The sequence below is a fragment of the Pleurodeles waltl genome, chromosome 4_2 (genome assembly GCF_031143425.1).
Source record: "Pleurodeles waltl isolate 20211129_DDA chromosome 4_2, aPleWal1.hap1.20221129, whole genome shotgun sequence".
In the NCBI taxonomy this organism is placed as follows: domain Eukaryota; kingdom Metazoa; phylum Chordata; class Amphibia; order Caudata; family Salamandridae; genus Pleurodeles; species Pleurodeles waltl.
Window position 1 is genome coordinate 40,835,293 of NC_090443.1, and position 288,358 is coordinate 41,123,650.

The 288,358-nt window shown below is 44.8% G+C and overlaps 2 protein-coding genes across 2 annotated transcripts in view; one reads left to right on the forward strand and one right to left on the reverse strand.

Moving 5' to 3' along the window:
- The first annotated feature begins 77,874 nt into the window (after positions 1-77,874).
- CS (citrate synthase) lies at positions 77,875-222,468 on the forward strand. The gene is made up of 11 exons (XM_069230551.1): positions 77,875-78,030; positions 92,630-92,677; positions 106,124-106,231; positions 111,441-111,506; positions 111,619-111,750; positions 112,967-113,155; positions 153,597-153,796; positions 161,211-161,340; positions 161,426-161,527; positions 213,469-213,678; positions 220,737-222,468. Exons 1-11 carry the CDS (start codon positions 77,992-77,994, stop codon positions 220,908-220,910), a joined length of 1,398 nt encoding a protein of 465 aa, XP_069086652.1. The 5' UTR covers positions 77,875-77,991; the 3' UTR covers positions 220,911-222,468.
- A 63,683-nt stretch (positions 222,469-286,151) lies between these two features.
- LOC138293813 (uncharacterized) overlaps positions 286,152-288,358 on the reverse strand; it is a 4,673-nt gene continuing 2,466 nt past the window's right edge. The window contains exon 2 of the mRNA XM_069233139.1: positions 286,152-286,547. Within this exon, the coding sequence (XP_069089240.1) occupies positions 286,516-286,547 (32 nt within the window). The 3' untranslated portion in view covers positions 286,152-286,515. The remainder of the gene's footprint in view (positions 286,548-288,358) is intronic.

A 288,358-nucleotide genomic window follows, 5' to 3' on the forward strand; every position in this document is an offset into this window, starting at 1 on the left:
CAAAAGAGCAAATTCCCATACATCTGGCGACGCCCCACCTCCGGACAAAGAAAGCCGAAAATTTGATGCAGCAGGAAAAAGAGTAGCATCACAGGCAGCCAACCAGTGGCGCATCGCAAATTCTCAAGCGCTGCTGGCCCGATATGACCGCGCACACTGGGATGAGATGCAACTTCTCATAGACCATCTTCCCCAGGAATACCAAAAAAGGGCGCAGCAAATAGTTGAAGAGGGACAAACTATCTCAAACAATCAAATCCGCTCTTCAATGGACACAGCCGATACTGCAGCGAGAACAGTCAACACTGCTGTCACCATAAGGAGACACGCTTGGCTCCGCACTTCAGGCTTCAAACCGGAAATCCAGCAGGCTGTCCTTAATATGCCCTTCAACGAGAAACAACTTTTTGGCCCTGAAGTGGACACAGGCATTGAAAAACTTAAAAAGGACACAGACACGGCCAAAGCCATGGGCGCACTCTACTCCCCGCAGAGCAGAGGCTCTTTTAGGAAAACTCCATTTAGAGGGGGGTTTCGTGGCCAACCCACAGACACCACCAGCCAACAAACAAGAACCACACCATATCAGGGTTCATTCCAAAGGGGAGGTTTCAGGGGATATAGAGGGGGTCAATTCCCAAGGAGTAGGGGAAGATTCCAGACTCCAAAAACACCTCCACCTAAACAGTGACTTTCAAGTCACACAACCCCTTCACTCAACACCAGTGGGGGGAAGACTAAGCCAATTCTACCAATCTTGGCAGCAGATTACAACAGACAATTGGGTATTAGCAATAATCCAACATCGCTATTGCATAGAATTCCACAAATTCCCACCAAACATCCCTCCAAAAACACGCAAAATGTCACCACAACATTTAGAACTTTTAGGACTAGAAGTTCAAGCACTACTGCAAAAGGATGCAATAGAGTTAGTACCAGTACAACAAAAAAACACAGGAGTTTACTCCCTGTACTTTCTAATTCCAAAAAAAGACAAAACATTAAGACCAATATTAGATCTCAGGACACTAAATACCTACATCATATCGGACCACTTTCACATGGTCACACTACAAGACATCATTCCACTGCTCAAACAGCAAGATTACATGACCACATTAGACCTAAAAGATGCGTACTTTCATATACCGATACACCCTTCTCACAGAAAGTACCTAAGGTTCGTATTCAAAGGAATACATTACCAATTCAAGGTGTTACCATTCGGAATAACAACTGCACCAAGAGTATTCACAAAATGTCTAGCAGTAGTAGCAGCACATATCAGAAGACAACAAATACATGTGTTTCCTTACCTAGACGATTGGCTAATCAAGACCAACACAGTAAGAAAGTGCACAAACAACACCACATATGTCATACAAACCCTTCACAAACTGGGTTTCTCCATCAACTATACAAAGTCACACCTCGAACCGTGTCAGACACAACAATATCTAGGGGCAACCATCAACACATCAAAAGGAATTGCCACTCCAAGTCCACAAAGAGTTCAAGCATTCCACAAGGTAATAAGTGCTATGTTTCCAAACCAAAAGATACAAGCAAAATTTGTGCTAAAACTTCTAGGCATGATGTCATCATGCATAGCCATTGTCCCAAACGCAAGACTACCCCTGCGACCCTTACAACAGTGCCTAGCATCACAATGGTCACAAGCACAGGGTCAACTTCTAGATCTGGTGTTGGTAGACCGCCAAACATACCTCTCGCTTCTATGGTGGAACAGCAACAATTTAAACAAAGGGCGGACATTTCAGGACCCAGTGCCTCAATACGTTATAACAACAGATGCTTCCATGACAGGGTGGGGAGCACACCTCAATCACCACAGCATTCAAGGACAATGGGACGTACACCAAACAAAATTTCATATAAATTACCTAGAACTGTTAGCAGTATTTCTAGCGTTAAAAGCCTTTCAACCCATAATAACACACGAATACATTCTTGTCAAAACAGACAACATGACAACAATGTATTATTTAAACAAACAAGGAGGAACACACTCAACACAATTGTGTCTCCTAACACAAAAAATATGGCAGTGGGCGATTCACAACCACATTCGCCTAATAGCACAATTTATTCCAGGGATCCAAAACCAACTAGCAGACAACCTTTCGCGAGATCACCAACAAGTCCACGAATGGGAAATTCACCCCCAAGTTCTGAACAAGTACTTTCAAATTTGGGGAACACCCCAGATAGATTTGTTCGCAACAAAAGAAAACGCAAAATGCCAAAACTTCGCATCCAGGTACCCACACCGCGAATCACAAGGCAATGCTCTATGGATGAGTTGGTCAGGGATATTTGCATACGCTTTTCCCCCTCTCCCGCTCCTTCCATATCTAGTAAACAAATTGAGTCAAAACCAACTCAAACTCATACTGATAGCACCCACATGGGCAAGACAACCTTGGTATACAACTCTACTAGACCTTTCACTAGTACCGCATGTCAAACTACCCAACAGACCAGATCTGTTAACACAACACAAACAACAGATCAGGCATCCAAACCCAGCATCATTGAATCTAGCAATTTGGCTCCTGAAATCCTAGAATTCGGACACTTAGACCTCACACAAGAATGTATGGAGGTCATAAAACAAGCTAGAAAAGCTTCCACTAGACACTGCTATGCATCTAAGTGGAAAAGATTTGTTTGCTACTGCCATACCAATCAAATCCAACCATTGCATGCCTCTACAAAGGACATAGTGGGATACTTACTACATTTGCAAAAAGCGAACCTCGCTTTTTCATCTATAAAAATACACCTCGCAGCAATATCTGCTTACCTACAAACTACTCATTCATCGTCTCTATTTAGAATACCAGTTATTAAAGCATTCATGGAAGGGCTAAAAAGAATTATACCACCAAGAACACCACCAGTTCCTTCATGGAACCTTAACATCGTCTTAACAAGACTCATGGGTCCACCTTTCGAACCCATGCATTCCTGTGAAATGCAATATCTAACGTGGAAAGTCGCATTTCTCATTGCAATCACATCCCTCAGAAGAGTAAGTGAAATACAGGCATTTACCATACAAGAACCATTTATTCAAATACACAAAAATAAAATAGTTCTAAGAACAAATCCAAAATTTCTACCAAAAGTAATCTCACCATTCCATTTAAATCAAACAGTAGAATTGCCAGTGTTCTTCCCACAACCAGATTCCGTGGCTGAAAGGGCACTACATACATTAGACATCAAAAGAACACTAATGTACTACATTGACAGAACAAAGCTAATCAGGAAAACAAAACAACTGTTCATAGCTTTTCAAAAAACACACATAAAAAATCCAATCTCTAAACAAGGCATTGCTAGATGGATAGTCAGATGTATTCAAACATGCTATCTTAAAGCCAAGAGAGAATTGCCTATTACACCAAAGGCACACTCAACCAGAAAGAAAGGTGCTACAATGGCCTTTCTAGGAAACATTCCTATGAGCGAAATATGTAAGGCTGCAACCTGGTCTACGCCTCATACATTTACTAAACACTACTGTGTAGACGTACTAAATGCACAACAAGCTACAGTAGGCCAAGCTGTACTAAGAACATTATTCCAAACTACTTCAACTCCTACAGGCTAAACCACCGCTTTTAGGGGAGGTAACTGCTTTATAGTCTATGCTATTCATGTGTAACTGCAGCAACATATGCCATCGAACTGAAAATGTCACTTACCCAGTGTACATCTGTTCGTGGCATTAGTCGCTGCAGATTCACATGTGCCCTCCCGCCTCCCCGGGAAGCCTGTAGCCGTTTAGAAGTAGATCTTAAATCTTAAACATTTGTACATTTTGTAAATAATTATTATAAACTTTTTATGTACATACGTATTCACTCCATTGCATGGGCACTATTTATAGCAAACAACTCCATCCTCACCCTCTGCGGGGAAAACAATCTAAGATGGAGTCGACGCCCATGCGCAATGGAGCCGAAGAGGGAGGAGTCCTTCGGTCCTGTGACCAAAAAAGACTTCTTCGAAGAAAAACAACTTGTAATACTCCGAGCCCAACACCAGGCAGCGGACTGTGCTAAACATGTGAATCTGCAGCGACTAATGCCACGAACAGATGTACACTGGGTAAGTGACATTTTCAATACACATACATACATATATATATATGCACACACACACACACATGAATACACACACATATGCACATACAATACATAATTAGAATCATGGGTAAAAAATACTTAGTCAGACAGGTTTAAAGAGTGTGTGTGTATTTTGTTGTTATGACATAGTAGCAATACATATTTTCCAAAGAAACTATAAATAAATAGAAATATACATATAATCTGAAAAAATATTTATCCACATAGGCGTATGCAGTTCATAGTTGTTTGAAAAAGGTGGTTATGAAGGAAAGAGCCAACTCTTGAGCAGTTTTCTGAAGACAAGAAAGTTATCTGTGGCTCTTATAGTTGGGGGTAATGAATTCCATAGTTTGGCTGCTTGGACGGAGAAGGATGTACCACCTATAGTCTTTTTCTTGCATGGTGGTGTTCTAAGGCGGGGTGCCAAACTTGAGCGGAGGGTTCTTTGTTGGATGTATTTGGTAATTTTCTTTCTGATAAAAAGCGGTCCTGTTCCATGTATAGCTTTGTGGGTGTTACAAAGCACCTTGAAAGTGCATCTTCTGGCAACGGGTAACCAGTGTAGTGCTCTCAAGGCAGGGGAGATGTGGGCTTGCGGCATTATGTGTAGTAGTAGCCTGCCTGCGGAATTCTGGATAAGTTATAGTTTTTTCATAACAGATAGAGATGATCCATGGTAGAGGCTATTGGCATAATCCAGTTTGGATAGTACAAGCAAGATAGTAGCTTGCACCTTGTGTGGAAATCCGAGGTGGGGGAAGATGTGTCGTAAAGTCTTTAAGGTGATGAAGCTTGTGCATGCTAATTTGTCTACTTGGGCATTCATAGTTAACTTGGAGTCTGTTGTGTATTCTTTATCTAGTGGTCGGCTCGCGGGTTGTTGAGCTGAATGGGGGTGGGCTCGTGTGGAGAATGTGGGGTATGGAATGTGCCTCGTGGGATGGAATGCGGGAGGTGTGGCTGGACGGAGGAGGCGGTTGGAGTGGGGCCGGAAACATATTATGGAGGTGGTTCTTTGTGATGTTGAAATAAACGTGAAGATTGTTCCGACCTTACACGACTTCGTATATTTGATCGCAACATAATATTGGCGACGAGGCGAACCACCTCCGGACCTACGCAAAGTGAATTTTTTTGAGGCGGACGCAGCATTATCAACGGATCTCCGGTGAAGGTGAGATCGTTGGAAGATATTCGTGGAGAGATTTAATGGGCGACTCGTTTTTGGAGCTCTGAATTAATTGTATACGCGCATTAAAACATATTGGGCATACAGCGCGTGCATCTTCATAACGAAGTGCTTACTCTCGTTTCCCGGCCTCGAGCGCTTGTGCGAACCATTTCATCTTGCGCACGTTCGTGGTTAGCGCGCACTCTTCTGCAACTGCCGTTTTGGTGTTACAACGCACTCCTTCAACAACATATTTTTCAGGAAGTTATAAAATATTTTCTTACCGCCGCTGTTCTCCTTGTGAAATTGTACTCGTTTTACGCTCTGAAAAAAAAAAGGGGAAAAGAAGGTGAACTTTCTTTAGAAAATGGACTGGTGGTTCAAACATTGCTAAACGAGGAGGTTGTGGGGCTGTTTTTTCTTCTTCTCTTCTCCTTCTTCTGCAAATTAGTCAAGTTTTGTTCAAAACAATTTGACTACTAGTATGAGCAAGTTATGTAAAGAATTACATCAGAAGTTTCTGTGGGTGTCATTTATAGTTTTATTTATGTTGATGGAATAATTTTATTTGAAAAATATGCAATCTGTTTCTGCCCCTCCTCCATTTCTAGAAACACCAGGTGAACCACCGGTGTCTTGGTCTCAATGGTTTGATGCTTTCGAAACTTATTTAGGAGCTATTGGGGCATCACGATATAGACCTGAAAGGAAAAAGTTTCTATTATTACATTCGCTGGGATTTGAAGGCAGAGAGACTTTGAAACATCTTCCTGAAGTTGAAGTGACGGATAATGAAGAATTAGATGAGTATCAGGAAACAGTAAAGAAGCTTATCCTGAGATTTGATAAACAAACTAGTCTTGTTGTATTGCACCACAAATTTTTCAAGAGAGTCCAGCTACAAAGTGAATCGATTGATGATTTTGTTAGTGTGCTTCGTAAATTGTGTGCAAAATGTCAATTTGGTGCATTCCGTGATCAATTGGTCAGGGACCAACTCATTGGGAATTGTTATGACAGACATATTAAACAAAGACTACTTACAATGGGTGATCCTTCACTTGAGGAGGTTATAAAGCAGGCAAAAAGCATTGAATTAGCCCAAGTGTCTCTTAAAGAACTTTCGTATCAACGCAAGGAGGATGAGAAAGTTTGCGTCAATGTCGTTTCCTCACGCAAGGAATTCAAGACTACTAATAATCAGTTTTTCAAACGCAGCAATATTTGTTTCAGATGCGGGAATGTCCCACATTTGAAAGACTCTAAAGGCTGTCCTGCTAAGAATGTTATTTGTCACAAATGCGGTCGGACGGGCCACTTTGCTAGAGTGTGTCAGAGTGTCAAGAGTGACAAGAATGTTAAAATAAGCAGTGTGTCTGATATTTGTGAAGGGTCCAATCAATGTTTGGAAAACGAGTTCCGTGACATGATTGTGGTTGTCACAGATGAACAAATCTCATTGAATGATTTTGAGAAGTGTGTGGACCCGTATGTGGATATTTGTGTGGGTGGTAAAACACTACATTTACTTGTGGATTCCGGGGCACGCATAACTATGATAACTTTAGACCTGTTTAAGAGAACGTGGGGTCATAGGAAATTGTTTCCACCTGACAGAGCTCCTGTTTCCTATGAAGGAAGGAGGATTGAATTAGAAGGTTTTATCGAAGATGTTTTGGAGTTCAAGGGGCGCAAGATCCGTGGTAAGGTGTATGTTGCTGTCAAGGGTCTTAATATCTTAGGGTGGTTCCACCAAGGCCTATTTGGGATGGTATTGAGACCAGGTACCACTGAGCAGGTTATGGTGGTTAGAGACGGTTGTGACATGAATTTGTCTACTCTTCATTCGATGTTCCCTAGGGTATTTGAGAAAAAATTAGGATGTATCCAAGGATTTAAGCATATTATCAAAGTAAAAAAATAATGCTATTCCGATAAAGCACAAGTTAAGAGCGATCCCATTTAGCCTGAGGGAGGACCTTAGATCAGAATTGGAAAAGTTACAATCCTCTGGTGTAATTGAACCGGTTGAATCTAGTTTATGGTTGTCTCCCATTGTGGTTGCTCGTAAACGCAATGGTGAGATCCGCTTATGTATTGACTTAAGAAGTCTCAGCAAAGAGATTTGGGTAGATTCTTTTCCTTTACCTAGAATCTGTGATCTACTTGAGAAGCTCAGTGGTGCGGTATGGTTTTCAAAAATTGATTTGGCCTCAGCTTACCATCAGGTTGTCCTTGAAGAGGACTCTAGACATTTAACAGCTTTCAACACTCCGTTTGGTACCTTTCAATTTCGTAGAATGCCCTACGGCCTTGCTTCGGCTGCTTCAGTTTTTCAACGTATCATGTCATTTCTGCTGAAAGATGTCGAGGGTGTATTGGTTTTTCAGGATGATGTTTTGATTTTTGCCAAACAGTTAATAGATCACAACATTGTGCTCAAGATGGTATTACAGATTTTTGAGGAGAATGGTGTTGTTGTAAAGGAGGAAAAGTGTGAATTTTGGAAAAAAGAGATTGCATTTTTGGGACATGTCGTTTCATCGGAGGGAGTCAAACCGAGACCGGGGTTAGTGGATGCTGTTCGCCATTGTCTTCCCCCTAAGAATAAGGATGAGTTACGCTCTTTTGTAGGATTATGTGAATTTTATTCTAGGTTTATTCCAAACTATGCCTCCAAGATGAAATGTCTGTCAAATATGTTGAAGAAGAGTGTTGAATTCAAATGGGACAAGGACTGTCAGGATACGTTTGTGTTGGTAAAAACCGAAATGACTGATGCCAAAGCATTACGTTCCTATGATCCGGCTTTAACATGTAAAATCATGGTGGATGCCAGCAAATATGGTTTAGGGGCAGTTCTAGTCCAGGACACGGAACATGGTGAAGCTACCATCAGCTATGCTTCTAGAGTGTTGAGGGAGGCTGAAGTCAATTATTCGGTTATAGAAAAAGAATTGTTGGCTTGTGTCTGGGCTAGTGAAAAATTTAGGAGTTACATATGGGGCTGAAGATTTGTCATTGTGACAGATCATAAACCTTTGATATACATTCTCGGTGGGGATAAAACCAATTACACTACCCCACGCATTGCCCGTCTTACAACTAAGTTGTTGCAGTATAATATGGAGGTTAAGTTTTTGCCGGGGAAGCTCAATGTGAGAGCAGATTTTCTTTCTAGATTACCTATGGATGAGTTGGAGGGTGTTGACGCTGAGGATGATAGAGAGGATTGTTTTATTGCTTCTGTGGATCTGCCAATGTCCAGTGCCTATAACAAGAATGATTGGGAGGTAGCTTTTGCTAAAGATCCCATTTTGACCCAGGTTAAAGAGTTTGTAGTTAATGGGTGGCCAAGAGAAAAGAGTGTTCTCTTACCGTTGCAACCATTTTGTACGGTTGCGAGTGAGATCTCAATAGAGGATCAGATATTGTTGAGGGGTGAAAGGTGTGATTTACCCGCATGATTTACGTTCGGGTCTGATTAAATTAGCGCATGAAGGACATTTTGGAGCGACTATGACAAAAAGGAGATTAGGGAGAGTTATTGGTGGCCATCTATGGACAAAGAGGTTGATATGGTCGTCAAGGGGTGTTTTGTTTGCAATTCGGCGGAGAAGGGATTGAAAGTATCTACTCCGCCGTTGCATCCTATTGAAATTCCTGCAAGACCGTGGTCTAAGCTTGGGGATTGATATGATTGGCCCATTTAATTTTCTCTCTCACAATTTACGGTATGCATTTTTCCTTATGGATTATCACAGTAGATGGCCTGAGGTTCGTTTTTATGCAGTTCCTTCAGCGTCTAATGCTGTGAATTTTCTTAAGGAGGTCTTTTTGCGTGAGGGTTTTCCTGAAATCATTATCTCTGATAATGGTGTACAATTTGTAAATTCTGAAATGGATAATTTTTTAAAGCAATCTGGAGTTAAGCACTTGAAAAGTTCATTATATCACCCCCAGACAAATGGTTTAGTTGAAAGGATGAACCGGGTGGTTGGTGATTGTATAAAGTGGGCTAGTCACAATAATTACGACATACTAGAAGCGGTGGGCACCATGTTGTGGGTTTATCGCTCCACACCCCATTCATTGACTAATGTATCACCTTTTGAAGCGTTAAAAGGGCGTAAACCAACCACCTTTCTCTTCCCTTCTTGGTTAGGGAGTGTGCTGAACAGCAAAGGAATGTGTGGAAGTAAAAAGGGATTGGAATGGGAAAAGGTGTGGTCAGGTCAAGAACGTATGAAGTGGAGATATGATATGATCAAAGCTTCTAAACTATGCATGGTTCGCCCTGGAGATTTGGTGCGGATTAAAAAATGTGGGTCAGTAAAAAAAGGTGAAGACGGATTTGGAAAGCCTGTCAGAGTGAAGAAGGTTTGTGGGAGTGCAATTATGGTTGAAGATGGTCGCTGGTGGAACCTTTCCAGAGTGGTAAAACTATCCGATGGCTTTGATTTGAGTTCTTGTAATGATGTTGTCAGGCGTATGAGTGGTAGTCCATTGTTACATGTTCAAAATTTCCATGACTCAGATACACAAAAGTCGGCCTTACATTGTAAAGTAAACTCTCCACGCAGATCTTCCCGTGAAAGGTTGTTGCCTTGGAAATTGAGAGTTGATCAATAATATATATTTTTAGTGTTAATGTTTTGCTCCATGGAGTTATTATTATTTCTACTATTCTTGTGGTAGTTATGGTATTGTTTTGTTTAAAAAAAAAAAAAAAAAGGGAGAGATGGTATGTTGTGTATTCTTTATCTAGTGGTCGGCTCGCGGGTTGTTGAGCCGAATGGGGGTGGGCTCGTGTGTAGAATGTGGGGTATGGAATGTGCCTCGTGGGATGGAATGCGGGAGGTGTGGCTGGACGGAGGAGGCGGTTGGAGTGGGGCCGGAAACATATTATGGAGGTGGTTCTTTGTGATGTTGAAATAAACGTGAAGATTGTTCCTACCTTACACGACTTTGTATATTTGATCGCAACATAATACATGGTGATATGACCAGGAAAGCTGTTTCTTTCAAACAAACTCGCTGTTGTCTCCAGCACTGTTCTTTCTCACTCGGTGATATCACTTCCGCTTTCTGTCTCTGCCGTTTTCTGAACCTTTCTGTCTAATGTTAGGTCAGAGCCTCTGCTCCAGTCTGATTCCACATGAGTATTGGGTTATTTGACAGATATACCTCTGGTACCGTGATTATTGCTGCTAAAAATCGAAATATCTCTGCCCTAGATCCCATTACCTCACGTGTTCAGATGTTGTTGTTTTTAAACCTTGCTTTATGATGCTTGTGAGTTGTATGGTATAGCACCCTCTACTCCGGTCCTGACTCTCTAGATAAGTGAATGTTGGGGCAGTTCTTTACGAATCAAACAGGCTTTTCGACAGATAAATTAGATGGACAACGCATCGCAACTTACAGAGAAAACCAGAGCTAAAACCAAGTGTTTTATAGCTTCCTTAAGCTTTTAGCTCGTTTTTAGTTAACATTGAGCTATTTGGCCAACGTTATCCAATGAGGTGCATTGTGAAATATTTGGGTTCTTCAGCACAGGCGACGGTTTAAATTTTTTTTTAACAGAAAATGGCTGAACTTTGAGCTAAATTCATTGTGAAGTGTAATGTACTCTGCGTCTGCCACAATCGTAAGCCCAACGAGCACACCACCCACGAGAAGTACCCAACCATATCAAAGTTATGTTTGCGTTCCTGGGACTCTTCTGCTTTGGGGACTATGTAATTAGCACTGGAGTCCGCAGTCCAGTAGCCCACTGGGTTCTAAATTCAGAACAGTGGCTAGCGAGAGTGTGAAAACTCCCTTTGTGTCCCTAGATCAGATGGTCAAGTAGTTAGGGTGAGGGAGGGTGTTGCTGTATCTCTGCAAGCTCCATTTGTACTCGGTACTTTTTTTGGTGTTGGTGTGGGAGCTCTCCTGGGTCGGAGGTATCTAAAATGGGCACTACCATTTCATAGGCAGGTAGGCTGTTGACATCTATTAGAGGACATTGACCAGAAATTGAACCAGAAATATTTTCAGAACTGCTACCACCGGAAGGATGATTCCAGTGACTCTAGATTCTGGGTCCTAGGCAACAAGAAGAACAGTAACTGTGTCCAATCTCCCACCACTACACAGAGTTAAGCAGGGGTACCCCATTGGCGTGGGCAAGGTCCGAGATAATGGAGAATCGTTATGCTGATTTGCCCCCCCCCCCCCCCCCCCCCCTCGACGCACTGGGTCCTCTTTTCTGTCTGCTCTCCTCTCTTCTTTCGGATTGACTAATTTCATAATTCGCTTCCGTCTACACCTCTCTGGACAGGTTACTACTTTCTTGTGCCTTTTATGGTTGCTGTGTACCCAGTTCCACTGCTTCCTTACTAAACTGCTTGCTTATTTCTGCATCGTTTGTCCTGATACCAGTGTGTCACTGTTTCCGGTGGCCCTCATATGGCCAGCACCTAAGCACATACACCTTACTTACCTGCTCTGCCTCCACCCACAGGAAATGTATCCCCAGGCCTGTTATGGCATCGCTGTCTCCCGCCGCCATACAAGCAACGCTGCTGCTGTTGTATTGCTGTAACTCCCCACCGAAACCGTGTGCAGGAATATTCCGATGCGCCTCTTCTGTTCCAAGGGCTGCTAGGCCGGCGACAGACGCAACATGCCAGGGCTACTTGCTGGGATATGGGATTCTCAGTCCACCCATCCCCGACGAAGCTGCCCAGAAAATGTCTTTATAACAGCGACTGCAGCAATCGAAACATAATTGTCCTGGTTACTTTTAGGACTTGTTCTGTAATGTGCATTGTGTGGTGTGTTTTTTTTTTTTTTTTTTTTTTGGGGGGGAGGGGGCGGTAATTTTTTTGTAGTTCCCCGTCAGACATTTCAGAGACCGTTGGGCGTACAATGAGGTTAATGTTAATAGTTTTTCAGTGAGTATCCTGCCGCTGAAGTCCCCACCATACCCCTCCCCACTCATGTACCCCCGGTTGCTTGAAATCGGCCTTTTAACCAGTCACACTGGACGTGAGTCGTGTGCTCCAGGCACCCGCCGTTTGTGGAAAACAGGGCGTGTACCACAGTGACCTTGGCCGGCTGCCACTTCTCATTGAACGAGTATGAAAGGCAAACAGTGCGAGGCCTGGAACAGTCAGGTGATTCCAGTATCGGATGCTTGCCTTCACCTACCTCCTCCTGGGTTACCTGCACCCTCCTCCCTAGGCTGATCATACTTTACGTGTGAGCGATGAACAGGTCCTTTGGTGGGGTTTAGCACCGTCTGGTGTTGGAGCACATGGGTATCTTGGAGTATTCTGGCTTAAACCCTGCCAGGCCAGGTCAGAGGCAATTCTCATTCTAGGGGACTGAGATGTATGGAATCCCTCGTGCCCCAGCTACTGCAGATGAACTCGGTCTTGTACAACTTCTATGTTGTGGTGTTACGTGCTCCTCTGGTTGTCTCCTGTGCTATGCATTTTCTGGCTCTCTGATGTCCTGCATTTACCCAACTTTACCCTAAGTCATATAGCATTGATTGTCTTCTGGTGTTCGGTGTGATTACTGGGCTGCCCTACCGTGCTTTGGTGTGTCTGGTGTTCTACACTGCATTGATGTCTGGTGTTGTCCTCTGAGTGGTACTGGCTGCATTGTTGTAAGGTGTGTGATTGCCCCTTTGTATTCGTATACTGTTTGGGTGTCTCCTGTACTACGTAGTGTGGCTCTATCATTTACTTGTAACTCTAGCATTCTGCTAGGGGTTAGTATCGCCTATGCTATGCTAAGTTTAAATGTTTGTCTCTTTTTTGTCACATGCAGCAAGCATGGTCATGTTTGTCTCTTTCTTTGTCACATGCAGCAAGCATAGGTGCCTACTTCGCTATAATTGGAGTGGGGTTTCCTCCTGGGTTGGTCAGCTTTTGTAGTTGTTTTCCCCGAGTGTTGTGATTTCCTCACGATTCGTCCTGTGTTGGATGGTTTCCTGATAAGTTGCCCTGCGTTGAGTGTATTGCTTTTGGTCTGTGACATTGTGTGTTTTTCTCCAGTACTGTCTGGTATTTTGTGGATTTCTCCTCTGTTATCCAATCTTAAATGTGCCTCCCCTATTGTCCGATATTGTGTGTTTCTCCTGTATTGAACTAAGATATAGTTTGCTGAGTATTCGAAACAGCACATGCCATTTAAGAGGGTTACGTGCTTGTTAGGAGAACATCAAACCACCACCTAAAGCATAATAGAGGGACAATATTTCTAGGGTGTCTTTGCATGTCACCCCACGTTTAATATCATTATCAAAACAAAATGGAGAATAAAAGCACTTACTTTCATACCCTCTGCCAGGGCCGGCTTTAGGACCAGTGGAGTCCTGTGCAACAGTTTATTGTGGCGCCCCCCCACCCCATGACCTCCTCCTCGGTTTCATTCACTACCACCCGGCAAATGTGCCACTCGTCTCTCCATCGCTCCCCTTTTACATACATTCATGTGTTTTAAAGCACCTGTAAAGGCTGGCTTTACTAATCCACTCAGCTAGCTACATAAAATATAGGGGCATATTTAAGAGCCCCTAGCATCATTCAAACTCCACATTAGCGTCATTTTTATACGCTAATGTGGCGATATAAGGCCAAAAGCGGCTGCCATATTTACAGTGGTGCAATGGATGCATTGTGCCACTTTGTATCCCTTTACGCTACATTATGCCTGCGCCAGGCATAACGTATGCAAATATGGCATTCCCCCTTTTTTTGGGGGGGGGGGAGGGGCAAAAAATATGGTGTAAAGAAACCGGACAGATTTCTTTGTGCCATTGTTTGGGCACTTTTAACGCCTGCTTAAAGCAGGTGTTAAAAGGAGGCGTCTGTCTGTTGGTTACAATGGGCCTCTGGATGCTTTGCAGGATTAGCATCAACATTTTTTATGCTGGACTAGTGTAAAAAATTCTGAAACCAATCCCCTATTTACCGCCATGTTGCACCGTATTTTAAATACAGTGCACACATGGTGGCATTAGGGGAGTGCTAAGGGGAGCAAGAAAAGTAGTGCAGCACTGTGTGCAGTGCCACTTTTTTCAGTTATGTACCACAGGGGCATATTTAAGAGCCCCTAGTGCCATTCTAACGCCACATTAGTGTAATTTTTTTAAGCTAATGTGGCGTTAGAAGGCCAAAAACGCTGCGCCATATTTACTAAGAGGCGCAATGCCTGGATTGCACCACTTTGTAACCCATTGCGCTACATATGCAAAGGGGGCATCCCCCGTTAGGAGGGGTGAAAAAAATGGCACAAAGAAATCTGACAGATTTCTTTGCATCATTTTTTCCCAGCACTTTTAACGCCTGCTCAGAGCAGGCGTTAAAAGGAGGCTTCCATTGGGTACAATTGGCCTCTGGGTGCTTTGTAGGATTAGTGTCAAAAATTTTTTTTATGCTAATCCTGCAAAGCGGCGGACTAACATATAAAATTCTGGCGCTAGTCCTCTAACTACTGCCATGGTTCGCCACATTTTAAATATGACGCACACATGGTGGCGTTAGGAGGGGGCGCTAAGGGGCGCAAGAAAAGTGGCGGAGCACTGTGCAGCGCCACTTTTTTCAAATATGCCCCATAGGGCAGTGGTTACTTTGTAAATAAAAAGGTGCCAGTGCCCAAAGCTCTTCTCTTAAACACGTGGCTACTGCTATTAAATGTGTGAACACATAATACAGAGGCAGCATAATCCTGAAGCCATCTCAGGCCTCTTCATTCCATTTACAGGCACTCAATGCCCCTTCAGCCCACTCTTGAGGATTTCTGCTTTTTGCCATTGGGACACTTTTTTTCGTTTTTCTCCTCCTCTGTCTCTCCCATACGTGTCTGTTTGTCTCAGTAAATGCTTGAGGCAGAAAAATAAGTGCCAGCTCTCAAAAATAAGTGCCGGTGCTCTGCACTCGAAACGACAAGCACAAATTAAGCACTACCATAGGGGCATATTTAAGACCCCCCCTAGTGCCATTCTAATGCTACATTATTATCATTTTTTTTTTTTACACTAATGTGGCATTAGGAGGCCAAAAACGCTACGCCATATTTACAAAGAGGCGCAATGCATGCATTGTGCCACTTTGTAACCCTTTGCGCTGCATTATGCCTGTGCCAGGCATAATGTATGGAAAGGGGGCATCCCTCATTAGGGGGGGGGGGCTAGAAATGATACAAAGAAATCTGTCCGGTTTCTTTGTGTCATTTTTTTCTGGTTCTTTTAATGCCTGTTCAGAGCAGGCATCAAAAGGAGGCCTCCATTGGTTACAATGGGCCTCTGGGTGCTTCACAGGATTAGCGTCAACATTTTTGATGCTAATCCTGCAAAGCACCAGAATAGCGTAAACAATTTTGACGCTAGTCCCCTAACTACCATCATGTGCGCCTTATTTTAAATATGAGGCACACATGGTGCCATTAGGGGCGCAAGAAAAGTGGCGCTGCACAGTGTGCAGCACCAGTTTTCTTAAAAATGACCCATAGTTCTGTTTTTTGCAGCAGGCTTATGAACCCTCTATGCTACTTTATGTTGAGTCAAAGCTGCCACTAGGTAAAACTCCTATCTCTCTCTGTCAGGAACATTAATCACCAGAAATATCTTGACATTTTAATTGTTGAAGGCTAAACGCACAAGGAACTTTTCAGCAGGTACTTTTAAATCGCAAGTTTAGTAAGTAATTGCTAAACACAGCGCAGCCAGGCCCCCCCCCTCCAGGTCAGCGCCCGGTGCTAAAAGCCGGCCCTGCCCTCTGCCCACTACAGCAGCAGAAAAATATTAATTGCGTGTTTTCTGGATTCTCGGGAGTGAGCAAAGGGAATCCTTGAGACTGTATAAGCGCGCAAGAGAAAGCAAGGGCCTTAGGGAGTGAAACTGCGGTATAGACGGGGGCAGAGCTGCAGGCCTTGTGGCGTTTGTGCACATAGAGCCTGCAGCACTCTGTACAACACTGTGGGTCAGTGCCTCTTTTACTGCGCCGGTACGGTGCGTTTGTGGAGCAAGATTTCAACAATACACAGATTTAAACCAGTTTATGCTTCCAAGTGTCCCGTTAGCATCATTCTTAACGTAATTCACTTTCAATGTTGTTTTCCTTATTTGGGGCGTAATGTCTGGGGAGACACTGAGGTCAAGTAAACTGTGAGGGTTGGTTGGGTGTCCTTTCTTCCTCTCCCTGAGGGAGGGGTTGCGAAGTTGGTCTTTATAGATACGTTGCAGCAGGTAGAAAAGTGGGCGGGCCTGGTGTTGCTTTTCAGTTGTTATCCTCCATGTCATGTATGGACTGAAAGTAAAGGTTGAAGACCCCGGTCTGGGTTTGCTAGGAAGCTTGGGGAAGGGGCTTCCTTTCAAAGAGCACGAAGATGTGATGCATATTTTTGGGGTTTATACATTCATTTATCAGTGGTGTGTTTGGTGTAAGGGGATGTCTGTTTATTAGTAATTAAAATGTGGCTTGAGAAAGATAGGCCTGGGGGAGGCTAATGAGTTATTTAATAACCTGGCGAAACACTTATCTTTAGGACAGAAAATGTAAAGTCCTTTTATTGGTTGAGTCGTAAAGATTCCTCACAGTGTCAGTGCAAACACTTAAATTGTAGTCAGGCCAAATGTTATGTCTGTCTTCGCACACAATAAAACCTTCGGCCCGGGCTGTACACTCGTTTGTCTAGGCTGAAGAAACCGATACATTTTGTACCATACACATTTCACTTACACATTTGAGAATGCAAAGGTTTGTAAGATGGACTGTTGACTTGGCGTTCTGATGATATTCAGTCACCGCCATGTCTCCTTCACCATGTCCCAGTTCTTACAACTGCTCATTCGTGTTTCAAGGTTTGTCGTTGCATTGTGAAAAGACATACACACGCCTTTAACACCAAATGTGGTGAGTCCGTAATCGGTTAGTATGGGTCACAGCCCATAAAACATTAGAATACAATAATACACAATGTCAAGAAATTGTATATACGTGCAATTTATAAAAACATATGATTTCTTAATAGAGAAGGCACCTGGCTGGCCTGGCAGACACCAGATAATGTGGCACTGCAAATGCCAAAGTTCTTGAAATGTATGTTTTTTTCCTTAGGTCCAGTCTCAACCTTGTTGCCCAGGGCAATCAGCAGTTGCCGGGGCCATTTTGACATCTGGGTGGCATAAATTGGACAAGAAGTGTCTCCTCTTCAACCCAGTTACACCAAATATAGCCTCGTTTTCTATGACCAGATAAAGCACTCCAATTAAAAGTAAAACATTTGAAAGCTAAAAAGCCAACCCTGAACTTATAATACAGAGCCTTAGTTAGCACTGGTCCCACCTCATCCAAACGTAAAACCCTAGTTTGGGTACACATTTGCAAGTCAGAAAACTTCCCTGTGTAGTATTTGGGAACAGCTCCTGGAACTTAATTTATATGCATATTTGACTTCAAGGGATCTAGTAGGGGCAACGGACTGAGGGAAGGACCAAAAAAAGCAATAAAACTATCTGCCCCACCAAGAAGCAAACATGCCTGAACCAACCAAGTGATCCACTTTCTGTAATGCCCAAAATATGGTGCAGGACCTCCCTAAAGTGGCTTAGTTCGGTTGTCCCTCATAATCTTGACCCAATAAAAAAAGCAATCTTAACTAAGCAAGTGAGGAGATATCCATAATATCCAAAGCCCCAAGGTCCAAAAACAATGGTGCTATTGGAAGGTAATCTCAACACGTGTATTAAACTGTTTTCTCACATTATGATAACTGTGTGACCAAGAAGCCCATTTTTTTTGCTCTAAAGAATGAAGCATTCTGCATGGCATGGGATGTCGGGTGTCTGCACTTCAGACCCATGAAGCATGCAGTTGCACTTTCTCATTGTGCAAAGGGATTATTCAAACTCGATTTGATCAATATATTTCTAGCTTTATGATACTGTAATGCCCAAATGTGTTAAATACATTTGTTCAAAGTAAATTAGTTCAAAATTAAAGCAATTCTTAAAACCTCTTTTGTCTAAACATCATACATTTAGCAGTATTGATGACTAAGCCCTTTTGTCTGCACAGCTCATCAAATTTATCTAGTAAGTTCTGTATTCCACTTTGAGGGTTTGAGACTAACATGGTATCAACTGCAAATGGAGGAGTTGCGATTCTGGTCCCTCCTAGCACTGAGGCGTCATTGATGCATGCACTAATCTGCCCTTACCACTTGTTCATATACAAGGAAAACAGCAAGGGTGTCCGCGAACAGCCTCTGCAGATGTCTTTGTTGACGGGGACGGGTTTTGTGGTTTCCTCAGCATGCAACAGCAAAATTTCCTTTGTGGATGCTTATTGAAATATTCAAAAAGCCAGATGGAATGCCCAGGGCATTTAATGAGCTCCATAGCAAGTGTCTGAAGAAATTATCAAAGATGGACCACAAGTGCAAGCACACCACGTGATGACTGTTTTCTCAATAGAACATACATTTCTGTGAGTAGTTAAGACCTGAACGCCTGATGTATGGTGCTAGTTTTCTACCCGAAGCCCACTTGGTATTGTAATCAGATCTTTTTAGTCTAAGCACATGTTTCTATTCTAGTGAATAATACGCATGAAAAATGTTTTGACTGTCTGATAGGAAACAATTATATACCAGGTGATTTCTGTTGTTCTCATTGTGCAAAAACACAATTTATGCTGTATGCCAGGACATTGGAAGAGGGGCACTATATGGAATAGTCTTTCAAAGGCAATGTATTTGCTCATAGGATGAGCTCTGTTTATGTAGATTAGCTGATGTTTTGTCGAGACCAGAGGGGCCGGTATGTTTTTGTCTATTAAATGTATGTCGGATCTTTTTTAAGGTAAATGGCCTTATCTGTGAAAGTTCATCATGTGGCACTTTAAGATAAAGGTAAATCTCTGCTTGGACTCCTGCATCATAATACAAGTATGAACATTGTGCGAACCAGAAATCGTCAGTCACGCAGGTCTCTGGCTTTGGAGAGTATTTTTATACTCCATTTGCAATAATGTGATAAAAGGTTTGAGAGCCTCTTGACTTTACTGCCCCAAGTTGATCATGCCTCCTGCAGTATTCCCGCTCTGCCAGGCTGTATTGCATTTCCTTTTTTAGGGTCGAGCCCGCGACAGCATGCACTAGCGCATGCATCTTGCATGCACGACTCTGTCATTAACTAAAAAGGGCTTGGATCTCACCCGCTGTTTACCATTTGTTGGCTTGTCTGGCACTCTTCCTTAAAGCCTCGTAATTAGTCACTGCGGGCCTCGCATCATTTCTGTTCCTCTCTGTGGAGCAGGGACCAAGCACTCATTGATTCAACCTAATCAGTGCCTGTCTGCTGCTCCTGACATGATTGAGGTCGTTGTCTTCTTAGTTTTAACTTCTAGGGCCCTAAAAACAGAAGACGTGTGACTGGCAACAACGTGCAGAGCAGGACAAACAAACAAAGCAAAGTTTATTTTCTGTAGTTAACTCGTTTATTTTATTTTGCCAATCATTCTTTTCTCACTTTGTGCTCATGTTTTGTTTTTGCTTGTGGGCACTGTTCTCAAAAGATGATGATTATCTTGTTCTAAATATTGCAAAGCAATATTAGAAAGAAACAATGTGTAATTTCCTAAATTATGCTTTTACTCATAACCATGCAATTCATCCCAATCAACCCCACTCCAATCCAATATGCCCATCTCCAATCCGCCCCACACCAATTCACCCAACTCCATCCAATCCACCCCACTCAGTCTAATTGACCCCAGACCAATCCACCGCATGCCAAACCACTCACCCAAGTCCACTCCAACCCTGCCAACCCACTCCTCTCCAGTCCAAAAAATGTACCCCACTCCAATCCAAAACAATGTGCCCCACTCCAATCCGCCCAACTTCAAACCAAAACAGTCTGCCTTACTCCAGTCTACCCCACATTAATCCAAAACAATATGCACCACTCCAATCTAAAAAAATATCTGCCCTACTCTAATCTAAAACATTCAGCTCCACTTCTGTCTAAAAAAATCTGCCCACTCCAGTCTGCTCCATTTAAATCCCAAACTATCTGCCCCACTCCAGTCCAAAACAATCTGCCCCACTCCAGTCTGCCCCACTCAATCCAAAACAATCTGCCCCTCTCCAGTCCAAAACAATCTGCCTCTCTCCAATCCCAAAACAGCTTGCCCCACTCAATCCAAAATAAACTGCCCCCACTCCAATTCACAACAGTGCGCCCCACTACAATCCCAAACAATCTGCCCCACGCCAACCCAAAAGAATCTACCTCACTCCAATATAAAAGAATCTGCCACACTCCAAACCAAAACAATCCACCCCACTCCATCCCATTTCACCCCACAGTCCAGTCCATTCTACCCCACGCCACCTCACACCAATTCACTCAACCACAACCCACCTCACTCCAGTCCAGACCACCGCACTCCAGTCCACCCAATCAAATCCATTCCACTGCAACCCAATCCACCCCCACCTGCCCCAATCCACCCTAATCCACCCCAATCTAGTCCACCTTAATCCACCGCACTCCAAACCACCTTAATCCAATCCACCCCACGACACACCAATCCAATTCACCTCAATTATCTCCACTCCAATCCACTCCACCCCAGTGTAATCCATGCCACTCCAGAAATCCACACCCCTCCAATCCATGCCAGTCTAATCCTCCCCCCACCCCAATCTACCACAATCAATCCACCAAACTCAGTCCAATCTGCCTCCCTCAAATCCAGTCATCCCACTGCAATCTATCCCAGCCCACCCAACTCAGTCCAGTTCACTATACTACCTCAGTTCTATTCACCCCACTCCAACCTACCCTACCACAGACCACTCCACCTGAGTCCACCCTACCCCATTTTAATCCACTCCAGTCCACCCACTTCACTCTGATCCACCCCACTCCAACCCATTCTCCGCCAGTCCACCCCACTTCAATCATCCAGCCCACCCTACTCTAATCCTGTCCAATCCATCCCAATCTAATCCAGTGAATTCAATCTTACCCACTCCAGTTCAGTCAAATCCACCAAACTCCAATTCCCCAGACTCCAAACCACCCATGTTAGCCCAGTCCACTCCATACCAATCCAGTCCAACCCCACCCCACCCCACCTCATCCCAATCCAGCTCATCCCACCACAGCCCTATCACTCCAGTTCAATCCACCCACCCCAACCCAGTTTAATCTACCCCACTCCAATCTACCTCCCTCCAATCCACTTCACTGTAGGAAGCTAGCCTGGTGTGTGGTGGACACATATGGTGTTTGCTCCTTATACTGGGTCCAGGCAACCTCTATTAGTTTGACAGTGTCTAGGAAGCCAGGGATCTCTAGTTGTAGTTGTTGTGAACAGCCAAGGCTTATCTAGGAGGAGTGTAAAGCACTTGCAATACCACAGCAGTCACACTGTAAAGGAACCACAGTGTTGCAAAAATAAAGGTACTTTATTACATTAACACTGAACTAGATTACTTAAAGGCAGTCCCCCAACTTGAGGTAAGTACTAACTATATATATATATATATATGCACAGTAAGTATTATGAATTAGCATAGAAAAACAAGCATTGGCAAGAAATAGTAGAAAATAGCTAGGGCCCTATAGGGGTCCAAACCATATACTAAAATAGTGGAATGCAAAGTTGGGTCCCCCACCCAAGGATGTGAAATAGTTAGAAGGGAGCTGGGAGAACTCAGGACCCCAAGAGGTGAGTGGCTACGTGTCCCCCTGTGACCAGTAGAGTAGAGGTAAGTTACCTGCCGTTCCCAAAGATAAACACGGGTACTTGGAAAAGGAAGGTTGCAAGACCAGTCCAGGGGGACCGAACGGTGGATTCCAGAAGAAGAGGACCTGCAAGAGAAGTGGACAGAGTCCAGTCCACACAGTAGTGTCCCGGTGGGGCAAGGGCCACTGCCCACCCTTCTGTGGATGAAGATCTGGGCTGACAAGGGAAGATCAGCTATGCAGCCCAGGAGCGGCAGAGAGGTCCTTAGTATTCGTGTAGATGATGTCCTGTGCCGGTCGCAGATGGTCAGTGGTCAGGAGGTCCACCAACAAGCCTTCGCAAATGCAGAAGAGGATTTGCAGCTAAGAGGACCAGCAAGGTCCAGGGGATTCGACCCTTGGAATGGAGTCCAGGCTGACCCTCGGCAGTTGGGAGAGCCAACAGAAGCAGTCGCAGCCCCCACACACAGTACATTGGCAGTCGGCACAGTAAGTTGCTGCGAGACCCAGTCAGCACTCCTGGAGAGCAGTCCCACATCAGTGGAGCAGCAGAGGAGAGAGTGTCCTTGCAAGGATGAAGTCCGGGAGGCCGGGGTCTACTTTGAACCTGAAGATCCCTTGGAACATGAGTCAACAAGCCTTGGTTGCTGCAAGAGTTCCAGTGCACACGGGTACTGCCCTGCAAGGGGAGGCAAGGGCTCACCGTCTCCCAAGATGGGCAGAGAGGGCCACTCAGGACCACCACCTGTATTGAAGGATCCACACAGTTTCTGCGTAGAACAGATCCCAGCAGTCAGACATTGTTGCCTTATTTGCCTCTGGATGCAGGGGACTGGCTCCTTCTGTCCAAGGGAGATTCCTTCTTGCTTCTTTGGTGCAGCAGAAGACTTGCTGACCCGAGAGGATGCACACCTTTGGAAATGTTGCAATTACTGGATGGAGCCAAAGAAACAATGTTGCAACGTGAGGTAGTCTTGAGAGCTGCAGGCTTGTTTGGTTCCTGTGAAGTCCAGCAGTGGTTCAAGGCCAGGAGCAGAAGAGGTCGATGCAGAGGAGTCCTGGTGGAGCCTTGTAGGCCAAATCTGGGGACCACCCGTAATGGAGTTTCTCAATAGACCTAACAGGGGGCTTGGTCTCTCTGCAGGTGACCACCTATTGGAGGGGGTCACTGATGTCAGTCACCTGTCTTGACCAACCAGATGCTCCCAGGGGCCTCTGCAAATCTTGTTTCCAAGATGGTGGAATCAAGTGGCCACCTGGAGGAGCTCTGGGCACCACTGGCGTGGTGATGGACAGGGGAGTGGTCACTCTGTGTACTTTCATGCCAGAGCAGGGTCAGGGGACCCTGGACTGGTGCAAACCGGATTATGCAAGGATGACTCCAAATGTGCCCTTCAAGGCAAGCCAGTGGCATAGGTAGGCTACCCCTCCCCAGCCTCGTAACGCCTGTTTCCAAGGGAGAGGGTGTTAACCCATTCCTTCCCCCCCCCCACCCCACACAGGAAATCTTTGCTTCTGGCTTCTCCTACTTGAGCTAGCCAGGCAGCAGGAGGGCAGAAACCTGTCTGAGGGGCTTCAGCAGCGTGGTCTGCCTGCAAACCCTGGAAAACTGGTAGGAGCAATACTGGGAGGTCCTCTGAGGAGGCCCCAGAGTGCATAGAATCATGCCACCAATACTGGCATTAGTATTTGGGTATGATTCCAACATGTTTGATACCACACATGCCTAGTGTTGGACCTGGCTTTTTGACAGGGTCATCCCCAAACATTTTGCCTTCCTCCTTCTCTTTTTCTGACCTCATTTTTGCTGGCTTTTAGACTCTGCGCACTTTACCACTGCTAACCAGTGCTAAAGTCCATATGCTCTCTCTCTTTAAACATAGTAACCTTGGCTCCTACCTGATTTGACTATTTAATTTACCTATAAGTCCCTAATAATGTGCACTACAGGTGCCTAGGGCCTGTAGATTAAATGCTACTAGTGGGCCTGCAGCACTGGTTGTGCCACCCACTTAAGTAGCCCCTTTACCTTATCTCAGGCCTGCCATTGCAAGGCCTGTGTGTGCAGTTTCAGTGTCACCTCGACTTGGCATTTAAAAGTACTTGCCAAGCCTAAACCTCCCCTTTCTCCACACATAAGTCACCTCTATTGTGTGCCCTAGGTAGCCCCTAGAGCAGGGTGCTGTGTGGGTGAAAGGTAGGACATGTACCTGTGTAGTGTACATGTCCTGGTAGTTTAAAACTCCTAAATTCATTTTTACACTACTGTGAGGCCTGCTCCGTTCATAGGCTAACATTGGGGCTGCTCTCATACAGTATTGAAGTGGTAGCCGCTGATCTGAAAGGAGTAGGCAGGTCAGCTTTAGTATGGCCAGAATGGTAATACCAAATCCTGCTGACAGGTGAAGTTGGATTTAATATTGCTATTCTAGAAATGCCACTTTTAGAAAGTGAGCATTTCTTTGCACTTAAATCTTTCTGTCTTACAATCCACGTGTGGCTGGGTTTGGTTGACAGCTCCTTGTGCATTCACTCAGACACACCCCAAACACAGGGTACTCAGCGTCACTTGCATACATCTGCATTTTGAATGGGTCTTCCTGGGATGGGGGGGGGGGTGGAGGGCCTGCTCTCACACAAAGGACTGCCACACCCCCTACTGGGACCCTGGCAGACAGGATTGAACTGAAAAGGGACCTGGTGCACTTCTTAGCCACTCTTTGAAGTCTTCCCCCACTTCAAAGGCACATTTGGGTATAAAACAGGGCCTCTGCCCTACCTCATCAGACACTTGCTGGAGAAGAAACCTGAACCAGAAACTACATCCTGCCAAGAAGAACTGCCTGGCTGCTCAAAGGACTCACCTGTCTGCTTTCTACAAAGGACTGCTGCCTTGCTGTTGGCCTGCTGCCTTGCTGAACTCTTGTCTGGCTGTAAAAGTGCTCTCCAAGGGCTTGGATAGAGCTTGCCTCCTGTTCCCTGAAGTCTCAGGACCAAAAAGACTTCTCTTTTTCACTTGGACGTTTCTTGCGTCGAAATTTTCGACGCACAGCTTGTTCCGTGGCGAGAAAAACGCTGCACATGGACGCTGATCAACGCGACACCTTTGGGACGACCGGAACTTCGACGCACGGCCTCGCAAGGACAACGCCGCACTACCTCCAGAGGAGAAATCGACGCAACGCCTGCCGTGAGAGCGAAACTTCGATGCGCAGCCCTGCAGAACGACGCGCAGCCGGAAAACAAGCAGGAGAATCCACGCACAGACCTGGGACATCTGGTAATCCCCGCGACCCACAGAAAGAGACTGTCCGCGTGCTGGAAAACAACGCACGACTTCCCCGCGTGAAAAATATTGACGCAAGTCCGTGTGTGCTGGGGAGAAATCAATGCACACACCATTTTTCCACGTATCTCTTCTTCTGTGACCCTTTGCGGAGATTTTCCACTCCAAACCAGGTACTTTGTGCTTGAAAGAGACTTTGTTTGCTTTTTAAATACTTAAGACACTTTATATCACTTTCCAGTGATATCTCTACAATTTCACATTGCATCTTTATTCGTTTTGACCTACAATTATCCTCATAAATATTATATCTTTTTCTAAACAGTGTGTGGTGTATTTTTGTGGTGCTATATTGTGGTATTGTATGATTTATTGCACAAATACTTTACACATTTCCTTCTAAGTTAAGCCTGACTGCTCGTGCCAAGCTACCAGAGGGTGGGCACAGGCTGATTTTGGATTGTGTGTGACTTACCCTGACTAGAGTGAGGGTTCTTGCTTGGACAGGGGGTAACCTGACTGCCAACCAAAAACCCCATTTCTAACAATGGTATCAGCGGTGAGGATAAGACTTGTATTTGTGCAGTGACATACAGTAGCTAAGTATTTCACTACCTACCCACAGTTGAAGGTCAACTTGATTTTTTATCTTTTTTTGCAAATTCGTTTTTCCTGACAATTTTCAAAAACTAAATCCTCACTCAACATGTCTCTGACTGGGTCTCAAATAGGAGACTTTGACCTAGTCCTGTTGGATACATATACGGTCAAACAGCTAAGAGGGTTCTGCCGGGCAATGAGGGTACCCACCCAAGGGGCCTCCAAAAAGGAGGACTTTCAAGTGGCGCTGAGGGCCTGGGCAGAAGCCCATTTAGAAGAGGATGATGAGGAAGAGGAGCCAGAAAATGGCCCCTCAGAGGATTTGTTGCTATCTGTGGATGATGTTACCACTGCAATTGTGCCCCCTTCCAGACCAGGGAGCACTGTCTCTGTGCAAAGCCTGACCGCAGAGGAAAGGAGAGAGGAATGGGAGTTCCAATTGCAAATGGCAAAACTGAAAATTGAGGCTCAACAGGAAAACAGGAGGGCAGAGAGAGAAGCCAAGCAAGCTGAAGCGGAAAGAGTAGCCAAACAAGCTGAAGCTGAAAGGGCAGCCAAACAGGTGGAAGCTGAAAGAGCTTTGGCTGAAAATAAACTATTGTTGGCTCATGAACTGAGTCTCAAGGAGCTGGAGATCAAGACAAGACAGTCTGAATCCAGCAATAATGGTGGCAGCATACTGACAGGACCTGCTGGAGAAAAGAAGGTTCGTATACCCAAAAATGTGGTGCCCAGTTTTGTGGTGGGAGATGACATAGATAAATGGTTAGCTGCTTATGAAGTTGCACTAAGGGCTCATGAGGTTCCTGAAGGGCAATGGGTGGTAGCTATGTGGGGTTATGTGCCGCCATTGGGGAGGGACACACTTCTCACATTGGATCAACCTGATCAAAACACATACCCACTTCAGAAAGCCACTTTACTTGCCAAGTTTGGGCTGACCCCTGAGGGATACCATCAGAGGTTCAGGGACAGCACCAAACAAACCACACAAACATGGGTAGATTTCTTTGACTTTTCCAGTAAAGCGCTGAATGGGTGGGTGTGGGGCAACAAAGTAAATAATTATAAAGGGTTATATAACTTGATTCTGAGAGAGCATATGCTCAATACTACTTTTACAGAGTTGCGCCAGCACTTGGTAGATAGTAAGCTGACTGATCCCAGGAAGCTTGCCGAGGAGGCGGACCTCTGGGCTAGCACCAGAGTGTCCAAAAAGATATCTGGGAGTGACCCCGAGAAGGGTGGTTCCGGTTCCCCCCGACAGAGTGAGGGGGAGGTTAGAGATGACCCAGACGAGTCCCAGAGTAAGGGGGGAGGAAAGGGTTCCCATGCCCCTTATGAGAAACAGGGTGGTGGTTCTGGTGGGCAGTGGCCCAAAGCATCCCATTCCCAACCCCGCTGCTTTGAGTGTTCCCAGCTAGGACACAGGAAGGGGGACTCTGTCTGTCCAAAGAACTCACCCAGTATTGGGACCTCCACAGGGGTGGCCCATGTGGCCTTAGGGGAATGTAGTCCCCAGGGGCAGGTCGTAGACCATGCCTGTATCTCCTTTAGTTGGGAGGTGGACTCAGAGGGTAAAATGGTGATCCTTGAGGGTGGGAGTCGTCACTTCCACCAGGTAGGACTGAATGGGGTCCCAGTCACCGCTCCGAGAGACACAGGGGCTAGTCTTACCATGATTGTGGAGAGATTAGTGTCACCAGAGCAGTACACCGGACAGGTGTGTAGAGTGACTCCAGCCATTGGGGAAAATTTCTTCCGCCCCATGGCCCGGGTGTCCCTAGAGTGGGGTGGGGAGGTGACCCAGAGGCGGGTCATAGTTAGTCCCCAGCTGCCCATTGACTGCATTCTGGGGAATGAGTTTCCCTTAGTGTCAGGAGAGCTGAGAGGGTTGACCCCTAAGGGTGCCCTGACAGTTCAGATGTCTGGCAGTACCACTCCCCAGAGGAGGGTATGTAAGCCCAGAAGGGGAGGCACGGTAAGGAAGGACTCACCCCTGTCCTCTGTTCAGCCTCCGGGTACAGACCCTGGGCTGAGGGACCAGTCTCCGGGACCCACCCCTGACCTGGTGAGAATGAAGAAGGGGTGCAAGACCCCTCGGGCTACTGCCCCCCATTCTGGGATGCTTCAGGTACCCCTTGGGAGCTCCCTACCAGCCCCCCAGTTGGAGGAGAAGCTCATCCAACGGCCCCCCTCAGGGTCTCCACCTAGCAGTGGATGGTCGGGGGCCTGGCTCATAACACTGACAGCTGTCAGTTGCATCTGTTGGTTTCTGTCCTTGTGGGCAGAGTTTTCCCTGGGTTGGGGACAGAAGTCAGACCCAAGGAATGGAATGGGCCACATCACTTTGTTGGCCATGGTGGTACTGTCTGCATACTGGGATGCATCTGTAAGCAAATTAAAGTTAGGAGCTTTACAGATGGGGTCCTCCGGTGATGAGAAGGGTTCCCCATGGGCCAGATCAGTGGCCCCAGAGAGTATAGACAAAGAAGCCTCACTGATTTCAGAAAGGCGTAGAACTGGCGAGTGCCCCTGCAGTAGTGCGCCATTGTCCATGTTCTATCGCCTTAAGCAGGGAAGTCCATCAGAGTGTTGATTAGTCTACCCTGGTTTAGGCTGGTAGGGGGTCATGTTGGACCTGGCTTTTTGACAGGGTCATTACCAAACTTTATGCCTTCCTTTTTCTCTTTTTCTGACCTAATTTTTGCTGGCTTTTAGACTCTGCGCCCTTTACCACTGCTAACCAGTGCTAAAGTGCATATGCTCTCTCCCTTTAGCATGGTAACCTTGGATCCTACCTGATTGGACTATTTAATTTACCTATAAGTCCCTAGTAATGTGCACTACAGGTGCCTAGGGCCTGTAGATTAAATGCTACTAGTGGGCCTGCAGCACTGGTTGTGCCACCCACTTAAGTAGCCCCTTTACCTTATCTCAGGCCTGCCATTACAAGGCCTGTGTGTGCAGTTTCACTGTCACCTCGACTTGGCATTTAAAAGTACTTGCCAAGCCTAAACCTCCCCTTTCTCCACACATACGTCACCTCTAATGTGTGCCCTAGGTAGCCCCTAGAGCAGGTTGCTGTGTGGGTGAAAGGTAGGACATGTACATGTGTAGTGTACATGTCCTGGTAGTGTAAAACTCCTAAATTTGTTTTTACACTACTGTGATGCCTGCTCCCTTCATAGGCTAACATTGGGGCTGCTCTCATACAGTATTGAAGTGGTAGCTGCTGATCTGAAAGGAGTAGGCAGGTCATATTTAGTATGGCCAGAATGGTAATACCAAATCCTGCTGACTGGTGAAGTTGGATTTAATATTGCTATTCTAGAAATGCCACTTTTAGAAAGTGAGCATTTCTTTGCACTTAAATCTTTTTGTGCCTTACAATCCACGTCTGGCTGGGCTTGGTTGACAGCTCCTTGTGCATTCACTCAGACACACCCCAAACACCGGCTACTCAGCCTCACTTGCATACATCTGCATTTTGAATGGGTCTTCCTGGGCTGGGAGGGTGGAGGGCCTGCTCTCACACAAAGGACTGCCACACCCCCTCCTGGGACCCTGGCAGACAGGATTGAAATGAAAGGGGACCTGGTGCACTTCTTAGCCACTCTTTGAAGTCTCCCCCACTTCAAAGGCACATTTGGGTATAAAACAGGGCCTCTCCCCTACCTCATCAGACACTTGCTGGAGAAGAAACCTGAACCAGAAACTACATCCTGCCAAGAAGAACTGCCTGGCTGCTCAAAGGACTCACCTGTCTGCTTTCTATAAAGGACTGCTGCCTTGCTGTTGGCCTGCTGCCCTGCTGAACTCTTGTCTGGCTGTAAAAGTGCTCTCCAAGGGCTTGGATAGAGCTTGCCTCCTGTTCCCTGAAGTCTCAGGACCAAAAAGACTTCTCTTTTTCACTTGGACGCTTCGTGCGCCGAAATTTTAAACGCACAGCTTGTTCCGCGGCGAGAAAAACGCCACACACGACGCTGATCGGCGCAACACCTTTGGGACGACCGGAACTTCGACGCACGGCCTCGCAAGGACAACGCTGCCCGACCTCCAGAGGAGAAATCGACGCTTCACCTGCCGTGAGAGCGAAACTTCGACGCGCAGCCCCACAGAACGACTCGCAGCCGGAAAACAAGCCGGAGAATCCACGCACAGACCCGGGACATCTGGTAATCCCCGCGACCCACAGAAAGAGACTGTCCGCGTGCCAGAAAACGACGCACGACTTCCCTGCGTGAAAAATAACGATGCAAGTCCGTGTGTGCTGGGGAGAAATCGACGCACACACCATTTTTTTAACGTATCTCTTCTTCTGCTGCCCTTTGCGGAGATTTTCCACTCCAAACCAGGTACTTTGTGCTTGAAAGAGACTTTGTTTGCTTTTTAAAGACTTAAGACACTTTATATCACTTTCCAGTGATATCTCTACAATTTCACATTGCATCTTTATTCGTTTTGACCTACAATTATCCTGATAAATATTATATATTTTTCTAAACACAGTGTGGTGTATTTTTGTGGTGCTATATTGTGGTATTGTATGATTTATTGCACAAATACTTTACACATTGCCTTCTAAGTTAAGCCTGACTGCTCGTGCCAAGCTACCAGAGGGTGGGCACAGGCTGATTTTGGATTGTGTGTGACTTACCCTGACTAGAGTGAGGGTTCTTGCATGGACAGGGGGGTAACCTGACTGCCAACCAAAACCCCCATTTCTAACACCTAGGTTTGGAGTTATCGTTATGTAGCTGGACCCCAGGTAGTATCCTGTGGCCAGTACACGGTTAAAATGGCTTCCCCGCCCTTACAAAGTTCAGTGAATTGGAATTGGAGTTTGTAGGGGCACCTCTACTCATGCAGGGGTGCCCTCACACACAGGAACCTGCACCCTGTCCTCTAGGCTGGGGGGGCTACCATAGGGGTGACTTACAGTGACCTGGTGCAGTGTTCAGCAGTGAAAGGGTGTACGCACCTTTTCACGCAGGCTGCAGTGGCCAGCATGCAGACACAGTTTGCATGCACTCTCATGGGTGGCATAACATATGCTGCAGCCCATGGGGGTCCCATGGCTTACCAGTGCCCTGGGTACCTAAGTACCATATACTAGGGACATACAGGGGTACACCAGTATGCCAATTGTGGGGTATAAAGAGTTCCAAAGCAACCACATTTAGAGGAGAGAGCACAATCATTGGGGTCCTGGTTAGCAGGATCCCAGTGAAAACAATCTAAACACACTGATAGGCAAAAAGTGGGTGTAACCATACCAAAAAGTGACTTTCCTACACCCATTCCACTCCACTCTACCCCAATCCAGTTTATCACCCGAATCAAATCCAACCCACACCGCTACTTCAGTCCACTCTACAACACTCTATGCCACTGAAATCTACTCAACTCTGCAACACTGCTCCCCCTACTACCCTCTACAACACTACTCCAACACATCCTCTCCAAAGCACTATTCCCCCACTCCACTCTGACACTGCAAGCCACTAACTTTTGGCCATGCTAAACAGCAGCCAAGGTAGTGTACAACATGGAAAAAACACATTGCCAAACCAATAGCTTCTGAATAGGCGAGACCTATCAGCTTTGCCAATGCTTGTGCTTTTAATGCTTTCAGGTGATATTTTTTTCTGCCTGGCAAAAGTGATTAATTAACTAGTAAATAATCTCAGTCAGACCTATGAGGTGGGTCCATTTTAATACTCCTTCTGGAAGTGGGAGGTTTAGTCAAATGTGGGACTGTGATCGTTAATACTGCAATGTCCAATTTTGTGCATTGTTGAGGTTTTAATGCTGCAGTGCTGGAAGACCCCAGGATGGTCGCAATAAAATTAGTTAAGGGTAAAACAGTTCTTGACTCTTCATGATCCCACTTTAGTCTTCCTCTGTTTATAGATCCATAATTATTATTGGAACCTTCAGGGCAGATTAGTGGGAGCATAACTGCATAATGTGATAGGTAGAGAATTAGGTATCATGGTTGGTTTCAGGGAGTTCCTTAATTGCCATGTCGACTGTGATGCTGTAGCCCAAGGGTGCTAGCAAACATTTTCCCAGAGGCCAAAACTTTGGTCTGTGGTGTGACTGAGGGCCACACTGATGCCAGCATGGTGCTTGCCTGGTTGGCTGGTGGGGTAGGAAGTGGGGTGTATGGTGGGTGTACGGTAAGGGAAGCATGTGCATCTAGTGGCTGAATTGAATTGCACAGTGTGGAAACAGGAAACCTGGTCCCAATCCCGGACGAAATTGTGTGATCCTAGGCAATTGTTTTATTTCACTTCCCTCCTTTTACTCATTATCATGTATGGGGACCTCGAAATACATTACTGCAGGCTGCACACCGTACAAACCCGTCCCGTGTTTGATTTAATAAACTATAATGTCCATGTATAATGGCGACCCTGGCCATCCAGAGGGTACACATAAGAAATTATTTGCCTCTTAGTTCACTATTGGCATTGTTGTCAGGGTGAGGCTGAGGGCAGTGGGAGGCATGAATGTTTCTAAATCCATGTTTGATACCTATCACTTGAAAACAAAAATACTTCCCAATCACTTATCTAATATGAGTTACTAAGGTGTAAGGGTTTGCATGTTAATTAAATACTTTTTGAATTTTCTTGAAACTATCATATAATTACACATTTGCTGCAAGTGGTCTTCGAAAATCAAGGTGTTCCTAAAGTTAAGCTGGTGCAGGACACCCTACTTACTTCCTTTCTTTAACTGCAATTAACCTTTAAATAAACGCGTGTCCCTTTAAGATCGTTTTTATGTTAGTGCTGTGTCTAGTAAACATTAACGCAGTGCTGCTGTTGTGGGGGCTGCTTGTAAAGGTCAGGAGGGCCACACTTTGAGTATCACTGCTCTAGCTGAACTGTGCTAGTCCAGCATTATATAAAGAAATGTAATTTGTGCGTTCTGTTGTCATGGCTGATTTTGACTCGCCATTACAAGCATATAAGCCATGTATTAAAGTTAGCAGAGCTATTTGATGTCCCATACAAGAAACGTTTTTGATATCCCTGCCAGCTATCAAAGGAATATCCAGTGTCTGATCATCTTTAGAGCTGGCTCTATATATTCAGTAGTTGGTTCAAAACTGGTGTTAAGTAACTTGCTACCGACACTAGAGGTCTCTTCTTGCCAAACCTATTATTTTGAAGCATGGGTAGGCTGTCATCAAGGAAGTTCAATAAGGTGTTTTAGACCCTTATTATAGATATCAAAGAAAATTACTTTATTTCCTGGTATAAATGTTAGAAGTAACTGTTGATTATTTCAATGGTGACCTGTAATTTCTCTAACCTTGCCGTTCAAAATAATGTGCTCTCAAATCATTGGTCCACCTGAAGTTCTGACTCTATTCTCTTACTGCTCAAATGCCAAATGCTTTATGCCCCACATTGTGGACTGGGTTTACAGTCTTGGTTTCTTGAAAAAACACAAACTGATAATTTAGCTAAATATTTGCACCATACAAATCTGCACCTATCAGAAACACCTATGTTTTGCCCTATGTCAGTGAATATTCCAGCATAGCAGATTTATGTTTGATGGGCCACTGTCCCTTTGACCCCTCCCCCCCATCTTTACCGGTGCTATTTGTGTGATGTTTTGCAACAAACCTGTAACTGCTATGTCACTCTTTATTTGACGTTTTGTAATAAGCATTGTTCATGTTACCATATAAGTGGCTACTTTTGAAGCAGCAAATTGAGACCAGCTATTTACCTGTATGGAAATAGCTACTCTTCCTGGCACAACCAGTAAAAAGCTGAGTTTGCCTTGCTGAGAGGAGTCTTCTTTTTTTAATCATAAGTTTCCCTGCAACGTTTGGCAAGCCAGCATAGGAGTCGCTTTTGCCCTCAACCAGCTGCTGCCACCTGGAATACAGCCTACCCCCGCTGCATAGATCATTGTGCATCTTTGATTAGGTAAGTAGACACTGTGTTTTCTAAAGTTCTGCCTATTCACAGGGGCGCGTAGGACCTGTTGATTGCCGTCTTTAAGGTGAGGATAGTGCATACTTTGTTCCATGTTTCGTTTATATTGTATGACTTGCTTCTCTGGCAATGGTAAACACAGATGTAATATAAATATAAGGTTATTGCACGCAAGAATTTGTACAAGTGTTGCACAATATTAAGTTAAGGCGCTGCATAGTCAGTAGAGTATATATCCTAATATGAAGATTGGAAGTGGTCAATGTGGGTGATTTGATGTTTTGTTTCCAATATGTGTTCCAATATTTTGACATAGAGGGACGGCTGAAAGGCCCATGTCGTTAAACTTTACCCCCAAATACAATCTGAACACTCAAATTACTATCCTGAACCTAATGTCCAGAAGCCATTCTAGGGTTTGAGACGCATGATTTGAGGGTTATCCTCTCTCAAGGTCCGAGGGAAGTGGCCAGTTGCTGTCAACAGTATTTACTGTTTAGAGTTAAAAGAATTGTGTAGGAAGTTGGCTCTGTATGCACTATTTCAAAGTAAGTAATAGTATGCACAGAGTCCAAGGGTTCCCCTTAGAGGTAAGATAGTGGCAAAAAGAGATAATTCTAATGCTCTATTTTGTGTTAGTGTGGTCGAGCAGTAGGCTTATCAAAGGAGTAGTTTTAAGCATTTGTTGTACTCACACAGGCAATAAATGAGGAACACACACTCGGAGACAATTCCAGGCCAATAGGTTTTTGTATAGAAAAACATATTTTCTTAGTTTATTTTAAGAACCACAGGTTCAAGATTTACATGTAATACTTCAAATGAAAGGTATTGCAGGTAGGTACTTTAGGAACTTAGAATTAGCAAAATAGCATATACAGTTTTCCCATAAATCACATATAGCTATTTTAAAACTAGACACAGTGCAATTTTCAACAGTTCCTAGGGGGAGTAAGAGTTTTAGTTTTTGCAGGTAAGTAAACCACCTACGGGGTTCAAGTTTGAGTCCAAGGTAGCCCACCATTGGGGGTTCAGAGCAACCCCCAAAGATACCACAGCAGCAGCTCAGGGCCGGTCAGGTGCAGAGGTCAAAGTGGTGCCCAAAACGCGTAGGCTTCAATGGAGAAGACGATGCCCCGGTTCCAGTCTGCCAGCAGGTAAGTACCCGCGTCTTCGGAGGGCAGACCAGGTGGGTTTTGTAGGACACCGGGGGGAACACAAGTCCACACAGAAAGTACACCCTCAGCGGCACGGGGGCGGCCGGGTGCAGTGTGCAAACAAGCGTTGGGTTTGTAATAGAAAGCAATGGGAGACCAAGGGGTCTCTTCAGCGATGCAGGCAAGGGGGGGCTCCTCGGGGTAGCCACCACCTGGGCAAGGGAGAGGGCCACCTAGGGGTCGCTCCTGCACTGGAGGTCGGATCCTTCAGGTCCTGGGGGCTGCGGGTGCAGTGTCCCTACCAGGCGTCGGGTTCTTAGAAGCAGGCAGTCGCGGTCAGGGGGAGCCTCGGGATTCCCTCTGCAGGCGTTGCTGTGGGGGCTCAGGGGGGTCAACTCTGGCTACTCACGGTCTTGCAGTCGCCGGGGAGTCCTCCCTGAAGTGATTGTTCTCCACAAGTCGAGCCGGGGGCATCGGGTGCAGAGTGCCAAGTCTCACGCTTCCGGTGGGAAACACGTGTTATTTCAAAGTTGCTTCTTTGTTGCAAAGTTGCAGTCTTTGGTGAACAGAGCTGGTGTCCTCAGGAGTTCTTGGTCCTTCTAGATGCAGGGCAGTCCTCTGAGGATTCAGAGGTCGCTGGTCCCTGGGGAGAGCGTCGCTGGAGCAGTGTCTTTAGAAGTGGGGAGACAGGCCGGTAGAGCTGGGGCCAAAGCAGTTGGTGTCTCCGTCTTCTCTGCAGGGTTTTTCAGCTTAGCAGTCCTCTTCTTCTTAGCTTGCAGGAATCTGAGTTCCTAGGTTCTGGGGAGCCCTTAAATACTAAATTTAAGGGCGTGTTTAGGTCTGGGGGTTAGTAGCCAATGGCTACTAGCCCTGAGGGTGGGTACACCCTCTTTGTGCCTCCTCCCTGAGGGGAGGGGGGCACATCCCTAATCCTATTGGGGGAATCCTCCATCTGCAAGATGGAGGATTTCTAAAAGTTAGTCACTTCAGCCCAGGACACCTTAGGGGCTGTCCTGACTGGCCAGTGACTCCTCCTTGTTTTTCTCATTATCTCCTCCGGCCTTGCCGCCAAAAAGTGGGGCCGTGGCTGGAGGGGGCGGGCAACTCCACTAGCTGGAGTGCCCTGGGGTGCTGTAACAAAGGGGGTGAGCCTTTGAGGCTCACCGCCAGGTGTTACAGTTCCTGCAGGGGGAGGTGATAAGCATCTCCACCCAGTACAGGCTTTGTTACTAGCCACAGAGTGACAAAGGCACTCTCCCCATGTGGCAAGCAACATGTCTGGTGTGTGGCAGGCTGCTAAAACTAGTCAGCCAACACGGATAGTCGGTTAAGGTTTCAGTGGGGACCTCTAAGGTGCCCTCTGGGATGTATGTTAAAATAAAATGTACACTGGCATCATTGTGCATTTATTGTGCTGAGAAGTTTGATACCAAAGTTCACAGTTTTCAGTGTAGCCATTATGGTGCTGTGGAGTTCGTGCATGACAGACTCCCAGACCATATACTCTTATGACTACCCTGCACTTACAATGTCTAAGGTTTTGCTTAGACACTATAGGGGCATAGTGCTCATGCACTTATGCCCTCACCTATGGTACAGTGCACCCTGCCTTAGGGCTGTAAGGCCTGCTAGAGGGGTGACTTATCTATACTACATAGGCAGTGTGAGGTTGGCATGGCACCCTGAGGGGAGTGCCATGTCGACTTTGTCGTTTTCTCCCCACTAGCACACACAAGCTGGCAAGCAGTGTGTCTGTGCTGAGTGAGGGGTCCCCAGGGTGGCATAAGATATGCTGCAGCCCTTAGAGACCTTCCCTGGCATCCGGGCCCTTGGTACCAGGGGTACCAGTTACAAGGGACTTATCTGGATGCCAGGGTGTGCCAATTGTGGAAACAAAAGTACAGGTTAGGGAAAGAACACTGGTGATGGGGCCTGGTTAGCAGGCCTCAGCACACTTTCAAATCAAAACTTAGCATCAGCAAAGGCAAAAAGTCAGGGGGTAACCATGCCAAGGAGCCATTTCCTTACAAATTGTGATTAACATTTACAAGTAGTTGAAGTGTTCATATTTTTGAAATGTTGATGATGAGTGCATATGTATGTGTGTAAATAGAAATGTGGCCACAGCGTGATGTATAATATTGTATTGTGTAATTATGATGTATAATGTTAAACATATGATTGAAACGACAAATTTGAAGGATGTCTTGTTTGTAAGAACTAGTGTTAAAAAGAGAAATATTTAGTAGACAGATGAAAGTTTAAAATTGCAAAAGATTCTTCCAGATGATCAGAAAACAATTACAGAAATATTGTCAGGAGTGGTTTAAGGCTACTCAGAAGCATACGTATCCCTGGCCACAGGAAGGGACATTTGATGAAAAAATATTAGAACACATTGTCACACACCTTAATAGTAAATATGCAGACGCTAAATTGCAGAAGTAAGGACCCCTCAAATGTTGGTGACCCTAGTCCCCTGTCTGCTCCACCACATCTCTATAAATTAATGAGTACTTCCTCGAAGGTAACTGGTATTCTACTGACAAAGCTACAGGAAACCACAGTGGGATTTGAGAATCCTGAAGATGAGACCCATTCATAATCACCAAAGGGATCCCCTAATGTTGCCCCATAGATGTCAAAGCCAAGACACACGAGTACTCCCCAACGACAAGTAGGGGTTGGTGACTCTTGATTTTCAGCACAATTAGAAGTGCAGTTTACACTGCATTTAGATAAAACTTCTCCCCAGGAGGTTAGAGGTGAAGAGCAGGGTCCAGGAGACAGCGACAATTAGTTGCATGTTTCATAAGCAACATTGCACTACTTACAGAAGAGGGATGTAATAGGAAGAGTACTTGGGGAACAGATTTCTAACCCACAATGAAGATATGCAGATAATTTGAGATGGAATGACTATGTAGGCAGGCCTGTTAGTATGGCACCATGGCCAGTATCCTAAGAGAAAGATGAGGATTTTTAGGAGGACTGAAGATAATTTACCACCCTGGTAGAAGAAGGAGAATTTAATAGTTTCACTAGAAGGCGTTCAGGAATGGTTATCACAAAATGAGGACAGAAGGGATGTGAAAGCAATAAGGAGAGAAGGATATTATGATAATCTTTCAGGGCTGATTCAGGGAAGTTTTGGGAAGATGGCAAATAGAGAAGAGCCAATGCATAGGTGTGTAGATAGCATGGGTAAAATACTTAGATCTCCCGAAGCTAGGTGCTCTGCTTATGATATTAGTACTTAAGAAAGGGCCTCTTATTGATCTTGACTATACAAACTGAGCGATGGGATTGCATAGACACTAGAGAAAGAGAGCAGGACATGTTCTCTGGAACTAGGAAACCCTGAGCGACTGAGCTTGAGCAGTTGGGGTTTCAGAGAACGCATGGCAAGCCAGATCCCAGGATGGGATCTTGTGAAGCTATGGGAGGATTGGCACTACATGGTAAACCAATGCAGCAGATGAGTGTTCAATCAATTTTGCACAGCACTGATCTCGCCTCTAGTGAGAGTTGCTGAAGGAGAAAGTAGTTGGTACAGTGTTGTACCTTATGTGGATAATTTTGCAGAATGGACTGAAGGGTTAGCCTCTCCGATGAGTCCATGGCCACAAGATGGGTCCTTTTTTCCACATGATACAGAAAATGCTGAGAATTGTTTTCTTTATGGTGAGGGACTTGGATCAACCCTCCATGCAGAAATGTGTGTGTGTCAAAAATATGCCAGACTGCACCCCCCCCCCCCCAATATTGTCATTCCCATTTATCAGATACCCCTCATACGTAAGGGACCTGGGGCACCTCAATATGTTCCTTAGCCACAAATGGACAAAGAGAATCTTAAAAATTAGTTACCACCACTTAGAGGGAGCAGGGAAATGGATTTGGTCCTTTGAAGAGCAAACTACAGGTATCACTCTGGTAGTAGTTTTCATAAAGAGTTTACTTAGCTCTCTTATAGGAGATGAGACAAATACTGTTTTTCAGAAAGCTGGAATGAGAGATTTTACTGTCACTGATGGTTCCCCATTCAATTTAGTTTGGACAGTAGTTTGGGATCAGTTGAGGGAAATGTATCCCGACAGGCCAGACGTTGCGTCCCTCATAGGTCAATGCAGCCAAATGAGGATCCTGCTCAGTTTTTCAGCAGAATGAAAGAAAAGTGGACTTCAGAAGTAGGCCAGGATTGGGAAGTTACAGGGGGAATTATTGTGTTGCTTTACAGTGTAGCGAATTAGAGTTTACCATCTTATGTACAAGACAATCGTGGTAATATACTGGCATTGGAAGCCAAGGTCTGGACAGAAATGCAGGCACATATAATCCATTCTTGTAAAAAGCAGGAGAAGGAGACAATCACGCAGGAGGTGACAGAAAAAGCAGTAGCCAGGTTAGTGCAGCAAAAGTTGGCAAAGTAGAAGGAATAGTAGAAGGAGCTGTAATAGCAGCTACCACTCAGATAACTGCAATTTCAAATGGGATCGGTCCCAGGGGCCACCCAACAACAGTATTGACAACAGCAGGATAATGTAAGGGCACAAGGAGGTAGCTGCGGATGACGACGAAGAATAGGAAGAGGCAGGATAGGCGATAGATCAAACATGTCTTTAGTGTCACAGATATGGACATTTCATTAGGGATTGCAGGACTAAAAGATGGGCTGAATACAACAGAAGGATAGGTGTTTATAATCCGCAAGGAAATGTAGTAGTGCAGTCACAGCCAAATCCACAAATGATATATGTACCTCAAATGTCACCACAAAATGTGCAGCAACCAGCAGTGCCTTAGGTGCAACAAATGTCACCAAATCAAAGTTACCATATACCCTCCTCCCCCATAGCAACTCCGCCTCAAAGTGGAGAGGGACGTGTGAGAGGAGGAAATCCTTTCCAGACATGTTATGTGGGAGAATACACGCAATGAAGGTGCTCACAGAGTAGTTCCATGTGTCCATTATTGTCAGTGATGCACAAGACGGATGAGGAACCTACTGTGATGATGTTAGTTACCAATGAAGAGAGGTATGCATTCCTCATAGATACGGTTGCAACCTGATCTTGTATTTGAGAGGGAGACATTCCAATTTCTAAAAGATCAGTGGACACACAAGGATTCTCAGGGGCATTGATAAGGGTTCCATTTACTAAAACCAGCAGAGATGGAAATAGGAGGGAGGTACATTGGCTGTTCTCTCTAGCTGCCCCATTTTATTGGGGAAAGATCCTATGGCCAAATTAAATGACTGTTCATTTTGAGCCTGATGGAATTATGATATGTTCTACTCCTAGAGTTCCACCCTCCAGGATCTTTGATATAACAGATTTGTTAACCAACAGCAACCACCACCCTACCTTATCCACTCACTTCCCACCCAGGAGTCAACCCTCACACACAGTAGCAACTGCTACCTTCTTCCTCCCATGCATTCCCACTAATCTGAGTCCTCAGAGAAGTGATCAATGTCAGTGCTGCTTGGATACTCAGTTGGCAACCCATCCGTCACTTCATCTTCAGCCCCCCTGTCCTCTCCACCTTATTTTGTAACTTTTGGGCTTCAGCGTCTAAGAGGTGTGTCTCCTGGAGAAAGGCAATGTGTGCTCTGACTCGCCTGAGATGTGTGTGCTCTATAGCACTTGACAAAGGAATTCAGTCCCCTCACATTCCATGTGAGAAAACTTATTAAACCACCCATCCCTGTATGTTGTGATTCGCGGCTGCAGCCTCCCTCCCTCCTTCCACCCCCCCCACCCCCAATCAGACCACCCTCCCACCCCCAATCCTCCCTCCATGCACCAGCGCAGCACCCGCCGCCTGATCAATGGGCAAAAAGGGCACGGCTCCCTCTGCAATCTCAGCTGCAACATCTATAAGTGCAAAACATACAACCAGCCAATTTTTTAGGACAAACAATGCCCATCCTCCCACATGCCACCCCGGGTAAAAACCACAGAACCAACTTGTGTATGGAACCACCTGGTCGCTAGCCTAAAAGAGGCAGCATGATGCAGGGTTGTGTACAGACCAATCTCTCCAGAAAGCCCCCGTGAGCACCAGGTTTGCACTCAACCCCTCCCACAGCTATCACAACAACAACCATAGTTAAGGAAAGAGAAAAAAAATAAAGAGAGTAATGGAGCCAACAAGAGAGAAAAGGGAATGGTATAAAAGGGGAGCAGTCACCACATGTAGCCACTGTCCTGACTGGAGCAGTCCCAGAGCTCCACAAACCCCAAGGCAGAACAAAAATGTCAGAAAGAAGAAGGTGGGGGGAGGCAAAAATGCCCCGGACCCTACAAAAGATCAAATACAATCGAGGCAATGCTCCCCTCTCCGCCTAACCTCCCAGAGGGAGTTGCAAGGGCACGCTCACCGCCTCTGAGCGCCAGCCAGTCCCATGCTGCCTCTGGTGTTTGGAAAAATGGGAGCGGCCGGCATGGAGCACCTTCAGTTTAGCAGGGTATAGCAGGATATTTGTGAGTCTCATCACTTTAAGCTTCTGTTTAACTCCAATAAAGGATTGTCTTTGGAGCTGCACAGACCAGTGTAATCTGGGAAAATGGGTATGGTGTGCTTCTCATAGACCGGGTCTCCATGCTTCCGTGCTTCCTGCAGTATAGTATCTCGATCTCTGTTATTGAGAAGCTTATCGATAAGCATCCTTGAGGGGGCGCCAGGCGGCAGCGGAGCCGCCAGAGCTCTGTGTGCCCGCTCCACCACAAACACCGCAACAATTGTGCCGTAGGGAGAGACCTCTTAATCCAGTCTTCCAGGAATGATTCCGGAGTGATTTCCTTAATTCCCTCAGGCAACCCCACAAGTCTCAAATTGCACCTACGGGACCTCCCCTCCACATCTTCCACTCTCACCTCCAGCCTGAGTGACCCACCAGTCAACCAACATGGCAGTTGCCTGGTGGGGAGCTCACAAAGACCTCTGTAGCAGCTGCTCCAACAGTGGCGACCAGGCAGGGGCGAGCAAGCGGTCTGACCCCCGCACCGGTCCAGACCACCTCAGTCTTTCCCCTAGTAAGGTGGCCTTCCTCTTGTGGCACTCTGGGTGGGTCCAGGCCCAGGCAGCTCACTCTCTCATCAGGCCGCAAGGGAGACCTTGCTTCACCAATTCGTCAGGTGGCCTCCAGGTCTGTCTCCAGCCAGCAGCAGGGGGTCCAGACTTATAATGCTGTGTCCTCGTCTCTCAATAAGAAGGGAGATGTCACACCCATTCCATAGGGCCACTCATCCCTGCCAACATACAGTAGGCCCCTCAATCGTGTCCCTCCAAGCAGCCTGATCTGGTCAGCCTAAGGCTGCACCATATTTCTTCTCCACCTCCATGGGGAGGCGCATTCAGTAACAGGAAGGTGGCAGGCCGGAACCAGCATCGCATAATTGGGCCCGTAACATGACCAGCAAACCAACCAGTCACGAGCAGCCGGTGCAAGGCACCCCCAAGCCAGCGATAAGCGACTCTAATGTCCATCCATGCGTACAACCCCCACCCCCTCAGCGTCTGTGCCACGGGCACTGGCTCACCTCTGCACTCGAGCTGCATTCCACTCTGCTTGCACGGATTGCCACACGAGGCCCGCAACAGCCTAAGGTGTGCAGTCTGCTGTGCTCGCCATCTTGGGGCCGAAGCCTGATCTGCCAGCCCGCATTTGATTGCCGCAGGAGTCCCTGACCCGATAAGTCCTCAGTGCAGCCTCTCTCCATCTCTCCTCCTCACATAAGGGGAACGTGGGGTCCGCAAGGCTCTGGGACTGCAGGGTTCTGTAGCCGTCCCCAAGAGCTCTCACTAAGTGCAACCGGTTGGCCATCTTGTTGGCCACGGCCCTCTGCTATAACAGAATCTTCTACTGGAAATCAAGTCAAAGCTCGACCCACTAATATATAAGCATTCATTACAGCATTATATACAATAATAGCAGAAACATGAGTGCCTGGGAAGAGAAGTCCAGTTACCTAAAGACTTTCTGTTCTTCCCACAAGGGCAAGATTCTTGGATAGCTGACATTGAGTTGATGTTACGGATAAGGGCTACAGAGATAATACCAATCTATTGTGCACGGTTAGCCAGTGATTATAACCATGTCTTGTGGGCATATGTTATATTCATTGAGCCAGGTAAAATGGTTAGAAAACTATTGGATGATCAACTGTTTGAGTCTAAGAAAAAAATAGTTGCAGTCTTTCAGGATGACGTACGGTTGAGAACAGTATTGGAAGTGAGGATGCCCACACTATGTAGAGCTTTTGATTTTGTCAGGGATGTAGATCTTTCCCCATGTACCAGACAACTTGTGGACTAAGGGTCCCCATGATGTAGGTCTTATTTGTACTGCTACTTCATTTAGAGGTACACTGAAGGAAGGTGCTATTCTACATACGGTGAGACTGTATATCCTTCTAAAGAAGCAGATGAGGGCATCACCCCTACTATACAGGCATTGCTAGAGCAAGGACTAATTTACCCTGAAGTGTCTTCTTATAATACTTCTGTTTATCCAGTTATGAAATCCAAGGGTAATACTTGGCATATGGTTCAAGACCTGCGCCCCCTGAATGATGTACTACCACAATTTCCAATTGTTCCTGACCCTTCCATCATTCTGAGGAATATTCCTTACGATGCTAAATATTTCTCAGTAATAGATCTTAAGAATGCTTTTTAGCATCCTTCTCCATTCAGACAGCTATTATCTGACAGTGTTTTCCTATTACGGAACACAGTATTTGTATTCTTGTTTACCTTAAGGGTATTGGGAATCCCCTAGCATTTTCAACAGAGTGATGAAAAATGATATGTCAAACTTCCAGTGTGACAGTACCTTGTTGGAGTATGTCTAACATATTAGGTTGGAGTCCTACAGAGCAACAGTGTAGAAAAATGCCATATCTCTTTTGATTACTCTCGCACAGAGAGGATACAAGTTAGAAAAAGACAAAGGCCAAGCGGGAACCTCCAGAAGACCGTACTGCGGACAAAAGACCGCAGCGGTCATTCTGGGTTTCCCACTGGGCTGGCGGGCGACCGCCAAAAGGCCGCCCGCCAGCCCAGTGGGAAACACCCTTCCACGAGGAAGCCGGTTCCGAATGGAGCCGGCGGAGTGGAAGGGGTGCGACGGGTGCAGTAGCACCCGTCGCAAATTTCAGTGTCTGCTAAGCAGACACTGAAATTCAAAGTGGGGCCCTCTTATGGGGGCCCCTGCAGTGCCCATGCCATTGGCATGGGCACTGCAGGGGCCCCCAGGGGCTCCACGACACCCCATACCGCCATCCTGTTCCTGGCGGCCGAAACCGCCAGGAACAGGATGGCGGTATGGGGGTCGGAATCCCCATTGCGGCGCAGCAAGCTGCGCCGCCATGGAGGATTCCCCAGGGCAGCGGGAAACTGGCGGGAAGCCGCCAGTTTCCCGTTTCTGACCGCGGCTGTACCGCCGCGGTCAGAATTGCCCTGGATGCACCGCCAGCCTGTTGCCGGTGCATCCGCGGTACCCTACCCTGGCGGTCTCGGACCGCCAGGGTAGGAATGACCGCCAAAGTTCAGTATTATTTAAGTTTAAGTAAATTTTATTCGATTTATCATAATAAATCATAAAAACATGTACAATAGGTGAATTGTTAAGGTTAATGCTTGACATCAAATCATTCTTTTAAAAGCGTAAAAAACACCCGCTAAAAACCATTATATATAAAAACAGACAGTATAATTCTTTAAACAAATTGTCTAAAACACAAAGCCAACAATAAAGGCCGAATATACTTAAATCTTAAATTAGAAAACTTCAGGCAAATAAAAACAACGTGCAAAGTGTGTAGTGCAGCAGCCATTTCACAAGTGCAAGTTGCAGGATTCTTTGGACTATGCCAACCAACCAGCAGCTGTGGAAACATATATTCAAGCAACAATAAGTTAGGAGTATTGTCAGGAGGAGGTCCATTTTTTTAGGACAATTACTGTCAGCGTCTGGTTGATGAGTAAATCCTGAAAGAGCAGCATCTTTACGTCAAATGACTTAGCCAGAAACTGTTAATGGAATGCAGAAGTTTCTTGGCCTCTAAAACTATGTGAGACAATGAGGCTTTGATTACAGCACTTTAATAGGGCCTTTTCTAGCTTCTATTAAACAGGTGAAAGACAGAAAAGATAAGATAACGTGGACACCAGAAATGAGGACGGCTTTCCAGAAATTGAAGACTGAGATAGCAAATGCCCTAGTTTTGGGAACTCCCGATTACACCAAGAAGTTTTATCTCTTTTGGCATTGTGGTGGTCAAGTGATGACAGATGTCCTTATGCAGAAATATCCCTTAGGACACAAATCCATTGAATATTTTATCTGACAGTTGAATTCAGTGATGAGAGGACATTATCCTTGCGAGCAAGCTCTCACCACTGCAGCTTGTGTGGTGCAAAAGAGCACACTGATTGTTATGGGGGCACCTTTGACACTCTATACACAGCATGCAGTGTTAACCATTATTCAAAAGGCTAATATTACTCTAACTACAGAGTTTCAGGATATGAGGTGATACGGTTACTGCCATATTTGAAGGTTGTGAAGTATCATACAGTGAACCCTGTGACATTCTTTGCTCATCCCATATTAGACTCTGAGGATGATACACATGACTGTGCAATGTATATCCCTAATGAATCTAGTCAAGCAACAGAGGATCCTATTCCAGGTAGTATTATCTATCTTTTTGATGGTTCCTCTACTATTGACCAGGATACAGGAGTGAGAGACACAGGTGCAGCAGTAGTCAGAGCATAACAGAATGATTCTTCAGACACACTCCACATGCTAGAGCAGTAAACACTACCAGCACATTATTCTGCACAAGCAGGAGAGTTGATAGTGGCTCTTAAGCAAGGAGAAAGAAAAGTCATCACCATATATTCAGTTTTGGCTTATGTATCTAGCAGTGTACATTCTAGTATTATGAGATGGAGCAGGAGAGGATTCCTCAAGTCAAATGGAAGTCCTATTATGCATCGGAATCTTTTAGAGCCTTTAATAGAGGTACTTGCATTACCACAGGCAGCAGCAGTTGTGAACTGTGCAGCACATACAGATGCACAGAATTTTGTGTCACATGGTAATGCACTAGCAGACTGGGCAGCTAAAGATGCAGCTAGGAGCACACCCTTGCCTGTACCATCAGGTTCACAGCATATCTCTGTTTTGGTGGCCCAGTTTGCCTTGTTGTCTGAGTCTGAATCTGACATTGCCACTGATAATGTCAAGCCTCATTATGTGAAAGAGCGAGTGTACATCTTTGGGAGATGCAGGAAGCTCCTGCATCACATGAGTTATGGGTGACTGACGGATGCTCCCAGTGCAGGGCTGATTTAGGTTATATGCAGATATCTACAGATAAGCCAGTGATGTCTTAGGCTTTACTTATGATAGCTCTTGATCAATTGCGTTTACCAGCACACATCTCGCGATAATTTTTCTATGCACATACATCAAGATTGGTTTGTTTTCAACTTAAATGATATGCTTACCACGTACCTTCATAATTGCACTGTTTGTCAACTATTCTCTCCAAATCCCACATTGAAGGGGATAAATTCAAAAATTCCACAACCACAAGATCCTTTTAAGCTCTCCATCTTGACTTTGTGAAAATGTTAGAAATGTGCAACAACTGTGGGTATCTCATAATTGTAGTTTGTCCTTTTTCTCAATGGATTGAAGCAGGACGGTGTGTCCATTGTGATGCTAAGTCAGCTGCTACTTTTTTGATTCGTGAGGTGATTCCCCACTGGGAAATTCCAGAAAGTATTAGATCTGACAATGGCCCATACTTTGTTAATGCAATCTTCAAACATCTCATAACAATCCTAGGCATAAAACCTAAACTATCCTCTGTTTATCATCCTCAAAGCAATGGCATCATTAAATACGTAGTGGCCTGCTGAAGAATAAGATCAGAAAGCTATGCACCACGTTGAATAAGAAGTCGTTGTCTTGCTTACCATTGCCACTCTTCTACCTTAGGAACACACCTAGTTTTGATCATCACCTGACACCCCCTCATATAGTGACAAGGAGACCTATGAATACGCAAATATCTGCCACCAGATGTAAGGTACGTGGAAAAAGTACAGCTGAAATCTTGAGTGATAAAATGCAAGTTTATATTTCTGAATTGACCAAAGTTGCAAAGTTAATTTCCAAACAGGTAACCAAAGCAAAAGTGAAGCGCGCCACCGCTGAGGTTGACCTCCCAGTTGTGCACATAGGTGATATATTTTTTTGTCAAAACATTTGTCCGGATGTGGAGAGAGCCATGGTTCGGTAAGCCTTTCACTGTGACGATGGCTACCCCCCCACTGCCCTTAAGATTAGATGGCAGGAAAACTTGGATTAATTTATCAGACATTCAATTGAACCCTGCATCACGCCGAAAACCAGGAGTGGAACAAGAAGGGGGGAAGAAGAATGTGACTGTGAAAATACCCTCCTCTTGCTTTGGACAGTTTTCTGATTTTGGACAATTTTTTGAACCAGCAAAACAAAAGTTATGTATTTTTGTTTTGTTTTTCTTTTTTTTTTATTGTCTGTTACTATCACTTCTACTGTTGCTCTTTTCTTGTAATGTATGTTCTAGCTCTACTGGTTACATCATAAACCTGCAAAGAGAACTCCCTACTCATGCTAATGTGTCCCATAGTATTCATATCAGATTATTAGATAATGTGGTATCGGCACATGTCAGATATAGGTTCAGAAAGTACTGATGAATCATGTTTTGTTTGCTCTTTAATTCCTAATGCCACAGGCTCAGCTAGGTTACATTCAACTAAGGAAGTACCCCAAAGAACAGCTCTGTCTTTTACATCTGTACTTGTACAGGATTAAAGCCCAGATCCAGCGTACACATGTTAGGGTAGTACAGCTTTTAGTTAATGCCATGTGTCTCTTCAGCAGAAGTTGAATACATCCTTACAGATAGACAGGACATTAAGGATGAAATAGCATGAATGAAGAAAACCGGTCATCCTAACATTGCAGAACGGATGCAAGTGGTCTAGGTTGTTTTTTTTAGGAGTAACATGTCTGCCCACTGAGTGTAGTAGTAATCAATTGAATCCTTTACATCCCAGATTGTGTTCGTTGGTCAGGATTTAGAGTTACTGGATCAGTTTATAACCATGATCAATGGCATCCTGATATTGAATTTTCCTATAGGGTCATGTCTTTATGGAACGGAACTGATATTAGTCAAGATGCAATAAGAAAGTGTGCATGTACTTGGGACGATATTGTTGCGCATCACACTTACTTAGATAGTGCAGTAAGTACCATGGTCACCTTGCATGCCCCTGTTTTGGTAATTCTCTGTAGTCAATTTTCAGCACTTCATGAACACCCCAGGAGTTGTCCAACGACTTTGTTACATCATCACCAAAGAAGAAGAACTGCAGAATGTTATGGCATGATGTTCACAAAGAGTACTGGTTGTTTAATGATGCACAGTTGCTCTATGGAAGTATTCTGCCGTTTGTTCAGGTAAAGGCGACTGCTCGATGGTACAGATAGTTCAATGGGAACTTATGAAGACTATAAATACTACAAGAGAAGGATTTAATGCCATAAAACAGTAGCCGTGTGCTATGAGAATCACAATGCAACACTGTTATGTACTTGACATTATGATGGCCATGGAAGGAGGGGTATGTGCAAATATTGGGACTGCGTGTTGTACCTATGACCCAGCAAATGATGCACACAATGGAACTTTGTTAGAGGCTATACAAACTACATAATCTGCAAAAGAAAATGGTAGAAGAAGTAAGTGCCCCAGATAATTTGCTTAGTGGATGGTTTTCCTTACTACCATCCTGGATGTCTAGACTGTTGGGAGCCTAGTTGCCAGTTCTTGTGGCCCTGTTATTGATATGTTTTTTGTATTCAATTAATTTAGCATGTTGTAGAAGGATCAGTACAAAAGCGGGAGGGATGTTTCCAGTTAGGACACCAACACGAGTAGTAGATGCTCAGGGCAATATATATATATCACCTAGTGGAAGTGCAAACTAAGGTTTAGACCCAGTAGTTGAAATATCAATTAGAGGGGGGAATGTTGGAGAGGAAATTAAATGTGAAGAAACTAGGCTACATCAGACATCAGTAGAAAATAATATAAAATTATATGTGGAGAAAGAGCAATGTAGGCCTAAACTCCATGCTGATACCAGAGAAGTGAAGAATTCACTTGAAAATAGAATGCATGACCAGCAAGGTCTTAGTTAAAGGAAAACCTATGTTTGTATGCTTGAAGGAATTTGTAGTTGTAGCACACAGGCATGTATTCTCTTGTCACATTAAATTAAAAACATGATTGAAGAATAGGAGCAGGAGATTGGATTAGCCAGTGGTACACAGAATCTGATAAGAGGTCTTGGAAACCGAGTGATAAAACAAGCATGCAAATACACATGCATTCAAGAGTAGTGAATAATTGGTTTGTTAAGCACTGCAATATGTGTAAGGAAATAAGTTAAAGGTTTAGGGTTATTGGTGATGTGACTTTTGCAACAGACATGTAACTGTTAAGTTACTTATTCGTCCTTTTGAAATAAGCATTGTTCATGTTACTATATAAGTGGCTGCCTGTGAAGCAGCAAATTGAGACCAGCTGCTTACCTGTATGGAGATAGCTACTCTCCTTGCCGCAACAGTAAAAAGCTGTGTTTGCCTTGCCCTGGGGAGTTTTGTATTTTTCTTTATCTTAGGTTTCCCCACAACATTTATCACTTGATACAATTTAATTTAACCTCTCAAGGTACTTCAATAATGTATTTAATTTCCCCTATTTAACTTCAAGAGGGCTTTCTGAAATATAAGTGGCAGTTGGAGCGAATTTAAGTTATTCAAAAGTCTCCCAAGGTTTGTCAGTCCTGCAGAACTCCCCCACCCTCCAATTTTGCTGGAGAACATATCTGTGCATGCACAATGAAATGCAATGTTAGTCTCACAGACTGCAATATGGCTCTCAAGCCGTCTCTCTTCAGTATGAGTATGAAGGTAGTGCCTTCTCAGAAGAGTCAGCTGTGTTTGTGGTTGCTGTCACCCGTTCCTGCAGTTTCTCCACTCTTCACACCATGGGGTCATCTTTAGTGTTTTCATTGCTCACGTCTCTCAATGTAGAATGGATACCTAATTGGTAACGAAAGAGCAATGGGTCCAGGGCTACAAAGCTGAACTTTTCCTGCTGCCAGTTGCTGTTATAATCCTGGGTTGGGGGAGGTCACCCTCCTGTATTGCTCTCAGCTTGCTGACCACAATATAGGAAAATGTTTTCTTATTAATTAGCTGCTTGCTTCCAGTATGGTGCTTTCTTTATGCTTATGCCACACTTTACTACATTTTTAAGTTTACATGCTTCCTCATTTTTATTGGTTGTAAAAAGTTACAAACGTTTTCTCAGTTTGCAGATCTGCCTTGACCTCATCAGGCTGCAGAACAGCCTGGTCCAGAGTTGCTAGGTTGTGAACATGCTACATGTGCACCACAGTCTACAGAGCATCTGAAGTCAGACCTCCGGATGCCAATAATGGTATATTTGTTATCTCATCTGACTTACTTGCCCTTTCCCCTGAAACTCTCCTGTTAACTGGAGTTGTTCTTTGATCATGTGCCTTGTCTTGTTGGCAGTGGGTGTTTTGCTGCTAATTTAGCACAGTAGACTTGTCACTGTGCTTGGTGCATCTTTTTCACATCTTTCCAAAATTAGGCATCTTGTGTCTTTTTTTTCTCCCTTTTAATGAACCAGTTTGTCAACTTAGTAGGCAAGAGTCCTTTTTCTTTGATAATATCCTCAATTTGTAAGTGGGAGGAATAGGTTTTTAGTCATTAGGAAAACCGGTGCTGTTTTAGAGTCAAACTTGGACAATTTGACGTTTGGCTAATATATCTGCTATCCTCATCAGCTCCTGCATATCCGCTTTTTGTGTCTGATTCAGTATTGACAGAGATATTGCTTCCAGGGTTTTGGCAATAGCCTTTATTGCCTCATGGACAGGAAAGACAGGCGTAGAGTTTTCCACCATGTGTGTCTACTTGGGCAGACATTTCTCCTCCACTAGTGCCATTTGAGAAGAAGCATCTAGTGTTATCTGCCCCACAAAATTATCCTTTTGGCCTTCAAAGCCCCGTACTACCTCATGAGTCCTATATGTAATTTATATATTTGCAAAGACATAGACAGATTAGCAGTATTGGTACCAGAACTTTCCTCCCACCCGTAACTGAATCTGAGCTGTCATCGAGCACAGCGAACAATAGTTTCGCAGCAGCTCAACAGTTACGTGTTGTATGAAAGTGGTGCCATGTACAAGGCAAGATCCTCATGCAGGCATTTGAAGAGAGCTTGCGCCCACCTGGGGACCCACGTAAGACAAAAATAAATCTATGGTTCTCTGGATTAATTGAGCAAGCCTTATTGCTTTCGCTCTCACTGTTGGCGAACAAAGGAGTTAGGCCTGGGACAGAAATATGTGCTGTACCAGTGGCAGCATGGTTGCTGGCAGTGTGAGCAATAAAACTGCTTAGTGAAAATATGGAGGGGGGAGGGGTTAGGGAGTGTGACATGAAGCCATTCCTGTGTCTGTTACCCAGCTTTCTGTCCATTTTGAGAGCATTAACATAAGTGCACGTCGGAATAATTGAACTTATCTTTGCCTTTTTAAGTCTCGGCCAAACAGTGCATGTTCTGTCTCTTCAAGACTACCGTAATCTTACAGTGAGCTTAGAGCCCGCCTGTTGCTTACCATTTTGTGTCTTGCATGGCACTCGTCTTTACAGCCTCGTAATTGGTCACTTCAGGCTTAGCATCATTTCCGTTCCTGTCTTTGTTGCAGGGACAAAGCACTGATTGATTCATCTTAATCAGGGATCATCTGCTGCTCCAGACGTGATTGAGGTACTTCTTTTTAACTTCTAGGGACCTGCAAGCAGAAGGTGTGTGACTGGCAAAAACATGACCAGCAGGACAAACAAAATTGCAAAGTTTTATTTTCTATAGTTAACTCATTTCTTTTATCTAGCTAAGTAGTCTTTTCTCACTTTACACTCGTATTTTGTTGCTCAAGGGCACAGTTCACAAAAGATGACTCTAATCTTGTTCTAAATGTTGCAAAGCAACATTTTTTCTTACGTGTAATTTCCAAAATTATGCTTTAACACATAATCATGCAATAAACCCCAATCCACCTCACCCACACCAGTCCACCATAGACCAATACACCCAAATCCAAACCAATCACCCCAGTCCACGCCAATCCACCATGCTCCAATCCTCCCACTTCTATGTCAGGACCGGAGGCTTTGATTATGCTTCTCAATTCTTTACTACTTTTAACACAGCAGCCAAAGAAAAAACAGTAACATTAAAGAGGCTTTGAATCCCGCCTCCCATAACCACCAATAGTAGACCAACATGGTCTATAAACAGGGGAGGCACCAACCGACATCCTCTTTCTTTGCTGCTTCGCAGTCAGATAAGTGCCTTTCCAATTTGTACCTAATGTGGTCATGATTATGTATATTAGTGATTTTGCTTAATGTATTTATTGTGCGCGTTGTTTTCCTGAGCGCGCCTTGGTGCGTGTTGCACTTGTTTTTCCTTGCTATTTCTGCTGTTTTGCACATGCATGCTGCAGTTTTTTCTTTATACGTTTTTTCCTTCCTAGATTTCAGAGGGAACGCGCCCCTCACGCGTGCTGACGTTTCAGTGCGGGCGGCCCCTTGGGCTTCAGCGTTACTATCTATATCCCTCGCCGCATTGCGGCGGTAACGTTTATTTTGCCGCATCGCAGCTCTATATTTTAGTTTAAATACATGCCGGTGAAGACGATTTCGCTGCATCACAGCTCTTCTTTCTTTTACGCACCACTCTTCTGGTAACGACCGGAAGGTCAGGCGCAGCTTGCCTGACTTCTGGGTCGCTTAGTTACCAGTCTGCATCAGGAGACATGCGTGCATAGCCCAATTGGGCTATTCACACACGCATACATCCTACGAGGGAGGGAAGTGGCGTATGTCAACTTCCCTCTCTCGTCGGACAATGGACGACGAACCCAGGCTGATCCAACAGGGGTAGATAGTTTCCAAGTTATTTGACCTTTTCTGTGCCTCGTTCTTTTTAGAACAGCTGCTTTGGCTTTTGATGTGCAGGCACTTGTCTCCTGGTGTATCACAAGTTGTTAATTATTATTGATATATATTTATATATATATTTTGATCCTTGTATTTTCTGATGCCCCTGACCTGTGCTGGCTGGGGTTGGAATAATTAAAAAACTTGCTTTTTAAAGCATTTGTGAGCACCTGAACCTTTGAGGTTTTGACAGTGGTAATACCATAACTATAACTCAAAAAAGGGGGACTGGGAGATTAATGGTCCAGTGTACGGCCTCCCAGATATAACCTATGACTCTTGTATGAAGTACACTGTTCTAGCAATAGAAACACAAGGACAACACAGGGGAACTCAATAGCCAGGAGCAAGAAAGCCCTGAAGATGTCAAGCTTAATCACTGGGCAAGCTCCTCATCAGACCGGCACTGCAATACCTGACAGGCCCCCTTGAAAAAGGGGGTGTCTTAGCCGGCGATCTTTTTACCAAATGTAGTTATGCTGAGGATGAGTACAAACTATAGGCATAGTCAGGAGAGAAGAAGAAAAGTAGAGAATAAAATTGGCTCTAAACCAAAACCATCATATTTAATAAGTCAGAAATAGGCTTAGGCCAAGGTAAAAAACAGCATGGAGAGTGCTAGTAGAGGTAATGCTCATGTGAACTCTCACTTTCTGTGAATCAAGGGGAATGGATATTATCCTATTTCCTCTGATATCAGGTCGACATGTTTTGCGTCTCAAGTGTCACAAAGGATCCAACGACGCTTCATCAGGACCAAAAACATAAACCCAACTTCTCCTAAGGATACTACAGAGGCCCTGATAGGAATCAAGTTAATAAGTATGCTCCGGTCACTTACTCACACCAAGCTCACTTCTGGTCAGTCTTGTCGCATGGTCGCCCTGTGAAGTATAGACAAAAATAGAAACACATATACACAAAAATATAATGCATCCAAAGTTATTAGTTAGCAATGAAGGGCACTATTTAAATAGTGTGCTTAAAAATAGTCTGTGAAAGGACAGACAGGTAATAAAACGGCGTTAGCTTACCGTCCCAAATTATGTTTACGGCTCAATAGGCGTGCACGAGCCCACAAACAGGTTCGCAGTACTGAACACAATATTATGAAAATACAAAGAACACATTTTCAGTATTAGGGTCTTACAAATCCAGCCATACAACTGTAATAGTCATGATTCTTAAACAGCCAGTCGTTCAATCGTAGTCACCATGATTCAAACATGCTGGAGGAATCATGTAGATAACACATTGTCAAAGACTGGCAGTAATCTCTGAAATCCATCACTTTTTAGAAAGAACATAGAGAGCGTGCCAAACTGGTCGTTCAGAAAATGCCAAACTGTGGCAGGACTAGAAACCACCATGTAGTGGAAGAAGAAATAAATCCCCGTCTACAAAATCAAATGTAAGGTGCGGAAGACAAAGGTCATGTTACATTGTTAAAACAGCATTAGTGAGATACCAAAGTAGAACTTAGCATTACGGAAATCCTTTTAGAAGAGCCAATCGCGAGAAACTACTTACTTGCGTTTTTTCTGTTAGAAGCGGGAACCTACCCGGGGGCCGCGTTCCTGCAACAAGCAGTGGAACGTGAGAGAAGCGTTTTTAACTATGAAAAGAAAGCAAATTCGGAAACAGAAAGAGTTTCCGGCGTTCTGATTGGTAGAGATTCCAGCGTTGTAATTGGTCAAATGTCGTCATGTGACCAGAGAGTTCCAGACACAAAGAAAGGATACTCGCACGTTGCGAGGTGATGGTAAACACTAAAAAAGGACATCTACATTAAAAAAATGGTTGGACTGACCAGGAGTATTTTAGTTGAAATTGACCTGCTAGTGCCAACTAGTAAAGTTTGAAAGGGCCAAAATAAAAATATATGAAAATGCAGGCACAAATCAATGTACTGACAACAGTGGAAAGGACTTAGCAATAGCAAAAATATTAAAAAATATATTTATGCCGGCTGACCAGGTTTGTTGACACTGTAAAATGGAGGGATATGTGCATGTAACTTCAGACATAAGTCAATACACTGAAAGCTGCTGCAAAAAGGTGGAACATAGCAAAAGGGTGGACAATAGTGGGACCATAGTTGTCCTTGTGTTTCTGTTGCTGGAACAGTGTACTTCATACGAGAGTGGTAATACCATGTCTGATGAAGAGTATTATGTTCAGGGCCTGGAGATGTATGGCCCTTATGAAGACGAAGATTACTATTTTGACTTGTTTTGAACAGGTTATTGACTCTTCCATATAAAAATCTTTGGATAAAGTAATTTCATCAGCCCATGTACCCTTATCCAAAAAGATTGATGACCTGGCTGGCCCTTCTGCGTCCCTTCCTTCTGGGAATTCTTCATCTCCTTCTGTCCCTTCTACGGAGCAACTGTGGCCTCACAAGAGCAAATTGGGCCAATATTCCTTTTCCTTCTACCTCTGAACACACTTATGCTTCAGATCCTTCCACACCTATTACTTTGCTAACCACTGTTTCTGATTCTGATTCTGTTTCCTCTCATGATTCCTCTCCACCTAAGAAACATACGAAAAAGCGTAAACTTTCCTCTTCTTTTTCTCCCTCTCCTTTTTCTTTCGAGCCATCTGACATTATTCATCCCAAATCGTCAGATTGGGCTCCTGCTGTAGCGGATTATATGCATCTGCATATTCGTAAGGGATTTGAAAAGGAGGTCAGATCCAGATTGAGATCAGAGTGTCTGCGACCAGATTTACCTCATAAAACGGCGCTCACTCCTGTGATTGACAACACTATGGTCACATTCCTTAAAAAGTAGAACAAGGATCCAAAGAAAGGAATTGACAGAGCCCTCAAAGCTTGTCAAGATGAATTGCTGGAGGTATCCGGCCCTCTCGCAAAAATTCTCAAATTGGCTCTTCAGGCTCAGGAGACTGCGGCGGCCATCGATCTGGAGGTCCTGGCTGGGTGGATGCAACGTGCAATATGTTTCCTTGGCAATGCAAATTGCGCATTAGCGTCTGAACGTAGGAAATCCATTTTACTGCGTATTGATCCTCAGTTGGCAGACTTGGCTTCGGCTGAAGCAGGCCCTCTAGCAGAGGGACAACTTTTTGGGGACAAGTTTGTTGAATACATTGCAAAATTTCGTTAACACGTTCACCGCGTTAGATAAATGTCAGTCTTACCTTAAAAGAATGTTTAACCCACTTTTTGAATGGGCTGGTCGATTTTGAGGACGCTCGACCAGCCAGGGCTTTCATCAAGGTCCTGCCAGAGGTACTTATTCAAGAGGCAGGGGTTACACCCAAGATCCTTCCCAAGCAGGTTTCTACCCCTCCAGATACAGAGGAGCACGCAACCACAACAATCGAGGCGCAAACAGAGGTTACAGAGCCATCAATAACACTCCCACAGGTAATGAATCTTGCTCTTCCTTCTATCCCCTTAGGAGGCAGACTAAAATTCTTCTTTCAAAAATGGGCTTCCATTTCCTCAGATGCATGGGTTCTAGATACTGTTCGAGGGTATTCCATAGAGCTGATTTCAGTCCCTCAACAACATGCACTGCCTCATCCTATCCTTTTTTCCCCAACTAGATTCATCCTTTACAGATGTCGAAATTCAGGAATTGTTAACAAAGAAAGCCATTGCCTTAACCTCCCGTCATCCACAGGGTTTCTGCAGCAACGGTTTTCTGGTACAAAAGAAAGGAGGTGGTCACAGACTAGTGCTCAATTTAAGGCATTTCAACCCCTTTGTGGTATATCGTCATTTCATGATGGAAGGCATCTATCTGTTATGAAATCTTCTTCAAAAAGGAGACTGGATGGTTTGTCTAAATCTGAAAGACGCTTACCTATCAGTCCCCATAGTGCCTTCTCATCGCCGGTTTCTTCAATTTCGGTGGGAAGACAGTTGGTTCAAGTACCTGACTCTCCCTTTCGGGCTGTCTTCAGCTCCGTGGGTGTTCACCAAACTCCTGAAACCAGTAGTGGAAAACCTTAGCGAGCAAGGCATTCGATTGATAATCTATCTAGACGACATGGTTATCATGGCTCGAGATCAATCATTGTTACTGACACACCTGTTTTGGGTGATTTCTCTTCTTCAGGATCTGGGGTTGGTGATCAATCACAAGAAATCCTGCATGATCCCATCCCAACGATTGGAGTTCCAGGTGGATTCTGTACAAGCCCCGTTGCTCCTCAGAAAATGAAATCGATCAAGAGAGAGTTGAGGCTGGTGTTATCGAAACAGATGGTTTCTTTGAGGTCCCTAGCTCAGATTGTAGGCCTTTTGGCCTGTTCAATCCAGGTGGTTTTTCTGGGTCCTCTCCATTACAGAGCCTTGCAGAGATTGAAGATCCATTTCCTTCAACTGGGTTTCTCTTACAATCACCTGGTTCCCATATCTCTAAAAGCCCAGGAAGAGCTTCAGTGGTGGCTCTCTCACATGGAGGCGTGGAACAGCAGGGCCATCTTTGGGGACATTCCAGAGGTGGTGATAGAATCAGATGCCAGTCATTGGGGCTGGGGAGCGAGATGTAGTTCTTTTTCGACAGGGGGGATGTGGTCCTCAGAGGAACTGCAACTCCACATCAATTGTCTAGAACTCGTAGCGTGTTCTTTTGCCATCAGATCTCTGTCCCCCCTCAGGAGCAAATGTTGTATTCTTCTGAAAATGGACAATGTGTCCGCAGTCCGGTATATCAACCACCTGGGGGGGAACGAGGTCTCGCCTCCTGGCTAATACTGCCAGGGAATTTTGGCATCTTTGTCTGGATCGGAAGATCATGGTGATAGCGGAATTCCTTCCTGGCAAAGACAACCTAGTGGCAGATTGGAATTCTCGATTCCTGAGGGATGCCAGTGACTAGAAACTTCTACTTTCTATTTTTTAGAAGGTCATGAGGTTATTGGGGCCTTGCCAGGTGGATCTGTTTGTGTCTCGCCTCAGTTTCCAGATCCCAAAAATTTTCAGTTGGAGGCCAGATCCTCTGGCCATGGTGACGGATGCGTTTCTGCAGGACTGGTCATCTCAGATGAATTATGCGTTTCCTCCGTTTGCCATGATTCCTCGAGTAGCAACGTGCGTGAGACGCCAAGCAGCATCTGCGGTTCTCATAACCCCCTTTTGGAAGAGTCAACCTTGGTTTCCATCCCTTCTGGAACTCTCGATTGCCCTTCCTCTTCTGCTCTCGGTGTTTCTGCCGCTCCTTCTAGACCCGGTGGGTTCACCACATCCTCTTCTCCTGCCAGGTCAGCTGTGTCTCATGGCCTGGAAGATATCAGGAGACACTCGCAAGTGCAGGGCCTTTCGGCTTCAGCTTCCTCGTTTATACGACAAGCTGGGGCTCCTTCCACCCACAAACGATATTCCCTGGCATGGAAGAAGTGGGTGGGTTGGTGCATTCGAGGAGAGGTGGCTCCTGTGGGATCCGAGGTCAAGGACATTATAAATTTCCTGTCTGAGTGTGCAGACTCTGGTCTATGTTACAGGTCGTAAATAGTTTTAGATCAGCGATATCAGCTGGACATTAATAATAAACCGGTAGGGCAACACCCTTTGGTTTGTAAATTGCTGAAAGGCATCAGGGTGGCCAATCCACCTAGACTGCGCTATTCCCAGCTGTGGGATGTGAATGTTGTTTTATCTTTTTTGTCTAATTGGCCAGAGAATCATTTGTTATCTATGAAACAATTGTCCACAAAGTTAACTATGTTACTATGTTTCATCTCTTTTCGCAGGGTGTCAGATGTGAAAGCCCTTGATTTAGGAAGGAGGTTGTTTTCTCCTTCTGGGGTTTCTTTTATCATTTCCAAGCGTACTAAATGTATGTCTTCTTCTGTTGAGTGTCCAGCTTTTCCACATAATGCCAATTTGTGTGTTGTCAAATGTTTAAAAGTTTATGAAGAACGCACTGCAAGTTACAGGGTGGATCCTTTGGGTTCTCTTCTTATTTCCACCCAGAAACCCTTCAACCCAGTTTCAGCGGCTACTATAGCACGCTGGGTTCATTGGGTGATGTCTGAAGCAGTTATTGATATATCTCTATATGGGACCCATTCTACCAGGGGGCCCATGGCATCAAAAGCGTTTATTTTGGGTTCCAGATTGGAAGATGTTCTTAGAGCGGCCGATTGGTCTAGTGATTCTATGTTTAAAATGTTTTATTATAAACCTATAGTACATGTGTCTAATTTGATGGTGGATCAGCTTTGAACCAGCATAATCGGAGCCTCCGGTCCTGACATAGAATTCAAAAATTTCTAGTGTAGCGTTAAGAATTTTAGATTCTATTAAGGACACGGAAACGAGGATTATCCCACCCAGTATATAATTAGAATTGAATGATCTTATTCAATGATTGTATTATAGTCTTTTGTTTCCCACCTTGAAAAAATTTTTGTATTAGTATTGAGTCTTATTATGGATTTTTCTTTCAGACACAGATGGCAAACAAGGTTGAACCTGTGATGAGCCGTCGCTTGTTCGTTCTTGGAGATCTGGATTTTGGTGGATTGTTCTTTACCCCAGAGACTTTGGTTGTACTTGAGCACTTTTTGGTTTTCTGATTTTTCAAAGAAAGAGGACGTCAGTTGGTGCCTCCTCTGTTTATAGACCAAGTTGGTCTACTATTGGTGGTTATGGGAGGCGGGGTTCAAAGCTTCTTTAATGTTACTGTTTTTTCATTGGCTGCTGTGTTAAAAGTAGTAAACAATTGAGAAGCATAATCCTTGCACCATGTCCTTAATAGAATCTAAAATTCTTAACGCTACACTAGAAAATTTTGTATTCGCCCCACTCAAATCTGCCCCATTCCAAAACATTCTGCTGCACTCCAATCCAAAACAATGTTCCCCACTCCAATAAAAACAATCTGCACCACTCCAGCCCTAAACAACCTGCCCCACTCAAATCTAAAACAATCTGCTCCAATCCAGTACAATCTACCCCACTTCAGTTTGTTCCACTCCATTCAAACCAATCTGTCCCACTCCATTCCAAACCAATCAGCCCCACTGTGATCCACAACTATCTGCCCCATGCCAATCCAATACAATCTGTTCCACTCAATCCAAAACAATCTTCTCCACTTCAATTCAAAACAATCTGCCCCAATCCAGTCGGCCCGACACAAATCTGCCCCACTCCAGTCCAAAACAGTCTACCCCACTGCAGTTGGCCCCACTCAAATCTAACTCACTCCAGTCTGCCCAACTGCAATCCAAAACAACCTGCCCAACTCCAGTCCAAAACAAACTGCCCAACCCCAGTGCACTCCACTCCAATCTACTCTACCTCCCCCCAAATCCACCTAATTCACTCCACCACAGTCTACCCCTCTCCAATACAAAAACAATCTGCCCCACTCAAATTGAAAACAGTCTGCTCCAGGCCAATCGAAAACAATTTGCCCCATTCTAATACAAAAGAATCTGCTCATTCCAATCCAAAACAATCTGTCCCACCATAATCTGCCCCACTCCAGTCTGTCCCATTCCAAAGCAATCTACCCCACTCCAATCTGCCCCACTGCAGTCCAAAACAATCTGCCCCGCCCCAGTCTGTAACAATCTTCCACACTCTAATCCGCCCCACTCCAGTCTACCCACCCCACTCCAATCCATCTCACTCCAATCAAATTCACCCTAATCCACCCCATCCCAAATTACCGTAATCCACCCCACTCCAAATTACCTTAATCTGTCCCACTCCAGTCCAATCCGCCCCACATCAATCCAGTCCACCCCACTCCAATCCACCCCACCATTCCAGTTCACCCCACTCAAATCCAGTCCAACCCACTCCAGTCCACACCCCTCCAATGCACCCTTCTCCCTCCGAACCAATCCACCCCACTCAACCCTATCTAATCCACCTAATCCAGTTCACCCACCCTACTCCAATCTATCCCACTCTATTCCACCCACTCAATCCACCCCAACCAAATCAATTCACCCCATTTCAACCCACCCCACTATAATCCACCTCACCCCACTATAATCAACTCCACCTCACTCCAAACTACTCCAGTCCACTCTACTGCAATCCACCCACCCTAGTTCATTCTAGTACAATCCACTCAACTTCAATATATATACCATTCTAGTGCAGTCCACCCCACTATAGTCCAATAAATCCACTCAATCCATCCCACCCCAACCCACCCCACTCCAGTTCAATCTAATCCGCCCCACTCCAATTCACCCCACTCCAGTCCACCCTGTCCCAATCCATCCCATCCCAATCACTCCATTTCAATTCACCACCAATGTAATCCACCCCACTCCAATCCAGACCCCCTTTTCAATCCACCTCATCCCAGTCCACTCAATCCACACCACTCTACCCCTTATCAATCCACCCTGCTCTACTCCAATCCAGCAGACTACCTCAACCCACTCAACATCACTCCACACTCTGCCTCTGAACTCTACTCCCCTACTCTGTACTCCAACAAATCCACTCTATGACCTTATTCGCCCACTCAGTTCTGACACTCCACACCACTAACTTTTAGCCATGATTAACAGCAGCCACATTGGTGTACAGCATGGCAAAACAAATTGTCAAGCCAATAACTCTTGTGTAGGTGAGACCTTATGGCTTTGCCAATGCTTGTTTTGTGTTTCCGGTCTGTTTTTAGAGTGCTCTGCAAGGTCACCATGGTGGGGGTAGGGGGTAGGGGTAACGATACTGTTAATCGCATACTGAAGCAAACAGGCAATCTACGCCTAAAACGTTGGGTGTCGACTCATCTCTGTTCGGTCGGCACAGTAAATCGAGAAAATCATTTTAACTTCAGATGGATTATACAGGTGACATGAGTGGCTCAGTGCATCCAAGACATGATCAACCGAGTGGTCTTGCAGCATGTGGTGCTTGTGAGCTCTAAAATCACCAACTTCTGTATTCTCAAACAAAAAAAGAAACCACTGCAACGCAGTGCAAACGTTCTAGGACTGAAGCAGACCAGAGCTAGATAACGGGAGGACCAGTGACGCAACGAAACCATACTCACCCAAGAGCTCTCAAGACAGGGTCCTGTGCTGAGGGGGTCCCCTGGAGCTCGGGGCCTCCCCGCACGGTGGGGGTTGCAGGGCCCTTTGTTACGCCCTGGGGAGGACAGGAAAACGCCAGCTGGACCAGGTGCTGCCGTATTTCCTCTGTGCTGCTGTGGGCCAAACGACTTCTTCCTCAAGCCACTCTGTATCGCCAGGTACACACGCGTGCATGCGTAAAAGAGCTATTTGGCAGGTTCCATGGTTTTCAGTTGGTGGCTGTCAGACTAAGCAGTCTGGTGGTTCTCAGGTCATGCCAGAGCTGAAAGGAGAGACGCCACAGGTGTGGCGCAGAGGGTAATCTTATGTCAGTAAATCTATGGTGAGTTTTTTTTCCCCCATGTTGCCAGTACAGCACTCTATTTCTTTTCTGAGAGAGGCCTCTGCTATATGAATACCCCCAATTAAAAATACATTTTAGAGACTGTTGGAAATGTGCGTATTGTGGTTGAAATCAAGCGCTGTAATCATTCACCTTTAATTTAGTGTTGTAGAAAAACATGATCAGTTAAAGATAACACGGTTATAAATTCATTTTTTCATACTCTTTATATATAACCGAGATACATCACCCTATATATAGTAACGGGAGGGTTACCTTAAGCACATTATAAAATCCCCAGACAAATGTATTAGGCAAGCTTCTTTTGAGGGGAAATTCTAATGTTATGCACATTTAAAGAAATCTGCAACTACATCTGGTACACTGTTTTGAAAGACTAAGAGGCTACTCCAACGTAGTAGAGATGGAAAATATTTATTGAGGAAAAAACATGTAGTAGTATAACAATAGGACCCCACAGTGCGGCCACTCAACTCTTTGCTTGCCAGCTCCCTCTCCACATTGCACCCCCTGAGCTCCCCATAAACATTAACCACATTAAAGCAACATGAACTGTACATAGAATAAAACATATCGTGCCACTTCAAAAGATAAAGTATTTTCTTAATACACAATACAATACAACACACACAATACAGGTGGAACTGTAAAATTATACATATATATATAGTACATAGATTACTTAACGTAGGCCTTCAACTACTTGGGGCTCCTCCTTTTTGTGCCAGGATGTACTCTACTGCTTTTTTTGGAAACTTCTGTACTGTCTGTGCCATTTTCACTTTTGTTGTTTTTATTAACACCTCTTTCCAATAAAACAGGCAACCAGTTTCTGTACAGTTTTCACTGCCTTCTAAAACCCCAGTGTTACCAAATACCATACTTATCCTTATGACACTGGAGAATTTAGATTCAGCTTTCCTCACTGATGTACCCAACCTGATGCTCACACAGTCCCCTTTAAATCGAGATGCACTTCCCTTCAACTTATTGGCTTGTCTCTGACTGTAACTCATTTTGTTTGGCTTTCACTCTTTCAACCATAATCCTTACATCATACCCGTTTTTGCTCTATTTTTCATCCACCAAGGACAAGCGACCGTCACAGGTTTCCTTCCCTATGGGAGCATAAAAGGTAATTCACCTATGATAGAATGGGGTGTGGACTTAAAATTCTACAACATGCTTCTTAACTCTTCTTTCCAATCTAGATAACGTTTTATGGCTAATTGCAAACGATCTCCAAACACTGTTAAATCTTCCAAGCAATTCATTCTCTCTTGGGTTGTATACTGCAGTTTTATAATGTATTTTATGAAACTTGAAACACTCCCACATTTCCTGTTAAGCAAACTGTGGACCATTATCCGTGACAATCTCTTGTGTAATACCTTCGCTCACAACAAACTTTTTACAAGAAAACAATCAGGTCATCAGCCTCCACATCATTCACTATGTGAATATCCGGCCATTTGAAAAAAATAGACAATCATTACTATGGCAAGTTTACTCCTCAACCCTTGATGACCAAATGGACCGCAAATGTCCCTGCCCAGTTTTTTCCATGCACTGTCTGGATACAAAATTGGTGGGATAGGAGATTCCCTAACCATGCATGATTTATCACTGTTGATGCACCTGTCACAATTGCTTGTATACCTTTCTATGTCCTGATCAATACTTGGCCACCAACAATCCATGCATGCATTACTTTCATACCTGACATTCCACGTGCCCTTCATGCAATAAATCCATAAGCCTTTCGCAAACACACTCTTGCACTACCAATCTATCACTTCTCCTTATGACATTCTTAACCACCGATAACTCTGACCACACAAACTTATACTTGGCAAGACCTTTATCACTTGCCATTCCTTTTTCCAAACCCCTGTTAAATTGCCTTTCACCTTTTTCTACCTGTCAACAACATTTAAAGTAAGCTTCCACTCATCCTCACCAATAGCACCCCCAGACAACATCCCTACTGTAGCCACCACCCAGGCTTCTGCCTTGTACCCTTCAATCTTTGTTGGCCTTAGCGGCAAATGTGAAAGACAATATGCCTTAACATTTCTCCCTCCAGAAACATATTAATTTGAAATGAATACTTGTAATGTCTGAATACCCACTGTGCATATGAGAGGAGTGACCCTTCCTCCTCCAATCATTGTAAAAACATTTACTGGTGGCTTGTGGTCAATCCTTAATTCAAATCCTCTTTCCTGTAAATATGACCTAAATACTGGACCCTCCACCAACAAGCAAAAGTCTCTTTCTCAATCACTGAATAGCTTTCCTCAGCCCCCATTAAAGTCCTTTATGCAAATGCTATGATTTTTCTTTGACATAGTTTCAGTAATGCTGCACCTAGTCCATATGCACTTGCATCCTTGATCAAGTCTTTCGTACCTTGGATCATACACCTTTAAAATTGGAGCCTTTACAATATATTCTTTGGCTGCAAAAAGCTTCTCACGCTCATTCGATAAAACATATTTTCCCCTTTTTTCAGGAGCATTCTCATGAGTCTGGTTATAACTGCAAAATAATTTACAAATTTTGCATAATATTCAGTCAAGCCAATAAATGAATTACATTGTTACTTGTTCTCTGGCTTTCAAATGTGTTAGCTTTGCTTTAATACCATCTACACAAATTATATGACCTATAGTCTCAATTCCAGGGGCATTAAATTTACACTTCTTCATTCCAGTAGTCAAACCAGCATCCCATAATTTACTAAAAGCTGTCTTAAAATGCTGTCCTGATTGTGTTTGTATTTCCATAAATCAAAATATCATCTTGTAATACTGTGACTCGATTTATTCCTACAAATTACTTCTGCATCGCTCTTTGAGAAACAGCAGAGACAGAAGCCAAACCAAAGGGCATTCTTGAATACCTGAATTTCAGTTATATTCATGACCATCATGTGTTCGGGTTGATTAGGATTTAGCATGATTCCTGACTTATTTTGCTCTTTCCAACCTCACATTAATCTTCCCTTTTCTACTACATATATTTTCTCCAAGACTACTTTACCCTTGAAACATATGGATGACTGAAAGCAACTCAATATTGGTAATTTGGTTCCACAATAACCGACTGGACTCATGTCTTGGTTCTCCAGTTCAAGTCCACATAACCCAAGGTGCATGTTTTTATCCATCAAAGTATATGGTGAACAGGAATCATCTCACATTGCCGCACACACCAGCTATCTTCACATTACACTTGGGGGGGGGGGCGTAAATTTCATCCACATTCAGTATTTATCTTTGTACCACACTATGGGCCAGATGTAGGAACCGGTTTGCATGTCGCAAACTGCGAAAAACACAGTTTGCGCCATGCAAAACGGCCATCGCGATGCTGATTCACATTTTGCGAGTCGGTAAATGTGAATCCGACTCGCAAATAGGAAGGGGTGTTCCCTTCCTATTTGCGACTCGTACCGCGATGCAGAATTGCTTTGTGACCGCGAAAGCGGTCGCAAAGCAATTCGCAGTTAACACCCACTTGAAGTGGGTGGTAACTCATTCGCAAACGGGAAGGGGTCCCCATGGGACCCCTTCCCCTTTGTGAATGTCGCTAAAAATATCTTTTCAGAGCAGGCAGTGGTCCAATGGACCACTGCCTACTCTGAAAAAATTATACCAAATAGTTTCATTATTTTTTTGTATTGCAACTCGTTTTCCTTTAACGAAAACGGGCTGCAATTCAAAAAAAAAATACTGCTTTATTAAAAAAGCAGTCACAGACATGGAGGTCTGCTGTCTTCAGCAGGCCACCATCCCTGTGAATGCATAGACTCGCTATGGGGTCGCAAAATGCGACCCACCTCATTATTATTCATGAGGTGGGTCTTTGCGACCCCATAGCGAGTCGCAGAAGGTGTCTGAGACACCTTTCTGCATATAATTTTGTGATTTGCAAATTGCGAGTCAGTCTGACTCGCAATTTGCAACTCGCAAAATTTTATTTTGCTACATCTGGCCCTATGTTCCATGTTATACTCGGCTAGATTTAGTTAGCTTACAAATAAAAGTCATCATCATCAAATAATTTGTCCTCCATCATCTGCACTGTAGCTGTTCCCTTTCTAGGCTTTCTGTTCACTAAAATTAGCTTTGCACACTTTTGAAAAATGTCCTGAACGTTTACAAACCATAAAATTTGGCTTTTAACCTTCGCTGCCAGGCCTTTTCCCTTCAGGTGCCAGGCCTTTTTCGGCTATTTCGGGCAGTTTGCGCTTAGGTCCACATAAGCTACCCATGCCATATTTGCATCCTTTTATCCAACATCCTAGGAATTCTAGAGGTACCCAGACTTTGTGACTTTGTGGGTTCCCCTGAAGGAGACCACGAAATTAGCCAAAATACAGTGAAATGTTCGTTTTTTATGTTGTTTTTTTTAAATGGGAAAAAATGGCTGCAGAAGAAGGCTTGTGTTTTTTTCCCTGAAAGTGGCATCAACAGGGGGTTTGCAGTGCTAAAATTACCTGGTTCCCAGCTTTCAGGAACAGGTGGACTTGAATCAGAAAACCCCTTTTTTCAACACAATTGTGGCATTTTAATGGGACATACCCCATTTTTACTATTGTTTGTGCTTTCAGCCTCCTTCCAGTTAGTGACAGTAATGGGTATGAAACCAGTGCTGGATCCCAGACAGCTAAACATTTCTGAAAAGTAGACACAATTCTGAATTCAGCAAGGGGTCATTTGTGTAGATGCTACAAGGTTTTCCTACATAAAATAACAACTGAAATAAAAAATTATTGAAATTGAGGTGAAAGAAAAACAGCCATTTTTCTTAACATTTTTCCCTGTAACTTTGTCCTGCAATGTCAGATTTGTGAAAGCAATATACCTTTACATCTGCTGGACTCTTCTGGTTGTGGGGATATATGGGGCTTGTAGGTTCATCACGAACCCCAGGTACCCAGAGCCAATAAATGAGCTGCACCTTGCAATGGGTTTTCCTTCTATACCAGGTATACAGAAATTCATTTGCTGAAATCTAAAGAGTGAAAATAGGTATCAAGAAAACCTTTGTATTTCCAAAATGGGCACAAGATAAGGTGTTGAGAAGCAGTGGTTATTTGCACATCTCTGAATTCTGGGGTGCCCATACTACCATGTGAATTACAGGGCATTTCTCAAATAGACTTCTTTTTTACACAATGTCTTACATTTGGAAGAAAAAACGTAGAGAAAGACAAGGGGCAATAACACTTGTTTTGCTATTCTGTGGTTCCCCCCAGGTCTCCCGATAAAAATGGTACCTTGCTTGCGTGGGTAGGCCTAATGCTCGCTACAGGAAACAACATGGACACATCACATTTTTACATCGAAATCTGATGTGTTTTTTGTGAAGTGCCTAGCTGTAGATTTTGGCCTCTAGCTCAGCCGGCACCTAGGGAAACCTACCAAACCTGCACATTTTTGAAAACTAGACACCTCTCACCAGTTTCTATTACCCAAAATCCTTTGCAAACCTCAAAATTTGGCTAAAAACACTTTTTTTCCTCACATTTCGGTGACACAAAGTTCTGGAATCTGAGAGGAGCCACAAATTTACTTCCACCCAGTGTTTCTCCAAGTCTCCCAATAAAATTGGTACCTCACTTGTGTGGGTAGGCCTAGTGCCTCCGAAAGGAAATGCCCCAAAACACAACGTGGACACATCACATTATCCTGAAGAAAACAGACCTGTTTTTTGCAAAGTGCCTAGCTGTAGATTTTGGCCTCTAGCTCAGCCGGCACCTAGGGAAACCTACGCATTTTTGAAAACTAGTCACCTAGGGGAATCCAAGATGGGGTGACTTGTGGGGGTTTCACCAGGTTCTGTTACCCAGAATCCTTTGCAACCCTCAAAATTTGACTAAAAAACACTTTCCTTCACATTTTGGTGACCATAAAAATGGTACCTTACTTGTGTGGGTAAGCCTTGCGCCCGCGAAAGGAAATATCCCAAAACACAATGTGGACACATCACATTCTCCCATAGGAAACAGACCTGTTTTTTGCAAAGTGTCTAGCTGTGGATTTTGGCCTCTAGCTCAGCCGGCACCTAGGGAAACCTACCAAACCTGCACATTTTTTAAAACTAGACACCAGGGGGAATCTAAGATGGGGTGACTTGTGGGGCTTTCGTCAGGTTCTGTTACCCAGAACCCTTTGCAAACCTCAACATTTGGCTAAAAAAACACTTTTTTCCCCACATTTCGGTGACACAAAGTTCTGGAATCTGAGAGGAACCAGAAATGTCCTTCCACCCAGTGTTCCTCCATGTCACCCTATAAAAATGGTACCTCACTTGTGTGGTTAGGCCTAGTGCCCGCGAAAGGAAATACCCCAAAACACAATCTGGACACATCATAATTATCAAATACAAAACTACTTGTTTTTGTGGGGGCACCTGCATTTTTGTTCCTGGACTCAGCAGCCATCTAGGGAAACCTACCAAACCCAGACAGTTCTGAAAACCAGACACCAGAGAAAGTCTAGGGAGGTGTGACTTGCAGGGATTCCCCAATGTTTTCTTCCCCAGAATCCTCAGCAAACCTCAAATTTGGCTAACAAATCACATTTTCCCACGTTTCTCTGTGGGATCACAGCACCGGGACAAATTTCTTACCTCCCACTGTTCCCGTCGGTCTCCTGGTAAAAATGATACCTTACTTGTGTAGGTGGGCCAAGTGCCTTTGATAGGGAAGACCCAAAAACATGTTGAAATTAAGGGGGAATCACAGTGGGTCCAAAAGGGCAGTTTGAAAAAAAAAACATTTTTAGGCTGACAAGTGCAGCAGAATTTTTATCGGTATAGATAAGACAATGCTGGGTGGTAGGAATTTTGTGGATTCCAGCAGATTCCGGAATGTTCCATCACAAAAATGTGGGAAGAATGTGTGATTTCCAGCAAAGTTGGAGGTTTGCAGGGCATTGTGGGTAAGAAAATGGTACAGGGTTCATGTGAAGCACACCAACCTGGAATCACGCAGATGTTTAGTTTTCAGAGGTGTCTAGGTCTTGTGGATTTTTCTACATGGCAGTGTCCCAAAGTTCAAAAAGTGCAGCCCTCACCATTCCAAGTGGAACGATTTTGAGAGTTAGACAAGCTCTCCTGGCCTAAATGTAAAACCAAAACCCAAAATAATCAAATGTCCTCTTGCTTGCCATGGGATAAGATGTTTTAGTGTGCGGGGGAGAGCTGAAAGACTGTTACCCCCTTCAGTTGGGGTGGGGGCATAGCCAGGCCCATACTGGTTGGTAGCCACCACCCACTCCACTATTTTATTTTATTTTTTAATTCCCTGGCATCTATTATGCTTTCTGCCCCCCACTGGGGAATGGATCTGGGGTAATTGCCCCATCTGCCCACCAGTGGGCAGAACGACTTTGGGCCCATTTATTTGTGTGGGGGTATGGCCATACCCCCACCCACTTATTTTGAGGAAAAAAATCCCTGGTCTCTGGGGGGCAGATGGGCCTCCAAAAATAGGCAGATCTGCCCACAGGGGGGCAAATATGGCCAACAGTAATGTGCCCCCCATGGGGAGTGACCTAACCCAAGGGGCGGCCCCCTCCAAACAAAACACACACTAATCCCTAGTGCCTAATTGATTTCTGCCCCCCCCGGGGGCAGATCGGCCTAATAAAAATAGGCCAATCTGCCCCCAAGGGGGGCAGAAATGGGCTAAAGACAATTTCCCCCCCAGGGGAGCGACCCTTGCCTAAGGGGTCGCTCCACATATATAAAAAAAAAAGTAAACATATATCCCTGGTGTCTAGGGGTTTCTGCCCCCCGGGGGCAGATCATCCTAATTATAATAGGCCGATCTGCCCCCAGGCGGGGGCAGAAACGGCCTAAAAATATTTTGCCCCCCTGGAGAGTGGCCATTGCCCAAGAGGCCCCTCCCCTTATGTATAAATATAAATACAAAACAAAACTCCCTGGTGTCTAGTGGTTTCTGCCCCCCCTTGGGGTAGATTGGCCTAATAAAAATAGGCCGATCTGCTCCAAAGGGGGCAGAAGTGGCTTAAATGTAAATTTGCCCCCAAGGGAGCGACCCTTGCCTAAGGGGTCGCTCTCCAAATAAATTTTAAAAAAAATCCCTGGTGGCTAGCGGTTTCTGCCGCATCCCCCCCAACCCCCCCCCCGGTCGGGCAGATTGGCCTAGTTATAATAGGCCAATCTGCTCCGAGGGGGCAGAAATGGCCTAAAAATAAATTGCCCACACCCCCCGGGGGGAGCGGCCCTTGCCCATGGGGCCTCTCCCCTTGTGCCATAAACAAAAAAATAATTCCCTGGTGTCTAGCGGCATGATGCGATCGGGCAGCAGAAATGCAGAGAGAGAACATAAAAGGAGAGGAAAGGCCTTTCCTCTTATTTCATGCCTCTCTCGCCCCCTCCACGTGATCGGAGGAGAAATGCTTTTGCATTTCTCCTCTGATCCATGCTGGAAGCTGTGCTTCCAGCACGGTGGAGGCAGCCTCTGATGAGGTTAGCGCACAATTGCGCGCTGAAGTCATTAGACGCCACGTGGGGCAGGGGCGGAAGCTATTTCCCTTCCACCCCTGCCCAGGGGAGGGGGGATGGAAGGCCCCCTAGGGGAGTGCTAGCGCTTCCCCCGTGGGCCCCTGCCTGGACGTAACGGTTAAGTCCTGGGCACCCGAGCGGTGCTGCCCAGGAGGTAACCGTTACGTCCACGGCACCCAAGAGATTAACGCAGGACAACTATTGGATGTAGCTATATGTTTGAAGCTTCCACATCTAAAACCTTGAGCTTTATTTTTCCTGTCCAATCCATTTGATGTTTTTTGCTTGTAAAATGTTTCCTTTCTAGACACTAAGTTTACATCCTGTGTTTTCATATCACAACATTGTACCTGTGAAGTGGTTTTCTAGAATTCAACACCAATCAATAGGATGTGTTTTGGAATATGTTCATAATTGCACTAGCTGTGTCTAGTGTCGGCATAACAATTTTTCCTGAATGTCGAGATTACTGGTGCGGTTAACCAATTGATCCCCTAGTATCTTATAATGCAGATCTTTAAATTTGCATGGTGCAGCTAAAACACATAAACAACCAACATATTGCTGAATAGATTTTCCTGGCAATTAGCCTCTCAAAAAATGTGTTATTCTATTACAAAATTCAATTTTATACTATGGTGTTCATCTAGTGCCTTAATATCTTTCTTATACACATGATCTTCTTTAATACCATATCATCATCTGGTCCTTCTGAGAGGGGTAAACGTTCTAAGATCTTCCTACCTTCTTTCCCCAAATTATGCTTTTGCCTTAAAAATGTCTTTCTTCGAACAACAATATCCTCCTCAATTGCTTCAAAGTGTGTTTCGAAAGTGTCCTTCCAGTCTTCCCACAACATTGCTGTTTGTCTAAGATATTGTAGGAACCTATTTTAGGAACACAGAATCCATGGTAAGTAATATAGTAACACAAATATTAACACAAAACATTGATCACTTGTCACTGGAGTGACAAGACTAAATATGTACTAATTTGCTTTACTTGCCCTATCTTTTTCCAGTTGAGCTTCCTAGTGAGTCCCTTTTCTGTTTTCTCTAAAGTAAACTAAATGACTTCCTGTGCCAATTTTAGGAAGAAGACGAATCTGAATGTAGACCTGCTTGAGATCAAAGCTTGAGGCACGAGTACATTCACAGGTATTCATCTTGAGCTCGCATGAGCTGTATGTGTTTGTTTACACCTGCTGGTTCATAAAGAAAAAGAGCCACGCAGTGACACCTTCGCAATCGGCTGCTAAGTAATGCTTGGATTAATACAATGGTGGATGCACAAGTGAATACAGTGTGTCTTGCAACGGTGTCATCAGCAAGCACTCACAGGCAATATTCAGTCAATGTGCGCCTTTAAATATACCACAGCTACATGATAACAGAAGATAGATGACTTCCAGTAGATTTCACATCGCAAATGCTGAATCCAATACCAGTATGCTGGAAATGCCTTCTTGTCATACAGGGAATGTCAGTATTGCAATTAGTAAACGTAGCATAGAGTTCCAAGATTATCACAGCAAAGGTTATGTCGTCTAACCTACAATTCCCAATTCTTGCCAGCTGATAGTCACATTATCCATCTCCTCTAGATACATGACCCTTCTAAACATGTTACCGCGCAGATGGGGTCCCATTGAGTAGCTCCTCATCACCAGTGAAGAAGCCACTCCAATGTAATAGAAATATGAAATATTTGTTGAAGAAAATACATGTAGTAGTATAAAAAAACTCGCCAAGGTACGACCCCCTCAACTCTTTCCTCGCCACCTCCCTCTTCACATCCCACCCCCACAGCTCCCCCTAAACATTCTAACATTAAAGCAACATGACCAGTACATAAAATATAACATAAATAACCCTCTGAATTCAAAAGAAAAGTAGTATTTGGGTCCGGTATTAGCCTTGATGTTACTAACATCATACATATACTCTACTTTTTTTATAGGGGCTTTCAGCCACCCCTTATCATCCATTGGTCTGTTGGGTCATTCACATCTTTCATCAGCCCAATTCATTGTGGGCAATTGGTCAGCTCACTTTGATCACATGCAAACTTCACATTGAGTGACAGGAACTGTGTGTTTGTGAGAAGAAAAAAAAACATATGTTTGCTTTTAAGCATGTGTGCCCCAACAATTAAATTATGCAAAAGCAATGACAACTAGGGTTGCTACCTGGACATTTTTTTAACCTGATTGACCAATATTTTATTGTGCCATCCAGTACACAAATTAGGAAGATTACCTAAAGTCATTATATTTTCTCTTTATCTGTACATAGTTAAAACAGTAATTAATTTTTTTAACTATTTTTATTTGGGTTTTCAGTTAAGAACAAAGACAGTGTTGCAGTAGCAATATGGCGATACAAGACATATAATCTCATCACAAATACATGTGACTGGGGAAATATGTGAGGCAACAGTCAAAGCGTCCCAGTTGTGGTAGACCTGTGAAGGGGTGTTGCCAGCCCAATAAACTACTGCAGGAAAGATTTAGTTGTGATTAGCAAGAGTAGTGAGAGAAGGCCAGAGCAGGGCCTCCCCACTGCATGAGCAGGGACTTGGATTGGGCAGGGTGGCGGGCATAACCATTGGTGAGCATCATCTGGGTTAGTTGAAGAGTGTGTGAGCTAGGTAGATTCCAAGTAGGCCTTAAATGCTGTGCAGGTAGTCCCAAACTTCATCGGCCAGTCTTGGCTCCAAGTCTCACACTGGAGTGAGAGGACTGGATGAGGTGGGTGGAAAAGTGAAGTGATGAGGAGAATTGGTGGGGAGAAAAAAAAAAAATATATATATGTGTATATATAGACTTATATATATATATATATATATATATATATATATATACAAACATACATACATACATACATACATACATACACACTGGGCTGTCCTAGGAGGCTCCTGAGGATAACTCATTGTTGCAGGTAAGTTTCTGGACGTATTCGAGGAGGAAGTCCCAGGCTGACGAGATCAGCTGTTTCCGAAGGTATTGAATTTCTTCGTAGTGCAGGGCCTCGCTCTCAGATTTTCCCCAAGGCGTCAGCGCTTCAGGCTGTGCAGAAATTGGGGGTGCCCGTGCAACCCTTCATTGCAAAGTTAGGGTTCTCTTGGCCAGCAGGAGGGCCAAGCCAACAAAACGTGCCTGCACCTTATGTTGTTTCTGGCAAGGGTGCAGGCCTTCCACAATTTGAGGTCAGTGAGCTTGGTGGTCTCCACCAGCACATCTTAGACTGAGTGGCAATAGAGGGAGAGGTCAGGCAGGACACAACGTGTTGTAGATCAGCTCATGCAGTGGGGAAGAAACGATTGAGTTGCTCAGGTGTCAAAAAGGCTTGATGTAGGATGCAGAACTGAATGTTTTTTAATTGAGCGTTTCTAGACACCGGTTGGTGGAATTCCAGTGCTTGTTCCCATTTTGAATTGTGCAGCACATGGCTTAACTCATACTCCCACCTGCCCGTAAGGTGGCAACCAGCGGCCCAGTGGTGTTCCCATATGGCAGTGTAGATCCATGTTATCAGATGACGTCCAGCCTCCATGTGTAGGAGAGTTGGTATGTTAGGGTGTGTTTTGGGTTCCTTGTCACATGTGGACCAAAGTTTATGACAGATATGATGCAGTTGTTGATAAATAAGAAATTGCACTTGGAGAATAGCATGGTCTAGGAGCAACTGGTCAGAGGTGAAAAGGTGGCGTGCAGGAAAGAGGTTGCAGACTGTGGTCAGAGATTGCTAATGCCTTACCCACAGGTCAGCGGCAGGGTAGGTGTCAGGGAAGCATGGAAAACATTGTTGGGGGAACTCTGAAGCATACAGCGGTACGTGTTGTATAAGGTGAGAGACTGTAGCAAGGCACTTTCAGGCAATTGTGACCTGTTGCGACCATGTAGATCGGGATGTGGTGTTGGGGTGCAGGAAATTTCGGATTGTGGCCTGGCAAAGGGGGCCAGAACGATTGCCTGTTTCCCCCAGTTGTCGTCCCACCAGCCACCTTGAGACCCACTGTAACTGTGCCACCAGATAACAGGCTTCAAATGATGGGGCTTCAAGACCTCCCCAGCCTACTGCCACCTGCAACCTCTCCAGTGCAACCCAGTGGCTCTTGTCTCCCCATATAGGGTCACCTAAAAGAGTGGCTGGGTCTTGGAAAAAACGCAGGAATAATGGGGACATTCCCAAAATAATAAAGGAGCATCTGTAACGTTATCATTTTGGATATTGCTAGGACCACTGGAATTATGCAGCAGTGAAGGGCCAAGTTATGCATCAGGTTTGATTAAATTATGCTGCAAGAGAAGGCAAATTCTACAGCATAATGCTGCATATTTTGTGATAGTATTACTTCATTTTTTTCTGATTTCTACACTTGTTAAAACTGTCTGGACTTAGATTGCACCTTATTAGTACTCGTTTTGTGCCCAAATATAGTAATTAGCAAGAGAAAAGTCACCAGTCAACTTTTGTAAAGGGACTTCAGCTGCGCTGCAACATGTGTTGCTGCATTTTTAGTAACTTTTGGACCGTTTGAGCTAGAAACAAAATCTGATGGGTTCTGTGGCACATGCGACAAATCCATATTTAGGAGAAAATTGCTGTGGCCGCACAATCACATAACTCCAGTGGTCCTTGATATGGCCATCTTCCTGGTAGTGGCTAGGGACATGTGCTTCCAAAAACTGTACTTAGGACTTTACGGCGGAGAGGGCTTTTTTCAGGTTATCGTCGGAGCGATCGAAAGCAGAGTGGTAAAGGTGGACATCAGACATTAACATCCTTCCAGGTCAGAAGGGTACAACTGAGGCACACTTCGTGGGATGATACAGGTTGTACAGGTACAATTTGGCCCAGCTGACTTGGAGGCCCACTCCCTGGGCAAAGGTGTGAAGTGTGTTGTGTATATAGGAGAGGTCTTAAAATAGTTATAATAATAAGAAAGCACTTTTTTAATATGTTCTGAAGCTGCATCAATATCCCCTGACTGATAAGTAAAGTAAACAAAGACAAAACTTGCACAAATAGCCGAAATTATTATCCAGGAAAGGTGGCAGTCCTCGATGGACTAGGCAAAAGGATAGCCGGCAAAATCTGAGACATTAGCTTTATGCTACACTCCCACACGCAACCTCTGATCAGCCGACCTTGCCCTAGCCACAGTCCCCCCGCATCCAACGCACCACCACAGGAGGCAGGTCTTTCTCCTACCTCGCCCCCAAAACCTGGAACTCCCTCCCCACCGACCTTCGCAAAACCAAAGACCTACTGGTCTTCAGAAAGAACCTCAAGACATGGTTGTTCGATCAGTGACCCACCCTGCCCCCCCTCTGTTTTCCCCTCCCCCCCCCCGTTTTCCCCTCCCCCAGCGCCTTGAGACCCTCACGGGTGAGTAGCGCGCGCTACTAATTTTTTGATTGATTGATTGATTGACTGTGTGTTATCTATGGAATGGCTTGACAACGCAACTGTTGACAGATAATTATGCGAGAATCACGTAGAGCTGCGTTGGCTCTGCCTACATGTTGGGAGTCAGGAGTACATGTTTTGATGGGGCAGAAGTTGTATACTTCCAAAAAAAAGTGCCCTTCAAACAGCTGGGATCATTTTTTTTTTCAGATGCCTGAGCTTGAACTTTCAGGGGCATACACATGACATTATACTTCCGTTGATGTCTCTTAGATACTTAAATAATTTTGGATTTTTTGTCTGGCAGCAGAACACATGGGAGGAGGGTAGTTATTAACCTACATGGACTTTTAGGTCTAGCTTGACAGTGCGACTGCTTCATATTAGCATACAACATCCATTTAAAGCCATACCTACTGACATTGTCAATATTGTTTTTTTTGTATTTTTTTGTAATTGCTTTCTTTTACGTTTGGTCAGGCCTGCTTCTCTTCAGAAGGAACCCACATGGCACGCCTCTGAACGCTGGGGGGGGAGGGCAACAAGGGGCAGCTGCCAAGCAGTATCACCTAATAAGGCAGGTCACAAAACGCTAAGAGAAGCCCCGCCCGCTTAACCATGGACATTGAAGGGAGACTATGCAGTACCATTCGAAGAATATAAGAAAGTGCTGCTATGAGCGAAGAAGCCATATTGGAAAACTCATTTTCAGTCGCATTTCTACGTAAACAGGGTAAGACGGCGAACAAATTTACTTAGAACATTCGTGTTTTAAGGAATGCTACGTGCTAAGCAAAACAAACATTTGCTATACAAATGCAGAATAATACTTTTAGTGATACTGAAAAATATGTAACTTTTATTATGAAATAGTGATTTATAAATAGTTTAAAACGTCAGATACGCTCTTTCTTTCTTCAATTATGAGGTTAAATGTTGCTTTCAAAAGTGACGCTGGATTTCCATTCTTCAACTAGTAGCGGACCAATACTCGTTCCGTTTGCTCCCGAAAGCTTTGACTACTCTTCCTCATCTACGGTTGACCCTATCCGAATAAAGATGGGAAGCCTGGGCGTGGTTGGCTCGCGGGGCTGTCGTGTGGGAGGCTGAGGTGCGGATTTTGAGTGCAGGAGAGCCATTTCGAGAGTAGACCGAAAGCTTTTACAGCCAATAGTAGACAGTGTGGGGGCGGATTCAGAGATTTGAAGTGAGGCTTGAAACGCTTTGTGGATGTGGAGGGCGGAACTTCCGGTGTGTGCAGGGGGAGGCGGAGCCGGTGGTTGGGTGCGGAGTCCTTTCAACCTTGTCCTCGCTCAGCCGCGCACCCGAACCGAAGCACCATGGCCTTGATGAGCGTCAGCCGGCTTCTGGGAACCAAGGTGAGAGGTGGCATACTGGGAGTGTGGGTTGGAGAGAAGTGGTATAAGGAGAGGGGAAGTTGGTGCTGAAGGGAGTTGATGATATAGCAAGGCCAAGGGAGTAATAGAGCCAGTCCTAAGTGAAGAGAGTAATGGGATTGAAAGCGGATGCTTGCATCCGAATAACAAAGCATAGCCACTAGCAGGTTGAAACCAGAGAGGATAACCCCACGTTTCCTTTATCGCCAAAATCGTTCGACCACTTTAGCGACCTTTTTGCTCTCTCCTTTCCAGTGCTAGACATTGTCCCAGAAATAGCCACACTCCTTTTCAGCGCCAAACAGCACCAGGAATTGCCCTCACAGAAAAAGCTGAAGCTGTCATATAAGAACTCTGAACACCGTATACGATGCACTGAACACTATTGTATTTGGACCGTATGTAGACTCCATAGTAATTAAAGGAAGGCTTTCCAAGAGCTGTCCCCACACAGTACAAAGCCCACTCGAGATTGAATTCCTCCGAGATTAGTTAATGTTGACTGTCATTTTTGGGAGGATGGGTTTGGAGTTAACCATCCTTTGCTTAATCCTACAATGTTCCATAGTCTGCAGACACGCTTACCACTTACAGTAATGTTCCTAAAGAATAATACCAGAGAAGTAAATGTTACAGCCGTAAACCACCGATACCAAGGCTAATTTCACAATAGGAAGCATAATTGTTATCTGCGCTTGTGTCAAATACATGTGACGCTAGCGTGGCTGTGCTTCACTGTTACCTACCTGCAATGTCAAGTCAAAGCGTAAATATTATACAACCCGGTCCTCTGATTTGCATTCGGACCTTGGAGTTTAGGCTACTATACGTGTCAGTTAACTTTTATTTGTTTATCGAAAATTTATTTTAAGTACAGTAATTGCACATTATAACTGATGTGACCCAGAATATAGTCGCTATGTCAATTTTCATAGTTCATTCTTGCTCTTGTTATCATCTGTATGATCGTATTAAGGCTTTATCAATATCCACTGTCGTTAAGTCATCGTGGAATGCGCGTGTGTGTGTGTGTGTGTGTGTATATATATATATATATATATATATATATATATACACACACACACACACACACAACTTGTATTCCGGACTAATCAATGGCAAAAAATGTTACATGCTATTTTAATCAAACCAGGCAGTTAGTAAAATTATGTATTAATGGCCTAAAATGTATGATTGCTTAGCTTCCATCTTCTACAGTAAGCCCTTCTTCGTCGCAAAAGAACACATAAGCCATCTGTTTAATTTTGACATGTGATGTGTTCATCAGAAGTGAAAGGATCCTCTAAGCATATCCATACCCGTTCCAAGCACTACATTACGATATGTGGGAGGATTGGACAGATCCTAATCCGAAAGTGCGCTTGTTTGAGAAATTAATTTCGCCTTGTGGTTAAATTGAAACTAGATGGGCACGATTGACAATCCCTTGATAACATGTCCTGAAATGAGGAACACCTCTGGTAACATTTACAAAAGCTATCCAGGATCTCAATTGCTCCCGATTTCAAACCTTTCGAGAATGTAGTTGTAACTTAAATTTGATATAGAGAATGTTGAAAAAAGACAACTCTTCAGCCTATCTATCCCCAGGCTTCCTCAGAGAACCAGTGAACACCTTGCCAAAAGAATCACACAACCGACATGTCTCCCTCTCACATTGTATTGTTTTTAATATCAGGTCAACTCCTGTCACACTGCTTCTCATCGCACTGGGCTGGGGTCTTTGAGTGCACCTGCTAAGGTTGGATCAGGTTAACCTAAATTCACACATGGGGTCCGTCTTCACCTCCATTCTGACGTTGTGGCTTAAGGGTTTTGATTGTCACACTACATTTGAAGTGAGATGTAGGCGAATACCTGTTACTGCAAGCAGAACAACTAAAGAAAACTGCTGCTAAAAGGCGTCATTCTTTGTGTTGTAGTTATAGGTTGTCAGTTGTTGGTCTGTTTTATTTAAATAATTGTAGGGTTGTGCATTGCTGATATTTTATATGATGCTGCCTTACACTCTCTCCGGCTTCTAGCACTGTAAAAACAGTTGCCACTTTACATCTGTTACTTTCTATTTATTTTTTGGTTTTACATTTATTGGTCATCTAACATGTTCGTATTGTTAGGAACTGACGCTTCAAATAGCAGGTGTAGAGGAGATATGTGAATCTGTCAAGGGAGGATACAGTGAGGAAGCAATGTAATTGAATAATCCAGCCTAATTGGTAAAAGTAGCCATTTCAAGTTCTTGAAAATGTATAAAGTAGTCACAGGTGATCTCGGGTGTGCCTAGTCTAAAATTGGTAAAGCTGTCATGCTTTTACCTTTTTGACAAAAAAGTTCCATCAAAGATCACAATCCGTCCGATGATCTCCAGTATGGGTTCAGAGGCAGCTGCAGCACAGGTAGAGATACCGCAAACAGCCGATGATGCTCTGCTTCTGCTAGACGCTGGTAAATCTTGACTTATTTCTCCTTCACCTGGCTCCTACATTTGACCGAGTAGACCATGCTTCAGTATTAAAAACCTCTGAAGAATCAATGGGGAACATTGATAACATTCTGAGATAGTTTGAGTTCCTTCATGCAAATCAGTCACTGCAAGTTAAACTATCAGACTCTCCTTTCAGCTCTATGCATCTTCAACAGTCATCTCTCAGGGATATAAAATCTCATGACAATATTCAGTCTATACCTAGAAACCCTCACTTGCCTCTGTATGCTGCTAACACAGCTGTACACGAAAGCTTCCGCCCTAGCGGACACTGAGGGACTTGCAATAGTTTTAAGAGATTCAGACATCAATGTCTTGCTACCATCTGAAGCTGAATTCGTCAAAAGGTGGAGTTCTTGCTGTTCTCTCGTGTGTAATTCTGTCTTGATGCATTAAATATGCTTGACTGCAAGCCAGCCACTGTTGAAATTGCAAGATCTCTAGGCTTTGTCGATGAAAAATAATCTTAATTTCTAGAACCACATCAGTGGCGCAGCTAATGGGTCTTACATCGGGTTGTACCCAACCAAGTAATTTATCCCCTTATTCCTACAGAAGAATATTTTTCCAATCAATGGTACTTTCAAAGAGTAGTTTTTAAATAGCTGTCCTGGGTACGCAAAATACACCAGGCTCCAATAAAAGCAGTCCTCGGGGCTGTGTCCATACTAACGTCTGCCATAGAAAACAGGCCACTTTTCCCCAGGGCATATCATCCGAAAATGTCTTTTGAGGCCAGGAGCCTATTTAAGCTGGTATGCTTTGCTAACAAGACTTTGGATGTGAAACCTTTTAAGCACCTGGCACATAAACCAGTCATCTTGGTTGGTTCCTGCTCGCTTGGAAGTGCAGCAATTTTCCGTCTGTAAAGTCCCACCCTTATAAAAATAAAAAATAAAACACTTTGGAGCAACTTTTTTGTTGAAGTGCCCCCAGAATGTGAAACTCCATCCATCTGATGATTAGGACAAAGGCCCCCTACGACAAATCCAAGAAAAAATGTCCGGGATCGGCCAGGTGTGTCTGGTTCTCAATATGGGGAACTGCAAATAAATGTGTTGAGGCTTAATATGTTAAAGTCTCAGGATCATCTGTGAACACATCCCCTCTTGACACATATGGCAGAAGACACCAATGGCCACAATATGGTGCATTGTGTTACTCTTCTGCCTTCCTTTGAGAGCGTCTTCGCTGTTTGTCAGGAGATCATTCATAATCCTGTTTTTTTAATGCTAAGCCCAGCTACCCATCACCCTTAACACGTGCATGGTCTGCCAGGATCTGGACATCTCGGAACTCTGTGTGCTCCAGTCTCTTCTGCTGCTCCAGGTGCAGATGCGGTTTGTTAATGGTTGAACCATGACTGTGGCACCTCTGGGCCCCTAACTCCAATCTTTCAGAAGCTGAAATATTAGCTGGCACTTTTGTTTTACATGAATGATCTCTGTGGATGCAGTACATCAGTATACATAACAGTACCTAAAGTTGTCCATATTTCCAACTAAATGGAGCACATTCTTACTGAGACCACGAAGCGCAGTGCAGCTGTAAGTGAACTGGCAATTGATTGGCAGTTGTGCAAGGGCGCTTCCACACATTTGGGATTGTACGTGTAGGCAACATTGGGTGCTGTGCTCATGCGGCGACCTTGCAGAATACTTGGCTGCCTTTTGAAAGGAGAGCCGTGTCTGCAAATAGCCAGGCATTAGAATGGACAGTATTTAAAAAGGGGCGTGGTACAACTGTTCCTCCGTCGGAACCCACTGAGACTTTGAGGGACTGCCTTGAAATGTTTCGCAGATGTTGGCTTTCCTTGCATGCTGGGCTGGACTGCCCTGCACAATCTCCCGGGTGCCAAACTGATGTAGCGTTTGCATGTTTGAGCCGCTTAGATACTGAATTTACTTCTGCTGCATTTTCTATGTGAGGTGTTGATGCTTTTACACAGTGGTTACAAGACTGTCACGACATTGAGATGAATTTTGACCACAATAAATTGAGCATATCCCAGTTTAACAAGGTCACTTAACATATGTAGCCATTACGAGTCAATTTGTGGCAGATACATTTGTTAGCTTCTGAAAAAAGACTGTTTTTTGTAATTCTAGAAGAAATAGTCCTGGAATGGTTAATTATCTATTTTACCGTCTAAAACCTACGTCGCAATGTAGTGTGGCAAGGTCCTGCCTAGGTGTTTATCAGAATCGTAATTTGTTTATGATTAAGGTACTCCCATTTCCAGCACCAAAGTCGGGCCCATATATTGTTTATCTGTCCATCTGCAGTAATTGCACGAAATACTTTCCTTAAACTGATCCCCAATGAAGCCGAAATACGGTCTGTACAGAGGGCATCTGGATATTTATCACAATAGGACCAAAGAGAAATGCCCTTGCGGTGGCTTTATTTTGTAATTCAGTTTATAAATTATTTGCACTGTTAATATTTAGAATGTGTAATTTTAAAGGTTTACTCGTTTTTTAATTCGGCGTATGAATTGCATGTATGCTCTGTAATAATGTTTTATGACCCAGTAGTCTAATAAATTACATTATTATTAAAATAATGCTCACGGGAGCAGTGCTTCGTACACTTTTGAAACTGTCTTGTCAGACTCTTGCCGGTAAGCGAGCGAGTCTAGTTAATGTGCTTGACGCTGGCTTGCAGTGTTCAGCACTAACTGGAACACTCACTACAATCTGAGGTGGTCCGAGTGAGTCTTTTTAACACGAGGTTTCTTCTTAACTTATGTTGCTGTAGCACTAACTACCCCCGGACGAGGCTATTTCCCACTCTCCTTCCTATTCATAGCTGCATGGGCGCAAATACATTTTCAGGGCCTGGTTGCCTTTGCACGAGATGAATGTTGGGGAATTAGCAAATGCATACGTCCTTATTAAAGTTGGTATTGAGCTAAGGGTATTTCAGATGTACTGAGCGGTTGTTTAGTCAGTAACAGATGGTTTGGTTCCTGCCAAGAGATGTTTAGGTGGGTTTTTCTAACTTCTTATTGCTGTGACCTAATTTCTTTCAGCTTTGACATTGTGGACTGGTTTTCCTCAATGCTATTGTTACTGAGCTGGTATTGACTTGCCAATTATGGACAACCGCAACCTTCTGTTGACCTCTACTTGAGATAGGTTCAGCAGGCTTGAGTAACCTTGGCAAACCGCCCCAGGAAGACCTTCTGGTCGGGTGTCCTTCTGGGCTGTTACTACGTCTAACATTACAGGAAGTCCGAGCAGACGTTCTGTTTGGAATGAATGGATGAAGGAACTTGCAGAGTGCAACAGCTGCCCTGAACGGTCATCCCGGCGTTAATGGAAGACAGAACTTTTAAATAATTCTCGTAGAGTAACCAAGTTTTCGACTGTTCTCCGAGTCTAAAGTGAGTCTCGTTAGTAGGAAAGCATAAAGAAGATGGAACACGTTGAAAGACTCCAAACATTTTGTGTACTTGCTTGCATGTGGACGGTGTTGCCTAAATCCCAAATGAGTCTGAAGGGTTAAAGCATCGGTTGCAACATGCTGATCATATGCTTCTTGAGTGTGCTGCTTCTTGTGACCCACTGCACACGAATTGCAGATTTTTCAGTGGTATTACACGGGGTTGCAACACCTCATTCACAAAAATGTGCTGCAGAAGGAAGTAATGTTTCACGCACTTTCAATTCCTCCCTTGAGTTGATTGCTTAAATAGAGGTGGCCTGAAAACGAGTGTGAGCTCCCTTTACATCCTAGTACTAAACTTTCCCTTTGGTAGTTTTTCGGGTGGTACGTGGCAGACCTTAACTCTTTGGGAATTTGGTGAAGATGAAACTTCAGCGGCCTTTGATCTCGTGGGCTGGTAAATGGTTGCCTTTCCAGTTGGACCAGAAGTCTGGTGGAAGCTTGGATCGCTTTTCCGTTTAGCCAGTCACATTTGTAAAGGAGCCTTGGCCACACTTTGGGGTGCTAGCGGAGATGCTCACCCTATGAACTCCACACCTTCCTAATCCCAGTAAATGGTATTGACTAGTAACAAAGTGCTGTAGAAGGAGTAGTTTGTAGTTCATTTAAAGGAGACACTGCTTTTATGGCCAGCTTGATGGTAAAGCCTTGAACACGTGGTGCAATAATGTGATCATATGCAGTCTGCAGTCCAAAGCAAGTATCTAACGGATACTTTTTTTTCCAAACATTATGGGAACTGTGTATGAAGGAAATCTATCTTTCAAATCATTTTATTGCTATTGAATGCTATTAAATACAATTATTGAGAGATGAAAATGATCAGAAAAATCCAACGTCAGGACAGTTCAGACCTCTTGCTTCTGGTTGAGCCACTGTTTTACAAAGTCTTAAGCTGACAAGCCATCTTATTTCTGCATCATACCTCCATGTGGTTGGCAGAATGGCATATGTAACAGTGCCATGTTTTAAAACCCCGGAGTTCGTGGACTAGCAGTCGGGCTAAGAGATCTTGGCTCCATCTATACCCATTGTCTAGTTACTTCGCTATAAGGTTTCTAGTGCCAGAGACTTAAGAGACTTATTTTTTAGAGGCTTTGTTTGTATTAATCCTCTCACATCGGTAGCTGATTCAGCCACACCACCGTTGGCTTTGCGTTTAATCATTCTGTGGTCATTTTCTCTGTGCCTCATGGTTAGTGTACATAATGTTTTCATAAATTAAAAAAAAAAAAAAAAGTTTGGCGTTTAAGCTTCATTGTACATCAGGCACAGGAACTTAAAGGGTGTCCTTCTGTTCAGTGGTAGCTGATCAGGGATCTTTGTGTTTGAGGAGCCAATGCCATCACGGCCTCAAAATAGATCGTTTGCAAGACTCAGGAGCTTAATTCTTCCACCCGTTATGTGCAAGTTTTAGCATCCTTCTCCATGACACATTCCCAGGGGAAGAAGGCAATTCTCCTCTTACAAACACTTACATTTTTTATATTTATTGCTTTCCTCGAGAAGTTTTAAAAGCACTGCAAACTTCCTCATACATCCAGCCAGCAGATTTCAGACAAAAATAAAAGCGTCAAGATTACTCTAGTGATTAATGTCCCTGCTGGAGAGAGATGAGAGTTTTGTCTAGTGGCAGTTTTGAATCAATGGAAGCCAGATGATTAGTTAATATGCCTGCTGTGAAGAACCTGTATCAGGCAAAGAACAGTATTTTATGTGCATAGCACAGTGGGTTACTGCTTTTGTAACTTATGTACTGCACGGTAACAAAAGAAACAATCATAATCTAGTATGGTGAGCTATGAACTGCTATTAAGCAGCTGCATGCAAACTGCATGGCACAAATTAGAAAGTTATTTTTTTCCCCTAGACTTTCATTTTCCTTGCGCTGCTAAAAAAAAAAAAAGAAAAGAAAAAAAAAGGTTTGGTTGCATAGAAATCCATTCTTATTATTAAAGTCAATGCTAAGCACTGTGTGCTGTGTTCTGAATCTTGAGTTTGTGCTTCCCCAGACCAGACTAAGCACTCTTAGAAAATGGTTACCAGTGTGGATGAAATTAATGCTACAGCTTGTTTTCCCCTGTAAAGTGCTCTGATACCCTACACTGGTGTGAGAGGTGCTATAAAACAAATGAATTACATGTGATAGGCTATGAAGAGATGAGAGGCCCTTATGATTTTACTTGCTTTCCCCACCACATATCTATGTGAAAAAACTTTCTCAGATCTTATGTACCTAAAAAATAGAAAAGAAATCACTTGGGAAATGTAGAATCTGAATCTGTGCTTTCCTAAATAAAACTAAACATTGAGAAGTTAGTCGCAGAGATGCAGTGCCAACCTTCCCATTAAAATTTTTCGATTTTGCATATTTTTTCAATATAAAATAATTATATCGTTAGTAATTCGAGGGTTTGTTTGGTGTGTACTTCTTTGTGTATTTATTGCAAATTACTGTTTTAATGTTTGAAACTTCAAAAGATTATGAACCAATGGATTAATACGTATGAACGGCCAGAAATGGGCTGTGCCCAGGACCCAGTGTGGCTATTGCAAGGCAGTTTGTTTTTTGAAATGTCTGTGCAGTTTTGTCGCTTGCAATGTAGGCCTTATTTCTTCCACTTGTTTCGGTGATTTCTGCGTGCCCGGCACACATGACATTGAATAAATACAGTAGATTGACTTGAGCTTCCTCGGAGTAATCCGCCCTGCTTCACTGCCAAGAATAAGTATACTAGTTTATTCATCATATTCATCCAGGCGCCCCAAAATCCGCGTTGTGCAGGAGGAAACTAGTCGTCTCGTCAGGCTGTAGGCGGACCAAAAAATTTCATTGTGAAGAGCTTTGTCATCCACCTTGAAAAAAGGCCGTTCTGAGTCATAATGATGATTGCTGTCAAGTTTGAGTGACATTGCGTTTCTGGCACACAAAAAGCCGTGCGCGAAGAGAGTGGATGCCCTCCCCACCGCCACCTGTCTAATGTCCACTCTGAGACATTTACAGCCTGTGCGGATTACACTTCCGCTCCGAATCTAAGGGTAAACCTGAACCTGTTTACCCGAGGTATGGGAAGGTCGAGCAGTGCTGTCATACTGGAATGTAGAGTATTATCCATGTGACGGCACTTGTGTGAAGGCTGCATTGAAGCTGCTGGCAACAGGAAGTGATGTGTGCTTTCCCTGCAGCCAATGACTGGGCTATATGTGATTTTTGAAGGCTCGGTGTAAATGTGTGCACATCCGCCGCAATCAACCCGAGCCAACTCTTGAAGTAAATCTTGTAGGACAGAATGGCCCACAGGGGGCAAAGTAGCCTGTACAGTAATCTATTCGATTAGAATTCCGGGACATAATCCACAGCCCCTTTCTTTTCAAACCGAGTTGGGGCCAAACGTTCTGAGCTGTAGTAGCAGTTCGACCTTCCTAGGCTCTCCTGTTAAACCTCCCTCACTGTGCTCTGATCGCCAGTGCCAGGCACGGTGCCTTTAAAATGTATTTTGCTGATAAGGAGTGGACTCTTTCACAGCTCGCAGCAACCTAATTCTGCCGTCCCTCCCCACCATCCGAGTCAGAAACAGTAGCCTGCTTGAGGTTGGAAGACTTTCGGTGTGCAAACCTGGGGATTCCCACTTCATTCTGTGCGTGCTTAGTTTTCACAGGGGTGGAAAAGCTACACAGTTTGCCCTGCTTACCTTTACACGCCATTAGCAATTCAACTGGAGCTGCTCCTTGACTTGTCATTTGATATTTCAGCAAAGGTTCTGCTAAGTCGCCCATCTGTTGCCCAGCTCATCTACTGCCCCGTGATTTCAGGTGACACGGCAGTTGGTCAGCCCACTTCGTTCACTGGCTGTCCACACTGTCAGTGATATGTTTGACCACATGTGCCACAGGCGCATGAAAAGAATACATCGGTGCAGGTGCTGGTGTGTCGGGGCTCTGGGCCGCTAATTTTTTTTTCTTTCTATTTTTCCAGTTTTTTTTTTTTTTTAAACATATTGCAGGTTTGCAAAATAAGTAAACAAACACTATCTCACACTTGTTAAAGACAAAACTATTGTTTTTTGCCAATGTGTGATGTAAGTCTTTGTGTGTTGGTTTATTCATGGTGCGTCGGACGACGCGCGAGTAAAATGCACGTGATGGTGGTAGTCTGAAATACGTGGTCAGACAGTATCCTGATAGAACTGTCACTGTGTTTGTATACCTGTTCGCCTATGTGTTTTCGAGCCTTGGAGAGATGGAGGTCTCACCGGATTTGCGCCTTCAGCTTTTCTTACTGAAAGCCATCTCCGAGTTGTGCACGAAATTGAAATATTGCAAAAACTAGTTCTGAAAAGAGCTACCAGTTTCCTTGTCACCTTCAGCGTGTTTGCAGGGCCACGTCCTCATGCTCAGGTGATCCAGCGCACATCGAGATTCTGCCTGCCCTTTGATCTATTGAGATGTAATGCCAACTTCTGGATTTAACAGGTGAAATCTAAGCTTGCACTTCACCTCTAATGAAAATCACTTTTGACCAGGGTCACTGAAATGTTGCCATTTTGCAGCCGTGCTGTTGTGGCCAATCCATAATTATTCCGAATTTGACACATAATCTCATCTGCTGCATAATCTGCAGATTTTGACAAAAACTTTCTAACTCAAATGGATCAAAAGTTACTTAAAAAAACGCAGCAGCCCGTGTTGTGGGGGCAGTGAAAAGCCCTTCTCAAGGGTTGATTGGTCAACTTTCTTTTGCAGATTGCTGTGTTTGGGTGTCAGGCTGGTATTTATGAGCTTGTCACCTTTGTTCAGAGCGCGTTAACGTGTAAACCAACAAAACTATGAAGTAATACGATCACAAAATGTGCTGCATGATGCCACATAACTTGCCTTTTCTTTTCTACACAAGAAAGTAAAACGTGGCACGTCATTTGTTCTTCTCCTGCCTCATAATTCCAGCGGCCCTCTTCTTGACTGCTATCTAGGGCTGTCCTCAAGAATACCAGACGAGTAACTTTAGGAAGGTAGCCAGAAGCAGGCTGTGAGGCTCTGGGTAACAATGCATTAGAATATCTGCACGGTTACCAAAAACCCTCTGTCGGATTAATTTCATAAAATGCAACGGTATAAACGCCGTGATTCTCCGGCACTGCCTGCTCTCAGGGATGTGTGGCTGCTGACCGCGCCCCGCACGGCTCCACCTTCACGCGTCCTCAGGCGCACTCAGGCTTGGGTAATCTCGCTCTCGTGAAGCAATGCTATCGCTGGCCTCCTATGCCTTGCAGTTTGAAGTGTGTTGGCGAGCCCGTCTGCCTGCTCTCCCAGGTCTCTGGAGCTACTACTGAAACTCAGCAGAAATGACACCTGATCAAGGAATGCGCTTTGACTGCAGCCCAAGCCGCTCCTTGAAGCCATGAACAGTAGAGGTAGAGGCTGTGGCAGCTGAAGCCTGAAAGGCACGGACCAGCAGAGGGAAGCCCTGCTTGGTGGAGTCTTTCTCTTCTAGTGGCCCCAGAACTAGAATCTCCTTGAAGAGAGGCACACTGGAGACAACGGATGTATTCCATTCACCCCCTGTCCCGAACACACACAGTTTAGCGTTGCTGTTGTAATGCACCATGCCATACTCGAACCACGCCAAGATATGTCACTGGAGATTCCAGTTCAACCACTTTTTTGTTTATTATAAAACGTTTGCAAGTGCAGACCTTGCGGGCTGTGGTGCTGTGGACGTTACCGGAGTGGTGTTGATTTGTCTGGCACTATCCTGCTCCTGCCTGCAATGCAGCTGTGCATGTTGTTGTATAAACTGACATTCTCAAAGCGCACTGTGCCGAGCTGTGTAGTGGTAGCGAGTCCTCTTAGTTAGCAAACGCCTCTTCTTCATGAATGCATGATGCACCTTGCATAGCATCTGTCTGCACCAGCTCTGGACACTTGCAGGCCGCAGAGACCATCTTCAGCAAAGGTCACCCCCCATGCGCAGCTGCCTCCTCATCAGTTCTTTCAGAAAGAATGAAGGACTAGCGAGTGCAGGGCATGTCCCTAGCTGTACTGACCTTAAAAGCCCACAAACTAGTCTGCTTGAATTATGCGTGGATCATTGACCCTGTGATGTGTATAGCTACTATCATGCTTCCCCTTTCACCACAGTTCACACACGCTCTCTCCTTCGCTCCATCACTGACTTGTTAAGTGCCTTACTGGCTGGTTTTGGATTCAGCATTTTCACGAGAAACGATGAAAGAAACGGGCACAGTATCGTAGACCTCTTGATACCCCTCAACATACAACATCTTAGTTGGACTCGCCGCTTTTCATTTTAATGGTAAAGGGTCGTAGACTCACCGTGTACTCACTGACAGGTACACTTTGCTGAGAAGCTTGGAATTCTTTCTGAATACGTGGCTCATTGGGGAAGTGTTGACTGAGTGTTCCTCTGGGGAGGAGTGAGCCCGACTCCTCCTAGAACCAGCAGTTGGAATAACACAGCAGCTGTCTCACCTGCTGGCACGGGCACTTCTAGCTGGAAAGGCTCAGTACTGTGACTATACTATCGTATGTTGTCCTTTAACCACGTTTAAATTGCATTGCGTGATATTTCAGAGCCATTTGTATGGTAGTTATTTTTTGATAATAGCCTGCTACATGGTGGACCCTAACCCCATTATCAAAACCCTAAAGCAGGTGTTTGGAGTTCAAAGTTCATTTATGAGCCTTTGATGGGCCACCAGATGTGACCTTTGAAAGGCTGTTTACTTCTTGGCAGAATGTCAAGTGTTGGTAAAATACAGAGTAGATCAACCTTACTGTACAAGAGTACATTATAATATTATTCCAAAAGCCCTTCTGAGGTGCTTCAAGTGATGTTGTGCCAGTAATGATTGTGTGGGATTGCTCAAGTGTCACAAATGTACACCGCACAATGAGTAGAAGTTGGGGTCCACTTTGAGGTTTGTACAGTGAGGACAGCTTACAATCTAAATGTATAATGGCGAACCATTGTCACTGTAATTGAATTCATAACTAATAGTAAAAAAAAAAATATGTAGGTTGACACACCATTGAGCCCTCCATTGTGACCTATGGGTAAACGTCATTACAAGGTATACATCCAAATAACTACCAACCCATCACCAGTTTTCCTTTTCTAGCCAAACTCATTGAAGACTGTGTTGCAGAACAACTGCAAACAATTCACGAGAAAATAAGCTACGCAGTGACTTGAAATTGGGCTTTAGGCATGTGAACTGCTATTCTCCAGGTAGTGAATGATGCCATTAACATCTTAGATGTTTGAGTCAGGTCTGCTCGTCCTGGTACATCCCTGCACATAATTTACCACCATTTGTTGGTAACCTTTCGCTTCAGGTTTAAGATGTCTGTGCTAAAATAGTTTGCCTCGTACCTCACCAGCCATAAAACGGAAGCCTAGAAGGGCAATCAATTTGTTTCTTCAACTCCCACACAGTAGTGTACTGTAGGTTTCATACTTGCTCTCCTACCGTATATTGTACATGCAGCTCACTGGAGGATTGCTTAAAGGACACTGGAAATGTCCTGATATTGAACATTTCTACATCAAGATTAGCCCCACTAAAAAGCTATTCTCTCAGCTGCATGTCAAGTCACTGGCATTAGCTGCATAAATCACATGTCCTTTGTACTCAGCAATCTTCGGTGGCTTCTGCTTGAACCAGGGTGCCAATTTAAATGTGTATATATCACGTACAATCTATCGGAACACACCAGAATATCTCGAGCATAAACTTAAAATCTCAGGGGGCTCGTGTGGTACATAAGCAAAAAAGGAATGCACTTCGCTTCAGCCAAGCAATTGAGATGCACGAGGATGAGGCCTGGTTCGCGTTCTACAAAACCGGGTTAAACAACTTGTCATGTGAAATATCTAGTCTTGCTGCTCGTGTTGTGGCTTCGGCCCTGGAGTGTCCCATGTCTCCCATCTCATACTGGCAAACATGAGGATACAAGGTTATCCTGTTTTGGGCCAGGTACCATCTCCTACGGCCATGAAATTCCCATAATCACAGCTTTTGCGTGCTTTTTACTATGATGCTCTTCAGTAGAGGTTGTTTGCAGGCTGTGGTTGCAGGCCTTGGCTGTACAGTTGACCTTTTGAGGCTTTGTTGGTTACCCCAGCCTTGCTTGATTCTATGCTGCATGTTTTCTGCCCCTTACTCATAGTAGTTATTTTGTTTGAAAATACAAAGTCTTTTTAGACATTCAACCTGCTCGTTCTTGTTACCTGCTTTAGGTAAGTGTCTCAGATCTGGTTAACCAATAGAGTGGTACCAGCTTCTTGGGACATGATGTCCTGTTGCTGTGACGCTGAAACACAGCGTCTCCCAGTATTGACCTAGAATGAACCATGAAAACGTACAATAAACGGAACTTCTAAAACAGAGCGTGTGGGTGGCCACAGGTGGCATGTCCTGCCATTAGGATTTGTGGAAGAAGAGGAAACTCCTGACAATAGCTCTCCTGCACACCAGCAGTAAAATACCACAATATGTGATCAGAAATGTGCGAGGGAAAATACCGGGAGTGTAGAGAGTAATTGTTTTTACTTGTTTTTACTGTGTCTGAATGTGCTTCGTTTTTGTTTTTTCCCCTCTGTAGACTTTCCCATGTCTTGGTGTTGCTGCTCGACATGCAAGCTCCACTACGGTAAGTTTAAAATGCTGTACGCATCCTTGACCTCTATATTTTCATGGCAGTTGATTGAATGTGTTTAAATGATATATATATAAATATATTATCTTTATTGAAGGTTTTTTTTTGTTTTTGTAATGACTGCAATCATCCTGTTCTACACTTGGTGTTTGTCAAAAAGAGCCATATGCATAACAGCCGGCTGCTTTTGCCTTGTTCCCTGGTAGCTCCTCCTTTATTGCTGTTGATGGTGCGAGTCCCTTCAAGGAATTAAACCTGGATTAAAGCGATAACTCCCTGCAAGTGCGTCACTTAAGCGGATAACAAAACTCACACCACAGCTGTGAGGTACTGCAGATCCAGTGCCCCAGTCACTGGACCGACGGCCGCCATTATAACTTTAAGAGCGTTCGCATTGCCACAGTGAGAAGGTACCCCTGCTGAACATCTGACGGTGGCGTGCTGCAGAGTCGAGCACCACTGCTTAAAAAGAAACGTATAAAACTCTGGTCATTTTCTTCTCCTCACTAAGGAAATAAAAGAAGCAACTGCCAGCTGAAAAGTAGAAAGTGCAGGCCTCGCTCCACATGGGTACTACAAAGAAGGAAGCCACCAAGTAATAAACCAACACATTGCCTGCTTCCTCACCTGTTTTTCACCCCCGGGTTCTTAGTGACATAGACTACTCTTAACTTTGCTGTGGTTGTCTGACATCACTCAGAACCCCCTAGTGAAAAATGTCCCTGTAATTTATGGCTTTCTGACTATAATTCTATGTAATGTATGGCTATTACTGAGAGCTCTAGTGTGAACGTCAGATTCTAAACTTTAACATTCACTGTTGTGCCATAGTAACAGTGGGTTACAGATCTCATAACTCAGTGTTGCTACGTCATAAAGGAATACCAGGATGCTCTGAGAGCCTGGCAGAGCTGCTCCGGAATGCAGCTTCTAAAGGAGCGGGAAGGGAAGGCACAGAGTGGTGGTGGGTGTGAGACAGGTGGACAGGGCTTTTTTTTTTTTTTTTCTTTTTTTTTTCAAATTTGGGAAAGGGAGGACAGGCCATGTTGCTGATTCTGAGGGCTACCTTAATATCCTATGCCTTTTATGTTAAGATTGCGTTTGTTTAGAGCAGTCACCTGTACAGGATCTGAGGAATACCGGATTCTGGTTAATCGTGGTTCAGCGTGTACACCAGGTATCTCCAGTCTTTTCTGTGATAAGTTATTTATGTTGAATGAACATTATCCTGAACTACTAATATTAGTTGTTATAGTGACCCCATCACACGCAATTGCATTAGTGGCCACCCTATGGAACATACTATCTTTGATCACCTCAGTTCATCAGGCATAGTTCCCAACAGTAAGATTAAGAGCTTTGCCTGTGTGGAATCTCTCTACATGGGTATACATAACAGCCATAGTTGCAATGCTGAAGTAAGTACACTGGCTCTTCTTGTTCTTTCCTTACAAGTTTATTTCCAGTTATAATGTACAGACAGAGATACATGTGCTCGCCATCCCCAAACCGGCACAACTCCAACCTTTCATATGAAAACATTCCAATCCCCAGTCACAGCCTGCCCCAACATTCCACTGCTCCTGATGTCATAGCATTCTTCTTTTACATACAAACCAATACATCACTACACATCCCCTTCCCTTAAAAAAAATAACAAAAAAACAAGATTTTTTTTTTATAATATGTATATAAATAAATATATATATTTTTATTTAATCACACAAAATTTTCTAATACCTTAGGTTTTCTCAAAACCCTGCCGAAACAACTTTTCTTCACTTCACCACAAGCTACATTTTTATTCTGTTCACGCTCATTCACATTACATTCAAATTCTCCCATATTAATACGAGTCTGGACACCTTCCTGACAGCCCCTAGCTCCCAATTCCCCAATAACTCTAGAATCTTTGTTACCATCAATATCACACTCCAACCACCAATATTTGTTATTATTACCTTCCAGCAAATCCTACTGCACAAATTGTTGTTTGCAAGGCTTAGCAATAGCAACGCGACTCATGTGACATACACTGCCATCATCCAAAATGACAGTATTTCTCATCACTTTCTTAATTCTTATAGGCTCGCCAAACTTGCTCTCACCTTTAGCCACTTTCCTTACGGATTTCACTCTCACCCAATCTCCCACATTCAAATGTGCTTCTTTAGTACCATATTTATTATCAAAATATTTCTTGTTCTTTTCTTATGAACTCTTTATGCACTTTCTTACATGTTCTTTGCTCCAAAGTACTTGTCTGCTTCTTTGCATCCAACCAGGGTTAATCTTCGAAAATGGAATTCTACCTCGCATTATATCAAACGGACTTTGACCTATTGTCTCATGAGGTGTCACTCTATAAGCCCATAACATTTTCCTTAACTCAGAATCTATATTACTTTTGTTTCCATGCTTTGCAATTTGAATGATGCCCTTGAAAATCCTATTTATACGTTCCACTACAGCATTCCCCCTGGGATGATATAAAGCTGTAAACCTTTAAACCTTTGTTCAATACCAGTCATTTTAGCAAAAGTTTTCATTTCCTCAGATTTAAATTGAACACCATTGTCCGTCAATAAAATTCTGGGAAATCCTTCCCTCAAAAATATTTCCTCCAAAAAATTAATCACTGCCTTGGTATCAATTTTTTGTAACACAGAAAATTCAATCCACCTTGAAAACAAATCAACTAAAACCACAATAAACTTTGAAGACCCATCATGCCACGTAATAGGACCCATAATGTCTAAAGCAACTTCTTCCCATGGTATATTAGGACAACTTGAAGAAGAAATTGGCGGATTAAGTGTCTTTTGAGATTTGTCACTATTCTCACACTCCATGCAGTCACGTACATATCTCTCAATTTCTACATCAATTTTTGGCCACCAATAAAGTACTTTAATTCCTCTTTTGGTGCAAGATATTCCTGAATGACCTTCATGTCCAATAGCGATAAGTTTATTTCTAATACCACAGGGGGGAATAATCTTCCCACGTCTACACACAAAATCACCTTCAATACTCAATTCATCTCTCACTTCCCAAAAAGCTCTTAACATATCACTGCTTTTGACTTTCTTGTCATTATACCAGCCGAACATCACTTTGTTTTTAACTTCTTTCAACACTTCGTCTTTCTCATACTCCATGATCCATTCTTCTTTTTGCAATGAGCTTAAAGTATTCTCATCAAACACACCAGCTACACACCAGTCATTCCATGGATGTTGATCCAACTCTCTTAAAGGTAAGGCCATTCTACTTAAAAAATCTGCAGTAACATTTTTTACCCCAGGAACATACTGCACTTCATATAAGAAATCTTGTAGTCTCATAGATAGTCTAGCTATTCTCGCAGATGCTCTACATAAACCTTCTGTAGTTAACAATTTAGTAAGAGGCTTATGGTCAGTCCGTATGATGCATTTTTGCCCCCAAACAAATTTCCGAAAGTGTTCTAATGCCCATACACATGCCAAAGTTTCTCTCTATTACAGAGTATTTTTCCTCTGTGGGAGACAAAGAACGGGATGCAAATGCAACCACATATTCTTTACCCACATTGTCACTCTGTTAATACACTACCAAGGCCCTTACCACTTGCATCCGTAGTGATAATAGAACAAGCTTTTGGATCGTACCCATGCAACATTGGAGCAATCACAATTGCATTCTTAATTTCCTGAAAAGCCTTCTGACAACTTACATTCCATTCAAATTTCACTTTGTTTTTTAGTAACAGTCTCATTTGGTAGGTTTTAGCTGAAACATTTTCTACAAATTTTGAATAAAACTCGGCTAGACCTAAAAAGGATCTCAAATCATCTTTAGATGTGGGGCATGGGGCATTCTTAATAGCTTCCACCAACTTTTTTTTAGGTCTTATGCCTTCATGGTCAATCTCATGTCCTAAATACGTTACTTTTCTCTGTGCAAACCTATATTTACTGATCTCTGCGGTCAGACCTTTTTCTTGTAAGATGTTCAAAACATTCCTCAATTCCTTATCATGATGTTTCTTGCTACTTCCCATAACTAAAATATCATCCTGAAAGAATGTAACATTAGGCAAATGTCCAAATAACTGCGCCATCAACCTTTGAAAGACGGCAGCCGCCGACGCCAAACCAAATGGCATACGTTTGAAACGAAAACAACCTCATAGTGTACAAAAAGTTGTAAGATGTCTGCTATGATAGTCCAACCTAACCTGGTGGTAAGCGGACGACAAGTCCAAAGTGGAAAACCATTTAGCATCTCTCGTGGCAGACAACATCTCATCAATACGAGGCAAAGGAAACTGATCTACTATGATATTATTGTTCAAACCTCTCAAATCCACACACAAACGCACTTTGCCATTAGCTTTACGCGCAACAACCAAAGGTGAAACCCACTCAGAAGCTTCAACTGGTTCTATATTCTGTGAATTTTGTAACCTGTCCAACTCTTTTTTTTTACCTCTTCCCTGACAATAAACGGAATATTCCGTACCTTATGAATTTTTGGTTTGGCATCCTTTTTGAGTCTAATCTGATGTATAAAGCCTTTCAGTTGACCTACTTGCCCATTGAACACTCCTGGAAACTCTTGTGTGACCCATTTTTTTGTGTCTTCTTCATCACACATTACTAAGACTTGCTCTACACTGTTAGGATCAAGCACAATATGCAGTTTCTTTTGGTCTTTCCAGCCTAATACCGACGGACCATCCTTAGCCACATATAATTTACATACGGCTTGTCTTTGCTTAAATTTGAATACCAGCAATCTAAAACCAATAATATCTATTCTATCACCAGTGTAACTTTCAGGCGAAATGTCAGAGGTTTCTAAATGTTCTCCTAAACTATGTACAAAATGCTTTTGCCATGTGCATTCTGAAACAATACTGTATGGGGAACCAGAGTCTGCTGCCACCTGCAGCATAGCTCCCCCAAATGATACCCAACACAAGGGTTTGTTTGACGTTTGTCCTGAAATGTTCAAAACCACAGTTTTGTGACCCCTCAGTTTATAATTTACGTCTTCATCACTGTCATCAGAACAGTCTTCCACCACTTCCTTAATGCAGGCCACTTTACTGTTCACTTTCTTCATGTTTCTTCCTGCACACCCTAGCAAAATGGCCTACAATTCCACATTCCAAACACTTAGCATTTTTAGCTGGACACCCATCAAATTTTGCAGAATGAAAGGAACTCCCGCAACGGAAACACTCATTTCTGGATCGATCAGACATGTTATATTTTTGATTCTTTGCAAAAGTTTGATTTTTCTCTTTTTTAAAGTCATTATTCCGCTTATCCATGGACCATTTGTTGTGCTTGCAATCACTAACTTTGGCAACAACTTCTTCAAAGTTCTTATCCTGTGCCAAAGTGATTTTCGCACATCTTTTGGATAATTCCGCTTTCTTCACTAAAGCAATAATATCCTTTAGACTGGATTCGCCTTCAATCCACAACCTCTCTTGAATAGATTTGTTTTTAATATACATTACAATCTGGTCCCGTACCAGTTCATCATGTAGACCAGCAAACCTACATGAGCTAGCTAAATGTTTTAAAGCAGAAACGTAGCTCTCTATGTCCTCGTGGTTCTCTTGTTTCCTATGGAAAAATGCGTGACGAGTAACCGCAATGCAAACAGCAGGAGAAAAATGATCATTTAAATCCAAAATAGCACTTTGAAACACATCTTCATCGCCTCTATCGTGTTTTTGTAGTTGATTGTAAATACGAAGACCTTCAGGGCCTAAACAGTGCATTAAGATCCTTTTTTTTTCTTTCAGCAGAGATTAAACCATTGCAATCTTCTAAGTTTGCTATGTAATTCAAAAAATATTCCTTCCACTCCTTCCATTGTACAGCTGGTTCACCAGGAGATGCTAAAAATTCCTTTGGTGTACTCAACTGCAAAGAAAGCGAAGTCCCTGTACCAGAAGAATCTCCACTCGAAGACATAGTGTACTAAAAATTATAGCTGTAAAATATAACTCTTTAGCTTACTTCTTCAGCAAGACATGTATCTCTGTTATAATAATTTCTGTTAGTTTTCCTTTGTGCCGGATAAACTTCAGCAATGAAGTTGCTAAAAAGTTAAGAATAGTAAAAATAATACCATGTACTTGGTACTAATTAACATTAAAAGGGCGCTGTTCCTGCTCCTATGTAACTTCCAGCGCAAGAACCAGCACGTTCACAAGACATTGTTATTAAGCATTATGTTGTCCAGGCAACCAGTAACCATGCGGGGGTGCACGCGAGGACCGAACAAAATAAACAAACGGCAACTGTATTAGAGAAAGAGAAAAATAAAAATAAATAAATAATAATAAAAGAAAACTTCCCTCACTTGCTTAAAATAAGTTGCCTTTAACAAAGCAGGTCCGAAAATAGCTGCTCTCCAATCCTCAGTCTGATGTCTGTAGCGTTGCCTTCCAATACAGTTTTCTTAGTCCAATGTTTGCTGCTTTACGATCCTGCTCGCCGCCATGTGAAGTAAGTACACTGGCTCTTCTTGTTCTTTCCTTACAAGTTTATTTCCAGTTATAATGTACAGACAGAGATACATGTGCTCGCTATCCCCAAACCGGCACAACTCCAACCTTTCATATGAAAACATTCCAATCCCCAGTCACAGCCTGCCCCAACATTCCACTGCCCCAACATTCCACTGCCCCTGATGTCATAGCATTCTTCTTTTACATACAAACCAATACATCACTACAAATGCCCTTGCAACCAGTTGGGAAATTGCAGCATATTCATCTTTTCTAAAGCTGATACCTGAATGATAAATCTCCTCAAACAAGGGCATGTATTAAAATGTACGAGCAGCACTATCAGAATTTGGTTCAGCTCAATGTATAATGTTAAGCATATGTAACTCTAACATAACTACACCCTCTGGCCTCTTTCAAACGACACCAGCTTGTAAGTTCTGAGAATGTGTGCCTTTACATCTTGAATAGATGCTTTTCAATTTTGGTATGCATACATTAATTGAACTTCTTAAAAGCCTTTAATTTAATAAACAGAGCTGCACCGAGCACTTGCAGGCAACTGGGGAGCTACCAGTAGCTCACGAGCTGCTCGTTGGAGAGGCCTGGACTACACCCTGAGAGCACAAATCCACTGTGTCTGTGCAAACAAGAAATTAGTCCTATTGTTAAAACAACAACAAAGGGCAGCAGTTTCTTCAGGCCAAATGCCTAGTTATAGATAGGTCCTGCCCTCCTGGCCTTCGGGTAAGTGGAAAAGTGGGGCGAAGAGTTCCATGCCAAAAACAGTGAAGCTTTCAAAGTAATTGCAGAAGTGCTTTGCAAAATAAATAGCAATTTACCAGTGTACTTGGCAAAATGTGCTTTTAAGGGGAAAGCTCAACATCCCTGCCGTTAGTGTCAGGTGTGTTAAACTGAGTAAAGAGAAGATAACAAACATTTCGTCTTCCTTCCTTCCAGTAGATTTGTCTATTCCTATAGTACATGTATTGTAAGAAGAACGGTGCAAAGCTTTTAAAGTCTTCTTTTATCTGATACTCTCTCTTTTCTCACTAGAAATGCTCAACTCGTGATATTTATAGGTATATATTTGTGACAATGTGAACATCATAGAATACGTCTGGATTGTTCTAATATTAGTTATGTCATGTCAGTTTTCCTGTGTTAGGGAGGATAGACAGGATATTTTGGCTTTCATTAATTAAAGCTCAAATGTGCTCGCATCATGCTCTGGCATCATTTCTTAGTAACTTGTTGACCGCTGCAGGATTTCGATGCTTGGAGAAAAGGTACACTACTTTTCTTCTTCACTGACAAAGGAGGCTTTATTTATTTGTTAATCCACAGCTGTCCCTCCTATGTCACTGCAACTGATGAAGCAGGCGAGTGCTGAAAAGCTTTCCAACTCCTCTCCCTAAGTATTATCTATGGCACTCTCTTTTCTTGTAAATCAATCAATCAAATAATTTATTAAGTGCACTTCTCACCTGGTAGGGTCTCAAGGCGCTGGGGGGGGGGGAGGTGGAGGCCGAGATTTACGTTGCCAGAAACCACAATTAGCCGCGCTGTGTGCCGGTTTGCATTTAAGTGGCTTGCTTGATGCTTGTCAAATTTCCTGATGTCTCTTCAGAGGTGGCTGAAAGTTAGACTTCCCTGCTATCCATGTTTATTTGGTTTATATATTTCAGTGGTGTTTTTCAAATGCTTTTTAAAACCGTGTTTATCGGTCTTTGTCCAGCTGCCAAACTCTCAAAATAGACAAAAACTGTATTCTTCAGAGATTACACAATGTTATTTTTTTTTTTGCAGTGATTGTTATAACGTATGTATTTCATTTAAAGCAGAAGTATTGCACGGTATGCAGTGTCTAAACACTGGCAACATGTCCAGTGGATTAATCAGTGGTTTTCAAACTTTTTAATGCCAAAAGTGAGGCATTGCGAATTTTTCACAATTACAATTATTCTGTTAAGTTGGCAATGTTTAAATGTGTCTAGACTTATTTAAACATTGCAGTTAATTTTTTTTTATTTTTCTTTTTTTTTTACCTTTTAAAAAAAAATTAATAAATGTTTTTCTGCTTAAAACAAAGCATTGTTATCTGCATAATGCTACTTTTGGCCAGAACTGTGAGGGCTGTCATATTAAAGAAAGGATTTTCAGTTTTATTACAGTTACGTAAGTCGGTGAGCGGTGCTAATTTTAGGTGATAGAGTGGAGGGTCTAAAGCTTTTAGAGCACATTTCTGGTATAGGTGTACCTCTGTCTGTTTTGGGGCTGTTTGAGGCAGTAAAACAGCAGCTTGGATGGTGCGAATTCGCAGAGAGGCTTGCCTTAGACAATCCAGCATCTATAAATGACTGCTTCAATGCTTCGCGCTGGGAAGGGGTGTGACCTGATGTTGCTAGACAACGCAAACAGTGAGGAACATTAGGGCGGGCCAAACAAACAGTCCAGGAACTCCTGGTAGCAGAGCCTAGTCTCTAGGCACCACACCTACTGGCCGATAAAACAAAACTAAAATGATCTGAAATAAAAGTGGGATCATTTTAGAAGCACAAAGAATAAAAAATAATGTACAGGCAGCTGGGAAGCACTTCCCAGTGAAGCGTATTCTGTGCAGTGGGAATACTGCCTTCCCCCAATCATCAGAAGCCCTTTCACATTACCCCATTACAGCCCTCTCATAGAAATTGACACTCCTTACCCCCTCCCCACCCCATAAGTAGGACCGCCTTGATCCACATATCTGAGAGACTAGCCTGTGTGCTGACTCAGTGCCCCTAACTTTTTCCAATTAGATCACAGCCTCAATCTACTCGACCCTACCCACTAAACACTTTCTTCCTCAGACAATTTCCTTTGACCCCCCTGGTGCAGTCCTGCCCTGAAGGAGATCAGGCTCCACTGTAAGAAAGTTGTAGAATTGTGTACCCAGGGACACTTGAATTATGTAGTTCTGCGGTGTTTTATCTAGCTCAAACAAATCAAGTTGTCATAAGAACAGATGTTGCAGCCCAGTGGAAAGCCTTTTCCAAAGGTTGAATGTGCACCTTAAAATTACCTACCACTGTATTTGGATGTGAAATTGGTACTAATGAGGTGAAACTATGCCCAGGTAATATATTAGCTTGTAAAAATGACAATTATGAAGTAATACTATCTTAGTATGTAGTATTTAGTCGCATAATGTATCTTTTCTTGCTGTATAATTTGATCCTATCTTGCAGCAGAATTCCAGAGGTCCTCTCTATTATGCCTTACGAGCTAAGGACACTCAGTGAAGGTCAGTGCCCATGTAAAAAGCAGATCTTAAATGCCAATGCAGCCTATTATGCCACCAGAATTACTAAAACGTGCAGCCCCTCAAAGTAATTGTTTAAGATATTTTGCTTTATTCAAACTCCTGCCTTACTACCAAACTGGAGCCCTCTCAATCCCTCTGAGATGATCTCTCATCCTGTTTTCACGCGAAAATTAAAAATATTTGCAAAACTTTGCAGAAACCCGTTCTCCCCGAAGACAACCTTGCGTGAGACACCACCACCCCTTATCCCTCCTCCCCCCCAACACACACACTCTGAGTCATTACTGGAACCGGGGACCCATGTCTAAACATTGTTGATGATTTGAACCCTAAAACAATAAACAAAAAATACAGTAACAAGCATTCGACCAAACACATACACAAATAACACATTATTTAATTTACAAACAAAATAAAACTTTTAATTTTAATAGAATGTTTGGAGCTTTTCTAAATTCAATTGAAGCCACACATCATGCACCTGCACCGCTCCAACAAATCAATCTGAGGATACTAATTTAATTTTTACCCTCCAGTTTCAAATTCCTTGACATTTACAATAGGTTGAAAATGTGCAGTTGTACATAAAGCCACATTATTGATATACACTTTATTAATCTGTTAATATTCATTTTCTAAGCGGTCACGGACTCCCTGAGGAGGCTTGGCAGACCCCCAGGGGTTCCCGGACCACAGGTTGGAAACCACTGCACTAGACCACTCCACAGCATTTGATATGATTTCCCAGTCTCTGCTACTTGCAGGGATGTAAAACCATGTCTTAAATCCTACCTTCAAGGCTGCTCTCCAGCATTCAACATGCCCCCTTTTTTTTGCCTGATTTTAAACCAGTTTATTCGGGAGTCTCACAAAGCTAGTCTTCAAGCCCCACTAAGTTGTGTTGACAACACATAAATCCTCTTCTCATTAGATTACACAATTTCCCAGGGATCTGCCAAGTCACTTCCAGTTAGGGAAAGAGTTGCATTTAAATCTCTCTGATTGGTTTTCAGAGGTGTTCATGGACAGCGCAGGACCCTTCTTATTGCAGAAAAAGCCACTCTTTATAACCCTGCCAGAAACCTCAGCCTAGATTTTCCAGACCAAGAGGCAGAGCTTACCTGTCACTGCAGGTAGACTCAAACTCCCTGCCTTTAAAGCTATGCTCTAGCCAACTACTTCCATTTTGCAAGATGCTAAAGCCTGTGTGTACTCTGTTGAATATGACTTTTACTATTGCAGACCCCGGTGGTGCTCCGTGCCAGGACACTGTACTGTGGTAATATTGCACTCCGTAAATTGTGTTCTTGGACTTTTCGCTATTAACATTTTAAGAATAGGCTCCAAAACACTAGCTGTAAAGTGCAGATGGCTTAAAATCCAGGATTAGGCAAATGTCGCATATGATAAGGGGGCACCTTGCAGCTCTGAATTGTTTTTGTGCTGCTGTGGTATCTGTAAAACTTTGTTTCATACTTTCTCCACTGTCTCCGGCACCTGGTGATCACCACTGTTCACTAGGTATCTGTCACAACATCTTGCATAGACTGTTTAAAGCCTGGGGTGTTTGCCAGTTGGCCTAACATGAATGCAATTTTTCTTTAGCAAAGGAGCCGTATGTAGTAAAAGGTTTTACCCATTCTGTGCGAGTGCTCCTTTGCCATGATTAGTGTGAGGCCTGGATCTCCTAGTGGATGTCTGAGATCACCTTTTTGAGGGGCCCCTTTTAATGAGCTGATAAACATTAGAAAGCTTGAGTTTCACTGAAGGCAGCCATCTTTGCTAGATCTTTTTAGCCTTTTATTCAGTAACCCCTATGCCCCTATCTCGGAGTTGGCCAGCTAAAAAAACATTATTTATCTTGCTTTTGCAATTAATATTTTCTTTGTAAGCGTGAGATTGTCTGAATTTATGAACTGTCTTTTTGGGCTAAGAAGTGCTTGCTTTTGTATCTTAGTTTTGACAGTTATGGTAAAATTACTGTGCTCACACCTCTTTGTCCCCAGGTGACAGTTGTGGTTACCATGCATAGCTTTCCTGATAGCCAAAGGAAGGCCCAGAATGAAAAATAATGGAGTTTGTCCACACAGATGCTGTAATGATGGTCTATGTTCATATGTGTTTAGCCAATCAAATGAATGATTGAATATAATTCTTATTTTTTTGTTCAAGGCAGACATCTTAAAATACTGAACAGTAAGCCTCTGTGAACTTAGTTCTCTGAACTTTGTCAAGGCTATGAAGAATGTGTAATTAAATCAGAAATAACTCCTTGTTAATGTCTGTCACATTCCGTGATGATATCCTACATACTATCTCTCCCGTTAATGCAGTTAAGCAATAGTCTCTGCCTGTTATCAAAGTCCAGCATGTTTAGTAAGTCTGATAAATAGGGTTGGCAACAGTGTGTGCTTTTTCAAGAAACTATCATTTATCTTGTAAATCACAAGGATCGTGCATTAGATCTACCACCTGGTCAGTAGAAATGCTAAATTGTTAATTTCCATTTGTGTGCACAATAACTTAACGTCGTCTGCACCATACAAATACACCGATACGTAATGGAACCCAGAAAGTTGTATTAAAAAAAAAAGATAAACAACTATAATGATGTGTCCTCCCTTACAAACAATTCACTCGCTGTGGCTCCAAAAGAATGACTTAAGGGCCACAGAGCACAAGTGAGTAACTCCCCTCCCCCCCCCCCCCCCAACCTCCCCCTTTTTCAGAAGTAAATTATGTGACCAAAAAGAACTCCGATCTGGATTTTATAATCTGTTCCATCGATAGGTTAAATGTAAATTGTAAATTAGCACTTGTATAGCGCACTACTCACCTGTTAGGGTCTCAAGGCGCTGTACTCATACCGCTATGGAACCCCTCCTGGCTTTTCCCTGTGAGGCACCCACTCCTGAGCACCCCCAGGGTGAAGCCAGGCATCCAAGCGCTGTTGGGGCCGTTGTGGAGATTAAGCAAGCTATTGCCCAGAGTTGCAGAGTGGGACCCATGAATTAGATTAGGCACCGAGGCGAGAATTATCTGGTCAAGGGGAATTGAGCCCAAGACCTGCCGAAGCGGGACTTGAACCCTGGTCTTGAGCCAGATCTCTGCTTCAGGGTCTGCCGCTCTAACCATTGAGCCACACTTCTTGTTTCGATATATGAAACAAGTTGTTAGTTTCCCATCTTCAATACAGTATTGCACCACTCATCGTAAACAAATGGCAAACTTAAATTATAATATTCTTACTTCACAACCTATCTGGCTATATATTTTTAAAGAACGTAAACAGTGTGGCAAATGTGAAAAAATACTAATTTGCAGAGGTGCAGCACTCCATAGTGTAAACGGATAACCTATTCAAAGTATTCTGCAGAAATTGAGTTGGCTCTCTTGTGTGAAAAATCTTACCAGGACCATTTAAAGTTCCTAGGGTAGTCATCATCGAAATCAAATACAAATTCTAAAAAGGACTTTTTTCACTTAGCACATTTTGTTTAATGATGAACAAAAGGTTTTATTTTTCTGCTGTACACCATTCTATCTCCGGTCTGTTTTGGCGTGTGTATTCCCTCTGTATGTGTTGATAATGTATTTGTTTAATCTTTGCCTCCAGAATTTAAAAGACGTTCTTGCTGATTTAATTCCAAAGGAACAGACTAGAATCAAAAACTTTAAGAAGCAGCATGGTGCAACAGTCATCGGCCAGATCACCGTGGACATGGTGGGTACTCAGTTGTAGCTCTGAAGTATACTTCTGGCTTCTTTCATTTCGATTGTATTCCGGTTTCGATTTTAGATCAGGAGGTTTTCACTGCTTTGATGCATTTTTATTTTTTCAGTGCCTTCTCGGAGTATTGTACCATTTTCAGTCTGTGTATCTAGTGAGGTTCTTGCATTTTATGTGCTTGGCCCCACCCGTTTTACCATAACTCTGACCAACATATCTAATGTTTTAACTTTATAACGAGAAATGTCAGGATACGGACTCAGGAGAATTTCTAGATACCAACGTTTTTATTTCAGAACTTGTTCTGTTCACAGAAACATGACCTCCATTGTTGAATAGCTCTTATAATTTATGAACCTTTGTTGTAAGGACATTAATGTAAGAACAATTGATGGTTCTTAATCTTGTCTTGCCAAAATCTCCTCTTCAGTTCTCTCCAAGTGAGGTACACTTCAGTGTCCCAGACACCTACCTTATTTCATTTTCCCAAAGACTTCAGATATGTACGGTACCCCTAGAACAACCGTGCCACTCCGGCTCATCATCCCCCTCCCTTCAAAGAATGTGCCAGAAAGAACGATCACCTGTTAGAAGTGTACATGGTCTATAAAATGCTGAGAGGTTAAAGAAAATGTTGTCGTAGGAGATCTCTCTAAAGTGCAGTGAGCTCCGATGGTTGGAGCTCTATAATAGGCTTTAAACACTGCGAGTTTACTGCATTTGCTTAACCCCTTGCCCTTTTAATAGAGTGCATCAGTAAACTGAGAAGGAATGTCCTTTATATTTATCCACCATACTACTGTACTAATGCATTTTACTTGTAAAGTGCACCCATATCTGATCGTGGTCAGAAGGGCTGTGGAGAAGTGTTACATAAAATAAAGGTTGCATATAGGGCACCTTCCCCTTAGTGTCTTGGGACCCGAAGGCAGATAGGTTGCAGAACAGCTTCTCTCTGCCACGGAGAGAACATGACGGAGAAGTATTTTAACTAACTTGGCTGGGATTTTTCCAGCATCCATTCAGCCTTGCTGGAAGTGTTGACCTCCATTTTTGGCTGCTGCAGTGCTTCAGGAGCTGGCTCTGCTGCACATCGGTCTGACAGTAAAAGGATCGCCCAGTTCCTTTAATGAATGTAGATTGGAGTAATGGATTCTGAGCCTGAATAGATGTTCCCTTCAGTTGACCAGGGCCTGCAGCCAAATGACTGCACGTAGAAACACTTCAAAGAAGTAAATAAGAGGTTGGGCATTATATGTGAGATTTTTTCCGAAGTATAAACTTGCATCGCCTTAAATTGCACGTTGTTTGTTAGTCACATAAAAAATTCAAGGTGCCCATATATTTAGGACGAGCAAAAACTACCACTGTCCCATCTTAAACCTGAATCCCATATGATGTGCAAGGGGCAAAAGTTTAGCTACAGAGAATACATTGTTCTCAGATTGAATGTATAATGGAGAACAAGAAATGGGTAACTGCTAGATGCCCTGCGAGTCGTGGGACCAGTTGCACTTTTATCATGACTGGCTTATCCAGGTAAGGATGTTGCCGCAAGCCTAATCCCTACTTGCGTGTCCCCTACCCATTTTCAAGCCTGATTGGCGGGGCCTGTTCCTGCCCAGCAGAGACTAACCATAGCTTACTTGTTTTGGGTGCATTGTAGTTAATTAATAGACAAATAAGTTGTTTTTCAGTGGCCAGTTATAGTGAACTGGTGGAAGTCCTCGTGTTTCCGCAAACTGTGATAAAGAGACTAACTACTGCTTCTGACAAAGCAATCCTTCGTTTCTCTCTGGGGAGAGGTAGACGAGAGTTATTCACTTCTGAATGAGGATTATTGCGCCTGAAATGAATAATCCCAATTTGCAATGGATGCCGCTTTGAGCTAGACTATCCCAGCTTCTTAAACACTGTCCATGATGGAGTTCCTAAGTTCGAATTTGGGATGTTGCAGTTGGGACAGGGTCATGAATACAGTGTGTTCTTTCAGATCATGAATGCATAGTAGGAGAGAAACCCTCTGCGCTAGGGCCTGGTTTTTCTAGGTCTACTCCTTGTGACCTAGTTGTACCTTAGTTTTTGTTGTAACCGTACTCATCTGGCTTTCAGGTTTATAAGCAAAGGATCACAATACATGCACTTTTTCAAACTGCATCCCTGGTAGGATATTCTGAGACTGGGAAATGTCCAAGGATTTAACTGTTGAACCTGTCACACTTTTTTCCAGTACAGAGTGTTCTCTTACCTGCCCAAGTTTGCTTTTTCTTTTTGGAGGTGCTTGGTTATCGATTCCTGTATGATTTGTATATTGGTAATTGGTCAGTTGTCTTAACCTGAAATGTTTGAAACGTTCTTGGTCATTGTACTGTGTTGTAAATAACATTTGAAGCTGGAGGCAGCAGGTACTATGCTCACCTGGTCAAAACTACCTGGAGTTGTTAGAGTTGCAGGGTGCTATTTTGCCTGGCTTTGATTTCTGTCCCGTACTTGTGAATTTGTTTGAAGACTGGAAACTGTAACACTGACAGCAAACTTTTATTTCTTATTGTCCACGTGGATTTCTGAAATATTGTCTGATTTTAATAAAGTGCATGCGTCGGGCCGCTGTCTGGGGCCTGTGTGAAGTTAGGGCAGTTGAACAATCGTAGCAACAAGTATTGCTGATGTCTTAGGAAACACAGTAATCAGGTACCAGTACTGCAAGCTCACTAAATGTAGGCTTTTTCAGTTCGATTATCGACCTTCGAAGACCTCATTTTGGATGCAAATAACTAGCTTAAACAGTCCTTTTATCACTTGCAAAAATATGTTCATGCACTGTTATTCTATCCTTAAAATAGGAATAAGGCTTTATTAAGTAAATAAATATGTCCGTAATCTACCTTGCATGAACACAGCATACAGTATGAGAGGCGAGAGCAAAGTATTTTCTATGGTCGAATACAGCATCGGCCTGAGGATGCCATGTATGTGTATATTTTCGGTTCATATAGTCTCTTGTGAGGGTTCATGGACTTCGCATGGGGCCGTTGGTTTGGCTTGAGTATTTGTATTTGGCACTGCGGAGTTGAGCAGTGGCATATGCAAGGGTCTCACTATATTGGGGTTTACTTGGATTAATGCCAACCCTTCGGATACAGTTGCTGCCTGGTTGCCTTTGTAGAGTTATATTTTCTGAATCCCCATTTCTCCATCCACTCTAAAGGCTAACCAACCAAATCTTGGGTGTGCTGGAGGCATGCAGTTGCCTCTCTAAAGGTCAGGGTTATCAAGGCAGGGTGTTGGCTCAATCTTGAAGCTTGAGACAGGTGGAGGTCATGGCAGTGGCAAAGGGGTGCTTCCTAATGTCTCACAAAGGCAGGCAGACCATCAATTTAGAGATTCTACACATCCGCCTTACACCTGAGCATTCTTCTCAGTCAATAAGCTTCTTCAAGTCAGCTTCTTCAGGAGATCCTGCCCCTCAGTCTGTCTGACCTAGAGGTACTAAGGGCCAGATGTAGCAAAGGGTTTTACCCATTCTGGGTCTATGGGAAAATGTGTTCGTACATATGGCCCTAAGTATCTCGGGGCAGAAAGGGCATAACTGGACCTCAGTCTCCAGTGGTCCAAGGTAGGCTCTACTTATTCCAGGCAAACTACTTCCTTTAGGGTTCAACATTAGTGCGATTCCTATGGGTGTAGGCTTTATCTGTTGAAGGAAGACTCCCATTGAAGGGGAGACTGGCCTCCGATTCTCACCTTCTTCTACTTTGGTGTGAAGAGTTTCAGGGTATAACCTTTAATCAGCCAGGCTAGCTTGATATCCAGTGGCATAGTGAGCCCGGGACCTACGCCTGGGCATACCCGGCGTACTAGGGCAACAAAAGCAAAGTGGAACGGCATGGCAAGCAAAAAAAAAAATGATGGATTAAACCCAGACCTGTGACTGGGGTGTGAATGTTTGATTTGTTCTGCATTCCATCCACCATCTGTGTTTTTTGCAATTGTTGCCCCAAGTGGGAAGGGTATGCCCAGGCGCGGTCCCGTGCTTGCTACACCACCAGATTCAGGCTTGCCTGGCTTATGAAGGGTGATAACCTGAAACCAGACCCAGGATGCTTGTTTCTGGTTCAGGGAGGACCTGGCCTGGCAACTCGACTGGACTGTTCCCCTGGGGAACAGGGTCAAGACTGATTTGCATATGGCTGTGTCCAAACTGGAATGGCATGGTGAGCAAAAAAAACTGATGGGGATTAAACCCAGATCTGTGACTGGGGGTGAATGTTTGATTTGTTCTGCATTCCATCCATTATCTGTTGTTTTTGCATATATTATCATGGCACTTAGATATGGAGTTAAAATAGTAAATCATTACCTAACGACATACTATTGGTTAAGATTCTGCACTAGATGTTGCTGCGAGGCGATGGTCTGCACTCTGTTATAGTGGAGCATCATGGAAATTACTTGTCTTGAGACCTATGACATGGGTTTCTTGCAGAAAAAAAAAAAAAAACTTATCACGTCTTCTGGAAGGTAAGAATGAAGAGCATGTTATCACATGGACTTGGTGATAGGAACTTGCAACCCTACACCGTGTTTATCCCATTATGGTTCCATTTTTTTGACAATGCTAAAGCTGCTTTACCAAGGTATCGACAACTGGTGTGTTCGCTAAGAGGTATTAAAAATGATTTAAGAATGTTGTTTGCTCCTCCATTGTCCTAACATGGGGTCTGGTTAACAGAAGCTTTCTAAGAATGCCAAACCAAGGGAACTATTGTCCGAGTTCCTAAAAGGCTAGTTGTATTTATTACTCTGACTTCAGTAAGCCGTTAGGCATTGGTGACCCTGAAGGCAGTAAAGGAGGCAGCGTAGGCGAATACGATGTTGCTCACTTAGCTTTCAGGAATGTACACAGCGTGGATTACTGTTCGAACAGCTCAGATACTGGTTATTCAGGTAAAATACATAGTTATTTTTATCTGTAGAATGAGGAACAGTGAAGTCTATGTAGAGCCATACTTTTAGCAAACGCATATTCTGGAACGAGTTGCTCCACCTTATACATTCTGTTGGTGTCTGCTGCCCAAAGGGTACATTTGGAGGCATTGTCCTCATGGTTACTGGTGCCAGCCTACGGCTGTTGCTGTTAAATATACCTAAATATACCCTCCTCTTGATCACCTTTGCGCCCCAACTCTTGTCTCTTCCCTAGATCTATGGTGGAATGAGAGGTATGAAGGGCTTGGTTTACGAGACGTCGGTCCTGGATCCCGATGAGGTAAGCGTCTTCTTTTTTTATTGTCTGTAATAATAATATAGCGCACTAAGTACAGTGTCATTTGCTCTGCATTGTGAAATCATACAATGTCTTTCTCAACCACGGTTTCTAGGGCATTCGTTTCCGTGGATACAGCATACCCGAGTGCCAGCAGTTGCTCCCAAAAGCAACTGATGGGGAAGAGCCTCTACCAGAGGGTCTGTTCTGGCTGCTCCTCACAGGAGACATCCCTACAAAGGAGCAGGTGAGGAAAGTAATGTTAACCCCCTTTCCCCAATTAAAGGTTTCAAGGTGTGGTTGAGTGGAATTAAGTCAAAAACGGCCCAGAGCAGTCTTGTTGTGGTGAAATGGTTTTGTTCAAATTCTTCATTCTAGCTAGCCCCCACAATGTTGATTATTCAAACAGGTTGAATGCCCTTCATGCCTATTTTTCTCTTTCCATCTTCTACTATTTCTTCTCTCCTTTTCTCCTCTTCTTTTCCTGTCCAGATCGGGGACTTGTACGCTCTTCCCTGTCTATTTTCTCTAGGGTTTTCAACATATTCTTAATCACAACTGCCCTGTTTCTGCTCCAGTTATCTATATGCCCACCCTTTTTAACGTTTACTTATCACATCCAGTCTAGTCGTTGTTCATTTTAATTTTCCCACATATTTTCAATGTTACTACTTTAAATTCTGGTCATGTCAGAAACAGGAAGCAGACTACCTCAATCCATTTAAAAACAAAAATCTAAAGTGTTCCTGTCTTTAGTCTTCCCTCCTAATTTACAATCTTTAAATATTTAGTTATTGATTTTTTTTCTTTTTTTTTCCCTCTTTTGACATAATACTACATTTTTCATCAGTTCATTCATTTTGGTGATTGCCAGAATGAGAATCCATTATCACAGCGTAGTAAAACTGATATTCTTCTCTTTGGGTTTGAATGACTTTTTGATAATAGCCCTATGTAAACCAAACTGCACCTTCTTTTGAGTGTGGTAACGTCTGCTGCTTGCCACATTTTCCATTTGTGAACAAGACAACAAATACAAGTACAAATGCACAACAACAAACACCATGTTGAGCACAGGTATAAAGAAAAATGGGAACATAAGTTGCTGCATTAACTACTTTTATATACACAACACAAGCTGTTGAACATGGAGTACAACCTTCTGGTGTTAAGAAACAAACAAAATAACTCTCGCTAGCACAATTACCTCGATCAAAATGTAGAAATGCACGCACTACAGGATGAAAGCTGGATGATGATGTGATGGTGCCTTAGAGAAACATACTGCCCATATTTTTGTTACGGTAGCTGGTAAATATTTATAGAAGTTTTGCAGGCAATAGCTTTTACGTTTACATGGGCGCATTTGTAAAGATGCCTCAATATAGTAGCTGTGCGCCCAATTCATGCCTGGCACATTTCATGGTCTTGTTAACCCTGATGCACTTGTTTTGCCCCCGTAGGTGAGCTGGGTATCCAAGGAATGGGCAAAGAGGGCAGCTCTTCCGTCCCATGTTGCCACCATGCTCGACAATTTTCCCACCAACCTGCACCCGATGTCTCAGCTCAGCGCTGCAGTCACTGCTTTAAACAGCGAGAGTTGTTTTGCCCGAGGCTATGCTGAAGGGATCAACCGTGCCAAGTACTGGGAGGTAAGAAAGAACTGCTCTCGCACCTATTTAAAAAACCATGGTCTCTCGCCAATAGAAATTGCACAATGCTGTCTTCAACACTGCAAGAATACTCCTCTTGGTTATGGGTTCTTGCAGGGCTCTGCCTGTATTATGCCCATGCATCTGTTTTATGATAGAGTTTTTTTTTATATGGGGTAAAATTGAGAAATGGGAACTTCAGGACATCATGATGAGACAAAAATGTAGTGTCCGGTAGCTCTAGCAATTTTGTCAATCTTTATTTTTAAATGCTATGAAAGATGATATATATCATTCGTTTTTGCTCCTTTTAACCGGATATGGGTGCAAAGGTCATGGATCCGTGCTCCATCTAACTACTACTGCAGACTCTTATGGTAATCTTCACCACAGGTCCCTTGCGATCCCTCGTAGTTAGGCCCAAATGTTAAATCCAAATTTTTTCAAAGTACATTTCAGATGGGCAGTTCTTGAGTTCTTGAACCTCTGTGTGATGATAGACCATTCCACTGACTCGGTGGACTTCGTGAACTTCAAACCCATTTTAACTTTTCTGCCAAGTTCATTAACTTTCTCTTTTCTTGTCAGGTAAACACAGACATGTTATACTTCTCGTAAGTTTTCATATTCATGTTCCTGCATGTCTTACTACAATATGGTAACCAAACCTTGAAGCTTCCTGTGGTTAGCTCTGTCCCTGGAAAGCCCCTTCCAACAAAAATCAGGAAACTCTCCAGAGCACACCCCAAATACGCATATTAATCTTAACAAGAGACCAGTTATCCCTTCAGTCAATTTCTACCTGCATGTTAAAAAAAAAAAAAAAAACAATGCAAACCTCCCTGCATTAAGCTTTTCTTAATTGTCATAAACCAACATTATATAAGCCGGATTCAGATCCTTCAGAAAACAGTATGAGACCTGTTCTTGGGGTCCTGGGACAATTTAAGTTGAATGAATTAAGTTCTTGGTTGGTAATATTTTGCCTTATGTCATAGGACTTCTGGCCCCTCCGGGTAGATAGCCTGGTTACTTCTTGTACACACTTGACTGTTCTAATGGTAGCAAAGCTAAGTACTCAAAATTCACCTAGAAGGAAGTAAGTGTTATACTATTTGAGTGTCCATAGCCAGTGTAATGATTTGTGTGAAGTATGTGTTATTTTTTAAATATACTTGCATCCAAAACAATCATTGGTAAAGCCAATTGGAAACCTATTGACATTTTAGCGATGCTGTGCATTATGGCTAAAGAGGGAAACAGAAACCAGAAAGGTGCTATGCATGGTTTCTGCTATGTCATTTTGTAGGCATGTGGCACCACGCATGCCCGAGCCTACAAAATGCACAAGCACCATTTATCTTTTTATTTACTGATTAAATTAGATTGGCAAAGGAAAAAAAGTAGTGCAGTTTTTTTTTAAAAGTTGGTGGGGGTGGAAGCAAAACAAAGGGTGTGGATGGGTGGAAGCATCACAGAGGGTGAAGTCAGAAACAACACAGAGTGTGATTGGAGAAGTACATAACAAAGAAAGAGCGACCAACATGGAGTGGGGTAGAAGCACCCAAAGGCAAGTGCAACACAGGGGGGCAAGTGTTTGCCATTCCATAGATATAGACAGCGTGTAAATGTTGCATAATCTTTGATATGACTAAGCTTTACTAGATACGTAGAGATATCGTTTCAGGCAAGAACAAGTTTCTCGAGAATAAGCAAACGTAGGCCCCAACTTTCCATGAAAATCAAGTGATGAGTTGGAAGTAGTTGTTAAAAGTTAAGATCTTCCACCAGAATAAGATCCATGCTGAGTGAAAGGGTGGTGGTTAGGGTAGGATGGGGGTGGTGGTCTTAAGACTGGTGGGTAGGGTGGGGTGGCAGAGTAGAGTGGTGATTAGGAAAGGGGGATGGTGGTGGTATTTGGGGTTGGGTGGTGGTTAGATTACGATGGCGGTGGTGGCAGGGTAGGCTGGGGTGGGTGTTGAAGGGTAGGCTGGTGTGGGTGTTGCTGGCAAAGAGATCGTGCTTAGTGTGGTGGTGCTTAGGCTGGAGGTGGTGGGTCAGGTAATGGTGATGGGTAGGGTCTTGGCTGTTAGCATAAGGTGGTGGCAGGTGGGATAGGATGTTGGATGGTGGTGGTTTGGGGCTGGGAGGGGGTACTGGGGCTTTGTGTGGAGGTGGTTGGATGTTGGGTGGTTGGTGGTTGACGGTTGGGTGGGGGGTAGTGGGTGGATTTGGAGGTGTGGTGATGGTTGTGTGGTTAGGGTGGGGGCTGCTGGCATGGGAAGTTAGGGTGGTGGTGGGAAGGTGACAGGGTTGCTAGTGGTTGTAGGCTGGGTATGGTGGGGTTAGGGAAGTGGTAGGGTGGTGGTAGGGTGGTGGTAAGGTGATGGTAGGATGATCTGGGGTTGGGTCTGGGTTAGGATGTTGTGTTGGTGTGGTGGTTCTGGTTAGGGTGGGGTGGAGTAGTGGTAGGGTGGTGATGTGCTGGTAGGGCGGTAATGAGGTGATGGTGGTTAGGGGATAGCAGGGGTGGTTAGGAGTAGGTTGGGGTAGTTAAAGGTAGGGTGGCAGTGGTGGGTAGGGGTGTGGTGGTGGCAGTAGACTGGTGATTTTATCAGACCGTTCACATTATATTGACCCCTGGCAGATGGGCACCAACCTCCTGATGATTCTGCATCTTGACCTAATATGCCCTGTTGTATCCAGGAGAGCAGGCCAGCTAATTAGGCAATCCTTAAATGTGTGGCTGCTTGCACTGCTGCTCACTGCTTCGAGGTTTTTACTCTCCTTGCTAGGAGGGGTGGCCATCTCCTGCAGCCTGGGAGTTGTGCTGTGAACTACTAGCAAGTAGGATACATGTCCGTGGTTGTAGGGCATATCATTAGGTAAGGGTTTATATTTCTATCAACTCTAGGTATGACCACCCTCTCCTTGACAGGTTCTTTTATGTCTCAGAGGTTGTTTTTTAGCATACCCTTAAGCATAGGGAGGAACTAAAAGGTGCTTTGGGTCTTGGATAATGTTCCAATCAGGAAGTCGTCATGTTCCTGGGCGACATGCATGTCATCCTTATGATACGTGACTGCCCTCTGCATGTCTTCGTGGTATGGATCTGAGGTGGCATCCAGTTTGGTTGCAGGCAGGGTCTCTCTACCTGAATCCAGCTGTGCCTTCTGATTCCAACTCCAGTGGCACAATCCATGCTGATTCTCTGCACTTAGACACCAGCCCCAACGATGCTGGAGAGAGGATCTGTTGTGCTGTCAAACTCTGAACTATCAGCAAAAGTCACATCCTAGCCCAAATTTACGCCAGCCGACTACAAAACCTCTCTGACGCTGACAGAACTCTTTTGCCCGAAATAGACACATTCTCCAGAATCTCTGGATTAAGATTAGCCAACATGGTCTTGATGACATTCCAAATAATATGGATGAACATCAGTTTTATGATGACGACAATCTTTATATTGACCTTCAAGTCCAGGGGTCTGCTTACTTCCCCAGACACTGGCTTGAATGTAAGATCAGCCAGTGCCAGCTGTCTCCTTGGAGCTATTTTCACACAGTGTGGGACGTGGTTCGTGAGATCTTGCCAACTATCCCAAAAGAATATAGCTAACCAGGAATAAATTATCCATGACGGGAAGGATGTAGTGAAGTAGATCATCTGATCAGAATTGGACACTACTAACATCTTGGGCAGGGCAAGTCGGTACCTGCTTGTTGCTTGGATTCCACAACTGAGTGAGATCATTAGCTTTTTCAGGGGATGTCCAGGTGTCTCAGATGGACATGCCATTCAACAGAACTCATTTATTAAGCAACAAACTCTGCACTGCAGCGTTAGAAGGAAAGTGTGGCAGCAGCACGCTCTCCATGCCTTTTTGCAGCTGTGTGGCAGTATCCCCAATGTTTCTGCCCCTATTGAGGCTTCGGCAGGGATTTCCATAACTGACAGCGTCTTAACAATCTATTGCAACAGCAGATGCCCCCCTTCTGTCACTATCCTGTTGCGGCCACAAAACCGCTTTAAACTGCCCACTTTTGGTACATGGTCTTTTTTTGATGAAGGCAGGATACAACATTTCTCCAAGGATGGTGGAAAATCACTTCTGATCAGTGGTGCTCCAGATTGTCTGATGAGAATACTCCTTACCATTCCAGGCAAATCCAACATGTATTCCTCCTATTGCAGACGATCTTTCCGGTAACCACTTGTCCATCCTTCCAGTAGGACGTTTAGGCTCTTTAGGCCAAAAAAGCCATTGAGATGGTCCTGGTGTCTGTATATTCCTGCTATTTTCTGGTAACATAGGATATCGGTCTTTGTCCTATTTTAGATCTTCTCCTGCTCAGTTTTTTTCTACCCTGGATCCAGCTAACTGGATGGTGGCATTGGATTTGCAGAATGTCTATTTCCGATCCCTGCCTTGCAGTTCCACTGGTGTTACCGGAAGTTCAAGGTGAGCAAAGGTCCTTTTCAGTTTTCGTTGTTCCCCTTCAACCTAACCTGTGTCCCTCAGGTATTGATGAAAATGATGGGTGTTTGCATCATATTTTCAGAGGTTGGGAATGCCAGTCTTTGCATACCTTGATGACTGTTTGCTGAGGGCTGGCTCGCTGAAGACATTCATGAGCCACCTCCAGACAGTGAAGAGCCACCTCACATCATTGAGGTTCTCTATCAGTGTGCCAAAGTCACACCTGATTCCTTGCCAGAGCCTCCCATTTATCGGAGTTGTACAGGATACTTGGCTCTTTGGAGCCTTTCCATCACCTCAGCGAGTCCAGGATATTTGGTCTACAATCCTGATGCTTCAACCTCTCTTGGGTTTCAATGAGAACTGCTCTGAGCCTCCATCGCCTTAGTCTCTTACATCATGATTGTGGAACAAACCAGATGACATATTTGGGATTGCAGTGGGATCTAAAGTCTGCGTGGGCTCCGCACTAAGGGAGCCTGTCCTGTTCCGTAAAGGTTTCTGAAGAGACTTGGAAAGAAATGCAGTGGTGGATACTTAGCCCCAGTTGAACCAGCGTCCGACCCCCTCCCTGTACACCACTCGGAGCTGACAATTGTGACAAAGGCATAACTGCTGGTTGTTGGGCGGTCATCTAGGAAAGGTAGAGATCTGGGAAATCTAGTCTTTGGCAGAGACCTGCCTCCATGCCAACTGTGGAGTTTAGGGCAATTTGGTTTGCACTAAAGGTCTTCCTCCTGTCCATCAAGAGTTAATTGGTTCAGGTTCTCAAGGACAGCATTATTGCCATGTGGGTTTGCAACAAAAACAGTGTCAAGTGAGGTCCAAGGTTGTGTGATAAGAAGGCCTGTGCCTCTAAGCTGGCTGAGTCGCCAGGGTGTCTTCTTGGTATTCAACTACCAGGACAGACAAACTCTGATTGCGTTGCTTAACGGATCACTAATAGCAGTTTAGTTCAAAGATGACACCAGACATCTTCCAGCAATGGGGAGAACCCTAGCTTGATCTTTTCACCATCACCGAGAACATGCAGTGTCCAAGCTTTTGTGTGCTGGAGTTCAGACAAAGAAATGCTTTCATAGACTCTTTCCATCTAGAGTAGAGCTCAGGACTCCAGTATGTATTCTTGCCTCCACCTCTCCTGCTACGAGTTCTGAAGAAGATCAGGAACAACCAGACCTATGTCATCTTAGTTGTTCTGGATTGAGCTAGGAAAGAATTATTTCAGGATCTTTTGGGCATGAGCATCGGTCCCTCAGTCAGGCTACCCCTTCAGGAGGAAATTCTGTTGCTGCAGCAGAAAAGGTACTGCATTTGGATCTGCACAATCTGCACCTCCATGTGTGGAGATTGAGTGGTGACAACTGAATACTTTTGACCTCTTCCTGAGGTAGTTGATGTCACCTGTCAATGAGGCATCCATTCAAAAAATCAATTTATGCTGGACGCTAGCAGAAGTTTGTGTCTTGGTTTTCTTCTCATCGGATACAACCATTGCAAGCCAGATTTTCAGATGTGTTGCTGTTTGATTGTTTGCAGTGGCCAGTGTTAAAATGTGTGTATTTGTCTCATTATTAGCCTCTCTACGTTTATCAGATCAGCCAACATTGGTTAAATGTCACAGTGAGACCTTAACATGGTCCTCACTTACTTGATGTGTACCTTATTTTAACCAGTGCTCAGCTATTGTCTGCGTCTTTTGACTCTGAAAACCGTCTTTCTCATAGAGATAACATCAGCTTGTTGCATGAGTAATTTGCATGCATTGCCTGTCCAACGACATAAACATCCCTTTTTCCAGACAAACTGGTACTACAGACTGGGGCTGCTCTCCTGCCCAAGGTTGAGACTCCTTTCCATGTCAGACAGTCCTTCATATTCGACCATTCTTTGCTCAACCTCATAAATCGAAAAAAAGGAGGATTCCATACTATGGATCTCTGAGCTTTTATATTGATCGAACCAAGGGACAATCAATCAGGAGGATGATCAGCTCGTTGGTGCTCGCAGGAGCACACGAAGGTAAAGCTTTAGTGTCTACTCACAATGTGAGGAATCTGCAAATAAAAGTATCTGTCAGAAAAGCAAGTTACTTACCTTTCGTAACACTTATTCGGATGGATACTCTGTGACTGCAGATTTCCCGCAGGCCCTCCCACGTTACCATTCTGTAAAATTGACTTTTTTTATCCCTCTGTCTCAAAAAGGTCCCACTTCAGAAATCTGCACACTGACATATCTGATCAGTCAATGACTCCGCCTCAGATTTCACAGAGAGGGCTCAGAAATAAACTGGCATCAGCACACAAGAGTGGTGACTATGTGACTCTGGCGCCCCTTTACGGTGCAGGGCAGAGTTCATAAAGAGCCACAGGACACCCGCTTCTGGCACTTAAGGGAATTGCTGCAAAAAAAATCTCAGGGTCCCGTCTGCTGCCGGGAGATATTCATAAGGTGAGAGTCTGTGGTTTGATAATCCACCAGAAAGAGTTAGCTAAGGAAAGTAACTTGTCCGTTTGAGTATTCTGGTCATTCCCAAAAATATCTCCCAAAAAGACATTGTTTTAGAGTCCGAAATTGGCCTGGCATAGAGTAAAATCCATGGAAGAATACCCGGAATATGTCACCTAGTGGGTAACATGAACTGATAGGACATAACCTTTTGAAGGCAGAGCCTGAAGAGTGTGTGAACGAGCAAAGACATGACAAAGGAGGTGAGGAGTCACACTGTGGCAGAAGGGGACTGCAGGTCTAGCCAAGGAGGTCATGGGCTTGGGGATCACTTGTGCTTTTTCTGGATTGTTCCTCACGTTTGTAGTACTCCCTATTTCATGTGTTTAAAACACACATTAGCCTTGCACCTTGACTAATCATGAATCACTTCTGTAGTTGTGGTCTCCAGAACTAAACACAGCCTTCCAGATGAGACCTTCAGCATCGGACACCACAGTACTAGGGTGTGGGGATTGATCAGCGGCTCCTATTGGAGCACAGTAAATCATTAAATGCCTTCATAAACACAGTACTGTGTTAACAGAAATACCCCAGGTTGGCCCAGTGAAAGAGACATGATGCTCCAAAACACACATGAAACATCCTCCAAAAGGGGTAGCAAAATGTTTGCGGCACGGGGATCTGGAAAAATTACTCCTGGTGACTAGGTGCCTCAGAACCAGACACTATACTCCTCATGAGGCCTACCATTAATGTATGCCTAGTGTAGTTAATGTTGTCAACTGCCGTTTGTTTGCCGACATTAGCAGTATTTTAATGTCCCGGCCAGTACAAAAATTAGGACAATCACCAAATGTTAGAATTTTTTCCCCTTATCGGTACATGCATTAATCAGACAAGAAGAAAGCACTTTAAAATGTGTTCTAGAGTGCCCTGCTGATCACTGACTGATACTAATGGTAAGGAGACATAAAGGCTATGTTAAATGATTACAGACCATTTTATATAAAGTTCCATTTAAGTGTCATGTCCTTGGCTCTGCAAAGGTTTTTTTTTTTTTTGTAATTTTTTTTTTTTTTAATTTTCTTTTTAGGTCGAGCCTAGACAGACCATACACTCTCTTGAGACCTGCTGTATTCACTCTGTGGGCTTACAGCCTGCCTCCAGCTTTTGATTAGCTAATGTCAGTGTCCTTTAAAAAAAAAAAAACTTTGCTTCTAAGTGGCTAATAGTTACTGCTTGTCCCACCACTTTTCTCAGTTGTTAACTCCTATCGCTGCTGGACTTATCCTCTTCCACTTGTGCCCTTTCATGTCTTTAGAATTGAATTTTTTCATTCGGACCAAGCACTTCCCACTTAGCGTTGCACCCGATTCATGGCTGCCACGCTTTAATTTAATCGAACACTTCCCTCAAGTGTTTGTTGTGTTTTGTTATACTTTTCAACAGTTTTTACTCATGGCACGAGGCTGCTACACAAAAGTGCTGTCATCATTTTATTGTACTTCAAACATTTTAATTTAATATGTGAAACGCACAAATAACCCATTGGTGTTGCCAAAATTAAAACGTGCATCGTGTGAGAAGGGGGGACGCATCCTGCAGCAGTTGTAGGGAAGGCAGGTGTTGCAGTGAGGCCTGCCTCGGCTCTGGAGAGGCCACTCCCTTCCTGAGGGGAAGTTGGCACGTCCAGACCTAAGGTGGGGAGGTGAAGGAGGGCCATCCGAGTGGCAGCCACTGCCCGAGGGCAAAGGAGAGCTTCAGGCTGCCATCAGCGGCAGAACAGCCGGTGGATCTGTCAGGAGAAGCAAAGGTGTGGTAGCAGGGTGACGGGTGTGGAAGGACCAGTGCAGGGGCACGCTGCTGCCTTTGACACCCTCTACCCTGCTATAGGGGCAGCAGGGCAGAGGGCATTGAGTGATTCACGCATTCTTTTTATTGGGCAGTTAGCCTTCCTTTTGTTGTATCGGGGAGTCCGAGTGCGGGGCACCTGGGAGCACTTCCTTTGGCAGAAGCATGCAGTTAGTGCGAGGGGCGGCACCCGAGTAAACTTTCTTCTGAGCTGTTGGACCCCTCAAACTGCACACAGTCCCAGTGAAGCTCCTCTGGAAATTCCCAGGCTGCAGTGTGCACAGCTCCACTGGCCACCTTTCAGCTGCACGCGTAGTCCCACCGCAGATCTTCAGTACACTCCCTGGCTGCAGTGTACACCCCTCCAGTTGCACACGTGCTTCCACTGTAGCGCCTCCTTACACTCTTGGGATACAATGTGTACATCTGCACTCGTACCCTCACTGAAGCTCCTCAGTGCACTACTGGGCTGCAGTGTGAATATCGCCCAGACCATCCGTCAGCGGCACTCCCTGGGTCGTGCCTAGCAACACATCTGTTCAGTCTCACCCACTGTCAACATTTGAAACGTCTCCTATATGGAGGGTAGCTGGAGCAGGAAGAGTTCAAAGGTACTTGCTCTTTTGATTTTCTTCATTGTGGATATTCACAACATGAACATTCTGTGTCCACTCATCATTGTTTATCCATCTCCCATTACATAGCAACCAATTGGCTTAGCTCAGTAGTTTGACATTTCACTATAGCGATTCCACCAGTAGTTAATGTATTTTGTTTAAATTAATCGCTCACATCTCACCCCCTCGACTCTCGCCCCAAGGTTTTCTTTAAGGAGGAGGAATGCGCCCTACCTAAACAAAATGAGTTGTCAATTTGCAAGTATACCTGCTTTGTACATGAACGGCAACCCCAGACACTGACTCTGTACACACCACTGGTTGTCTTACTTTTTTTTAATGATCTTTGATGCAGTTAATAAGGACAGGAGTAAAGATATGATCAGTAAGCACTGAACAGTTTTAGATAACACTGCACATCTCTAAATAGAGTAACAGGTCTCGTGCTTCACTGTTATGAAAACAAAGGTAATCAGACAAGCAAAAAAGCAGCTAAGTTTATAATTTACATGGGTGTATAGTCTACTAACAACATTTTAGACCCACGCATGCTAAGTTACTGCCTGTGCTGTGTTTAAGTGCTTGCTGTTCTTGTACGTTGTCCACTGGGACCTATTTTTCTGAGCCTTAATGTATGTAATTTAGGTGTTGTATAAAGTGCCCATGATTCGCTTTTGGACATTTTTATGTGTGTATATATAGATGTTCGATGGCATGTGTAGCTGCAGATACACATGCTGTGCATTATCCTGCCATCTAGTGTTGGGCTCGGAGTGTTACAAGTTGTTTTTCTTCGAAGAAGTCTTTTCGAGTCACGAGACCAAGGGACTCGTCCCTTTCGGCTCCATTGCGCATGGCCGTCGACTCCATCTTAGATTGTTTTCTTTACGCCATTGGGTTCGGACATGTTCCTCTTCGCTCCGTATTTTGAATCGGGAAAGTTAGCTAATCATCGAAAAATCGACGGTATTGTTCGCGCTCGGTACCGGTTTAGTGTTAGGACATCGACACCGATAGAAGAAGCGCTCCGGCAGCCCTTCGGGGCTTCCACTCTTCAGCGGGGCCTGGTCGGCCCGACCGCGTCCATTGTCGAAACTCATGGACCGGACCCCCTTCCGCTTCTGCCCGAATTGCCACGCCAAGTATCCTTATACAGACCAACACTTGGTCTGTAATCTGTGTCTATCACCGGAATACAGGGAGGATACTTGTGAGGCCTGTCGGGCATTTCGATCGAAAAAGACCCTACGCGATCGAAGAGCCAGAAGACCTCAAATGGCGTTGACACCGGCCGAACAGATCGACGTAGAGGAGGAGGAAAGAATCTCCATTCAAGAATCGGACTCGGACGACTCCGAAAGTGAGCTACCGATGGCACAACAAAAAACTGTGAGTAAAACTGCCCCGGCCAAGACTCACTCCAAAATCATAAAGGCCAAGGGGATGCCACCGCCAACAGGCCATGGCTTAACCCGAAAACACAGTGACCAACCATCGGCACCGAAAAAGGCCTCGCAACAGCCGAAGACATCCGACTCCGGTCGAGATACCGGCTCTGAACCATCTTGGCACTGAGAGTTCGACACACCCAAGGCGAAAAAGGTTTCCTCGGAGCCGAAAAAGACTGTTCCGAATCCTTCGGTGTCGAAAAAGGCAGCCTCGGAGCCGAAAATAGGTTCCTACACAGAGGAGCACGGACTTTCCAGCCAAATGCAAGAGCACAGATTTGAGCAGGAATTAAGTATGTGAGAACCAGACCATACTCAAAGGAGGCTGCACATCCAGAAAGACTGGTAAAATATAAACTCTTCCTCCTATTAAAATAAAAAGAAAGCTAGCATTTCAGGAGTCGGAAATGCAGCCAAAGGCAAAGGTGGCAAGAGACAAAACACCACCTCCAAGGTTTTTGCCACAGCCTTCTCCACTGCATTCACCACAGCTGTCCCCGGTAACAACACCCCCCAATGCAGTCACCAACACACACGGGGATGACCCGGATGCATGGGACTTATATGATGCACCGGTCTCCGACAACAGTCCCGATTGTTACCTGGCAAGGCCGTCACCTCCAGAGGACAGCACTGCATATATGCAGGTGTTATCAAGGGCAGCTACTTTCCACAATGTAGCAATGCATGCGGAGCCAATAGAAGATGACTTCTTATTTAACACCTTGGCATCCACCCACAGCTCTTATCAAAGTTTGCCAATGCTCCCAGGCATGCTCAAGCACGCCAAACAGGTGTTCCAGGACCCAGTGAAAGGCAGAGCCATCACGCCTAGGGTGGAGAAAAAATATAAACCTCCCCCAACGGACCCTGTGTTTATAACACAGCAACTGACACCAGATTCGGTGGTCGTGGGTGCGGCCAGAAAGAGGGCAAACTCCCAATCATCAGGAGACGCACCACCGCCTGACCAGGAAAGTCGGAAGTTCGATGTTGCAGGCAAACGGGTGGCAGCACAGGCAGCCAATCAATGGTGGATTGCCAATTCACAGGCTCTACTGGCTCGCTACGACAGGGCACACTGGGACGAGATGCAGCATATAATACAGCACTTGCCCAAGGAACACCAGAAACGTGCCCAACAGGTTGTTGAGGAAGGACAAGCAATTTCCAACAACCAAATAAGGTCTGCACTGGACTAGGGAGACACAGCAGCACGGACAGTGAACACTGCGGTAACCATTCGCAGGCATGCATGGTTACTGAGCTCAGGTTTTAAACCGGAAATCCAGCAAGCTGTGTTAAATATGCCATTTAACCAGGAACAATTGTTTGGGCCGAAGGTGGACACGGCAATCGAGAAACTAAAGAAGGACACAGACACGGCCCTGGCCATGGGCGCACTCTACTCCCCACAAAGCAGAGGCACTTTTAGAAGACCACAGTTTAGAGGGGGGTTTCATACCCAAACCCCAGAGCCTTCCACCTCACAAGCCAGACCCACCTATCAGGGGCACTACCAGAGAGGAGGGTTTCGAGGATCATACAGGGGTAGTCAATTCCCAAAAGCAAGGGGGAAATTCCAAAGCCCTAAAACAACTCAAGCCAAACAGTGACTTCATTGTCACAAACCCCCAACACTTAACACCTGTGGGGGGGGAGACTTACTGCATACTACAAAAACTGGACAAACATAACTACGGACGCATGGGTCCTAGCCATTATCCAACATGGTTATTGCATAGAATTCATAAATCACCCACCAGATGTGCCCCCAAGAGCACACAATATGTCCAAACAACACTTAGACCTGTTACAGCTAGAAGTCCAAGCATTGTTACAAAAACAAGCAATAGAACTAGTACCCAACCATCAAAAAGGAACAGGTGTCTACTCCCTGTATTTCCTAATTCCAAAGAAAGACAAAACGTTGAGACCCATATTAGACCTCAGAACGCTGAATCTCTACATCAAATCAGATAACTTCCACATGGTAACACTTCAAGACGTGATTCCTTTGCTCAAAAAACAGGACTACATGTCAACATTGGATCTCAAGGATGCATATTTCCACATACATCCTTCTCACAGGAAATACTTAAGGTTTGTAATCCAGGGCGTGCATTACCAATTCAAGGTGTTAGCATTCGGGATAACAACAGCCCCAAGGGTATTCACAAAATGCCTTGCAGTAGTAGCCGCTCATATGAGACAGCACATGCACGTATTCCCATACTTAGACGATTGGTTAATAAAAACCAGCACTCGGCAACAGTGTCTTCTTCACACACAATACATTATAGAAACTCTACACAAACTAGGGTTTTCTATAAACTACCAAAAATCACATCTACAACCATCCCAAATACAACAATACTTGAGAGCAATACTCAACACGCAAAAGGCGATTGCCACTCCAAGTCCGAAAAGGGTACAAGCGTTCCAGAATATAATTATAAACATGCAGCCAAACCAACACTACCAGGTGAAGTTTGTAATTAAACTTCTAGGCATAATGTCTTCATGCATAGCCATTGTCCCAAACGCAAGACTACACATGCAGCCCTTACAACAGTGCCTAGCAAGACAATGGACACAAGCACAGGGTCAACTCCAAGATCTAGTGTTGATAGACCGCCAGACACACTTCTCGCTTCAATGGTGGAGCCCTATAAATGTAAACCAAGGGCGGCCGTTCCAAGACCCAGTGCCTCAATACGTGATCACAACAGATGCTTTCATGATGGAGTGGGGAGCACACCTCAACCAGCACAGTATACAGGGACAATGGGATGTTGAGCAAAAACAACTGCATATAAATCATTTAGAACTGTTGGCAGTGTTTCTAGCATTGAAGGCATTTCAACCACTGATAGCCCACAAACCCATTCTTGTCAAAACACACAACATGACAACAATGTATTACCTCAACAAACAAGGAGGGACACACTTGTCACAACTGTGACTCTTAGCACAGAAGATTTGGCATTGGGCGGTTCACAATCACATTTGCCTAATAGCACAATACATCCCAGGCATTCAAAACCAGTTAGCCGACAATCTCAGTCGAGATCACCAACAAACACACGAATGGGAAATTCATCCCCAGATCCTACAAGATTACTTTCGACGCTGGGGAACACCAAAAATAGACCTATTCGCAACAAAAGAAAACGCACAATGCCAAAACTTCGCGTCCAGGTACCCACACCCTCTGTCCAAGGGCAATGCGTTATGGATCAGTTGGTCAGGGATATTTGCTTACGCTTTTCCCCCTCTCCCACTCATTCCTTATCTGGTAAACAAACTGAGTTAAAACAGACTCAAACTAATACTCATAGCACCAACCTGGGCTCGCCAACCGTGGTACACAACACTGCTGGACCTATCAGTAGTACCTCATGTTAAACTACCAAACAGACCAGATCGGTTAACTCAACACAAACAACAGATCAGACACCTGAATCCAGCATCGCTCAATCTAGTAATCTGGCTCCTGAAGTCTTAGAATTTGGACACTTAGACCTTACACAAGAATGTATGGAGGTCATTAAACAAGCTAGGAAACCAAATACAAGACATTGTTATGCAAATAAATGGAAAATATTTGTTTACTACTGCCACAATAATCAAATTCAACCACTACATGCTTCCGCAAAGAACATTGTAAGTTACTTTATTACACTTACAAAAGTCTAAACTAGCATTCTCTTCTATTAAAATACATCTCACAGCAATATCTGCAGATTACACATTCAACATCGCTTTTTAGAATCCCAGTTATCAAAGCATTTATGGAGGGATTAAAGAGAATCATACCCCCGAGAACACCACCAGTACCTTAGTGGAACCTTAATATTGTATTAACACGACTCATGGGACCACCATTTGAATCCATGCACACTTGAAATGCAATACTTAACTTGGAAGGTAGCCTTCCTAATAGCTATCACATCTCTTAGAGTAAGTGAAATACAAGTATTAGTATTTACCATACAAGAACCCTTTATACAAATACATAAACATAAAGTGGTTCTCTGTACAAATCCCAAATTTTTACCAAAAGTTATATCACCATTCCACCTAAACCAAACAGAGGAGCTCCCAGTCTTCTTTCCACAACCAGACTCAGTAGCCGAAAGAGCCTTACATACGTTAGACATAAAAAGAGCACTAATGTATTACTTTGACAGGACAGAACAGTTTCACAAAACAATTGTTTGTAGCCTTCCAAAAACCTCATGCAGGAAATCCAATATCCAAACAAGGCATTGCCAGATGGATAGTGAAATGTATACAAACCTGCTATATTAAAGCAAAAAGAGATCTACCTATTACACCAAGGGCGCATTCCACTAGGAAAAAAGGCGCCACAATGGCTTTTCTAGGGAATATACCTGTGACAGAAATTTGTAAGGCAGCCACATGGTCCACGCCTCATACATTCACAAAACATTACTGTGTAGATGTGTTAACAACACAACAAGCCACAGTAGGACAGGCTGTATTACGAACATTATTTCAGACAACTTCAACTTCTACAGGCTAAGCCACCGCTTTTGGGGAGATTACTGCTTATTAGTCTATGCACAGCATGTGTATCTGCAGCTACACATGCCATCGAACGGAAAATGTCACTTACCCAGTGTACATCTGTTCGTGGCATGAGGCGCTGCAGATTCACATGCGCCCTCCCCGGGAGCCTGTAGCCGTTATAAGTTGAATGAAAATTGTAAATTTGTAAATAAATACTATTTTAATACACATTATGTACATACATACTTACTCCATTGCATGGGCACATTTAGTATATTCACAACTCCTACCTCACCCTCTGCGGGGAAAACAATCTAAGATGGAGTTGACGCCCATGCGCAATGGAGCCGAAAGGGAGGAGTCCCTCGGTCTCGTGACTCGAAAAGACTTCTTCGAAGAAAAACAACTTGTAACACTTCGAGCCAAACACTAGATGGTAGGATAATGCACAGCATGTGAATCTGCAGCGTCTCATGCCACGAACAGATGTACACTGGGTAAGTGACATTTTCCATATATATATTTTCGATGTCATGTGTAGGATACACATGCTATGCATTGCTTCTGCCATCTAGTGTTGGGCTCGAAGTGTTGCAAGTTGTTTTTCTTCAAATAAGTCTTTTTGGAGTCACTGGATCGAGGGACTCCTCCTCTCGGTCATAGTGCGCATGGGCATAGACTCCTTTGTTAGACTGTTTTCTTTCTGCTGTCGGGTTCGGACGTGTTTCCTCGCGCTCCGAGATTTTGAATCGGAAACTCTAGATAACTTTCTTTCACCGTCTGTATTATTTCGATAGTGCTTTTTATCTATAGTCGAGCCGATAGTACAGTCGAAAACCAATTTTCGCCATTCTGGCTGCGAGCACCCATCTTGGGCCTGTTCAGGACTACTGCGTCGAAGCCTGATGGATTGGACTCCATTCAGATTTTGTCCTCGCTGCCACGCGAAATTTCCATACACAGATCAACACCTGGTAAGTAATCTGTATCTCTCTCCAGATCACCGAGAAAAGGATTGTGAAGCCTGTCAATCGTTCTGATCCAAGAAGGAGCTACATGACAGTCGAGCCAGGAGATTGGAGATGGCGTTGAAAAGTACTGAGTATATCGACACACTTGAGGAAGAACATGCGCAGATGTTTCCATTCAGGACACTGACTCCAAAGAAGACTCGGAAGAAGATAGCCAAATCATCACTGCTGGCCAGCACGTGAGTACGACTGCCATTGCGCCCACTCCAAAAAAAAGTCCTCTAAGGCCTTGGGTGCACCACTGCCAGAGAGCCATGGTTCGGAAATTCTCAGCGACCGACCTTCGGGTTCGGCGCTGAACAAGGCCACACCTGCTTTGATACCAGAGTCGAGCAAAACCACCAAAAGCTCAACTTCCAAACCGAGTCGGCCTCCACACTCTTCGGAGTCGAAACCTCAACGTCCTGCCTCGGAGACGAAACAGGCTGTATTTTCAGGCTTGAAAACACTGCAAACAGCGGAGCTGAAGAAGTATTCCTACACAGAAGAGCAAGTACTTTTGAGTCATCTGAAGCAGAGCTCCAAGCCATGTGATGAGCAGTGCTCTAAATCATCGAAACCTTCGGAATATATTTCTGAGGACACTGAAATTCAACCCATTCTCAAAATCATGGATGAGAGACAATCAAGGATCCATATCCATAAAGAGACTGGCAGAATCATTACTGCACCTCCTTCACAGACTAAAAGAAAGATGGCTTTTCAGGAACATCTAGATACTGCTCCATCACCAGCAAAAAAAAAATGTAAACGAAGGAGAAGCCATAACCTCTGCATACTTCTCCCCCCTCATTCACCACAACTTTCTTTTTCACCACCACCCACTAGCCCACCAACTTTGCCTTCACCAACTCACTCACAGACTTATTCCCATGGTGATACAGTTGATCCCTGGGAACTGTATGATCCAGATCCCATACCTGCTAATGACCCAGACTTATATCCTTCCACACCTTCCCCCACCAGAAGATATTACTGCATACACGCAGGTCATTTCTAGGGCAGCAGCGTACCACGGGGGTACTTATGAACAGTGAGCCTTTGGAAGAGGATTTCCTTTTTAATACATTATCCTCCATGGCCTCACGTTACCAGTGCCTCCCAATGCTACCTGGCATGATAAAACATATAGATGAGATATTTAATGAGCCAGTTAAAGCTAGGGTTTTAACACCACGCATTGATCAGAAACATAAGCCTGCACCTACAGACTCTGCTTACATTACCCATCAGGTACCTCCAGACTCAGTGGCTGTCAGTGCCACCAGAAAAAGGGCCAATAGTCAATCGTCAGGGGATGCCCCTCCCCATGACAAAGAAAGTAGGAATTTCGATGCTGCTGGCAAGAGAGTAGCTACACAAGCAGCTAACCGATGCGAATTGCAAACTCACAAGCCTTGCTAGCAAGGTATGATAGAGCTCACTGGGACGAGATGCAGGAGCTATTACAACACCTGCCAAAAGAGGATAAAAAAAGGGTTCAACAAATTGTTGATGAAGGTCAGGCAATAAGTAATATTTAGATACGGTCTGCCCTTGATGCTGCAGATATAGCAGCTAGAAGTGTGAATACCGCTGTAATCATACGCCGACATGCATGGTTATGTTCCTCTGGATTCAAACCAGAAATACAGCAGGCAGTACTGAATATGCCCTTCGATGATAAACCCCTGTTTGGTCCGGAGGTTGACGCCACAATAGAAAAACTCAGGAAAGACACAGCTAAAGCAATGGGAGCCTTATACACAACACCTTACAGAGGCTCCTTTTATAAGCAGCAATTTAGAGGAGGATTCAAGCCCCAATCTACGGAGGCTTCTACCTCCCAGCCTAAACAAGGTCATCAGCAGCAGTACCAGAGAGGGGGATTTAGAAGCTCTTATAGAGGACAGCACATTAGAGCCAGAGGCAAATTCCAGGCCTCAAAAACTGTCACTAACCCAACAAAACAGTGACTTCATAAGCAGGCCACAACCCCACACATCTTCTGTGGGGGGCAGACTGCAGCAATTCCACTCCCAATGGCAAAATAACACCACAGACCAATGGGTACTCCCAATTATCTGCAATGGTTATTGCCTAGAATTGATTTCTACCCCTCCAAATATTCCTCTTCGTTATCACAGGTTGTCCCCAGAACACAACGTTCTATTACAACAAGAAGTACAATCACTGCTACTGAAAGAGGCAATAGAATTAGTTCCAAAATCTCAACATGGAACAGGGGTATATTCTCTATTTCCTCATTCCCAAAAAGGATGGCACTCTCAGACCCATTCTAGGTCGCAGACCACTAAATCTATTTATCCTGTCAGAACCCTTTCACATGCTAACTCTACAGGACGTCATTCCACTACTACAAGATTACATGACCGCATTAGATCTCAAAGATGCGTATTTCCATATACCCATCCTTCCAGCTCACAGAAAATGCTTAAGGTTTGTGATAGCCGGAAAGCATTACCAATTCAAAGTTCTGCCATTCGGCATAACAACAGCTCCAGTGGTATTCACAAAATGTATAGCAGTAGTAGCAGCTTACCTAAGAAGACAACACATACATGTCTCCTTATCTAGATGATTGCATAAGATTGCTTGATTTTATTAGCCAATGTCAACAACACACTCAGTACACAATAGAAACCCTACATACATTAGGATTCACTCTCAATTACCAAACGTCCCACCTTCAACCAGCGCAGGTGCAACCTTACCTAGGTGCTATTCTCAATACACAAACAACCTTAGCCTATCTAAATACACAAAGGATACAAGCTTTCCAAAATCTCATACTACAAATGCAGCCAAATTAACAATACACTATAAGATTTATCATGAAACTTTTGGGAATGATGGCATCCTGCATAGCAATAGTACTGCATGCAAGGCTAAAAATGAGAACACTACAACAGTGCCTCTCCAACAATGGTCTCAAGCACAGGGCCAATTGCAAGATCTAGTGTTAGACCGCCAAATGCACATGTCCCTTCAATGGTGGAATCTCAGCAATTTAATGGAGGGGTGGTCATTTCAAGACCATGTGCCTCAGACCATACTAATAAAAGATGTATCAATGATAGGTTGGGGAGCTCATTTCAACAACCTTACCATACAAGGGGAATGGGATTCAAAACAGCTAAATTATCACATAAACCATTTAGAAGTATTAGCTGTATTCCTTGCCCTAAAAGACTTTCAACCACTTCTCAAACACAAAACTGTCTTGATAAAAACAGACCATATGACAACCATGTATTATCTAAAGAAACAAGGCGGGACACATTTGTCTCAACTGGCCATTCTTGCACAAACAATATGGAAATGGGCAATTCACAATCACATTTATCTACCAGCAGAATACATTCCAGGAATACACAATCAGCTAGCAGATCTCCTAAGCAGAACACACCAACAGATACACGAATGGGAGATTCACTCCCAAGTACTTAAACAGTACTTTCAAAAGTGGGGGACACCAGAAATAGTCTTATTCGCAACAAGGGAAAACGCAAAATGCCAAAACTTCACATCCAGACACCCTCTATCCAAGGGGAATGCTCTATGGATCAACTGGTCAGGGAAATTTGCTAACCCTTTCCCCCCCTCTCCCACTACTTCCATTTCTGGTCAATAAACTGTGTCAAACCTCTTATCATGATTCTCATTTCCCCCACGTGGGCACGACAACATTGGTACACAACACTCCTAGACCTGTCAGTAGTACCTCACTACAAACTTCCAAACCGACCGGATTTGCTAACACAAAACAAGGGACAAATCAGACATCCCAATCCCAGTGCTCTCAACTTAGCGATTTGGCTCCTGAAGTAATAGAATTTGGATGTTTAAAACTTCCATTTGAATGTATGGAAGTTCTCAAACAAGCATGCAAGCCTACAACTAGACAATGCTATCCTAACAAATGGAAACAGTTTGTTAATCTCAATCTAAAAATACTGACCCACTTACAGCATCAATACAAGATATTGTATGCTACCTACTTCATTTACAAAAGTCATATTTAGCTTTCTCATCTATTAAAATCCATTTTATTGCCATATTTGCAGACTATACAACATACCTCTCTCTTTAGAGTTCCAGTAATCAAAGCCATCATGGTAGGACTAAAATGTATCATTCCACCTAGAACACCACCAGTTCCTGCTTGGTATCTCAATATTGTACTCACAAGACTAATGGGTCCACCTTTTGAACCCATACATTCCTGTGAGATTCAATTTCTAACGTGGAAAGTTGCTTTCCTAGTAGCGATTACTTCATTAAGAAAAGTTAGTGAAATACAAGCATTCACTCTTGAGGAACCTTTATTCCAAGTACACAAACATTAAGTTGTACTTAGAACTAATCCAAACATTTTTGACAAAGGTTGTATCACCTTTTCACATAAAACAGTGGAATTGCCAGTCTTCTTCCTGCAGCCAGATTCAGCTGCAGAAAGAGCCCTCCACACTCTTGATCTTAAAAGAGCTCTAATGTATATGTGGATAGAACAAAAGAGTGTAGAAAACCTAAACCGCTTTTTGTTGCTTTTTAACAACCACATAAATCCTATCTCTAAACAAGGATTAGCTGGATGGATTGTTACATGTATTCAAACATGTTACATTAAGGCAAAACAACAAATTTTAATTACTCCTAAAACACACTCCACTAGGACAAAAAGGTGCTTCTATGGCATTCTTAAGAAACATACCAATGGCAGACATATGCAAAGCTGCCACATGTTTCACACCACATACATTTACAAAACATTATTGTGTGGATGTACTTCCAAAGCAACAGGCCAATGTTGGCCAAGCTGTCCTAAAAACATTATTTCAAACCACTCCAACTCCTACAGGCTAGCCACCGCATTATTTTGGGGAGCAAACTGCTTTTTAGTCTATGCATAGCATATGTATCTGCAGCTACACATGCCATTGAACAGAAAATGTCTCTTACCCTAGTGTACATCTGCATGTAGTGCTGCAGATTCACATGCACCCTCCCTCCTCCCCGTAAGCCTGTAGTCGTTGCAGTTTATTATTTGTACATATGTATATGCATTTACATGGACATCTATTTTACTTATTACTTTCATGGTACATTTACATTCTTACTCGATCACTCCTTCCTGCACCCTTTCTGCGGGAAAACAATCTAACAAAGGAGTCTACGCCCATGCGCAGTATGACCGGGAGGAGTCACTCGATCCCGTGACTCCGAAAAGACTTCTTCGAAGAATAACAACTTGTAATACTCCGAGCCCAACACTAGATGGCGGAAGCAAGGCATAGCATGTGAATCTGCAGCACTACGTGCCACGAACAGGTGTATACATACATACATACAATCTCTTCTTCTGCACCCCAGCACTTAATTTGCTCTATTGTTACTCAAAATATAAAGTTCCACCTCCTTTGAAAGGTTAACTCGGCTTTGTGTTTGGAGGCACTTTTGAGTCCACATCACTAGCACGGAAACGGAGGGGGCAACAGGTGGGGTACCAAAGCTTGAAGGTGCCTCATATAGATGAACATATTCGGTACCAGCCCAGTAACCTATCTTCTGCCAGAAGGGAGTCTCTGGCACCAAGATGTAAGGTGGAAACTAGAAAACCTTTTCTCGAGGCACTTCTGAATGGAAATCAAGGTACTTGATTTGTGGACTTAAAGTAAGGGTGTGTGCCCTGTTTTCTTAATGCTATTTTCCTCTCCACATGTAACTATAGTACCATACACATAAAGTTTCCTCCAGCCTCAAAATCGACCCTAGTAACTGTGGCGTACTTTGAAATAATCATTCTCGTTAGTGGTTGGAATGAACTGTGGCGAAGCTTTGTTTATTATCCTGGGGGTCGACTGCACTCCTTTTTTGCTTGTTGCAAGACGACATGGTACTCGTTCTGTCTGTCCACAAGATGACACTGTACGACGAGCTTTGAGCTGAGTAAACCTCTGTTTAGATACCAGAAGACAAGCCCCTTTATGTAGTGCATTGATTACTCCGATAAACTTGTAATTATGATTTTGAGTAATTTACTGTTTGCCTTCTAGTTATCTGCACGTACTAACCACAGATTAAAGGATACCTCCACAAAGAAACAGCTCCCATCACTGGGCTACCTGGCGTTGGTTCCTTGTTTTAGATTTTTCGAAACCCCTGCATTTGTGTACAAGATCTGCACGTGACTGCTCTGGGGCACCTCGCAAAGCTCTTCCACCCTAACCAGGAACCACTAGTCACCCTAGCACAAATAATCCACTCATCTAAACAGCAGCGCCTATTAAAGCAATCATTTGCGGTGCAACTGGTCTTGCGTTTGCTCGCATTAGAGCTATTAGCGTTGTAAACTCCTAACTGGACTTTTCTTGCCACATAAACTAATAATGAAAAGTAAAACAATTTCACATATGTGAGCCGATGGTCGCCATGAGCGTGAAGGAGACACAGAAAACAGTAGTATCAGCAAAAGTGCAATTATCCAGGTGACCAGCAATAGTGCAATTATCCAAGTAACAGGGTCGATGTCATGGAAAGCGCTGGACTTCTGCCCAGCGAGATCGCGCTGCGCAGGATATGAAATGAAAGTAGTCGAGAAACCAGCTGAAAACACAGAGCCTTGTATATTTTCAGTAGTTGACACGTGCGCTCGAGGAGGGATAAACACCAGAAAAGGCGTGACTGGTGCATTCCTTACACCAAGCGAATCAATCGATTTTTAAAAGGCAAGCCCACAAATTAAAGTGACAGGTGTGACACTGGCGTGGTTAGAAGCCCACAGAGAGAATACAACATGGTCCAGAGTGCTTGCGCGCTCGACCCTTAAAACTACCTCTGTCCATGCATTCCGAAACAGACTTTCAGAAAATCCTTGAAAGGGGATACAATCTTTTCTTTGTTATGAGTACCTGCTTCAACTCTCCAACTTGGTGAATACGCTTTTGCTAATTTTAGCGTGCTCCGGACAACAGGCTAGCAAATCTCAAAAGGGAGACTATGTATGCTTTTGCTGTCGCAACAGTCTTGCCTCTGGATCTTGTACCTTTTCAGATGCTTCCACTTGCCGAGCACCAACGCGCTATGAAGGGCGTAGGTGGTGGCCTCAGTATACTACAAATGCCATAAGTGAATGTCCCATTAAAAACGTGTTTATCATTAGATGAGCTTTGATAGTTACATCCCAGGAGCACCGTTTGGGCGGTGTGTGCGACTCTCCTTAGCCAAAAGGAAAGTCTTTAATTAACAAAAAAAAGTTGGACGGAAGGATCGTAGTCTCTGCTCCGGTTCGGAGCTGAATTAGAAATCTCTACATGGGACTGCCCAGCCTTTCTTTAAATTCATATAGGCAGGTCTCTTACCTCTCTCCAGCGGTATATCATGCAGTCAGCGTGTCATCTTTCATGCTGTAGCAGTCCAGATGTAATCAGTGTATGCAATAGACTGAAAAACGTCTTTATTCTATGTAACGTTCTTTAACTCGCTCTTTACGATGTCCGCCTTTGCACCCAGTAAGCTGCAAGAACCAGAGGATTTCTAATGTCAGGTTTACCTACAGCAGTGACAGCTCTGGGTCCTTTGTGCTTCTACGGTTTATGGAAGACTGCAAGGAAAATGCTACGGTGAGGGATCCATGGGGTTGACTGAGGGGTATAGGGCAGAGAGGGTTTTATTTCGATAATCACCACACAGAACGGGGACACTGATTGCGGCCCCACTTTTATCAATGTACATTTTACCAATCCAGTCTCCCTGACTATTACTCTCTGTATAATGGGTTAGGTTTACATGACCGAGGTCTGCAGAACTAGTCATGAAGCCTCAGTTCTGTGTAAACTGCAATGTTACACGTGTATTAATACACATAAAACTAAATTCAGTCCCTTTAGAAAAACGCTAATGTGTTATAATTTAAAAAAAGGGGGGGGATTGATTGATTGTATACATGGGGAGATAGGTTTCCACCGGGGGGGGGGGGGGAGATTGATTGATTGTATACATGGGGAGATAGGTTTCCACCGGGGGGGGGGGGGGGGGATTGATTGATTGATTGTATACATGGGGAGATAGGTTTCCACCGGGGGGGGGGGGGATTGATTGATTGATTGTATACATGGGGAGATAGGTTTCCACCGGGGGGGGGGGGCGGGATTGATTGATTGATTGTATACATGGGGTGATAGGTTTCCACCATCACCCTTGCCCACTACTACAGTCCGCTTGCCTCACTTTTCCCTTCCTATATTAAAAGATGTCTTCTCACTTACCTGTAAGCTTCTTCTGCCTGATCTCGCTTCAGCACAGGGACAAAGAGTAACTAACTTATCTGGGGAAAACACTTTAAACTATTCATAGGTTTAGCAGATCACGGTTTGGTGCTCTTGAGACCAACTGTAGGAGGATTGAAAAGTTAATCACTTGTAATCCTAGTTTTATGTTCTAGTAAGTCTCTTCTAAACCATGAACAGTAGAATATTTGTGTGCTAGACCCCACAACATTTTTAAATGTATTTTTCTTATTGAAAACCGAGAATAAATGAAAAATGGCTGACTAAATGATACTCGTTCTGAACTCCCTTTTGAGGTCCAGCCTACCGGACATTGTATGGTCGGGTCCACTGGAATTATGCGGCAGGAGAGGGCCAAAGTATGCGGCAGGGTTGAGTAAATTATGCAGCAAGAAAAGACAAATTATTCAGCATTACGCAGCACATTTTGTAATAGTATTTTTTTATTTTGTAATTTGTAAACTTGCTAACACTGTCTGGACATTAGTTGCACCTCAATAGTTCTAGTTCAACACCCAGGTATAGCAATAAGCAACAGAAATTTGACCAGTCCAGCTTTGCAAAGGCCACTACATTGCTTCATTTTTAGTAACTTTGGAACCATTTGAGCTAGAAACAATTTTTTTTTTTGTTCAAATCTGCACATTATGCGGCAGATAATAGATTATGTGCAAATGCGTCAAATCTTTAATTATGCGTAAATCGGCGCACAATCGCTTAATTCTTGGTTGCATAAGGCCTATTGTCAGGTTGCCAGCTAACATCACTGGATTAGCTTTGTTGTCCTACTCATTTGCTTGCTTCTTATTCAATGGCCTGCCTTGTCCATCTTGTGTTTGTCCTCCCCCGGCGGATAGCCGCTTTACTTGTCCTTCCACTGCTCAGTTCTAAGGAATTGCTTTTTTCTGTTTTTTCAAACACTCCATAAGAGAGTGCTTTGCTCTGTCGCACACTTCGGTGTTGGTGTTGTTCTATCCTCTGTCTTCCCCCATGCTCCACGTTTCTCTTGTGCTCACCTCACGCTTTGTTTTTCTGCTTCCCTCATTTGCTTCTCCCCACCCATTTTGCTCTCACCCTTATGTGATCTCTCCCTGGTGCCCACCCCCAAACCCCCACCCCAACACTATATCCGAACCTGCTGCTGCCGCCTCCGTACCAAACTTCTGTGTTTTTTTTTTTTTGGTTTTAACATTTTTTTTTTATTTTTTTTTATTATAGCAGGCATTTTCCTCAAGCGTAAATATAATGAAAACATTTAGCCACATAGATGATGGCCATATACTTGTGGTAAAAATATTGTGTGAGAAAATATATAATTTTAATGGAATGGTACAGATGCTTTCTACCAGCTGAATTTAGAAAAGTAAAGAAACTTCATTTAAAGCACATCACAGGAAAATATGACTCATTGAGTAGAGAAGTTAATATTGCCTTTGAATTACTAAAACCTGAGAATATACTTTTTAAAGACACAAGGATGGCAAATGAGAGCAAGAACAAAGAATGTAGCTTTTTTTTAAAGTAAAGTATTGGGCTACCTACCCTGGCATTGAAATGCACTTTGTTTTGGGTGGGTGTGCACGTCATGAGGCAAAATATCATCCCTCAGTGCAACAGAGCCAATGTCTGAAGTGGGCTGACTCATTGCTCCATATTGCATGCTGAGGTTGGCAACATCTTTCCAATATCCATTAACAGTAGGAAGCTGACTAATGACCTTTCATCAGTTGTGGCAAAGAGCTATAAGTCGAGGAAACAGGTTATAAAGAAAGGCTTAACCCATCTAAGTATCGGTCCTGGAGTCTACATCAGTGTACGGATGATTAATAAATGTATGTTATGATCGCCATCTGTTCACCCTATGTAGAAAGCTGGCTATCTATGTAGTGTACCAATGTAGCGGTACACCATGCAGATAGTCCAGTCGACCCTTATTGACTTACAGGGCCTAAATTAACAATCCCAAATGCTCTTTGTGGTAGTGTGGGCGAGCAGCTCAGGCTTATCAGAGGTTAGTGGTAATCATTTGTTGAACACCAAGGAAATAAATGAGACACCCACGTGAAAAGAAAATCAAGACCAATTTAGAAAAGTAACAGCTTTTTATATTAATTTAGACACCAAGATCTAAAAGTTCAGGTAAGTCTTTTTTTGAGTTAGCAATTTTTTATAGGTACAGTAAATACAGCTGTCAGATTTGAGGCATGAGCCTCGAACGAGGTTACGTTATGGAGAGAACATACACTGCATAGGGTCACTTGCAAACAACTTACAGGCTTGATCTTCTGGACTTCAGTAGAGGCCAGGGTCCTTAAAACCACCAGCAGTTTCAGGTTACCTGCCCTGGTGTGTCCAGGTGCAGGGGTGATGATCACAAGGGTAGCCTCAAGCGCTACTGCTGAAGTCAATGGGGAAACCTGTAACAGAAAAAGGGTGCTAGTGGGAATTGGGGGATCAGTTCAACAGAACCTAAAGGGGGCTCTGCTCCTGAGGGTCTCTGGAAGAGGAGTGCATGGTCGCTAGGCTCGGACTCTGGCTGTGGGGCTTGGGTGGAGAGGTGTTTTTTCAGGCGAGTTGCTTGCGTTGGAGGCGCTCATTTTTTAGGTCGAACTGGACATGGGGACAATACAGGACAACCGGGCTACACTTGACAACGGCCTTGGTGGTGCTGACGTCACACGTTGGTAGGTCTGTCTTGGTATCCAGGCTGAACACTTAACAAGGCTTGGTGCTTGCAACTGGTGGTAGGCATGGTTTAGTGCCAAAGTCCACAGATAGTCCACAGTTCTTTCACAAGTCGGCTTTTCTTTCTTCTTATTTTGGTAGACAAATCTCTGTTCCTGGTGTCAGGGGGCCACCTAATTACTGAATTTAGGGGTGTTAGGGGGAGTGTAGGCTCATTACCTCTGGGGTGACTACACCCCCCTCGATGACCACTTCTTGTGAGGAGTGGGTATAACCCTGAGTAAGAGTTCCTAATTCCACTCAGAAAAAGATAGTGGAACCCTTCCTTTGTATAGCACATCAAGCAAGCCCCCTTAGTGACTAGCTTGAAGGTGCAACATGCCTACTGCATGGCTAACCTCCTGCTTGTCTTGGTGCCAAATTAGGCCTCGGCCAGTGGGTGGCTTTCCCATGGTCCTCGGGAAGCCAGGGTTGCATATCAAAGGGCGGTAGAGGCTTTGAAGCGTCCAGCCCAGATATGCTGATTTATTAGCCACCCTGATGGAGGAGGTGATAACACCTTTCTCCGGAGCAGGCATTGTTTCAGACCTCTTTAGAGCGCAGGTTTTCACCTCCAGGGGGTCAGAAACATGTCTGGTGGAAGGCTGGTTGATACCAGTCACTCAGCACGCTAGAAGACTAGTAGGTTTCAGGGGGTACCTATAGGGTGTCCTCTAGGTATATGTCATCATAAATCAAATACTGGCAGGAGCATGCGTTTATTAAGACCAGATGTTTAATGCCAAAAACCATAAGTTTCAGTGAAGTAATCATGTAGCTTTGTAACTTGTAATGACCAATACCACAAACCTTAAGATGGCTCTCCTGTTCACTCTTAATATCTAGTAAGAGCACTAGATATCACAGGGACGTATCTGATCATGCAGATATGTCCTCACATAAAATATCCTCACCCTTACATATATCATATGCAGTGACTTTGGCGTGCCATGTCGTGTTTTCACACATGGTATGCACCATGTCATGCAGCCTGCATTGGCAGTCTGCATGCAATTTGTAGGGGTAGTCCCTTATGGTGGATAATACATGCTGCAGCCCTAAGGGACCCTTTTTACGTACTAATACCCTAGGTACCAGGGGGTAGCGTTTACTGGGGACTTACAGGGGTGCTAAAGTGTGTGCCAATTGGGCACAATTAGACCATTTTACCTTGTTTTAGGGGAAGAGCACTGGGGACTTTGTGAGCAGGAACCCAGTGCATCTTCAGTGGCAAAACCTCAGCACCAGTGGCAAAAAGTGCGGGTGACCTTGTAAAAAGGGCACTTTCCTACACCCTGCACATTTCTTATGAGAGCAGCCTTGTTTCCTGTAGAAAGGTCTTTGACCTTGCAAGAGTATATTTGCCTCCTGATGGCAAGTAATGATGCAGGATACTATTCATCATGCTGTGGATTGCCTAGAAGGCGCACCTATACACACACTGCCATAATTGCTGTTCTGTTGTTCTCCGCTCTGTAGTTTCCTTCAAGTAATAGCTTAGAACTTGTTTTACATTTATGGTATGCCAAGACCTCTTGTATGGCAAAGAACGATTGGAGGGGGGGGGGATGCTTTATCGTTTTGGACCACCATAATAGGTACTTCAGGGCATTGAATTTGAAGGCTGCTCACCCTTATGAACGAAAGGCTCATTCTGGTAGAAAGAGCTTGTAGTTTCCTTCAAATTTGCATTCTGACAGCAAGTAATGAGATAGGCTCCTAGCCTTCCTCCTGTGGTTTGCTGAGTAGAAGAGAGGCTTGTATTCAGTCCAGTGAGTAACATAGAATTTTTGCATCGATTCAGAAGTAGGTCCCTTTATTTGTGATGTTTAAAGTTCAGTTCCCAAGAAGAGGAAAATCTTCTGATTGGAAGGAAACCTTCCCCAGTCCTACCAGAAAATCTTTAAATTACAGGGTAGGTGCAACTTTTCCCATAAGTGTTGGTGACATCTGAATGGACTTTAAAAGGGGAAAAGTGCATTCAGATGCCACCACTGCTTATAAATAAAGGAAAGACAGTACTATTGCTTTTTAACATGGTTCTGGTACTGTGGTAAGAGGAGCAAGAGGAAGAATGCTTAGACCCTCTCAGCATGCTCTTGCAGTTATCTGGAAAGATCAGGTGGGTGTATAGTAGGTACTTCAGATCCCAGTAGGCAAGGTGTAAAGAAATGGCTCCCTGTTGCAGTTACCCCCCACTTTTTGCCTGATACTGATGCTGACTTGACTGAGAAGTGTGCTGGGACCCTGCTAACCAGGCCCCAGCACCAGTGTTCTTTCACCTAAAATGTACCATTGTTTCCACAATTGGCACAACCCTGGCACCTAGGTAAGTCCCTTGTAACTGGTACCCCTGGTACCAAGGGCCCTGATGCCAGGGAAGGTCTCTAAGGGCTGCAGCATGTCTTATGCCACCCTAGGGACCCCTCACTCAGCACAGACACACTGCTTGCCAGCTTGTGTGTGCTGATGGGGAGAAAATGACTAAGTCGACATGGCACTCCCCTCAGGGTGCCATGCCAACCTCCCACTGCCTGTGGCATAGGTAAGTCACCCCTCTAGTAGGCCTTACAGCCCTAAGGCAGGGTGCACTATACCACAGGTGAGGGCATATGTGCATGAGCACTATGCCCCTACAGTGGCTAAGCAAAACCTTAGACATTGTAAGTGCAGGGTAGCCATAAGAGTATATGGGCTGTGAGTCTGTCAAAAACGAACTCCACAGCTCCATAATGGCTACACTGAATACTGGGAAGTTTAGTATCAAACTTCTCAGAATAATAAACCCACACTGATGCCAGTGTTGGATTTATTAAAAAATGCACACAGAGGGCATCTTAGAGATACCCCCTGTATTTTACCCAATTGTTCAGTGCAGGACTGACTGGTCTGTGCCAGCCTGCTGCTGAGAGACGAGTGTCTGACCTCATGCGGTGAGAGCCTTTGTGCTCTCTGAGGACAGAAACAAAGCCTGCTCTGGGTGGAGGTGCTTCACACCTCCCCCCTGCAGGAACTGTAACACCTAGCAGTGAGCTTCAAAGGCTCAAGCTTCGTGTTACAATGCCCCAGGGCACTCCAGCTAGTGGAGATGCCCGCCTCCTGGACCCAGCCCCCACTTTTGGCGGCAAGTCCAGGAGAGATAATGAGAAAAACAAGGAGGAGTCACTGGCCAGTCAGGACAGCCCCTAAGGTGTCCTGAGCTGAGGTGACTCTGACTTTTAGAAATCCTCCATCTTGTAGAAGGAGGATTCCCCCAATAGGGATAGGAATGTGACCCCCTCCCCTTGGGAGGAGGCACAAAGAGGGTGTACCCACCCTCAGGGCTAGTAGCCATTGGCTACTAACCCCCCAGACCTAAACACGCCCTTAAATTTAGTATTTAAGGGCTCCCCTGAACCTAAGAATTTAGATTCCTGCAACAACAAGAAGGACTGCCTAGCTGAAAACCCCTGCAGAGGAAGACCAGAAGACAACAACTGCCTTGGCTCCAGAAACTCACCGGCCTGTCTCCTGCCTTCCAAAGAACTCTGCTCCAGCGACGCCTTCCAAAGGGACCAGCGACCTCCGAATCCTCTGAGGACTGCCCTGCTTCGACGACGACAAGAAACTCCCGAGGACAGCGGACCTGCTCCAAAAAGACTGCAACTTTGTTTCAAGAAGCAGCTTTAAAGAACCCTGCAACTCCCCGCAAGAAGCGTGAGACTTGCAACACTGCACCCGGCGACCCCGACTCGGCTGGTGGAGAACCAACACCTCAGGGAGGACCCCCGGACTACTCTACGACTGTGAGTACCAAAACCTGTCCCCCCTGAGCCCCCACAGCGCCGCCTGCAGAGGGAATCCCGAGGCTTCCCCTGACCGCGACTCTCTGAAACCTAAGTCCCGACGCCTGGAAAAGACCCTGTACCCGCAGCCCCCAGGACCTGAAGGACCGGACTTTCACTGCAGAAGTGACCCCCAGGAGTCCCTCTCCCTTGCCCAAGTGGATGTTTCCCCGAGGAAGCCCCCCCTTGCCTGCCTGCAGCGATGAAGAGATCCCTTGATCTCTCATTGACTTACATTGCGAACCCGACGCTTGTTCTAACACTGCACCCGGCCGCCCCCGCGCCGCTGAGGGTGAAATTTCTGTGTGGGCTTGTGTCCCCCCCCCCCGGTGCCCTACAAAACCCCCCTGGTCTGCCCTCCGAAGACGCGGGTACTTACCTGCAAGCAGACCGGAACCGGGGCACCCCCTTCTCTCCATTCTAGCCTATGCGTTTTGGGCACCACTTTGAACTCTGCACCTGACCGGCCCTGAGCTGCTGGTGTGGTAACTTTGGGGTTGCTCTGAACCCCCAACGGTGGGCTACCTTGGACCAAGAACTGAACCCTGTAAGTGTCTTACTTACCTGGTAAAACTAACAAAAACTTACCTCCCCCAGGAACTGTGAACTGTGTCCACTTTTAAAGTAGCTATTTGTCAATAACTTGAAAAGTATACATGCAATTGAAATGATTCAAAGTTCCTAATGTACTTACCTGCAATACCTTTCAAACAAGATATTACATGTTAAATTTGAACCTGTGGTTCTTAAAATAAACTAAGAAAATATATTTTTCTATAACAAAACCTATTGGCTGGATTTGTCTCTGAGTGTGTGTACCTCATTTATTGTCTATGTACAACAAATGCTTAACACTACTCCTTGGATAAGCCTACTGCTCGACCACACTACCACAAAATAGAGCATTAGTATTATCTATTTTTACCACTATTTTACCTCTAAGGGGAACCCTTGGACTCTGTGCATGCTATTCCTTACTTTGAAATAGCACATACAGAGCCAACTTCCTACATTGGTGGATCAGCGGTGGGGTACAAGACTTTGCATTTGCTGGACTACTCAGCCAATACCTGATCACACGACAAATTCCAAAATTGTCATTAGAAATTGATTTTTTGCAATTTGAAAAGTTTTCTAAATTCTTTAAAGTCCTGCTAGGGCCTTGTGTTAGTCCCTGTTAGCATTTCTTTTAGAGTTTAAAAGTTTGTTAAAAGTTTGAATTAGATTCTAGAACTAGTTTTAGTCTCTTAAAAAGTATTCCAACTTTTAGAAGCATAATGTCTAGTACAGATGTGAATGTGGTGGAACTCGACACCACACCTTACCTCCATCTTAAGATGAGGGAGCTAAGGTCACTCTGTAAAATAAAGAAAATAACAATGGGCCCCAGACCTTCCAAACTACAGCTCCAGGAGCTGTTGGCAGAGTTTGCAAAGGCCAACCCCTCTGAGGATGGCAACACAGAGGATGAAGATAGTGACTTGGAGGAAAATTCCCCCCTACCAGTCCTATTTAGGGAGGGCAGGTCCTCTCAAGCCCTGACTCCACAAATAATAGTCAGAGATGCTGGTTCCCTCACAGGAGGGACCAACAACTCTGAAATCACTGAGGATAACTCCAGTGAAGAGGACATCCAGTTAGCCAGGATGGCCAAAAGATTGGCTTTGGAAAGACAGATCCTAGCCATAGAAAGGGAAAGAAAAGAGATGGGCCTAGGACCCATCAATGGTGGCAGCAACATAAATAGGGTCAGAGATTCTCCTGACATATTGAAAATCCCCAAAGGGATTGTAACAAAATATGAAGATGGTGATGACATCACCAAATGGTTCACAGCTTTTGAGAGGGCTTGTGTAACCAGAAAAGTGAACAAATCTCACTGGGGTGCTCTCCTTTGGGAAATGTTCACAGGAAAGTGTAGGGATAGACTCCTCACATTCTCTGGAAAAGATGCAGAATCTTATGACCTCATGAAGGGTACCCTGATTGAGGGCTTTGGATTCTCCACTGAGGAGTATAGAATTAGATTCAGGGGGGCTAAAAAATCCTCGAGCCAGACCTGGGTTGATTATGTTGACTACTCAGTGAAAACACTGGATGGTTGGGTAACTGGAAATGAAGTGTATGACTATGTTGGGCTTTATAATTTGTTTATGAAAGAACACATTTTAAGTAACTGCTTCAATGAAAAGTTGCATCAGTATCTGGTAGACCTAGGTCCAATTTCTCCCCAAGAATTGGGAAAGAAGGCAGACCACTGGGTCAAGACTAGGGTAACCAAAACTTCCACTGGGGGTGACCAAAAGAAAGGGGTTACAAAGCCTCCCCAGGAGAAAGTGGGTGACACTAGAAACAAAGAAAAAGAGTCCCCTGTAGGCCCCCAAAAACCAGACCAGGTGGGTGGGCCCAGAGACACAACCCAAAACAAAGGTGGGTACCAGGGTAAGAGCTGGGATGCCACTAAGGCATGGTGCCATAACTGTAAACAGACAGGGCACCACACCAAGGACACTTCTTGTCCCAAAAACAAACCCCCTAGCAAAATCCCAGGGGTAACCAGTGTAGCCATTGGAGATGACTCCTCAGATGAGGAGGTCTTCATAGCCTTCAACTGGAAAAAGGGCCCAACAGGTGAGTTGGAGATTCCAGAGGGAAGTAGACACTTCCACCACCTACTGGTGAATGGAATCCCAGCCACTGCCCTGAGAGACACTTGTGCCAGTCACACTATTGTGCATGACAGGCTGGTGTTCTCAAACCAGTACATCCCAGGTGAGACTGCCAGAGTAAGAGTTAGCCCAGACAGGGTCACTTGTAGGCCAGTGGCTTTTGTGCCCATAGAAGTGGGTGGGACTTTTAGCTGGAGAAGGGTGGTAGTCAGTACAGACCTCCCCCTTGATTGTCTCCTTGGAAATGACTACCCAGAGGTTAGTCAGAGCCCAAGAGAGGAACTGGTCCAGTGCCAGTCCTCTCCCAAGGATTCTGGAGTGCCTACCTCTGCAGTAAATGCAAGTAGGCCCCAGAAGAAAAAGAAAAGGAAACAGAGTAGGAAAGGTGGACAACCTTTAGCCAAGGTTCCAGCAAGCCAAGGAGATTCTGCTCCAGTAGAGGAGAACTCCAAAAGTGGCTCTGATAAAGTCCAACCTGACCCACAAGAAGTCCTGGCTAGTCAGGCAACTGTTAAGCCTGAGTGGGTGGCTCCTCAGCTAACAGAAGAAAGAGTGGAAGAAGGGTGTTTACTACAAGATGTGGTAACCCCCCACTCTAATACAGCAGACAGGCACCCTGAACCCAAAGAAGCCTGTAACTTAGCCCCTTCCCTTGTAGGTGAAGAGCTAAAGGTGTGGTTCTGGGCACTTACAGCTGTCAGTGGCCTCTGCTGGGTGTTAGCCTTTATGGCTGCACTATCCTTGGCATGGTGGTCTGAGCCCATGCCAAATAGCAAGTTAGGCCCCCTGACCCTGTTGGTCATGGTGGGGTTACTCCAGCTCTGGGTAACCTCTTTGGGTAAGCTAGGGGTGACCCTGGCTAAGATAAGATTAGCAGAGGTGGATACCTCTAACCCCAAAATAGAGAGAATGGGTGAAGACATAAAAAGCACAGACAAGAGGCAGTTCAGACTACTGCCTATCACTGTGGAAGTGGGTCAGTTCCCCAGAGGGAATGACCTGAACAGGAGGATGTAAGGCAGAGTAGGCCCTGCAACAAACCAGCCTATTTCCTCTACTCTTCCTCGCCTGACAGACTAGGAAGACTCTCCCAGCTTTGGCTGAGTCTCCTGGCCTGTGGGCTGGGGGGGGGGCTTGTGTAAAGAAATGGCTCCCTGTTGCAGTTACCCCCCACTTTTTGCCTGATACTGATGCTGACTTGACTGAGAAGTGTGCTGGGACCCTGCTAACCAGGCCCCAGCACCAGTGTTCTTTCACCTAAAATGTACCATTGTTTCCACAATTGGCACAACCCTGGCACCTAGGTAAGTCCCTTGTAACTGGTACCCCTGGTACCAAGGGCCCTGATGCCAGGGAAGGTCTCTAAGGGCTGCAGCATGTCTTATGCCACCCTAGGGACCCCTTACTCAGCACAGACACACTGCTTGCCAGCTTGTGTGTGCTGATGGGGAGAAAATGACTAAGTCGACATGGCACTCCCCTCAGGGTGCCATGCCAACCTCCCACTGCCTGTGGCATAGGTAAGTCACCCCTCTAGTAGGCCTTACAGCCCTAAGGCAGGGTGCACTATACCACAGGTGAGGGCATATGTGCATGAGCACTATGCCCCTACAGTGGCTAAGCAAAACCTTAGACATTGTAAGTGCAGGGTAGCCATAAGAGTATATGGGCTGTGAGTCTGTCAAAAACGAACTCCACAGCTCCATAATGGCTACACTGAATACTGGGAAGTTTAGTATCAAACTTCTCAGAATAATAAACCCACACTGATGCCAGTGTTGGATTTATTAAAAAATGCACACAGAGGGCATCTTAGAGATACCCCCTGTATTTTACCCAATTGTTCAGTGCAGGACGGACTGGTCTGTGCCAGCCTGCTGCTGAGAGACGAGTGTCTGACCTCATGCGGTGAGAGCCTTTGTGCTCTCTGAGGACAGAAACAAAGCCTGCTCTGGGTGGAGGTGCTTCACACCTCCCCCCTGCAGGAACTGTAACACCTAGCAGTGAGCTTCAAAGGCTCAAGCTTCGTGTTACAATGCCCCAGGGCACTCCAGCTAGTGGAGATGCCCGCCTCCTGGACCCAGCCCCCACTTTTGGCGGCAAGTCCAGGAGAGATAATGAGAAAAACAAGGAGGAGTCACTGGCCAGTCAGGACAGCCCCTAAGGTGTCCTGAGCTGAGGTGACTCTGACTTTTAGAAATCCTCCATCTTGTAGAAGGAGGATTCCCCCAATAGGGATAGGAATGTGACCCCCTCCCCTTGGGAGGAGGCACAAAGAGGGTGTACCCACCCTCAGGGCTAGTAGCCATTGGCTACTAACCCCCCAGACCTAAACACGCCCTTAAATTTAGTATTTAAGGGCTCCCCTGAACCTAAGAATTTAGATTCCTGCAACAACAAGAAGAAGGACTGCCTAGCTGAAAACCCCTGCAGAGGAAGACCAGAAGACAACAACTGCCTTGGCTCCAGAAACTCACCGGCCTGTCTCCTGCCTTCCAAAGAACTCTGCTCCAGCGACGCCTTCCAAAGGGACCAGCGACCTCCGAATCCTCTGAGGACTGCCCTGCTTCGACGACGACAAGAAACTCCCGAGGACAGCGGACCTGCTCCAAAAAGACTGCAACTTTGTTTCAAGAAGCAGCTTTAAAGAACCCTGCAACTCCCCGCAAGAAGCGTGAGACTTGCAACACTGCACCCGGCGACCCCGACTCGGCTGGTGGAGAACCAACACCTCAGGGAGGACCCCCGGACTACTCTACGACTGTGAGTACCAAAACCTGTCCCCCCTGAGCCCCCACAGCGCCGCCTGCAGAGGGAATCCTGAGGCTTCCCCTGACCGCGACTCTCTGAAACCTAAGTCCCGACGCCTGGAAAAGACCCTGTACCCGCAGCCCCCAGGACCTGAAGGACCGGACTTTCACTGCAGAAGTGACCCCCAGGAGTCCCTCTCCCTTGCCCAAGTGGATGTTTCCCCGAGGAAGCCCCCCCTTGCCTGCCTGCAGCGCTGAAGAGATCCCTTGATCTCTCATTGACTTACATTGCGAACCCGACGCTTGTTCTAACACTGCACCCGGCCGCCCCCGCGCCGCTGAGGGTCAAATTTCTGTGTGGGCTTGTGTCCCCCCCGGTGCCCTACAAAACCCCCCTGGTCTGCCCTCCGAAGACGCGGGTACTTACCTGCAAGCAGACCGGAACCGGGGCACCCCCTTCTCTCCATTCTAGCCTATGCGTTTTGGGCACCACTTTGAACTCTGCACCTGACCGGCCCTGAGCTGCTGGTGTGGTAACTTTGGGGTTGCTCTGAACCCCCAACGGTGGGCTACCTTGGACCAAGAACTGAACCCTGTAAGTGTCTTACTTACCTGGTAAAACTAACAAAAACTTACCTCCCCCAGGAACTGTGAAAATTGCACTAAGTGTCCACTTTTAAAGTAGCTATTTGTGAATAACTTGAAAAGTATACCTGCAATTGAAATGATTCAAAGTTCCTAATGTACTTACCTGCAATACCTTTCAAACAAGATATTACATGTTAAATTTGAACCTGTGGTTCTTAAAATAAACTAAGAAAAGATATTTTTCTATAACAAAACCTATTGGCTGGATTTGTCTCTGAGTGTGTGTACCTCATTTATTGTCTATGTACAACAAATGCTTAACACTACTCCTTGAATAAGCCTACTGCTCGACCACACTACCACAAAATAGAGCATTAGTATTATCTATTTTTACCACTATTTTACCTCTAAGGGGAACCCTTGGACTCTGTGCATGCTATTCCTTACTTTGAAATAGCACATACAGAGCCAACTTCCTACACAAGGTCATTGATAGCAGGCTGGGAGTACCTTCCCTGATGCCATGGAGTCAAGTCCCAACTGTCACAGGCGCCTATTGTGATTGTAGTGCCAGCTGTAGGTGAGCCAGATGCCACCATAGTCTGTCAGCCCTATAGCAGTGGGGATCATTGTCCGTTTGGATTGCCTGAACTTGTGGGTACTTCTAGAAGCAGTGGGATTGAAGGGAAGGCATATGCCTGTGGACAGTTTATCAAAATGGATTTCAGTCTGGTTGTGAGGTCTCAGCATTTTGTGTTTTCTGCTGTGGCAATCAGGCCAACCTGAAGTTTCCTATACTTTCAACTGCTTGCCAGAAAATGGCACAATAAAGTGGTTCACTTTCCATTTCTGGAAGCTTAGAAGATTAACTCCTGCCTGGTAGATATTTCTTGCCAGAACCTATGGCCAAATTGTCTCTGCTTCCCTTGACAGAACGTGGGATCTTCTCTTTTTAGTTAGTGCATTATTATGTTGGATGATGAGAAGACAGGCAGTTTCTAGTATTCTTAACAGTACAGTGTCCTTGTGCTTCAGGTTTTTTTACAGGCTATGCAGAGGCCACATTTTCCTTTGGCGTTTTGATCTAAGTAATTGTTTTAAAGAATGCTGTTTTCGATCAAATGTACTGAGTGCCTGATTTGACTGATTAGGTGTATTTTTCAAAACAACCAAAAAAAGATTGGATTTGGGAAATGTTGGCATTTATGAGCATGTTATAATTTACTTATGTTTTTTTATGGTGCTTATGAATGAGAGAAAATAATAGAGAATGCAGTGACCGAATAGGAAGTGATTGTATTGGGTGTTGTCAACTGGGAATGGGGGACAGTCTGTAAGTGGATTGAAACCTTGTAGGAAAGTGCCTCTTTTTGACATGGTCACCCCCACTTTTTGCCTGGTATTTGATGCAATTTTGACAAAGTGCACTGGGTTTATGCTAACCAAGTCCCCAATACCTGGTCTTTTTCCCACAAACTGCAATTTTCCTCAGTTGGCCATACCTTTGATACCCCTTTAAGTCCCTAGTAAAAACTGTAAACTTCGTACTTGTATAGCGCATTACTCACCTGTTAGGGTCTCAAGGCGCTGTACGCATACCGCTGTGGAACCCTTCCTGCCTTTTCTCTGTAAGGCGCCCACTCCTGGGCAACCCCTCAGGGTAGTTGTGGAGATTAAGCAAGCTATTGCCCAGAGTAACAGAGTGGGACCCATTAATTAGATTAGGCACTGAGGCAAGAATGATCTGGTCCAAGGGAATTGAGCCAAAGACCCGCTGAGGCGGGAATTGAACCCTGGTCCCGGGCCAGATCTCTGCATCAGTCTGCCGCTCTAACCACTGTGCCACACTTCTCCACTCCACTAGTAAATGGTACCCCTCTGGTACCTACAGCGTGGGTACCAAAGAGGGTCCCCAAGGGCTTCAGCATGTATTGTGACACCCTCGGACCCCTCACCTAGCACAGACAGACTGCCATTGCAGACTGCATGTCTTGGTGCAGCTAAAAGTAAAAACATGACATGGCACACAGCATGTGTGCCATGTCCCCTAACAGTGCATGCAATATATGTAAGTCACCCCCACAGCAGGCCTACAGCCCTAAGGCAGGGTGCATTATAATACATGTGAGGACGTATCTGCACGAGCAGATATGCCCCTGCTATGTCTTTGTCGATTCTCCGACATAGTGAGTGAATAGGGAAGCCATTTTGAGTACATGTGCTGGACAATGGTCAGTAAGTGTTCCCCAGCTACATGATGGCTCCACTAAAAATAGGGATGTTTGGTATCAAACACCTTGTATTAATAAACCCTCGCCGATTCCAGTGATTGATTTATTAATACATGCACCCAGGGGCACCTTAGAGGTGCACTGTGAAAACCTGCTGTCTGTCTGTGTGCTAGCTGACTAGTTCTAACTAGCCTGCGACCACCAAACACGTTTATAACCCCCAGGGGTGAGAGAAAGTCTTTGCTCTTGGGTGGACAGAAACAAAGCCTGGTATGGCAGAGGTGTTAGCACACCACTCCCAACAGGATTACCTGCAAATCTGCATTTCAAGGCAGGGGGATTCCAAGAAGCTGATCACCCTTAATATGTAGACCTGGCTTCCCTCAGAGGAGAGGATGCTGACCCATCCTCTACCCCTGGCCCCCATTTGTCACCTGGTCGTCAGAGAGGTGTGCCCGCCTATACTATACTGCTGTGTGTCGACTTTTGAAACCTGAAAGTATTTCTATTGCAAAACATACTTGCCTGATAGTATTGATTTTGGTGCATAAACATATATAAAGATATTTGTTACTTTTGTAATTTGGTGTGGACCTCCTTATTAAGTCGTGTCTCATTTGACTGGGTGCGTGTGTATTTGTAGAGGAGTAACACTCCTCTCTGATAAGCCTAAGGCAGCTCGACCACACTACCCTCTTAGAGAGCACTTTGGGATTGTTAGAGCAACCCGTGCCCACTAGTAAGGGAACCCCTGCACTTTTTGCATGTTACACCTCATTTGATATACTATGTAAAGAGACAGCTTCCTACAAACCTGTAACAATGTTTTCATCTTTTTAACAGCAGTTACATTTCTAATGAAATAATATATAGCTGGTATTTCAAAGTTACTTAAATATGATGTTTTTGTTAAACACCTGGATTCCTTGCCTGTTCTCTATTCATAGTTGATTTACGAGGACTCTATGGATCTGATTGCCAAGCTGCCATGCATTGCTGCTAAGATCTACCGTAATCTGTACCGGGAGGGGAGTGGAATTGGTGCCATTGACTCCAACCTTGACTGGTCACACAACTTCACCAATATGTTGGGTTACACCGAATCAGAGTTCACAGAGCTGATGAGACTATACCTCACAATCCACAGGTAAGTGTCCTCTACATCACTATTCCTGCACACGCATCTGCCATCTTTGACACCATATCTTTTGGCACTGTACTCTGCAGCTTTACTTGTAACCTTCATCTTTCTTGTTCTGGTCAAAATTGGTAAGTGCCAGTATTAGACCAAGTCATTGATTAAATTCCATGAGATTTGGGACCACCTTTCTTCAGAAGCCCATAGCTATTAATCATGAAGTAAGTCACACAGATGGTGTAGTGTTCTTTCCATTTTGAATTTCTGGAGAATCGATTTTATTTTATATTTTTAGGTTGAACTTACCAGATAGCCCAAGCTGTCTGGTTGCAAAATACCTATTGGCAGCTTACTAGATCTTACAGTGTGCTTAAAGCCCGCCCATTGCTTACCATTATCACTCATTTGCTTGCTTCTCGTTCAGTGTCTTGTCTTGTCCATCTTGTCTTTTCCCCTGGAGCATAGCTTCTTTCCGTCTATCCTTCCACTGCTCACTTTTAGGGAGATACTTTTTTGCTTAAGCATTCCCCAAGAGTGAATGTGTTTTCTAGCTCTTTGCCTTGTGTACCCCCACCCCCAAACACACATACACCCTCCCCCAGTCTCCGTGTTGCTTTGTCAGTGACTCCTATTTTTATTAAACTTCAAAAATTCATATCTTGGTCTTGAAAATTACATAAAAATCTGAAGTACTTTTATAAATTGGTGTTGTTATTCCTTTGAGTGTGTGAGTTTCAATATTGATGCTGTGAGTACAACAAATGCTTTGCACTTCTCCAAGATTGCCCTAACTGCTCAACCAAGCTACCTTACAAATTTGAGCATTAGTTGATCTAGTTTTTATCCCCTGTAAACCAACGTGTGGTTGCCTGGACCCCTGCACAGTGTGCCTAGCTTTCCACACTACATAGAGGGCCAGCCTCCTACAGAGGCCATGCTGCATACATTTAACATGCTTTCGGCTCCCTGTGGTGCATTTTCAGGCCCTAGGGATCTGCAGGGACCAACACTCTGGTTACTGCTGGGGGAATCCATCCTCCATGCTGACTGAACCCTTTGGACCCGTTATGGGCTTTGTACATGCGCTGGTACGCACTTTGACCTCCTCAACAACCTACATAGTTCTCTCTCAACACTGAAACTGCTGCTGCCTGTGGAGGATCCGTTGTTTGTTTCAATATTTGACCCCCAACTTGAACATGATCCCGACTGATGTTGCACTATGAAATTACTGAAGTTCAACTGATCACCATACTGCCAGATTCTAATCCTATGCCCCTGCTAGTGGAGCTGCCAACAGAGGCCCCATTATGTTTTGGCTCTCATTCTGGTCAAAGCTCACCACCACCCAGAGATCATGTTGGTGGGGATGGGATTTTTACCCCCTTGATATAATTATTTCTGATAGGGACTTCAAACTGCAGATTCATCACCTTTTGAAAATTCCCCAGGCGTCAGACTGAATTGGGAATCTCTTAAGTAGTACATCTGCCTACCAGTAGGTGGCACGGTGCTGAGACTCCGTTCCACTCTTTAAATGACATGCAGGATTTTATAAGTGCCACTTGTGCATGCTGATGTCCGTTCCTTTCTTTCCATGCTACAGACATGGATCTTGAGCTATGTCTTGTCTCTGAGGCAGAAATGTTCAGTGTGCAAAGGAAATGTTAGTCTCCCAAGACAACACAATTCAAACTATGTAAGGACTGTCACAAACAAATGTCTTTGACAGATCTTCATCTGGTTTGCCTGTGGCCAAGCTACGACTCCTAAAACCTGCAGTGACTGCGTATTGATGAAACCGAAGGCCATACCAGACCGCGAGGAAAAACTGTTGCCAAGCACTGTAAGATTGTGACGAGTGGTCTAAGGTGAATACGATCCCAGTTCTGTTCCAGGAGTCATTCCAGAGGTTGGTCATCATCACGCTCCAAATGTTGGGTAATCCAAAATAAAAATACAAAAACTCCAGGGAGGACTTATCCCCGTCCTGCCACTGACATTCACCTGTGCAAGAGCGTCACCGTGCCTCTTGATGTTGCTCCTGAAATCAATCGACATTGGAGCTTATACCGCAGATTGTCCCAGCACAGCCTGGGTTTTTGGGGCTACCTGCAACACCAAGGCAGATCGTTCAGGAGGCCATGCTCTGACTGTTCAGATCCTTACCAAGGAGCAGAGAGGCCCTCCATCTGGAATACATCCAGGGAGTTTGCCTTCGGTGCCAGTTAGACCCTTTAAATCCACCACTGGGCCTCCTCTGGCTCCCGTTCCGACTCCAGCGCCACTGTCCATGCCAGTCCGCCGACTCCGTCGATGCTGAATGACAAGGTGCCCATTGAGCTCTCTGACTGTCTGCGCAACTATGACTTAGACCAAGACTCCGTTTTGCTTCCATTGAAGTGCCACCTACCCTAATAGACATGCCACCCCACCCCCAAGGAAGTACACATACGTTACATTCCATATATGGTATGGATTCATACAATGGTTATGATGGCAGTGTTAAAATAGAGCAAACTTGCCATGAAGAAAATTGTAATGATGACTGTAAGGAAATGCCTCCTTGGCATGGTTACCCCCTGACTTTTTGCCTTTGCTGATGCTAAGTTTTGATTTGAAAGTGTGCTGAGGCCTGCTAACCAGGCCCCAGCACCAGTGTTCTTTCCCTAACCTGTACTTTTGTTTTCACAATTGGCACACCCTGGCATCCAGGTAAGTCCCTTGTAACTGGTACCCCTGGTACCAAGGGCCCTGATGCCAGGGAAGGTCTCTAAGGGCTGCAGCATGTCTTATGCCACCCTGGGGACCCCTCACTCAGCACAGACACACTGCTTGCCAGCTTGTGTGTGCTGGTGAGGACAAAACGAGTAAGTCGACATGGCACTCCCCTCAGGGTGCCATGCCAACCTCACACTGCCTATGCAGTATAGATAAGTCACCCCTCTAGCAGGCCTTACAGCCCTAAGGCAGGGTGCACTATACCATAGGTGAGGGCACCAGTGCATGAGCACTGTGCCCCTACAATGTCTAAGCAAAACCTTAGACATTGTAAGTGCAGGGTAGCCATAAGTGTATATGGTCTGGGAGTCTGTCAAACACGGACTCCACAGCACCATAATGGCTACACTGAAAACTGGGAAGTTTGGTATCAAACTTCTCAGCACAATTAATGCACACTGATGCCAGTGTACATTTTATTGTAACATACACCCCAGAGGGCACCTTAGAGGTTCCCCCTGAAACCTTAACCAACTACCCGTGTAGGCTGACTTGTTTTAGCAGCCTGCCACACTCTAGACATGTTGCTGGCCACATGGGGAAGAGTGCCTTTGTCACTCTGTGGCTAGTAACAAAGCCTGTACTGGGGGGAGGTGCTTCACTCCTCCCCCTGCAGGAACTGTAACACCTGGCGGTGAGCCTCAAAGGCTCACCCCCTTTGTTACAGCACCACAGGGCACTCCAGCTAGTGGAGTTGCCCGCCCCCTCCAGCCATGGCTCCACTTTTAGCGGCAAGGCCGGAGGAGATAATGAGAATAACAAGGAGTCACTGGCCAGTCAGGACAGCCCCTAAGGTGTCCTGAGCTGAGGTGACTCTAACTTTTAGAAATCCTCCATCTTGCAGATGGAGGATTCCCCCAATAGCGATAGAAATGTGACCTCCTCCCCTTGGGAGGAGGCACAAAGAGGGTGTACCCACCCTCAGGGCTAGTAGCCATTGGCTACTAGCCCCCCAGACCTAAACACGCCCTTAAATTTAGTATTTAAGGGCTCCCCAGAACCTAGGAACTCAGATTCCTGCACCCTAAGAAGAAGAGGACTGCTAAGCTGAAAAACCCTGCAGAGAAGACGGAGACACCAACTGCTTTAGCGCCAGCTCTACCGGCCTGTCTCCCTCCCTTCTAAAGACACTGCTCCAGCGACGCTCTCCCCAGGGACCAGCGACCTCTGAATCCTCAGAGGACTGCCCTGCTCTAGAAGGACCAAGGAACTCCCGAGGACAGCGGCCCTGTTCACCCAAGACTGCAACTTTGTTTCCAAAGGAGCAACTTTAAAACAACTACATCTCCCGGCGGAAGCGTGAGACTTGCTACACTGCACCTGACGCCCCCGACTCGACTTGTGGAGAAACAACACTTCAGGGAGGACTCCCCGGCGACTGCGAGACCGTGAGTAGCCAGAGTTGCCCCCACAGCGACGCCTGCAGAGGGAATCCCGAGGTTCCCCCTGACCGCAACTGCCTGACTCCCAGAATCCGACGCCTGGTAAAGACTCTGCACCCGCAGCCCCCAGGACCTGAAAGATCGGAACTCCAGTGCGGGAGTGACCCCCAGGAGGCCCTCTCCCTTGCCCAGGTGGGTGGCTACCCCGAGGATCCCCCCCCCCCCTTGCCTGCATCGCTGAAGAGACCCCTTGGTCTCCCATTGATTTACTTTGGAAACCCGACGTGTTTGCACACTGCACCCGGCCGCCCCCGTGCTGCTGAGGGTGTACTTTCTGTGCTAACTTGTGCCCCCCCCCCGGTGCCCTACAAAACCCCCCTGGTCTGCCCTCCGAAGACGCGGGTACTTACCTGCTGGCAGACTGGAACCGGGGCACCCCCTTCCCTATTGAAGCCTGCTTTTTGGGCACAACTTTGACCTCTGCACCTGACCGGCCCTGAGCTGCTGGTGTGGTAACTTTGGGGTTGCTCTGAACTCCCAACGGTGGGCTACCTTGGACCCAAACTTGAACCCCGTAGGTGGTTTACTTACCTGCAAAAACTGACTAACTCTTACTCCCCCTAGGAACTGTGAAAATTGCACTGTCTAGTTTTAAAATAGCTATATGTGATTTATGTGAAGACTGTATATGCTATTTTGATGATTCAAAGTTCCTAAAGTACCTACCTGCAATACCTTTCATTTGAAGTATTACATGTAAATCTTGAACCTGTGGTTCTTAAAATAAACTAAGAAAATATATTTTTCTATACAAAAACCTATTGGCCTGGAATTGTCTGAGTGTGTGTTCCTCATTTATTGCCTGTGTGTGTACAACAAATGCTTAACACTACTCCTTTGATAAGCCTACTGCTCAACCACACTACCACAAAATAGAGCATTAGTATTATCTCTTTTTGCCACTATTACCTCTAAGGGGAACCCTTGGACTCTGTGCATACTATTCCTTACTTTGAAATAGTGCATACAGAGCCAACTTCCTACACCAGTGTTTTCCCACAGCCAGAGTCTGACCAGAAAAAATTCTTGAAACTCTGGATGTCAAAAGAGCACTCATATTACATTGCTAGGACTAAGCATTTCCAAAAGACAACCCCTTTGTTTATTTCTAAATCCAGCAGTGCACACTGATTAGTCAAATGTATACAGACTTGCTACAACAAAGCCAAAATACCTTTGCCAGTCTCTACCAGAGCCCACTCAAATCATAAGAAAGGGGCTTCTATGGCTTTTCTTGGTAAGATCATGGACAACCCCTCCCCCTTCCCACCTCCCAGCCCACCTCTACACTTTCACTAAACAATACTGTGTGGATGTATTAGCCCGACAACAAGTTATAATTGGCCAGGCTGTCTTACATACACTTTCCAGTCTTATGCATTATCCTAGGGCTAGCAACAGCTTATGGAAGCATTGCTTTACAGTATGTGCACAGAATGTGTATGTACAGCCATACATGCCACAAATGGAAAATGTAACTTTCTGTGTAAGCATCAGTTTGTGGCATATAGTGCTCTAGATTCACATGCGCCCACCCTCCTCCCCGAAAGCCCTTGGGTGATGCAGTCTTACTATTTTTCCCATTTTTTTTTAATGTCATGGTCTCCTTTCCTGTATCCTTATGCTCCATTTACATCCTCTCCCTCTGGGTGGAAAAACAATGTAATAATTGAGCCAATGCCTCATGGGTGGAGTCACAATACCTTGTGACTCGAAAGACAACTTCAGAGAAAAACAACTAGATGGCAGGAGTATGTAAAGCATGTGAATCTACAACACTACATGGCAGATGCTTCCAAGGTAAGTAACATTTTTGTTTCTGGATAATTTTGTAGATGCAGATAACTCACCCTCGCTGTTCTGTTGAGGGGCCTCTTTTTAACATCTGCACACTTGTACTTGACAAGTGATAAATTCTCCCCATCTGAGGATGCAGAAAGAGTCGAGCAAGAAACTGATGCCAGTGTGCAGGGTTGGCGCTTACATGCAGCACTGCTGTCATTTCCAGTATGATAAGATCACAAAGTAAAATGATGGACAGAGTGTTGAAACTTTTCACTCACAGATCTGGGTTTAAGCCATCGTTATTTTTCCTGCCACGTCACCCCAGTTCGGACCCAGCTATATGCAAATCAGTCTTTTCAGTATGGTGCCCCCTACCAGCGCACAGGAGCATTGCTAAAACATTTACTGATCCATTTAAGTGCCTGGGGTATTTTCTAGAGGTGAGGAATCTGTAGACTGTTTCACCCCCTTCCCCTGCCCCCCACCCCCAGAACTTCTTGTTGCTGGCTTATTAAACCAGTTGTGCTTCCCTTCCCCTGCTGTCTCCAACACCACCACAACCCCCCTCCAGTACCTGCAGTTTTCTTTTTTTTTGATTGGTGGTTTGTTGCTTTAAAAAATATATATTTTTGTATTGTCCCCTCCGAGTGGCACCTGTCTCAGTGGATTGATTGACCCAACCCCCATCACTTTTAATACAGTGGCCGACACTGTATGGCAGCGCCTAAAGCGATGGGCAAAGCCTATAGTTCCCAAAGGGGAGCCCTATTGGCTCAGACAATGCTTGTTGTAGAATGCTAATATTTCCTTGCATCAGTTTAATCCGTTTAAAAACATTTATGGAACACAGCCAGAGTCAGCCGAGGTGATACACACAATCCAGAATGGGACACTTGTGGATTGGTTTGCTGCTTGCCATCTGTCATGAACAGAGCCTCTATTGAAACCTTTGTAAGTTACATGCGTGATATGTCTTCTCTTGTTTAGAGCTCTGCACAGATCCTCTATTTAAAGGCTTCACTCTGGAGGTAATTATAAGATAGAAGTGAACCACTGAGCAGAAGTTTGAAGAATATATATTAGTTACTCGACAATATGTCCTGAATGAATTCAAGGCTAAGTTTGGAAGACTTCAGTGATATATTGAAACGTCTGTGTAAAACAGTCAGTTGGTTTGACTTGTCTGTTGTTTTTGCTGGAGGTGGACATTTGTGTTTAAAATTAGATGTGTGAAGTTGCTTGCTGGTGTCTTGTTCAGCAGTCCACCTCCTGCTTTGGTGCAGACATGGCTTCCAAACTGGATATAAGCTCTAGTAAGTTAAGAAGTTGCTGGTGAAATTATTTTCTGGCCCTAATCTGCTGTTGAGTGAATTCCTGTGACTGTCCATTAATCGTCCATGTGTCTTTCTCTGCAGTGATCATGAAGGTGGTAATGTGAGTGCCCATGCCAGTCACCTTGTAGGAAGCGCCTTGTCTGACCCATACCTGTCCTTCTCTGCAGCCATGAATGGGCTGGCAGGACCACTCCATGGTCTGGCAAATCAGGTATGCAAGTGTCCTAATAATTATAGTTAATTAACATAGCTTCTGGATAGTCCCTGGCCTTGAGCATGACATTCTTGTGTTACAGGAAGTGCTGGTGTGGCTAACCAACCTTCAGAAGGATCTAGGTGGAGAAGTGTCAGATGAAAAACTGAAAGAATTCATATGGAACACCCTCAACTCTGGCAGGGTAAGAGCTGACATACAAATGATTAGCATCAGATTTGAATCCTCCTGCAGTGTTTCTGTAAAGGGTTTATAAACCAGGGAGGAAATTCTCTGAAGCGTTAATCTATAATGGAATTTGAATCTGGATAAACTTGGCAGACTCATTCTAATTCAGCATTCAAATGTTGCACCTGCTTAAGTTCCCAGCATGCCATCAACAATTCACAAAACTGAGAAACAGGAAGAAAACCCATACGTTTCTCTTACACATAGGATTAAAATAGTCTCAACTCTGTAGTCGGGCAGGATCAAGGTTCTGTGTGAGAAAGGCATGTGTTGAAGCATTAATGAAAAAGGCAATGTATATATGTATATCGAAAAATTATCAGTGGAGGGCCAAAAATAGGTAGAATTACATCTAAGTGTTAAACACAATCAGTTTATTACCTCGTGTAGATGCTTAAACATATATATGAGTAAAGTAGCATGTTACAGTCTCGGGTGAATATAGGGCATTACTAAAAACAGAAGAGGGTTTGGGAGGACAAGACAAAGAAAACTCTAGATATACCAATTCCCATTTCCAAGTGTCACATTTACTAACAGCAGGTATCTTGTTCCTAATGGCCTGTGGGCACTGTGCCACATTTATAACAGAACAATACAGCCATTTGTTGAAATGAGAGGAATTTAAAGTGAGGGAATATGGCTTACTTGAAAGTAGAGAAAAACATTAAGACAATGTTTCATAGAAATATTTTTCTCAATTTGAAATTTCTCCCATTTAAAATAAATTACTATTTTTCAGTTATAAATGACAGTGTCTGCTGGGAGCAAGGGGCCTGCTGTTTGTAAATGCAGCACTTTGAAATCGGACAAAATTAAAATGAAGATTTAACTTAATCATTAACGTAACTTAATTTTAATTTTCTCCCATTTCAAAGCGTTCAGAAGCATCATTTTGTTCTCGCGCTCCAATATTGAGTTAAGAAATTTTTATTCTTCAGTGCTTCAGTTTTTCACCACTGTGTCCCAGCTTGGGTCATAAATCTGACTTGGGCCCTTTTACCTGCAGCCTCATACTAATAATGTAAAATAAACACAGCATTTCCTTTACTTTAAAAGTAAAATGTGACCCTGTGAATGAATGAATGAACTTAAACCATGCCAGACCACGCAGTTTGTCCCACCACAGAAGTGTGTACAGCATAAGTTAGCGATAGAGGCTGAAAAAGTATGTTTTCAGGTGTTTACGGAAAACATTCTCAGTTGATGTGTTTCTGAGATCTACGGATAAAAGTTTGCAGATCGACATCACACTCACAGAGAAGGATAAACCGCCTCGCCTGGGTATTTTAAAACGTGGAACTGTGATTAGTTGTGCTTTCCCTGATCGAAGGGCCCTGCCTGAAGAATGGAGTTGGATTCTTCTTTTCAGATAATGGAGTCCGACACCGTGCCGGACCCAGTAGGCAAGCAGTAAGGCTTTTAAAGTGATTCTTCTGGGGGTGTGTGGCCTGACCGGGAATGATGTAGGACACAGATCGTCCGAGCTCCTGCTTCCCTTGGGCCATAATGCAATCAGTAGCCTTCCTATGGCTGGAAGTCACACCCGGCGGTGCTGGCGCAATTCCTGTTCGGGGCGACGGTGGTCTGACCATCGCAGAAGATCTTCAACATCCACATGGCAGCCATGCGTTGTCCACTTTCAGCCCTGCAACGGACCGCTGTCTCATCTTGCCCCAACCTCCTCCAGAAGAAAGAGGCCTGCTTAGGAGAACGGGTGCACAGCAGCATTGGGGGCTCCAAACTCCCTGGTTGAGGAATGCCGAGTAGAGCCGATCAGGCTACTGAAACACCAGGGTGCTGTTCTCGCCGGCGGTCCCGACCTCTGCGGGGGTGACTTTCTGAAGGCCTTTATTCGGGCCTCTGGCAGCTGGGGCCCGAACTTTCCTCCTGCCTCGAATCATGGTGCCCACCATACCTCTATTGTGGCGCCTGGCCTGCGGGAGACCCCCGGCACCTGTACAGATGCCATGTGCTTGACTACCTGTGGACCTGCCAGACCTGGGCCTTGGATGCTCAGACTTTCACGTCGCAGTCCCCTGGTCTACGAGTCTGAAGACTTTTTGAGCCAACGGCACCCTCTGCAGGAGTCCACATACTGCTCCATTGACTGCCGGGTACTCCACGCCTCGATGCATCGTGGCCTTCACCACAGCTCTCCAGAGATCTCAGCAGCCCAGGGGACAGTCATAAAAGCTATTCCCACTGTCGAGCCATAAGGTGAGCGTCCTACCTCCCCCGGTTCGGGCTGTTTGCTGCGCAGAGCTGGGCCCTGGTGAGCCCTTTTGGTGAGCCAAGACCCTTCCCTCCTACTGAGTGTGTGGTGGGTTTGGAAGCCACTGCCTGCCTCATCCCCTACATACTAATGCAGGACCTTTTGTATTGCCAGAGAACATTCCTGACTCATGCTCAGACAGGGAGGGAACAATTCAGTACTTGCTTGGTCTGCAAGATGTGGATACTATGATAAAGCTTGCACCTCACGCACGTAAGCAGTATTTCTTTGCGTGGACCCCTGATAGCAGTTCCGAGGGCTAGTGCAACGGAGCACAGACTGAAACTGCCTGAACCTTGTGCCCTGGCGGGACCACCTGGCTTTAACCCTGTTGACATTGGGGGGGTGGGGAGAGGGGTTTAGCTCTATTGGCCGCTTTCTTCCCCCTTTTGTTTCTCCACTCTAAAAGGCAGTCACCCACCCCTGCTTTTGGCATCCACCCCAGGAGCCAGGAGGGGTACACTCCCCTGCCACCTCCTTCAGCCTCACAATGGCAACAGGGACCTGCTGGTGACCTCCCGTCTAGCACTCTTGGAGCCTGCGTGACTGCTGTCCTGCCTACTATGCCCAGGGGGGTAAGACCACTAGGGAACGTTCTGTGGTATCCCTTTGGGCCAAAACTATTGCAGCCTGACATGAGTGACATGGGGAGGGGAGGCTGGGGGGGAGTAGACCTAGTCTTTTGCAGCCATGCCGTACAGATCTTCCAAGGCCTGCCTGCGACTCTGAAGAAGAGGTGAGACTTTAAGCGTGTGAGCACTTGCATACTCAAGGACTTGAATATCAAAGGACTAACCCCTTTGGCCTGCTGTTCACCTGTAACGGAAAACCACACGTAGTTCACTCTCTTGCTGAAGCCAAGACAGTTCTTGACCTCCCAGGGGCCACAATCTTCGGCTGAGGGGATCTGATTCACAGAGACTATGCTCCCACACCAGTCATGAGCTGTCGCCGGCCCATTGAACATTTCTATCCTCAGCATGGCTCGTGGTCCAGAGCTTGGCCTTTTGGACAGTACCTGTGATTTACCCGATTTTCTTTTCAGGATTTGTTTATTCCATATGCTGCACCCTCATGCTCCCCCTGACCTCCTGCTCCCCACTGGGCTTTCCTCCATTCAGGGCAACACCTCTAAAGGGTCGGGCAATTCTCCTGGATCCTTTATGGAGAGGTTCACTAGGTTGGGCCCTTTTGGTTCGCTCTTAGCCCTCCCTACATTCACACCCTCCAAGCACCCCCCTCCCCCTTCATTAGATGCTTATCTTCAGAGCTGCCCGTGCCAGCCTCTAATACCTGATTTATCCTGAGATCTGGAGGAACCCTTCTCCATGGCCAAGTTCTCCAAAGCTCTTAAGCTTCCCAAGGACAAATCCCCAGGCCCAGGAGGCCTTACTCCGGCCTTTTATATGGTCTTCTTGCCACAACTCCAAGACAAGTTGCTTAAGCTTTGTTGTTCACCCACGCCTCGGGCCTTACACCCACTATGTCTTACGCAGAAATCTCACTCATTCCCAAGCCTGGTAAAAATCCGAAACTCTGTTCTTATAGTCTAATAGTCCTACTAAACACTGATGCCAAACTCTGTACCAAAATGCAGACCAACTGCTTGGAAGCTGTAAGGAAATGCCTCCTTGGCATGGTTACCCCCTGACTTTTTGCCTTTGCTGATGCTATGTTTTGAATTGAAAGTGTGCTGAGGCCTGCTAACCAGGCCCCAGCACCACTGTTCTTTCCCTAACCTGTACTTTTCCACAATTGGCACACCCTGGCATCCAGGTAAGTCCCTTGTAACTGGTACCCCTGGTACCAAGGGCCCTGATGCCAGGGAAGGTCTCTAAGGGCTGCAGCATATCTTATGCCACCCTGGGGACCCCTCACTCAGCACAGAAACACTGCTTGTCAGCTTGTGTGTGCTGGTGAGAACAAAAACGAGTAAGTCGACATGGCACTCCCCTCAGGGTGCCATGCCAACCTCACACTGCCTATGCAGTATAGATAAGTCACCCCTCTAGTAGGCCTTGCAGCCCTAAGGCAGGGTGCACTATACCATAGGTGAGGGCACCAGTACATGAGTACTGTGCCCCTACAGTGTCTAAGCCAAACCTTAGACATTGTAAGTGCAGGGTAGCCATAAGAGTATATGGTCTGGGAGTCTGTCAAACACGGACTCCACAGCACCATAATGGCTACACTGAAAACTGGGAAGTTTGGTATCAAACTTCTCAGCACAACCGAGACATGTTGCTGGCCCCATGGGGAGAGTGCCTTTGTCACTCTGAGGCCAGTAACAAAGCCTGCACTGGGTGGAGATGCTAACACCTCCCCCAGGCAGGAGCTGTCACACCTGGCGGTGAGCCTCAAAGGCTCACCCCTTTGTGCCAGCACCGCAGGACACTCCAGCTAGTGGAGTTGCCCGCCCCCTCCGGCCACGGCCCCCACTTTTGGCGGCAAGGCCGGAGGAAATAATGAGAATAACAAGGAGGAGTCACTGGCCAGTCAGGACAGCCCCTAAGGTGTCCTGAGCTGAAGTGACTCTAACTTTTAGAACTCCTCAATCTTGCAGATGGAGGATTCCCCAATAGGATTAGGGATGTGACCCCCTCCCCTTGGGAGGAGGCACAAAGAGGGTGTACCCACCCTCAGGGCTAGTAGTCATTGGCTACTAACCCCCCCAGACCTAAACACGCCCTTAAATTTAGTATTTAAGGGCTCCCCTGAACCTAAGAATTTAGATTCCTGAAACTACAAGAAGAAGAAGACTGCCGAGCTGAAAAACCCCTGCAGAGGAAGAACAGAAGACACCAACTGCTTTGGCCCCAGTCCTACCGGCCTGTCTCCTGCCTTCCAAAGAAACCTGCTCCAGCGACGCTTTCCAAGGGACTAGCGACCTCTGAATCCTCTGAGGACTGCCCTACTTCACGAAAGACAAGAAACTCCAGAGGACAGCGGCACTGCTCCAAAAGAACTGCAACTTTGTTTCAAGGAGCAGATTTAAAGACCCCTGCAACTCCCCGCAAGAAGCGTGAGACTTGCAACACTGCACCCGGCGACCCCGACTCGACTGGTGGAGAACCAACACCTCAGGGAGGACCCTCCGGCGACTCCGAGACCGTGAGTAACCAAAGTTGTCCCCCCTGAGCCCCCACAGCGACGCCTGAGGGGGGAAATCACCCTCCAAGTCACTATCATCATCCTCTGTGTTGCCATCCTCAGAGGGGTTGGCTCTTTCAAACTCTGCCAAAAGCTCCTGGAGCTGTAGTTTGGAAGGTCTGGGGCCCATTACTTTTAGAAGCATAATGTCTAGTGCAGAGATGAATGTGGTGGAACTCGACACCACACCTTACCTCCATCTTAAGATGAGGGAGCTAAGGTCACTCTGTACACTAAAGAAAATAGTAATGGGCCCCAGACCTTCCAAACTACAGCTCCAGGAGCTTTTGGCAGAGTTTGAAAGAGCCAACCCCTCTGAGGATGGCAACAGAGGATGATGATAGTGACTTGGAGGGTGATTCCCCCCTACCAGTCCTATCTAGGGAAGACAGGGCCTCTCAAGCCCTGACTCCACAAATCATAGTCAGAGATGCTGGTTCCCTCACAGGAGGGACCAACCTCTCTGAAATCACTGAGGACAACTCCAGTGAAGAGGACATCCAGTTAGCCAGGATGGCCAAAAGATTGGCTTTGGAAAGACAGATCCTAGCCATAGAAAGGGAAAGACCAGAGATGGGCCTAGGACCCATCAATGGTGGCAGCAACATAAATAGGGTCAGAGATTCTCCTGACATGTTGAAAATCCCTAAAGGGATTGTAACTAAATATGAAGATGGTGATGACATCACCAAATGGTTCACAGCTTTTGAGAGGGCTTGTGTAACCAGAAAAGTGAACAAATCTCACTGGGGTGCTCTCCTTTGGGAAATGTTCACAGGAAAGTGTAGGGATAGACTCCTCACACTCGCTGGAAAAGATGCAGAATCTTATGACCTCATGAAGGGTACCCTGATTGAGGGCTTTGGATTCTCCACTGAGGAGTATAGGATTAGATTCAGGGGGGCTCAAAAATCCTCGAGCCAGACCTGGGTTGACTTTGTAGACTACTCAGTAAAAACACTAGATGGTTGGATTCAAGGCAGTGGTGTAAGTAATTATGATGGGCTGTACAATTTATTTGTGAAAGAACACCTATTAAGTAATTGTTTCAATGATAAACTGCATCAGCATCTGGTAGACCTAGGACCAATTTCTCCCCAAGAATTGGGAAAGAAGGCGGACCATTGGGTCAAGACTAGGGTGTCCAAAACTTCCACAGGGGGTGACCAAAAGAAAGGGGTCACAAAACCTCCCCAGGGGAAAGGTGGTGAGACAGCCAAAACCAAAAATAGTAAAGAGTCTTCTACAGGCCCCCAAAAACCTGCACAGGAGGGTGGGCCCAGAGCCTCTTCACAAAACAATTCTGGGTACAAGGGTAAAAACTTTGATCCCAAAAAGGCCTGGTGTCGTAGCTGTAGTCAGCCTGGACACCAAACTGGAGACAAGGCCTGTCCCAAGAAAGATACCACTTCTAACTCCACTCCAGCTAAAACTGGAATGACCAGTCTCCAAGTGGGATCAACAGTGTGCCCAGAGCAAATCAGGTGTCACACTGAAGCTACATTAGTCTCTGAGGGTGGGGTGGATTTAGCCACACTGGCTGCCTGGCCCCCTAACATGCAAAAATACAGGCAGCAGCTCTTAATTAATGGGACAAGTGTAGAGGGCCTGAGGGATACAGGTGCCAGTGTCTCACTATGGTGACAGAGAAACTGGTTTCCCCTGGCCAATACCTGGCTGGATAAACTTATCCAGTCACCAACGCTGACAATCAGACTAAAGTACATCCCATGGCAATGGTAACTTTAGAGTGGGGAGGGGTCAATGGCCTGAAACAGGTGGTGGTCTCCTCAAATATCCCAGTAGACTGTTTGCTTGGATATGACCTGGAGTCCTCAGCATGGGCTGAGGTAGAACTGAAAACCCATGCAGCCATGCTGGGTATCTCTGAACTGGTGTGTGTCAAGACAAGGGCACAGTGCAAGGCACAGGGTGAAAAAGTAGAGCTGGAGTCTGGAAGAAAGGCCCAGCCTACCAAGAGAAAAGGAAAGTCAGCTGGGAAACCAGCTGCAACACAACAAGAAAAAGAGAGCCTCTCTTCTCAGGAAGAAGTTCTGCCCTCTGAGGGAACTGAGCCTATGGAGCTGGAACCTTATCAGGTTGAGCTCTTGGGCCCAGGGGGACCCTCAAGGGAAGAGTTGTGTAAGGGACAAGAAACCTGTCCCTCTCTTGAAGGCCTTAGGCAGCAAGCTGCTGAAGAGTCCAAAGGCAAGAAAAATGGAACACACAGGGTCTATTGGGAAGATGGACTCCTGTACACTGAGGCAAGAGATCCCAAACCCGGTGCCACTAGGAGAGTGGTAGTGCCTCAGGGGTTCAGAGAGTTTATTCTGACCTTAGCCCATGATATTCCCCTTGCTGGGCATTTGGGACAAACCAAGACGTGGGAGAGACTAATCAACCACTTCTACTGGCCCAACATGTCCCAGAAGGTTAAGGAGTTTTGCACCTCCTGTCCCACCTGTCAAGCCAGTGGTAAGACAGGTGGACATCCAAAGGCCCCCCTCATTCCACTTCCAGTGGTGGGGGTCCCCTTTGAAAGAGTGGGTGTGGACATAGTGGGTCCACTGGAACCTCCCACAGCCTCAGGAAATATGTAATTCCTAGAAGTAGTGGATCATGCTACTAGGTATCCTGAAGCTATTCCCCTTAGGTCGACTACTGCCCCTGCAGTAGCCAAGGCTCTCATTGGTATCTTTACCAGAGTGGGCTTCCCTAAGGAGGTGGTGTCTGACAGAGGTACCAACTTCATGTCAGCATACCTAAAACACATGTGGAATGAATGTGGAGTGACTTATAAATTCACTACACCATATCATCCACAAACTAATGGCCTTGTTGAGAGATTCAACAAGACATTAAAGGGCATGATCATGGGGCTCCCAGAAAAACTCAAAAGGAGATGGGATGTCCTCCTGCCATGTCTGCTTTTCGCTTACATAGAGGTGCCTCAGAAGGGAGTAGGGTTCTCACCCTTTGAACTTCTGTTTGGCCACCCTGTAAGGGGACCACTAGCTCTTGTGAAAGAAGGCTGGGAGAGACCTCTTCATGAGCCTAAACAAGACATAGTGGACTATGTACTTGGCCTTCGCTCAAGGATGGCAGAGTGCATGGAAAAGGCAAACAAAAACCTTGAGGCCAGCCAACAGCTCCAGAAGTGTTGGTATGACCAAAAGGCTGCACTGGTTGAATTTCAACCAGGACAGAAAGTCTGGGTTTTGGAGCCTGTGGCTCCCAGGGCACTTCAGGACAAATGGAGTGGCCCTTACCCAGTGCTAGAGAGGAAGAGTCAGGTCACCTATCTGATAGACCTGGGCACAAGCAGGAGCCCCAAGAGGGTGATCCATGTGAACCGCCTTAAGCTCTTCCATGACAGGGCTGATGTAAATCTGTTAATGGTAACAGATGAGGATCAGGAAGCTGAGAGTGAGCCTCTCCCTGATCTTCTGTCATCAGACCCTAAAGATGGCTCAGTAGATGGAGTGATCTATTCAGACACCCTCTCTGGCCAACAGCAAGCTGACTGTAGGAAGGTCCTACAACAGTTTGAGCTCTTTTCCCTAACCCCTGGTCAGACACACCTGTGTACCCATGATGTGGACACAGGAGACAGCATGCCTGTCAAAAACAAAATATTCCGACAGTCTGATCAAGTTAAGGAAAGCATCAAGGTGGAAGTCCACAAGATGCTGGAATTGGGAGTAATTGAGTACTCTGACAGCCCCTGGGCTAGCCCAGTGGTCTTAGTCCCCAAACCTCACACCAAAGAAGGAAAGAGAGAGATGAGGTTTTGTGTGGACTACAGAGGCCTTAATTCTGTCACCAAGACAGATGCCCATCCCATTCCTAGAGCTGATGAGCTGATTGATAAATTAGGGGCTGCCAAATTCTTAAGTACCTTTGACTTAACAGCAGGGTACTGGCAAATCAAAATGGCCCCTGGAGCAAAAGAAAAGACGGCATTCTCCACACCTGATGGGCATTATCAGTTCACTGTTATGCCCTTTGGTTTAAAGAATGCCCCTGCCACCTTCCAAAGGTTGGTGAATCAAGTCCTTGCTGGCTTGGAGTCCTTCAGTGCAGCTTATCTTGACGATATTGCTGTCTTTAGCTCCAACTGGCAGGATCACCTGGTCCACCTGAAGAAGGTTTTGAAGGCTCTGCAATCAGCAGGCCTCTCTATCAAGGCATCCAAATGCCAGATAGGGCAGGGAACTGTGGTTTACTTGGGACACCTTGTAGGTGGAGACCAAGTTCAGCCACTCCAGCCTAAGATCCAGACTATTCTGGACTGGGCAGCTCCAAAAACCCAGACTCAAGTCAGGGCATTCCTTGGCTTGACTGGGTACTATAGGAGGTTTGTGAAGGGATATGGATCCATTGTGACAGCCCTCACAGAACTCACCTCCAAGAAAATGCCAAAGAAAGTAAACTGGACTGTAGAATGCCGACAGGCCTTTGACACCCTGAAACAAGCTATGTGCACAGCACCAGTTATAAAAGCTCCAGATTACTCCAAGCAGTTCATTGTGCAGACAGATGCCTCTGAACATGGGATAGGGGCAGTTTTGTCCCAAACAAATGATGATGGCCTTGACCAGCCTGTTGCTTTCATTAGCAGGAGGTTACTCCCCAGGGAGCAGCGTTGGAGTGCCATTGAGAGGGAGGCCTTTGCTGTGGTTTGGTCCCTGAAGAAGTTGAGACCATACCTCTTTGGTACTCACTTCCTAGTTCAGACTGACCACAGACCTCTCAGATGGCTGATGCAAATGAAAGGTGAAAATCCAAAACTGTTGAGGTGGTCCATCTCCCTCCAGGGAATGGACTTTATAGTGGAACACAGACCTGGGACTGCCCATGCCAATGCAGATGGCCTTTCCAGGTTCTTCCACTTAGAAAATGAAGACTCTCTTGGGAAAGGTTAGTCTCATCCTCTTTCGTTTGGGGGGGGGGGGGGGAGGGGGTTGTGTAAGGAAATGCCTCCTTGGCATGGTTACCCCCTGACTTTTTGCCTTTGCTGATGCTATGTTTTGAATTGAAAGTGTGCTGAGGCCTGCTAACCAGGCCCCAGCATCAGTGTTCTTTCCCTAACCTGTACTTTTGATTCCACAATTGGAACACCCTGGCATCCAGGTAAGTCCCTTGTAACTGGTACCCCTGGTACCAAGGGCCCTGATGCCAGGGAAGGTCTCTAAGGGCTGCAGCATATCTTATGCCACCCTGGGGACCCCTCACTCAGCACAGACACACTGCTTGTCAGCTTGTGTGTGCTGGTGAGAACAAAAACGAGTAAGTCGACATGGCACTCCCCTCAGGGTGCCATGTCAACCTCACACTGCCTATGCAGTATAGATAAGTCACCCCTCTAGTAGGCCTTACAGCCCTAAGGCAGGGTGCACTATACCATAGGTGAGGGCACCAGTACATGAGTACTGTGCCCCTACAGTGTCTAAGCCAAACCTTAGACATTGTAAGTGCAGGGTAGCCATAAGAGTATATGGTCTGGGAGTCTGTCAAACACGGACTCCACAGCACCATAATGGCTACACTGAAAACTGGGAAGTTTGGTATCAAACTTCTCAGCACAATAAATGCACACTGATGCCAGTGTACATTTTATTGTGAAATACACCCCAGAGGGCACCTTAGAGGTGCCCCCTGAAACCTTAACCGACTATCTGTGTAGGCTGACTAGTTCCAGCAGCCTGCCACAACCGAGACATGTTGCTGGCCCCATGGGGAGAGTGCCTTTGTCACTCTGAGGCCAGTAACAAAGCCTGCACTGGGTGGAGATGCTAACACCTCCCCCAGGCAGGAGCTGTCACACCTGGCGGTGAGCCTCAAAGGCTCACCCCTTTGTGCCAGCACCGCAGGACACTCCAGCTAGTGGAGTTGCCCGCCCCCTCTGGCCACGGCCCCCACTTTTGGCAGCAAGGCCGGAGGAAATAATGAGAATAACAAGGAGGAGTCACTGGACAGCCCCTAAGGTGTCCTGAGCTGGAGTGACTCTAACTTTTAGAAATCCTCCATCTTGCAGATGGAGGATTCCCCAATAGGATTAGGGATGTGACCCCCTCCCCTTGGGAGGAGGCACAAAGAGGGTGTACCCACCCTCAGGGCTAGTAGCCATTGGCTACTAACCCCCCCAGACCTAAACACGCCCTTAAATTTAGTATTTAAGGGCTCCCCTGAGCCTAAGAATTTAGATTCCTGAAACTACAAGAAGAAGACGACTGCCGAGCTGAAAAACCCCTGCAGAGGAAGAACAGAAGACACCAACTGCTTTGGCCCCAGTCCTACCGGCCTGTCTCCTGCCTTCCAAAGAAACCTGCTCCAGCGACGCTTTCCAAGGGACCAGCGACCTCTGAATCCTCTGAGGACTGCCCTGCTTCACGAAAGACAAGAAACTCCCGAGGACAGCGGCACTGCTCCAAAAGAACTGCAACTTTGTTTCAAGGAGCAGATTTAAAGACCCCTGCAACTCCCCGCAAGAAGCGTGAGACTTGCAACACTGCACCCGGCGACCCCGACTCGACTGGTGGAGAACCAACACCTCAGGGAGGACCCTCCGGCGACTCCGAGACCGTGAGTAACCAAAGTGGTCACCCCTGAGCCCCCACAGCGACGCCTGCAGAGGGAATCCCGAGGCTCCCCCTGACCGCGACTGCCTGAACTCCATTTCCCGACGGCTGGAAAAGACCCTGCACCCGCAGCCCCCCGCACCTAAAGGAACAGAACTCCTGTGCAGGAGTGACCCCCAGGAGGCCCTCTCCCTTGCCCAGGTGGTGGCTACCCCGAGGAGCCCCCCCCTTGCCTGCCTGCACCGCTGAAGAGATCCCTTGATCTCATTGAAATCTACAGAGAACCCGACGCTTGTTTGCACACTGCACCCGGCCGCCCCCGCGCTGCTGAGGGTGTACTTTCTGTGTGGACTTGTGTCCCCCCCGGTGCCCTACAAAACCCCCCTGGTCTGCCCTCCGAAGACGCGGGTACTTACCTGCTGGCAGACCGGAACCGGGGCACCCCCTTCTCTCCATTGAAGCCTATGCGTTTTGGGCACCTCTTTGACCCCTGCACCTGACCGGCCGTGAGCTGCTGGTGTGGTAACTTTGGGGTTGCTCTGAACCCCCAACGGTGGGCTACCTTGGACCCAAACCTGAGACTTGTAAGTGATTTACTTACCTGACAAAACTTACAAAAACTTACCTCCCCCAGGAACTGTGAAAATTGCACTAAGTGTCCACTTTTAAAACAGCTTATTGTGTTTTATGTAAAAAGTATACATGCTAATGTAATGATTCAAAGTTCCTAAAGTACTTACCTGCAATACCTTTCAAATGAGATATTACATGTAGAATTTGAACCTGTGGTTCTTAAAATAAAGTAAGAAAAGATATTTTTCTATAACAAAACCTATTGGCTGGATTTGTCTCTGAGTGTGTGTTCTTCATTTATTGCCTGTGTGTATGTACAACAAATGCTTAACACTACTCCTTTGATAAGCCTACTGCTCGACCACACTACCACAAAATAGAGCATTAGTATTATCTCTTTTTGCCACTATCTTACCTCTAAGGGGAACCCTTGGACTCTGTGCATACTATTCCTTACTTTGAAATAGTGCATACAGAGCCAACTTCCTACAGAAGCTCTCCTACCTGGCTTAATAAACCCCAACCAGGTCGCCACTATACACCCTAGACTGGTTTTAGACAATGTTCGACTTTCCCATCTAGTTGAAAAAGCCCACTGACATACTGACCCAACTCTTCTGCTCTCCCACGACACCAAGAAGGCTTTTGACAGTGAGTTGGACCTTTTTACGATTGGTACTCCAGAAAATAGAGCTAGGCCCCACTGTGACCAGTAGGATTATGGCGTCCTATTTGGCGCCCAACTCCTCCATTCGCAGTCGGCAATCCTCTGACATGAGGGGTATGCCTTTTTTGGGGACAGGACCACAAAGTACTCCTGTCAGAACCAGACACCTCCCTCTCTGCAGTGGTTCAGGCCCTCCAAACATACAAGCAAGTTTCTGGGTAAAAGGTTAATCTGGCCAAGTCAGAAACGCTCAACCTTACAGGTCTGCAACAACACCACCACTTGCAAGCACTTACTCCCTTCCAATGGTCTTCACACTCAACACAGTACCTAGGCTTTACTATCACTCACTCTTTAGCCATGAGGAGGTGGGCTAATTGGCCAGGCTACCGCAAAGTAATACTTAAAGACCTTATCCGCTGGAGACCACTTCCAGTATCCAGGTTGGGCTGTATTACCATAGTGAAAATGAACATCCTCCCCCCTCTTCTATATTTTTTTTCAGTCACTGCCTACTCCTTTCCCCTCAGAAGACATTAAACGAATACAAGAGGACCTTCGCTCCTTCATTTGGAAGGGGAAACGTTCTTGCATTTTACACTACACTTCTTATGCTCCCAGGAAACCAGGAAAGTTTGGCCTGTCACAACCTTCAGGACTCCTACTGGACTGACCACCTACCGTTTATCTCTGAGTGGGTCTTGCGAGAGAGCCTAAAAACACCGGTGCATATGGGCCGGGCTGTTGCCTGTCGACCACTCTTGGATCTTGCTTGGCTCCCACAGCATCATCGCCCTTGCAGTGCTTACGTAGCCACCCCAACGCACACAGCACTGGAGATATGGGACAAATTGGCTCTTGGAAAGGGGTCTGACAACGTTCCCATCTCCAAACACCCCAATTGCTCGTAACCCCGACTTTACTCCTGCTCTTCCTCAGGACTCCTTCCCAGACTGGCTGAATGGTGAAAGCAGGATCCCGCAAGACTTACTTTATGGACAGACCATTAAGACCTTTCAACAGTGCAAAGCAGAATTCCACCTCCCTCTCTCTACCCGCCACCAATATTTCCAGCTGCTGCACTGGGGTCTCTTCCCATCCATTGCTCTAGCAACTGCTCGCTCCTTCACCCTCTTCGAAAAACTTGCTCCCAGCTGCGAGTGCACCCATGGTTTTGTGTCGGACATATGGTGTCTTGCAACAATCATGCCTTTTGCCACAACGCCCATAGTAGTGGAAATGGGATACAGATAACACTCATGGCACTACCCAGAAACAGTGGGAACAGCTGTAAAGGGAGATCCCACAAATTCTTAGAAGCATCCATCAACAAAGACACAGCATACAAGGTAATGCTCCAGTGGTGTTAACCCCCAACTCATCTACGTTCTATATATCCTACAGACTGCCTTGTGCTGGCGCTGTGGAGCACGGGTGAGTGACTTCCATCACATATGGTGGGCATGCCCCTCACTTGCCATCTTTTGGAAGGAGATTTTAAGTCCCATCAAGGGCACCATAGGCTACCCCATAACGGCTGATTATCACTCCGTCATCTTGGCAATACGCCCTACGTCACTGGAAACTGATAGATACAGATTGGTACCTCAAATGTCATATGACTGGTGCTGCCAGACAGCTTCTAGCTCAAGCTTGGAAGTATTTCTCCACCCCTCCAGCAGTGCCTTGATTCACACAGCTCTGGCATGCCATAGCAGTGGAGCAGATGACACCCAAATTCTTTTACAGACAGAGTTCCTGCACCTACGGACGCCTCTTATCGTCTACCAGTCCTGCCAACAGTATTTATGCTTTCAGCCTCCCAGACTTCCTGCTGTACACCTGTTTGACCAGCCAGAGTAGGGGGAAACCTCCCCTTCCGCCTCATTCCCACCCTCTCCCACAAAGCCTACAATGTGGAGGACACAGGGCGCTTAGTCTCCCTTCCCCCTCCCGAACTCTACTGATGTGGATTCCCGGCTGGAGACCTTTTACCCTTCCTTGGCTTCTTCTTACTCCCCTTTCTCCCTTTTCCCATTTGTTGTTTACTCACACTTTCCTAATAGGCTCACAGTGGTGCTGAAGCCAAGCACCCTATCCTTTTTTGTAGGATTCACTGCCTTATGATCAGAAGCCCTCCAGTACACAAACCCCTCTTCTTATCCCCTTGTTTGAGACAATCCCAGGTCGCATTAACTTCTCGCTTTAAACACCGCCCCACCACGGTCCCTTTGGAGCCATGGTATTACCCGAACAGCAGCTCTGCCTTGCACTCCCTCCCCGTCATTCTCCCAACATGTTCTCACTGCAAGGCTTCTTGTTTGTATTGCCAATGCCATGCGTATATTAACTGGTGCTTCTATTTTCTATAATGAAAAAAGTGTTGTCAAACTGTTGAAAATTCCAATAAACACATTTTGAGCAAACCAAATTTATTTTTCCATTAACCGATAGCCAATAAAGCTTTTTCAAAAATGAAGATGTAGAAATGCACCGGGAGGGTTCAATAAGAGACTCCCTGCTGTGTATTCTGCACTACTTGCAGGTGTTAAATAGAGCACGGACATCAGTTCACCAAAATTCCAGGGGTAGCAAAAGTGACACCACTTGCGCACACAGACACACAGACACACAGACACACAGACACACAGACACACAGACACACAGACACACAGACACACAGACACACAGACACACAGACACACAGACACACAGACACACAGACACACAGACACACAGACACACAGACACACAGACACACAGACACACAGACACACACTCTCTCCCACACTCTCTCTCTCCCACACTCTCTCTCTCCCACACTCTCTCTCTCCCACTCCCACACACACACACACTCTCTCTCTCCCACACACACACTCTCTCTCTCCCACACACACACTCTCTCTCTCCCACACACACACTCTCTCTCTCCCACACACACACACTCTCTCTCTCCCACACACACACACACTCTCTCTCTCCCACACACACACTCTCTCTCTCCCACACACACACTCTCTCTCTCTCCCACACACACACTCTCTCTCTCTCCCACACACACACTCTCTCTCTCTCCCACACACACACTCTCTCTCTCTCCCACACACACACTCTCTCTCTCTCCCACACACACACTCTCTCTCTCTCCCACACACACACTCTCTCTCTCTCCCACACACACACTCTCTCTCTCTCCCACACACACACTCTCTCTCTCTCCCACACACACACTCTCTCTCTCTCCCACACACACTCTCTCTCTCTCCCACACACACTCTCTCTCTCTCTCCCACACACACACTCTCTCTCTCTCCCACACACACTCTCTCTCTCTCCCACACACACTCTCTCTCTCTCCCACACACACTCTCTCTCTCTCCCACACACACTCTCTCTCTCTCCCACACACTCTCTCTCTCTCTCTCCCACACACTCTCTCTCTCTCTCTCCCACACACTCTCTCTCTCTCTCCCACACACTCTCTCTCTCTCTCCCACACACACTCTCTCTCTCTCCCACACACACTCTCTCTCTCTCTCCCACACACACTCTCTCTCTCTCTCTCCCACACACACTCTCTCTCTCTCTCTCCCACACACACTCTCTCTCTCTCTCTCCCACACACACTCTCTCTCTCTCTCTCCCACTCATGCACAAGCTTGCACTCAACATATATTTAGAAACATTTTTACTTAACATAGCTGCCAAGAAAGGGCATATTCCAGCTAACTATAGTCTATTTGTATTACACTAATAGTGAAAAATACATTAGTATTCACTATTAGTGTAATAAAAAACTAACAGAAAACAGAGTACAGCCCCAACTGATGTCCCTAAGTACGAGCTGCCACTGTGTTCCTGGCACTGCCTTTGCCACCTCTGATGCCGGAGGTTGCAGCTGCGACCCCTAAATGACGTCCATGTAGAATGGGCGCTTGAACGCCGGTTTTCTGGACTTCCTAGGATTAAAAAAAAAAGCTAACAAAAATCTCCAAAAACTTCATTAGCCAGAAACACACCTTGACAACTGAAGAGATTTGGTCCTTAAAGGAAAGGTGGTCATGCCACCCGAAAACCAGCATCCTAACCAACTAGGAGACTGATTAGGACCGAAGAGGAGGATTTTTGTCTTCTCTGGATTTCATTGCACATAACTTACCTTCAGCAAGCTAAAAACACTTCATAAAAGCAGCAAAAGATTCTCTAGCTGAGTCCAAAGATCTCTCATAAGAGAAGAGAAGCTGGGTATCCTCAGTGTAGAAAGTGATCTTGATACTAAGACTCCACTGTAAAAGCAAGCAAAGACATACACATTAAACAATGTAGGGCTTAATGCAGACCCTTGAGGTTCTCTTCACGTGTGAAGTTTTGCACAGGAGAAATAGGGTGTCATCCAATCTGACTGTTATTTACCACTCAAAGGAGCTGAGCCATTTCTAGGCTGATCCGTCCAGTCCGATATCTGCCAAACGTTGAAGCAGTATATTATTGTAGGAGATGGTGTTGAACGCTGCAGATCTAATAAAATGAAGGCAGCCTTTTTGGCCCTGGTCCAGTGTCAACTTGTTGGAATCCCTAATAAGAACAGGGCTGTTTACATTTTATGGCATGCTTGGAACCCCGATTGAGAAGGTGAGGGAGGTTGTGAGTTTCAACAAAATCTGCAAGTTATTGGTTGACAATGGATTCTAAGATTTTTTTTTTAATCATCCGGGCAGAGAGAGATTGATTGGAGACACCTGGTCTAGATCCTCACGGGAACAGTAGTTCCTACCAGAAAAGGTAATCTGTGTAAGTACTTATCCTTTAGGGAAAAGAAGGATAAAACAAATGCTTCATATGAGGTGGCGGCGGCACCCGGGAAGGTCTGTTTTGAATGTACATTGCACAAATCGTGTTCTTAGTCCTGACACTTGTATTATGAGTAGGAAAGAACCCTCTTTCTGGCATGGTTACCCCCACTTTTTGCCTGTGGTCAGTGTGTTTTGACTGTGTTCACTGGGATCCTGCTAACCAGGACCCCAATGACTGTGCTTGCTCCCTTTACATTTGATTGCTTAGGACTTAGCACACCCCACAATTTGCATACTGGTGCCCTCATATAAGTACCTAGTATAGGGTACTTAGGTACCAAGGGCATTGGGGCACCAGGGATTCCCCATGGGGTGCAGCATGTATTGTGCCACCCATTGGAGCCCATGCAAAGTGTCTGCAGGCCTGCCATTGCAGCCTGCGTGAAAAGGTGCATGCACCCTTTCATCACCTGTCACTGCACTAGGTCACTGTAAGTCACCCCCATGGCAGGTCCTCCTAGCCCAGAGGGCAGAATGCAAGTACCTGTGTGTGAGGGCACCCCTGTATGAGCAGAGGTGCCCCTGCAAACTCCAGCTCCATTTTCCTGGACTTCGTAAATGCGGGAAGCCATTTTACCCGTGTACTCGACACAGGTCCAGTTACATCATGGTAACTCCCAACCCGGGCATGTTTGGTATCAAACAGGTCGGAGTCATACCCCAATATTCTTGCCCGTATTGGTTGTATGATTCCATGCATTGTGGGGGCTCCTTAGAGGACCCCCAGCATTGCTCCTACCAGTCTCCTAGGGTTTTGCAGGCAGCCTGCGGTGCTCCCAACCCACAGAAGGGTTTCTGCCCTACTGCTGCTTGACCGGCTCAGGCAGAGGAATGCAGAACAAAGGATTTCCTTTGGAAGAGGGAGGCAACACCCTCTCCCTTTGGAAATAGGTGGTTCGGTGGCATATGTAGCTGCAGATACACATGCTGTGCATAGTCCGCCGTCTGGTGTTGGGCTCGGAGTGTTACAAGTTGTTTTTCTTCGAAGAAGTCTTTTCGAGTCACGAGCCCGAAGGACTCCTCCCACTTCGGTTCCTTTGCGCATGGGCGTCGACTCCATCTTAGATTGTTTTCTTTCCGCCGTCGGGTTCGGACGTGTTCCTTTTCGCTCCGTGTTTCGGATCGGAAAGTTAGTCAGAATCTCGTAAAAATTCGTCGGTATTGTTTCGTTCGGTATCGGGTTAGTTAGAACAAATCGACACCGAATCTTGAAGAGCTCCGGTAGCCCTTCGGGGTAATTTCGATCATCTGTCGGGGCCTGGTCGGCCCGACCGCGTGCAACATCGAGACTGATGGAACGGACCCCGTTCCGATTCTGTCCTAAATGCTATAATAAATATCCTTATACGGATCAACATTTGGTCTGTAACTTGTGCCTGTCCCCCGAGCACAAGGAGGATACGTGCGAAGCCTGTCGCGCGTTTCGGTCGAGAAAAACGCTCAGAGACCGAAGAGCCAGGAGGTTGCAGATGGCGTCCACGCCGACAGGACAACAACGGTTCAAGGAGGAGGAAGAAGAAACTTTCTCCATCCACGAGTTGGATTCCGAAGAATTCGACGTCGAAGAACAACCAACCGTGAGTAAGACGTCGAAACAAAAATCACACGAAAAAACTGACAAAGCCCAGGGGACGCCACCGCCAACAGGCCATGGCTTAACCCGGAAAGTAGGTGACCGTCCATCGGCACCGAAAAAGGGCGAGCTGCTGTCGAAGTCATCCGACTCCGGTCGAGATACAGGCACGCAGCAATCTCGGGACCGAGAGAGTGACGCAGAAAAAATTTGGCACCGACACAGCGGCACCGAAGTTGGTCGGCACCGAGAGGGCACGACACCGAAAAGGAAAAAGATCTTGTCGGAGCCGAAAAAATCCAGAGACACGGTTTCGGTGCCGAAACACCCGGCAACCGAACCGAAAACTGGTTCCTACTCAGAGGAACAGGGACTGTCCTCTCAACTAAAAAAAACACAGATTTGAGGAGGAATTACAAACAATTGAGCCAGATCACACGCAAAAGCGGATCTTTATTCAAAAGGATACAGGGAAGATTAGCACTCTTCCCCCAATCAAAAGGAAAAGGAAACTTGACTTCCAGCAAGGAGACAAGCAACCACAAGCAAAGGTGGTAAAGAAGGTAACTCCACCACCCTCTCCACCACCATCAACTCATGCATCACCGGCACAAACTCCACCATTAACACACTCAACAGCTCATACCACAATGAGCCAGGATGATCCGGATGCATGGGATCTCTACGACGCTCCAGTATCGGACAATAGCCCGGAGTCGTACCCAACTAAACCGTCACCACCTGAGGACAGTACATCATATGCACAGGTGGTAGCTAGGGCAGCCGAATTCCATAATGTCTCGCTACATTCGGAGCCTATTGAGGATGACTTCCTCTTTAACACCCTGTCCTCCACCCATAGCCATTATCAAAGCCTTCCTATGCTTCCAGGAATGCTAAGGCACTCGAAACAGATATTTCAGGAGCCAGTTAAAAGCAGAGCCATAACTCCAAGGGTGGAGAAAAAATACAAGGCTCTGCCCACAGACCCTGTTTTTATTACATCACAACTGACACCAGACTCAGTAGTTGTGGGGGCAGCTCGTAAGAGAGCCAACTCGCATACATCAGGCGACGCACTACCTCCGGACAAGGATAGCCGCAAATTTGATGCAGCGGGAAAAAGGGTTGCAGCACAAGCGGCAAATCTGTGGCGCATCGCCAACTCGCAAGCACTCCTGGCGAGATACGACAGGGCTCATTGGGATGAGATGCAACATCTCATCGAACACCTCCCCAAAGAGTTCCAAAAACGAGCGCAACAGGTGGTGGAAGAGGGACAGAGTATCTCGAACAATCAGATACGGTCTTCCATGGATGCAGCGGATACAGCTGCAAGGACAATAAATACTGCAGTCACGATAAGGAGGCAAGCATGGCTGCGCACATCTGGGTTCAAACCCGAAATACAACAGGCTGTGCTCAATATGCCGTTTAATGAACAGCAATTGATTGGGCCGGAGGTCGACACTGCAATTGAAAAATTAAAAAAGGACACCGATACAGCCAAAGCCATGGGCGCACTCTACTCCCCGCAGGGCAGAGGCACATTTGGCACATTTCGTAAAACAACTTTTAGGGGAGGGTTTCGAGGTCAACCCACAGAAACCAGCACCTCACAAACAAGACCACCTACCTACCAGGGACAATATCAAAGGGGAGGTTTTCGGGGACAATACAGAGGGGGCCAATTCCCAAGAAACCGGGGAAAATTTCAAGGTCCCAAAACCCCTCAAAATAAACAGTGACTCACAAGTCACACAACCCCTTCACACAACACCAGTGGGGGGAAGACTAAGCCAGTTCTACAAATCTTGGGAGGAAATAACAACAGACACTTGGGTCTTAGCAATTATCCAACATGGTTATTGCATAGAATTTCTCCAACTCCCTCCAAACGTCCCACCGAAAACACACAATATGTCAAAACAGCATATAGACCTTCTAGGACTAGAAGTTCAAGCATTACTGCAAAAGGACGCAATAGAACTAGTACCACGTCAACAAAAGAACACAGGAGTTTACTCACTGTACTTTCTAATACCAAAAAAAGACAAAACTCTAAGACCAATACTAGATCTCAGAACACTAAACACCTACATCAAATCAGACCACTTTCACATGGTCACATTACAAGACGTAATCCCACTGCTCAAACAGCAAGACTACATGACAACATTAGATCTAAAAGATGCGTATTTCCATATACCGATACATCCTTCGCACAGGAAATACCTAAGGTTCGTATTCAAGGGAATACATTACCAATTCAAAGTGTTGCCATTCGGAATAACAACTGCGCCAAGAGTCTACAAAATGCCTAGCAGTAGTAGCTGCATGTAGGAAGTTGGCTCTGTATGTGCTATTTCAAAGTAAGGAATAGCATGCACAGAGTCCAAGGGTTCCCCTTAGAGGTAAAATAGTGGTAAAAAGAGATAATACTAATGCTCTATTTTGTGGTAGTGTGGTCGAGCAGTAGGCTTATCCAAGGAGTAGTGTTAAGCATTTGTTGTACATACACATAGACAATAAATGAGGTACACACACTCAGAGACAAATCCAGCCAATAGGTTTTGTTATAGAAAAATATATTTTCTTAGTTTATTTTAAGAACCACAGGTTCAAATTTAACATGTAATATCTTGTTTGAAAGGTATTGCAGGTAAGTACATTAGGAACTTTGAATCATTTCAATTGCATGTATACTTTTCAAGTTATTGACAAATAGCTACTTTAAAAGTGGACACTTAGTGCAATTTTCACAGTTCCTGGGGGAGGTAAGTTTTTGTTAGTTTTACCAGGTAAGTAAGACACTTACAGGGTTCAGTTCTTGGTCCAAGGTAGCCCACCGTTGGGGGTTCAGAGCCACCCCAAAGTTACCACACCAGCAGATACAAAAGTACAGGTTAGGGAAAGAACACTGGTGCTGGGGCCTGGTTAGCAGGCCTCAGCACACTTTCAATTGTAAACATAGCATCAGCAAAGGCAAAAAGTCAGGGGGCAACCATGCCAAGGAGGCATTTCCTTACACAACCCCCCCCCCCAAACGAAAGAGGATGAGACTAACCTTTCCCAAGAGAGTCTTCATTTTCTAAGTGGAAGAACCTGGAAAGGCCATCTGCATTGGCATGGGCAGTCCCAGGTCTGTGTTCCACTATAAAGTCCATTCCCTGTAGGGAGATGGACCACCTCAACAGTTTAGGATTTTCACCTTTCATTTGCATCAGCCATTTGAGAGGTCTGTGGTCAGTTTGAACTAGGAAGTGAGTCCCAAAGAGGTATGGTCTCAGCTTCTTCAGGGACCAAACCACAGCAAAGGCCTCCCTCTCAATGGCACTCCAACGCTGCTCCCTGGGGAGTAACCTCCTGCTAATGAAAGCAACAGGCTGGTCAAGGCCATCATCATTTGTTTGGGACAAAACTGCCCCTATCCCATGTTCAGAGGCATCTGTCTGCACAATGAACTGCTTAGAATAATCTGGAGCTTTTAGAACTGGTGCTGAGCACATTGCTTGTTTCAGGGTGTCAAAGGCCTGTTGGCATTCCACAGTCCAGTTCACTTTCTTGGGCATTTTCTTGGAGGTGAGTTCAGTGAGGGCTGTCACAATGGATCCATATCCCTTCACAAACCTCCTGTAATACCCAGTCAAGCCAAGGAATGCCCTGACTTGAGTCTGGGTTTTTGGAGCTACCCAGTCCAGAATAGTCTGGATCTTGGGTTGGAGTGGCTGAACTTGGCCTCCACCTACAAGGTGGCCCAAGTAAACCACAGTTCCCTGCCCTATCTGGCATTTGGATGCCTTGATAGAGAGGCCTGCAGATTGCAGAGCCTTCAAAACCTTCTTCAGGTGGACCAGGTGATCCTGCCAGGTGGAGCTAAAGACAGCAATATCATCAAGATAAGCTGTGCTAAAGGACTCCAAGCCAGCAAGGACTTGATTCACCAACCTTTGGAAGGTGGCAGGGGCATTCTTTAAACCAAAGGGCATAACAGTAAACTGATAATGCCCATCAGGTGTGGAGAATGCTGTTTTCTCTTTTGCTCCAGGTGCCATTTTTATTTGCCAGTACCCTGCTGTCAAGTCAAAGGTACTTAAGAATTTGGCAGCACCTAATTTGTCTATGAGCTCATCAGCTCTAGGAATTGGATGAGCATCTGTCTTGGTGACAGAATTGAGCCCTCTGTAGTCCACACAAAACCTCATCTCTTTCTTTCCATCTTTGGTGTGAGGTTTGGGGACTAAGACCACTGGGCTAGCCCAGGGGCTGTCAGAGCGCTCAATTACTCCCAATTCCAGCATCTTGTGGACTTCCACCTTGATGCTTTCCTTAACATGGTCAGACTGTCTAAAATTTTTGTTTTTGACAGGCATGCTGTCTCCTGTGTCCACATCATGGGTACACAGGTGTGTCTGACCAGGGGTTAGGGAGAAGAGTTCAGGAAACTGTTGTAGGACTCTCCTACAATCAGCTTGCTGTTGGCCAGAGAGGGTGTCTGAGTAGATCACTCCATCTACTGAGCCATCTTTTGGGTCTGATGACAGAAGATCAGGGAGAGGTTCACTCTCTGCCTCCTGATCCTCATCTGTTACCATCAACAGATTTACATCAGCCCTGTCATGGAAGAGCTTAAGGCGGTTCACATGGATCACCCTCTTGGGGCTCCTGCTTGTGCCCAGGTCCACCAGGTAGGTGACCTGACTCTTCCTTTCTAGCACTGGGTAAGGGCCACTCCATTTGTCCTGGAGTGCCCTGGGAGCCACAGGCTCCAGAACCCAGACTTTCTGCCCTGGTTGGAACTCCACCATTGCAGCCTTTTGGTCATACCAAAACTTCTGGAGCTGTTGGCTGGCCTCAAGGTTTTTGGTTGCCTTTTCCATGTACTCTGCCATTCTAGAGCGAAGGCCAAGTACATATTCCACTATGTCTTGTTTAGGCTCATGAAGAGGTCTCTCCCAGCCTTCTTTAACAAGAGCAAGTGGTCCCCTTACAGGGTGGCCAAACAGAAGTTCAAAGGGTGAGAATCCTACTCCCTTCTGTGGCACCTCTCTAAGCAAAAAGCAGACATGGCAAGAGGACATCCCATCTCCTTTTGAGTTTTTCTGGGAGCCCCATGATCATGCCTTTTAATGTCTTGTTGAATCTCTCAACTAAGCCATTAGTTTGTGGATGGTATGGTGTAGTGAATTTGTAAGTCACTCCACACTCATTCCACATGTGTTTTAGGTAGGCTGACATGAAGTTGGTACCTCTGTCAGACACCACCTCCTTAGGGAAACCCACTCTGGTAAAGATACCAATGAGGGCCTTGGCTACTGCAGGGGCAGTAGTCGACCTAAGGGGAATAGCTTCAGGATACCTAGTAGCATGATCCACTACTACTAGGATGTACATATTTCCTGAGGCTGTGGGAGGTTCTAGTGGACCAACTATGTCCACACCCACTCTTTCAAAGGGGACCCCCACCACTGGAAGTGGAATGAGGGGGGCCTTTGGGTGCCCACCTGTCTTACCACTGGATTGACAGGTGGGGCAGGAGAGGCAAAACTCCTTAACCTTCTGGGACATATTGGGCCAGTAGAAGTGGTTGACTAACCTCTCCCACGTCTTGGTTTGTCCCAAATGCCCAGCAAGGGGAATATCATGGGCTAAGGCCAGAATAAACTCTCTGAACGACTGAGGCACTACCACTCTCCTAGTGGCACCAGGTTTGGGGTCTCTGGCCTCAGTGTACAGGAGTCCATCTTCCCAATAGACCCTATGTGTTCCATTTTTCTTGCCCTTGGACTCTTCAGCAGCTTGCTGCCTAAGGCCTTCAAGAGAGGGACAGGTTTCTTGTCCCTTACACAGCTCTTCCCTTGAGGGTCCCCCTGGGCCTAAGAGCTCAACCTGATAAGGTTCAAGTTCCAAAGGCTCAGTTCCCTCAGAGGGCAGAACTTCTTCCTGAGAAGAGAGGTTCTCTTTTTCTGACTGTGTTGCAGTTGGTTTCCCAACTGACTTTCCTTTTCTCTTGGTAGGCGGGGCCATTTTTCCAGACTCCAGCTCTACTTTTTCACCCTGTGCCTTGCATTGTGCTCTTGTTTTTACACACACCAGTTCAGGGATACCCAGCATGGCTGCATGGGTTTTTAGTTCTACCTCAGCCCATGCTGAGGACTCCAGGTCATTTCCAAGCAGACAGTCTACTGGGATGTTTGAGGAGACCACCACCTGTTTCAGGCCATTGACCCCTCCCCATTCTAAAGTTACCATTGCCATGGGATGTGCTTTAGTCTGATTGTCAGCGTTGGTGACTGTATAGGTTTTTCCAGTCAGGTATTGGCCAGGGGAAACCAGTTTCTCTGTCACCATGGTGACACTGGCACCTGTATCCCTCAGGCCCTCTAACTTGTCCCATTAATAAAGAGCTGCTGCCTGTATTTTTGCATGTTAGGCGGCCAGGCAGCTAGTGTGGCTAAATCCACCCCACCCTCAGAGACTAGAGTAGCTTCAGTGTGGACCCTGATTTGCTCTGGGCACACTGTTGATCCCACTTGGAGACTAGCCATTCCAGTGTTACCTGGATTGGAGTTTGGAGTGGAACTTTTCTTGGGACAGGCCTTGTCTCCAGTTTGGTGTCCAGACTGACTACAGTTTCGACACCAGGCCTTCTTGGGATCAAAGTTTTTACCCTTGTACCCAGGATTGTTTTGTGAAGAGGCTCTGGGCCCACCCTCCTGTGCAGGTTTTTGGGGGCCTGTAGAAGACTCTTTACTATTTTTAGTTTTGGCTGTCTCACCACCTTTCCCCTGGGGAGGTTTTGTGACCCCTTTCTTTTGGTCACCCCCTGTGGAAGTTTTGGACACCCTAGTCTTGACCCAATGGTCCGCCTTCTTTCCCAATTCTTGGGGAGAAATTGGTCCTAGGTCTACCAGATGCTGATGCAGTTTATCATTGAAACAATTACTTAACAGGTGTTCTTTCACAAATAAATTGTACAGCCCATCATAATTACTTACACCACTGCCTTGAATCCAACCATCTAGTGTTTTTACTGAGTAGTCTACAAAGTCAACCCAGGTCTGGCTCGAGGATTTTTGAGCCCCCCTGAATCTAATCCTATACTCCTCAGTGGAGAATCCAAAGCCCTCAATCAGGGTACCCTTCATGAGGTCATAAGATTCTGCATCTTTTCCAGCGAGTGTGAGGAGTCTATCCCTACACTTTCCTGTGAACATTTCCCAAAGGAGAGCACCCCAGTGAGATTTGTTCACTTTTCTGGTTACACAAGCCCTCTCAAAAGCTGTGAACTATTTGGTGATGTCATCACCATCTTCATATTTAGTTACAATCCCTTTAGGGATTTTCAACATGTCAGGAGAATCTCTGACCCTATTTATGTTGCTGCCACCATTGATGGGTCCTAAGCCCATCTCTTGTCTTTCCCTCTCTATGGCTAGGATCCGTCTTTCCAAAGCCAATCTTTTGGCCATCCTGGCTAACTGGATGTCCTCTTCACTGGAGTTATCCTCAGTGATTTCAGACTTGTTGGTCCCTCCTGTGAGGGAACCAGCATCTCTGACTATTATTTGTGGAGTCAGGGCTTGAGAAGCCCTGCTCTCCCTAAGTAGGACTGGAGGGGGGGAATTTCCCTCCAAGTCACTATCTTCATCCTCTGAGTTGCCATCCTCAGAGGGGTTGGCCTTTTCAAACTCTGCCAACAGCTCCTGGAGCTGTACTTTGGTAGGGTCGGGGCCCATTGCTATTTTCTTTAGTTTACAGAGTGACCTTAGCTCTCTCATCTGTAGATGGAGGTAAGGTGTGGTGTCGAGTTCCACCACAGTCACATCTGTGCTAGACATTTTGCTTCTAAAAGTTGGAATACTTTTTAAGAATCTAAAACTGGTTCTAGAATCTAATTCAAACTTTTACAAACTTTTAAACTCTAAAAGAAATGCTAAACAGGATCTAACACAAGGCCCTAGCAGGTCTTTTAAGAATTTAGAAAACTTTTCAAATTGCAAAAATCCATTTCTAATGACAATTTTGGAATTTGTCGTGTGATCAGGTATTGGCTGAGTAGTCCAGCATATGCAAAGTCTTGTACCCCACCGCTGATCCACCAATGTAGGAAGTTGCCTCTGTATGTGCTATTTCAAAGTAAGGAATAGCATGCACAGAGTCCAAGGGTTCCCCTTAGAGGTAAAATAGTGGTAAAAAGAGATAATACTAATGCTCTATTTTGTGGTAGTGTTGTCGAGCAGTAGGCTTATCCAAGGAGTAGTGTTAAGCATTTGTTGTACATACACATAGACAATAAATGAGGTACACACACTCAGAGACAAATCCAGCCAATAGGTTTTGTTATAGAAAAATATATTTTCTTAGTTTATTTTAAGAACCACAGGTTCAAATTTAACATGTAATATCTTGTTTGAAAGGTATTGCAGGTAAGTACATTAGGAACTTTGAATCATTTCAATTGCATGTATACTTTTCAAGTTATTCACAAATAGCTACTTTAAAAGTGGACAGTGCAATTTTCACAGTTCCTGGGGGAGGTAAGTTTTTGTTAGTTTTACCAGGTAAGTAAGACACTTACAGGGTTCAGTTCTTGGTCCAAGGTAGCCCACCGTTGGGGGTTCAGAGCCACCCCAAAGTTACCACACCAGCAGCTCAGGGCCGGTCAGGTGCAGAGTTCAAAGTGGTGCCCAAAACGCATAGGCTAGAATGGAGAGAAGGGGGTGCCCCGGTTCCGGTCTGCTTGCAGGTAAGTACCCGCGTCTTCGGAGGGCAGACCAGGGGGGTTTTGTAGGGCACCGGGGGGGACACAAGCCCACACAGAAATTTCACCCTCAGCGGCGCGGGGGCGGCCGGGTGCAGTGTTAGAACAAGCGTCGGGTTCACAATGTAAGTCAATGGGAGATCAAGGGATCTCTTCAGCGCTGCAGGCAGGCAAGGGGGGGCTTCCTCTGGGAAACCTCCACTTGGGCAAGGGAGAGGGACTCCTGGGGGTCACTTCTGCAGTGAAAGTCCGGTCCTTCAGGTCCTGGGGGCTACGGGTGCAGGGTCTTTTCCAGGCGTCGGGACTTAGGTTTCAGAGAGTCGCGGTCAGGGGAAGCCTCTGGATTCCCTCTGCAGGCGGCGCTGTGGGGGCTCAGGGGGGACAGGTTTTGGTACACAGTCGTAGAGTAGTCCGGGGGTCCTCCCTGAGGTGTTGGTTCTCCACCAGCCGAGTCGGGGTCGCCGGGGGCAGTGTTGCAAGTCTCACGCTTCTTGCGGAGAGTTGCAGGGTTCTTTAAAGCTGCTTCTTGAAACAAAGTTGCAGTCTTTTTGGAGCAGGTCCGCTGTCCTCAGGAGTTTCTTGTCGTCGAAGCAGGGCAGTCCTCAGAGGATTCAGAGGTCGCTGGTCCCTTTGGAAGGCGTCGCTGGAGCAGAGTTCTTTGGAAGGCAGGAGACAGGCCGGTGAGTTTCTGGAGCCAAGGCAGTTGTTGTCTTCTGGTCTTCCTCTGCAGGGGTTTTCAGCTGGGCAGTCCTTCTTCTTGTTGTTGCAGGAATCTGATTTTCTAGGGTTCAGGGTAGCCCTTAAATACTAAATTTAAGGGCGTGTTTAGGTCTGGGGGGTTAGTAGCCAATGGCTACTAGCCCTGAGGGTGGGTACACCCTCTTTGTGCCTCCTCCCAAGGGGAGGGGGTCACAATCCTAACCCTATTGGGGGAATCCTCCATCTGCAAGATGGAGGATTTCTAAAAGTTAGAGTCACCTCAGCTCAGGACACCTTAGGGGCTGTCCTGACTGGCCAGTGACTCCTCCTTGTTGTTCTCATTATTTTCTCCGGCCTTGCCGCCAAAAGTGGGGGCCGGGGCCGGAGGGGGCGGGCAACTCCAGTAGCTGGAGTGTCCTGCGGTGCCGTGACAAAGGGGTGAGCCTTTGAGGCTCACCGCCAGGTGTTACAGCTCCTGCCTGGGGGAGGTGTTAGCATCTCCACCCAGTGCAGGCTTTGTTACTGGCCTCAGAGTGACAAAGGCACTCTCCCCATGGGGCCAGCAACATGTCTCTAGTGTGGCAGGCTGCTGGAACTAGTCAGCCTACACAGATAGTCGGTTAAGTTTCAGGGGGCACCTCTAAGGTGCCCTCTGGGGTGTAGTTTGCAATAAAATGTACACTGGCATCAGTGTGCATTTATTGTGCTGAGAAGTTTGATACCAAACTTCCCAGTTTTCAGTGTAGCCATTATGGTGCTGTGGAGTTCGTGTAAAACAGACTCCCAGACCATATACTCTTATGGCTACCCTGCACTTACAATGTCTAAGGTTTTGCTTAGACACTGTAGGGGTACAGTGCTCGTGCACTGGTACCCTCACCTATGGTATAGTGCACCCTGCCTTAGGGCTGTAAGGCCTGCTAGAGGGGTGTCTTACCTATACTGCATAGGCAGTGAGAGGCTGGCATGGCACCCTGAGGGGAGTGCCATGTCGACTTACTCAGTTTGTTCTCACTAGCACACACAAGCTGGCAAGCAGTGTGTCTGTGCTGAGTGAGAGGTCTCCAGGGTGGCATAAGACATGCTGCAGCCCTTAGAGACCTTCCTTGGCATCAGGGCCCTTGGTACTAGAAGTACCAGTTACAAGGGACTTATCTGGATGCCAGGGTCTGCCAATTGTGGATACAAAAGTACAGGTTAGGGAAAGAACACTGGTGCTGGGGCCTGGTTAGCAGGCCTCAGCACACTTTCAATTGTAAACATAGCATCAGCAAAGGCAAAAAGTCAGGGGGCAACCATGCCAAGGAGGCATTTCCTTACACTGCACATATCAGAAGGCAGCAAATACACGTGTTCCCTTGCTTAGACGATTGGTTAATCAAGACCAACACGCTAACAAAGTGTTCACATCACACAAATTATGTTATACAAATCCTTCACAAGCTGGGTTTCTCCATCAACTATGCAAAGTCACACCTTTTGCCGTGTCAAACACAGCAATACTTAGGAGCGACAATCAACACAACAAAAGGGATAGCCACACCAAGTCCACAAAGGGTTCAAACATTTCACAAGTTAATACAGGCCATGTATCCAACACAAAAGATACAAGCAAAAATAGTATTAAAACTCCTAGGCATGATGTCTTCATGCATAGCCATTGTCCCATACGCAAGGTTGCACATGCGGCCCTTACAACAGTGCCTAGCATCACAATGGTCACAGGCACAGGGTCAACTTCTAGATCTGGTGTTGATAGACCGCCAAACATACATCTCGCTTCTATGGTGGAACAGTACAAATTTAAACAAAGGGCGGCCTTTCCAAGACCCAGTGCCAACATACGTTATAACAACGGATGCTTCCATGACAGGGTGGGGAGCACACCTCAATCAACACAGCATCCAAGGACAATGGGACATACATCAAAGAAAGTTTCACATAAATCACTTAGAACTGTTAGCAGTATTTCTAGCGTTGAAAGCATTCCAACCCATGATAACCCACAAATACATTCTTGTCAAAACAGACAACATGACGACAATGTATTATTTAAACAAACAGGGGGGGTACACACTCCACACAGTTGTGTCTCCTAACACAAAAAATATGGCATTGGGCAATTCACAACCATATTCGCCTAATAGCACAATTTATTCCAGGGATCCAGAACCAACTAGCAGACAATCTCTCTCGGGATCACCAACAAATCCACGAATGGGAAATTCACCCCCAAATACTGAACACTTACTTTCAAATTTGGGGAACACCTCAAATAGATCTATTTGCAACTAAAGAAAACGCAAAATGCCAAAACTTCGCATCCAGGTACCCACACAGGTACTCCCAAGGCAATGCTCTATGGATGAATTGGTCAGGGATATTTGCGTACGCTTTCCCCCCTCTCCTTCCATATCTAGTAAACAAATTGAGTCAAAACAAACTCAAACTCATACTAATAGCACCAACATGGGCAAGACAACCTTGGTATACGACACTACTAGACCTGTCAGTAGTACCTCATGTCAAACTACCCAACAGACCAGATCTGTTAACACAACACAAACAGATCAGGCATCCAAACCCAGCATCGCTGAATCTAGCAATTTGGCTCCTGAAATCCTAGAATTTGGACACTTAGACCTCACACAAGAATGTATGGAGGTCATAAAACAATCTAGAAAACCTTCCACTAGACACTGCTATGCAAGTAAATGGAAAAGATTTGTTTATTACTGCCATAATGATCAAATTCATCCATTGCATGCGTCTCCAAAAGATGTAGTAGGATATTTACTACATTTGCAAAAATCCAATCTAGCTTTCTCTTCCATAAAGATACATCTCGCCGCAATATCTGCTTACCTGCAGATTACTCATTCAACTTCCCTGTTTAGAATACCTGTCATTAAAGCGTTTATGGAAGGCCTAAAGAGAAATATACCACCAAGGACACCACCTGTTCCTTCATGGAACCTCAACATTGTCTTAACAAGGCTCATGGGTCCACCTTTCAAACCCATGCATTCTTGTGAAATGCAATACTTAACGTGGAAAGTTGCATTTCTCATTGCCATCACATCTCTAAGAAGAGTAAGTGAAATACAGGCGTTTACCATACAAGAACCATTTATTCAAATACACAAGAATAAAGTAGTTCTAAGAACAAATCCAAAATTCTTACCAAAGGTTATCTCACCGTTCCACTTAAATCAAACAGTAGAATTACCAGTGTTCTTCCCACAGCCAGATTCAATAGCTGAAAGAGCACTACATATATTAGACATCAAAAGAGCACTAATGTACTACATTGACAGAACAAACGTAATTAGAAAGACAAAACAACTATTTATTGCCTTTCAAAAACCTCATACAGAAAATCCAATTTCAAAACAAGGTATTGCCAGATGGATAGTTAGGTGCATCCAAACCTGCTATCTTAAAGCAAAGAGAGAGCTGCCTATTACGCCAAAGGCACACAACCAGAAAGAAAGGTGCTACTATGGCCTTTCTAGGAAATATTCCAATGAACGAAATATGTAAGGCAGCAACATGGTCTACGCCTCATACATTTACTAAACACTACTGTGTAGATGTGTTATCTGCACAACAAGCCACGGTAGGGCAAGCCGTACTAAGAACTTTATTTCAAACTACTTCCACTCCTACAGGCTGAACCACCGCTTTTGGGGAGATAACTGCTTACTAGTCTATGCACAGCATGTGTATCTGCAGCTACACATGCCACCGAACGGAAAATGTCACTTACCCAGTGTACATCTGTTCGTGGCATTAGTCGCTGCAGATTCACATGCGCCCACCCGCCTCCCCGGGAGCCTGTAGCCGTTTGGAAGTATATCTTCAACATTTGTACATTTGTAAATATATGTTCGATGGCATCTGTCGCTGTAGATACGCATGTTTTGCATAGCTCGCCATCTGGTGTTGGGCCGGAGTGTTACAAGTTGTTTTTCTTCGAAGAAGTCTTTTGAGTCACGGGACCGAGTGACTCCTCCTTTTGTCTCCATTGCGCATGGGCATCGACTCCATCTTCGATTGTTTTTTTTTCCGCCATCGGGTTCGGACGTGTTCCTGTCGCTCCGAGTTTCGGAACGGAAAGATAGCTAATTTCGGAAGATTTTCGTCGGTATTGTTGCGTTCGGGGTCGGCGTAGTTAGATTCAACACCGCGTCTAAGATCGAAGAGCTCCGGTGCCCTTCGGAGTAATTTTTTCGATCCCCCGTCGGGGCCTGGTCGGCCCGACCGCGTGCAGAAGAACGCCGATGGAACGGACCCCGTTCCGTTTCTGTCCCAAATGCCACAATAAATACCCCTATACAGACCAACACTTGGTCTGCAACCTGTGCCTGTCACCTGAGCACAGTGAAGACACCTGCGAGGCCTGTCGTGCGTTCCGGTCCCGAAAAACTCTCCGAGACCGTCGAGCCAGAAGACTTCAGATGGCGTCCGCGCCGACAGCCCACCGGGAGTTCGAGGAACAAGAAGAGGAGGGAACCTTTTCGATCCAAGAATCGGACTCCAAAGGATTCGACGATACACAAACCGTGAGTAGGACGTCGAAAACCACTCAGAAGAAGATTTACAAGGCCCAGGGGACGCCACTGCCACCAGGCCATGGCTCGACCCATAAATTCGGTGACCGACCGTCGGCACCGAAAAAGGCCCAAACAGTGCCGAGATCGTCCGACTCCGGTAGAGACACCGGCACGCAGCCTTCTCGGGACCGAGAAAGTGCTGGAGACAAGCATCGACACCGAGATGCCGGTGTAGACACGGCTCGACGCCGAGACAGCGGCACCGAAGAAGATCGACGCCGAGAGGTTTCGGCCCCGAAAAAGAAAAAAGTCACCTCGGAGCCGAAAAAAGATGCAGACAGGGTTTCGGTGCCAAAACAAACTGCAACCGACCCAGTTTCAGGCTCTTATACAGAAGAGCACTCGCTAACCTCCCAAATGCAAAAGCATAGGTTTGAGGAAGAACTACACTCAACGGATGTAGACCATACGCAAAAGCGTATTTTCATATAGCAGGAGACAGGAAAAATAAGCACCCTTCCCCCTATTAGAAGAAAGAGAAGATTGGAGTTCCAAACTGAACAAACACCACAACCAAAAGTGGTGAAAAAAGTTACCCCACCACCCTCTCCTCCACCTGTGATTAACGTCTCACCAGCACAAACTCCATCACATTCCCCAGCTCACACCACCATAAGCCAGAGTGACCAAGATCAAGACGCATGGGACTTATACGACGCCCCAGTGTCAGATAACAGTCCGGAGGCATACCCTACGAAGCCATCTCCACCAGAGGGCAGCACTGCGTATTCTCAAGTGGTGGCTAGAGCAGCACAATTTCACAATGTAAGCCTCCACTCAGAACAGGTCGAGGATGACTTTTTATTCAACACACTCTCCTCCACCCACAGCTCCTACCAAAGCCTGCCTATGCTCCCTGGTATGCTCCGGCACGCAAAAGAAATCTTTAAGGAGCCGGTCAAAAGTAGGGCAATCACACCAAGAGTGGAAAAATAGTATAAGGCGCCTCCTACAGACCCGGCTTTCATCACTACACAGCTGCCACCAGACTCTGTCGTTGTAGGAGCAGCTAGGAAAAGGGCCAACTCCCACACATCTGGAGATGCACCACCCCCAGATAAAGAAAGCCGCAAGTTCGATGCAGCTGGTAAAAGAGTCGCAGCACAAGCTGCAAACCAGTGGCGCATCGCTAACTCCCAGGCACTACTTGCGCGCTATGACAGAGCCCATTGGGATGAGATGCAACATCTCATTGACCATCTGCCCAAGGACCTACAAAATAGGGCAAAACAAGTGGTTGAGGAGGGACAGACCATTTCCAACAACCAAATCCGCTCCTCCATGGACGCTACAGATACAGCTGCACGGACAATTAATACATCTGTAACTATCAGAAGGCATGCATGGCTCCGAACGTCTGGATTTAAACCAGAGATTCAGCAAGCAGTTCTCAATATGCCTTTTAACGAAAAAGAACTGTTCGGTCCAGAAGTGGACACAGCGATTGAGAAACTCAAAAAAGACACGGACACTGCTAAAGCCATGGGCGCACTCTACTCCCCGCAGAGCAGAGGGAATTACAGCACATTCCGTAAAACACCCTTTAGAGGGGGGTTTCGGGGTCAGAGCACACAAGCCAGCACCTCACAGGCAACACCGTCCAGTTACCAGGGACAGTACAGAGGAGGTTTTCGGGGACAATATAGAGGAGGGCAATTCCCTAGGAATAGAGGAAAATTTCAAAGCCCCAAAACACCTACTACTAAGCAGTGACTCACATGTCACTCACCCCCTCCACACAACACCAGTGGGGGGAAGAATAAGTCATTATTACAAAGCATGGGAGGAAATCACTACAGACACTTGGGTTCTAGCAATTATCCAACATGGTTATTGCATAGAATTTCTACAATTCCCTCCAAACATACCACCAAAAGCACAAAATTTGACAAAACATCATTCCAATCTCCTGGTGATAGAAGTGCAGGCACTATTGCAAAAGAATGCAATCGAATTAGTGCCAAACACACAAATAAACACAGGAGTTTACTCACTGTACTTTCTGATACCAAAGAAGGACAAAACGCTGAGACCAATCCTAGACCTCAGAATAGTGAACACATTCATCAAATCAGACCACTTTCACATGGTCACACTACAAGAAGTATTACCATTGCTAAAACTACACGACTACATGTCAACTTTAGACCTCAAGGACGCGTATTTCCATATACCAATACACCCATCGCACAGGAAATACCTAAGGTTTGTATTCAAAGGAATACATTACCAATTCAAGGTACTGCCTTTCGGATTAACAACCGCACCAAGAGTCTTTACCAAATGTCTAGCGGTAGTCGCTGCACACATCAGAAGGCAGCAAATACATGTGTTCCCATATCTAGACGACTGGCTAATCAAGGCCCATTCGTTAATAGAGTGCTCAAATCACACAAATCAGATCATACAAACCCTCTTCAAACTAGGGTTCACCGTCAACTTCACGAAATCCAACATTCTGCCGTGCAAGGTGCAACAATACCTAGGAGCCATAATAGACACAACAAAAGGAGTAGCCACTCCAAGTCCCCAAAGAATTCAAAATTTCAACACCATCATACAACGCATGTATCCAACACAAAAGATACAAGCAAAGATGATATTACAATTCCTAGGCATGATGTCTTCATGCATAGCCATTGTCCCAAACGCAAGACTGCACATGAGGCCCTTACAACAGTGCCTAGCATCACAGTGGTCTCAAGCACAGGGTCATCTTCTAGATCTGGTGTTAATAGACCGCCAAACTTACCTCTCGCTTCTGTGGTGGAACAACATAAATTTAAACAAAGGGCGGCCTTTCCAAGACCCAGTGCCACAATACGTAATAACAACAGATGCTTCCATGACAGGGTGAGGAGCACACCTCGATCAACACAGCATACAAGGACAATGGAACGTACATCAAACAAAACTGCATATAAATCACCTAGAACTTCTAGCAGTTTTTCAAGCACTAAAAGCTTTCCAACCAATAATAGTTCACAAATACATTCTCGTCAAGACAGACAACATGACAACAATGTATTATCTAAACAAGCAAGGGGGGACACACTCCACGCAGTTAAGCCTGCTAGCACAAAAAATTTGGCGTTGGGCAATTCACAACCAAATTCGCCTAATAGCACAATTTATACCAGGGATCCAAAATCAACTCGCAGACAACCTCTCTCGAGATCACCAACAGGTCCACGAATGGGAAATTCACCCCCAAATTCTGAACACCTATTTCAAACTCTGGGGAACACCTCAAATAGACTTGTTTGCGACGAAGGAGAACGCAAAATGCCAAAACTTCGCATCCAGATACCCACACAAACAGTCCCAAGGCGCAATGCCCTATGGATGAACTGGTCAGGGATATTTGCTTACGCTTTTCCTCCTCTCCCTCTCCTTCCTTACCTGGTAAACAAACTCAGTCAAAACAAACTCAAACTCATATTAATAGCACCAACTTGGGCAAGGCAACCCTGGTACACAATGCTGCTAGACCTATCAGTAGTACCCTACATCAAATTGCCCAACAGGCCAGATCTGTTGACACAACACAACCAAAAGATCAGACACCCAGATCCAGCATCGCTGAATCTAGCAATCTGGCTCCTGAGATCCTAGAATTCGGGCACTTACAACTTACCCAAGAATGTATGGAAGTCATAAAGCAAGCCAGAAGGCCATCCACCAGGCACTGCTATGCAAGTAAATGGAAGAGGTTTGTTTGCTACTGCCATATTAATCAAATACAACCATTACACACAACTCCAGAACATGTAGTGGGTTACTTGCTTCACTTACAAAAATCTAACCTGGCTTTCTCTTCTATTAAAATACACCTTGCAGCAATATCTGCATACCTGCAGACTACCTATTCAACTTCCCTATATAAGATACCAGTCATTAAAGCATTCATGGAGGGCCTTAGGAGAATTATACCACCAAGAACACCACCTGTTCCTTCATGGAACCTAAATGTTGTCCTAACTAAACTTATGGGTCCACCTTTTGAACCCATGCACTCCTGCGAAATACAGTTCCTAACCTGGAAGGTTGCATTCCTCATCGCCATTACTTCCCTAAGAAGAGTAAGCGAGATTCAGGCGTTTACAATACAAGAACCTTTTATTCAACTACACAAGAATAAGGTTGTCCTAAGGACTAATCCTAAATTTTTGCCAAAGGTTATTTCACCGTTCCATCTAAATCAAACAGTGGAACTTCCAGTGTTCTTTCCACAGCCAGATACCGTAGCTGAAAGTGCACTACATACATTAGATGTCAAAAGAGCATTAATGTATTACATTGACAGAACAAAGAACATCAGAAAGACTAAACAACTATTTATTGCATTTCAAAAACCTCATGCAGGAAACCCAATATCAAAACAAGGTATAGCCAGATGGATAGTTAAATGCATCCAAATCTGCTACCTTAAAGCTAAACGACAGCTGCCCATTACACCAAGGGCACACTCAACCAGAAAGAAAGGTGCTACCATGGCCTTTCTAGGAAACATCCCAATGCAAGAAATATGTAAGGCAGCCACATGGTCTACGCCTCACACATTCACCAAGCACTACTGTGTAGATGTGTTATCCGCACAACAAGCCACAGTAGGTCAAGCCGTATTAAGAACATTATTTCAAACTACTTCCACTCCTACAGGCTGAGCCACCGCTTTTGGGGAGATAACTGCTTACTAGTCTATGCAAAACATGCGTATCTACAGCGACAGATGCCATCGAACTGAAAATGTCACTTACCCAGTGTACATCTGTTCGTGGCATCAGTCGCTGTAGATTCGCATGTGCCCACCCGCCTCCCCGGGAGCCTGTAGCAGTTTGGAAGTTACCTTCAACTATTTGTATATGTATCATCTCAACCTTAAGTAGGTACATACTTAGTCACTCCATTGCATGGGCACTATTACTACAATTCAACTCCTACCTCACCCTCTGCGGGGAAAAACAATCGAAGATGGAGTCGACGCCCATGCGCAATGGAGACAAAAGGAGGAGTCACTCGGTCCCGTGACTCGAAAGACTTCTTCGAAGAAAAACAACTTGTAACACTCCGGCCCAACACCAGATGGCGAGCTATGCAAAACATGCGAATCTACAGCGACTGATGCCACGAACAGATGTACACTGGGTAAGTGACATTTTCATACTTTAACCTTCATTTAGTACATACGTATTCATTCCATTGCATGGGCACTATTACTAGCATACACAACTCCTACCTCACCCTCTGCGGGGAAAACAATCTAAGATGGAGTCGACGCCCATGCGCAAAGGAACCGAAGTGGGAGGAGTCCTTCGGTCTCATGACTCGAAAAGACTTCTTCGAAGAAAAACAACTTGTAACACTCCGAGCCCAACACCAGACGGCGGACTATGCACAGCATGTGAATCTGCAGCGACTAATGCCACGAACAGATGTACACTGGGTAAGTGACATTTTCCTTACATGGCTTGGGAGATGTAGCTCCCCAAGCTATCTGTATGCATTGAAGCACTCCTTGCATAAACCGGTTTGCAACTGTCTAGGGACCCCTGGTCCCTGCTCTGGCTTGAAACTGGACAATGGAAAGGGGAGTAACCACTCCCCTGTCCATCCCCGACCCAGTAGTGGTGCCCAGAGCTCCTCCAGGTGGCCACTTGATTCTGCCATCTTGATTCCAAGGTGGACAGAGGCCCCTGGGGGCATCTGAGTGGCCAGGCCAAGCAGGTGACATCACAGCCGCCTACTGATAGGTGGTCACCCTGCTAGGTGACCAATCCTCCTTCCTGGGCTATTTAGGGTCTCCCTCCAGGGTGGGTTTCAAATTTGATGTGCAAGATTTCAGCAGGACTCCACCCGCATCGTTTACTTTAATCTTCTGGCCACCTGGACCGCAACTGAACCCTCCAGGAACTGACAATCTGCAACTCCAGCAATGACTGTTCTGCAACATTGTTTCTTCGGCTCCTTCCAGCAACTGCAACATTTCCCTAGCTGTGCATCCTCTGAGGGCAACTAGTCTTCAACCTGCTCAAGAAGGAATCTGCCTTGGAATGAAGGAGTCACTCCCCTCCATCCGCAGGCACCAACTGCGTGGATCCTCTCTCCTCCAGAACTGCGTGGATCCTGCATCACAGGTGGAGGTCTGGAGTGGTTCCCTTTGTCCTCTCTACCAGCTGTTCCACTTGTTTGACGGTAAGCCCTTGCCTCTCCCTGCAGGACAGTACCCCTATGCATCGTGACTCTTGAAGCTACCAAGGCTTGTTGGCTCATCTTGTAAGGGATCTTCAGGCTCCGTGTAGCCCCGGCCTACAGCACTCTTCCCTACAAAGCAGTCTCCTGCCTGCTTCTCCAGCGACGTGGGACTCCTCTCCAGGTGTGCTGAGTGGGCCTCACTGCGACTCCTGTGCCTGCGAGTTGCCTGTGGGGGGCTGCATTCTCGTCTTTTGACTCTACTCACTGATGAGGGTCACTTGGGACTCCCTTCCTTGGATTGATTCCCTCTGGGCCTTCCTGGTCCCCATCAGCTCTGTAACTCTTCATCTGCGACTCTTGCTTTTGCCAAGTCTTGTTGGTGGTTTTTCCACACCACTGACTGACTGCAACTCTTCTTCCGACCTGGGACATCACCTGCATCACTTCTGGAACTATTCTCCTTCTCTTGCTCCTGTGCTGCACAGCTGACTCCTTGTCTTCACCGTCTATGTGGTCCTGCATTTCCAGAAGGGTGGGTAGTGGCTCTTTCCAACTTGAACTGGACTTGGTCCCCTTCTTTAGCAAGTCATCTTCTGTCAGGTTCCACCTTTTGTTTCTTCCAGGCTTGTTTGGGTCTTTCACAGTCTTTTTCCAAAGGTTACCTGTGGGTTTGGGAAAAATACAGGTTCTTACCTCTTCTCTCCAAGTCGTTAGGGGGCACCCTGGTACTTACCTTTTGGGGTTCCTAGTTCCTCAAGCTCCCCTCTACAGATTCCCCTTCCTTCGGTGGGGGACTGCTCTTCGCATTCCACTTACTTAGTGTATGGTTTGGTCTCCTCCTAGGACCTTCACTATTTTCTGTTGTACCATTTGTTATTGCTTCCTGTGCTAATCACTGACTTCTAATGTGTGTATACTCCCCTTCTAATGGAGTATTGCCTATACAGTATTTTAGTATGTGTTACCATAATAATAAAGTACCTTTATTTTTGTAACACTGTGTGGTTCTTTCATGTGTGTAAGTGCTGTGTGACTGTATTGGTATTGCATAAGCTTTGCATGTCTTCTAGGTAAGTCTTGGCTGCTCATCCACAGCTCCCTCTTGAGAGCTCTAGCTTCCTAGACACTGCCTACACCTCACTAATAGGGGATACCTGGACCTGGTATAAGGTGATAACACCATAGGTCAGTGGTCTTCAAACTGGGGGGGCGGGCCCCCCTTGGGGGCCTCAAGTGATCCTTGGGGGAGGGAGGGCAGGCTTTGGCCAAAAGAAGCATTACACAGATAAGTGTTTTGTTTTAAGCAGAAACATGTTATTGCACTTTTAAAAAGTTAACAGTACTTAACTGCAATGTTAAAATACATCTAGACATATTTAAACATTGCCATCTTTATAAAATAACTGTGAAAAATTCTGAGGGGAGGGGCCCAATGATTTTTATTTTTCAACTGGGGGGGGCGCGGCATAAAAAAGTTTGGAGACCACTGCCATAGGTGCTCACCACAAACCAGGCAAGCTTCCTACAGCTCTCAGATGATGTGGGGGCCCATATTGATTTGAGTTTTGGGTTCTCTGAATATGAAAACTGAACATAAACCACATGGATAGTGTTAAACGACCTTTGGTAAAACCTATAGTGGTTGTAGTATGTGTGGCAGTGTCTTTCTGGGATGAGTGTGCACCAGTAGTTCACTTAAAATTTGGTTTATTCTGAAGAACAAGCATTTGCAATACAATGGGTCTCGCGTTTGCTCGATTTAAGAGCTATTAGCCTTGTTAATTCTTAACTGGACTTAAATTGAAAATGAAAAGTAAAACAGTTGACATAAGCGAGCCGATTCTAAGCACAATGGCCACCATGAGCGCAAAGGAGAGGCACAAAAAGAAAAAGAAGTTAGCTTGCAGTCAAACGTATCTGCATTTGTGCAGTTATCCATGTAACTGTAGCAGTCTGCAAGGTGGTAACAAAACCACCCCAATAAGGGGTTAACACAAAGTATTTATATATGATAACAAAGGATTTTTTAAAGGCAAGCCCAGTAATGAGTGAAAATGATGGGCGTGCGGTGGGTGTGGTTTAAAGCCCACAATACGTTCAGCAGGTCAAAGCGCTTGCGTGCTCAACCTAAAAAAGTGGTTTCTGTAATGACAAAGTGCCTGTGTTGAGCATGGACCAATGCTTTTTGAGATTATTTTTGTTGTTTGAGAAGATTGAAAACGTTTTCACAGAAGTCTATCTACAGAAGGTTTATCATGAACTTCCAAAAGGACCTTCCTGTTGTTCTTGGTCTGTGTTTTTTGCTGCCTGTATTAGTCTAGTAGGATAACAAGTATTGTCTCTGTCGTAAAATCAGTAGGTCATAATGTTTAGTGAATGTTTCCATTTTGAGCAGTTTCTTTTAAGACTTGGAACTTGGCCTACTGGGAGATTATCTTTAGGTGCTCTAGGATGGTAACTGTCAAATTGGGCAAGAAGGTCCTATCTGTGGGTTCTTTGTAAACTCCAGAAACCAAATTGCTTCCCACAGGGTACCAAATCTAGGAAATAGATAATTATTTTGCTGTATTGGCTGTTGTGCCTAAAACGAGGTTTACATGTACTAAAACCAGAACTAAAAGATGACACAAATCTCCTCATCATCTTGTGAGTTGATTAAAATAGCATCAATACAGTTTCCATATTTTAACAAGGTTGTGGAAAGAGTTGTTTGGCACATAGATACGTTTCCTCAAATTGGTGCATGCATACATTTGCTTGACATGGTAGTATTTCAAGGTTCCTGGCCTTCCACCTCCAACTTCTCCCCCTCCCACATATTTTCTTTGGTGAGGGACCGAATTTGCTGCTTATGTTTTAAATGGGAGAGAAATATAATTCCTTTGTAGAGTGGGTAATTTCAGGTAGTATCTTCTAAGGCTTCATACATGCGGTTTCTGCCAGATTTTCTGATTAAAATATGTTTTACATGTTTCATGAGGTTTTCTATCATTATTTCCCACTCATGCTTAAACGAAAAGTGCATGCAACATGTTGCTTTCCACAAGGGTAGTGCTTTGCATTAAGCAGTTATGATTTGTTGTAGAGGGATCTGTACTGAACGATCTGGCCAAACCATGCTAGTGTAAGCACACTATACCTGCACATGACACCAGAAAACGTTACTGTCTGCGTTTTGATGTAAGAACTTCAGTGCAGAGCCTGGGGCTATTAGGTATTATCTAGTCCTTGGATCATAATCCACTTGCAGGTTCTTAATATTCATCCCACCTCCTCCCCTCTACCCTTGGTATCTTTTGTGGACTCATTTCTTTTTATCCTTGCTTCCTTGGAACTGCAAAAACTAAATAGAACTGACGTCATCAGTGAGCGTGGTGCCTTTACTAGAGTTGCCTTTAGTAGTGTCTGAGACCCAATGACCAACTGGTGCCATTCAGAACCACTGCTGAAAAATCCTACTGATAAAGTTTGATAAAACTTAAAAAAAAAAAAAAAAAAAAAAGAGGAATTAACAGGTAGGTCTGTTCTATATTGGAAAGGAACTTCGATTTAGAGAAAAGGTAGCATACTTTTTCATGGCATTTAACATCTTCAGTACCCCAACCCTCACAAACTCCAGTAAAGCACCTCATTCACAACTATTTTATGATCAAAACTTTTTGGTTGAGCATAGAAGCGTGCAAACTCTTTCTGACGTGTTGGTATGTATGTGGGCTTTTAACCACGCCCACCACATGCCCATCACTATCACTCGTTCATGGGCTTGCCTGTAACAAATTGCTTCTTTTCGTTGGTTAAATGCTTTACGTTTGTCCCTCCTTAGGGCGGTTTTGTTACCTTCTTGACTATGGCCCCTGTTACATGGCTGATTGCACTTTTGCCGATATGTTTGACTGCGAGCTAACTTTTTTCCTTTTGTGTGCTCATGGAGGCCGTCGGCTCGCTTACGTGAAACTATTACTTTCATTTAGTTTTATTAGTTGTTTACTGATCATGTCTTGGGTGTGTGTTGTACTTATTTCTCTTTTATGCCCTTTCTTCCTCTCACAACAGCCTCGGTATTAAGGGCACAGGCCGATCAGCTTGTTTTTGGAATATTTCATTCTGAGCAGCTCGTGTTTTTGTTTTTCACTGTGGGGGTACTACGTACTGCTTAGAAACGGCACGCAAACCAAAATCCTCTGGGCTATTGGGAGTGAAGGGACTGAGCCGGCCCCTTGTTTCAACTGCTTTCAGAAACACCTCAGAAGGGAAAAAGAGCTTTAACAAAATCCATCCCCATCTGTCCCTCCAGTGAAGTTTCCAGTGCTTACGAGCAGCCCGTAAATATCGCCTTTCGTTTGAGCTTGTTACATTAGATGCTAGTTCTGATCTGCCTATTTTATGTTCCTCGCAGCAGGCACATTAACCTTCTGCGCTACCTTATAATTAGTCCAAGTTTCCACTAGAGAAAAGTAAGTTCTCTCCAGAAATAACATTAATCACCAGAGTTATTTTAACATTTGAAGATTGAATGCAGTCTGTGATCTGCCTACAACACGTTCTTTGCAGCAGCCACACTAACCCTCTGCACTGCCTTATAATAATTCCAAGCTTCATCTATTGCTTACAGCGCTGCATTTAGTATGACCAGAAGAGGCACTTAGGAAAATCATAACAAAACCAAACTGAAAGCGCAACACAAACAGCAAATTTGCTATTTTGGAATTTAAAATGATCCGTCTTTAGTATTCAGTACTCGTAAAAGTATAGGCAGCAGTTATTAGCATGCAATGTAAAGTGACAGCTAAACATAGAAAAAACCTACTTTTCTTGTATGCTGACAAGACAATTGTGGGTCTCATAAGCAAAAAACATAAAACTTATGGCTTCGCTTTCAAGGAAATATAAATCAGCCTTCTGTGTAGAGTAACAGCTGGATTTAAAGAAGGCACACTTATTATGTTTGCAATGCTTAATTTGAGTCAGTGTGTTCCGATGCAGGGCACAAACAATTTTTGTTAAAGGGCCATCAGTTATTTTTCTGCCTCACTGATTTGCTGTGGGCAAAATAAATAAATAATTTATTAGAAATAAAAAACTCTAACATGTGAAAATGTCCCTCCGCTCCAAACTATAAACAAGCTGGAAGTTTAAACAGCAAGATGTTAACATGTTGAACACAGACATGAATCACTCTTTACTCGTTAACACTGTGAAATACAGCAAATTAACGTAAATAAGATTGCTGGGGAGACACAAGTTTAACGTGAAAAACAAAAACAGAGTAGAAACATTAACATGTGTTTGTGAAAGGGCAGCATCACTCAGATGAGTGTAAATGACTGGCCGGCTTGCTCTGTAGACAGAAGCAATGTTATCAGATGCTATAAAACTTTGTGGAGTGAATCACACCTAAACAATGTAAATTGCAGCTAAATACCATATGGGACACACCAGTAAAACAACACAAACATAAATATTAAGACGCAATTGTATTAATATGCAGACATTAGCTTTTAAAAAATATTTATTTTCTGTATGGCCCATTTGTTCCATGGTTCAACTATTGTTTTTAAGTATAAATCATGTATTTTGTATGCGCATATTTGCCGTCAGTAAACAACGTTGGCATGCTTAAATTAAAGTTTGACCAATTAAATGCTGCTAAATAGCAAAATTTTCATTTTTTGCTGCAGATAGAGGAGGAATGTACATGAAAGTGCTTAGTTTTATGCAGTTCCACTGGAAGTATGTCTGGAAAAGACGAAATTAGGAGGCAGGGTTGACCAGTTTGTGGCACGAAAAGTCTGGTTATGAATTTACAATGCCAGTAGCTCTAACACAAGAAAATGAGAGACCTGTTGAATTGCAAATGATTGTTTGGAGTGGGGGCAAGTTGTTCAGGGCTGTTTGTTCAAGGGTAATCAGGCTTTGCAAAGACCCCTTTTTTCTCTGTTACATTTCTACTCTAGCTCATGCAGCAAGTCTGTAATGTGCCCCAGTCATAGAGCCTTCAGTAATAAAGGCATAGGTTTGGTAGGTCTGTTTTCCATTGACTTTTTTTCTGGTGAAATGTTTTAAAGTAGTTCAGAATTCTGTACTTGGTGATCCTCAATGCCTCCTTACAAGAAGGCTAATCAGACATGCTGAAGCATTTCGTGGAACATCACTGGTTAAAAAAAAAAAAAAAACTAGACCTGTCTCAGTGTTGACCAAATACTTGCATGTTTCCAGTCTCACCCTTCTGGGAGTGATGAGAGACTGGAGCCCTGAAAAAACTCCAGTTGAGGTTAATGAGCCCTAGCGGTTAAATGTGAGAGTCTTATTGGCAGTGACAATTATCAATCTTGCAGTAGTCCTCTTAGCCACCCTTGACAGTGGATCATCCAGTCCTACTGCAAAGATTAGCATTGTGTCCAAGTTTTAGAAGAGTGTCTCTTGCTTGATTGGAGCCCTTTCTTGAAAACTGCAGTGAGCAAATTATGCCTCTAGTCTCCTCAGTCTCAAGTTTGTTCAGTAGTTACATGTTTACTTGTTGACATTAATTGGAATCACATTGTAGATTTTCAGCTAAATTAGGATAAGGTAAAACTGGTTAAGTGCTTAGAGTTTGATAACTGCAAAGGGCCTCTGAGATGTATGCCATGTAGACTGGGTCAATACTGATTGCCTAGTGTCAAATATGAGAATAATTAAATGCCAAATTGATTGCCAGTTAACAGGTAAGCCGTCACTTGTACGCCCCCCAGCAGTACTGTATATTTTCGCTTTTCCCTTACCATGGCTAGTATCTTTGCCAAAGTCAATTAATTCCTGCCCAAATGGGTCGAATCCAAAGACCACCAATTAAACCATACTGTCTCAAGAGTAGCCTGCAACGAATAAGGGAGGAGTCCTATCAGGATGTTTCTTCCCCAATGCACTGTCAGTTGGGACAGCAGGGGCCCGCAGCCTGTGAATCTTCTTGTTGTGGTCTGACAGCAAACGTCAACTCAATACAGGGACTGTGTATCACAAACTAGTCTGACAAAGAATCATGTGCTGCTGATCTTGTATACAGTCATGTAAGTGTAAATAAAATGTGGATCATTGTACTTTTGTATCACCTTTACTTTGAGCACTGCACCTTTGTCACTTTTGCAACTGTCTATATACGTTTAGCAGAGTACAGTTTTAGTTTTTGTAATGAGACGGCCTTGTTTTGAATTCTTTTGAATTTTATTCTGGACGTGAAAGATCAATACCTGTTGTTGTAGGATCTGCATTGGTGGCACAGACCTGCGAACGAATGAGAACTGCTGTATGTTTTTTTTTTATCATAGTTTACCCTGGTTCTGGTTTGGGCAGAAAGGTTTCAGTCCTGGGGATTTTTTTTTTGTGGCATGAAAGATGGCACACAGCATAATCTATGGTTTGAAGCCTTGAACATGCAACCAAGCCTCAAATCTGCTGCAATGACTGCTAGCACAGAGTAGAGTTAATTTTAAGAGTGAGCCCTTTATTAGGGGTCTGCAAACTTCACATAAGTTGGTTTTGACCTAATTTTAAAGCATGAATCTTTTCTGGATTCACACGCTTTGCATTATTCTGCCATCTTGTGGTTGGGGATGGATTTTCTACTATTTTCCAAGAGTATTTATTTTTAGTCCATCTTTTTCTACCTTTATTTGTTGGTGGGTGTTGACTAAACCTCCATTTGGTGTCTCCTCGTGACATTGTCTCACTTCCTACGGATGTCTCCACCCTAGTTTGCCATTTTCAGAATACCCCCCCCAACACACACAATTTTGGGTTTGGACGTTTTCATGGAGACGTCTTCAACTTAAAAAGGAACTTTGAAGAATTACTGGAAAACAGCGAGGAAAGTCGACCAAGTAAAAAAAAGATGAATTTGTACTTTTTAATTTTTTGGATGAAAAAAGTTCAGTTTGGATTATTTCACTTTTTGGATGAAAAAGTTGAAAATGTTTCTAAGTCCCCACTCAGAATGAGACTTTGTCACTTTTTTGAAGAAAAAGATGAATTTGTACTTTGTCACTTTTTGGATGAAAAAAGTTCAATTTTGATTTTTTTCACAAAAGATAGAGCTCATGGGTCGGAGGATAGAACACAGTGCAGCAAACCAATGGCGCATTGCCAATTCTAATGCTCTACTTAACAGGCAAACACACCAGCATTGGGACGAAATAGGGGAGTTCTAAACATAATAACATTTTTATATTGCATAGAATTAATAAAATACCCACTTGATAAATAGGGGTCGGGGGCGGAGCAAAGAAAAGGATACATTCAAAGGAGGAGACAATTGACTCCTCAAAGAGGTCAAAGAGTCGCTAGCCAAGCAGGCTTTAGAAGCAGTGCCAAAGCAAGATATCAACAGCGGAAATTACAAAAAATATTTCCTAATTCCAAAAGTGGACAGATCCCGGAGACCAATTTTAGACCTCGGTTACATCAACAAATGCATAAAAACACAAAGCATTCAAGATGACAACTTTGCAAGACATTATTCCTCAACTTCAAGAAGGGAACTGTGTGGCAACTATAAACTTAAAGGATGCCTGCTTGCACATACCTTTGAATGCAAAACACAAGAAATAACTGAGATTTGTAGTAGACTGATAACATTACCGAGTCAAGGTTCCAGCCTTTGGAATCAAATAGGCACCAAGAGTGTTTGCGAAGTGCCTAGCTGTGGTAGCAGCACGCCTCAGAAGGGGGGTGGGGGGTGGGGGAGGGTACATACATGTGTATCTGTACTTAGGCAATTGGTTAGTAAGAGCACACTCTTACCAAAAATGCAAGCAGGACATTTTAAGGATGATGAACTCTACACTCTCTAGGTTTCTCGTTGAACTTAGAGAAATGATCTCTAGAACAAGGGAAGTTGTTCTTGGGAGCAAGATTGAATTCCATTCATGGGTAAGCGTTCCGCAGCTAGAAGAGGACTCAGTCTCTATTGGAGGAAACTCTGTTACCAGAAGAGACCAGCTCTGACAGCGGGGACTCTGGGGGAAGTTATTAGGAAAGATGAGCATCATATAAGAGAAATCTGGAAGCTTCAGTATGCGGTATAACACATACATTGGCTGGAGTTAAAGACTGTTTTTGTAGTCATGAAAGCATTTCAGAAACGCATTCTTGGAAAGACAATATTAATTCAAACAGACAATACAACAACAGAGTTTAACATCCACAAACGGGGATGGACTCAATCCCTGCCCCTCTCAAAACTAGCTCAACAGCTCTGGAAATGGGCAATTCAAAAAAACCGATTCAAGCGATTCATGTACCTGGGAAGGAGAATTGTGAGGCAGACAGGCCTCATACTCGCACGAATGGGAGCTAAACCAGAAAGTAGTACAAAACATTTTTTAGAAGTGGGAACACCAAAAATAGACCTGTTTGCAATGCCCTGGAATGCAAACTACCAAAACTTTGCCTCAAGCCAATCACACACCTGATCGAAAGCCCTTTTGATAAACTGGTCAGGGACATTTGCGTACGCCTTTCTACCAGTACCATTGTTACACAGAGTGATCAACAAATGCAAGGGGAGCCACATGACGCTGATCCTAATAGCGCCTCAGAGGGCAAGACAAACCTAGAACTTGGAGATAGCAGAAGTGGCTCATGGAAATTTTTCAAACACTACCAATAGACAGGATCTGCTGTCATTGGAAAACGGGAGAGCACTGCACCCTGAACCAGAATATTTCAAATTAAAGGCGTGGATCCTGAAGACTTAGAATTTGGGCCCTTGAGGTTGCCAGAAAATACAATGGCACGAGTAAGAGGCTAGGAAACCAATAACAAGGAAATGTTATATGGCAAGATGGAAACTACACTTTGGTGTGTGAGAAATTAAACAAAAGGATCACAAGAGAAAAGGCAGTTTTGAAATATTTAACTTATCTGTTACGAGAGGGGGTTTATTTATGTTTACTTGAGGGTTCATCTGGCCGTTATAGTGGCTTATTCAAGAGGTCAAATTGGAAGAAGTTTTTTCACATCCCACCAGTGGTGAAAAGATTATTAGAAGGAGCAAAGAGGATGGCACCTCCAAAGAGGGTACCAGTGCCTACATGGAACCTAAATGTAGTTCTTACACAACTCATGAAAAATCCATTTGAACCATTACACAAAGCGACTTTGCAAATGTTAACATTAAAACTGCTTTTTTAGTAGCTATTACTTCCTTACACCGGGCCAGTGAGTTACAGGTACTCACTCTTCAAGAAACTTATTTTAAAATTCAAAGACAGAATTGTCATGAGAACAGAGCCACATTTCATACTAAAGGTGGTTTCACAGTTTCATATTAACCAATCCATTCAAGTTCCCTTTTGTTTTCAAAATCGAAAAACTCAAGCGGAAAGAACTTTACACACATTAGATGCAAGACATCGCATCATCTTTCACATTGAAAGGACAAAACCTATTAGGAAAACTCAACAATTATCTGGCTAGAGCAGTGTCAAAAAACACTACAGCAAGATGGATTGCACAATTGATTCAATTATGCCACTGCAGTGCAGGGAGAAAGCATTACCTATGGCACTGGGAGCGCACTTAACATGGGATTAAAAAAAGGAGCTACTGTTGCCTTTGTCTAACACCCATGTACCAGAAGTATGCATGGCAGCAACTTGGGCTTCAGTGCACACCTTTACAAAACATTGCATTGAAATACAGATGACCAGAGAAGCTCCTGTGGGACAAAGGGTGTTAAAGCATCTATTTACGAACAATACCCATCTTCATCCCAACCACCACAGTAGTAGAAACTGCTTTAAAAGCAATGCACAGCATGTGAATCCAGAAAGTTCACACTGCAAAACGTAAAGTTTCTTACCTGTGGGTGTACTTTTGCAACTTGAAGATTTTCTGGATTCACAAGTGACCTACCCATCCCTACCAAGAAGATGGGAAAGACTGAAGGGTAGGGGTTGGGAGGGGGGAGAATCTGAAAATGTTGAACTAGGGTGGACATATCCGGAGGAAGTCAGACAATGTCATGAGGAGACCCCAAATGGAGGTTCAGTCGACACCCACCAGCAAACAAAGGTAGAAAGAGAAGACCATCTAAAAACGTTTGGAAAATTGTAGAAAATCCAGACCCAAGCACTAGATGGCAGAATAATCTACAGCATATGAATCCAGAAAATCATCAAGCTGCAGAACTACAGGTAAGAAACTTTGTTACGTGAAATTTTGTCAAAATGATGCTTAATTATGCAAAATTCGAATTTGTCATTTGGCTTCCTGTTTAGCTTGAAAGGAGTTCTCATCAATTTGTGCAGCAAGAATTTATTTTTTGCTAAAAAGGTGTAAAAAAATAATAATAAATAAATAAAAATGAGCTGTTTGAACATCCACTTGCTTTCTGTTATTACCGCGCGTTTTTTTTCTTTTTTCTGCGAGTGCCACTTCACAGTAATTTTTTGCAACAAATGGTGTGTAGTTACATGAAGTTATGTAATGGTGTAATTAAAATTTACCCAGGCCTATTCCATTTCGCCTAACATGGAAAGCGCAACCGCTACCAGATATAACTCTGTTGACAAAGTAGATATTTAGCTCGCCTGATTCATTGAAGCTTGTACTGTCAACATTTCAACCTTCAAACCTCTAGTTTTATATCAGCAGTTTGCTCTTGCATTGTTTCTACATATCCACTAATCATTTTATTTTTGTAAACTGCCTAAGATTCTCATTTTGGCAAAAGATTTTTAGTTTAGTCACCAAGCTTGCCAGCTGTTGGCGGTGCAAGGGTAGGGTGGGTTCTTGTGGTTGAACAATAGTCTCTACAGCAACATGCTCATTAAAGCCACAATACACAACTTTCCAGACATAAACCCAGCCATAGCCTTGTGACTAAATGTCAAGGGTTGATATGTATTTGTTATGCAAAGACTCTTGCTCGTGCCACAGAGGCAAGTTCTCATGTTGTTTTTTTGTTGTTGTAGGTGGTTCCTGGATACGGACATGCAGTGCTTAGGAAGACGGACCCACGTTATACTTGCCAGAGAGAGTTTGCCCTAAAACATCTCCCAAATGACCCTATGTTCAAACTGGTATCTCAGCTCTACAAGATAGTCCCAGATGTTCTACTTGAGCAAGGCAAGGCTAAGAACCCTTGGCCCAATGTGGATGCTCACAGCGGAGTACTCTTACAGGTGAGCAGCTGAAAGATGTTGAATACACAAATTGACATTATGCTTTTGTACAAGCAGCATAGTAAAGCCTCTACGTAGTTTACCAAACGGTAGTGAGACTCAAACACAGATCTGCCAGTGAACAAATCGTGCCCAGAACTATCCCTTTGTCATTTGAGACTCTCACACTTATCTAAACCCACCTACAGTGCCAGTACTGAGGGCCCACCCACTGCTATGCCAGTGCTCCTCAAATCTTGACCCCTTGTACATGAGTACAACCCCCTAACACCTTTCTTGTAAACTTGCAACAGCTACAAAAACCTAACTGCAGTAATCCACCCTGTCCTTCCTCCTGGTGGTAATTAAGTGTTCGATGGCATCTGTCGCTGTAGATACACATGTTCTGCATAGCTCGCCATCTGGTGTTGGGTCGGAGTGTTACAAGTTGTTTTTCTTTGAAGAAGTCTTTCGAGTCACGGGACCGAGTGACTCCTCCTTTTGTCTCCATTGCGCATGGGCGTCGACTCCATCTTCGATTGTTTTCTTTCCGCCATCGGGTTCGGACGTGTTCCTGTCGCTCCGAGTTTCGGAACGGAAAGTTAGTAGATTTCGGAAGGATTTTCGTCGGTATTGTTGCGTTCGGGATCGGCGTAGTTAGATTCAACACCGCATCGAGGATCGACGCGCTCCGGTGCCCTTCGGGGTAGTTTTCGAGCCCCCGTCGGGGCCTGGTCGGCCCGACCGCGTGTCTAACACCGCAGATGGAACGGACCCCGTTCCGTTTTTGTCCCAAATGCCACAACAAATACCTGTATACAGACCAACATTTGGTCTGTAACCTGTGCCTGTCACCTGAGCACAGTGAAGAGACTTGCGAAGCCTGTCGCGCGTTCCGGTCCCGAAAGACACTCCGTGACCGTCGAGCCAGGAGACTTCAGATGGCGTCCACGCCGACAGCGCACCGAGAATTCAAGGAACGAGAGGAAGAAGAAACCTTTTCGTACCACGAATCGGACTCCGAGGAATTCGACGATCAACGAACCGTGAGTAAGACGTCGAAAACAACACATAAAAAAAGTGACAAGGCCCAGGGGACGCCACTGCCACCAGGCCATGGCTCCACCCATAAGTTCGGTGACCGACCATCGGCACCGAAAAAGGCCAAAACAGTGCCGAGATCGTCCGACTCTGGTCGAGACACCGGCACGCAGCCTTCTCGGGATCGAGAAAGTGCTGGAGAGAAGCAACGACACCGAGATAGCGGTGTAGAAACGGCTCGACGCCGAGACAGCGGCACCGACGAAGATCGACGCCGAGAGGTTTCGACTCCTAAAAAGAAAAAAGCCACCTCGGAGCCGAAAAAAGATACCGGCAGGGTTTCGGTGCCGAAACAACCCGTAACCGACCCAGGTCCAGGCTCTTATACAGAGGAGCAATTACTGTCCTCTCAAATGCGAAAGCATAGGTTTGAGGAAGAGCTGCAATCCACCGAAGTGGACCATACGCAAAAACGTATTTTTATACAGCAGGGAACAGGAAGAATAAGCACCCTTCCCCCTATTAGGAGAAAAAGGAGACTGGAGTTTCAAACAGAACAGGCGCCACAAACAAAGATGGTGAAAAAGGTGACTCCGCCACCCTCTCCTCCACCTGTACTTCACGTCTCACCAGCGCAAACTCCGTCACATTCTCCGGCTCACACCACCATGAGCCAAGGTGACCAGGATCAAGACGCTTGGGACTTATATGACGCCCCAGTGTCGGACAACAGTCCGGAGGCATATCCAACAAAGCCCTCACCACCTGAAGACAGCACAGCATATTCTCAAGTGGTGGCTAGAGCAGCACAGTTCCACAACGTAAACCTCCACTCAGAACAAGTCGAGGATGACTTTTTATTCAACACCCTCTCCTCCACCCACAGCTCCTACCAAAGCCTGCCTATGCTGCCAGGTATGCTTCGGCACGCAAAGGAAATCTTCAAGGAGCCGGTCAAAAGTAGGGCAATAACGCCAAGGGTGGACAAGAAATATAAAGCACCTCCTACAGACCCTGTTTTCATCACCACACAGCTGCCACCAGATTCCTTCGTAGTGGGAGCAGCTCGGAAGAGAGCCAACTCCCACACATCTGGGGACGCACCACCCCCAGATAAAGAGAGCCGCAAGTTCGATGCAGCTGGGAAAAGAGTCGCAGTACAAGCTGCAAACCAGTGGCGCATCGCTAACTCTCAAGCACTACTTGCGCGCTATGACAGAGCCCATTGGGATGAGATGCAACACCTCATCGAGCATCTACCCAAGGAACTTCAAAAAAGGGCAAAGCAGGTGGTTGAGGAAGGACAGAACATATCTAATAACCAGATACGATCTTCTATGGACGCAGCAGACACAGCTGCAAGAACAATTAATACATCTGTGACCATTAGAAGGCACGCATGGCTAAGAACGTCTGGGTTCAAACCAGAGATACAGCAGGCAGTGTTCAATATGCCATTCAACGAAAAACAACTGTTCGGACCAGAAGTGGACTCGGCAATCGAAAAACTTAAAAAGGACACTGACACTGCTAAGGCCATGGGCGCACTCTACTCCCCGCAGAGCAGAGGAACCTACAGCACCTTCCGCAAGACACCCTTTCGAGGGGGGTTTCGGGGTCAGGCCACACAAGCCAGCACCTCGCAGGCAACACCGTCCAGCTACCAGGGACAGTACAGGGGAGGCTTTCGGGGCTAATACAGAGGAGGGCAATTCCCTAGGAATAGAGGGAAATTTCAAAGCCCCAAAACCCCTACAACCAAGCATTGACTCAGATGTCACTCACCCCCTCCACACAACACCAGTGGGGGGAAGAATAGGTAATTATTACAAAGCATGGGAGGAAATAACTACAGACACTTGGGTCTTAGCAATTGTCCAACATGGTTATTGCATAGAATTCCTACAATTCCCTCCAAACATACCACCAAAAGCACAGAAATTGTCAAAACAACATTCCGACCTTCTGGAAATAGAAGTTCAAGCACTATTGCAAAAGAATGCAATCGAATTAGTACCAATCACACAGACAAACACAGGAGTCTATTCACTGTACTTCTTAATACCAAAAAAGGACAAAACACTGAGACCAATCCTAGACCTCAGAATACTAAACACCTACATCAAATCAGACCACTTTCACATGGTCACGCTACAAGAGGTGTTACCATTGCTAAAACTACAGGACTACATGACAACCTTAGACCTCAAGGACGCGTATTTCCATATACCAATACATCCATCTCACAGAAAATACCTACGGTTCGTATTCAAAGGAATACATTACCAATTCAAAGTATTGCCTTTTGGTTTAACAACCGCACCAAGAGTCTTTACAAAATGTCTAGCAGTAGTGGCTGCACACATCAGAAGGCAACAATACATGTATTCCCGTATCTAGACGATTGGCTAATCAAAACCAATTCACTAACAAAGTGCTTACAACACACAAATCAAATCATACAAACCCTCTACAAACTAGGTTTCACCGTCAACTTTGCAAAATCCAACATTTTGCCGTGCAAAGTACAACAATACCTGGGAGCCATAATAGACACAACAAAAGGGGTAGCCACTCCAAGTCCACAAAGAATTCAAAATTTCAACAGGATCATACAACGCATGTATCCAACACAAACAATACAAGCAAAGATTATATTACAACTCCTAGGCATGATGTCTTCATGCATAGCCATTGTCCCGAACGCAAGACTACACATGAGGCCCTTACAACAGTGCCTAGCATCACAATGGTCACAAGCACAGGGTCACCTTCTAGATCTGGTGTTGATAGACCGCCAAACTTACCTCTCGCTTCTATGGTGGAACAGTATAAATTTAAACAAAGGGCGGCCATTCCAAGACCCAGTGCCACAATACGTAATAACAACAGATGCTTCCATGACAGGGTGGGGAGCACACCTCGATCAACACAGCATACAAGGACAATGGAACGTACACCAAACAAAACTGCACATAAATCACCTAGAAATGCTAGCAGTTTTTCACGCATTGCGGGCTTTCCAACCAATTATAACTCACAAATACATTCTTGTCAAAACAGACAACATGACAACTATGTATTATCTAAACAAACAGGGGGGGGGACACTCAACGCAGTTGAGTCTTCTAGCACAGAAAATATGGCGATGGGCAATTCACAACCACATTCGCCTAATAGCGCAGTTCATTCCAGGGATCCAGAATCAACTTGCAGACAATCTCTCTCGAGATCACCAACAAGTCCACGAATGGGAAATTCACCCCCAAGTTCTAAACACTTACTTCAGACTCTGGGGAACACCTCAAATAGACTTGTTTGCAACAAGAGAGAACGCAAAATGCCAAAACTTCGCATCCAGATACCCACACAGGCAGTCCCAAGGCAATGCCCTATGGATGAACTGGTCAGGGATATTTGCCTACGCTTTTCCTCCTCTCCCTCTCCTTCCTTATCTGGTAAACAAATTGAGTCAAAACAAACTCAAACTCATTTTAATAGCACCAACTTGGGCAAGGCAACCCTGGTACACAACACTGCTAGACCTATCAGTAGTACCCCACATCAAATTGCCCAACAGGCCGGATCTGTTAACACAACACAACCAACAGATCAGACATCCAGATCCAGCATCGCTGAATCTAGCAATCTGGCTCCTGAAATCCTAGAATTCGGACACTTACAACTTACCCAAGAATGTATGGAAGTCATAAAGCAAGCCAGAAGGCCGTCCACTAGGCACTGCTATGCAAGTAAATGGAAGAGGTTTGTCTGTTACTGCCATCATAATCAGATCCTACCTATACACGCAACTCCAAAGGATGTAGTGGGTTACTTGCTTCACTTACAGAAATCTAGCCTAGCCTTCTCTTCCATTAAAATACACCTTGCGGCGATATCTGCATACCTGCAGACTACCTATTCAACTTCCCTGTATAGGATACCAGTCATTAAAGCATTCATGGAAGGGCTTAAAAGAATTATACCACCAAGAACACCACCTGTTCCTTCATGGAACTTAAATGTTGTCTTAACAAGACTCATGGGTCCACCTTTTGAACCCATGCACTCTTGCGAAATACAGTTCCTCACCTGGAAGGTTGCATTTCTCATCGCCATTACATCTCTAAGAAGAGTAAGCGAAATTCAGGCATTTACAATACAAGAACCTTTTATACAACTACACAAAAATAAAGTCGTCCTAAGGACTAATCCTAAATTTTTACCAAAGGTTATTTCACCGTTCCACCTAAATCAAACAGTGGAACTACCAGTGTTCTTCCCACAGCCAGATTCCGTAGCTGAGAGGGCACTACATACATTAGATGTCAAAAGAGCATTAATGTACTACATTGACAGAACGAAGAACATCAGAAAGACTAAACAACTATTTATTGCATTCCAAAAACCTCATGCAGGAAACCCAATATCAAAACAAGGTATAGCCAGATGGATAGTTAAATGCATCCAAATCTGCTACCTTAAAGCAAAACGACAACTGCCCATTACACTAAGGGCACACTCAACCAGAAAAAAAGGTGCTACCATGGCCTTTCTAGGAAACATCCCAATGCAAGAAATATGTAAGGCAGCCACATGGTCTACACCACACACGTTCACCAAGCACTACTGTGTAGACGTGCTATCCGCACAGCAAGCCACAGTAGGTCAAGCCGTGTTAAGAACGTTATTTCAAACCACTTCCATTCCTACAGGCTGAGCCACCGCTTTTGGGGAGATAACTGCTTACTAGTCTATGCAGAACATGTGTATCTACAGCGACAGATGCCATTGAACTGAAAATGTCACTTACCCAGTGTACATCTGTTCGTGGCATCAGTCGCTGGAGATTCACATGTGCCCACCCACCTCCCCGGGAGCCTGTAGCAATTCGGAAGTTAGCTTCAACTTTGTATATTTGTATATATATATTATTTTAGCCTTAAATAGGTACAGACTTAGTCACTCCATTGCATGGGCACTATTACTACAACACAACTCCTACCTCACCCTCTGCGGGGAAAACAATCGAAGATGGAGTCGACGCCCATGCGCAATGGAGACAAAAGGAGGAGTCACTTGGTCCCGTGACTCGAAAGACTTCTTCAAAGAAAAACAACTTGTAACACTCCGACCCAACATCAGATGGCGAGCTATGCAGAACATGTGAATCTCCAGCGACTGATGCCACGAACAGATGTACACTGGGTAAGTGAAATTTTCATTTCCAGCATATCTAGCCTCACGACCATTTCACCCTGTTTGCTTTGATGGCAGAAGAAAACAATCAACAACTTCTCATATTCTTATGGACTACCGTGACTAGCAGTGTGCAGTATTTCATAACATTGTCACTAGAAAATGAAAACAAACCATTACTGAGAGTACATTGTGCTCTTGGTATTGTAGCATCTCATGTACTTCTCACCCCTCGCAATGCCCCAAAGTTTCTTCTCCTTTATTGAGTAAGCATGTAATCAGTTTGTTGTGCATGGTCGGTAGATTGTGTAACTGCATTTCATAGTGTGTTCTATCTGCTAAGAATTATGGTGTCGTGCGTGGGACCTGGAGGAGTGCTCCAGTCTTATTGTAGTGAAAACTAATAGCTGCAGTTAAGTATGTTGTGAAACGGAAAATATTGGTAGAGATAGTTGTGTTTGCTTAAACCTAACCTAGTTACCTTCCTTTCATAATTTCTAATTTTGACTTCTCTAATTGTTGATGAACCTAGTTTCTGACATGTGCCGTGCCCTCTTGTTTTAACACTGAGGAAAAAAGATTTTCAAGGCACATCCACTCTGATGTCCCGTATTCTTGTTATGTTATTGAATTCTATGCATGTGAATCACATGCAGGCCAGCCCCTGCTTTCCTATCTTTCTCTCCGCGCAGTCACCCACAGTATGTTTTTTTCAATGTGCTTTTTCACCTAGAGCATCGTTGATGGTAGTTTGGTTTAATGTGATGTCTTTTTGCTAAGTTGAAACTTTTGTTTACTGCTGGTCCTGATGTTTTCTGTTGCTTTCTCATTTCCTGCAGTATTATGGAATGAAGGAGATGAATTACTATACAGTCCTGTTCGGCGTATCACGGGCCTTGGGTGTCCTTGCCCAGCTTATTTGGAGCCGTGCGCTGGGCTTCCCGCTGGAACGACCCAAGTCCATGAGTACAGATGGCCTCATGAAGCTTGTCAGTATCACTAAGTCTGGCTAATGCCGTTGTCCTGGGGAAAGCCTTACCAACCATCAAGGGAACTTAAAGAGACAGTACAACTTTCGCTTCCAAGGGCCTTGAAAGACTACTTGCATTACTTTTTTGAGCATCAACAACAAAGAGGTTTAGGTATTTATGGTGTAAATAAAGAAGAGGGATATTGGAGATTCCTTTACAGCCCTGTAGGCTGCCCAGGAATGTTTTACCCTGGGGTGGAGTCTAGTAATGTCCTTCCTGTGTTGCAGAAGGGGGTGTCAATGTACGTTTCCAAGCCTCTTGCCCTTGCGGGCTTCCACACTGCTTCACAGACTGGTTTGTATCTGTTTTGCTGTATTTGTTGTCTTCTTCAGAAGGATTGTGGCCCATGAAGGCAAGTACTGCCCCTTTAAACACATGACTGTTGGTGATTTCATTCTGAACAGATTTCGATCCATGCCAGGTGTCCTCATGACTAAACAGAATAACCTGAATTATCTTCTATAATTTATACAGACAAATGCTAATGTTTTTTTCTTTCCCAATTTACTCTTTTGCGGAAATTCACACAGACTCCACTTTGGGCAGTAATGGCTTGCAGTGAAACACACACTTTTGTAATTTGTTTTCAAAGTACTGCTCACATGCTGCTTGAATATCCCAGTATGTCTTTCTTTAGGGGTAGTTAGTTGGCCCATTGCTGTGGTGCTCCGCTTTTGGAAATCATTAGGAAGCTGATCTTTTAGCAGAATTTTACTGGTTTGGGATGGCATGCCATGTAGTCGAGGAGCTCACTGCTTATAGCCAAGCCAGCATGCCCAACTTTGGCTTCTTCTAACTGTCAAATATAGACTCCATCCCCTCCCCTTGCAAGAGTTTTGCCATTGGCCTCCATGCTAATGCCGACACACCATTACATCCCCCATGTTGATAAAACGACCCACATACTGTGGTGCCAGCAGTGGCTGAGGCCTAACTCCTGTGTGCAGTATTCTTGACTTCGACTTCCTCATCTGCTTGGATGTTCCATACTAGTGTCCAGTTTTCGCCCACATGAATATATTTTTTTAGCCCCATGGTCTTCAGTCAAAAGCTTTCAGTTTTCAACTGACCAGTCCTGCAAACCAGTAGTGGGGTTTGGTTTTGATACTCCAGATCCTTCAGCATGGTTTGTTATTTGGGAGTATAAGCTTGTACGTGTTAAAATTAATCTGGGTATTTTTGTGTCTACAGTACTGCTGTTCAGAGCCCCTTTCACTCTGGCAGAATCTTTGCAGATTTTGTAATCTTAGTTTGAAGTAACCCCTAATAAATTCAGGATTAGTCTGTGGGACAGTTGTGCACGACTGACCATGCCACTACATGAGCTTGGGCTTTTGAGCCGTCCCTTCTGCAGGAGGGGCAGCGATTAATACACTCCTGTGACATGTTCCCAAACTCTGTAACCGCTTGTAGCTCTGTTTAATATGAATACTCTACTGTACAACTCAACACTGTATAAAGAATGGATGGATGTCCGGTTTGTCCCAGACTTCAGGTTGTTCTGTTCAACACAAAATAAATGTTTTTATTAATAATTCTATCCTTATTGTGTGTTGTTCTGTGAGCTGAACACTGCCTCGTTTTGTGGAGACAGCATTCACACACGGGGTTACATTTCTGTAAAATTTTATAACAAACCTACTTATAAGGATATTTTCCAAAATTGTATCTTTCATAGATTTGCATGCTTGAATCATCCCCCGTCGTCAAGCTGGGAGCCACATAGTAATCTCTCAACAGCAGTACTATGATGATGTACCTCTAGGTCTAGAACACACTATGTAGTAGCCTAGTCTCCCCTTTCAAAAAGGACCAGACTTCAACCAATTAGAGATAATCCTTTTTTAAATCTCTACCACACATAATATGTGAAGGGAGTTCCCTGAGCTCTGCTCTTTTCCTCACTTATAAGTGACTTTTTCTCCCCATCTAATCATTTGATACTTTGTGTAAAAAAAAAAAAAAAAAAAGTGTATTCACAAGTTTCTGAGATTGACATATAGGGACAGTTAATGTCTGTCTCTGACTCTTTAAAAAATAAAAATAATAATAATAATTCTTCAGATCTTGTGGGACTTGTGGCAAAAAAAGCCTAAACTTTGAAATCCCCATTAACGAGTGTATCTATTATCTGATAGAGTTCTAGCTATAGATTCCTTACCATAGAATATTCCCCAGGTGACTGAATCTGAAAAATGTCAAGCACTGCCCCTACACTAGTAGGTGGCACCGTTTGGCTCAGGGCCAGAAGTGACTAGCACGGTACCTATATAGGAGCCACCCCAGCGGGCTGATATCAGTTGTTTTCTATATGCACCCATCAGCTCAGACCCAGATAGAGAGCTACCCCCAGTCATTTTTTGGCTGACCTTTTCATTGACTTTTTGTCAAAGCTTTTTTTAGATTTTCATCTCCCGGTGAACAAACAGGGCAGGGTGAAGTTGTGTGCGCTTTGTCAAGAGGCCCTCGATCTCTTGACATTTGTGGATTGTCAAGTCATTGTGGCCTCTCTGAACGCAAGAGCAGAGAAACTCCGGTGTTGTTGCCTAGTGGATCACGAGTGGCGTCTTGATCTAGAGGTGGTGCAACGCTTCTTTTAAGAGTGGGGAGAGGCTTGGTTAGATCTGTTCGTCACTGCCAAGAATATGTAATGTCAGCAGTTTTGCAGTTACCTCTGTTTGGCTGTCTTTTTGGGATTATCTTCTGTCATAGCAGAAGGGCAGGGTCCTGCACCAGAACCTGCCTATGCGCTACCTTCATGCTTGGAGATTGAGTGGCAGCATTTGACAGCTTTCGACCTGTCTCCTGAAGTCTGTAATCTTATTCTGGCAGCCAGGCATCCCTCCACTAAGACAGTATACGCCTGCCGTTCGGACAAGTTTGTGGCATGGTGTGCACCCAAGGATATTGATCCTCTTCCTGCACCCTTATCCTAGGTTTTATTGTCTGTTCTTTCTCTCTCTCTCTCTCAGCAGGGCTGTGCTCTGGGCACTGTTAAAGGTTACTTGTCCACCATTTTGGCATTCTTGTGGTTGCCGGACCAACCTTTTTAGGCCGAGCCAAGCATACGGCCTCTTGTATACTTTTAAGTATACTTCTGTAGAATTAAAGCCATTTAATTTGCTAATTTCAGTGTCATTTAAAAATCCTACCTTGCTAGTTGGCAAACATGCCTCTTTATCTCTTTGTAAGCAGGGACCAACCACTGTATAATTATACTTTGTCCTCTTTATCTCTTCTTTAGGAGACTTTTTTTTTTTTCTGTTTCCTGCTCATGTTCGGCAAAGCTTCCCTTTTAATATGCAGAGCATTCTTGCGCACAGCTTAGCTGTAAACAGGGCTGTAAATCCGGCTATCTTGGTCACATTTGCTCTTCCTTAGCTTTCTGGGCCGAGTGATCCTGCGTGCAGTCTCCGGTGGTGGGAGGGAGGACGATGGTCTGCTTGTTTATTTAATTACTTGTTTTAACTTTGGTTGCTTTACATGAGTACCAGCTACACAAATGCAAGACCGATTGCATTGCAAATACTTGTTTGTTCAAGTAAGCTGTTGTGAATAGGTTCTTCAATAGTCTCCAAAATGTTTTCTCCCAGGCCTTTCATCATGCCCCAATGGGATCCTAACCTGGTCACTGCACAACTGCCCACTTCGCCTGATTACCATGAAGATGGCTTTTCCAATGGCCATAACAGCCAGAGGGGGATCAGTGAATTGCAGGTACATTCTGTGCATCTTCTGTATGCCACCTTGTACCCAGACAGGCTAATTCTCCAGACCCTTGCTTCCTTTCTTTGGAATGTTGTAACACCTTTTCCTGTTGGTCAGAATATCGCCTACCATCCTTGCTCTTCCTCGCCCTTCAAAAAAATAAGAGGAGAGACCATCATCTGGACTTAGATCACACAAGACTTCCAGGTGGCCGATCAACCCTTTGTAGGATATGTCGGGGCTAAGAAAGGGAAGGCTGTTCAAAAAAGAACTCACAATGGACAGCTCTCTGCTTAAAGATCTGCTATGCTTAGGCCAAAATATCAACCACCTATGGGCTTGTCTGTTTATTCTACCAAACGCAACTCTGCGACCACTTCAATAGCTCAGGGAGTCCCTGTCCTGGACACCTCTCAGGCAGCAACGTGGGCACCCTTACATACATTGACCAAACATTACTGTCTGGATGTGACAGGCACTTTTTCCACTATGTCCAGCAGCACTTTTTGTTTTAATCTGTTTCACTGGCCCACCTCTGGGGAGGTATTGCTTAGGTATCTATTCTAAGGTAAGGAATCTGCAGCTAGAAGTCTCTCTGAATAATTTACTTACCTTCAGTAACGCCTTATCTGGTAGAGACTTTGTCTAGCCGCAGGTTCCTTACTGATCCTTCCCGCTCTGCAAACTGATTTCATAGGGGCACCCTTGTTAGGGTGTTAGCAATACACAACGGTCTGTCAGCATTCTCCGCCCTTCCATACCTCATGCAGTAATTCGCACAAAAAAACTGAAGTCCGTGCGCTGGGGTGGTGCCTATATAGAACTCTGCGCATGCCACTTCTGACGCAGAGACGAATTACGCCGCCTACTGGCACGCAGGGGTAATGCTAAAAAAGTCCAGATCCAGTCTCATTCCTGGAGAATATTCTAAGGTAAGGAATCTGTGGCTACATAGATTGTTGTCCATGTAAGGTGTTACTGAAGGTAACTTGTTCAGCTCGACCCTAGCCATAAAGCTAAACAATGTGACATAGGCCGCACCTTCTAAACTGTAACCTTAAAGGATAGAGAGGAAGGACTTAATTGGGCTCCAAAAGGTCTGCTTTAAAGAAGTTCTGACTTCCGAAGAAGATTCTGAAGGCACCTCAAGAAAGCTAAAAAAAAATCTAAAAAAGAAAGTCTGAACCATCCACCTAAAAAAGGAACCCCTGAAAAGGTTAAGAGGAAATAAGGAAACCAAAGTCCGTTATTCAAATAGATTGTTCACACTGGTAAATCAAGACTTAAGCCAGAGCTTAAACCACTGGCAAAGCAAACTTTTCAGTTTTACCCAAAACCGATGAAGGCGTGGTCTGCAGTCCTCATGATCCAAACCGGTCAAAAACTATGGCGGTAATGTCATCTGCTGCAAAGACTACTACCTCTTTTTTGACCGCAGTGTCTTCTATTGCTCAATGATGGTTCCACCATCATCCAAGTCACTGTCAAATCTGTGAAGCTCATCACTTTCTGGTATGACTATCCTGTTGATGACACCGTTGTTAACTCCGATAATGGTACCGCTATCAATGTCACTGTCTACAACAAAATGACTCCTCTCCAAAGCAACATTAAAAAAAACTTAAAATCTTCCTAGTAACTAGCAACGGGCACCACAACAACTTTGTTTCCAGAAAAGAGACCTTGTCTGCTCCTAAAGCAGGCATCACCTAGCAAGAGGTCAGCTAACTTGCCACAATACCTGTTTGAAGAATCAAAAGAGGAAGGTATGTTTGGGCCAGCTTATATCCCCACTCGACGTTGATGATAAAGGTTATGATGACTGTTCCCAGGAACAAGAATGGCTTTGACAAGAACCTGTGGAGCATCGATTTCAGCTTAACCTGTCATGCAGGTACCATTAAATCTGGTCATGGATCTATGATTAATGTTGGCAGACTACTTTGCAGGTTTCACTGCAACAACATCGGGGGGAAAAAAAAAAACACCCAGAGTACCACTTTGAAAGCCTACTTCGCTTCACTCACCAGGGGCAGCACCACTTATTCTACAACCAGGTCGCCAGACAACAATGATATATACACAGACGACACAGATGAAGTAGGGACACCTCCATCCTTTTCCCCCTGCTGAAACTTGTTCAGAATTGAATAATTACATTGTGGTGGAAGTGGATACATCGCTAATTTCACTAGATTCTCCACCCCCCTGCCCCGAAAACCACCACCACCACCAACGATGACAAAGGTGGCGTCCACAGCCTTATAAAAAAGGGCTTAGGGCTTCTAAACGATTTGATCCTCCTTTATCAACCAGGGAAACTGATTGCTTTTAGTATGACTTCAAAAAGACAACCAGGAAGATAATTGAAGCAATCCCTGTAGTAACCACATATGGTGAGGAGGCCTCAAAACAATTAAAAAAAAAAAAAAAATCCAGGAACAGCGGCAGATATACTTCCAAGGCTAGACTTAAAAAAAAAAAAAAATAATATCCTAATGACACTCAGATCTATCTTATTGGACAACGAACAGCAGATTCAGTACCGATGCAAGCTCACACATTATAATGAAATCCTGTTCTGTTCCCTTGAAATAGGGAAGAGAGAAAACAAAACATTGCCAAAACAATTTCCACAATGTCAGCCACCACTATAAGAGCTTCTAATGCTCTAGCAATTTCAGCTCACTACAATACAAAAATACAATATATTGCACCTTACCTAGACAAACCTGCCTGAAGACAAAAATAAAAGCAGAGCCCAGCACACGTGTGTGTGTGTGTATATGTTTATATGTATGTGTGTGTGTATATATATATATATATATATATATATATATATATATATATATATATATATATATATATATATATATATATATATATATTGTAGGAAGTTGGCTCTGTATGCACGATTTCAAAGTAAGGAATAGTATGCACAGAGTCCAAGGGTTCCCCTTAGAGGTAAGATAGTGGCAAAAAGAGATAATACTAATGCTCTATTTTGTGGTAGTGTGGTCGAGCAGTAGGCTTATCAAAGGAGTAGTGTTAAGCATTTGTTGTACATACACACAGGCAATAAATGAGGAACACACACTCCGAGACAAATCCAGGCAATAGGTTTTGTTATAGAAAAATATATTTTCTTAGTTTATTTTAAGAACCACAGGTTCAAATTCTACATGTAATATCTCATTTGAAAGGTATTGCAGGTAAGTACGTTAGGAACTTTGAATCATTTCATTAGCATGTATACTTTTTACATAAAACACAATAAGCTGTTTTAAAAGTGGACACTTAGTGCAATTTTCACAGTTCCTGGGGGAGGTAAGTTTTTGTTAGTTTTGTCAGGTAAGTAAATCACTTACAAGTCTCAGGTTTGGGTCCAAGGTAGCCCACCATTGGGGGTTCAGAGCAACCCCAAAGTTACCACACCAGCAGCTCAGGGCCGGGTAGGTGCAGAGGTCAAAGAGGTGCCCAAAACGCATAGGCTGCAATGGAGAGAAGGGGGTGCCCCGGTTCCGGTCTGCCTGCAGGTAAGTACCTGCGTCTTCGGAGGGCAGACCAGGGGGGTTTTGTAGGGCACCGGGGGGGGACACGAGTTCACACAAGAAGTACACCCTCAGCGGCACTGGGGCGGCCGGGTGCAGTGTAGAAACAAGCGTCGGGTTTTCAATGTAAATCAATGAGAGATCAAGGGATCTCTTCAGCGGTGCAGGCAGGCAAGGGGGGGGTGTCCTCGGGGTAGCCACCACCTGGGCAAGGGAGAGGGCCTCCTGGGGGTCACTCCTGCACAGGAGTTCCGTTCCTTTAGGTGCTGGGGGCTGCGGGTGCAGGGTCTTTTCCAGCCGTCGGGAAATGGAGTTCAGGCAGTCGCGGTCAGGGGGAGCCTCGGGATTCCCTCTGCAGGCGTCGCTGTGTGGGCTCAGGGGGGACAACTTTGGTTACTCACGGTCTCGGAGTCGCCGGAGGGTCCTCCCTGAGGTGTTGGTTCTCCACCAGTCGAGTCGGGGTCGCCGGGTGCAGTGTTGCAAGTCTCACGCTTCTTGCGGGGAGTTGCAGGGGTCTTTAAGTCTGCTCCTTGAAACAAAGTTGCAGTTCTTTTGGAGCAGTGCCGCTGTCCTCGGGAGTTTCTTGTCTTTCTTGAAGTCGGGCAGTCCTCAGAGGATTCAGAGGTCGCTGGTCCCTTGGAAAGCGTCGCTGGAGCAGGGTTCTTTGGAAGGCAGGAGACAGGCCGGTAGGACTGGGGCCAAAGCAGTTGGTGTCTTCTGTTCTTCCTCTGCAGGGGTTTTTCAGCTCAGCAGTCTTCTTCTTCTTGTAGGTTTCAGGAATCTAAATTCTTAGGTTCAGGGGAGCCCTTAAATACTAAATTTAAGGGCGTGTTTAGGTCTGGGGGGTTAGTAGCCAATGGCTACTAGCCCTGAGGGTGGGTACACCCTCTTTGTGCCTCCTCCCAAGATGGAGGATTTCTAAAAGTTAGTCACTTCAGCTCAGGACACCTTAGGAGGGGGCGGGCAACTCCACTAGCTGGAGTGTCCTGCGGTGCTGGCACAAAGGGGTGAGCCTTTGAGGCTCACCGCCAGGTGTGACAGCTCCTGCCTGGGGGAGGTGTTAGCATCTCCACCCAGTGCAGGCTTTGTTACTGGCCTCAGAGTGACAAAGGCACTCTCCCCATGGGGCCAGCAACATGTCTCGGTTGTGGCAGGCTGCTGGAACTAGTCAGCCTACACAGATAGTCGGTGAAGGTTTCAGGGGCACCTCTAAGGTGCCCTCTGGGGTGTATTTCACAATAAAATGTACACTGGCATCAGTGTGCATTTATTGTGCTGAGAAGTTTGATACCAAACTTCCCAGTTTTCAGTGTAGCCATTATGGTGCTGTGGAGTCCGTGTTTGACAGACTCCCAGACCATATACTCTTATGGCTACCCTGCACTTACAATGTCTAAGGTTTGGTTTAGACACTGTAGGGGCACAGTACTCATGTACTGGTGCCCTCACCTATGGTATAGTGCACCCTGCCTTAGGGCTGTAAGGCCTACTAATGGGGTGGCTTATCTATACTGCATAGGCAGTGTGAGGTTGGCATGGCACCCTGAGGGGAGTGCCATGTCGACTTACTCGTTTTGTTCTCACCAGCACACACAAGCTGGTAAGCAGTGTGTCTGTGCTGAGTGAGGGGTCCCCAGGGTGGCATAAGATATGCTGCAGCCCTTAGAGACCTTCCCTGGCATCAGGGCCCTTGGTACCAGGGGTACCAGTTACAAGGGACTTACCTGGATGCCAGGGTGTGCCAATTGTGGAATCAAAAGTACAGGTTAGGGAAAGAACACTGGTGCTGGGGCCTGGTTAGCAGGCCTCAGCACACTTTCAATTCAAAACATAGCATCAGCAAAGGCAAAAAGTCAGGGGGTAACCATGCCAAGGAGGCATTTCCTTACATATATATATATATGTTCGGTAGCATGTGTAGCTGCAGATACACATGCTGTGCACATCCCGCCATCTGGTGTTGGGCTCGGAGTGTTACAAGTTGTTTTTCTTCGAAGAAGTCTTTTCGAGTCACGAGATCGAGGGACTCCTCCCATTTCGTCTCCATTGCGCATGGGCGTCGACTCCATCTTAGATTGTTTTTTTTCTGCCATCGGGTTCGGACGTGTTCCTTTTCGTTTCGGGTCGGAAAGTTAGTTAGAATCTCTGAAAAATCGTCGGTATTGTTTGCGTTCGGTATCGGGTTAGTTATAACAGATCGACACCGACTTTTGAAGAGCTCCGGTGGCCCTTCAGGGTTTTTTCGATCCCCCCGTCGGGGCCTGGTCGGCCCGGCCACGTGTCTCTTCAAGGCTGATGGAACGGACCCCATTCCGCTTCTGCCCAAAATGCCATAACAAGTATCCATATACAGATCAGCATCTGGTCTGTAACTTGTGTCTGTCACCAGAGCACAAGGAGGATACCTGTGAAGCCTGTCGAGCGTTTCGGTCGAGGAAGACATTAAGAGACCGAAGAGCAAGAAGAGTGGAGATGGCGTCGGCGCCGACAGGACAAGGGCGTTTCCAGGAGGAAGAAGAAAGCTTTTCCATCCATGAATCGGACTCGGACGAGCTCGATCCCGAAGAAACGCCGAAAACCGTGAGTAAGACGTCAAAACATAAAACTCACGAGAAGACAACAAAAGCCCAGGGGACGCCACCACCAACAGGCCATGGCTTAACCCGAAAAATAGGTGACCGATCATCGGCACCGAAAAAGGGCACACTGGTGGCAAAGTCATCCGACTCCGGTCGAGATACCGCCACACAGCAATCTCGGGCTCGAGATAGTGGCTCCGAGCAGGTTCGGCACCGAGACAGCGGCACCGAAATGAGTCGGCACCGAGAGACCACGATGCCGAAAACAAAAAAGGTTTCGTCGGAACCGAAAAAAGTAGCCGAAAAGGTTTCGATACAGAAACATCCGGCTTCGGATCCGAAATCAAGTTCCTAATCAGAGGAACAAGGACTGTCCTCACAAATGGAAAAAACATACATTTGGACAGGAATTAGAGGCAATGGAGCCGGACTACACCCAAAGACGGCTCCACATCCAAAAAGAAATGGGAAAGATCAGCACTCTCCCTCCTATTAGGATGAAACGCAAACTTGCCTTCCAGGAGAAAGACAAGCAGCCACAGGCAAAGGTGGCTAAACAAGTAACCCCGCCACCATCTCCACAGTGCTCTCCGCAACCATCACCGGTAGCCACTCCACCTATGATGCAATCCCCGACCCACACAGGGATGAGTCGAGATGACCCTGACGCATGGGACCTTTATGATGCACCAGTGTCGGATAATAGTCCTGACTGTTATCCAGCTAGACCGTCGCCACCAGAAGATAGTACAGTCTACGCACAAGTGGTGTCAAGGGCAGCGGCATTTCATAATGTCAGCCTACATACAGAGCCCATTGAAGACGACTTCCTATTTAATACACTGTCGTCCACACACAGCCAGTACCAGAGTCTTCCCATGCTACCTGGGATGCTCAAACACTCCAAACAAGTGTTTCAGGAGCCTGTAAAAGGAAGGACCATTACTCCAATAGTGGAGAAAAAATATAAACCGCCACCAACAGACCCCGTGTACATCACACAACAGCTAACACCGGACTCAGTTGTGGTAGGGGCAGCTCGCAAAAGAGCAAACTCACATACCTCAGGAGATGCACCACCTCCAGATAAGGAAAGTCGCAAATTCGACGCAGCAGGCAAAAGGGTGGCGGCACAGGCAGCAAACCAGTGGCGTATTGCAAATTCACAGGCTTTGTTGGCCAGATATGATAGGGCTCATTGGGACGAAATGCAACATTTAATAGAACATTTGCCCAAGGAGTTCCACAAAAGAGCACAGCAAGTAGTTGAAGAAGGACAGAGTATCTCCAACAATCAGATACGGTCAGCTATGGATGCTGCAGACACAGCTGCTAGAACTGTCAACACAGCAGTGACAATAAGGAGACATGCATGGCTGCGTACATCAGGATTTAAACCAGAAATACAGCAAGCTGTGCTCAATATGCCATTTAACGGACAGCAGTTGTTTGGGCCGGAGGTGGACACTGCTATCGAAAACCTTAAGGACACTGACACAGCCAAAGCCATGGGCGCACTCTACTCCCCACAGAGCAGAGGCACATTTCGAAAAACACAGTTTCGAGGGCAAAGTACAGAACCCACGACCTCACAAACAAGGCCCACTTATCAGAGCCAATATCTGCGTGGAAGTTTTCGGGGACAATATAGAGGGGGACCGTTCCAAAAAAATTGAGCAAAGTTCCAAAGTCCCAAAACTCCTCAAAATAAGCAGTGACTTACAAGTCACACATCCCCAACACATAACACCTGTGGGGGGGAGACTAAGCATTGGGAGGAAATAACAACAGATACTTGGGTCCTGGCAATTATCCAGCATGGTTATTGCATAGAATTTCTCAAATTCCCTCCAAACGTCCCACCGAAAACACACAATATGTCAAAACAACATATAGATCTTCTAGGACTAGAAGTTCAGGCGTTGCTACAAAAAGAAGCAATAGAATTAGTACCAAACCAACAGAAAGGAACAGGAGTTTACTCTCTGAACTTTCTCATACCCAAAAAAGACAAGAGTCTGAGACCTATATTAGATCTTAGAACATTAAATACCTACATCAAATCAGATCACTTTCACATGGTGACATTACAAGACGTAATCCCACTGCTCAAACAACAAGACTACATGACAACACTAGACCTAAAGGATGCATATTTCCATATACCGATACATCCTTCACACAGAAAGTACTTAAGGTTTGTATTCCAAGGAGTACACTACCAATTCAAGGTGTTGCTGTTCGGAACAACAACTGCGCCAAGAGTTTTTACAAAATGCCTGGCAGTAGTAGCTGCACATATCAGAAGGCAGCAAATACATGTGTTCCCGTACTTAGACGACTGGTTAATCAAAACCAACACGCTAAGACAGTGTTCACAGCACACAAAATATGTCATACAAACCCTTCACAGGCTAGGTTTCTCCATCAACTACGCAAAGTCACACCTTTTGCCGTGTCAAACACAGCAATACTTAGGAGCGACAATCAACACAGCAAAAGGGATTGCCACTCCAAGTCCACAAAGGGTTCAAACATTTCACAAGGTAATACAGGCCATGTATCCAACACAAAAGATACAAGTCAAAATGGTAATGAAACTCCTAGGTATGATGTCTTCATGCATAGACATTGTCCCAAACGCAAGATTGCACATGCAGCCCTTACAACAGTGCCTAGCATCACAATGGTCACAAGCACAGGGTCAACTTCTAGATCTGGTGTTGATAGACCGCCAAACATACATCTCGCTTCTATGGTGGAACAGTACAAATTTAAACCGAGGGCGGCCTTTCCAAGACCCAGTGCCACAATACGTCATAACGACGGATGCTTCCATGACAGGGTGGGGAGCACACCTCAATCAACACAGCATCCAAGGACAATGGGACATACATCAGAGGCAGTTTCACATAAATCACTTAGAACTGTTAGCAGTATTTCTAGCGCTGAAAGCATTTCAACCCATAATAACCCACAAATACATTCTTGTCAAAACAGACAACATGACAACAATGTATTATCTAAACAAACAAGGAGGGACACACTCAACACAGTTGTGCCTCCTAACACAAAAAATATGGCATTGGGCGATTCACAACCACATTCGCCTAATAGCACAATTTATTCCAGGGATTCAGAACCAGTTGGCAGACAATCTCTCTCGAGATCACCAACAAACCCACGAATGGGAAATTCACCCCCAAATACTAAACAATTACTTTCAAATTTGGGGAACACCTCAAATAGATCTATTTGCAACAAAGGAAAACTCAAAATGCCAAAACTTCGCATCCAGGTACCCACAAGATCAATCCCAAGGCAATGCTCTATGGATGAACTGGTCAGGGATATTTGCGTACGCTTTTCCCCCTCTCCCTCTCCTTCCATATCTAGTAAACAGGTTGAGTCAAAACAAACTCAAACTCATACTAATAGCACCAACATGGGCAAGGCAACCTTGGTACACAACACTACTAGACCTTTCAGTAGTACCTCATGTCAAACTACCCAACAGACCAGATCTGTTAACACAACACAAACAACAGATCAGACATCCAAATCCAGCATCGTTGAATCTAGCAATTTGGCTCCTGAAATCCTAGAATTCGGGCACTTAGACCTCACACAGGAATGTATGGAGGTCATAAAACAAGCTAGAAAACCTACCACTAGACACTGCTATGCAAAAAAGTGGAAAAGATTTGTTTATTACTGCCATAATAATCAAATTCAACCTTTACACGCATCTGCAAAAGAAATAGTAGGATACTTACTACATTTGCAAAAATCTAACCTAGCTTTCTCTTCCATTAAAATACATCTTACTGCAATTTCTGCTTACCTACAAATTACGCACTCAATTTCATTGTTTAGGATACCAGTCATAAAGGCGTTTATGGTAGGTCTAAAGAGAATTATACCACCAAGAACACCACCAGTTCCTTCATGGAACCTCAACATTGTCCTAACACGACTCATGGGTCCACCTTTTGAGCCCATGCACTCCTGTGAAATGCAATACTTAACGTGGAAAGTTGCATTTTTAATTGCCATCACATCGCTAAGAAGAGTGAGTGAAATTCAAGCATTTACCATTCAAGAACCATTTATTCAAATACACAAAAATAAAGTTGTTCTACGGACCAATCCTAAATTTTTACCAAAAGTAATCTCACCGTTCCACTTAAATCAAACGGTAGAATTACCAGTGTTCTTCCCACAGCCAGATTCGGTAGCCGAAAGAGCACTAATGTACTACATTGACAGAACAAAACTAATTCAAAAGACAAAACAACTATTTATCGCCTTTCAAAAACCTCATACAGGAAATCCAATTTCAAAACAAGGCATTGCTAGATGGATAGTTAAGTGCATTCAAACCTGCTATCTTAAAGCTAAAAGAGAACTGCCTATTACACCAAAGGCACACTCAACCAGAAAGAAAGGTGCTACCATGGCCTTTCTAGGAAATATTCCAATGAACGAAATATGTAAGGCAGCAACATGGTCTACGCCTCATACATTTACCAAGCACTACTGTGTAGATGTGCTAACTGCACAACAAGCAACAGTAGGTCAAGCTGTATTAAGAACATTATTTCAAACTACTTCAACTCCTACAGGGTTAACCACCGCTTTTGGGGAGATAACTGCTTATTAGTCTATGCACAGCATGTGTATCTGCAGCTACACATGCCATCGAACGGAAAATGTCACTTACCCAGTGTACATCTGTTCGTGGCATTAGTCGCTGCAGATTCACATGCGCCCACCCGCCTCCCCGGGAGCCTGTAGCCGTTTAGAAGTAGATCTTAAACATTTGTACATTTGTAAATATATTACTTAAAACTTTATTATGTACATACGCATTCACTCCATTGCATGGGCACTATTACTAGCATACACAACTCCTACCTCACCCTCTGCGGGCAAAACAATCTAAGATGGAGTCGACGCCCATGCGCGATGGAGTCGAAATGGGAGGAGTCCCTCGGTCTCGTGACTCGAAAAGACTTCTTCGAAGAAAAACAACTTGTAACACTCCGAGCCCAACACCAGATGGCGGACTGTGCACAGCATGTGAATCTGCAGCGACTAATGCCACGAACAGATGTACACTGGGTAAGTGACATTTTCCATATATATATATGAGAAGGGGGGGGGGGGACTTCCTCTGCGATTATTGATGCCCCTATTGACAGCAACCATTACTGGTTTCAGGCAATTAGTTGGTGCAGCAGTATTAAGGAGACAAGGCTGGCTTAAGGTAACTAATTTTAGGCCTGAAGCACAGAGCTGCATTTTGGGCATGCCTTGTGATGCTGATGCATTATTCTGCAAACATGTGAATGATGCACTACAGGTAGGGACTGGAAATATGCAGCATGATTGAGTAAATTAAGCGACAAGGAAAGGTAAATTAAGTGGCATATTTTCTGATAGAATTACTTCATTATTTTGACATTTTTACTCAACACTTTCTGGGCATAAATTGAACCTCAGTTTAACACCCAAGCATAGCAATGAGCAACAGAAACTTAGCCAGGCAACCTTTGCAAAGAACCTTCCATTGTGCTGCAACACGTGTTGCCGTGATTGTAGTAACTTTTGAACCGTGTTAGCTGAAAACAAATTGTTTTTGTTTGTTAAAATCTGCAGATTATGCAGCAGATTGTGGATTATGTGGCAGGTCCATAATTATGCAGAAATCACTGCACTGTCGCATAATTCCAGTAGACCTGGCAACAGGCAATAAACCAAATACTGACCATGAGAAGAGTGCAGCTCTTTCATGGAGATAGGGGCAGGAGTCAATTCACATACAGAGGTGTTTTTATTTACTTTATGGTTTGTTTAGTGTATGGCGCTCAACTATGGTTTCCCAGTGCTGAATGAACATCCTGAATTACATAGTTAAACCATTCTGGAATTTAAAAAGCCAGGTTTTAAGCCATTTCTTGAAGGCTGACTCATTTGGACACGAGTGCAGCTGGAGAGGCAAAGATATACATAATTTAGCTCCTAGAAACCTGAATAAATGCGCTCCTGCTCTAGTTTTTCGGAGGCTATACGGGCTGGCGAGGTTCAGGCTAGATGATTGGAGTTCTTGGTTTGGTAATAGGGCACAATCAGTATGTTACGGAAAACAGCCAACCATAGTGAGGGGGAGAGTATTCACATTATGTACAAGCACCTACTATATTCATAAAACATAAGAATTAATGTATTGGTCAATTGTTCATAAGTATAATATTTTAAATTGTATTCATCAACCACAATTCATAATTCAAAGCTGTAAAGCCGCTTTTAAGGAATACAAAGTCCATTTCATGTTGCAAATAACAATGAGATGTGTATTCAATAAATATTACAAGTTCAGTGTGACTCTTTAGATAGTATTAAAAAGAAAGTCCATTGTTCCTACGACATGCAGCACATAGACCAGCCAGCACGTGTTTCACAGTATATAATCACTGCTTCTTCAAGCCTGACTGCAACATTTTCAACTTAAGTAGCAATATACATCTGCCTGTTTTAGAAACAATGCATCAAACTGGTAAGGATTGTGATGAATTCAGAGACGAGATACCTGTGTAGCAATAATGAAACACTAAAGATCCCTTCACACAATATATTTACACATAATTTGATATATTCAAACTAACACAAAATCTGAAGAACATTTTTCATAAAACACAAATTTACACATTGGAATTAAAGAAAACAGAAAGGCTCTAAAAGAGAAAACAAGGAAACGAAATGCAGCCAAAGATACAGAGTAATATAAAAAGATAAAACCTCACAACATTTGCAATTTACTAAGAGGCTCATCAGAACCTATAAATTCTAAACCTCTGATATCAGATAACCTGAAGATATACTCTTTTAAAGCACCATAATCTATTGAGCCCCAATGGCAAATCTTTAGTAAATTACAACGTGGGCTCTATATTGCATAAAATAAAAGAAAAAAATGATTTAAAAGTCAAACCTGTTTTGACATAAAATATCGCTAAAATACTACATGTTTTCTTACCTGTTTCTCACAATTCTGTGAAATACATCAATGAGACCATCTCAAGATTTCATGATATTCACTTATTGTACTGTATACCGTATAAAACAACACTATTTTTTCTTACAGGGGTCCTACAATGCAAACCACTAAAAACACATTTAAGTTAAAAATAAAAAAAAAGGAAAAACACTCATTCTGTGAACCGCATTGTCCATAGCGCAAGACTTCATTGTTTATGCAAGGAAGATGTACATAATGATATCATTTGTAAAAAGGAGTGAGTTTCTAATTCCTACTCCTTGTTGCGTACCTGTAATACCCTAAAACTCATGAAAACGTGTCAGATGCACCCCTACACCCATTAGTGTCTACTACTGGGGCAGGAACTGAACCTCTGTCCAAATGTGGACACCTTCCTGAAATCGCTGGTGAGCAATTTTCTGTCATATGGGACATGTAATTTCTGAACTACAAAGTGTTAGTTTTGATTCAGAAAGGGAAGTGTTGGTCACCGTCGACATTGAGGTGGTTTATATGAATGTGCCCCAAAAAGAGTCCCTGGAAGTCATCAGAAACCTACTTACACGTTTGGGAAATAATGGACACTGTTACTTTATTCTCAAATTTGTTAAGATTGTTCTCAATGAAAAGTTCTTTTAATTTGGCAGTTTGTCTTACAAACGGACTAAGGGAGTCGGTATGGTGCGACATGAACCACTAGCATAGCAAATAACTACATGGGTATTTTTGATGAGCAGCATATAAATATAACATGATAGCCCCATTCTTTGAAAGCATCAAACACTGGTCTAGATTTATAGACCATATTTTCGTTGTCTGGTGTGGGGGAAGATGACCAATTCCAGGAATTGCTGACATGGATTAATCTATGTGATTGTAATCTTAAATTCAGCAGGAATCGTGTTGAACTTCTAACACCAGAATCAACACATAGAAAATATTCTACCCCACTTTGGAAGCTTTCATCTTCACTGCCAGAAGCCAATTCCTCCTGCTCCGCAAGAAGTGCCCCAACATCCATGACTACGTTAACAAGCATTTGCAATGCAATAGGTCTCGCATTTACTTGAGTTGGAGCTACTGGCATTGTAAATGCATAACTGGACTCTCTTTTTTGCCACATTAACTAGTCGACCCTGCCGCATATTTTGGTCCTTTCTGCCACATGATTCAAGTGGCCCTGCATATAACTAAAGGGCTGGAATGCCTACTGGAATATTTTGTTTTTTCAAAAGGCCTTTAAAACAGAAACTCCTCCCAGTTGGTACAGGTGAGAGATTGAGAGAGCGTAAGAGATAGAAATAGATAAAAAGGGGAGAAGGAAAGAGTTAGACAGAGCAAGAGTGGGAAAGAGAGAGAATGGAGGAAGGAGGGGGAGAGAAAGAGGGAAAGAGAGGAGAAAGAGTTAGAGACAAATATAGAAAGAGATGGAGCGAGAAATAGAGATGGAGAAAGAGAAAGAGGAAGGAGAGAGACATACAATTAGAAATAGATAAAGTGAGGGAGAGAGAAAAAAGAAAGATAGTAAGAGAAGAGAGACGGGGAGAGAGGAGAAAGTAATAGATAAAAAGAGAGAGGAAAACAAAGTGAGAGCAAGAGAAGGTAGGAGAGGAGGGATAGAGAGAAATAGAGAGTTGGAGAGAGAGAAGAGAAAGAGAAAAGCAGAGGGAGAGAGACTGATAGAGCTAGAGAGGTAGAGAAGTAAGGAAGAAAGAGTGTAAGGAAATGGCTCCCTGTTGCAGTTACCCTCCCCCCCCCCACTATTTGCCTGATACTGATGCTGACTTGACTGAGAAGTGTGCTGGGACCCTGATAACCAGGCCCCAGCACCAGTGTTCTTTCACCTAAAATGTACCATTGTTTCCACAATTTGCACACAGGTAAGTCCCTTGTAAAAGGTACCAGTGGTACCAAGGGCCTTGTGACCAGGGAAGGTCCCTAAGGTCTGCAGCATATGTTGTGCCACTCTAAGGGACCCCTCACCTAACACATGCACACTGCCATTGTAGATTGTGTGTGTTGGTGGGGAGAAAAAGGCAAAGTCGACATGGCAGCCCCCTCAGGATGCCATGCCCACAAAATACTGCCTGTGGCATAGGTAAGTCACCCCTCTAGGAGGCCTTTCAGCCCTAATGCAGGGTGCACTATACCACAGGTGAGGGCATAGCTGCATGAGCAATATGCCCCTACAGTGTCTGTCTATTCTTAGACATTGTAAGTACAGTGTGGCGATATTAAGAATATGGTCTGGGAGTTTGTCAAAAACGAACTCCACAGCTCCATAATGGCTACACTGAATACTGGGGAGTTTGGTATCAAACTTCTCAGAATAATAAACCCACACTGATGCCAGTGTTGGATTTATAAAAAAATGTACACAGAGGGCATCTTAGAGATGCCCCCTGTATTTTACCCAATCCTTCAGTGCAGGACTGACTGGTCTGTGCCAGCCTGCTGCTGAGAGATGAGTTTCTGACCCCCTGGGGTGAGAGCCTTTGTGCTCTCTGAGGACAGAAACAAAGCCTGCACTGGGTGGAGGTGCTTAACACCTCCCCCCTGCAGGAACTGTAACACCTAGCAGTGAGCCTCAAAGGCTCAGGCTTCGTGTTACAATGCCCCAGGGCACTCCAGCTAGTGGAGATGCCCGCCCCCTGGACTCAGCCCCCACTTTTGGCAGCAAGGCCAGGGGAGATAATGAGAAAAACAAGGAGGAGTCGCCCACCAGTCAGGACAGCCCCTAAGGTGTCCTGAGCTGAGGTGACCCCTGCCTTTAGAAATCCTCCATCTTGATTTTGGAGGATTCCCTCAATAGGATTAGGGATGTGCCCCCCTCCCCACAGGGAGGAGGCACAAAGAGGGTGTAGCCACCCTCAAGGACAGTAGCCATTGGCTACTGCCCTCCCAGACCTAAACACACCCCTAAATTCAGTATTTAGAGGCTCCCTAGAACCTAGGACACTAGATTCCTGCAACCTAAAGAAGGACTGCTGACCTGAAGCCCTACAGTGAAGACGGAGACGACAACTGATTTGTCCCCAGCCCCACCGGCCTGTCTCCCTACTTCGACGAAAACTGCAACAGCGACGCATCCAACAGGGACCAGCGACTTCTGAAGCCTCAGAGGACTGCCCTGCATCTAAAGGACCAAGAAGCTCCCGAGAACAGCGGCCCTGTTGAACAAACTGCAACTTTCTGCAACAAAGAAGCAACTTTAAAGACCCCACGTTTCCCACCGGAAGCGTGAGACTTGCCACTTTGCACCCGCTGCCCCCGGCTTGACCTGCAGAAAACAAACACCTCAGGGAGGACTCCCCGGCGACTGTGAGCCCGTGAGTAGCCAGAGTTGACCCCCCCAACTCCCACAGCGACGCCTGCAGAGGAAATCCAGAGGCTCACCCTGACCGCGACTGCCTGTAACAAGGGACCCGACGCCTGGAACCAACACTGCACCCGCAGCCCCCAGGACCTGAAGGAACCGAACTCCAGTGCACGAGCGACCCCCAGGCAACCCTCTGCCTAGCCCAGGTGGTGGCTACCCCGAGGAGCCCCCCCTGTGCCTGCCTGCATCGTTGAAGAGACCCCCGGGTCTCCACACTGCTTTCAATACAGAACCCAACGCCTGTTTGCACTCTGCACCCGGACGCCCCTGTGCTGCCGAGGGTGTACTTTCTGTGCCTGCTTGTGTCCCCCCCCCCCCCCCCCCCCCCCAGTGCCCTACAAAACCCCCCTGCCCTGCCCTCCGAGGACACGGGTACTTACCTGCTGGCAGACTGGAACCGGGGCACCCCTGTTTCCATTGAAGCCTGTGTGTTTTGGGCACCTCTTTGACCTCTGCACCTGACCGGCCCTGAGCTGCTGATGTGGTAACTTTGGGGTTGCCTTGAACCCCCAACGGTGGGCTATCTTGGACCCAACCTTGAACCCTGTAAGGGTTTTACTTACCTGTGAACTTAACATATACTTTCCTCCACCAGGAACTGTTGATTTTTGAACTGTGTCCACTTTTAAAATAGCTTATTTCCATTTTTGTCAAAACTGTACATGCTATTGTGATTATTCAAAGTTCCTAAGATACCTTTCATTTAACCTCTTAGCTGCTGGGCCTTTTCCCCCCCAGTGCTGAGCCCTTTTTTGGCTATTTGGGGTAGTTCGCGCTTAGGGCTTCATAACTTTTTGTCCACATAAGCTAACCACGCCAAATTTGCGTCCTTTTTTTCCAACATCCTAGGGATTCTAATGGTACCCAGAGTTTGTGGTTTCCCCTGGAGGAGACCAAGAAAATAGCCAAAATGCAGTGAAAATTTTGTTTTTTCCAAAAAAATGGGGAAAAAGGGCTGCCGAAGAAGGCTTGTGGTTTTTTCCCTGAAAATGCCATCAACAAAGGGTTTCTGGTGCTGAAATCACTAACTTCCCACCTTTCAGGAACGGGCAGACTTGAATCAGAAAACCACATTTTTCAACACAAATTTGGCATTTTACTGGGACATACCCCATTTTTACTATATTTGGTGCTTTCAGCCTCCTTCCAGTTAGTGACAGGAATGGGTGTGAAACCAATGCTGGATCCCGGAATGCTAAACATTTCTGAAAACTATACAAAATTCTGAATGCAGCAAGGGGTCATTTGTGTAGATCCTACAAGGTTTTCCTACATAAAATAACAGCTGAAATAAAAAAATATTGAAATTGAGCTGAAAACATCAGCCATTTTTCTTTATGTTTTACTCTGTAACTTTTTCCTGCGATGTCAGATTTCTGAAAGCAATATACTGTTTTGTCTGCTGGACTCTTCTGGTTGCGGGGATATAAAGGGCTTGTAGGTTCATCAAGAACCCTAGGTACCCAGAGCCAATAAATGAGCTGCACCCTGCAGTTGGTTTTCATTCTATACTGGGTATACAGCAATTAATTTGCTGAAATATGAAGAGAGAAAAAGAGGTATCAAGAAAACCTTTGCATTTCCAAAATGGGATCAAGATAAGGTTTTGAGGAGCAGTGGTTATTTGCACATCGCTGAATTCCGAGGTGCCCATACTAGCATGTGAATTGCAGGGCATTTCTCAAATAGACGTCTTTTTTACACACTCTTATATTTGGAAAGAAAAAATTTAGAGAAAGATAAGGGGCAATAACACTTGTTTTACTATTCTATGTTCCCCCAAGTCTCCCGATAAAAATGATACCTCACTTGTGTGGGTAGGCCTAGTGCCCGCGACAGGAAATGCCCCAAAACACAACATGGACACATCCTATTTTTTTTTATAGAAAACAGAGCTGTTTTTTCCAAAGTGCCTACCTGTAGATTTTGGCCTCTAGCTCAGCCGGCACCTAGGGAAACCTACCAAACCTGTGCATTTCTGAAAACTAGAGACCTTGGGGAATCCAAGGAGGGGTGACTTGCGGGGCTCGGACCAGGTTCTGTTACCCAGAATCCTTTGCAAACCTCAAAAAGTGGCTAAAAAAACAAGTTTTCCTCATATTTCGGTGACAGAAAGTTCTGGAATCTGAGAGGAGCCACAAACTTCCTTCCACCCAGCGTTCCCCCAAGTCTCCCGATAAAAATTATACCTCACTTGTGTGGGTAGGCCTAGCACCCGCGACAGGAAACGCCCCAAAGCGCAACGTGGACACATACAAATTTTTGGAAGAAAACAGAGGTGTTTTTTGCGAAGTGCCTACCTGTAGCTTTTGGCCTCTAGCTCAGCCGGCACCTAGGGAAACCTACCAAACCTGTGCATTTCTGAAAACTAGAGACCTAGGGGATTCCAAGGAGGGGTGACTTGCGGGGCTCGGACCAGGTTCTGTTACCCAGAATCCTTTGCAAACCTCAAAAAGTGGCTAAAAAAACAAGTTTTCCTCACATTTCGGTGACAGAAAGTTCTGGAATCTGAGAGGAGCCACAAACTTCCTTCCACCCAGCGTTCCCCCAAGTCTCCCGATAAAAATTATACCTCACTTGTGTGGGTAGGCCTAGCGCCCGCGACAGGAAACGTCCCAAAGCGCAACGTGGACACATACAAATTTTTGGAAGAAAACAGAGGTGTTTTTTGCGAAGTGCCTACCTGTAGATTTTGGCCTCTAGCTCAGCCGGCACCTAGGGAAACCTACCAAACCTGTGCATTTCTGAAAACTAGAGACCTAGGGGATTCCAAGGAGGGGTGACTTGCGGGGCTCGGACCAGGTTCTGTTACCCAGAATCCTTTGCAAACCTCAAAAAGTGGCTAAAAAAACAAGTTTTCCTCACATTTCGGTGACAGAAAGTTCTGGAATCTGAGAGGAGCCACAAACTTCCTTCCACCCAGCGTTCCCCCAAGTCTCCCGATAAAAATTATACCTCACTTGTGTGGGTAGGCCTAGCGCCCGCGACAGGAAACGTCCCAAAGCGCAACGTGGACACATACAAATTTTTGGAAGAAAACAGAGGTGTTTTTTGCGAAGTGCCTACCTGTAGATTTTGGCCTCTAGCTCAGCCGGCACCTAGGGAAACCTACCAAACCTGTGCATTTCTGAAAACTAGAGACCTAGGGGATTCCAAGGAGGGGTGACTTGCGGGGCTCGGACCAGGTTCTGTTACCCAGAATCCTTTGCAAACCTCAAAAAGTGGCTAAAAAAACAAGTTTTCCTCACATTTCGGTGACAGAAAGTTCTGTAATCTGAGAGGAGCCACAAATTTCCTTCCACCCAGCGTTCCCCCAAGTCTCCCGATAAAAATGATACCTCACTTGTGTGGGTAGGCCTAGCGCCCGCGACAGGAAACGCCCCAAAGCGCAACGTGGACACATACAAATTTTTGGAAGAAAACAGAGGTGTTTTTTGCGAAGTGCCTACCTGTAGATTTTGGCCTCTAGCTCAGCCGGCACCTAGGGAAACCTACCAAACCTGTGCATTTCTGAAAACTAGAGACCTAGGGGATTCCAAGGAGGGGTGACTTGCGGGGCTCGGACCAGGTTCTGTTACCCAGAATCCTTTGCAAACCTCAAAAAGTGGCTAAAAAAACAAGTTTTCCTCACATTTCAGTGACAAAGTTCTGGAATCTGAGAGGAGCCACAAACTTCCTTCCACCCAGCGTTCCCCCAAGTCTCCCGATAAAAATGATACCTCACTTGTGTGGGTAGGCCTAGCGCCGGCGACAGGAAACGCCCCAAAGCGCAACGTGGACACATACAAATTTGTGGAAGAAAACAGAGGTGTTTTTTGCGAAGTGCCTACCTGTAGATTTTGGCCTCTAGCTCAGCCGGCACCTAGGGAAACCTACCAAACCTGTGCATTTCTGAAAACTAGAGACCTAGGGGATTCCAAGGAGGGGTGACTTGCGGGGCTCGGACCAGGTTCTGTTACCCAGAATCCTTTGCAAACCTCAAAAAGTGGCTAAAAAAACAAGTTTTCCTCACATTTCAGTGACAAAGTTCTGGAATCTGAGAGGAGCCACAAACTTCCTTCCACCCAGCGTTCCCCCAAGTCTCCCGATAAAAATGATACCTCACTTGTGTGGGTAGGCCTAGCGCCCGCGACAGGAAACGCCCCAAAGCGCAACGTGGACACATACAAATTTGTGGAAGAAAACAGAGGTGTTTTTTGCGAAGTGCCTACCTGTAGATTTTGGCCTCTAGCTCAGCCGGCACCTAGGGAAACCTACCAAACCTGTGCCTTTCTGAAAACTAGAGACCTAGGGGATTCCAAGGAGGGGTGACTTGCGGGGCTCGGACCAGGTTCTGTTACCCAGAATCCTTTGCAAACCTCAAAAAGTGGCTAAAAAAACAAGTTTTCCTCACATTTCGGTGACAGAAAGTTCTGGAATCTGAGAGGAGCCACAAATTTCCTTCCACCCAGCGTTCCCCCAAGTCTCCCGATAAAAATGATACCTCACTTGTGTGGGTAGGCCTAGCGCCCGCGACAGGAATGGATCACACAAGGGTCAATGGTAGTCATTGCTCGAGGTCTACTGTTAACCCTGGAGTGATTCATTCCTGAAGCATGCACTAGGCGCAGGCACACAAGCGGGGTTGTGTTTTTATCAGGACAAGTGGGGAAACACTTGGTGGTAGGAATTTTGAGGATCCCTGTAGATCCCTGGACTTCTGCTCATTGAAATGCAAGGAAATGTGTTTTTTAAGCACATAATGTAATTTCAAGGGGATTCTGGGTGAAGGAAAACTGGTGAGAGCCATGCAAGTCCTGCACCCTTGGACTCCCCTGGTACTAGTTTGTTAAAGTTAACCCACCACTCACACTGGTTGGTTTTAGCACCACCAGAAATTATGGTTTCAAAGCATGATTACTTATCAAAGTATCTGAATATTGAAACCAAGCCTTCTGAAGGTGGGCCATAAAGCCGCGTCCAGGCACCAACCTCTTTATGGTCCATTCACACGCCATTCACGCACAACAAACAACCCTTTCATATCGCCAGCCACGGGCCCAATCCAATCAATCACTCCACTCACATTAACTTACCGCTGCCAGACAAGGGCCCATCACATTCACACGCCACAGAACGGAATAAGTTTGACTAAATTTTACCACCTGTCAAGTAACTGCCTCCTTCTTCCTTAACATTAAAAAAAATGCATGCGTAACAAACCTTTACTAATGACTCCTGTGACAGCCACCTGAGGCTCAGGAAGACATGTTTTTCATGCGCCTTTAACGCACTCTCTGTGCTAAATCCAACTCCTTCCAGTTTGTGGATGCAAGTTGGGGGTGTCCGAGTATGCCGTACAAATCGATTCCTCGAACTGAGTGAGCATATCTACCTTTGAAACTAAGGGAGACATGCTGGGGATTTCTCATGATGTTCCCTAAAGAGAAGGTCATAGGCTATGGAAAAGGGTAGTGTTTGGTACATAGGGGAGTCCATGAGAACGTAGCATATGTCCCAGCCAACATTATGTGCAGTGATGTGACTATAATGCACTTATACAGCAAACTGAACATCTACTAAGTTCTGATGGAGGATGAACATGAAAAGCAGGTCAAACACTGACCTATACAAGTCATTCTCCTTCAGTGCTGGGATGGCACCAATGGGTTTGAATCCATAGGTGTAGATGATGTACATCTGTACTACCTTTACTATCTGCCTTCTACCTGTGCAATAACCCTGTGAAGGCACTCCTACCATAAGCTTTCCTTACCCATCCATGTCTCTGTTCTCATCAGAGTCCTGGCTAATCCTGTATAATAGCCAAGTGAACCTATACTAGTTTGTGGAAGCAAGTTGGGGGCTTCCAAGTATGCCCTACAAAGTGATTCCTCGAACTGAGAGAGCATATCTACCGTTGAAAGTAAGGTAGACATGCAGGTGAAGAAAGGGTACTCCATGGCAATGTGGCATATGTTCTGTCCACTAGTATATGCAGTAGGGAGAAGAAAATGCATGTTAATTGAACAGAACACCGACCACGCCAAAAGGAAGTCCATGATGAAGTAAAATTCTGTGGCTCCTTGCCTAACGAAGCAGTGGCCCATGGACGTTCGGTATCCATGCACTGCCACTGAAAGGATTACCCAACAGCAGCTCAACCTCAGTCGATTTCCCAGAACTTTGCTTTAGTATGATACAACGTAAAGCAAGTAGGGATACAGAGGCCTGGTTGTGATGGACACTGGGGACAGTAATACCGACTCTCCTGCCGCTTTCCATGCTTTGAGCACACTTTACAGCGACGACATGGACGATCCTTTTTGGGTGTTTTAGGTATGCGATCAGCAAAGTGTCGCTCCTGCAGCCTTGCCACATCCTGCAGAACATATGAGGTGGAGGCTGCTGCTTCTTCTGTAACAGCAGTGAGGCTTTCAATTACAGACAACTGGAAGTCAAGGAAAGTCATGAGTCTTCCTGTTGTTGTCTGACGGTAAACAACATACGCATTATATGTTGCCATCTGAATCAGGTGGGTAAACAGTTTCTTGTACCAAGTGTGAGTTTTACGACACGCATTGTATGGTTGAAGAACCTGGTCGTTCTTGTCCACTCCACCCATGTACTTATTGTAATCGAGTATACAGATGGGCTTGTGGACTTCGGCCATCTGACCCCAAACCGTGATGGGAGAAGTGCTCTCATCATGAATTGTAGTGAGCACGTATACATCACGTCTATCTAGGAACTTGACTGCGAGCAGTTCGTTAGAACGCAATGCAGTACTCTGTGATTTCTGGAGCTTCTTGCAAACAAGCTCCAGCGGGAATCCTTTGCGGTTACAACGAACTGTACCGCAGGCCACAGTGCCAGCTTTGTAGAGCTCACTGAACAGCTCTACTCCTGTATAGAAATTGTCCACATAAAGGTTATAACCTTTGTGAAGAAGTGGCTGGACAAGTTCCCATACAATCTTACCTGTGACCCCTAACACGGGAGGGCAACCTACAGGGTTTAGGGTAGAATCCTTCCCTGTATACACTCTCAGGCTGTACAGATAGCCAGTAGAGCTCTCACACAGCATGTACAGCTTTATGCCATAGCGAGCTCTTTTGCTCGCAATGTACTGTCTGAAAAGCAGCCGTCCTTTGTACAGGATCAAGGACTCATCGACTGCTATATTTTTTCCAGGAGTATATATCTCTGGAAACCTGGCAGACAAATGTTCCACGACAGGACGAATTTTGAACAACCTGTCATGATCTGGATGGTCCCGGGGCAATGCAGCAGAATTGTCATTGAAATGCAGCATGCGCTGCAGTAGCAAAAAACGATCTCTGCTCATGTATGGTGCGAAGATGGGAGTTACCCAAACCGTGCGAGTCGTCCAGTAGGACTGCAAGGTGGGTTTCTGTACTAACCCCATTTTGAGCGTAAGGCCCAAAAATATCTTCAACTCCGCCAGCGAAGTGGGAGTCCACTGGCGTGCCCTAGAACGGGGCCCTAGAGTGCCTCCGCGCTCCCTCAGAAATTGGTCAGCACGCAATTTGTTGCTGCACAACTTTCTGAAGAAAGTCAACATCCAAAAACAGATAGATGTAGTCGACTGGCAAAAAGTTAGCTGTATCGACTTTACATCCAGCGTCACCAGTAAAAGGTGGAATTTGGGGCTGAACCAAACAGGGGGGCTGCCAAGAGAGCACTCTCTCTGTGCTTGCGGCAGCAAGCACGTGCTCTCTGGGTTCGGCTAACCCAATGTGGTCCTGCTGCCCCGAATGTGCTTGCGAAGGGACAGCACGGATGTCGTCATTGTCTCCTTCAGACTCACTGGAAGAGGTGTCGTCAGATGGGACTCCGCCGACTGAAAAATCACTCCCAGAATCTGCCCCATTGTCCTCTCCCTCAGATGCTGTCTCAGTGTCTGCTGTCTCAGTCTCTGAGCCTACATCAGAACTGTCCTCCATAACCCGAGCTAGGGCTTGATCAGCAGTCATCCAACGAGACGCCATCTCTGCAACTGGCTAAACTGTCCCTCTAAATTACTAGCCTACGTAGAAGGCAGATAGTCACAAAATTGCGTGTGGGTATGTTTGTTGTGTACAACAGGAAATGTCGTCACCTTACCTTCGCTTCTTCTCCAATTCTGCAGATTTTCTGAAAACACTGAAAAAAACAAAAAAATAATGTATTACTTCACCTTACCACACACCCTGTGCAACAGTCATTTTTGGTGCTCTGCCTCCCATTACCTCCTCTTCTAATTCCCTCAGTACTACCCAGCAAAAGTGCCACTCATATCTCCATAGACCCCCTGGCATTACATTTGTTTTAAAGCGCAGGTAACGCTTGCCTTTACTAATCCACTCAGCTACTTTATGGCAACTGCCACTACAGAAAAGACATGCATGTATATATATATATATATATATATATATATATATATATTTTGTGTGAACAAGATTCTCACCCCACTACACGAGGTTCAAATTGACATCTTTTATTGCAAGCAACAGCCACGTACGCGTTTCGACTCTCAAGGATTCTTGATCACAGTAAATGAGTCCCTCTTTTCTTTCATTGTTTATACTTGCGATAAAACATGTCAATTTGAACCTCGTGGAGTGCGGTGAGATTCTTGTTCACAAAATATTTTCGAGGTTGCTCTCCACAATCACTGAGCACCGGCAGTGGAGTGCACTGCGCAACAGTCTTTTTAACCAATTTGTGTTGCATATATATATATATATATATATATATATATGTTTAGAAACAAAGTGGTTGAAGGGTTGCTGGGCGGCACACTCCACTGCCGGTGCCCAGTGACAGAGAAGACCAATCTAGAAATTATCTAATGCCGAAAAATTTCACCGCACTCCACGAAGTACAAATAAAAGTGTATTTTATTGCAGTCAATAACCACCAACGTGTTTCAACTCACCAAGGAGTCTTGATCACGGTCCTCGTGGAGTGCGGTGAAATTGTTCACCATTATAAAACAACACACACAAGAATAACAAGCATTTACAATGTAATGGGTCTCGCATCTGCTCGAGTTAGAGCTATTAGCGTTATAACCTCCTAACCCAACTTTTCTTGCCACATAAATTGATAATTGAAAGTTAAACTCTTTCACATAAAATAGCCGATTCACAGCGCCACGGCCACCATGAGCATCATGTGAAGAGTTACACAAAAGGAAAAGAAGTTCGCTCGCAGTTAAACGTAACAGCAAAAGTGCAATTAGCCATGTACCAGGGGCGATGGCCAAGGCGGTAACAAAACCTCCCCAAGGAGGGACAAAGGTAAATCATTTTCCAATGTCATCAAAGGATTTTTGAAGGGCAAGCCCACGAACGAGTGGTAGTGATGGGCGTGAGGTGGGCGTTGTTAGAAGCCCAGATACACACAAACAAGTCAGAAAAGCAGCACATGGACGCTGCAATGCTTATCCTGAAAAAAAAAAAATATATATATATATATGTGTATACATATATACACATATATATGAGCGAGAGAGAGAGAAAGAAAACACGACACTCATGTCACAAACCTTTTTTTTATACATGTGTGCTTGCCCTTGGCAAAGCACACATGTATAAAAAAAAAATTGGCCCCATTGATGGTCACCCTAAGGGCTGACCAACAATTTTTTTTTTTTTTCTTTTTTACCCTGGGGGGGGCGATTGGCCCCCCCAGGCAAAACTACATGTTTTTTTTTTCCCCCCTGGGGTCGGCCCGTGTTCCAAGGGCCGACCCCGCCATTTTATTTTTTTTTCGTTTTTTTTTAATTGTGGGGGGCGCGATCGCCCCTCAAAATTGTGTAAATTATTAAATATTGCCCCCGGGGGGGGTGGCCCGTTTACGAGGGGGCTGACCCCCCCAAAGAAGATCCCTGGTGCCTAGGGGCGTTTCCTGGCTGTGGATCGCAGCCGCGCTGCGATCCACGGCCAGGAAACGGTGCCAGGGAGGCATCGATGGAAAGGGGAGAGCCTCCCCTTTCCATCGATGCCTCCCTGGCATCTGGGGAGGCCGTTTTGGCCTTTTTTTCCCCACCGGAGAAAGAGAGAACGCTTACCTGCTTCTCTCCTTCTCCGTGGGGAAAAACTGCACATGGACGCTGCAATGCTTGTCCTGAAAAAAAAAAAAAATATATATATATATATGTCTATATATATATATATCTATATATATCTATATATATATATGTGTATACATATATACACATATATATGAGAGAGAGAAAGAAAACCAGACACTGAAGTCACAAATCTTTTTTTTTTTATACATGTGTGCTTGCCCTTGGAAAAGCACACATGTATAAAAAAAAAAATGGCCCCATTGATGGTCACCCTAAGGGCTGACCACCAACTTTTTTTTTCTTTTTTTTTTAACCTGGGGGGGGCGATGGGCCCCCCCAGGCAAAACTACACGTTTTTTTTTTCCCCCCCTGGGGTCGGCCCGTGCTCCAAGGGCCGACCCCGCCATTTTTTTTTTTTTTTTTTCGTTTTTTTTTTATTGTGGGGGCCGCGATCGCCCCCCAAAACTGTGTAATATATTAAATATTGCCCCCGGGGGGGGGGGCAGCCCGTTTACGAGGGGGCCGACCCCCCCAAAGAAGATCCCTGGTGCCTAGGGGCATTTCCTGGCTGTGGATCGCAGCCGCGCTGCGATCCACGGCCAGGAAACGGTGCCAGGGAGGCATCGATGGAAAGGGGAGAGCCTCCCCTTTCCATCGATGCCTCCCTGGCATCTGGGGAGGCCGTTTTGGCCTTTTTTTCCCCACCGGAGAAAGAGAGAACGCTTAAGAAGTATACTGAAAGTATACACGAGGTCGAACGCTTAAGCTCTACCTAAAAATACTGAAATCCTCAAAGAAAAACATCTTAAGAGAGAGTACCCTAGATGTCTGGCCAGAGATTCATTAAAAAGAGTTAGATACTACAATAGGGATGCCATGTCCCAACAAAGAAATCAGGAAAGCAATGATAACCTGGTATGCTATTTGCCAATTCAACCTTGACCAAAATGTCAGACAAATTGTAAATTCCCGGTGGCACATACTTAAAAACAATGTGGAGAACAGCACTTTACCTTGACCTGTTTTTGCGGAACTGGAACTTTAGGAATATATCAGTGAGATCTAGTTTCAGAAATAGTGGAACATTCGGTCAAAAGTCCATCATAGGTCAGAATTTAAGTGGAAACCATAAATGTGGTTTGTGTTATTCTTGTGAGGGAGCCCTGGTCTGACATGATTGAACTTGGAGACAAGAAAATCATCTTGAAAGAAATGACTAACAGCAGATTATCAGATTATCCAATGTTGTGTACATCATTATTTGTCCATGTGATCTGGGAATGTAGGAGAGATGAGCTGTGAATTTAGAGTAAGAGCTAGCAAACACAAATCAGCTATATGCAATAACAGAAATCCTGCTTTTTAATTGTCACATTGGAGCAAGTTGGGACATAGACAAAGATCTTACTAGGTCTATACTTGAGAAGATAGAGATGACAATTGAGAAGATACAGCCCTACAGAGACGGAGATGACAATGAATATCGTAAAAAAAGAGAGGTATACTGGATGTTCACCCTGTAAACCCACAAAAGGGGTCTTAATGAAAAGATACCATGGGAGGCTGCCATGGACTAGGTATGTTTTGAACCTGGTCCTTGCCTCCTTCCTTTCACACTGTGCCAGTGTCTACTTTTCATAGTTTTTGGGCCTTTTGTATTTATTTCTGTTGGGTCCTATCACATAGCCATCTGAGTATTTGCCCTAGTTGTGCTATGTATATTCTTTAGGTGCAGCCCCCAAGATTTTGGCTTCCTCTTGTCAAACTCTTTTGTTTCCATATCAGCACTAGGTAGGGTACTCTTCCAATACGGCTCACAGTGTCTCAAGTTCCCAGTATTTCTTTGTCACTTAAACGCCCCGTTGTTCTCACATTGTACCCCTCTGGTTTAGCCATTGATCCATCGGTTAAGGATTCAGTAATTATTAAAATAGTACGGGCTGGATTATTGTTTTGTCAGCTGGTCGGGCGTTCAGTTCGCTTCATGTCCTGTACTTCTGAATGGTCTATCTTGGCGTCTTAAGTTTCAGTTCTCATTCAGCAGCTATTGGTTTCATCCCTTAGATTTGCTAGATTAATACATCTTTTCTTATGGTCGTAGGTGCAGCATAAGGACTTTTTATGTGGTTGCTCCAAGTCTTTATTTCGTAGACCTGCTTCATTAATATGTATATTTTATCGGTCCACGATGGACCCCATTGGCCTTTGTTTTGTACTCAGGCACTCAGAGAGGCAGTTTTTTCTTTATTTAGAGCTGCAGTAGTTGGTCCATGTGACAGGCCATGCACTTTTAAACCCACAACATCCCATGGGGTGCTTCCTACCTTCGCCGTGGCAGAGCTAAGCTTCAAGTCTGGAACGGGTCTATACAGTTATGAGGGTCTTAGGTTGTACAATTCTCCACTTGTTCATTTAGTGTGTGGGAGCAGACATATACCGGCACTCTGCTCGGATAATATACATTCAAGGAGCTGAGGCCGTTTGTGTCAACTTGTGCTCTTTTTAGAGGGAGTTGTATGTGGGTTCTTACTTCTTTACGTTCTGGGCAGTGGTACTCCTCTGCATTCTGGAAAGTGTACTTCAGGTGAGTGGTACACCCATACATGTCATGTGTGTGTATATACATATATATTTTGGTGTTGAGGCACCTTGTTTAACTCCTGTGTTGTTGTTTTTTTTGGTCGAGCGTGCAAGTGCTCTAACGTGTTGTAATCTTTCTGTGGGCTCTTAACCACGCCCACTGCACGCCCATCACTCATTTGTGGGCTTGCCTTTCAAAAATCTTTTATCATTGGTAAATGCTTTACCTTGTCCATCCTTGAGGCGGTTGTTGCCGATACGTTTGACTGCGAGCAAACTGCTTTTACCTTTTGTGTCTCTCCTTCACGCTCAAGGCGACTGTAGGGCTTTGAAACGGCTCGCTTACATCAACTGTTTTACTTTACATTTTCAATTTGTGGCAAGAAAAGTCCAGTTAGGAATTGATTACTTTATTTGTGCATCTTTAGGTCACGACCCCTACCAATATCATTTAACGAGCTGTGGCTGTACTCCTAGCTCTTAACCTTTATGGCATAAGCATGACGCTTAACTTCAGCTATCACCATGAAGGTAAGAGGAACAAGTTAGCGCATCTGGGCTGTGACTCAGGCTCTCTTTGCATGGACAATGAGTATTCATCAGCTGGATATTGAGTATATATAGTCTCTATTGATTACATCGAGAAGCCTGCTGAAATGTGGTCTCATGTTACAATAACCAGATTAAGGCTCCTTTCATTATATTGATTAGCCTGCTGCAATATGTTCCTATGGTAGGATAACCGGTTTAGGCGGTGTTGTTATGCATTAAATAGACTCCTTGCTCCACTGAATCCAACACTGTCCCATAGCATTTTTTTCTGGATGTGACCTCTTACTCCATAGAACATGGCGCTTGGTGCAATTTGTACATTCCTTTCTCTACATAATTTATTGTGGACAATGCTACATACCCCAGATACCTTGGGGAGATGCATGTGATGTTAAGAGATCTTTCTTCTCCTCCAATGTTTATTGCTGTCCTTTGATCAATCTTCTCACCCATTATTCAATTGACTATACATAAAGTATTATGGGTATGTCACCTTTTCAGTACTTGGATGCTCTCCATTTATTGTTGGTGGTATTTAAAGTTATGCTTTATACTTTGTCTACTTGTAGTAGTACACTACGGACTACTTCATTGCTGTCTCCTGCCAATATCTCAGCTATTTTTGTGAAATACAGTGTATCATTTCAGTATTTGCATCAGTAGATGATGTGAGTGGGCTACTTCGTCACCTCAGTCTAGTGTTTTCACTTATTTTGTTAGCACAGTCATTTATGTTGATGGTAACTCTGTGCTTGTCACTTAGTATGCCTGTCTCTACACAGTGGTAGTGATTGGTCTATCTACTTTGGTGTCGGCCATGCAAACTGTGGCGGGGTGCAACAAACCCCCATTTTTGCATGTTTTTTTTTTCTTTGCTGAGTACACGAGACACTATCCTTTACGAGTTGTTAGTAACATCCTATTCTCTAAGTGTGAGTATGAGCCTTATTATATCTATGTATTTTGCAGTTATTTCCTCAGAGACTATTTTCCCTTTCCCTTTATATTTTTTTGCATTTTACAGTTGTGCTCTTAGGAAGGTGGTTGACTGAATTTGGGTTTTCACTGAAACGCTTGTCAAAGTCACCAAAGTGGGAAATGTATATAAGAAGATAAAGATGTCCTTGTATCATAGGATCTTGAATGCAAATCATCCTTACAGAATGTTCCAATTTGGTTATGATGTAAAATAATTACAAATTGATGTACAAAGGAAATTATATAATGGAAAGAGTAGTCAAAGAGTGTGCATATTTACTCTGTACCAGTTGATAACAAACATGAAGAAGCTGACTTGTAAATGTTGATCTGTGTGTCCCCCTAGAAGTGCGTTTTTACTGCTGTGATGGTTGGATGTGACTGAGGTATGTTTGATTCATGACCGATTACCTGTAGGAATATGGGTTAAGTTTTGAATACTATGTTGTGTGTGGAAGGGTTTGTATAGCTGTGTAGAGAAAATTCTCAAGTATATTTTTGTAGATTGCTATACAGAATTTATTGTACTTGCAAGAGTGTGTGGACCAAAATAAATATTATCGGACCTTCTGTAGCTCCTTATCTGGTAGACAATATCTAGTTGCCGATTCTTTACCTTAGAACTCCCCCATGCGTCATTCTGGATGCAGAGATTTTTCTCGAGGATTACCCCTGCGATCTGTTAGGTGGCGTCAACTGGTTCCGCCATCAGCGTTGTGCGCGTGGGATATGACGTCACAGGTCCTATATAGGCGCCAACCTGGCGTGTTGATGTCAGTTTCTTTCCATGACTTTCCTAGCCAGAAGGGCAGCGGCATGAAGAACACTGACCAGTGTTGCATCAAAACTAGGGCCCTGAAAGGGAAGCCATGTCCCTAGAAATCAGGTCGTGGAGAAGGGAGAACGGATGCATGGGTAAGGAATCTTCAACTATATATTGTCTCTGCCACATAAGGTGCTACCGAAAGTAAGTAACTTGTCCATCTCATACAGACATCCTGTTGCAGATTCCTTACCTTAGAACAGATACCCAAGCAATACCATCCCCACATGTGGGTCTGTGAACCAAGATCACACCAGAAAGTCCTTCAGGACCAAATGGGCAAAGTTACCGTACCTACGGACATGACTGTCCAGGCAGCGGTGTTTGATAAACATGTGCAGGGATGCCCACGTTGCCACCAGACAGATGTCCAGGACCTGACGCAGCTTTTGCTCTCGTAGAATGAGCATGCAAAGACCTTGGGGTTGCTTCTTAGCCAATGAGAAGCACATTTTAATGCAGAGTGCGACCCATCTGGAGATGGTTCTCTTCTGCACTGCCTGACTTTCTTCGCACCCACATAACCAACAAAGAGTTGATCATCCATCCGGAACTCTTTGGTATGATTAAGGTAGAACGCCAATGCTCTTTTTGGGTCCAGCCAGTGAAGTCTCTCCTCTTCCTTAGACGGATGCATGGATGTGTAAAAATAGGCAAAGTGATGGATTGGCCTACATGGAAGGGCGTAACCACTTTAGGGAGAAAGGAGGACTGTGTGCGAAGCACCACTTTGTCAGGATAGAAAGAAAGGTGGGGTGACTTAGACAACAATGCCTGTACCTCTCTCACCCTGCGGGCAGATGTAATGGCCACAAAGAAGGCTGTTTTCAAAGTGAGAAGCTTTAGAAGACAATTGTGGAGAGGCTCAAAAGCCTCATCCGGAATATCAGAACCAAATGCGAGTCCCATTGGGGCATAATGAATGGGGAAGGAGGAAACATATGAGAAAGGTCTTTAAGGAACCTATTTATAAGAGGAGATTTAAACAAAGAAGGCTGATCAGGCAGCCATAAGAAAGCAGATAATACAGACAAACACCCTTTGAGAGTGCCCAAAGCAGAGCCCTGCTGGGCCAACAAAAGTATAAACAATACAACCTCAGAGAAAGGGGGTCAACAGACTTGTCTGTGCAACATGCCACAAATTTCTTCCAAATACATCATATACCGTTTTGGTGGAGGGGCACCTGGCTTCCAAGATAACATTACAGACTTTGGGCAGTAGGTCAAAAGCTGTCAGCAGCTTCTGCTCAATCTCCATGCAAGAAGGTGCAGACTGGACAGTTTCAGGTGGAGAACCCTCCCCTGCAGCTGCGACAGAAGATCCTCCTGAAGGGGCAGTGTGATCAGAGGATCGATGGTCATGCTGAATAGCTGGGGGTACCAGACTTTGTGACCAATCCAGAGCCACAACAATATCTTGGGCCTGGTTGTTCTTGATCTTCTTGAGAACTCTGGGCAGAAGTGTTATGGGTAGAAAGGCGTACAGGAGTCCTGAGCTCTACTCGCAACAAAAAGTGTCCCAGAGCGAGTGCTGCCTTGGAAACTCCAACACACAATACTACTGACATTGCACGTTCCCTGCAGAGTAGAGCAGATGTAACCAAGGATCTCTCCACTGTTGAAAGTGACCTGCGACACCTCCAGATGAAGACATCATTTGTGATCGACCTAGCATTGTCGCCTGAGTTTGTGTGCTCTGATGTTCAGAGAGCCTGCCAGATGGTGAACCACCAGGGATATGCCCTGCTGTTTCAGCCATGTCCAGAGGCGTGGAGCCTCTTGACAAAGGCTACACGACCCCACCCGCCCTGCTTGTTGCAGTACCACATGATGGAGGTGTTGTCCATGAACACCTGCACTACCTTCCCCTTGAGAGAAGGAAGAAATTCTTTCAATGTTAGTCTGATTGCCCGGAGTGCCAACAGGTTGATGTGGAGTCCGGATTCCACCAGAGACCATATGCCTCTGATCTCTGCTTTTCCCAGGTGGCCCCCATCCCAGGAGTGTCACATCAGTCACTACTGTCAGATTTGTCTGAGGAAGGCAGAGGGATCTGCCTTTGAACCAATTGCAGTTTGTTAGCTACCAGTGCAGGTCTTGCTCAGTTCCCTCCAAGATCTGGACCATGTCGGAGAGATTCACTGGATGCTGCGTCCACTGGAACTTCAGGTCCCACTGCAGAGCTCCCGTAGCCTCAGAGTCATTTTCACCAAAATCCAGGATAGAGGCTAAATCATCTGTATCATAGCCTGAATATCCTGTACTGAAACTGCACTGTGTTCAGAACAGATCAGATGAAAGGGAGCATCTTAGAGGGAGTCAGGTGTTACTTTGGCATGTTTATGGTGAATCCCAGCGAAGGCAGGAGGTCCGCCATAGACTGGAGGTAGGAAGTGAAAGCCTGGGGGTGATCCCACCTTCAACAGCCAGTCATCAAGATAGGGGAAGACCGGAACCCCTGATCTGCGCAGATAAGCTGCGACCACCGCCATCACCTAGGTGAACACCCAGGGCCTCTGGTAACGCCAAATGGGAGCACGGTGACCTGAAAGTGTTCATGGCACAAGTAACGTCTGTGGACAGGCAGGCAGGATGGGAATGTGGAAGTAAGCATCCTGCAAGTCCAGTCTCCTGGGTCCATGGCAGATAGAACCTGAGCCAGAGTAAGCATTTTGAACTTCTCCTTTTTGAGGAAGATATTGAGGGACTGGAGGTCAAGGATAGGGTGAAGGCCCTTTTCCTTTTTGAACACCAGAAAGTAGCAAGAATAACAACCACAATCTACTTCTGGCATAGAGACCCTATCAATGGCCCCCTTGGCCAAGAGAGCCGTAACCTCTTTGCGGACAAGTGCAATGTGATCCTCCATCATCTGATTGTAGGATGGTGGCATAGATGGAGGGGTAGCCTCGAAGGGGAGGAAGTAGCCCCTTTGGATTATCTGCAAAACCCACCTGTCTGACGTGATGGATTGTCAACAGAGTAGGTGGCAGTGAATTCTGCATCTAACTGGTGAGGAATCGTCAGACTAGGACGGTTTGGGGGCAGCTGCAGAGAGGGGGGTGGAGGGTTACTGTCCAGACTGCTGGCTCCCTGATCGATGAGGATGGTGAATCCCATGTCCCCGGCCACGCAGAGGTTGGGCAGCATGTGCTGCACGATGGCTGGAGGGAAACAGTCATGGTGGGACACCCCTTCCGTAGCCATGAAAAAGGGTGAAAAGCATTCTGAGGGGGGCGAGGGCCCACCACGAGGCCCAAGGACCTGGCCGTAGCACAAGAATTCTTGAAGCACTTGCGCATCGAGTCTGCTTTATCTCTGAAGAGACGGGAGCCATCAAAGGGCATGTCTAGAAGATTGGCTTGGACATCTCCCGAAAAGCCAGCCGTCCTCAACCAGGTGTAGCGCCTCAGGGCCACTGTCGATGCAACCGTTCTGCTTAATCAGTCAGTCATGTCCAGTCCACGTCTAATTGTGAACTTTGCTGCATCTCTCCCATCAGCAATAGTTTGAGAGAGTACAGGCTGGGCCTCCTCCGGGACCTGTGGCAGCATTTGAGCAACCGTATCACACAGCTTGTGGGAGTAACGGCCCAAAAGGCATGCAGTGCTCATGGACCGCAGTGCCAGGCTGCCAGAAGAAGATATCTTCTCAAGTTGGTCCAGACTCTTGGAATCCCTAACCGAGGGTGCAGAAGGGAACGCCTTCTGGGATGTAGAGGCTTGAATAACCAAGCTCTTGAGGGAAGGGTGTTGCGTCAGGAACGCTGGGTTAGATGGAGCAGGAGGAGGGCGGCCAGCAATAGTCCCGTTCACAGGAGCCACTGTGCTGGGTATGGACCAGGTACTCAGCAGGACATTAGTAAGGGCTTCATTAAAGGGCAGTAGGGTTTTAGAGGATGAAACCCCAGGCTAAAGCACCTCTGTCAAGAGTTTAGTCTTGGCAGCCATTGAAGGCAGCTCGAGGTTCAGGACCTTGGCTGCTCTTCACACCGCTGTGAAATTGGACACTCCCTCCTCCGTAGCCGCGGTAGGGGGAGAAAGTATGCCAGTGTCAGGGGAAGTATCCAGACCATTGGCTTTAACACGGTCTGTAAGCCAGTCCATAGGGTTTTCCTGTAGCTTGTAATCTAGAGGGTCCAGCAACTTCTTCCATTCCTCACCATACCCTACCCATAAGAATAAGGGTCAGGATCTGAGATAGGGGGCAAGGCCCCTGTTAAAGTTGGAATCAGCACTGCTTAACACTAGTCCGGGTCCATGTCGGAGTGGATAATGAGGATGGTGTTGACGCCACCCGGGGGCATGGGCGTCGTCAAGAACGTCAACGTTGGAACAGGCATCAGGGAAGGTCGAAGTGGTATGACCGACACCTGTTCAGATCTAGGAACGGATCCATGGATGTCCCCGTGGAGCTAAGGCTGAAGCTGCTGGCGCAGAACCTGAGAAGCCCTCTTCCAACCCTGCGGGGCCCGAATGCGCTCCAGCTGTATCAGACTGCCAGAAAATGAGGAGCGTTGGCCACATAAAACTCTGTTTGGACAGGAGTCGCTCCTGGAGAGTCGGGGAAACGCAGAGTCGACCCAGATGCAGGCTCTAAGGACAGAGGCCTAGGATGCTGACGCTCGCTTTCCCTCGTCTCAATAGCCAACGAATGGGGGGAAGTCGAAGAACTTTTTATCTTCTTCTTCTTGTGCCTCTACTTACCCGACCGTCCTGAGGACTTGGAGTGGGACGATGATGAATGAGGGCTCTGCAACCGTGCTTGGGATCTTCCTCTCGACCGAGATCGGTAGCGACGTGGAGCTGAGTGCCGGGCCACAAAGAGCTTTAGGGACAGCTCTCTCAAAGCTTTCGGATTCATGGCCTGACACTCTGAGCATGACTTTGGGTCGTGGTCACACTCCAGAAACACAAGCACAAGAGGTGCGGGTCCGTCGCCGACATCGCCCAATGACAGGATACTCAGGGCTTGAATCTGGCCTTATGCAAACACATCCTTGATGCACCAGAAATGTTGACACTCAAAATACTTTGACAAAAGTTGAAAAAGATCTGTCAAAAAACGACTGACGGGTAGCTCTTCTTCGGATCAGCGCTAGGTTGGCGCAGAAAAAAAGAAATGACGTCAGCACGGCGGGGTGGTGCCTATATAGGATCCATAATGTAATATCCGGCATGCACGTCACTGATGACATACGTGAAGGCGATCAGTGCCACCTAATGGCGCACAGGGGTACTGCTCAAGAAAAATCTCTGAATCCAGACCGATGCCTGAGGGAAATTCTAAGGTAAGGAATCTGCAACTATATTATATGTCTCTATCAGATAGAAAAAAACACAATGAATAAAAATGGATTTTTGAATAGACCAAAGAAAGTGGACTACATACCTCTCAGTGTCCTCACAATACATGCTTCATTACCCGACACATGTAACTGAACCTTCTTTGTTCCTTTTATATATAAAGCAGACATTATATAATGACTGCAATTCTATTTTCAAAGTAACAAAAAGAGAATCGAGTCAAAATAACTCTTACACAATATAATAAAAAAGCATGGCACCATTTTTTTTCTCAGATACTCGGCTTGTAAATCTTGCTCCCCAAATACATATACACCACGGTGTTATCATGTCTATAGATATATACTCCCCAATTATTACATAAATAGATAAAATCCTCAAAATAAATTACTTTTTTCACAAACAACAAACCCTATTCTTTAAATTATTATGATCTTAAGATACACACCACAGACTCGAACCCCTTCCACCCGGCTTTGTTTGACTCCTTACGAACCATTATGCCAGTGGTATAAATTCTATAGTAGCATAGAGATTTCACGATGCATAAAGTTAGAACTCCATAGTTTTTGTTTTTCACTTAAGATCTCAAAACAACCCACAGAAGTAGCTGAGGAAAGCTGGGTCTGTGACAAGCTGTAACATTAAACATAGCTTTGAATTTTATTTGTTTTACTTCCAGCAAATGCAGATCCTTTATATGAGAGAAAGCTCATTGATGGTTGGTGATGAGCAATAGCAGACAGGCAGAGGCATTCTAGATCATTTGTTGATGCTTCAAGTACATTTTGATGCCCAGGTGTAGCACATTTCTATAGTCCAAACGGGAGGTGATAATAGTCTGGTTCACAGTTTTTTTTGGGTGTCAGTAGGCTGGTCTAAGGAGGCCAATGCAGCAGGCTGGCACTTTACTAACTTGGTGCTCCATTGTCAGCCTTTCATCAAACCAGACCCCAAGGTCTTTGATTGTAGGTTACAGGATGGGAAACCGGTCTAATGTGACATGTCACTAGTCTGGAGACCAGAGACGGGTCTGGTTCCCTACAATCATCATCTCCCTCTTAGTAGATATACGTACCAACCCTATCACCCACATCAACCACAGTATTGCCAACCATGCAGCCCAAGGTACAGACTTCCACTATCTCTGCAAAGACTACCACAGTGCCAAATCTTCACACACCAAGGTAAAAATCAAAACTCATCCAGATATCAGTGACAAGTTCCCAGCAGCCATCACATAATCTTTCCCTATCCTTTAAGTGGGAAGATCTTGCCCTATGTCAACAGCTGGAAAGAACCCGCAACAGGCCAATGGATCAAACATCACAGAAGGGGGTGGGGGAACTTAGGAATTTCTTAATAAAACCTCACCCTTCTTTGCCATTCAAAACCTGCATCAGCATCTACAGATATTACAAGCAAAAATATCTACAATGATGAAGAAGGGAGCCATAGAACCCTGCATCAGCATCTACAGATATTACAAGCAAAAATATCTACAATGATGAAGAAGGGAGCCATTGAACAAATCCATAAATCACAGCAAAATATGGGTTTCTTCCGCTTCTACCTGATAAAAGAAAACAGGGGACTGATGGCCCATCTGTGACCTCTGTTAATTGGGCACATTTCTGAATAAACTAAACTTTTCAAAGGGTCACGCTTCAGGAGATCATCCATCTCTTACAAGAAAGAGATTTTCTGTCCACTCTATAGGATGCTTATTTCCATATTACTATCCATCCACAGCACAAAAAGTATATTGGAATCGAAATGCCAGGCTGCCAATGTTCATTACAAGTTCTACTAGTATGTTAAAATCTGCACCAAAACTCTTCACAAAGTGTATGGCTCCATTTGCAGCACACATAAGGAAACAAGGTCATCCAATATTTCCCTACCTCAACAACTGGCTAGCGAAGGAGAAATCTTTCAAGGTGACAAAAACTTCAGTGAGGTCTACCCAACAACCTATCCAGAAATTAAGCCTGACACCAAACAAAGAGAAATCAATAATTAAGCCCTGCTAAAGAATTCAATTTCGAGGCGCATTCTTGGATATAGATGTGGGCAAAGCTTCTCCATCCAAAGGAAGTACTGCCCTGAGCTTGTGTAACACTTAAGGTAAACAAAATCACTGTCAGAACATACAAGTCTCGTTTAGGAATGAGGATGTCCTGTATTAATTTAATCCCAAACTCCTCCCTACATATGCATTTTTCCTGGAGGAACTCGATAAAAATTGAGTTCAAACTTGGGGATTGTTCGATTTTGTCAACCTGACCACAAAAGGTTGTCAAGGCTCTGCCATGGTAGTCTCAACACAAAAACACCAGCCTAATTAACTTTCATTCAACGAAGTTCTGACTTTGTCATGAAGACGAATGTGTCCTTCAATGGGTGGGAGGCACATCTACAGGATCTGGCAGTGAGTGGAGTATGGTCAGTGGAAGAATCCAACCTCCATATCAACATTGTGGAATTAAGAACCCCTGCGGTGTTTACAGTCTTTCCTCTCTAGACTAAGAAGTTCTGTTTTGATTGCACAGGCAAGAAAACACCAATGTATTACCTGATCTCGCCCCCTGTCAGAAAAAGTTCAAAGGATATGGGACTGAGCCATCAAAAACTGTATCCAGCTAACAGCTGAACATGTTCCTGCTGTACAGAATACATGGGCAAATGCCCTAAGCAGGACATACAAATGGGAACATCAGCTACAATTGAACAACATCTTCATTACTGCGGAAGAACGAGAAATGCTGTTACTATGATAGCAGACATCCTTTACTGGGTTTGGGGCAATGCATTTTCAAGAACTTTTGCTTATGCTTTTCCCGCTCTTGCTTTAATCTAAAGGATACTCCACAAGATATGGTAGCCAGGTTGATTGACAGTAACAGCTGCCTGGTGGCCAAGACAATATTGGTACACAGAGCTTTTTACCAACCAAAACAACCAAGTTTGCAACTTCGACCACTACATAAATTTCTTTCCCACAGTAGCGGCCAAGTCCTCCACCCAGACCCAACATCTCTATAAATATCAGCATAGCTTCTGAACACAAAGAATTTCTCTGCTTAGGAATTCCACCTGAATGTCGCAATTCTAGCTAAAGCCAATAAGTCCAACAGAGCCAAGTGGAAACGTTTTTGCATTTGGTGTGTCTAGTAGAATCTGCACCCAATCTACTCTGATCCACTTCAACTATTCCCAGACTTGCTACACTGTTCTCAAGCAGGTCTTTCTCATTCATCAGTGAGAGTCCACTTTGCAGCTATTTCATGACACAGGACACACAATAAACCACATCTCTGGTCCATCAGAATTATCAAGGCATTCCTTAAAAGGCTCTTTAGAGTTTTTCCGTCAAACAACCAACCACTGATCTCTCTGCAACTTAATACAGTACTTTCACAACTTCCGAAAAGATCCTTTCAACCGATAAATAAAACAGACAGGACATTTTTTAGAAGGAAACTCGCACTTCTAATAGCATTTTGGTGAGAACAATAAGTGAATTTCTTACTTTTACAGTGAAGGAACCTTACCTTCAATTCTGGGACAACGTGCATTTTAACGACTAATCCTCACTTTATACGGAAAGTACTTTTGGATTTTCATTTCAATGAACCTATAATCCTTGAAATGTAGTTTAAAAATCCAGACACAGCTGCAGAACAGGCACTTCATACTCTAGATGTAAAACAATGTCTAAAATGTTATATTGACAAAACACATAAATTCAGCAAGTCTGATCAGTTGCTCATAGCACACGGTGCTCCTAGAACACAGCAAGCGCTGTCAAAAGAGCCAATAGCTCAATGTTTTATTCAAAGGAAAGTAAATAGCTTCTATGAGGTATTTTCTTCTAATGAGAATGCAGATCACAAAGTTGACCTTTCCTGATCCTCAGTTTTAGGGCGCATTGAAAATCTCTTCCTCATTAATCAGTGAGAGTCCACTTTGCAGCTATTTCACAATACAGGACACACAATAAAACGCCTCTCTGGTCCATCAGAATTATCAAGGCATTCCTTAAAAGGCTCTTTAGAGTTTTTCCGTCAATCAAACAACCACTGATCTCTCTGCAACTTAATACAGTAGTTTCACAACTTCCAAAAAGATCCTTTCAACTGATAAATAAAACGCACACAACATTTTTGTCATGGAAACTCACACTTATAATAGCATTTCGATGAGAACATTAAGTGAATTTCTTACTTTTACAGTGAAGAAACCTTATCTTCAATTCTGGGACAGCGTTTATTTTAACGACTAATCCTCACTTTATACGGAAAGTACTTTTGGATCTTCATTTCAATAAACCTATAATCCTTAAAATTTAGTTTAGAGATCCAGACAGGGCTGCAGAATGGGCATTTCATACTCTAGATGTAAAACAATGTCTAAAATGTTATATCGACAAAACACATACATTTAGCAAGTCTGATCAGTTGCTCATAGCACACGGTGCTCCTAGAAGACAGCAAGCGCTGTCAAAACAATCAATAGCTCACTTATTTATTCAAAGGAAAATAAAAAGCATCTATGAGGTATTTTCTTCTAATGAGAATGCAGATCACAAAGTTAACCTTTCCTGATCCTCGGTTTTAGGGCGCATTGCAAATCTCAATGATGTTTCAAATACTTTGGACAACTTTACCCTCTTTACTGAAGATAGAGTAAAAGGTTTGCTGGAAATCATTTAATCTGGTTACTCTATGGATCTATGTCTGCCATATGTTTGGCAATTGGTTCCTAACACGACTGCAGTCCAGCTTGTTGAACTTTTGAATAAAGTGCTGACTTAAGAACTTTTCCCAGTGGCATGGAAAAAGCCATTGGTGCGTTCTATTTAAAAAAAAAAAAAACTTCTCAGGATCCTGCGGAGGGCAAAACTATCGACCCATCTAACATTTCCACTCCATGCTAAAATCTTCGAAAAAGCTATAAACAAAGAACTGATGGGGTCAACAACATTTTAGATTTATCGCAGCATGGTTTCAGGCCACAGCACTTCACAGAATCAGCTTTAGTTATCACGACAGAGGAGATCTGACGACAGATGGGCAAGGGAGGGAGGGCGGGCTGCACTGATCCTGCTTGACCTCTCAGCAATGTTTGATAACGTGAACCATCTAGTACTTACCAGGAGGCTAGAGAAGGTGAGGATGAGGAGGGTGCAGCTCTCACCAGCACCCTCACCATTCTCAGCTCCTTCCTATCAAACAGAGAACAAACCGTGGTGTTCAGTGGATATACCTCTAACGCATTCTTGCTTCCTTGTGGGGTACTTCAGAAATCATCACTATCCCCAACGTTATTTAACATCTACGTCACATCCTTGGCAAAACGTATTCGATCTCATGTTTTTTCTGTAGTATCCTGCGCCGGCGATACGTAGATTGTCAAACCAATTACATCTGATGTTGACGCTGTTGCCAACAAATTAATTAATTGCTTGGCAAATATTACAATCTGGATGCAAGAAAATTGCCTTCATTTACATTCTGAGACAACAGAAGTGATATTCTTTGAGAATGGTATCTCTTTTTGGAATGGTTCATGGTGGCCTTCAATCTAAGCCCTCTTCCATTGGAATGGTTCATGGTGGCCTTCAATCTAAGCCCTCTTCCATCCCCAGTACAGAAAGTGAAAAATCTTGGGATTGTGTTTGATGGTCAACTCTGTTTTTGTAAACAGATTATCATATTAAAACTTCATGCTTCTTTCTATTGAACCCACTTAAGAATATTTGTTTTCATTTATTCCTTTTTGGCATGCAAAAAAAGTTGTGGTTGCCTTGAATTTATCCAAGATAGAATATTGCAATGAACTTTATTTGGGAATTCATTAACACCTTCAATCAAAGCTACTGTCTTTGCAGAATGCAATAGCCCGTCTGCTTTTAAAAATTCCCATATTTAGGCCCAAATTTAAGAAAAGTTAGCTCCACCTTTGCGCCATCCTTTTGGACGCAAAAGTGGCGCTAAACCAGTGCCAAATTTAGATAGTGTCGCTGGAGCAGTCTAGCGACTCTAGCAACACTTTTCAGGAGTTAGCATCATTTTTTTGGAGCGCCTCCTCACTTGCATCATTTAACGACAATGATGTGCAAGGTAGGTGTTCTCTCCTAAAAACTTACACTACCCCACTAGCTCCAAATCTAAAAGGTGACGGAAAAACGGTGCACGCCTAGGATCAGACCGAAAAAATGACGCTAACTCCGATAGGCATCAAAAATGTAACACCTGGTTAGACCAGGCATTAAAATGAGGCCCAGCCACAACTACATAAGGAAAGCACAGAGAAGGAACCCTGGCAAACAACTGGACAACATGGAACTGTTACTGCTACAGCTTGGCACCCGGAGAAGATGATAGCGCTGATGCCAAGTGCCACCAGCACCATGGCAGCAACCTCAACCACCCCCACTAAAGCCAAAAAGGCAGAGCAGAAGGAGGGAGAGAATATGCCACACGTGCATTGATCCTTGGCTTCAGGGATGAAGAGGTCATCAGACTGTACCGTCTCAAGCGGGAGTCCATCGTACAGCTGTTCCACCACATTGCTCCTGACATCACAGCAAGAATGTAAAGTCCTACAACCATACCACCCATGACCAAACTCCTGGCCAACCTCCACAATGGAAAATATGACAATGGCGTACTCGTAGGTAAGCCAGCATACACTTCGTAACATAGACAACACACTAAACAGGTGGATCAAACAATACATACACCACAGTACACACATATGAACAGGGAAGCACAGATGTTTGGACAACACATATTCCACATGCTTCACTACACCGTATTCAATGCACATCACCCTCACATACGGCCACATGTACAGGTTCTTAGCACCACCTGACTGACACTTTTAATGATGCACTGGTGGAGCAATGTCCCCTCTGCATTCATACGCTGGAGTCAAGGCAATACATGCGTCCACATGTTTATTACAAAATATGGATCCTTCACACATAACACTTAGCTGGAAAAGCTCAGCTATGTGTATTGCATTGGCCATGCCACCGTCAAACAACTCAAATATTGGCACTGCCCCACATTTACCATGCAGTAGAAACCTGAGGCAACACTGACAATTAATGTCACCCTACTGGTGGCATCACCATTTACATATCATCAAAAATACCTGATATTCATATACTGTTCACCTTTCCCATGTGTGGTGCATAATTCAGCACACATTGAAACATGACATCACCATCATTTATTGATCATGTGTATGAATAGACACCTCACAGCACACCAACAATCATACCCGTAAATCCCACATCTTCCAACCATGATACAAGGGTACCTACACTTGACTGTGGCAGCTAAACTAATGCCAGTGCACTGGTGGAGGCCAGAAACCCATAATATTAAGGAGACATGGGACTTTGCAGGGCTGGACTGGTGATGCAGGGCAGTGTAGAAAAGCACCTCATGCCCTGCCCTCTCCCACAGGTGTCAGCAAACTTGTTGCGTTCATCACAATGCATCCCATACAACTGTGCCAAACCGTGCATATGAACCACATACCCATGCTAGCCAGCAGTTAGCAACAACAGTTTGTGCAAGTGAGGTATTCCGAGGCCAAGGGGGTGGGATTCACATGCAATACACAAGGCACAAGACCTGTCTCACTGCACACAACACACATAGGTACAAATGTAGCCAACATCACTCTTCTGCAGGTCTAAAGTATGGGACTAAGGGACAAATATAGACAACACCACTCATATTCTGCATGGATGAACTGTCAGACCAGAAAATAATCAACAATCACCAGGTCCCTGAGGCACAACCCATGACTGGAAACCACACACCAATACAACCATGAATTCAAACAGGAACATACACAATACTAGATGTAAGTCTGAATCACCACTCTACTGAAATAAAAAATGTGCCATGGCATATAGCAATCAACAAATATGCATGTCTGACACTTTTTCCTCTCATTCCATTGCAGTGGACCAAGGTTACGGCATCTAGCCATGGATCATGACCCCATTTAGAAACCCACTAACTTATGCTGAGTGGGCTTACAATGAAGCACACAAAAGGACCAGGAATGCGGTGGAGAGGACATCTGGCATGCTGAAATACATGTTTAGGTACCTAGTTCCAACAGGAGGAAGCCTGTTATATGCACCACCCGTTGTGTGCAAAATAATACCTGTCTGTGCAATTTTGTACAACATCTATGTTTGCACCAATGTCCCCTGGGACGAACAGGTAGATGTCCCCAGTGAGGAGGAGAATGAGGACAATGATGCACAACAGGAGGATGGGGAACAACCAAACTCTGCTGCTGGAGCACGCAGAAGAGACCATATTATGCACAACTTTTTCACTTAGAGACTGTACTCCAAGCATCAATAAATAAAAATGTGTAAATAAATTACTTCTGATTTCTCATGGAGTACTTCTTTTCGCCATCACATACCTATTCAGCTCACCCACATCTCAGAGAGCATGACTAGACAACAAAAGTTGTAGATAAGTTAGGAACATAGTCAAGAACAAAAACAAATACAAGCGATGCGCTACCACATGAATGTGTGGGTTCAATGTAGGCATAGTCTGTAGCACTAGCAAATTATATTGTCACACACATATCACACAGGTGTGCTGGGTTGATATATTCCTGCAGTAATCCAGAAAATACACATGAAGACTGCTGTACCGATGTATGGCCTGGGTAGGAAAAGAGTAGTAATTACCTACAGTGGTAGGTTTGTGTCTGCTATGTAACCAAGCAATGTCTGAATGTCACTATTACAGGTGATAACTCAAAACATACTCCTCAGTGGCACTCACGTTTGCTCAAGAGAAAGTGAAATACGGAGACCGAAAGACCTAAATGTCTAGGTCTGTCACACACAATCCAATTTGGAATGTAAGTCAAGCAATGTCTAAACAAGTCACAAACCCTTGCTAAATTGTAGGTGTGACGATGGACACAGCCATGTTGAATGTTGCATCTTTACTCATAGATGTCATGAGTAATCACACAATATAAATACACTCATAGTGAATGTGACAAAGGTTGTAGAAGGCAGATGTGTGTGAGTGCCCATGTCAAATAAATTATGTGGAATGACAGCTGAGAGACTCCATTAGTTTACTTTGAGCTCCAATATGTGGAGGTCACTCAGATGCTACACAAGTGCTGTGGTTGGTGTTCAGTGATGTTGGGGGCCAGTCATGTGATCTTGCAAAGCCTGGAAATGCTAGGGCAAATATTGCTTAGCTTATAGAAGAAGCTATGTACATCTACAAAGTTCACAAGCCTGATTTAGTATGCTGTGCATGAATGAAGGGACAATGTGGATGATGAAGATGGGTACTAAGGCCCATATTTATACTTTTTTAGCACCACATTTGCGCCATTTTTTTACTCAAAAACCGCGCAAACTTACAAAATACAATTGTATTTTGTAAGTTTGCGCTGATTTTGCATCAAAAAATGATGCAAATGCGGTGCTAAAAAGTATAAATATGGGTCTAAGAGTAATCTGCAATATGCCAGCAATGTTGAACTAGAAGCATACCTCACAAAATATGTCCTCAATATGTGTGAAGGAACACACATGGACTAATGCTCACTGTACAACACAACAATGTTTCCATCTAACACCAGACACACATTCAAAGAGATTGTGTAGGGCTGTACATATTCCAGTCACATTGGCAACAACTACAACAATGTAGCAAGAGACAAATGACAGTATCTGTACCCTGGGTCTGCAGATATGACTCAGTTTCACAATCTATGCCTGACCTAACCAAGCATCATAGGAATAATCTGACCTATGTATGCATATGCATGTCAAACTCTAGCAAATGATGAGACATGTCCAACACAAAAAAGCTGTATGTCTCTAGTAAATAATAGGGCAAGCCTGACACATACAACCTCAAAGTCAACAAAACATAGTTGGTCATGGGACCACAATTGTGCAAGTGTATGTCTGCAGGTGACTGTGCATTGCAGTGCTGATGATTAATCATGAGGATGGCAATCCTCTACCCCCTCATCCCCAGAGGGGGCTACAACGAATCTTGACACAGTCAGGGGCCTGCTGCCTGTGCACAGTGAACTGTGCTGAGGTGACCATAGTCAACTTATGTCAATACATGCAACAGTGGGCCTGTGTGGGCGTATAAAGTGCAACTGGAACACTGATGACTAGGCTGCCATCACTGCCGGAGAGCAGCCCTGCCATACAGATTGTATGCTAAAAGGGAAATCTGTCAAAAAAGGGAGAGCCATTGTACATTCCAAGTGTATGTGCTAATCATATAATCCCTAAATGTCCCACCTAGGTGGACCAGGCTTGGTGAGGTCTATTTGCCTATGGACAAAAGAGAACAATTTACATATGGAAATGTGGATGTTTAAAAGATTTACTTACAAACTTATATGAACAGTACATATGTTTCTAAATAGGGAAACACAGTAAACACACATATGAGTACACAGCTTTGCTACAATGGTCTACATCTATCCATGCTGGAATAGAGAATTGGTAGTTGTCATATCTCTAAAAACACCGCTGTAGTATGCATTTCTTATCACACATGAAAAATATCTTTTCACGCACATACATGTCACATACATAACAACCATGAAACGTCAGCACACCATCTTCAAGAATTACCATGCATGGGGAACTATACATTACATGTGTCTGGCCCTTAGAACACACCAGAGCGTGTCACAAACTTGCACTTACATTGTTATGGGTTACCGGATCATAACCCAGCCTCAGTCAACAGCATCCTTAGCTAAACATTTGTCAGGGGTATCATATGCAAAAACATGTTTCACACATGGCTCACCTATCTTATGCTGTGTTGTGAAACGAACAGCGGGAATTCTGACATACTGTGTTAGACCTACAATATGTGCTCTATCACATATGTACACTCACAGTACACACATTGTACACGTGGAAACATGTATGTGGAAAAAGTTGTCTTACACATGCACATTTCCAAACCGTATCAGTCCTCCCATGCATCACGCACACTTACAAACATATGGAAACACATTCCTATGTTACAGGTACACAGTGAAATAAACATACATATGTTGCCCTAGCATACAAACAATAAAGATGCATGGCACCTGTAATTTGAAGTGTGATTCAGGGTACCCTGTCAGCCTCCCTCTAAAATTCAAGCTTGTTCGTCATGCATCCCCAATACAAAAACGCATACAGTATTTTTCAAACATCCCAATTACTAAAATTGCTGACTCGCACCTGTGCGTTTAAATAAAAAGTTATGCCTTGTCAGCCTTCATACAAAATTTTACGCATGGCCGTCATGCGTGAAAAAACAACGCATATCAGAAAACGTTACGCATACGCCCAGGTAGTGATGTAATAGGATTTCCTTGGTGCACACATTGAAAAATGAACTTACTTTCACTTTTACTTTACAGTCCTGTAGTCATTGTGAGTCTTTGGAAAAGGTAAATATGCACACTCACACAGTGATGTAAGTCGAGATATGCATCAGAGGTACTGGGTTTCATAAATGTATGGATGTTGGCAACATATTTGTCACAGCACGTTACTGCACTGTGTGCCACACGTAGCATAAAGTAGCTATGGGCATGGTACAATTAATGACCATGTGAAGAGGTCTCCAAGGGGCTTATCAATGAGCCACATCCACCACTTGTGCGCCACTTCTCTTCAGAAATGAAGTGATGCACGGGCCACGCAAGGAGCTTTTGAGAAGGCCAACAGTTAGTTGAGTCCACATTGAGATTTCAGCTCTTATTCTGATAAGTGTGGTACATGTCTATGGATTGAACCAAAAAGATGTGTGCAGAGGGACCTATATGGTCTATCCATCATGATGAGTGCGAGCGAGCATGGTCACATCACATATGTATGAGATGTGAATAGTGATTGTTAACCTGGTACCTAGGAGATGTTACAAGCTTGTGCACTGATAGTGTGCAAGATTAGTTAACCTTTATCCCTGCGACATGAACAATATATCGTAGATGCTTGGGAGGCACATTGGTATAGACTTTGGGCTTGACATTGTTTTATGAGTTCTGGTGGACAACATGTGTAATCTGAAGATGTTTTTTCCATTGCATGCTTGTTCTTTCTCTGCCCAGCGCAGTTTTTGATGACATGTTCCCCATATGTTTTAGCAACCCCCAGCACAAAAGTGTTCGTTTGAGAAAAGGGCGGAGAGATAACAGCACATCTGTGCAGTTCAGAAAGGGTACCGCAGGATGGCCAGGCAATACAAAGTTGAAAAAGCATTGAGGTCGTGGCAGGAATTTCCTCATGGAGGACAAGCCAAACAGCCTGCAACCAGCACACACACAAGTGGAACCTCAACACAGAAGGTCAGGGGTGGGTATGCAGGTTCCGCCCCCTCAACATCAACGACCCCTACTACAACACCATCCCATCCACAGCCAAGATCAGCTTCCATTGCCACCTGGTTTGAGGAAGAAATGCAGAAGGACATGGCCGAAATTAAGTTGAGGTTGGCCAAATTGGAAGAGGCAAATGAAAGAAATGACAAACTTCTGAAGAATATTAAATAGAAGATGAAGAGGCACTGACTTTGGACCCTTTCCTCTTCACAGTACCTTCCCTTCCCCTAGTTTAAATTGTAAATAGTTTTAGTGGGTTTTAGATTGGTAAGCATGGGTAAAGTAGCATAGAGTAGGTTTGTTTTAGGACATATTTGGTATAGTTAGGGCAGGTGGGATTTAGGATTTGTTTTGTTTATCGTGGTTGGGGGGTTATGTATTGGGGTATATGTTAAAAAAAAAGAAAAAAATAAATAAATAAAAAAAATATATATATATATTTGTTTAGGCAATAGGTTTAGTCTATGTTTAGCTTTAATTAATGTTGTCCTTCTCATCTATGGTATTTTAAGGGGGGTTGCGGGACAATATTTATTATGTGGCACTATAGGTATAAGATAAGTTTAGATAACATTAGCTAGCTGTAGGGATAAGTTAAGATTAGTTAGTATAGGTTATGTTTAGTGAAGGTTAGTGTGTAGTTTAGGTTTTTGATAGGTAGAACATTTTAGTATGCATAAATCATGTTAGTTTCCTACAGTATGGTGTTCATGACAATTACCTTTCTGGATAATATCATGTCTGCACTGGTCACGTTAGACAAATGCCTTTGGGTGTGCATTCAGCATTGATTTATATGTGTGACGACTATGTATATCTCCTATCGCCAAGTACCTGTCTGATTGGCAGCAGTAGGACATCAGCTACTCAATACACTATTCGGCACTGTTCCTGACACTCTGATTGTGCATGGATACAAATTTTAAAGCAGGTAATCGGACACCATCTATTGGGTTTTGTTAGTAAAGTAACATTCATTGTTCAAAAGTTTAGAACATTGCACTCCACCTCATTTGGGAAATAGATACTGGCACACTAACAGCTGCCCCTCACACTCTTACATATGCCTATTTTGTTTGTCAGATCAATGTTGTACTGGTACAATCATCAGAGATATTTCCAGACACTTGTGTCCAGAGCCAAATATGCCATATGTGCATGGTACCTGTTTAATACATGCTTGGAAGACTCAGAAATTTAGTGGGAGTCCACAATGTTATTAGTCACCTTAATTATATTTGAGTCTATGTGTGTGGCTTTGTGCCTGACAGAAAGCCACACATGTCCTTTTGTTCAGTACTCATTATCATAGCTTCACACAATGCATACATTTGAAGTAGTTAATGGATCACTGAAAAAAGCAGAACATATGTGAATATGGTAATTTATTTATTTACCCGTGCAAGTTTTGTTTCAGGTGGTGTACCATGTACAGTATATTGACCCCATGAGAGATCCCAAGCCATTGAATGACCAGTCAGAGTCCAAGGGGGAGGGACATGTCATGAGACTTGTAGGAGAGGTGTGCATCAGTGAGGAGGTATTCAAATTGACAACAGGTAGGAATTTAGACTATGACAGTCCATGCATGATAAGTCGACAGTGGAGTGAAGAGGGCACATTACCAGCTGTTACCACACTGGCATGATCTTAAGCACAGACCTAAAGAGATACTGTCTATGTGGCACAGACTGTAGCTACTGGGTGTTTTTTTCTGGTGAAAGATATTCCTTCCACATCTTCATCCTCTGATGTGTGTGGTGCCTCTTGTGACATGGGTGGTGCTGGTGTTGAAGTTGAGGGGGGCACACACACATTAGGGGATAGAGATGTGCGATCAAAGGTCCCGGCAGCTGCAATTTGTGGGAAAGCAAAAGGCATCACTGCAGCAAGGAGGAACTGCTGGTTTTGCAACAGAGCAGCTACATCACGGTGGTAGGCAGCCAGGTTTTCACGGAGGGAGACTAGAATCTGCTGCATGGACTCCAGGACATTTTGGATAGCCCCCAGCCTGTTGGCAGTTATGCTGCTGTGACTTTAGGACGGCAATTGTTCCAGCCTCTGCCTCAGGAGAGCAGCTATGTCGGCCAGGGACTGCTGGAGTCCACGTAGCGGACAGTGGGTGCCTCTGATGGCAGAAGAGTTGTCCTTATTCGGACTGAGGCATCTCTGCACTCCCTCTAGGCTGCTCACCGAGGTCTCCATCCCCAACCGCACCTGCTGTGCCAGCTCCCGCTTTTAGGAGGCTGGCCTGGTTTGTAGTGGGTACCAAAGGTACTTACACCTTATACCAGGTCCAGTTATCCCGTATTAGTGAAATGTAGTCAGTGTCTAGAAGCCAGGCTGTCTAGAGGTAGCTGAAGGCAAAGCAGCTGAGGCTGAACTAGGAGACATGCAAACCTCTTGTAATACCACTGTAGTCACACAGTACTCACACACATGAGAGACAATACTCAGTGTTACAAACATAAAGGTACTTTAGTTTAGTGACACGATGCCAAAAATACCTTATGGACTATACTCCCTTAGGAGGTAAGTAATAAACACAATATATACAATAGTAAACAAAAACAGGTAAGTACACAGTCAGAAAACAGTGCAAACCGTGAAAATCACAATAAGTTGCAATGGGCCTAGGGGGAACACAAACCATATACTTAAATAGTGGAATGCAAAAGTTGTTTTCCCACCTAGGCATGTGTAGAGGGGCGCTGGGAGTGTAAGAAAACACCAAAGGTAAGTAATAGACCCCCCCATTAGCCCAGGAAAACAGGAGTAAATCACAGTAAGTTTCCTAAAACACACAAAAAGTTGTGATAGAAGATAATTCAAGAACCAGAAGAGACTGCAAGACACCAACAATGGATTCCTGGACCTGAAGACCTGTGGAAGAAGGGGACCAAGTCCAAGAAGCACTGAAGAGTCCAGGGAGAACAGGAGCCCCTGCTAACCCAGAAGAAAGTGCAAAAGGAGAACCACCAGTGAGAAGACAAAGTCAGTATTGCACCAAAGAAGACAGATACGGGTTCTTGGTTGGAGCAGAAGATGTCCCACACCGGATGGATGAATGCAGTCTGGTTTGCGTCGCTGGATTCCGCCAACAAGCCTTGGCACACGCAAATTTAGCGGAAAATGACACTGCCCGGGACCTGGAGGGACCTGGTGGCCTCTACCCAGAAGGAGGAGACAGAGGGGGATCTCAGCAACTCAGATAGCCCTCAGATGAACAGGCAGCACGCACAAGAATCCCACAGCATGGGGACAAAGAAGGTGCAAATGGAGGCCCACGCAGCACGACACAAAGGGATCCCACGCCGCCGGAGAACCACTCAGGAAGCTGTGAGTCACAGGATGGAATGCTGGGGGCCTAAGCTGTGCTGTGCACGTAAAACTTCTTGGAAGGTCGGGCACAAGCCTTGGCAACTGCAAGTCACACAGTGCACTGGGGTACTGTCTTGCATGGGGAGGCAAACTCTTACCTTCACCAAAGTTGGACAGCTGGACGTTTGGAATGTCAGAGTCATTTTAGTCCACCACCGGTGTTGCTGGATCCACGCCTGTCATCTGGAGAGGGGACCTAAGCCACTGGTTGTTGCTTCAGAGATGTTCCTCCTGAAGCAGGGAAGTTACTCCCTCACTCCACGGGAGATTCCTTTGGTTCTTCTGGTGCAGGCTGAAGACAGGCAGTCCTCTGAGGTTGCACGACCTGGAAACTCTTGCAGCTGCTGGCAGGAGCTGAATTTACAATGTTGTAGAAGTCATCTTTGCATCTTTGTTGTATCATTTCTGGAGCGGTCAGCGGCTGTTCCATCGGTAGAAGATGAAGTAAAGGATGCAGAGGATTCCTGCTGGAGTCTTGCAATCCGAATCTGAAGAAACACCCAGAGGAGAGACCCTAAATAGCCCTGGAAGGGGGATTTGTCACCTAACCAGGTCAGCACCTATCAGGAGGTGTCTCTGACATCACCTGCTGGCACTGGCCACTCAGATGCTCCCAGAGTGCCCCACCACCTTGGAATCCAAGATTGCAAAAACCATAGACTCTCTGGGGAAGCTCTGGGCACCAGCCCTGGGGTGGTAATGGACAGGGGAGTGGCCACTCCCCTTTCCTTTGTCCAGTTTTGTGCCAGAGCAGGCACTGGGGGTCCCTGAACCGGTGTAGTCTGGATTATGCAAGGAGGGCACCATCTGTGCCCTTCAAAGCATTTCCAGAGGCTCTGGGAGGCTACCCTTCCCATGCTTGTAACACCTACTTCCAAAGGGAGAGGGTGTAACACCCCGCTCCCAAAGGAAATCCTTTGTTCTGCCTTCCTGGGCTTCAGCTGCTCAAGCAACAGGGCAGAAACCTGTCTGTGAGGTGGCAGCAGCTGAGGCTGTCTGGAAAACCTCAGAAGGCTGGTATGGCAGTACTGGGGGTCCATAGTGGAGCCCCCAGAGTGCATGGGATTGTGCAACCAATACTGGAATCAGTATCGGGGTACAGTTCCCAGTTGTTGGACACCTTACATGGCAATATTCGGGGTTACCATTGTGAAGCTGGACATAAGTATTGACCTATGTCCACTGCGTGCTTAAAATGGCATCCCCGCACCCACGAAGTCTGGGAAAATGGGCCTGGACGATGTGGGGGTACTTCTGCTAGTGCAGGGGTGCCCTCACACACAGGTACTTTGCACCCAGCCTTCACGGTTGGAAGACCCTATATATATGTGACTTATAAGTGACCTGGTGCAGTGAAAATGGCTGTGAAGTAGTGCATGCACTATTTCACATAGGGTGCAATGGCAGTCCTGTAGAAGCCTTTGCATGGGATTCCTATGGGTGGCAAAAGAAATGCTGCTGCCCATAGGGATCCCCTGGAACCCCAATGCCCTGGGTACCTAGGTACCATATACTAGGGACTTATAAAGGGGGACCAGTATGCCAATATGGAGTGAAATACTGAGTTACCAGTATGTAAGGACAAATTTGGAAACAGAGAGAGCATGAGCACTGGGGTCCTGATTAGCAGGATCCCAGTGACACAGTCAAAAACACATTGACATCAGGCAGAAATTGGGGGTAACATGCCAAAAAGAGGGTACTTTCCTACACCGCTGGACTCCTACTGCTGTCTTCTGAAAGGTAATGTCTGGGTCCTCTGAGTCCAGGGCTGTGGCTGTATTGGTCAGTGCTATGTGTTGGGAGGTTCATGTGGAGACCCCGGTACGCTATGTGTCCTCCCTGTGACTGGTGATGGTGTCTGGAAGGAACCCAGGACATTCTGAAGAGTTTCATCATTGACAGTCTGCAGCTGGTCATCCAAATCATCAGAGAAATCCAGTACAGGCAGCTCCACAGGAGGTAAAGCATTATCCTCTGCAATGGGATAGTGAAATGTCAATCTTGGACTGTAGTGGCTGTTGACATGAGTCATCATTTACTTGCTGCTGGTGGATTAGTGACATGGTACAGACCCATACATCAATGCACACATTTACGGGCCCATAGTGGCACACTGTGACACAAGAGCATCATTTCAATTGAGTCACTATTGGCACAATCTGCCAGTCCACATTTCCCAGTGTGTTATATCGACCTTGAATAGACAGTTCCTACCCCCCATTACCTTGTGCTGCACGCAACCGCATCACTCACCACTTGAAGAGTTAGAGCGTTCATATGGGGCACATATGGGGCTTACTGATATATGGCGCCTGGGTCACCCGCAAGATCGCGAGTACTCATTTCACTCCCCTGTTCATGACCTGCATACTCGGATTGACATCCTTTTAAGCACCACTCACACTGGGCCTCTTCTAGATCGGTCAGAATCCCTAGCACAAACACACTCGGACCATAACCCACTGACGGCGGTACTGTCCTGGGGATTACCGCGACCCACCATACTCAATTGGCGCCTCCAAGCGGAGGCTCTATCAGATCCTCCATTTCGTGAGTCACTATTGCAGGCCATTCAACAATTCTTCAAAAGAAATGCTGAGTCAGCCTCCTCTCGAGCGATGGAGTGGGAGACTCATAAGGTGGTGATTCGAGGTCCGACGGCAATTGCTACGGGATCTCTCTGAGGTGGAACAAGATCTATGTCAGGCAGAAGTGCACACTGCAGGACACTCTGTTTCACCTTCACAGCTACGACAGTACCATATCCGTTGTGGCGAGGCGGAATCTGCCTTGAGCTATCATGACTTCTGCACATGGATGGCTCTACAGCATGCCCATGGAGACTGCTCGGGCAGGTTACTTGCCTGGCTTCTCCGAGCGAAACACCGCAGTACACCAGCTATGTCAATTAGAATGGCTGATGGCACTATGGCTACATCACAACCAGCTATTAATTATGCCTTTCATGATTACTATCGACAGCTCTATGAGAAGCCCTCCACCCCCAACACGAGCACTGTGCAGGATTTTCTGAGGGGGGTATCCCTTCCTAGTCTCACTACCGCCCAACGCAATGCTATGGAGGAGCCCATTCAGATTGAGTAGATCAAAGAAGCCATATCTCAAATTGCTCGTAATAAAACGGCAAGTGCATATGGCCTACCCATAGAATATTATGCTACTTACGCTACTGCTATCACACCATGTTTATTAGAGGTTTATTGAGAGGCATTTGAACAGGGCCGCTTATCACAATCCTTACGCGAGGCCGTGATAGTGGTGCTACCTAAACTGGGGCGTGATCCACTAGACGTTAGGTCATATCATCCCCTGTCCTTGCTAAATTTGGATTGCAGGATATTAGGGAAGGTACTAGCTAACCGATTACTCCCTACAATTGAAACATTAGTTCACCATGACCAATCAGGTTTCATCCCGGGCCGCACTACTTTTCTCAATATACGGCACCTTTTGCATATCATCCATAATACCCCACCTGGGGATCCCCACCAAGTGGCAGTTTCCTTAGACATAGAAAAAGCCTTTGATACTCTGGGATGGGATTTTCTCCTTGCGTGTCTTGAAAGCATGGGATTCGGACCTCGTCTTCTCAGATGAGTTAACACGTACAAGGAACCACTGTCTATCGTGAAGAAGGGTCAAATGATATCAAATTGCTTTGGCATACAAAGGGGGACGCGTCAAGGTTGACCACTTTCGCCGCTCCACTTTGCCTTGGCCATGGAACCCTTGACCTGCCATTTACGTGAAAGGGGTGAGATTTGGGGTATACAGGACACGCGGCGGTTCCACGTCGTGTCTCTTTATGCTGATGATGCTCTCATCTACCTTAGGGACGTTCATACCGCACTCCCAGAGCTTGAACAACTACTGGCAACCTCTGTGGAGATCTCGGGTCTCTGGGTTAACTGGTCTAAGTCTTGAGTGTTCCCGCTGGCCCCATGCCCCCCTGCTAATAGAATGACCGTGGCTGACTCCCGCTTGAAGTGGCGTTACGTTACCGTCAAGTACTTAGGAGTTAATGTTTGTCATGCAACACGTGACCTTCTTGAAGGTAACCTACACAAGGCGGTTGCAAATATATGTACTTCCCTCACTTTCTGGCGATCTTTACCACTATCACCGATTGGCCGTGTGGCGATATCCAAGATGTTAATCCTACCTAGGCTGCTGTATTCATTCTCAGCATTACCTATAGCGATACTGCGCACCTTCTTCAAGACGCTTGATTGCTTGGTTCTAGATTTTATTTGGGGGGGATGGACGCCACAGGATAGCCCTGCCTAAACTCCAAAGGCCATTGACGGAGGGTGGACTGGGGGCCCCAAACTTTGTGCTCTATTACGCAGCGGCACAGCTGCAATGGCCAATAACCTTGTTATTCTCACCACTACACCCAGAAGCACTCGTTATAGAAGCTCGTCTAGGGACTGTTGCAATATACACCTGGCTAATAGACAATAGTGACCCTCGCAACACTATGACCCAACTAATGAAGGTAGCACATACATGCTGGCACCGCTTCATACATTTTAGGGGCCCCCATATTCCTTACTCACCTGAGATTCCCGTCTGGGAGATGCCCGGGATAATATAGAAAACACGAGCTCATGATCGAATCCAATGGACTGAAAACGGGGTTACCCGGCTGGGACATTTATTTTCAGAAGGTACACTTAGGTCATTTCAGGACATTATCACAAGACACGACATTGGACCTGGACAATTTCTTACTTATTTTGTTATATTACAGGTCATGCGTGGCCCATGGGGCGCAGTGGATACAGAACTTTCCACATCTCACACATTCCATTCCATATTGTCAACCAGGAGTACTCCGCGTGTTATTACCACTCTGTATGCTGCATTACATGGACCGACGTGTTGCAATCATCATCAATTGTTGTAAGTGCCAGACAGCATTCCGGTCAGTTGAGTTAGCAGGATTTGTACCTTCCTGCACATGTGCATTTGGACTGGCAAGAAGAGCACCCCTACACCATGCAGATTGTGTGGCAATGTTGGTATTGTCTGACATTTCTTTTGCCATAGCCAAGGTTATTAGAGAGATGCACTGACTATCTGACTATCTATGACAAGTACACATCCCTGCACATTTGAAATGATGCTGCACAGCAAGCTGAACTGTTGCACTGTGTCTTTCATCATAAATGGGTAAATATGTGCCACAATACCCAGACACAGACATCATAGTGCTCTACCATGGCATATGTTTTTCCTTACACTCCAATGGTGGAGAGTAGTAGCTCATGATTACCATGCCAAGGTAAGGCACCTTGCATACCTTATCCTGGCCTAGTTCTTATGTGCCCCTCTCACACCTGACACTGCATGTAGTTGGCATTCCATGTATATAGTTGGAATCTTCCCATGCAACACGTGTTACCCCACCCAGCTTCTGATGCCTTCAAAATATACACATGTGGGTTTAGTTCAGTGTAGTCCAAGAACTCAAGGGTGGTGTGGGAGTTAAAAGTGAGTGTGTGACACGTTTGTATTCCCATAGAATTTAGTTGTTCAATGTGTGTTGCATTGTGCATCACATGTAGGGCAAACTTTCTATGTATATGATGCATTGATCCCAAATCACCATTTTCCTTGCAACCCCCTTGCCCCAGTCAACAACGCCATGGAACTACCTTATTTACTTTACTGGTCACCATGGTGGACATTTCCACTGTAGCCTCATGAGGTTTGGCACTACTGTGGTGCTTTACTGCATTGGCACCATAGTGCAGGAAAGCTCAGGCAGGTCCATTGTTTACAATGCTTGCGTTACGTTAACATCTGCCTTTGGCAGGCCTCACAAATAAGGTTCAAAGATAGCACAGTGCAATCTTTATGAATTGTTTGCCCCATTTGTTCTTCTCTCCCTTCATAAGAAATGTTCTCTTGCATACATCATATCTGGCGCAGGCACATTGTGGTGCAAGGATGTACAAAGTGGATCTATGCATGCATTTTGTGACTTTGTTAAGGTAGCTCAAGGGGAATAGACAGCTTGAGTCCACATTGGCATCAACCAATATGATGATAATGTTGCAGTAAGGCTTGTAAATATGGGCCCCTAGTGAGACAGTAAGAACACTTGTAGCTGGTATAATGCATGAAGGTGTCCCTTTATGCACAACACCAACCATCCCCACTACACAGGCAACCTTGGTACATGCTGACATGGAAAATACTTGTACAGCAGCACAGATGATAATCACAGACATGCCCCATATGTTGTGTATGGGCACTTTTGTGCCCATTCCCAATGGTGCATGGTGGTATATCGCAGTTCTTGTTGGCCCACCCAGTGCAACAAATGTAGTGCATGTTGCCCAATGAGTGTTACACATGGGTAGGTGGTTCAGTTGCAAAAGTGAAGGGATTGAAGTGCATGTTGAGAAATGGTCTGTGTGTGGGGGGGGATATGAGAGGGCATTAGAAGTGTTTGGCCATTACTGTGTCCTCATGCAACCGTTTTGCATGCATTCAGCGTGTCCTATGTGCCTCCCCCTTCTACCATTTGTTAGTTTCAAGATTGCCCTCCACTGCAACTTACCCTGCATTTGTGGTAGGTCTTGGAAGTCTGCACTGTCCTGTGCTGAGACTCAAGTGACCAGCTCCTCAGCCGCCACCATCTCCTCCAGCTCATCCAAGTCCTCCTGGAGTGCCGGACTTCCACTTCCAGTCTGCAGTGCTGCCTTTTGGTTCCTGGCCAATTTCTCTTTAGTTCTGCGCTTGCAATCGTGCCAGTGCGTCTTAAGATTGGTGACAGTCTTCTTCACCTCTGCCACACAGTTAACTTTATTGACAATTGACTCCCATATCACCTCCTTCCTACCTTTTGGCAATTTAGGTGACAAAGAGCTGGTGTTGGTGCTCTGTCACCTCTCTGACCAAGATGGTATCCTCCTCCTGGCTTGTACTGGGCTGATTGGGGTCTCTCTGGGGTCTCTCCTGTCCTGCATTCTCCATCTGGGGTCCTCATGACTTGCTTGGCATTTTCGCAGACTTATTTTTTTGCGCTTTTTAAGCAAAAATTGCACTAGCACGATTAGGAAACAAACTGTGCTACTAATCATGCAAATGCTACTTTTGCAGCATTAGCGTCATTTTTCTTTATGACCTGTTGCTATGGTTTGCGTCATTTTTTTTAATGCTAATCTTTCCGTGCCATGGTGCGCCGTTTTATAAATGCAGGGATGGCACAAAGGAATGTCGTTAAACTGTGTTAAATTTTTTTACACACAACTGCCTAGTGCAGTTGTGTGTCATTTTTCTTAAATTTGGATGAGTTTTTAAAAAAACATTAGAGATCTTCACTGGCTGCCTGTTGTTGAAAGGGTAACATTTAAGGCTTTGTGCATGGTACACAAAGCGCTATATGGAGTTGGTCCTCATTATTTTCAGAAGACCTTTTCATGGCATGATCCCAGCCATGTCTTAAGATCATCGGCTGCTAATCTAGTAACCATTCCCAAAATAATGAAGGCTAAGTGGGGTGGCAGAAGCTTCTCCGAATTGGCCTACAAGCTCTGGAACTCTATGCCTTTCTCATTGAGATCTCAAACGAATAGGCCTCTTTTTAAGAAATCTTTGACGACATGGCTATTTGTCTCTAGCACTAAGTAGGTCCTCTTTTTGTCAACCAGCTGTAGGATGTTAGCGCTAAGATGCCTCAGCATTTGCGCGCTCTATAAAATTTTACTTACTTGATGTCTGCTGCCATTATGTACTGTTGCAATAAGACTGGTCATATTTTCCAAGCACAGATCTGGCCACACTCAACTAGAACTAGACATTTGCCTTGCCGCAACCTGGATGAACATGTACAGATTAACTCTGCATTATTCCCTTGAACAATGGCTTCCAACCTTTTTACTTCTGTGGACACCCACTTTATCATTACTGGAACCTGGGGATCCCCACTGAATCATTATTGGAATCCGGGGACCCCCTACTGAGTCAGCACTGGAAGCCAGGGACCCAGATCTAAACAGTGTTGATGTTTTAAACTGCAAAACAATACCCCAAAAATAAAGAAGAAAAACATTCCACCAAACACATACATAAATGGTAACATTTTTAATTTAATTTGCAAACAAAAAAAATAATAAAATAATAATAATAATTTTAATAGGAAAGTTGGAGCTTTCTTAAACTCAATTGACGCCACACATCGTTCATACTACATTCTGTTAGATGTACCTGCACTGCTCCTATGAATCAATCTGAAGGTACTAATACAATTTTAAGCCTCCAATTTAAAATTCCTTGATGTTCACAGTACATTTTAAAATATTCAATTGTACATTTAGCCACTTTATTTATATACACTTTATTAATCTGTTAATATGAGTAAATTTTCTAAGCAAACACGGAACCCCGGAGGAGTCTTTGTGGACCCCCAGACCACAGGTTAAGAACCACTGGCCTATAGTCCAGTGGCGGCTGGTGGACGCTGAAAGTGGTGGGCGAAAGCTGACACCTAAGTTGAAGGAGCGAGTGAGTACAGCAAGCAGGCCAAAGTAAAAGAGGAGTGTTCAGAGACTGTGTCACCCCCGGCAAGGATTAAAAAAAATAGGTTCAAATGGAGCATTACGTCACAGCATACATTTCAAGAAAACGTGTATATTAGAAACATGCCAAATGATACCACTGGCGTAATACTGACTAGTTTGTTTTGCAAAATACCAGACCCTTCATGGCTCAGTACAGGCTCTTTGTTCACCACCAGCTTTATAACAAAATGTAGATTTTCCTAGTCTATGACGGAAAGTCTTAATTTTATTAAAGACACGGAGGCGAGTATTATGCGTTTCTTTTCTTGCTTTAATTAATGAGCAGCAGTCAAGAAACTACAACTCCCATAAGGCTTAACATCAGTAGCCAATGGGATTAAAAACATCGTTCAAAACACACATAACCAATAGTAATAACGATATGCCATTATGACGTCACTTGACTGCAAGCAGCCCTCTTTTCTTGCAAATGAAGTCAGTTAACTGTGAACAAAGGGAGTAATAAACAAAGAATAAACAGAGCCATAAGGAAAGCGAAAACATCCGAGAAAAAGTCTAGTAGCTTTCAGAGGCAAGGGTAGTCCGGCCAAACCGACAGGGATGATCCAAATCCTGAAGGAAACGAATTGATTGGATGATCCGACGGGATCTGATTAGGACGTTGTCTGAGTAGTTGAAGCCGAATCTAGAGAAAGGGAGGGATAAACAAAGTTATACAAGAGGTGGGATAATACTCGCCTCCGTGTCTTTAATAAAATTAAGACTTTCCGTCATAGACTAGGAAAATCTACATTTTATGACAAGACCGGAGGCTCCTATTATGCAAGTTTAAAGCATATTAATCACATTCGAAGAGACATTATCAATTGGTTTGCAATAGAATACTCTAAAAGTATTGTCATTGGACCAATCCGCAGATTTTAGAATATCCTCCAAACGGGATCCCGCCCAGAAAGCTTTGGAAGCCATAGTTCCTCTAGAGGAATGAGCTCCAAACTTGGAGACATCAATACCAGCCAAAGACATAATCAGTCTTACCCAACGGGCTAATGTAGCCGAAGAAACAGGATTATGGGGTTTCCTGAAAGATATGAGAAGTTGGGAGGAGGATGTTCTCAAATCTGCGGTCCTATGCTCATAAACTTTGAGACATTGTCCTACACACAATTTTGGTTGAAGCGGAAAATAGGGATAAAAGACGGACGACAAATTGGTCTTGGTACGTCTTACAACCGAGAACAGCACACCCGACGGGGTGAATTGACGGTTGGAGACATCCAAGGCCTTAACATCTGATAAACGTTTAATAGAAATTAAATATAATAACATTGTTAATTTAGCAGATAAAAGCTTTAAGGATAAACTTGAATTATCTGGTAATGCAATCAAATATTTCAAAACAATATTAACATCCCACACATGATTGTATTTCGGTAACGGAGGTTTAGAAAATTTTACTCCCTTTAATAATTTACATACCAACGGATGTTCGCCTACTGGTTTCCCGTGAACATGAATATGGTTGGAAGAGATAGCAGATCTGTAAAGATTGATGGTGCGAAATGCTTTACCTTTGCTGGCTACCGAGGCCAAAAAATTTACGACAAAAATTACATCTGCTGAAAAGGGATTAATTTGTCTTCCCACACACCAGCAATCCCATAGAGACCAGGCTGCCTTGTAGGCTTTTTTGGTGCCTGGGGCCCAGGAGTTTGAGATATAATGGGAAGCTTCTGCCGAAATGACAGGGGAAGATTGGGAATCCCTGAGATTTTCCAAGCGGATAGGGTTAGGATATTGTTCAGAATAAGGGGATGAGAACGGTGAAGAGGGTCTAGTAGCAGATCCGGAAAGGATGGAATTAACAAGGGAAAATCTATTGACAGTTCTAAAAGAGTGGGGAACCAGATTTGGGATTGCCAAAACGGGACGATAAGAGAGAGGGAAGCGCGTTGACGTCTGGCCTGAGCCAGAACCCTGTTGATCATTATGAAAGGGGGAAAGGCGTAGTTGAGGGAAAGCGACCAATCTTGTGAGAAAGCATCTGATGCTAAGGCCAAGGGATCTGGGCGCCAGCTGTAAAATTGGGGAAGTTGTGTGTTGAGGCGAGATGCAAAAAGGTCTATGGAGAAGGGACCCCATAAGGATTGGATGTTGTGAAACACGGAAGGATGAAGCCTCCAATCGCTGGAATCTCGAAGGTGACGAGAATGCCAATCTGCTACTGTGTTGAGAGTCCCAGGAAGATACTCTGCATGTACCGAAAGATGGTTTGAGAGGCAAAACTCCCAAAAGCTTTTGGCTAGATCTGCCAAAGGTTTGGATCGAGTGCCCCCAAGATGGTTTATATATCTGACTGCAGATATATTGTCCATCCTGAGCAGGATTGCACAATGTACTTTGTTCTTTGCCAGACTTCTGATTGCAAAGGAGCCTGCAAGCATCTCTAAACAATTGATGTGCAATTTGGACTCCTCGCTTGACCATGTACCCCCA

What these genes read in the sequence shown, in the direction of transcription:
- CS (XM_069230551.1), top strand. Translation starts at nt 77,992, where the DNA reads ATGGCCTTGATGAGCGTCAGCCGGCTTCTGGGAACCAAG. An exon ending in ACCGTGCCAAGTACTGGGAG is followed by an intron (nt 113,156 to 153,596) that starts GTAAGAAAGAAC and finishes CTCTATTCATAG; the next exon opens with TTGATTTACGAGGACTCTAT. An exon ending in ACACCCTCAACTCTGGCAGG is followed by an intron (nt 161,528 to 213,468) that starts GTAAGAGCTGAC and finishes TTGTTGTTGTAG; the next exon opens with GTGGTTCCTGGATACGGACA.